At 44.3% G+C, this 213,861-nt stretch overlaps 1 protein-coding gene across 1 annotated transcript; it reads right to left on the reverse strand.

The window, feature by feature from the left end:
- Positions 1 to 36,257: 36,257 nt before the first annotated feature.
- LOC122904122 (sine oculis binding protein homolog) lies at positions 36,258 to 198,480 on the reverse strand. Its single transcript, XM_044244600.1, has 7 exons — positions 198,223 to 198,480; positions 184,604 to 184,742; positions 182,640 to 182,825; positions 157,294 to 157,445; positions 103,480 to 103,575; positions 55,863 to 57,815; positions 36,258 to 38,218 (listed from the first exon to the last, which is right to left on the reverse strand). Exons 1-6 carry the CDS (start codon positions 198,316 to 198,318, stop codon positions 55,866 to 55,868), a joined length of 2,619 nt encoding a protein of 872 aa, XP_044100535.1. The 5' UTR covers positions 198,319 to 198,480; the 3' UTR covers positions 36,258 to 38,218; positions 55,863 to 55,865.
- Positions 198,481 to 213,861: the final 15,381 nt, after the last annotated feature.

The following is a 213,861-nucleotide window of genomic DNA, read 5'->3' on the forward strand; positions in this document are numbered from 1 at the left end:
TTTGAAATGGGAGAGTGTTGATTTCTTATTACATTGCTGGATTATGTAGTTGTACCGCTGGCTAATTTTTCTAGCTCTCAACAAGTACACAGACATGCTATCATTGGATTTAATTCCATTTACAAATGGGTTTTCCCTCCTCACCGTGGAGTAATAGGAAAAAATTGATTTTTTACCCCTTTGCAGCTGTGTCCAAGGAAGGACGATGAGTCCCCGATTTACGAGGCAGAGGGCAACCTCATCCCCATTCTTCTTTTTATCCTTCTCCTTTCTGTCTTTCCCTCTCTCTTTTATTCGTCCTCCCACGCTGAAGAGGAAACATATTTACAAAATGAATTCACCTTTGCCATGGTATATCGTCTCCCTTAAAAACATCTACAGTGTCCGGTTGGAGGTGAGGAGTGAAGACTAGATTCCGCAATCTCTGGGAGGGTGAGGATCCAGGAAAACTCAGGGCCTCTCTGGGCCCAAGTGCAAATTAGAAAAAGTACACATTTCTCTGGGATGAGGGGACGGAGGGTGGGGGTGGTCTTGGGCGATGAACAGAGAAGGGGGGGATTTCCTCCCCCTCCCCCTCAACCAGGTGCCCTTGCGCAGGACAGATGTACACCCTTGGGGCCAGCCAAGCTAGATCTGCATATTGATCTTCTATAAATCAGTTAGAACTTAGAGGAGGACGACCCGCTTTGATGAGAAGAGAAAAAAAAGAAAAAAATCCTAGCGAAATTCTTTTTTAGACACACAAACGGTGGCTGGACTGAAAGCAAGACAGAGACGGGAAGGAAACCTGCCCACAAACTGAGTCTGGGTCATCAGGTTGTGGAGGGGCTTAGTGTGGGTTGCTTTGGGCACCTGACGGTACTACCCTGAATCGGGCCTCGGGCTGGGGTCGTCCACGATTCTAACGTGATTGATGACTCTGCCCCTTCAAGTTTGTTCATTGCAAGTATTTGTGGCTGGTCTGGAGTTAGCTAAGTCCCCTCAAAAGGCCTTGGCCAGTTTATGGACTCAGAACTGCCCTGTGAAAACGGTGAGAGGCAGAAAGCCCCCCAACAACCTAGATGAGCGGTTTTTTGTTCAGTCCTCTGAAACTTGTCCTGCCTCTTCCATCAACATATATATACCTCGTGGAGAGATTTTCACAACTTCCCACCCACCCCACCAGTGCCTCCCTCACTACAAAAGCATGAATGTTGGTGCCCCCAGATTCAAATCATCCCCAAACAATGTCAAAGAGATCCTTTGAGTAGGTTTCCGGGGGGAGAGAGATTTTAATCATCTCAAGCCTCGGAGCAAACTGGATCCGTGTTCACGTGTAACTGCTCTCACGGAGGTGCGATCTCATTTTGCATTAAACTTTAAGCAGGACAGATTGCTGAAGCCATGATATTTAAGGTTTGACTTTTTAAAAATCTCATTACTCTTAAAATGAATGCTGCCATATCAGAAAATAACCCAGGGAGGAAATTCCTCCTTGCCTGTTTTTGCACTGAAATGCAATTAGCCAACCAAATTATTGTAGCAATACTGCAATTATAATTAATTTTCACCCCTTTCAAAAATCTTGTCAAACCAAGCAGCTAAATAGCTCAGCAAATGTAAAACATGCCAGGCCATTTCCTCTAAATGGACCTTAAAGAGTCAGGCCATGTGTGTCACTCTTGTCCAAATGGGAGCTTATTTCGGGAGCCTCACACTTGTACAGACACGGTCCTTGTTATTCCATTGCTGTAGCTTTGCTTCAGGTTGTGATGAATAATGACATAGTTTTGCATAATTCCAAATTAGAGTGTGTGAGTGTGTGTGTGTGTGTGTTCATGTCCAGACATTTCCAATCACCCGTGTCTGTTAAACACTTTAAAAAAAAAATCTAGGGACAATTCTATTGCCTAACTCATTTTAATTATTTCGTAAGTCCATGGATCCCTTTGTGAAGACGTCAGGTAAAAAATGTAGGGTGTGTGTGTGTGTGTGTGTGTGTCCTGACACAGTGGCTGGAAGAGCCCAAGGAAGAGGCTGAGAGCGAGTCAGCTATTCTGTTCTCTTGGTGTAAAATGCCTCCCCCAGCTTCAGGAAGTTGGAGGCAGAACCTTCTGTCTGCCTTTGGGACGAGGTATCCCCACTACTGCCAGCAGGGGGCGCCCTGAAGGCAGCTGGGGACGGTGCCGGGTTCTGGTCAGCTTCCCTCAGGATCTGACCAGCCCAGCGGAGCCAGCCAGCCCAGGCTCCCTGGGACTGAGGCGGGACACCTAGCTGGGGACCTCGCGGGGAGGGGACAGACATCTTAAGGGCCTTGTTTAGTGCCCACCAGAGCGTTCACCCGGCTCCCCCCATTGCTCTTCCCCAGGGCTGCCAAGGTTTTCTCCTTTCATCAGGAAGAAAGAATGAAGAGCTCCTAGCTCCTCAGAACCAAATATGCTATTTAAATCTATTGGGAAGGAGTCCTGAGCTAGGGTTGGTTTGCTTGAGAAGGAAAGCAGAGAGAGAGAGAGAAGACACCACTCTAAATTTCTTAACAACAACAACAAAAAAAGAACACCTCCTCTCACAGTCCTAACCCCTGAAGCCGCAATATATTTTAGTATTTAGGTGCTGTATGGAATCTTTCCTTTCTAACTTTTTTCCATTAAAATCATTTTTAAATTATTTTTTGAGATTGCTTGAGGAGAATTTTGTCATATTTCTGAAGATAATCAGAAATGCCCAGAGGGGACCAAGGACTTGAGTTTAGTCATTATCAGAGGGTTTTGAAAGATGGAAATATTCTGCTTTATTTCTGCCTAGCCAGGTTTTCATTAAGTGTGAGCAAGTGACGAACGTTCTGACAGGGCACTTCTTCAGCTCTTCCCTAGTGGGGTTACAGGTGAAGAGACTGGACTCACCTTTTTTTTTTTTTTTTAACCTCAGACAACAAAACATGGGATTGTGAGGGAGTAGATGACCTTTGTAAAGCCGCAATGTTCTGTTAAGAAGGGTGAAAACCCGTTGGTGGATTATTTTTTGTCATAAACACACTCCAAGAACTGAGTGGTTGCCCAGCCCTCCTGTGGTCTTGCCATGTCCTCTATCTCCGGTGGCATGAGAAGGCCACTTGAGAACCCCAGAGGAGAATCCGGCAGATGGTCAGACGTCTAGAGATGCCGTCATTCCTGTTTCCATCTTGTGATGTCACCTCAGGGCCGACGCCCCGCTGCACTCACAGGCGGCCACTGGGCTTCCAGAACCACTGCGGGCTGTGCTGTCGAGGGAAGAGCACTGGGAGTCTCATGCTTCCAAGGAGTCCTTCCCTCCCGTGGTTACCCTAATCGAAGATGATTCCTTCATGGACAATTGGAAGCTGGATTTTTGAAAATCTAACATTTACTTGAAAGAGAATCTCTCTTATTTATTGCCACCAGTTAAATATTATGGAAACATGTCTGCTAACAATTTGCTTTGTGTAATTTGTTCTAATGCTAATAAGCAACAGCTGGGATACTTCCTGTGGTAAATTCCTTTGTGGTTACAGTGGTATTATATCACACATGGACTTTACCAAAACGCTGAACTTAAGAAGAACATTCACTCTGGCTCTCTCAGACTTCAGGAAATTCCCCTGACTTAGAAGCAGCTCTGAGCAAAAGCCCATTTTTAGAGGAAGGTTTGCTCTTCTTCACTCCCTGCTCTCTCCAGCAGGGCCCAGACCTGTGCTTTCAATCCTATGTACAGAGTCTGAGGGCGGTTCTGCTCCCTTAGCGCTGAGCTGGAGTTCCTCCAGAGGAAAAGACAGGAAGTAGAGCTAAAGAATGACACCTTCCTCCAGGTGAGGATGCCGTACGCAGAGCCCACATGAAGAGGATGCGGACAGGAGAGGAGGGGAGACCCATCCAAAGGGGAAGAGGTGGCTCAGAAATTGAGCGAATAATGACGTCACCCAGTGGGGGGACAGCAGGATCTTTCAAAGACCAAAGGGTCTCAGGAGACTACTCAGACTTGCTCTGGGCTGCCAGCCCGCCATGCTCAGCTTTGTTGCTCCACCGTCTCACCTGAGCCTTCTAGTCGGTTCCATGCACTGATGCTTGATTCAAAAGGCCAACACAAACGTCTTCCATTAGTTCCTACTTTGGAACACACCCGGCGCCTTGCTTTTCCCAACAGCTCACTGTGAAAGCACAGACCCGAATAAGTGCCCTTGCACTGTCACCCGGGTGACTGGATGCCGCTGTCATCATAAACGTAGCATCCTCAAATTTCGGGAAGGTTCTGCCTCCCCACCCAGCGCTGGATCGTCTTCCCCACAGCCCTGAGAAACGGCTGTGCCCGACTACTTCCCATTAGGGGGAGTTCACGCCCATAGGAAGTGGCTTGTTTCTCCGTTGGACAGCTCTGGTGGTGAAAAAGTTATTTCTCAGGGAGACACAGATGTCTGTGAATCACACACAGACGTTGGAGATGAAGCCAACTCTGCAATCTTTCTCTTTTTTAACAGAGCTCGTCCATGCAGTAACCGCACCTCTAATACAAATCGACATTGGCAAGGAGATCCCAGCTCTGCTACCCTCTATTTCAGGATAGAGGAGCAGACGCTTTATATAAACGTAGAACTTAGCTAGGTCATGGCCATCAGATTCATCAGACCTGTCATGAAGAACTAGCAAAATTCTTGTGGCCTCACACACACACACAAAGGAGTGTCCTGGGGGAATCCTCTATGTAGCTCTGAGTCTGGCCGTGGTCAGAGAAGCACGTGAGTTACATGGGCCTCGTGTGAATGGATCCGTAAGGCCGTGCGCTTCATTAACTGTGAAAAAATGCTATGGGACGCTGAAGGCCTATCTCTTAATTGTACTCATTAGTGATATAATGAACTAAGAAGGCTTTTGTTTAGATAAGAATAAGATATAATTAATGATAGAAAAATAAATCTGGTCTGTTGTGACCATGTTTGTGACCCCAGGCCCAAGTCACACTTTGTGCTTATGTGTGTGTGTGTGTGACTGAGTGTGCATCTGTGAGATCATGCAACAGAAAGTGGGTATTGGAGGATATTAGAAGGGATCACAAAGGGAGATTTTGCTTTCTAGAGCATTTTGTCTTAATCAGAACAACTATCTAGCAATGATTTAGAAATCAGACCCCAAACTAAATAAAACATGTAGCTTATGTAGCTTACTTGGGTAAAATTCTGGATGATGGAGCAGATTCTCTGTGAAAATATTTAAATCTTGGTGGTTGGCAAACGTAGATACTAGCTAGCACCTTGCATGGCACTTGCCACGTAAAAGGCATCTTGTCGATGAACTGAATGAACACATGCGTGACCAGTTTTCGTATTTTTATTGAAAAGCCACTGGTTTCTCTTTGACCCCCATCATCTTTATTGAAAAGAGCATTGCCAAAGCAGAGCACGTGGCCTCTTAACTTCCAGGCTCTCCCAACCTCCACAGTCACCAACCTGAATTTCATCTGCCTCCCTTTGTCTTAAGATCTCACATTCCGATTGGCCTTGTGGTCTACTGCAAGCATTAGGAGTAGTATTTACAGCTTTACTTCTGAAACATCTTTTCTTTCTCCTTCATAATCTGTGACGCCTCTCACAAATGAGTGGAGTTTCCATCTATGGGTAAACTATACAGGGAGGTAAACATCTCTCTGGGAGGGCCGGGGAGTTCTTTCCATGACCCCTGCACTGCCAGGACCTCGCTCACCTTGGAGAGGGCAGGCCCACCAAACCGAGCCTCCCGGACAAGCCATTCTGCCATACATGCGGATGGCAGCAAGCCTGTTCAAGAAGACACAGCCAAGGGGCGCCTGGGTGGCTCAGTGGGTTAAAGCCTCTGCCTTCAGCTCAGGTCATGATCCCAGGGTCCTGGGATTGAGCCCCGCATCGGGCTCTCTGCTTAGCAGGGAGCCTGCTTCTTCCTCTTTCTCTGCCTGCTTCTTTACCTACTTATGATCTCTGTCTGTCAAATAAATAAATAAAATCTTAAAAAAAAAAAAAAGAAGAAGAAGACACAGCCTGTAGGAGATGGATAGAGAAGAACCTTCCCCTGTCCTCTGCCATTCTTTACACATCTCCATCCTTGAGAACAGATTCAGAAATATCTGGGGCTTCTCTTTCTCTCTCTTTTTAAGATTTTACTTATTTATTTGTGTGTGTGAGAGAGAATGCGTACACCTAAGCAGGGGAAGCAGCAGGCAGAGGGAGAAGTAGGCTCTCCATCAAGCAAGGAGCCCAGCATGGGGCTCAGTCCCAGGACCCTGGGATCATGACTTGAGCAGAAGGCAGACACTTAACAGACTGAGCCACCCAGGCATCCCTGGGGCTTCTCTTTTCCCTAGCGGTCACATAAAACAGAATCATAGGACTGATTTTTTTTTTCATAACCACACCGAAACTTAAGAGTGTTCTGCCTTCAAGAATATCGCCTTTAAAAGCCTGGGCACGTGTTCCAAGGATGTTGTCACTGCCCAGATATTTTTTAGTTCATCTCTTCTGGGTTCATCTTTGGAAGCCAGAACACTTTCCTTTCAAAGTGTGGTTGGAAGCGTACCATCATCCCTTGGGAGTGGATTTCTTTTTCTTTTGGAACAAGCCAAAGCCGCTGGGGTGGTGTCTGGTGAAAACACAGGTAATCAATCCATTTGAGATTCTAAGTGGCGTGTGTCCATACTCATCAGTTTGTCCTGTCCTTGTTTGTTTCCTCAGTTGGTCCAAAACGTCAAGCAAAAACAGTCACAATTCATTTCTTAACTGAAATATATCAGGCAGGCATTAGTAGAAGGAGCTGCGGTGCATAGACAACTTGGAAAGGCAGCCTCATCTGGATCTATACCATCCACCACGGTTCATTTTAAAATAATGTGCTCACTGTATCTTTGAACATGGTAAGCTCAAGGTACCGTGAGTGTACGCAAATACACAGACCCTGCTGTCTTACCTAGAGCCCCAAATCCCGGAGGAGTTAGAAGGAAGAAGCTTTAGGAGTACCTGGACAGCTCATCTCCAGTGTAGAACCTTCTCTGCATCATCTCCTGTGGGTCCCACAGATCTCTATGAGTGCCGATGATGGGGCAGTGCAAAAGAAACCCGCTTTCTCAGTTACCACCCCCCCCAATCCCGTCAGCTGGAAAAGGAAGGGGCATCCAGGTGACTTTAAAATTAGTGACAGTTGTCATTCCCAGCCAAGACCAGGGCGGCTACTGGTTCCTCACTCTTCTGTTCTATGGCTTGTAGCTTCTGCTTCTCCCCCTGTCTGACCTTGTCTAGATATTTTCTTATCCTCTTCTCTCATGGGCCCATAACTTTTCCTCAAAGCTCCTTAAGCATGGTTTTGCCGTCCTCCCTCATTTGTTTCTACTCTTTTTCCCTTTCTTTCTTTCTTTCCTCTTAAGTCCTTCTCTCCGTCCTTCCTTCCTTCCTTCGTTCCTTCCTGTCTCTGTGATTCTTCATTTCCCCCTTTCTGTTTTCCTCCATTCCACTAGCTCAAGTGCTTTTGGGGAAGGAGACAGGTGTTGAGACAGAAATAAAGTACAGGTAGTCTCCTCCCTCCCTAAGCCCACAGTCCTGACCCATGCCTGCCTTCCAATGTCCTCTCATCACTGGCCCCCAGCATTCCTCTGCTCTGTCATGTTCCCGGCCTGACCTCCACTTGCTCTTTCCATTTCTCAAGGTCTAGCCCTCTTGGTCGGTCCTTGAGTTTGGGAACAAGCATCCTGTTCCTTTTACTTTTACTTTTATTTGAGTCCTATCCTTTTTAAATGCTTCATTCTCTGAGTCACCTGGTTATCTCCCTAATACAACTCATCAGCCTTCCTCAAGCACAGGCCCAAATGCCCAACCCTCTAGGGATTCCTTCTCATTCAGTCCTGAAGGTCAAGAGCCAAGTGACCTGGAGACAATCTGCCACACCTCTTGAGAAGCAGGAGTTGTTTTCTCCCAGCTGCGCTGCCTCCTGCAGTCTGCATGGAGTCACTCTGACGTCCAGTAGCAATTCCGATCGTTCCACAGTTCTTTATGAAACATGTAGCTTTGTCCAGACCCACTTAATTCTGACTGCACCCCCTGTGGCCAAAGCCAGGCCAATGCCTCAGTGTAAATGAGGGGGGCCAGCCTAGATCAAAGATGAGGCACGATGACCTATCTCAGAAGCATTCTGGGGTAAGGTCTTGTTTTTAGACGTTTAGACGTTCACAAGTCTGCTGAGAAGTGTGCAATAGCAAGTAGGTGGGTGGGTAGGAAAAGACAATGATAAATTTTTCAAAGGAAAATGTGGTTTAAAAGAGAGAGAAAGACAGCAAAACTCTACAAAGGGGATGTTCTATTCCTGGACTTTAGCCAGCACAATTACATGCCTTCAAGGTCTTTCTAGAAGTCAAATTTGTTTCCACCACAGGATCTGAAAGGGTTCCTGCATAGGTGTGAGAATTTGGAGGACTTAATTTCTGAAACCACAATATTTAATTTGCTCTCATCTTCCAGCCATACCTTTGGTCACTTGAGGATTAAAAACAAAAATAAAAACAAAAAAATGAGCTCCTCTCATCTCATCCTCCAGAAATTCAGTTGCTTTATATGGCAAATATTCCCATTTTATAGACATTGGTTGATTATAGCTTTCTCTCTGGCATATACCTAGATGTAATTTTATTAATATAAAGATTTTCTCCTCTAAGTACATTTGCAGATAAACTTGCTTTTTATTCTATACACATACAATAAAACTAAATAAAAATGGGAGAAACGAAATGATTTCATGGTAATTGTCTTCTGTTGCCATTTTTTCTTTACACTAACAGCAAAAATTTTTGTTACAATTAAGTGCCATTGTAATATCACTAAGCATCACTGGGCCAAAAGGTTTGTGTTTTCCTAGCTAGGCCAGGCTGTAATTATCTGACAAGGCTCTTACTAAGTAACAAGGGCAAGTGGAAGTCCATGTTCTCTAAGCTTGTGAGATTGAATGATGATGATTGAAATGTTATGCCTTTTGTTTTGTAAGTTGAGGGGTTTATTGTCAGATTCTTTCTTTCAACTCAAGCTCAGTTGATCTCGTGTTTCCACCTCTTTATTGTGCTTCTCTACCCCGCTATGCCCATGCAGGAGGCTTTCTGATCTCTCTCCACCTGGGAGAGGGACCGCCAAACCCTTTTCCTGGTAAACCTTCTGTCCATAACCATGCACTGCATGGAAGAGCCAGAAACCAAGGGTACGAACAGGTCATCTCCCCATTTCGGTAAAAGAAAATTAGGGTTGATTGCATTGCCTTTTCTCTACCTAGATGGTTTTCCTCCCTTCTAATTAAAGATTTTAAAAAGGTGTGTGTATGCATATTCACGTGTGTATTTACGATTGGGTTTGGCAATTTGAGATAAAGGTCATCCACATGTGCAAGGAGGGCCTGGTATATGCATTGGAGATACTCTAAATACTTGAAAACTCATTGTGCTTTCACTTTTTTGTGGACATAATGGAATTCTGGAACATTACTTCAATTCCATGTTTTATTTAGAAATGCTTGGAGAGTGTGGAGCTTTGAGCTGAAGAAATGGTGTAGTTTTAGGGCCTAGATTTTTTTTTCTCCTTTCTTTTTTTTAAAATTTCAATGGACCTAATTTTGCACACCAGAAATCAATGAATAAAACTCATTGTAATAGGGAACAGCATTTACACTGGAGAGAAAGAGCAGTAAACTCTGTCACCTGGGAAAGAGCCTCTCCTTAATTTTTGCTCTTTGTAAGCATGATGTAATCAGTGTTTCCTAATATCGGGACAATCCTCTCCCTTTAAAGTGTTCCTAGGTAATTGTGCCACATAATGGTACATTGTAATAGGCAATTTGGTTCTGTAATTCAGTTTGCAAAGCATGCAAACACAAGATAACTAGGTTAAATGCAAATAAGCACTACACTAAGGTACAAAAACAGGGAGGAGAAAAGATGCTGCATCCATAACTTAGAAAGAACATGAATTTTATTCCTCATGTGCCTCAAAATGTAGTTTATTAAAGTTACTTATCCTCTAGTTTAATTGCATCACATGACGTTCATACAGATAATTATCTGTGTATAAACATATATGTATTCTTACTGCATATATTTATAGATCTCTCTTTTGCAATAAACAGGCTCCAAGCAAGCATGTTATTTAGGAGTGAGTCGATGTGCTCATTTTTTACAATGTATAGTGTTTTAACAAGTAGACGATTATATATAAGCACCATTTCAAAATGTGCTTTTAATTTTTCAAAGCCTTTTGTTATTGTATGTGAACTTTATCATTTGGGTTAATTCTTTCATTATTTAGAGATCTATTTTTAATATGTTCCTTGGTGACTGGTAGGTACACCATAATCAGATACGTAGTTTCATTAAGTAAACATTACTGGCCTTAATGATTTTAATATTTTGGAGTGGTTTTGCTTTCATTTTTGAGGCTGTATTTTTTTTTCCAGTACAGTGTATTACGGGCCTGAGAGTGATTTAATAAAATTTCTAAATCTAAAGATTCCAAGGCAATGCAGTATTTTGTTCATGCTGTAAAAAATATTTCTGTATTTTAATAAAGAATGGAATTTACGCAAGGTTGTTTATCTTTTCTCTGATCAGCTTCCCTACGTTCATTACTATTTCATTAGACCTAATTCCCATAGGTGGATAGCAAGGAAAAGCCTTTCAAAGGAGGTCTTTTGACAGCCAAGGCCAAAAAGTCCTGACTCACAGCTGCCTGCAACGCCTCAGTTGCCTCAGTTGGCAGCACCGAGCTGGCTGGGAGTGACTTCTTTCAGGAGCCCAGGGTTCTCTATTGACTATACTTCCTGTCTCCCTGAACTTCCTATTCTGGCCAGTGAGTACAAGGGGGCAGCCAAAGGCAGGCAAGGAACGAGAGATTTGATCAGAGCGCCGGGTACCTGGTGTCTCCCCAGGGTCATCTTGGACCAATCTCTCCTCTAGGATTTCCTTCCTGGTAATCAGGGACAAGAGGAGGGCTGCCTCCAGTGGTACTCAGGAACACTGAAATAAATTACAGTCCTTGTAACCACCCCCCAAATAGTGTCCATTGAATCTGGAAACCTATTCCAGCTGTTTACTCCAGTGGGTTGGTTGTGACTCTGGTTATTTGGGGGTCATGATAGTTCCTGCGTTTTGATTTGCTCTCACCCTGACCTGCCAATTCCCTCTCAGAGGCCACCATCCTGTCCTGATGCTTTGTAATGACCCTTCACAGAGGCAGCAAGGTAGGTGCTCAGTGAAACAATCCAGGGGCAGGGAGGGGTCCTCCCATGCCAGAACTCTCTGCAGCTGGGTAAGGTCAGAGTAAGATCTGGAGATAGCTCTTGGAAAGGGTTGGGGGCACAGGCCCCCAAAACTTTCTCTCACGGTTTGCCCTTGGTTTGCTTAAAACTTAATAGATTCTGAAAATATTAACCTTGCTACTTGCCTGCCTCAAACAAAACCATTCCCAAATTCATCTCCCACACCCCCTGTGGCACAGATCCAAACTTTCTCATATGCCTGTGAAGTCCCTGAGCCACCCCAAAAAACCCATCTACCCATGCCCTCGCACAGTCCGGTCCTAAGGGCCCCTTCTCTGAGCCTGCTTTCCTCGAATAGTTGGACACAAGCTATGAGAACCCAGCTTCTGTTACTAGCTTTTTCTTGCAGTGATTGTACCAACTGTAGGATGCAAATTATAAAAGGTCCAACTGGGGAAGAAATCCCCGAGCAAATGTGATAGACTTTTGTGTCAAATCTGAATATAGAATTGGCAACCTGAACACTTACAGACCTGGAAAGGAAGGAGGGAACACCATGATGAAGGAAGGCATCTTGCCCTGGATTAAAGTAATTGCGTGGTGTGAACCAGCCATCACCAAAGGGCAGAAATAGTACAGCTGTTATGCATGGTGAGCTCTAAAGCTGATGTGCAGGTGTGTGCACAACTCGACGTGTGTATGTACATGCACTGCCCCTGCCTTATTCCCTGTGTCTTTCCCCCCCGCCCCTGCGTCTTAAGAAACAGAATACAGATTGGTCCAGTAGCCGCATTTGGGGTTTAGCCCTGGCTTTCCCACTGACCGACTGAGGCCATTAGGCATGCTTTCCTTTTCCAGACACCAGAGAGTTGGACTAGCTGAGGTCCGTGTTCCCCCATGTCCACTCTGGCTCTCTCCAAGAGCCCGTGGGTCTGTGCCTTAGCAGTACAAAACCCCATTTACACTAGACTCTCTTTTCAGGGTCTTGAGAACCCTGAGCTTAGATGGCGCGGAGACTGGAATGACAGCCTACGTCATGGGCTTCTCCTAAGAATCCATGAGGAACAGTAGTCTTTAAGATCAGAGTGGAGTTGATTTTCTCAGGCAAGTTACCAGAAAAGAGAATTTCCACTATAGTCATTTAAAGCGCCATCACACACATTGAGTATGGATGAATCTTGCCTTCTGATCTCTAAGAACTTCCATTCATTTTAGTGCTCAATGAACTTGCACGTTTTCCCATTACCCCTTTCATAAAAAAAATCATTTTTAAAGCAGAATTGCTTTTCTCCTTGAACTCTTCACCAAGGTTGATTCGATACCCCTCTAGGAGTGGCTCCTAACTTATTGCTAACCTGTTAGTGGGAGCAATAAAAAACATTGAAAGGCAAAGTCTATTTAAATGAGAAATATTTCTGTAAAATCCCCTGGGATTGGGAGGTGGAGCAGTGGCTCCAAATGGTAGCTCTGTTGCCGTTTTAAGAGGAACAGGTTTGGCAATGATGTTTTGTTAGCAGCAGTTAATCAGCGAATCCCATTACTTAATAAGGCTATCACTCTTAGCAAAAGCTGCAAATTACAGTTTCTTTGTCTCCAGGCTGAAGACACATCCTTAAAATTTTGCATCCACAAGTAGTTTCTTGTTAGCAGAAACCAGGTAAACAGAAGCACTCTGAAAATGCCATTTGTGTGCAATTCGGGCTGCTGTTTTGATCCAAATATTTCAGTCATGTTAGCCAGCCGCCTCCCTTCTCCCTCATCCTTTGGTGCCTGAGTGGACTGTGAAGGAGAGAGAGGTGGGAAACGGTTTCTTTGTTCATCCGAAGCTGCAGGAAATCCACTCGAGTGTCCACCGAGAATACATTCACGGGCTTGGAAAAGCTTTGCTAAGTCACCGCGATACCCAGGTCTGTCGGCTCCTCAGCCTTGAAGGAGGCTTTCCATTGATTTCGTGATCCAGGAGAGCTGCTCCCCTCAACAAAACCGCTTCCATTAAACCCTCAGGGCTCTCGCTTGGCACCTCAGCACAGGGCACTTGGAGCAGCCCAGGAGCCCATCCCTTGGCTCCTGCGGTGTGTAAATCACCCACAGCCTCCTTGGCCCAACGTCCTTGGTGCGAGTTCACATAATCCACCCATCCCACTTCTTCACAGAAATGCTGAGCCGGGCTAAACACGCAGGCCTCGGTCTGGACGTCCTGCCAAGATGGCGCTGAGTCCCATGGGGAAGGGGTGGCGGCGGTGTGGGGAGTGTGTCACGCAGCCGACAAGAAGCGCTGCGGGAGCCCCTCAGGAAGGGGAAGCTCTTCCCTCCCTGCACAACACAGCTCCAGAGGTGCTGCAGGAGAGACGTCTGGGAGGCAGGAGAACCTGCAGCGGCCACTTTCCTGTCGCATGGCCTCCATGGCCGGAAGGCTGCATCCGAGCACCACCCCTCCCTCCGCTCTGGGATATGCACCCAGCAGCCCTGCTAGCCCATCCCCACAGGGCTCCACTTCAGAGTTAGTTTTGTGTTGTTTGCTGCTTTTTTCCCCCTTTTGCCTCAGAAGGCTCAGAGGGAACAGATGTAAAGACCTTCCTGGGAGGTGTGTGTTGTGCGCCTGCGCCCAGCGTCCCTCCCTCCTTCCGGTGTGTGACTGGCCTTTGTGATTCCCGCCTTTTCTCTTCAGGCCCTTTCTCTCCAGGCCCCAGCGTTTCTTAGAGATGCATATCATTCCTCCCAGGAGGGACTTTGTGTTTTCTGGCTGAATTATTCTTTAGACATTTCCAGTCACTTTCCCCTTTTGGTTGCACCTCTGCATCCTTCCCACACTTGGCTATTGAAGCAATTTTTCCCCCCTTGGGGTTTTATTTCCTCCTCTAGCCTCCTCTACCCCTACCCCAGTGAGAACATCTCTGTGCATGTCTCTCAGTTTTCCACCAGTAAACACACTTCCAGGGGCCTTAGTGACTAGTGAAAATTCCTTCCAAACTTGTCTCCTGGAAACAGAATGGCAGATGAAAGATTTCTTCATTAAAATTAGACACTTTAGGGGGCACTCGGTAAAAAGCTCCAAGAATCCCCAGTGTGCCTCTGTCTGGTGAGGGGGCCAGCAGGAGGCCTGGGTTTTGGGAAGGGCTAAGACCAAGCACGCCAGGGTTCTGTGCCTTTTTTTTCTGACACAGAATTCCTCCCCCTGGGGCAGGGAGGTTTTGAACCTGACAGGTTGTTGCCTTCTTTTCTCCTTGCTCACTGTTGACTGCTGCTTGAAACAGCCAGTGTGGGGGAGGGGGGCCTGGAGGTCCTCATGACCCACTGTTCTCAGAGAACATAATATGATTTATGACTTGCAGAGCTAGTTGGGGCTTTGGATGTAATTCCAAGCAGCAATTTCTCATTAGGGCTCCTAATGTTTGATTATGCAGCTGGGCGGTGTCCCTTCTAACAGGCAGGTTTCTTGACATGAGCCAGTTCCCAGCTGGGGGTTTTCACTGGAACAGCAATGTGCAATGGGAGCTTGGAGGAAACTTCTGGGCAGGGCCTTAAGAAACTCAGGGCCTGGGAAAGTGGTTGTGTAACTCTGGCTTGAATGCAGTCAAGAAAAAGGCAACCAACTGGCCCTTCTTCTGAGCCAGGTTCAGCCCTGGGTGCTCCATGCACAACAATCATCTCGCTGATTCCTCAAACACCTCTGCTCTATGGGCACGCGGCAGAAAGGCTCAAGGCACATTCCTGGGGCAAACCAGACCACCTGCTGGGCTGGCAGGAGTCCCCTCCCCCCATCTCTCTGTGATAGCTTTGGTGTCTCCACAAGGACCCAAGGCTGGGTGGTCTGGTCTCATGATTGGGCTTGGTCTTGTCCACCTCTCACAGTCCAAGCCTCAGACCAGATGGACCATTTTTACTTCTTTCGGGGACTTGGGATATAAGCCTCGAAAAAGTTGCTGAGATGTCAAGCACAAAAATGGACAGAGACTCTTTTTTTGCCACCTGGCCTACCTGAAGGAAGTCAAAGATAAAACACCTTCTCAGCAGAGTGCACATGCGCTCGCTCTCTCTCTCTCTCTCTCTCTCTCTCACACACACACACACACACACACACACGCAGAGTGCAGCAGTGGATTTGTCCCATCCTTTACTATAGACGATTGCCGTATCTAACTTTCGGCAAAATATTAAGATGAACATCCTTGCTCGAATGTTGAATCCAGAGACACAGACCAATAGCAATCAAGTCTTCCTTATCTAGCCTGCAGTCCCTCTTCCTTGGTCCATCCACTCGAGACTCACTTCACACGAGCAGGTACTGTTTCCGCCCATAGACTGAGTCAGGTCCTGCAAACCTTGGTGTGTAAGCACTTCCCCCGCACTCCCCCCCCCCAAACCAAGCAAGGACTGTATTTCCTCATTTGATGCTGAGACCTGAGTCTGGCTATTGACCTGGAGACAGTAGGGGTTCAGGTGGAGATCGGGGAGCAGACCTTGAAGAGTACATATACCATCTTGTGAGGCTTTGGAGGATGTCTTTACATTATCTCCAGATACCTGGGAAGCTGTTTTTCTATGTCAAATAAGAGACATAGATTTAAAGAGAATTGGTCATGAAGAGTTAAGAAAAGTTTCTCCTGGCCTAGAGAGTTAAGGAGAATTGATCATGAAGATTCTTAGACGACGTTTGCAATCAGTATCCCTATTCCAAGTCTCAGGGTCCCACTCTTTTTCACTTTTAGGGCTGTAAATTTGACGTGGGAGACCTAAGGTTACACATTCAGTATACCTGGAAGCCCTGCTACTATTCTTATCAGACATCAGGGCTGATTTTCAGCACAGTTTGTCCCATAGATACAGGACATAGAAGTTACGGGCCACCCCAGAAGTTCTCTGGCCTTCCCGGCATGCCGCGGGTTGGCAGTATGCTGTCCTCTACACTCGGCCATCACGCTTCGCAATGCCGTCGATAGCAGCCGGCACTACCACGATCCTTCTGATTACCCCCTTCTACCAATCCAAAGCAAGTGCATATCCCAGCGGTTCCTAAGTTTCGCAGCATATAAGAATCACCTGCTGATTATCTAAAAATACTGACACCTGGCTTCCACCCATAGACCGTTTCATTTCATAGGTATGGGGTGGGACCTAAGCAGGGGGTTATTTTAAACTTCCCACGTAATTCTAACATGGAGCAATTTGGAGATCACAGGGTTACTCCTCATCTTGGCATGGGCCTCTCGGTGCCTCGTCTTCCACCTCTATTTCACTGCTCGTGAAAGTCTCAGTGCCCCGCGGCACAGCAGGGCTTTTACCAGCCCACTTTCCACTGGCAGTGCGGGCCCTTTGCCTTCAGACAAGTGGGCAATTCATCTCCCAGATCCCATTCTGAGGGGCTGCTTCTTAGGGCCACTCTTGGAACTGTCTCTGCCCACATTCCTAGCACACAGAGGCTGAGCGAAAGCCTATAGGCGAAGACTTGATTGCGGAATGGAATTCCAGGGAAGCAGAAGAGAAGAAAGAGTCAGGGCAAGAGACTGCATTGCCTAGTTGGCAATGCAAAGAGGTGCATTGCCTAGTTGGCCATGGCTCCATGTGGAACTGATTGCTGAGGCCTTCGGGTTGTCTCAGAGAAACCACATGACACCACCCATCCTCAAACTGTCCTTCCCAGGGGAAGAAGGGAGAAGGATTTGGTGTCTGACTCCCATCTCTCACAGGTCCCGGTTTGCCAGTTGCCATTTCTGGATCGTGTCTGTTTGGGCATCAAGTGTTTCTCTTAGTGTCTTGCATCCCCGTGGTGATAAGAAAGCCCTGCCATGGGAGTCAAGGCAAGAAATACGCAGCGTGGTGTGGGAGAGACCGTGCATCTGTTGCCTATGGCTGGGGGACCAACTCCCTAAAACTCAAGAACTTAAACCAACAGCCGCTTCTTTGGTTCACAGGCAATTTGGGCTGGGCTCAGAAGAAGGGTTCTGTTGGTCTTGCCAAGGGGGATGCACATAGCTGCAGTCATCTGCTGGCCTACCTGGGACTCCCTTGGACTGAATGGTCCAAGACGGTCATGCTCACATGCCCAGCATTTGCTGCCTGGCAATGGCAGGGCGTCTGTCTTCACACGATTGTTCACCCTGGCAGAGGCCAGCCTGGGCTTCCTGACATGGCGGCAACATATTCCAAAAAGGGCGACAAGAGGCTGAGGCTCAGAAGTCACCCAGGGTTACTCCTACACATTTTCCTAGTCAAAGAAGTTATGAGATTCAGATCCAAGGAAGCGAAACTGGACCTCTGGATGGGAGGGGGAAGAGAGGCCCACCGCAATGGGCATATACACGGCAATGCAGGGGACCTTCGCAGCTGCCTTTACAAACATTGTAAAGCGAGCATTGTCACTTCAGGCCTGCAAGTAGGCCCCTGACCCGTGGCAGCGGTGGAGGCAGCGGTGGAGGCAGCCACGGCCTCCTGGCCCCAAGACAGAGGCATGTATTGCTCTGGCTGGCTAGTACCTACATTCAGTTCAGAATGTACAACTATTTTAGAGGGCAAATGGTCATATCTAATAAAGCTGGAAATAGGCCTATGGTACAGTGTCAAAATTCCACTTCTAGAGGTTCTCCCAGATGTTCATAAGGTGAGAAAAAATTGATTCCTGGTAACTTGGAAGAGCAAAACATTGGAACAACCTCCAAGTCTATCAAAAAGGGAATGGATAAATGAATTCTGATATACTCATTTAATGACATACTATACAATAACTAAAATAATATAGATATATCAGCGTGAATAAATGCCAAACTATAGTGGTGAGTGCTATAAAGAAAGCTGAAAGAGATATACATATTGATGTAATTCATACGGATCTTAAAAAAACACAAAAATGATACTTTTGTTAATTCAAGCATGCAAATATACCTTAAAAGAATATAAAACGGGGGCACCTGGGTGGCTCAGTGGGTTAGGGCCTCTGCCTTCGGCTCAGGTCATGGTCCCGGGGTCCTGGGATGGAGCCCCGCATCGGGCTCTCTGCTCAGCAGGGAGCCTGCTTCCCTTCCTCTCTCTCTGTCTGCCTCTCTGCCTACCTGTGATCTCTGTCTGTCAAATAAATAAATAAAAATCTTAAAAAAAAAAAAGAGAGAGAGAGAAAGAATATAAAACGCATATGGGAAAGAAACTCTCAACTTCAGGAAATTGGTTATCTCCAGGGGAAAAGAAAGAGATTGGGGGGGGGGTCAAAAATGTGCAACATTGTGTTTAGTTTATTAGAACAAAAGGTATCCAAAGTAAATATAGAAATGCTAACTTTTCTTACACATGAGCTTTGGATCATGAATTTTTGTACTACCTTTTTCTATACTTATCATATACTTGAAATATATCATAATAAATAAAAACAAATGTTCTTAGAAGGCACAAGGAGACCTCAATTCTGATCCGGATCCAGCTTCTAATCTTGTTCACGGATAGAAATAAGTCTGGGAGAGATACACACCAGAATGTAAAGGATGCCGATCTGTGGGTGATGAAATTTTAGATTACTATTATTTGCTTAATTTTTATTGAAGTTTTTAAACATTGTTTGTATGTTTTATTATCAGGAAAAAATTAAGGTAATTTCAAGAAACCTTGATCTTTGGCCTTAGATAATTCACCCAGCTTTAAAACCACACTGAGCATCGCGTGAGAAAATGAAGGGAAATCATGATTTTGTAGATTGAACCTCTGTGTTGGCCTCTGTGGTCTTGCCTGGGTCTTTTGCACATAGCATGCATGACTGGCCATTAAACCCAGCTGCACACCAGTGTGCCTGGACTTTGGCAGGTGGGAGCACAGGAGAATTCTGTGGCAGACAAGCCTCCCCCCTCACTGGGAAGTGGATCCCCTAGCCCAGTCCTTTCTTAAATAATTCTTGGCAACTGTGGCCTACCTGAGAGAGGGCCCCCTGCTTCTCTATTATTAACCATCTCCTTTTTGGCTAAAGACAATAACCTTCGTGTTTATGGCCTTCCCTAGTCATAAATGAAAGGTATTCCTGGCTTCTTAGGTGCCAGCCCTTATATTTTGGGGCCAGAGAACTGCAGAAAATTGTAGACTAATCTCACTTATGAATTTATACCCTGAAATCCTAGACAAATCAAAGTCTTCAGGATGCAAGAAAACAAAAAAGAAATAAAATATATCAGGATCAAAAAGGAGAAGCCAATACTACATTATTTGATATGATCGTTTACACAGCAAATCCAAAACAATTGACAATCTATAGAACTGATAAGGCTTCAGTCAATCGCTATCAATACACACAGGTATTTTCTACTTAGCAGCAACAATTATAAAATGTAGATTTTTTTTTTTAGATTTTATTTATTTATTTGACTGGCAAAGATCACAAGTAGGCAGAGAGGCAGGCACAGAGAGAGAGAAAGGGGAAGCAGGCTCCCTGCTGAGCAGAGAGCCTGATGTGGGGCTTGATCCCAGGACCCTGGGACCATGACCTGAGCTGAAGGCAGAGGCTTTAACCCACTGAGCCACCCAGGTGCCCCAGAAAATGTAGATATTTTTAATGATACCATCACAATAGCAATAAAAAGCTAAAATTTATCTAGGAATGAAATTTTTAGATAAAATTTATCTAAGATGTGTGGGGTCTTTACATAGAAATACAATTTTTTGTTGAAAGATACAAAAAAGAAATGGAATAAATGGAAAGAAGCACCATGTTCATGGAAGGGAAAATTCTGTATCATAAAGGTGCCGCTTTTCCATAAGTTGATATATAACTTAGTAAAATTATAATTGAAATCCCGCCAGAGTTTTTCATGGGATATTTCCACGGTCACTCATTTCCACCAAGGGATGGGCCATGGGAAAATCCTCACAGCACAGCGACCAGTGGCGACAGCCTCACCTCTTATCTGCCATCATCTCAAGGTGATGGGACTTGGGCCTCGGTCCCCATTCACACCAATAAGGCAATGAGCAGGAGAGTCCTGCGTTGGACTGCGTTGACTGAGCTCTGTGTTTTTGAAAGAGGAGCAATGGAGAAAATTGGTTGGGGCTATTTCTATCGCTCAGGAACCAAAGCCTCTTCAACCCTGAGATCTGGCCAGCTAGGACATAATAAATAACCCTACCAGTGGAAAAAACGCCTTCATTTCATTCCATGAGTTTATAAAACAGTATGTTACTCAGTTATCCCCTGACTTCATCTAATATTTTTCTCCATCACTCCACCATTGGGGATAGTGTCCTGCAGGAAAAACTTACATTCTGAAATGTGCATTTCATCTTCTTCCAATATGGAAAAGCAGGCTCAGCGAAGGAAGAGTGAGCGGCTGTTGCCAGCTTTCCGCTTGGACCCAAGCCATGGGGAGGCATCCAGGAAGAATCTCGTTGGAGGATGACTCTATCAGGCCTGATCAGGAGTTTATGGCAGCAGATCACGCAGGGGACTCCGCTGACCCATAAGGCGGAGCAGAGCTGGCCCCCTCTCGAACTTGGTATCTGTCTCCAGTCTGGAGGAAGCTATGTGACACCGCTCTGGCCAAAAGATCAACCCCAAAACTGCACCCAAGTGCAGGTAGCAGACCTCATTGTTAGCAAATCACTTCCGGTCACTTGATCTACATAACAACCCTGCAACTGTTGCCATTTGAAAAATGGTGAATGTGGCATTTTACAGATAACAAAAGCCAACCCAGACTCCAAATTCACAGCTAGTAAGCAAACAAGCCAGAACTCATGTCCAGCTTCTTAAAAAACAACTGTCCTACTCCTTTCTGTCTCCACACTCTGTACATCATTCCTCTCTGCGCCCTCACCTTGCGGCCTCACCTGTGCCAACCTCTTCCAGGTGCGGTCCCAGCTGGGTCAAGACAGCCTGCAGCGGTGATTTTGCTCTTCTGCAGAGAGATAGAGGCCTGTGGTCAGTCCACAGGCAAGACCAAGGCAGGGTCTTTTGGTAACTTAATCAGCGTGCCGCCACTAAGAAAAAAGGCCCTTTCTCCAAACAAGGAAATTTCAAAGGGCAGCTGGCAACCCCTTCCCTGTGCGTGGCGGGAGCTTCCTTCAGGGGTTGTGCACTGAGCTAGCACCTGGCCAGCCCACTACTGACACCTTGTGGCTGAGAAGCAAAGTTCCTGTTCATTTCCTATCAGAGTCACAAGGAGGGAAGCTGAATGTTAGGAACCAGCCATTATCTCCTTCCTCTATCTTTTCTGAGCTCCCCCCGCAACTGTCTCCTCTAAACCCAAAGTGCCAAGGCTGCTTGGAGGCATAACCCTTCGTGGGTCCCTGCAGAGCTTCTGCAGGGCCTGGGCTGCCTAGCTCCTGTGAAGCCACAGTGGCAGTCACTGGGCCCTCTAGGTGGCACCTGCTGCCCAAGGCAGTCAACAGCCTGCATGGCCCTCGCCAAACAACTGACAGATGAAACAAGGCTTTGCTCATAAAAATAGGCATGAACCAGACACCTGAACACTGGATCTACTTTGGGGCCCTGTGTCTGCTGCCGCCAACTGAGCCTCAGAGCGTGGGCAGGGGACACCTGCTAGAAATAGAGCTGGTGCCAAATGGCCTCTTGGGACGGCCATGGAGGCAAACGACACTTTAGAGGCAGAAATCATCAAGGGACTTGTTCTTACGTCAGTAAGAAAACACTTCAACTCTAAGGAGACACTGCTCGTAATAGGAAGAAAAGTACCCTTTGACGTCCATATGCATACCCTGTGGTAGAGGCATCTGACTGCAGAGTCTTGTCACTGTTTTAAGATGTGGTGTGCAATTATTTTAGCTCAAAGTATTTTCAACATTCCTAATGTAATCATCAGTATGGCTGTGATTCACTCAATTCATTTCATAAGAATTTAAGACAGTTCTATCTCAGAGCCCCACGATTCCCATGCACTAAGAACCTAAGTGTCCTGAAGCGGGTCACCGCATCTCTAGTCCTCTTTTCCCCACCTATACAATGAGAAGTTCGAACAAATCTGGATTTCTTAAGGGCGGTTTGTGAATGTACGTGCATCCAAATCACCTGATCTTCAATTAAAGACCCAGATTTCATACTTGCCCATCTGAGGTCAGAGAATCTGCATTTGAACGCATTCTTCTTTTTAATTAACTTATTTCTTGGGGGGAGCACATGACTTGGGGGAGGGGCAGAGAGAGAATCCTCAAGCTCATCTGAGGTCTGAGAATCTGCATTGAACCCATTCTTTTTTTTTTTTTTTTTTAAGTTTATTTGTTTGAGAGGAGCAGGGAGAGGGGCAGAGGGAGAGGGAGAGAGAGAATCCTCAAACTGACTCCCGACTGAGTGCAGAGCCCAACACAGCCTGATCCCAGGATCCTGAGATCATGTCCTGAGCCAAATCAAGAGCTGGACGCTTAATCCATGGAGTCACCCAGGCATCCCCAAACCCATTCTTCAGGCAATTCACATACGCGCATGTTTGAGAATCACTGAACAAGGGGATCAATGTCTAAGAGTTACTGAGAACCTATTATGCACCTGGTACTGCCAAGAGAAGACTCTTCCCGTCTAAGAGCCCACAGTCCTGTTGGGAACGCGGACAAGTGAGCAAAAAGATATAGTGAGTGACAACGAATACTGGAGCAGAAAGGAGGAGAAAGGGGGAAACTGCCTGGAAGCGTCAGCCCTGAAGGCTGCACAGCGGAAGGGACGCTGGAGTTGTCTGGGAAGACGGGTTCCCCAGGTGCACAAAGGGAGCCGCAGCCTATGAAAGGACAGACGTCAGGAGGGGACTCTGCCCACACCATAAGCCCCGTGTGACTTTCAGCCGCAGAGGTCCTGGGGCGGGGCGCTTAGAGACCTGAAGCCACGCCCGACAGGGAGGCCGGCATCTGTAAGAGGAGAGCAGCTCACTAAGGATTAGTCTGTCGTTTTCATTTGATCCAAAAATGGATCCAGAGTTCTGGTAATCTCATCCTCTCCTTCCAAAGCAGTAAGAGGTCAGGTCCTCACCGAGGGAGGGCCCATGGGCGGGGCCGGGACTGTCCCTCCCCGCACAGGAGCGGACCTGGGACTTGGTGTCAGCAAATCACTTTCTTAGTCAAAGGCGTTTTAGGAAGTAGTCCTAGTGCTCGTTCGGCAGCACATATACTAAAAGGTAGTCCTAATTCTTCTTCCAATTTCTCTCCTCTTTCCCTCTTTAACTTTCCAATTTCCTTGGCTAATATTTAAGACTGTTTACTTTTGGTAGCTTTCAGAACGAGGTACCTCCCCCACCCCAAGAAAACCCACCCTCAGTTATTTACTATCGGAAATGTTCTTAAATCCATTCCTCGTGGCCCTCAGCCTGAGTTCTGCCCCAGCCTTCGCACCCAATGCCCATAGTCCCTCAGCCCCGCCCAGGGGTGGGCTGGGGGCTCCTCCTATCATCCCGGAAGCCGATTCTCCATTTGCAGAAACGTTTTGCTAAATACAGACATTATTGAAAATTAAATTATACACATTACAATTAAATAAGTTTTGTTAAAAACAAAATTAATAGATGCCCCGACTCATCACTTCCCAATTATTTCACCACGTTATACTCTTACCTACCCTCCAGAGGTTATGTATTTCCATTATAGCTAAATAGTGGAAATACTATATAATGAGATGCCACTGTATGGGGTCTTGCCAACTCCAAGTTCAGCGGCATCACTTTGTTAGCTTGCAATTGACTGTGGTGAAAGTATTTACACCATACAGCAGCTCGTTCTGCCAATGGGTCCTGTCTCCGCCCTCTAATAAAACCACCTCTTTGCACCCCAAAAAAGAAATCCACACCATGGAAATCAACATATGCTAGAAATCAGGGCTTGATTTATTATTTTCTTAATTGTCTAGATTTAAGAAAGTGATGGAAAATGTTAATAATGAGAATGAACCTTAAAAGCATCGTCACATCTATGGTTGTTACGTGGCGGGTAGTACAAAAATTGGAGGAAATATTTCTCGGTATTTGAAAAGTCATATCTGATGTAGAAAAGAAGTCACTCACGTCATTGATGAATGAGCAAGGTTCCAGCCTCTGTCTTTGTGGTTGCACTTTCATCTCACGTTAAAACATACAGGAAAATACCACTGAACACCCAGTGATTGCAACCAAGTATAGGTAGGAGAATTCAGCAAAAATCAACAAAAGGATTCTGAGAGAACCAATTTGGTCTATGGAATTTATAACAAAGAGTGTTGCATGTTTTCTGATTTGCGAATTGCTTTCTACTCATCCTTAATATCAACAAAAACTTCTACTACACTTGTGTGTGTATATGTGCACATTTTCCACCGAAAAGCCCATAGTTACTCATCTACCAGTGCACCATTAATCTTCTCTGAGCTTCATTTCTGAGAAAGACGCCTCACCCCCATCAGGGCTACACAGCCTATAGTCAGTTGTCATTGCCATGGTGGCCCGTGGATTGAGAGTCCATGAAGACCCGAGTTCTCACCTTGGTTCAGCCACTCGCTAGTCGTCTGCCAACCCCCTCAGCCTTCCTCCGCACCTCCATGTGCCTCAGTGGGCGTGTGGAGCCATTGGAAGAGTAAAGTCCATTCCGGGTCTACACTGTTAACGATTCAGAAATCCGTGAGAAAGGGATGACCCCACAGTTGCAACAATGCCCTCCGGGAGGTTTGGGGTGCACAGATGTACTCACCAAAGGACTCCGACTCTACACTTCAGTGCCAAATGTCATATGTGAAGTCACAGATATGTTTAAAATGCTCCCATGTTGGGGGCACCTGGGTGGCTCAGTGGGTTAAGCCGCTGCCTTCGGCTCAGGTCATGATCTCAGGGTCCTGGGATCGAGTCCCACATCGGGCTCTCTGCTCAGCAGGGAGCCTGCTTCCCTCTCTCTCTCTACCTGCCTCTCCATCTACTTGAGATTTCTCTCTGTCAAATGAATAAATAAATAATCTTAAAAAAAAATGCTCCCATGTTGTTTGGTTACTTTAATATGAATGACATGAATTCTTGGAAAGATGAGGAGAAAGACCTTACCCATAAAGAATGTCTTTCAAGGCCTGTCTGTTTGAGATGAAATAACGAACGTAATTCTGCCTGTGGGGATGGGGTTAGCAAGACAGACTAAGTACCCTCCTCAGGCGAGGGCACTGCCTTCCTATCTTCCTCAGCCTCAGACCTCTCTTTCTGGACTCGGCTGTCCTGCTCCCAGGGGACATTTTGGGCACGGACTTCTCCCCCCAGGGCAGGAGCAGGGCTATCACAGAGCGACGGCCCACAAAGTCTCATAATTACACAGAAAGCGCTGTATAGGTCCCACAGTGCCTTTGTAGCCTTTCCAGTGTTGGGCAGGAAATGGTTAAACGTGACAGTCCTGTTCCAAAGCAGCCACAGGCAGGGGAGGGGCGGCCAATTAATAACCCGACACAGGAAGTGTGGGCCTCCTTCTTTCTGCCCAATGGGGAAATTCATTCTCAATCCTGACCTCAATGAGAAAGTTACTCTTCCTGCCAAAAGGAGCTACAACCTTCTCCATCCCCACGGCACAGCAGAATCAGAAGACAGGAGGCAGACTGAGAGAGAGCCTTGAGGGGAGAGCAAAAACCAAGGGAAGGGACAGAGCAGGCAGCTCCATGGAGACCGCCCTTCCTCAGTGACACAACTCAACACTCACTCACAGAAACGGAGGACGACAAACCGGGCTGGACACAGGAAACTCTAGAAACGCTAGCTGGTGTGGAATAGCAGGAGACACAAAGAAAGGTCGGCCAAACTAGAAGAGCCGAGACAGAGCAGGGCCCATCACCTGTGTGTTCCTCAGCAGAGAGTAAATGGAAGGCATACCCAGAGGTCACTATTTTAAACTAACCTATGATAAAACCATGCATAATTCTTATCCTGTTTTTTTCTGTCTTCATAATTCCCCAAGTTGAGGAACCTCTCTAGAAATTGCTTCAGATTGACCACTGGCCCAGGAAGATCCTAACCTTGCAGGTCAAGTCCCAGACCTGATGCCTTGGGTGAGAAGAGCCAGGAAAGGAGCCCTGCCCCCTCTCCCCCCTCCCCACCCCTTTGTGGAAGGAGATCCTCAGGCGGCTTGTTTCCATACAGGTGGGTGGCCTGTTGGCACATGTGACACTCTATCAGCCAAGGTCCCACCAGGAAAGCAGCACAGCAGACATCTTCATGCAAGGCGACTCACTGAAGGGGACTGGCTGCACAGGGGACAGCGAGGTAACCCTGAGGCTGAAGGCACAAAGGGAGGGGGTATAACAGGAGTTGTAAGGCCAAGGGTTTTCGAGGAGGGACTGGAGTCTTGGAGGAAAGGCAGCTGCTGCTGGAGACGCTGCCTGAGGCAGAGAGAGAGGGAAAGAGAGACCTCTTCCCTCGTTCCCATTGGCTGAATTCAGTGAGGGACGGGCCCCCTGCTGGACAGGGCAGAGAAGGAAAAGGTACAGATTGGGCCTGAGGGAAAAGAGGTTTTCCAGAGCTAGCATACATGCTATCATTTAATCCTGGAAGTAACCCCAAAAGTAGGTATTACTGTCTCCATATCACTGATGGAGAAACCAAACCTCAGAGACCTTAAAAGCCAATCCGGCCAGCAACACACAATGGTAAACTGTGGCACTGAAACAGAAACTTAGATCTTCCATCTGTACTCCCAGACCCTGTCCATTCTCTTATTCGGTCCTGCAGGGGTGTGAGGGGCAGGGATGTCTACGGAGCCACATGGCACTTCCAAGCTTCCAATGGTAGTGGTCCTTAACCTCCCGCTCTTTTCCGTGCCAGGAGCCACAGTCAGGGTGCCACATGGTGCTCTGGCATGAGAGGAGGCTGTCGCGGGCCAGGACTGCCCGCTGGGGTGGTAGACGCACGGGGGGTCTCGCCCAACCTCCCTGAACCTCTACGAAAGACCTCTGTGTGCTCTTCAGAAGGCAGAGCAATGGGCCAATACGTGGTCCATGCCAGCTAATTATCTAGCCCCCCTCTGCTCCTTGGAAGACCCGGCCTGCTGGACGCACCGAGGGTCTGCGTGTCTAATGTCAGATGGCCTGGTTCCCCCTCTCAGCGGGGCTGGTATCTGGTTGGTCCTTCAGGTTCCCATTTGGCGCATAGAACACAAACATCTGCTGGGGTTCTGGTTGGCCTGGGGCGGACTTCAGAGCGGAGACAGAGAGAGAGAGAGGGAAAAAAGAGGAGGGAACTCAGGGAAGGGAAGCCGAAGGCAGCCTTTCTGGGGGGAGTTCATCAGCTACTGTGTGATAGGGGCTCTTTCCAGCCTCCCCTCCCAAGAAGGGAAAGGCAAAAGAGAAGAATTTTCACGGGGTTTCGTTGGAAAGCCTAAAGTACAATCTGTGGACGTTTCTCCTTCATTGCTTTGGTTCTCCCAACTGTTCCTTTTCTCACCAGTTGGCTATTATTTTCTAACGCATTTTGATAATTACTTTATCAATCAAGAAAGATAAACAAAAGCCTAAAAATATATCCGAGTGAATGAGTTCCCAGAGCCAACCAATCTTCTGTACTATGATTTTTATGGCTCTTTTTTTCTTTCTCTCTTTCTTTTTTTTTTTCTTTCTAAAGACGTGCTCAGGAAACACTTTAAGGGCTTGATTCTTCACTCGCTGACGGTTCAGTAGAATGTAGTATCCAACCTTTTCCCATCCTGGCACTGACGTAGCGAGCCGAAGAAATTCAGTGAGTTAAGGAAATGCTATCCAAGCAAAATAAATGCCCTAAAAACACATGCCTATGGTCTGGTCCTTATTAGAGCGATTCTTTTTTGCCTTTGGTTTGCTTATTACGTCCACAGAGCACTGGGTCAATCACCTTATGAGCTACCCTGTAAAAACGTAAGATGTAGGAAATTTGTATCATTGCATTGCAACTGTTTGCAAAGAAAAAGTTCCAGAGTGTCAGCGACTAGAGCTCATATTTCAGAGGCCAAAATGCTGTCTAGATATGTCCAGCGAATGACAGGACGTAAGGACCCCCCACCCCAGCCTCAACCCCCTTCCCCACCCCTGCTTTATCTCACGGAGCAGCCCAGCCTGGCTTAGCTTATTAAGAGCCTTGGGGAGAAGCCACTGAGCACTGCAGTGGGGAAGAGGCATTAGCCTCAACTTCTGCCTTGGTTCTAAATCCATGACTTGGGAATGAAAAAGTCACTGGGGCAAAGCATCCGAATGACCAACTGGAAAGGCATACCCCACCCCCTCCCTAGTTTTCACTTCCCGAAGGAACAGTGTCTTCTACCAGAAGGGGCTCTGGGTTTTCTTTTCTATCAAGAACAGCACGGGACTAACATATTCATACTAGCATATCCCCAACAATCCATAGCAGGTACTATAGGGATATCAGACCTGAAGGAAACCATCCAATTTATAGCTGCTCACGTAAAAGCCATCAGGAGAATCATGAAATGATTCTCCATATGGTGCCCTGAAGCTTCCAAAAACTATACGAGAGAGAGGCTTGGAAGGAATTCTTTCCTTTTTGGAGACAAGGAGGGTAGAAGCCAAGCATCTGTGGCAACCTGGAAAAGACACTCCTCCCTGACGCTCACCCACCCCTGCATCCCCGGGGTGGCCAAGAGGCTCTGTCCACGCTGCGGCCCAGGCACCCGGGGTCACCGATGCTGGTGGCTCGGTAGGCTTTTCCATTAACCAAGCTTATGTTTTCTAGTACAAATGGACTCTGCAGTTACGTTGTGTGGAAGCTTACAGACATGGTTTGCCAAATGGAAAAACATTTGGAGCTTGGGAAAATATCTTGCACATAAATTACTGAAGGCACAGAGAATCTAAAAGAGGGATGAAATCAGAAGCCAAGGAAAAGCCAGGAGGGTGCCAAAGTAAAATGGAGAGAGAGACAGAGACAGGGAAAGCGATGTAATGATTTCTCTTAATGACCTGCCTTCAGACCGAGAAGGCGAGTTTCTAAACCATGTTTGAGCCTCATAAAAGCCATGTGCCTGAGTATAGGGAAATATCCTTTAAATGGTAAGATCAAGCCCTCATTTTTCATCCTTCCTGAGTGGAGCTCTCCATTGATTTTGTTAAGTGCTGGCCACCAGTAAGAAACACAAAAGCTCGTTGTCTTTGACTGTGTCGAAGGCCAGTTGCACACTTGTTAATTTCCTGATTTATGACACTGAGAAGATGGGGCTGGGGCGGTGCTTCTCTCTCCTCTCTCCCTCTGTGTGTGTGTCTCTCTCTCTTTTTCTCTCTCTGTGTCTCTCTGTCTCTCTGTCTCTCTTTTGGTGGTGGCGGTGGAAACTATTAAAATAGAGGCAGATCAGGAAGTTTGTGATAAAGAGAAGCCAGGCTCTCGTCTGACACACGATCTCTCTCTTGGCTTAAGTAAACTTGCTCCTTCAAGGCCTGCCATCAACAGAGTCGGGCTCAAGTTTCACCACTAAATCTGAGTCAACAATCTCTAATCTGGACACTGGGTTCGGAATCCGGGCTCAGGTTGCACTTGGAAGCTGACAGCAGGGACGAGAGCAGAGGAAAATACGGCCTTTGTTTCTGGTTTGATCGTCCCCACCGAGCGGAGCTGAGGTCATGTGTCGTTTTCTGTCATCAACAAGATAAAAGTTTGCACCTCTCTGGCCCTGAAATGGCCCTGAAATTAAGGCCAGCGAGCTCTCTGCCGCAGGATCGGAGGGCCAAGTTTGTAGAGAGCTAAGATTTGGAGTCCTTTTCATCTTTCTGACATGTGATACCGTGACTTAGGCAGCCCCGGCTGGGTTGCTATGCAGATATACAATTTCTGAAAAGTTACACCCGGAAAATGAAAACCCCGGGCTGGATTAGCATTTCACAAAGAACAGGGATAAAATGTGTAGCAGTTGGGCTAAAAATAAAAAATGTTTAAAAATTTTAAAAAAAGAAAAAGAAAAAAGAAAGAAAGAAAGAAGAAAACGTGAATTAAAGGTTCATGAAAACAAACTCTTTTTTAAAGCATCAATAAGTATAAAAATATCTCCTTGCTTTTGGTCCTGAGCCGTAATCCAGCTACTGTATGTGAAGGAGACACTGAACCAAATGGCGAGGCTGGGAAGGAAGGTCTTGGCGCAGGGTCGGGGTCTGGGGGTGCTGGAATGTGAAATGAAAATGGTGTGGCTGCTTTATAAAACTCGTCTTTCTTTCTACCTGTAGTTGTTTCCATTGTTTTTATTTTGTGGTAATATTTCCCGTTTGTGTAAATAGACCTAAAAAGAAGGGGGGAGGAAAGGACCACATAGTCTAAAGGTTCTGACTAAATAGGCTTCAGGAGCCACCCTCCCTTTCATTACCAAGGTCAAAGGGCAGACCTTCAGAGCTCACTCACTCACAGGCGCCTTTCTCTTCATTTTTTTTTTTAAGATTTATTTATTTATTTATTTGAGAGAACAAGAGTGATGGGGGGAGGGGCAGAGGGAGAGGGAGAGAAAATCTCAAGCAGACTCCGCACTGAGCACAGAGCCCCCCACGGGGCTTGATCTCACGACCCTGGGATCCCAACCTGAGCCGAAAGCAAGCGTCGGACAGTCAATGGACTGTGCCACCCAGGCGCCCCTCCCGCAAGCCTTTCTGACTGAAATCTTTTTTCAAGTGTTTCACATATCAGAAATTATCTTCTGTGGGACACCTAAAAGGCATGTGACGTGCTTGCACGAGGAATAGCAGGGGGAAATGACTGAGGGCTTTCCTTGCCGTCCTCTGGACCGGGTACCTTCCAGCAGGGACGGCATATTCCTCTGCCCCAGTGGCTGCGACCACACAGCGGGGGAGGCGGTGGCCCCTCACCAGCTGTTCAGACACCACGACTTCCCAACAGCCTCACCTGCAGAAGCTTGGGAGGGACGCCCAGAGCAGGAAATGGGAAAGGGGACACAGAGGGTGTGGAGGAGATGGGAGGGACTCCACTAATGCTGCTCCCACAGCGGATGAGGGGAAGTACGGCCGCCACGATCTACACACAAACCCTGGGTCCTTCCTCACCTGAGGAAGGTACAGTTGATAGAGCAGAGCAGATGAGTGCAAGTAGAGAGCTGTGGAGGGAATCCCCTTGAGCACCCCCGTGTATTGGATCAGGGGGCTGGCGGTGTTTGTAAAGAAGGGTGTTGTTGGTTGTTCGGAACAGGACTCCCTTGGAGATGAGGTAAAGAAGATGGAGGCAGTTGACTCTTTCTGGAACTCCAGAGATCAGAGCCACTTTTGGCCTCCTCTAGGTCACTTCCAGGGTTGATCTCAAAGAGGAGATGACATACGTGAAAGTGACTGGTGTAAAATCTGGCCACATATTCATGAATTAAATGCTCTTTGATTCATGCATGCAGGAATCTCTCCATCCACAAGAGGGAGGCTAACGTGGGTGTGTGCTGGTTAATTGTGGGCTCTGGTATCAGACTGACCAAATGCACTTTGAGACTTTGCCCTCACCTGGCCTCTGCGTGCTCCGTTTCCTCATCTAGAACATGGGAGTAACATCGGTATCCTTCTCACAGGGTTGCTGGGAGGCATAAATAAAATGATGCAACTAAATGGCATTTTGTGCTCATTGGATACATGTCCATTAAAATTAGCAGTGGATTTTACTCCCTCTTGTTTTGACCCAACCCTGCACGTGAGAAACGGGTAAGGAAAGAGCCTGATACATTCTCAAAGTTCTGGAAGCAGGCTGCAGTGACATCACCAGGCATGCGTTCTGTTGTCCAATTCAGATTCAGACTGAGTTAAGACCTGAGTTGACACCGGTAGCTGTGGTGCCCTCAAAAGGGCATGCACGAGGGGGCAGAGGGTCTAAATGTGGGCTCTAGCACTCACAAGCTCCATGACCCATGCCCGTCCGTTCATCTCCTGGACGGTGCGGTGCCTTCCTGACCCAGACGTGGGGCTTGCACACAGAGCATGTGGTTTTGTGACAGTTGCCCAAGACCATCTGAGTGACCACCCCTGTCGTGGCGTCTGGCATGGGGAAGCTGTCGGTGTTTCTGCCCATTTATTTGGTCAGCTTAGTCGACCAGTGATCCAGTGGCCCAACCTAGAAGTGACTGTGGGGCTTGGATTCAGCCCCCTAAAGTCTGTGAGGAGTGACACAGCCCCAGGGGACCCCAGCAGCTCCGCCACTGCTCTGGTGAGCCACCCCCATTGGCCATCTCCACAAGTAGCTGGGGACAAAGTTGAGCTTAGGGCTCAAATCATCAACACCATGGGGAATGGAAAACAGCGTCAAACAGTGTCTGACCCAGAGCCCTCTTTCTCCCCACCCCAGAAATCTAACATGGCTGCCAAAGTGCCTCTCTCTTCTCTCCTTCCTCCTCTGTCTCCCTCCCTCTCTCCACTCTCTTCCTCTCTCCGCGCTACTGGAACAGCGCCCCCCCCCACCCCGTCTCCCTCAAACATTACCTGCACATACACTGACAACAGTTGTCTTTTTGATGTTGTTCAAACCCAGGTGAGGAAAAGTAGGAGGAGAGTTTTCCCCCCTCTCCTAACAGAAAGGGCAACACTATCTAATCTCATGGTGTAGGCACCAAACCAGTGATCCCACCCTGCTCTGTGGGCTGAGCCATCAGGCGTCCTGGGCCCTGGTGAAGCAGCTGGACAGAGCCACGGGCGGTGTGGACACTGGAGCCCGCGGCTGGGCCCTGCCTCTTACTGTGTGTAGCGCCTAGACAGGAAGCCGCTTCACCTTCATGCCTCAGTTTCCCCGGCTATGAAATGGGAATGAAGATGACAGCAATGCCACACTCACAAGGCTGTCGTGAGAACCAAACAAGTGAATGTGCGGAAAGCCCGCCCTGGGGTCATGTCCAGAGGGACACCTGTCTTGGCGGAGGGCCCTTTTCCCTAGAAGAACGCCGCACACTGGCGGCAGCTGTTCATTCCAGCCACGGTCAGCATGATAGACTAAGAGGCCCTCTCTGGGTACTGGAGCCTCATTTACCATCTCTAAGAGTGTCCAAGGGTCACACTTAGCGGTTATCTTGTGTCCAAGGCCCTCCTGGCTTAAAAGCGTCATAGTTCTGCGACCTGGGATCATTGCACATCACAGAAACCCCGGGGCCATGATGGAGTCTTATTGTGTAGCTCCCTGCATCCAGAAGAAGCCAGAGGTAGGCTGCCCCACGGGCTAAAGCAGGGTGACACTGGAGCCCCGTTTCTGTGAGCACCAGGAACAAAATGGAGCTCTGTAGGCATCCTGTGTTCACTACACAATGGCTCTGGCCATCAGGCTTGTCCCGCCCTCATCCACCATCAGGCTGGACTCGTGCCCCAACTCAGCCCCCATTTGCTCATCCAAGGGTGAACGATCGTTCTTCAACGATACAGTTAGGAGGGTCACAGGGGCCTATGTGTGAGCACCCCAGATGACATAGGAAGGGGTGGCCTCTTCCATTTAAACAAGATCACCAAAAGCCCAAGGGAGGAGCAGTGAATGGCGCCACAGGGAGATTGGGCTTGGCTTCATGGACGGGTGGCATGAAAACTGAGCTTTGAAGGGGTGGTTTATAAATTGCATTAATGATCATCATCTTAAGGGTTCCCCCTGTGCCGGGCCCAGATCCAAGGCGAATAAGACAGGATCTGCACCCTCAAGGACTGTGCAGTCTAGTGAAGGGCAAAGAAAGGCGAGGAGCTGGACAAGCAGAGCATGAGGTGCCGTGGGAGGGAGTGGGGCGTGGAAGGGCTCTTGGCCCAATAGAGGGGAGGGGAGCCAGTGTTTTCTGCAGACTCCCCTAGAGAGCATCACCCAAGTGGTTGGCTGCGTCCTGATGAGTTGTAGAAATTGCCCCGGGAAGATGAAGGAAAGACATTTGATGCAGAGGCACCTGGACATGCAAAGACCGAGGATGGGCCAAGAGCAGAGGTATCCAGAAACAGTGCCTGCCACACTGGCAGAGAAGAGGCGGCTCTGGTGAGGCCAGCATGGACCAACACCAGAGGGCTCCTCTTGTCCTACTAGGCCCTTGGCTTTACTTCTGTAGGGAACCACTAAGGGCTTGGGAACAGGGGTGACATGTCCCAGGGTGAGGCCCTGTTGCCCCTGGTCAAGGAAGCAAGGACTCTGGCTCCTGGGTTGGAGGAAAAGCCAAGGAGGGGAGGGAAGCCAGTATCCATCTTGAGTGCCTTTGTACCTAGCCCTGGACTCTGGCCTTCTGCCACATCATGTAGGCAGCATGAGGGGACACCTGCTTATGGCTCAAGATGTCCTCCCATTTTTTAAGGGAGCACCTACAGTGCAGGGGAGGGGATGCATCTTTGCAAAGTGGTGAATCTAGGCTCCTGATGTGCAATTTCATAAACCTTGGAAAATATTCAAGGGGATTGCTGGTGAGACCAAGAAGCAGTCCATCTTTTCCACAGCCCCATCTTCCCATTACCTGTAAGCTACGAGGACATGGGCTGTGAAGTTTATTCTTCTTCCTGTCTCCCCTTAGCATGGCACATGGGGTCCCGGGGCCAGCTGGGGTTTGATAACTAACAAGGAAGACCCTGCCTGACGCATTTCTCAGGAAGCGGAGTGGTCTCAGCACTTTCCCACACCCAATAAGGGGCAGTGGCCAGCAACCATGAATGCTCAACCTTCTGGCTTAGTTTAAAATTGAGGACCACTTTGGAACAAAACTGAGTCACTGCCAAACATACAGGAAGTCAAAATGACTCTTCATGAAGATGTCATCCGTTTTTCTCTGGCTCGAACGTGCATGGCCTGGGCTCTGGCCACAAACCTCATGGATTTGAATCCCATTCTGCAACTCACTGGCTGTGTGGCCTTGGGCAAATATTAAACTCACTGAGATTTGGTTCTTCTTTTATAATAAAGGGAAAAGACCAAGCTTGGCCTTTCTCATACGGTTTCTCTGAGGATCAAACAAAGCCTCAGCACATGCTAGGAATAGTTGATGTTTTCATTTCTGTTTCCTCTTCATAGATAGTTTTGATAGCCCAAGAGGATTTTGTATTTAGGGAACACCAAGATTAGGAGAAGGAAGGGAAGGGAAAAGGTATGCTTATGTCTACTGAGATGCCATAAAATCCTCTCGTGTTGGAACAAAGGTATTTTTTGTTTCTAGAAGGATCGGACTGTGCTCAATAGTCTTGGACTACGACCACAGCAAAATCAGCATCCTCGATGATTGTCTTTATGAGCAAGTCCAGATGAAAAATCCTACGTGGGACTCTGCACCAGACAACAACAGCTGGGTGTCTGGGCCCCTGGCACATCCTCAGCTGGGCCTACAAAGCTCTTAAAGAGTTGTCGTCATAACCCCAGCCAGGAACCTGTGAGAGTCCCAGTTTCCACGAGAGAAAGAAACTTGGTCTCCAGAATCCACTCCCAGGAAGGTTTCTCAGAAGAAGCTGCTGACAGTGCCTACGTTTTTTTGGAGAAGTTAAACCACACCCGTGTGGGACTCAGCAAATCAATTCACCTTTCCAGGCTTCGGTTTTTTTCACAGGCAGAACAAGAGGATGAGACAGATCAACTCTGGGTAGAACGAGGTACTAATGTATTACCCACCTTAGAAGTCTTCTGATGTTTAATTCAGGTACCAAGGAGAAACCAGATCAACCAGTCTTGTAGAGTTCTACATTCTCGTAGAGATCTACCATTCTTGTAGAGTTAACACAAAAACATCTCCCAGCCTGGAGGAGGAGGGGGGTGTTGAGATGGTGTGGTGGGAACGAAACCCGATGGGGATGTTTGCAACTGGATGGTGCTTCTCGGAGCCCAAAAAACCCCAACCCTGACTGGGAGGGTGGTTGGGAGGGACACACAGTCTACAGGCCCAGGACCTCACTACGCATGTCCCTTTGTGTCATCAGCAAAGGGCATGCTGGGGAAGCAGCCCCTCACACAGGCCAGTGGCCTCTTGTTTGTACACAAACATGATTCACTACATGTCAGGAAGGCCAGCGTCGCCCCTGTACCTCCGCATCCTTCAAAACGTACTCGCTTTATTTTTTAGAAAATTTTTTCCCTGGGGGAAAGAAATGAGCGCCTTCTGTAACAAGAAAAATAACAACAATAGTCATAATAATGAGAAAAGCAAAAATAAGCACATGTAAGTGCATTTTTTTCTTAGAGATTTATTTTTGTTTGATGAAGCTGACACCAGTCAGGGAGAGAGGAGAATGTTGGGAGCCCCGCAGGGAAGTGAGCACCCAGGAGAAGGACCGCTGCTTCCTGCGGGGTTGGGGGGGTGGGGGGAGTTGGTGTTGGGGTTTGTTTGTTTAATTTGTCGCTGGAAGTTTTCCTTTTGTTCTCTTTTATAAATCTCTCCCTGGGCTTTCGAGCTTCCCCTCCCTCCCACCTCCCTTCCCCTGTCCCCTAATTTCATTTTTTAAAAAGCGAGCTCGCTCGCCAGGTGTGTCCCCCAAGCTGTCACAGCTCTAATAAATAAGGAGCACCTGTAAAACAGTAGCTTGACTTGTTAAGTGACTCTGTACAAAGGAGAATATAGAAATACAGTATGTACACGGCATCCGCGGGCCCGAGGTGCTTCAAGGCCAGCGCGACACTGTCCCGGCCTCACCGCCCCCAAACCGCCCCCCCACACTGCCTGCCGCCCCTCCTGTCTCCCGCTCGCTTGCCGGCGACCCTGTGGGGCGGGGGGGGGGGGACACCTGGACCCCTCAAGAGGGAACAATTGCTTTATCTGAGTTAGTAAACAGATACACTGAATCACAAGGTGATTTGATTTTTTTTTTTTTTTTTTAGTTTTCTTCTTTTTTTGGATTTTTTACTTATTTTTTCTCTTTTTTTTTCTTTCTTTTTTCTTTTTTTTTTTTTTTTTCTGTACTCATCAGAATGGGATACTCCACGACTGTCTCACCAACTCAGTGTCAGTACACATGCTCTCGAGGACTTCTGGACTCGCAGCTACGACCATACAAGTGCACACAAGAAAATCTACCCTGTTATCCTCCACCCACTGACCGAGGATCGAATTGCACATTTCTCTTAACCATGACAGGAGAAAGCAAACAGTGAAACAGAATCACGGGCGATCTTTCTCACTTTCCCTCTTGTTTCCACTGGTTCGTCCATACCATTCTAATTATCATGAAAGGACTCTGCGTAGAGAGAGATTGCTTCACTGACTTCCTGGATCACCGAAAACCATCAGGGTTGAAATTTCATCCAAGTCTTTCGTGACGCCCAGCAAACAGTCCCCCTCAGATTGTTTTACACCTTGAGGGCATTTTGGTCTTCAGTTCAACACTCTTGCTCTGTTCCCAAATGGGGCGCTATTTAGGAGAATTTAAAGAGAAAGCTGAGAAGAATAAACATTTACCGAGTTCTCTTGGCATTCAGTCTCTGAAAAACCACAGTATAAACTATTCATGCTGCTTCTTACATCTGTCAAATCGAAAATTAAAAGCCATAAAAGTGTAACACTGAAAATATGGCATTAAAAAGGATAAAGGTGGCCTTTGTAAAAATAACAAGAAAAGTATATCAGCCAATAAAATATTCTAACTCTTCATTTAAAAGTGCATCCTGGGCAGGACAGAGACGACGCTGAAGTGTTGGGACCCCAGGACGATCCCTCTCCGCCTTCGAAACGTGGACAGTACAGGTCCCAAACCGTACAATGCAAAATCACAATTCTTCGTGTAGCAGCAAAACCACAGCAGTTTTTAAAATGACTAAAAAAAGATGTTTGTTTTCAAATTCGTATCATCTTCCAGCCTCACCCTCTGAGCCTCGAAGATGGAGCGGGGAGAGTACCTACGTTGGTCCTTGTGGCTTGTCGGTGTCTTGTTGTTCTAAAACCAGGGGCGAAATCCCTAAGTTCCTCTGGGGAAAAAGCAGAGACGGTGGCCGCAAGAAGGCTGGGCCGCTTGGTAGGTCCAAGACGTGCGGGCTTCTCTGGGCTGGAGGCCACCGAGGGAGGGCTGCTTCCTCCGAGATGCTTAATGACAGGAAGCGGCTTGATTCGTTTGAGTTTCAGCCAGAGGGGGTGGTGAGCTGACCAGCTGGTGTCATTGGATGGCGTGACATGGTTTGCTCTGCGCCCTCTCTCCACGCAGGGGACCCTGTGAGTGAGCGTTCCTGGGAAAAAGAGAAGAAGAGGCCGGTCAGCATCCACGGGATCCGACCACACCCCTACCCCATGCAGGGAGAACCCAGGCAGGAGGCAGGGCCGCACGCTCTGGCCCGGTGGGCCCGACCTGCGACGAAGGCCCAGGACAAGAGAGCACAGCGTGATTCTGACGTGTCTTTAATTCACAGTTCTGCTCCGGGTCAGCCCTGCCAGCTTTGTGTGAGGAAATGAAACACAAGACGCTCCTTGGAATGCCGAACTGAGCATGGGGCACCACGCCCTCCCCCAAGACCACAGCAGCATCCCTTCGCCCCCAGGCAACCGTCGCCCTCCCCCATACAGCATGCTTAACTGGCAGCTCTTTTGAATGGCCCAAGGTCACCCCAAAGCGAGGCAAGGTCACGCGGAGGCCCTGGAGCTCCAGACCCCACCCCTGTACTCCGGGTCACAGCTCTGGTGTGTGCTACAAAGGAGGAAAGCCTAGAGATGCGCTTTTTAGCCCATGAATAGCGACTGCAGACAAGAAGACCTCTCTTCAGAGGTTTCCTGCAGAGGCAGCTGAGCTGGGAGAAATGCCCCTCTCCGTGCGTCTTGCCTGACAAAGGTGAGCCATTCCCATCTCTTGCTACCTGAACCGAACAGTAGCAAGGGACTGGCAGACAAAAAACCAACAGGGCTTCGGGATTCCAGGGCAGAGGCTCTGAAGGGGACTGTTCTCCAGGAAAGTCCATTTCTGGAGAATGCCCACCCGGCTTTTACCACGGATATTAGGCTCTGCCTCTCCATTCCTACTGGCTCATTTCATTGGCCACCAGTCCCTTGGTTTGAAATAGAACCTCCTGAAGACACTCAGGGACTCCTAGTAAACAGCCACTTAGAAGTCTGCCAAGCAAACTGTAAAGTCCCTGAGGTCTGGGGCTGTGTCTGCTTGGCCCACATCTCCACACCCAGCCCCTGGTTCAGCTAGACACGCGTTTGTCCAGTGAATGAGGGTCAAGCAGCTCCCATCCCTCATGCCCTCAAAAAATTCCTTTTCTCTCCTGCTGATCCGTGAGGATGTCAGAAATGTGACTGGGTAGAAGCTGACTGAACGTGAGGTTTACGAGACAGGGGACTCGTAAACGTCCTTACAAGGGTTGAGATTATTCCTAGAACAACGAACAAATAACCTCAGGGAGCCGATAGAATTGGAAACTTGAAGGGACCCCAGAGATAATATAATTTCCGCATGAAGATGAAGATGTAGATGAAGAAAAAGAGGCCACAAAGAGACCTGCAAACTTGCTCGGGGTGTCTGTAGCCTGAATTCAGCACAAGTATGAGGAAGTCAGCATGCTCGTTGGGAAGCCTCAACACGAACTTGCGCTTTCAACCCTGCTCTCCCAGTCCTGGTGTTAATGGTAACGATAATAATGATCAGCCAAAAACCAGGTCTGAAAATCTGAATGTGCATGACAGGAAATGCCTGAGTTCCCCAAATCACATTAAATCACCAGATCTGTGTGTATTTAATATGTATATTAAAGAACCAAAGTGAAAATGCAAAACACCACAAATATGCAATGGGGGTTGGAATTACAAGGCCATGGAAACCTTTTCATTTGGCATGGTCAGATTTGGAAATGTGGCTATTTATCTCTGAATAAAGAGCTCACTTTTTATTCTTTCTTGTCTCTGTCTCTCTCCTTCCTTTTCTTTCTTTCTGAAAGAAAGAAACAATGGCAAGAAGGGATACAGAAATAAAAATATCAAGAGCCACTATCAAATGAGAGGTCATAAAGAATTGGAAAGGAGACCCAGAAAGCACGAATGGATCCAAAGATACAAGTGTAGCTTCTTCTGGGGCAGTTCTTTCCATTTAGGGAGCACAGCCTGGAACTTGCTTTGAAGGGAGGAAAACCATCCCCACCCCTGGGCTGGGGACCAAGAGTGACCAAATCTTGTAGTTGGAGGAGGCCTCTGAATCCTTTCTTTAAAAAGGAAAAGGCGGGGGGTGGGCGGGTGGCGGAAAAGCGTTTAACGCTTTCTTCCAGTGACTGGGAAACACCGCCATTTTGAACGACTGACTTAGGAAAGCCATAATGGCTTTTTCAAGGATGTGGCTTTTTTCCTCCCTTTAATGTAATCATGACCTCAAAAAGAGGAATATTTCTCAAACGAGTTTCTTTATATTCAAATCACCTTTGGACAAAGGCCAAACATGGACAGCATCAGCCTACTTGGAGAAAATTTCAAGGCTTTCATAAGGGGCTTGGGAAAACGGGATTATAATGAGAGCCATTCTGGAACCTTAACTACAGCGTTTGCCATCCCAAACACTATAATAATCATTATTATTCTCTGGTATCTATTATTGTCTGGTAAATAATATGTGTTTTCCCCCCAAGTTCTAAAGGGTGCAGCTGCACTGCACTCTATTTTTTGCAGCCCCATTCCTGCTGCTCTGAAAGCCTCCTCACACCGAGCTTATTTTAAGAGAATGGCAAAGTAGACAATTTGTGCTGTTTCCTTGCCTCTCGCCACACACTTGCCATGTCTGGGACACCCACAAAGGCCAGAGGGTGGCAGTACAAGTCCCTGTCTGCAGCCCCATTTGAGGAGGGGGTGGGACAGAGGTCATCCTCCTTGTGTTCCTGTGACCCTGGCTGGTGCAGGGCAGCGCCCCCCACCCCCCTTGCTGGGGACATGGGTACAGACTCTGGCTTCAATGACAATGAAGAACCAAGCTTGGGCTTCTCCTTCCTGAAGTGACTGGTATGCAAAGTATGGAACTCAAGAGTGGGGAGGAAGCAAACTTGGAGTTTTAGAGAGTGATCATGAGGAAGTTCCAGAGCCCGAGCCAGTTCCTGTGTTGCCCTTGCCAAGCAGAGGGATCTTATGGAAAATCCATCCACTCTAAATTTCCTGATCTGAACAAAGGGGAAATTACTATGATAAGTGAAACAGAGACACGAGTTACAGTCCAGCGTCTCCCCTTTCTTAACCTGCCCAAGCCTTGATTCTTCTGCGAAATGGGTGCCTCGGTGAGATTTTCTATTATATCTTCCACCTTTCAAGTTCTGTGACCATAGGATTTTTGGACCAAAGCCAGTGGTCAGCTATGCAGGATTATAAATTTGAGCATAACATAAGGAGGACTATTAATAAATTTCTGAACTCCACAGCCCAAAGTTCCAGAGACTCCTTTTTATGAATCTCTCTCTCTCTCTCTCTCTCTCTCTCACACACACACACACACACACACACACACACACACAGCTCTCTGGCAGAGAATTTTGGAGCATCCCTTAATGCAGGGAATTCTGGGGAAGTGATTATATTTGTGCCTCCCATTTGGATTTTCCTGTGAGCTGGGGGTTCATCTCAAGGCAGGACAACCCAGGGTCCTATAACATGGACTATCACACACACACACAGCCTAGCTCGTACACCTTGCGAGTACCGTATCTGAAGACCGGCTCCACAATGCACTGTCTCCAGCAGGCTCATATGGCCAGGTGCCTTCAGAATTCCAGACCCCTGGTCCCTTCAGGCCAGAAGAAGGAAGAACCTTCCTTAGGGAATGCAAACACCAAGGGCACTGAGAGAGCCTCTGCCTGCCTAGCACTTTCCTTTCTTTCTTTCTTTTAAACTAGACTCCACACTAGGGCTTGACCTCATGATCCTGAGACCAAGACCTGAGCTGCAATCAAGAGTTGGACGCTTAACCGACTGAGCCACCCGGATGCCCCACTTTTCCTTTTTTCATCAGGAGAGCATTGCTAAGAATGTGATCGAGTTACTCAACCTCTTTTACCACACAAGAGTTTGCAGAGAACTACAGAGAACAAAAATTGGGCCTGAGTACTGATAAGTTTTTTCAGTGTCGATACTGTCAAAATACGACCATTCTCATCTTTCCTTCTTTGGCCTTTACAGTCTAAGACTTAACACTGTTTGCATTTAAAAGGAAATTTTGTAATTTCTATGCAACCACTTCCAGAAGTAAACATGCGTCCAGAGAAAAATGTTTATCTTATCCTACATCCCAACATTTGCAAGCTGGTCCCTCCTTGGTACAAGAGTCCACCTCTGCCAGGAAACCAGCCTTGGGTTATCTAATCCATTCTCCAAACTTCTATTCTTCTTTCCTTCCTCAAATACCTCTGTCATTAGCATCATCAAAGTCCTGGATAACTGTTGTGTCTTACCTGCTTAGAAGGCAAGCTCCCCGCATCTGTCATATTTACTCCCAGAATCTACAACCTTGTGGCATCAGCTGCACGATGTGCAAGAAATGCCGGCTGCTGAGCCGCTGGCCTTTGTCCATTTACCGGGGCCCCGCAGCGAGGCAGCTCACTCGGGCACGTCGGCCAATCACTTATCACGGTTAAATACAGCCATTACGCGCTGGCTTGGGCCACGCTGTTTATCTGGGACAATAATGAGTCCCTGAGGACTAAACTGCTCTCAGGTAGCCGCAGCTATTCTGGGACACTCACAAGAGTAGAGCCCTGCGGTCAATGAGCAGAGTCACCTGCGTTAGCTGATAAACCCAAGTGTGATGCCAGATAGTGGTCTCCACGGCGAGCCCTTTCCAGAAAAATCTGCAGCGAGGTGAGGTTTGGCCAAAAAATGGTTCCTCCTCTCCCCCATCAACCATCGCATCGTGAGGTATTGAAATGGTTTTTACCAAGACAGAAAGGGTTTTCATTTATGAAATGGAGGGCACCTCTTTGCTTATGGCTCATTAGTGGGTGAAAGTCATTGAGAAACATCGCTTCTCCTTCCTGGTGTCATTACGATGGGACATAACCAGTGGCGGGGAGAGGGATATGGGATCCAAGGGTGAGCTTCAGTTAGCTCAGGGTTGAGCTCTGGTCTGAACTACAACCTTATCACCACGGTTCTGCCCTCCTGGTGGCTCTGAAAAGCCAAGGCTCGAGTATATTTAACAGGAAAAAAAAAAAAAAAAGAAACCAAACATCAAGCCTTGGTTTTCTTTTTTTTATAATTTCTCTTTTAGCAATATCTCCTATTTTAGTCTTTAATCAATAAAAATCACAACCATATAAGACCACCTACTGGGATAATTCCATTTTTAATCCTTTGTTTGACAAATTAAAATTTTGGTTTTCTTTGCCTGGCCAGTTCTATGAGTTAAATGGGTAGAGAGGCCTGTTTATTCTCATAAGTGGTCACTGCTATTTCTTGCTGACCTCGAAAAGTTCCTAGGGGACAAAGAGCGTTCAGTCATGGAACCCCATGTTGTGCACTCATACAAGCCCTTTTCTCCATCCTAGACAACTGATCCTCCTTAAATACCTCAAATCCTTTCTGGAAGCTAGGGGGTTGGAGCAAACCAAATGACCCTGTCTGGCCCTATCCTAAAAGCAGGTGGGGATTCATGAGTACATGCACATTAACGCACTGGAGCTGGTGGCCACAGTTATTCACAAAAGAAAAAAAAAAGAAGAAGAAGAAGAATTACATAATACAGTTAATGTTCTGCAGGAAATTTGGATGATGAGCCAAGAGCTCTAAGCCCCTGGCTTTTAGGACTGAGCACTTCCATAATGGTTTGGGAATTAAGTTAAGTTATTGTGTTAAGTCTGCAGTTTTCCACTCAAATTTTAGTGAGCATCTACTTTATATCAAAGACTGCCCTAGGCACTTTTATGTACTTATTTCACTTGAAAACAAGCATATTGTGTGTGGTTATCTCATTGAACCAACAATGCTACTCAAGTATTTATTATCGTCCCCATTTTGCAGATGAGGAAACTTTTCCCAAGTGACTTACTTGGTCAAAGCCACTAGCTAGAAAGGGGCAGAGTGGGTTGAGTCTGGCTCCCATGACCCCAAGTTCTATGGTCCCATGAAGGGAGTGCTTCCCCCAGGCCAGGGTTTCATCTCTCCCCTTCCTTCCCAACGAGTGTGGGGGGGGGTGTCACAGTGTCAGAGCCATAAGGGCCCCAGAGACATACACAGTCCAGTTCCTTTGCTTGACAAACAAGAACTTTGCGACATGATTTGTTAAGAAGCTATACGTGCATTTTCATTCAAGTTCCATCCAATATACAAACTGGCCAATGCTGGTTCATGTGCCTTCTAAAAATTTTGCCTTGGACAAAAAAAAGTAGATGTTTATTGTGTTAAGTCTGAGTCTGTCATTTCTCTATATATCTATATTATCTGGACATAGGCAGTCTAGGTTTAAAAAAAAAAAAACAAGAAAAAAAGGATCCTAGAGCAAAAAGCAGCTTTCTGACATAAGCAGCTATGGTTTATGGAGCGATAGTAAATTCTAGGATTTTAGGCTAGAGCTGGAAAGGTGGTCTTTCTGGCACTTTATCTCTTCTCTACAACCAGTCCATGAGTAGAGAAGGGTGGGAAGGAGCACAGGAGATACTGAGAGAGGGAGAGGCTTCATATTCATGGAAACTAACTTCGCTGTACAGAATAAGAGCAAGCATGCTGACTCCCCACCATGCCGCCACCCACCCCCACCCCCACGCAGCCAAGGACATGGAGAGTGTGGTTAATAATTGCTTCCCTGCAACCCTTCACCCTCGGAACCCCAGATGTTGAGGTACAACTTATTTCCTGAGATCAGCTGCCCAACATGAGGAAGTGATACCACGGGTGGCAAAAATATGCCTCTGGTTCTTGGCACGGGGTTTGTAACTCAAGAAGCTTTGGTCAGATCTTGTTTCCCACTGAAAGGAAAGGCAGATGAGGACTCAGGTTCTAATCCTGGCTATGCCACTCCGACCTTGAGCATTTGCTCTGTTTGTCCCAGTTCCTACTTGTAAATGTTGAACCAGACGTCCTAGAATTTCTGGAATGGTTTCCTCACCTCCAAGGCTGACAGCATGGAAGCATTTCCTTACCTTTCATTACACACATCCAAAGGAAGCAAGTTCTGGGCTGCAGGGGCCACGTGATGATTCTTTTAGCAAGCACCTACTATAGGTCAGACACTACCTCAACATTTCAACCAGGTTATCTACACTGGAGCCTGATGACTCTATGGGGCAGGGGCTATTATCTTCATTTTCCTTGTATAGGAGATGTGCTCCGTGATTTTGCATGGGGACTCTGGAGCAGGGCTGCCAGTCGGATCCCAGCACTGTCGCTGACTGACCAATGACACTGGGTGGAAGACTTAGCCTCTCTGTGTCTCAGTTACTTCATCTGTAAAAGGGACTTACTACTGGTATCCCATAGGGCTGTTGTGGGCGTGTAACATTTGAACACTGCCTACATATAGAGTGTGCTCGATAAATATTAGCTGATGCCACTACATAATGAGAAAGTAGGCACAAAGAGGTTATAAAGCATATCCAAACTCACAGCTAGTAAGCGAGTGGCCAGTTTTCAAATCCAAGCAGGTTTCACACCAGCCCCGTGGTCTTCTCCCAAGCCTTGCAGCCTTTCCACTAGGGACAGTAGCTGATGGCTCTAGGGCACCTGTGATGTGCCCCACTGTCCATGTTTTCTTACCCATCCCTCACACGGGTGGGATCACTGCCCATGACCTGGAGGAGACAAGGCACTTCCTTCCTCACCTCGAAATGCCTCTGCCGGAATCTGGACCCAGGCTGGCCCAACTCCAAAGCACTCCTTTTGCCAGGAAGCCACACCACTGCTTACCTTCCCCCCTGGAAGCCCACTGTCACCAGATGCGGGTGCTTGGGAAGAAGGTCTGTGGTAGGGAAGGTTAAAAAGATAAAAGGACATCTGCAGAAGCTGTCCCCTCCCCTGACACCACTTGCAGACCCTTGGTGGATGGGGATGGGATTCAGCTGCTTGGGGACATCCTAGAAGCTGTCTGAGGTAGAGCCAGCCACCCAAGCCTGATGGCTGCTCCTGGTTCCAAGACCAGAACGTCCGGGTGTCCCCGTGGCCACCGTCCTCCGTGTTCCCGAGAGCTGCAGCCCACAGCCCGCACCACGCCTGGCCAGCTGGTGGTCCCAAGAGATGATCCCTGTGTCGGCTCGGCCCTGGGGGCCCGCCATCGTCCCCCGGACTGGCCTTGGACACTGTCTGTCCTTCCGCCACCAGCCGGGAAGCCCCTCCAGGCCCAGGCCCGACGCAAAGCCCCTCTTCCGGTGCACGGCAACCACTTCCGGTGCACAGGGGGCAGTCCCGCCCCTCTCACGGTAGCCATAACGTCCCGCAACGCTTAGCATCCACCCCTGGTAATTAGCCTGTCATCAGAACACAGCCATCAGCCTCAGCGATGCCAGTCCTTCTCTCGCTTCCTTTCAGTCCGTGAACAGCTGCTAAAGTAATTTTCCCCCAGCACAGATTTCACGCTGTCACTCCTCCGCTCGAGGTCGGCCTAGCGCGTGGAGTACCAGCCCACAGCCTCCCCGCCCCGGGGCTCTCACTGCCCTCCTCCAGCCTCCGGGGCACCGCCCCAGCCTGGCAAAGTAGGGGGCGGGGGGCGTTTGCCCCTAACGGGAGCTCACTGCTCTCCACCTCTGTGGCTTTTCACATCCCACAGCCCTCCTTAGCCTGACACTCCCGACTGCCAGTCCAGGCCGCTCGCCAGAGTTAGGGCCTAACTCCCAACTCATGTGCTTTCTAGAACCCTCCCAGGGTAACTCCATTCGCTGTTGTTCTCCTGGGGCTCTTCGCCTACATTTAGTCCAGCCTTGGGCTAGAAAGTCAGTTACAGCCCCAAGGGAACTGCGCAGGCTCCTGTCCTCCCTGAAGCACTCTGTCTGTGGGACCACGGCGACTGGCAGCTCCGCGTGGTGCTTGGAGAAGCTGCCTTGGTTATTTCCTGTCTCTCCCAGCAGTTTATTAGCTCCTCAAAACAGTCAAGAACACCTGCCACTCCCTCTCCCCTTTTCTTTTCCCTTCTTTCCTTCCCTCCCTCCCTCCTTCCTTCTTTCCCTCCCTTCCCTGTGTCTCTTGACAGCAGTATCCCTGCACAAAGTCAACATTAGATATCATTAGTTAAAAATGGATATGTTTTTTAAAAAAATGGATATATTTTATTCTCTAGGGAAATACATGAAGACCATCTCTATCAATAAGTGAAAGGGGGGTGCCTCCTTCTGTTTAGAAATGATTGGGAGTTTTCTAAGTTTGTAGACTGTAAAATATGAATTAAGTAAAAATTAAGAACTCCGATAAAGAATTTTTTTAAAAGCTATTATTCTTCTGCATAGGCCACACACACACACACGTGTGCGTGTGCACGCCTGTACATATACACAGCTGGTCAGATGATCAGACAGTGAAGAGAGCTGTCAAAATCGGACCTCTGAACCAGCAGCCCCTCTCCTTCATTTGCAAAGCCACAGAGTTTTTCCAAAATTTTCATAGTTTTTCAATCAACATTTAGGATTCGTGTTGCTCAAACCTTGGTGGATAAGATAATAGACATTAAGGCCCATGCTTACGATGCCATCGTATTAAAGGAGAGGAATGGAGGGACCTGGATGTATTTTTGGTTTGGCAAATTGTAGAAATATTTTTTTTTTTCAAACATTTGGGGTTTGGCTAAAACCAAAACTTATTTTGCCAAGCACTTTGGCCTTAATTTTTAAACCCATGTGTATTTTAGAAGAAATTCAATCTATATGTTTCTGACTCATTTACACTTAACTCATGAAAATGCTGTTTGGTAAGAGCTATTTGATGTCCAAGCAAGTTTATGAGCCTTTTTTAAGCCTTCTTTTCCCCGTTCTTACCAGAAAGTTGTATTTTGCCAGCCGTAAAAGAGTGTGAGCCCCAGAGGCCTGTGGTCAGTTTGAAATTTATAACCTCTGAAGCTTAAATGGATTCTGAGTGTGGAAAAAGTTTGGGTTCCCCTACCCTCCTCTTTTTCATATGAAGTGCATGAAAAGGCGACCTCTGATAAAGACGGGATCCTAGGTCTTAGTTTCCAAGACAGCTAAAGGTGAATCATAAAGGGTCCAATCTAACCACCAATAAATTTCCCCTAAAACACTTCAGAGGAACGATATGACACTTGAAACTCATATGGCCACAGATCCAGAGCCAACACTCTCCCGGAAAAGTCTTACTAGTTACTCCCAGGGTAAGACAAAGAGGTGAGACACGACACGATTCAAGTTGAACATTTTACCTTTGGGAGAACTCGGTAATTTTTTTTAAACTCACAGACAACCAACCCTGTTTATGACTTTTTATACATTTTTTAAATAAGCAGAATCTACTAAAAATAGCATTTGAATTAAAACCAGAAAAACAGGAAGAACACACATGCAAGCTGCTGTGACTTCACCCCATATCTTCTCTATATAATGACGCTCGGATACCACTCAATTACAGTATTCCAGTGGGAGAAAGCTTTTGGATAAAGTACTTAAAAATGGCTTATAAATATTTAAAGTATAAGCATCTAACAAATCATAATGACAAAGTTTTACATTTAACCACATGTGCTCCAAATATCTTTAAATTACTCTAAATATGGGTTTAAAATATCAAAAGGGCTTGTTGATGGGATGCAGAACTTTGCAGAGAAACTTAAACCTGATCGTTCTTGCTCCCACAACACCCAAGCTGCACAATTTTTAAAGTGTGCGTGTGTAGATTTCCTTAGAAAAAGATCACGTTACAGCCCGAATTTCCAAAACAAGAGCTGAAGGATGAAATATAGGGTTTCCCTTTCTCTCACCAAACGCAGCTTAGCCACTTTGCTTCTAGATAATTTGTTAGTGTAGGTTGGCTCAAATTTAAGACAGCAACATTTTAGAAACACTTCGAGAACTCGGCCAGCTGCAAGGAGGATATCATTACAAATTGGGACACATGTTGAATGGGAATACCATTCATTTCCAATACCAAACACATGTCTGGGGAAATAAGCCATGCAAATGAGAAAGAGATATACTTTTTAATTGCATTTTTTGGGATGTTAGGTCAATGGTTCATATCAAATGAGTCTATAAAGTGTATCTCTCCCTCCTGTTGCATAAATGCTCTCGGTCACATTCTTACCTCCCTTTTTACCCGCAACAAAACACAGCGTGCTATCAAAGAGAGACAACACACCAGAGAGGCTCAAAGGGGGAAACGATGAGACATCCAGCAGCACAGCACAAGAGCAGGGTGAGATGAGGCTGGGGAGTGCTGGGCAGCTTTGATTTGTCACAGTCTGGAACCCATGGCTCCGTGGAAAGGAAGTTCCCTTCTCTCTTTTCAGAGAAGGCGCTGGAAAAACTTGGTAGAACTGCACACACAGGCTACTGCTTATGCCAGCTCAGTACGAGAAGCGAAGAGTTAAAAGATCTTGGGGGCAGCCGGACTAGTTTCTAGTCTAAGAATGTGCTGTGCTCTCGGGGGCTATTCTAAAGCATGAGAGCCTGATTTCAAGTTTTGCTCATTCTTGTCATCTGCTTTTTCTCCGGTTGCTGTCACTAAGCATCTTTTCAATGACCCTTGAAATAATGGGTGTTTGTGTGTGAGTGTGTGTGTGTTCTCCCTCTTCGTGGATGGCCTCACGTTCTCAGGCTGGACCTCATCCCACTTGGTTGTCAGGCAGAATGCTGTGGGAATCCACAAATTTGGAGGAGAGCTCTATGGGGTCAACATTTCGAACTGGCCTCGGAAAGGGCATTGACCCCTTTTCCGTGAGAATGGGACCCTGTTAAAGGATGCCGGCATTACATCGTTTATCTTTTAAAGCTAATTTATTTGTTTCTCAGAAATGGATTCGTTTTAGGCTTTTGAGACATTAAACACACAAAAAAGCATACGCATGCAGAATGCATTACCTTAACGTGCATTCACATATGAAGTGCTGTCCATTTAGACCGGCAACCGAAGAACACGCAATAATTCTTTGCAGGATGGGGTGAAGGGAAACAGAATGGCCACCTCTATTACTCTGGAACAATCTCTTTGACAAAAGAATCTGGAAAAGGCAGTGTGCTGGGGGTGGAGGTCTTTCACCACATGAGGTAACTGTGCTCGAGTGTATTTTGGTCCTCAAATACCTCTAGCCCTCCCCAGGACTTGTCTGCACGAATGTAGGTGTAAGTGATTGAAACATGATGCCCAGGCAGCCGCTCAGGCTGGCAAGGAGATGATTTGTCGGAAATCAGACAGGGAGTTTATTTCTAGCACCTTTCTGAGCAATGGCTTGTTAAGAAGTGATCCAAAGATTTCCCTCTCTCCGAGCCCGGTGTCTTGGGGTGAAGAAGCATGCTAGTGAGCTAGGGAAAATGGGTAGCGCTTCCAGACATGGCCCCATCAATGCCTTGGTATTTACTGAGCCGTCCACTTCCCAGACGCCAGCCATTCTGCTCCCTTGGCCTTGAAAGTAGGACAGAAGCTTGTCCCCTGAAGGACAGTGTATCCCTCCACAGTAGAAACCTCAAATTCCAGGGGGCTGGGGGAGTATCTAACTTGTTTCTTCTCTTGCTTACCTTTTCTTGTGCTCACAGGACATGGAGGGTCTACAGCCTTTTGCCTTTTGTCACTAAAGCCGTCTTCTGGAGGCAAGTCTTACGTTATATCGCGGCAACGGTGGTTCTGCGATATTAGGTCCATCCACGGCAAAAACTGCTACAGATAATTCTGTTTTAAGGAAAACTTTACCATTAAATTGGCTTCCTCAGAGAGACAAGGAAAATTCCAGCTCAGATATGGCTTTGTGATGATGTCAAATAATCCTTCCGAGATGTCAGGCATAGTTCTTCGGAAGCCTAGGTCTACGGACCTCTCCTCCAAGACAATGCCTCTGTGCACGGGTATGTAACACCTGCCCTAGAATTCCAGGGGGCGCTGCTGAAGGCCACCCGTGGACTAGTCCAGGGAGCAGAAGACCAACTTGAAGGAGCAGCCACATCAGCCAGAAGGCCTGAAAGCCAGGCCGGGACTAGCACGGCACCTGCACACCCCTGAGACTGAGTGCTTTCGAATTTGTGCACTGAGCACCCTCTCACTTCACCCTAGTCCGAGCCCTGCTGAAGATGGAAAGTTATGGCTCCATCTGAAAGAAGTAAATACCTGGTCACATATATCCTTTCCTATTGCACCATAATCTAATTGAAATAACATCCAAAAGCCAGATGCTTGCACATTAAAACCACCCTTTGTGGCAAGGGTTAAAACAGCCAGAGGCCCTGAATGAGATGTGGCTAAGGCCGACCTTGACTCTGTGCAATCTAGAAAAGTCTCCTCTACACATCTGAAATGATCACAGGACGCTCCAGCAGTTCCTCCCAACTCATACGTGTCCATGAGGTGGACCTGGCAGTTTCTCTCTGACTCTGTGAATTACCCCTACCTAGAACTGGACAGCCCTCTGCATCTTGACAGACAGCCGAAACTTGAACATCAGGGGTTACGTGGCCAATTTAGACATTCCATAACCCCATGTAGTGGGACATTAAGAATCTCCAGACTGGCAAGAGGGTCTGAGTACACCTCAATGGGATCAATTTCCTCTTCTCAGTCTCAGGTTCTCTTCTTTTTCCTTGCCTTCATAGCAGGCAGCCAAAGGAGTACTTCCAACGTATGGATCTGACTTCCCAGGCAGCTGACTCTCTCAAGTTTCCCAGCTGGAGAAACTAAACTGGCAAAGAGTTACCCATCACCTCCACCCTTCGGGCTTTCCTGAAGAGGTCAGCACACCTCCCCCCACCTTGAGATCATCCTTCTCAGGACTGTGGCTCCATAACCAGACTAATGATTAAACTCCAAGGAGCCACAACTAGGGCTGCCTCCTCCAGCTCTCCCAGAGAAAACAAAAAGTGGGAGGCACCCCTGCTGCTGAGGTGGAGGGAGCAGCATGGGGCAGAGGGAGCAGCATGGAATTGGGACCAGGAAAAAGAGTCCCAGATTTTCTTCCTATTTTAGAAACATGTACGAAATCTGGAAGCCACAAAGGTGGAAGTTGTATGGACTTGTTGCTCCAGGGGAATGGAAAAAGTGAGGGTGAAAAGGTTACTCATGGTACACATTTTTTCCATTGATTATTTTACTTAGAATATGTCATTTCCCTGGAAAATCGAGGAGGGGGGATATTTTCTTTTGAATATCTTCAAACATTTGCAAATGGTTACTCTGAACTCCCCAATGTACCATAAACAAGTGTAAACTGTAGAAATTCAGAAAATGTACAAATACAAACCGATCCCCCAAGCTCCCAGGCAAAGACAAAGAAGGGAGTATTCCATTTACAAATGGAATTCTTTGTGGATAGAATAGTTTGGAAAATGTTTATACGTTGTTTTTCTTATTATTTGGAGGAATATTTTTTCCAGCCTACAGAAGCTACAGCACTGGTATTTGAGGCCTTGAAAGTAGAAGATTAAAGGAAGATTACAATCTTCCAAAGTCTTTGACTAAAACCTCATTAGTTCTGCATCTAAGACAGTATCTGCTCGTTGAAATCATTTGTAATCATATCAACAAAGAAGAATGCATAAAGTCAGGTAACCAGGAACAGAATCACTTCGAAATGGAAAAAACAAAGAAAACAAAGCCCCCCAAAAACAAAAACAAAAAAACACCAAACCTCATACTGGCCAAGAACTAGCAAATCTGATGGCTTCTTTGAAGAACACTGTAGTTCCCCAGATTACTGATCTCAAGATACAGTCTCCTTTGAATCTGCTTAAGATAATAAACAAATAAGCCAGTAATAGGGTAGGAGAATGGCAGGCACAGGGGAAAAGTACGAAGAACCCTGACAAGTTACCGACAGACTTTCCAAGAGAAATTGTGTGTGAGTCACCAACAAGCACATGGAGAAATGACTCGGCCACACCTCAGCCCCCACAACTCCGTCCGGTTTAATGCTTTCCACTTGGGCTTTAACTCGTCACCAACAGTGTTCACTGTCAGGGCACAAAAGCCATGCCGCCCCTTATTTAACGGATGCATTTCCAATTTCCACCACCATATGAATGGGCTGGGTTTCTGAAGGCACCGAAGAAAAACAGCACCACATGTGCACAGAGAATCAGGAAGGGTCAGAGGATGTGAGTGAATTATGGCGGTTTGAGACTGCACTTCGAGGTGACACGTAACTCCAGAGGGCAAGAGGAAATGTGATTTAGTGGAGGAGAGGCAGTTCTTCCCCATCTTAAATCACTTGCCTTGTCACCTTACTGGAGCTGGCCAAGCCTGAGTGTCTCTGACTTTAGAGAAAAGCTGTAATTTCTTACGGGACCCATCATAAAAAGAACTCTCCCATCTCAAGGGGCTATGGGCAATTTTGTCACTGCATCTTCTGAAAGTGGCTGAAGCCAGGTTAATATTTTTCGTAACGACTCCGGTCCACATACAAGACCCTAATGTGATTCTGTATTCAGCAACATATATCATCCAAACAGCCATCATGTGTATCATGCTTTTATGTTCTTTGGGCCCCTCGCTACTCACGGACCCGTGGCACTATTCTTGGCCTGGTCACTTCTCACTCTAGTAATGGCAGTAAAATTGTTCACCCTCCAGTTCCTCCCATAACATCACAGGAATGACTGCTATCAGAAAATATTTAAAATTCCAATTGCCAATGCTTTTTGGCTTTCTCAAGGCCATCACTTCTTCATCCCACACTTTCCTGTTGCTCACTGTTTTATTAACTAGGTCAAATTATGCTGGTGGAGATATAAGGGGCATTTCCATTTGAGGTTGACTACGAGAAGGCTAAGTCCATCTGTCTCCAGACAGCAGAATTTGTAGATGTAAAACCAAGAAAGGATGGTGAGCTGATTTTTAGTGTTCTGCTCCTACTGGCAAAGCCAGCAATGGAAAAGGAAACCTCAAACTATGGTGACTGGGAAAGCCTTCTCAAACCGCCCAACAAGCTCCCTGGCGCTAGCCCTATGCTTCCCAAACAAGCCTCTGGCTGTGAGTTAGGTAGGTCCCCATGTAAATATGCCAACATGGAGACAATGGTCTGGACACGCCATATCCAGGCTTCTGGCCCACATCTTTATTTCCCACTGTGGAGTAACGGGCTGGTATTTAGGTTTGTTGTTGCTGCTAGAAAAACAAGAATTGAACACTGTCAAAAAAGAAAGAAAGAATTGAATACTGTCTCAACACTTGGAAAAGCTGGCAGATATGTTTGGTTTTTGTCTAGGAACCTTCCCCAAGACAGCTAAGGTGAATAAAAGAATTTCATCAAGTATGGTAATAAAGGGACCATTTAGCCCATTCTCTTACAGTGGTTTCAAGAAAATGCAGCTCTGGAGTCAAACAGCCTGGATTTGCATCTTGACTCCTTCCTAACTCGGTCATCTTGGGCCACTTACTTAACTTCCATGTCTCAGTTTCCTCATCAGTAAAATGAAGAAAACAATAATTATCACATTGATCCAGATCCAAATAAATACTACTAAAAAACACTTAGAAGGGGGCCTGCACATGCAAACATGAACCAGCCGTTCTTCCTATATGGTCCACTTCTACCCAGGCTTCCTTCCTCCCCGGATTTATGTCCCCACCAGACTAAGTGGAAGGCAGGCACTGAATCATAGTCACCTTAGTTTCTCCCCAGCTCCTGGAAGAACTGTGCACAAACCAGGAGCTCAGCAAATGTTCATTTCTCTTCCTTTTCTCTCCACAAACTGTTGCTAAGCCTCAACTGGATGGACGGCGGGCCTGGGGCTGGCAGGCTGGAGTTAAATACTGGTTTTCTCACTTGCTAGTTCTCATTTGGACAACACCTCCATGCCTTATCTTCCTCCTTGCTAAGGTGGAGATGACACGGATTCTGCCACCTGGTGGGAGGCTCACAAGAGACCACGTCTGGCTCTGGTGGGAGTGCTACACATGCTAGTTCCTATTCCCCTTGCTGAAATTCTGGACTCATTATCAATAGCTCATTGGGCATGAAGCAGGATTCCTTCCCTTTATGAGGTCGGACATACAGACTCCCAGTGCTTCCGCAGCGTGGCCCTCTCACCTGTCAATGCCTCCCACTTTCCGTAGAGGGGAGCACCCCACCGGCTGAGCCACTGAGCCCCAGAAAGGAGAGAAGGCAAAGCTGGTCAGCAATGCTGGAGGCCTGCCCTAGGGAATGCTTCAGGACAAGAGGAAGGAGGAGCCTCCCTCAACAGGACCTATGGACCACTCTTCCAACATTTTGCCATGGAAATGGGGCTTAGCGGCCCAGGGTTCGGTTGGTATAAGCATGTAAGAAAGTTAGTTTGTATTCTCATCTTGCACACGGAACCTGTGGTTTTTGAGAAAATTTGGTGAGTCGAGACCTTGTGCCAATAAGCCTACCCGCCTCCCGGAAAGTGACTCAGTTCACCTTTACCACAGCTCTGTAACCTCACGTCTGAACATTTAAGGGTCCCAAGGAATCTCTCCCTCCTCCCCACACCGTCCCTCTTCTTCAACAGGGTCGATTACAGAGATGGGCTTAAGAATAAAAGTCTGGTTAACTAGATAGTGTTTCAAGTCAGGCGCAAGACGGGGCTTCACCATTAAGTCAGTCACCTTGGGCACGGCATGTACCTGCTGTGATGAAGTTTCCTCGGCTGTAAAATGGGAATGATGTTGGATCAAAATGGTGACAGCGTGTGACCGCACTAGGTGAACTCTAAAACACGCACGGTAAAAACACGAACATCCCGGTAGCGCTCTCGCGCCTCCGCCTCGTAAGGAGTAGGGAGAGGTGCACGGGCTCGTGCGGAGGAGAGCCCCGGTGGACATACAAACCTTTTACTTATTCTGATTTCTAATTCGGAGGCACCTCCTTTTGAGCGGAGGCTCCAGGTCCTCCGGCCCGGCGCTGAGCATGGGCGAGGAGATGATGCACGGCGCCATGGCAGTCTTCTCCGCGGGTTTTGGCACAGGCTGGATCACGCAGCCCGTCTTGGGCAGCATCCGCAGAGCATACGCGTGGTCCTCGTCCGCGGGGTTATTAAGGTTCGGGTCTGACTTGTCGCCCCCCGCCAGGGCTTCCTCCCCCATCAGCTTTTTGGCCGCCTCCCCGTCCAGGTGACAGTTGGAAGCACAGTTGTTCTCCTTGACCGACTCCAGCTCGCTCACCGCCGGCTCCTCGGGCGACAGCAGCTTCTTGGGGGGCGCGGGCGGCGGCGGCGGCGGGGGCTGCTCCGGCGGAGGCTCCGCGCCCTTGGCGCCCTCGGCCGCGGCGGCGGCGCCGCGCGTGCCATTCACGATGACGTTGCAGGCCGCGGCGGCCTCGGGGCCCGCGGGGGCGCCCGGACCTGGGTCGCCAGCGGCTGGCGGGCTGCAGTGGCCGTCCCTGCAGCCGCCGCAGGTCCTGCGCTCTGCGGCGCCCGGCTCGCGCTCCGCCTTGACGTGCGCGTGCAGCGCGCGGTGGATCACGTTGTGCAGCCGGGCCCGGTGGCCCACGGTCAGGTCGATGACGCCGTCCTGCGGGCCCTGCAGCACGCCGGGGAAGCCGAGCTGGCCGCCCGCGCCCTGGGGGGTGCCTGCGCGCCGCGTCAGGTCCACCACCTCGCCCCGGCCGTGCTCCGCGGGCGCGGGCGCTAGGCTCAGGGCTTGGCCCGAGCAGCCGGGCGGCGAGTCCGCAGACTTGGACGAGCCCTGCTTAGAGTCCCTGGGGGACAGGGAGTGTCCGCCTGGCTTGCCTCCAGACGCCGAAGAGTCGCCAGGGGCGCTCGGAATGAAGTTCTCCCCGTTGCTGGAGAATCCGTTGGGGGGCTTGGAATCATTGACGTGAGGGATGGGAATAGGGATGGGGATGGGCACGGGCAGGGGCACGATCACGGGGTATGGCACGAGCAAGGTGGGGGGCGGCACCAGCGGGGCGAGCGATGGCAGCCCGAAATTCATCATCTGGGGCACGGGCATCGGGCCATTTGGCATCATGCTCACCGGCGGGAAGGGGAGACTGGGCAAGGGCGCGCCCGGGGGCGGTGGGGGCAGCAGGCCCGGGGGGTTCCCAGGCATGGTCGGGGTGCTGGGGGGATGGATGTGGGGCGACAGCATGGGCCGGTGCATGGGACTGGAAGTGGGGCCCAGGTTCCTGGGGCCGCCGGGTGGGGGCCCGATGCCAGGGAGCATGGGGTTGGACAGGGGACTGTTGGGGTTGGAGGCGTGGTGCGGCGGCCCGCGAATAAAGGGCGGGCGGATCTGCTGCATGATCTGTTGTTCCATGAAGATGGGCAGCGGCACCGGGCCGCGGTTGGTCATCACCATGGGAGGGCTGCGAGGCGGGACACCGAGGGGAGGCCCGATGCTAGCAGGTGGCTGGACGGAGACAGGAGGGATGTTTGGCGTCTCGCTGATGGGCATGGACTTGGGCACTGGCGTGGGGATTTTAGTGACAGAGCAGTTGGCAGTGTCAGATGGAGAGACGGTGGTGGACGACGATGGGCCAGGGCCCTGGCTTTGGCCAGCTGCAGCCACCGGGGAGGGGGCCTTCCTCCGAGCATCTGTTAGAGGGATATTCCAAGAGTCTGGAGTGAGCAGCTGCACCCCGGTGCCTTCTGCTTTATTTTCCATGGGAGGGTGTAGTGTGCCGCACAACCCAGCTGGAAGATTGGCCTGTGTCTCTTTGTAGAAAATGTCCATTTTGTATTGATTGAGACATTTTGCACTGCAGAACTGAAGCCTTCGTTCCCCGTCCCCAAAATCCAGGTATTCTTTTGTGTGTCTTATGTGCTTACACCAGTCACATACCTACAACACAGCAATAAAAAGAAAACAAGATAAGCAATTTCCTCTGGCAGATCGTGTTTCGTGTTTCACATAGAGGTTCTTTCAAACTCTATCACCATTTTTCGAACAGGCGGAAGGGTTTCTTTCTGAAAGGTAACATTCTTAAATGTTTGTCAAATGATTTCTCCTTGGAAGTCAGACGTGCTTTTTAAATAGTAACTCTTGGGCATAGCAATTATCACCATTTTCCAGGAAAAACAATTCAACAACAACCCCAAACCCTGTTGTACCCGTGAAGCTCAACATAAAGGGGGGGGGTGTCTGACAGAAAGGCGTACATCCCCCTGCCCACATATTTTCACCTGTCCAGGAGGCTCGTTGGAAATGTAAATGTAAAGGCTGTGGAGAAGAGGTTTCTCCAGAAGTTCGGCGGCCTTTGAAACAGAGCCCCATAAAATTCTCCTCACGCAAAGTACTTTACACTATTGACTGTGTTCAATAATGCAGTTGGAAAGGTTGTGCTGTGTTAACCAATAACACAAAGCGCGGAACATCATTATGTCTGGCTTCCAAAGGGAAACTTGGAATTAGTCATGAAGTCTGTGTGAGGTTTAGCTATTCCCAACCTGTGATGTTGCAGCAAGCTAGAATTATTTTTTGAGCTGTTTGCCCACTCGCTCTCAGTAGTCAGAATTTTTGGTGACATTTCTTGGCAGGCAGTCTTATTTAACAACTTTTCAAACACCAGAGAACGTTTTCCAAAAGTTGTTATGGCTTCCTCCCCTCCCCTTCAAATCTACTCCTGGCAAAAGAAAGATATCACCAAATTTATTTTAAAGTTGGGCTGCAGAACTAATTAAAGGCTGAGAGCTTTTCCCAATTGGAAATCACTAGACATCAAAGTTCAAAAAATAGTCATTCTCGGCTTCAGAACCCATTACTTTGGAGAAATTATTGTGATTTCATTAACACATTAATTTTGCAACACCATCAGCTCTCACAGATGGTGAAGACATGATCTACAATTCAAATATGACTCTTGTTTGCACAAATGTCTTTCCTTCATATGGCATTTTAAACAAGAATTAATATGAGTAATCTTGCCATAGCTATAAACAGATAAACAGATGTCAAAATTTTCAGTAGTTCTTTCAGTGCCTTACTTTTTTGACTGGAAATTACACACACATTTTTTTTTCTTTTTCTTTTTTTCTTTTTCTATCTAAATTTCCTTCTTTCTTTCTTTTTAAAATCATATTCTTAGCACTCAATCCATACAGCGGTGGAGGAAGAATTGGGAAATGCTGTGCAATGGTGAGTTCACTGAATTCAAGGCTCTCCTCCGTAAAGCATTGTTTCCAATATTGCTCTCAACAGAAACTTGTTTTTGTTGAGGAGGGTGCCTGTTGTTCTGTTGTTGGTGCAATGCTGTTGCCTTTTTTTTTTTTTTTTTAACCATAGTAAACGGATAGCATTAAAAGATGATAACTTTTAATCACAATTGGTCGCATCAACAATGCAAAAACAACATATGCTGGGCATTTGATTCCTTATCTCATTTAAGTCTCAGCTTTCCTTGCCTGTAAACAGTGGTGGCATGCTCGTATGCGACTGAGGGTGTGTGGATTTGTGGCAGATGTGGGTCTGTATGTGTAAAGCCACTCTCTTCCTTCTCATTTTTTTCCCCCACTGATATTCGCAGGTAATATACTGCAAGGCACGAGACTGAGTAACGGACACTTAATGGCACACATTCGTTTTCTGTGTAGTCTTAAATTACCCTTTCAAAAATCCTTGTTGTAAGAAGAATAATTTCAATACTAATATACTTCTGCATTTCAGTACAGTATTTTCAGGTTTCTCTAGAATTATAGGAATCTTTTTTTATTTTTTTTTAAAGATTTTATTTATTTATTTGAGAGAGAGACAGTGAGAGAGAGCATGAGCGAGAAGGTCAGAGGGAAAAGCAGACTCCCCGTGGAACTGGGAGCCTGATGTGGGACTCGATCCCAGGACTCCAGGATCATGACCTGAGCTGAAGGCAGTCGTCCAACCAACTGAGCCACCCAGGCGTCCCTATAGGAATCTTTTTTCAAATCATAGGTGAGAAATCTGCAAGTTTACAGGTGAGTGCAGAATTGCCTCTGATGAAAAGAATCACACAAAACCCAGCAAACCTTGAAAATTCTTATCTAGATAATGGTTAAATAAACTAGTAGTTAAACCTTGAGGCAAGTAAGTTATTACTTTAAAAACCTGATCATTTTTACAAAGTTAATATGTAATGATGTGACATTTAAATCCCTATACGAAATAAAACCACCCAATTGTTTCACTATTAGAACCCATAGAAAGCCTAAAATTTAAATTTGTAAGCTTGAAGGAAAAGATCAAATATAGCTTCTTTAATCATGAACTAAAAAAAATATTATCAATGAATTAAACTAATTAAAATAATATGCCAAATTTTCTGGCATATTTCTTTTGGATCTTATTTTTTAACCATAAGGGGAAAGAGTTTTCTGAAATCCTTAATTGGTTTTTAAATTGCCAGATTGAATTATTTTCCTCCAGAGGATTCCTCTGTTTCCTCAAGCTAAATAAATATTTTCAAGTGGAGTCACAAAAAATAATCTAAATATAACTTAAATGTTCTCCCTTCCTTCACTTCCTTCACTTTTAATAATTCAGTGATGAATAAGGAATGCTCACAGATCCATCCCAATTATCAAATGAGAATTCTCCACCACATTTCATCTATTTCCACATAAAATGAATTTCAGACATCAAAGTTTTAAAGCAAAATTCTATTGCATCAAACTTTCCGGTTAAAGCAAAGGCCTAATGTTTACAGCTTCATTTTCTGCAACATTCTAAAGCGTTAGGTAATAGTGTGAAAGTTTGTGACTGCCTCATTTTGGGTAATGTGAGTGTGGATGTGTGTGTGTTCTTGCCTTATTATATTTCAGTTCAGAACACTGCCCTAAAAACACAGAAAAGCAATCTTTCTGATGAAGCAAAAAATTATTAGAGAGAAAAAAACCCGTCACTTAAGAAATAATGAATCAAGTCTGTCTTACAGGAGATATCATTTAAGATGAGGTCAATGAATTTATGGCACAAATGGCTAAATCATGTGAGGCAATAAAACATGGTACCATCATTCATTCCACATCTAACTAATGACACACTTCTGGTAATTAAAGATTTCATCATAGGAGCCTGAGCTGATTACTTAAGATGTGATAGTTCGGTGAAAATACGTACTATAGATCTCCCTCTTTAATAAAACAACATTTTCATATCCATGAAATACATAGCATGTGTCTCATAAACTATGGTTTTCTGAATTGCCTGTTATGGGGGTAATCTTCCTTTCTTGTTCCATAGGCGGCTTTAATTTTTTTTTTTTATTTTTAGTTTTTGTCTTAATATGCCAAGAAGTACCAGAATTCCTTCAGATATTTTAAAAGATAAAGATTAAGAAGTACAGAGCTCAACTCACTGGGCTCTGGAACGAGTTCCCCCTAATTCCACCCCAGCTTTGTTGCTGTTGGAATCTGGCCTCTTTGGTTCCACTTCTCTCCCTAACAGGTCCCAGATTGGACAGAGCTGAAGCTGGAGCTGCTTAACGATGGCAATCTGGGGGCTGAACAATCGGCTCATGCAATGCCATTGAGCAGGACAGCTGAAATGCTTCGTATCACAAATACATAATGCATCACCAGGAAGACAAAAAGATCACAAAGGAGATAAACAAATGCGTATTCCATTCAACCCTCTAACGGCAGTCCTCAAAAAGATTGAATTTACCTTCCTGGGATGTGTCCAATTCTGAACAACAGAATGAACATTTCCTTTAGTCCATTTAGTATTTCTATTTTGGTGGCTGGCTGCCAGGTTTGTACTTATAAGCTCAGTGGCCTGATGGACTCACTCCTTTCCTGTGATATAAATGTGTGGCAACCTACACCCGCTAAACTACTCAAAAGACACTGCCTCAGCAGAAATATCACTTGCTCTTGATAGAAGAGAACTGGAAGGCGGGACTTCTGGTTCCTATAACTCTTTCCATCTTGTATTTCTCCTGGAAAGAAAGCAAGCTATTCATGTTGGCAACTGAGCCTTTATTTTTACATAAACGTCCAAAGTCAAAGCCGAAGTATGCCATGAGGTTACCCACATGGGCATAATATACACATTCTACTGGGCTTAAGAGAGAGGATGCGGGTGACTGGGGAGGGGGTCGGGGTTCCTAATTAACACATTAATCAGCTGTCGACTGTGGGAGTGAAGTTCACCCTTTAATGGAACCCACTGCCACCTTCGGAGTGGTAATCTGGTGTGAGGCAATATTTAATTAAGAAACGCTTTTGCTGAAATCTTTCTTATCTGGGCAGGGGCAATTGTAGCAACGGACCAATAAAAGGATGTTAGCAATCCCCTGAATGCCATCAACAATCTGAAAAACAAAACAAAATCTTCGTGTGCTCCTGACTTTCCACAAATAGAGCACCCAGGTAACAGCTCAGAAGTTATAGCTCCTTAAACGAAATTGTAGCTTGTCCTAAGAGGCTGGTTCTCTGGGTCTTGGCCTGTTAAATGTGGCAAACAATCAGTGTTTTTAGAGTCTGGAGTCTGCCCTACCTGTGGTCACCTCACACATGAACTGACCCCACCCAGACCCCTGCTTCCAGCCTGACCCAGAGGTCCCAGGGTCCCAGCAACTGTTTTTTGGGGGAAGCAACTACCTCCATCAAGGCCCTAATTCCATGCCCTTGGGCAGCAAAGGATGCTATGGAAATTGCCCGGGATTTGGAATCAGAAGACATGGGTTTGATTGTGGGCTCTGTTATTTACTAGCAGTGAAAATTTCAGCTTCAGTTTTTTCCTCTGTGAAATGGAACTAACGGTAGTAACGAGCCATGCCTGTGTGCCCAGCAGATCACCCGGCTTGCTGCACAGTACGTGGTTTGTTTTTTGTTTTTTTTTTTTTCAGTCCCTAGCCCGCCTCCCTCATGGTTGCTGATGTCCCAGGAACATCCCATATGTTTAGGTTCATTTAAACTAATGGGAGGATGTTTCTATGGCAGTGTTAGTAAGGAACGGGTAATGGCCATGCACAGCTTTCCAATGGGCCTGTGTGTCTTTGAGAGAGAAAAGAGTGTGTTTCTCTGTTTCTCTCTGGGCAAATGCCTGCTGTACCTCATAGACACCAGCCCCCCAGCCCAGCTTCCCAGGAGACTGTTCCAGGATAACAGAGGGGCTCTGTCTGCAGGGAACCAAGCCCGTGGCTCTATACGCATCCCAGCTGACCACCATCCCGAGAAGATTCTAGTCAGCTCCTGCCGAGCCCTCTCTTTCCACGGCCGGTCATTCTCCAATTCAGGCAAAAGCTTGACAAAGCAGCACGGCTGCTTGGAAATGAGTGTTCGGACCATTAAAGGGAAGAATTCCTTTCCGGCTCAACTGCTCTTTGAATAGTGGAAGCCATAAACTGTGCTATTCATGTTTTATTAAAAAACAGAGCTGATGAGCGATCTGCTTGACTCATTACGTGGAAGGGCCAAAAGCCACAGTAACACAGCCTTTCCAGACAGGATGACCCAAGCCCTGCATTGGGAGAACGCACAGGAGGACGAGCCCCCGTGGAGCAGGGAAGGGTGCACCAAAACCTGATTCGGGGACCCAACTCACCATTCCAAATTTCCTTGCGAAGCTGGACTAGAGAGTAAAGGAACGAAAAAGACGGCCTAGCCATAGATTTTTGCAAGGCCACTCAGAAATCAGGAGAGGGATTTAGAACCAGCAAGAACCATTGTTCTTCTTCTTCTTTTTTTTTTTTTTTTTTTAAGCAAATTCATGGAGAAGTTCATTTTCAAAATAAACTTTCTGCAGGTTTGGATTTCAACATGATGATGTTTGCTACATAGTTCTTTTTATTTATGGATCATATTGGGTTTTGTGTTTTGCTTTGTAGTTTGGGCTCCTTCTCTCCCTTTCTTCTCTCGTTTCTCTAATAGGATCTGGAACTCAAGGAGAGGCCAACAAGCATCTTTGTTAGAATTAAAAGTCTCCTTAGAAGACTGGGCCTGTAGGAAATTTATACTGTGACTCATGTTCTTTGCATCATTTTAAGCTGGATTTCAGAAGTCTTGGCCCAGGTGACCAGGGCAATGTCCTTCTTTTGCACATATGCCATGAGGTCTGTCAAGCAGAGAGGAGATGGGCTTGGTTTGCAGGACCTCAGTGAGCGTTGACAAAGGACTCATGACTGACCCAAGTCTATTTCTACAGCCAAAGCAAGAGATGGAATCCTGGCCTGTATTCAGTGACTGGGGGTCCTCCTCACAGCCAAACACATGATGGAGAAGAAGGCGATTTTTCCCTTTGGTCTGATGTGTTACCTTGCCTGAGAGCATTAGCATATCACACAAAACTCTCTGCTTCACTTCTGCTGAATAAATGCAACTTACATCTTCTAAACCCAAGTCATCCAGATGGAAAACTAAAAAAATTCAAATGTTGGAAAATCTGGTCTACCTGGTGGAAATATCTGCCTCTTCATTTTCCAGTTAATGCCTTGAGAGGACACAGAAATAGCTCAGGAGATCTCAGAGCAATGAAATCGAGCCCTGAAAAGAACCTTAGAGATCAGCGGGTCCACCCCTCCAGCCTCCAGCTCCTGGTGGGGCCGGGCATCTAATCACTCTGGGTCTCAGGCGCTCAGCGGTGAGATGAGCTCATCGATAGTGACAGAGCTCCCCGAGACACCTGCCAGGAAGAAAGAACCAGCCCATTCTCCGCCTGCTTCTTGGAGGCTCGTAGCTGTTCCTGGTAAACTCTCATTCACTTACCAACCCTGTACTGATTACTTGGAACCTGTCCGGCACCCGGCTAAGAGTTCTGCTTGCACAGCCTCATTCAATCCTCTTTGAACAGTCTTTTTTTTTCTTTTAAAGATTTTTTTTTTATTTGACAGAGATCACAAGTAGGCAGAGAGGCAAGGCAGAGAGAGAGGAGGAAGCAGGTTCCCCACAAAGCAGAGAGCCCAATGTGGGGCTTGATCCCAGGATCCTGGGATCATGACCTGAGCTGAAGGCAGAGGCTTTAACCCACCGAGCCACCCAGGCGCCCCCTCTTTGAACAGTCTTGTGTATACTTCTCGGCTCCCTCAGCTACAATCTGAACCAGCTTCTCCCTGTGGATCCTCGGAATTGTTCCCACTTAAGCCCCTAGTGTCCACCTCTGCCCAGTCCTCAAATCTCTCCAGGACACCCCATCAAAAGTTATGACTTTTATTATTGTGCCTGCCAGAAGCCCCAATTTAATGTAATAAGAATTGAGGACTAACGATAGCTACCACTATTTAAGCATTAGTAGTAACCATGCTAACTCTGTTACCTCACTGAATCTCCACAAATCCCTTAGATAACCTGTGTAACGGGGCTTTATGGAGGTTAAATAACGTGCTCAAGATTACCTGCGCCGGTAACAGACGGCAGATTCAGATCCTAACTTAGATCTGTCTGGCTTCAGAGGCCATACTGCCCCCCACTAGCTCAAGGATTTTTGCATTTTCTTTTAAAGCTACAGGATTAAGATGGTTGACTAGTATTTGATAATGACGTCGTTCTGAAATTCCAGAATTTAGTCCTCTAAGGATATTCACAGGTCAAGCTCAATCGGACTCCCCCAGCGAGCTTGGGTTCCCCTCTACACATACACAGACGGTCTTCCAGGCAGCACTCTGTCACTCTTCCGGTGACAGGGAGAACCGTCCCAATACATCCCCACAGGCAAAGAGTGATCCACATCATAGCGACCGATCTCCTCTGCACTGAGTTTTCTGGTGGCTTTCTTTTTTTTTTTTTTAAAGATTTTATTTATTTATTTGACAGAGAGAGAGATCACAAGTAGACAGAGAGGCAGGCAGAGAGAGAGGAGGAAGCAGGCTCCCCGCTGAGCAGAGAGCCTGATGCGGGGCTCGATCCCAGGACCCTGAGATCATGACCTGAGCTGAAGGCAGCGGCTTAAACCACTGAGCCACCCAGGTGCCCCTTCTGGTGGCTTTCTAAAGACAACTGCAGCACAGTTGGAGAGCCCTATGCAGCCTTGTTTATGGCAGCCTATTCTGTGGTTGGGCAGTTCTATCAAAAAGCTTAACCACTTCACATCCCGGTCACTTCCACCCACTGATAGCAGTTCTGTTCACCAGGGTCTCCTAGCATAAACCAACTCCTCTTCTGAATCTCAGCTTGTCAAATACTTAAAAAGAGCCGTCAGAGTTTCCCCAGATCATTATTTTTAAACAACTGGGGGTGTCCTGTGTCCATTCTCCAGGAGGGCACGTTCCCAGAGCCCTCCCATCCTTTCCGTCCTCCTGTGCCTTGTACCGAGGCATACACTTCACCTTGGTAATGCCCCTCTTAACGGGTAGAGCCCAGAATGGAATGCAGCAGCCTGACGGGCACAGAGTCCAGGAAACTCTCCTCTCCCTCTTCCAGAACACTATACTGTGCCTCCACTAATACCACCCAAGAATACATTTGCTTTTTTTTCTTAGCAGGCATATCCTGCTATAAGGTCTTTGCTTTTTAACAACAAACATTTACTGAGTAACTGTTAAGTGCCAAGTTCAAAGCTTTTGCTTATCTCCCTTAATTCTGGCAACAAACTTGTAAAGGAGCTACTGTTATTCCTATTTCACTTGAAAAGGAGGAAACAAAGGTTCAAAGAGATGATGTGGTTTCCCGAAGCTCTCACAGCCTACAAATTGTGGAGCCAGGATCCAGATCCAGAACTTGCAACCCATCCTCTCGCTCTGCCACACTGCTTGCTTCATTCTGAGCTTCTGGTCAACCAAAACCTTTTTTCCCTAAGTGCTCATCAATCATTTGTTTAATGATATAGTCAAGGACTTTTGAGGGAAAGCCAACCAGCCTACTGTGTCTAGAGTTTCAGAAATGAGAAACTCTTGCCCAATATTGAAAATTTGGTTAACATTTGTCCTTTTTCTGTCTTTATAAAGCCTCTCCCATCTATCATGATAGAGCAAAGATTATATAAAAGTAGATATGAAATTATCTACAAATTCCCTCAAAAGGGGCTCAGAGATCTAAATTTGCTTAGCACAGCAGGTGCTCTCCACCTAGCTCTTTGCCCACAATGTGGAATTCATAGCCTTCTTCACGGTATTCGTCTCACCCAGTCTCAAGAACATTCTCTTTATGGAGACAATACAAAGAAACCAAATAAAAGTTGCCCAGCCCTGCTTTCTCACCTGCTTTGGTTAAATATTAACCATTTGCTCTAAACATTGATCTATCCAACTCTCCTTCCAGTTCCTTTCATGAGCCTAGCCCTAAGAGCTCCCTTTATTACCCTGGAGAGTTCCCCAAGGGTTCAGTCCCTTATGCATCCTAGCCTTTTTGACACAGAATTCATTTTTGGAATTTCCCGCCCCTCATGTTGCTCCTCCAGCCCTAAGATTACACTGAGTCTCTGATTGTGGTTCTAAATCCACCTTTCCTTGGAACTTAAACAAAATTCTGCTTTTCTAAATTGTAGGGAATGTGGCTGGTCATATCGAGCATTTTCTCCATCTCCATTGCACAGTCCAAGATAGCTGGGTCATTTTCCTCTCCATCCACACACTAAGCAGCTGTCCTCCATCTTAACCAAGTGCCGATCAAATTAAGTTCTCCTTACTGTTTCTCTACCTTCTCAGAACTATCAACAAGACATGGGAAGAAAGGTCAGTTATTCCATTTTTAAGAGAATGACATTCTTAGTAGATATTTAGGTAAGCTGTCCCCTTTCTTGCTTCTTTGTTAAATAATCTGTTTTTAACATCTGCTTCAGATTTTGTACTCAATACTCCAAAATAATTCTTGTGATGTTTCTTTTTATTCTCCTTAAATTCCCATCTTACATTTCCTCTGAGGTGCATGGATTACAATGCAAGGATATATTTTCCTGCATTTTACCCACCTATTAGAAATGTTTGGGGGGAAGGTTGCATGTTGTTTTATATTTTAGTTCTTTGTGTTAGCTCTAGTCTAGGCACCAAAAAATCCAAAAAAATCAAAAAAAACGGGGCACCTGGGTGGCTCAGTGGGTTAAAGCCGATGCCTTCAGCTCGGGTCATGATCTCAGGGTCCTGGGATCAAGCCCCACATCGGGCTCTCTGCTCAGTGGGGAGCCTGCTTCCCTTCCTCTCTCCCTGCCTGCCTCTCTGCCTACTTGTGATGTCTGTCTGTCAAATAAATAAATAAAATCTTTAAAAACAAAACAAAACAACAAAATCTCCAAATCTCCGTGGCATCTCTAAGATTGTTTTTATCTTTTTGTGCCCACAGTCCAGGGTAACTCAGCCCTTCCCACTGTCTGCCTTGGTAGAGAGATGTCAGAAGCCCTTGGTTTATTCCTGCTCATGATTTTGTTTACTCTTGAGAAGGATTGGTCCCTTCTTCACTATCCCATCTCTTCCTGTGTCGCAGCTGCTGACTTCAGTGCGGCTGGTTTTACAGGTTTATTGAATAGTTTCGTCTCTCTTCCCTACCTCACAATTAAAATTTTTCTTGATGAAAACCCTTAATCTCTAAATACATTATTCCCAATCTTCAGTCAATGCCCCAGGCTTTTACTCTTCACTTGGGAAGCAGCAAGTTTTGGCAAGGAAAAGTGGTGAGTTAGGAATCAGAAAACCCATGTCCTGCCTACCCTATAACTCTGGGTCAAATTTCTGTGCCTTTGGGCCCTCTGTCTCCCTTCAAGTTCTGCTATGAGGATCAAAACACATAGTGCAAATGGAAGCACTCTGAAAAATACAAGGTGTCAGATAAATATAGATATTTTAATTTTTTATTATAAATGTGTAAGAACTACCTTTAGATGTAGAAAACAAAGCACAGAGCCAACTGGTCTACCTACACTCTACTCTTACTTACCCGTATTCTTCTATTAAATCTCAGTTATAAAAACAAAGAGAAAATCCACCACTATGAATTTTCCTGTGATGTGTACTTCAAAGTAAAAAAACACACCACAAAAATAAAACCCAGAAACCGAAATCAACAAAACACTTGACCCCCAATTCTCCACTCTTTCCAACGGCTTGTGGAGTGTTTGACAGCAATGAAATTGCAATAATGAGGAGGTCTGCGGGCCAGGTTGTGGTCTTAAGCTCACTGCGGATGTTTTAGCCCTAGGCTCAGCTTCAGGCCAGCACCAGTCGCCTGGGCCAGAGTCACCAATGGAATCCCTTATGCTTAGTCAAACACAAATGTGACATTTATGGCATCTGGTGCACCATGCTGCCAATTCAAAAGGCCTAGGATGCTGGGCTTACAAACTTGGGGAAAAGAAAGAATATCGGTTGCCTATTGTCTTTTTAGTTAATTAAAACCTGCAAGAACACCCACTTTGTAGCAGTTTCTTAAGTCTCTAAGAGACACACGCTGGGCTTCTTCTGATTCTGGATCTACACATTGGTTCCTCTGTCTCCAAAAAGCTTCCTGGATTTGCGTGGACTGTTGTTGTGCCTGGTTCTTTTCCATCTTTGTTCCACGAATTTAGCCATTGTGCCTTGCCAGCCCCCCTGGTTGAAAGGCAGAACTCCACCAAAGCTAGATTCTCCACTGACCATCCCTCTTCCAGCTCTGTTCTCATAAGCAAATCCTGGGCTAGCCTGACCCAATCTCCCCACCCAGCTTTAACATCTGAAAGGCTAACTGGTATGAAGCAGGACAGCCAGGACAAAGATTTGTGTTCCTACATGTTGAAACACACCTGTTATTCATATAAGTCCTTTCTTCCGGTAAATTCAATGGACTCAACAGACACGATCACAATACCATTCACAAGAAGTCTACAAAGAGACAAGCAGTCAGAGGCGCCTGGGTGGTGCAGCTGGTTAAGCATCCAGCTCTTGGTTTCGGCTGAGGTCCTCATCTCAGGGTTGTGAGATCAAGCCGCGCACTGGGGTCTGTGCATGGAGTCTGCTTGGGACTCTCTTTCTTTTCCTGACCCTCCTACTTGTGCTCACGCTCTCTCTTTCAAATAAATAAATCTTTAAAAAGAAAGAGAGAGAGACTGCCAGATAATATGTTTTATTTTATTTTATTTTATAGATTTTATAGATTTTATTTATTCATTTGCCAGAGAGAGAAAGAGAGAGCAAGCACAAGCAGGGGGCATAGCAGAGGGAGAGGGAGAAAGAGGCTACCCACTGAGCAGGGTCCCTGATGTAGGGCTTGATCCCAGGACCCTGGGATCATGACCTGAGCTGAAGGCAGACGCTTAATGACTGAGCCACCCAGGCAGCCCAATATGTTTTATTTTAGAGATAAATTAATATTAGCAAGAATTACACATCAATGGTCAGTGTTTGGGTAAAAGCCATCTCATAATCCTTGTATAACTAACTACATCATTCTTTTTTCACTCTGACGAAGGCAATGAAATGGGTAGGAATACTTCCATTTTGAGTCATTGTACAACAGGACTCTTGGCTCCTGGGTAAAGAGAAATGAGCAGGACAGCTACCTAATCCAGGCAGCCTGTTCGAAGGGCCTCAGATGTGGTAAGGTACCGAAGACAGGCATATTTGGGGGTAACCTAAATATGTGAGGTCAGGCCTCTCTTCTAGCACTTCCTATCTCAGAGTGAAATAAGGGGCAGTTCTGAGTATATTCTGGTAGCTCGAGGCATGCACATGGTAGCATGTGCAGAAGTTGGGAAGAACAGGAAAGGAAAGAAGGAGGAGGAGGGAAAGAACTGCGTATTAACTAGTTTGTACCAGAAGGAAGCCACTAGATGCCAAGTGCCTGCTATGGCCACAGCTCACTGACCCCAAGGACACCTCAAGACCTTGGTCTGGCTCTGCCTAACAGGGACAGAATAATCCAATAACCCATTAGGTATCCCTTCCTTGGGAAGGCGGGAATTAAGATAACTCCAAGAGACTAAGCAGTGGTAGGGAGAGCGCTTGTGGGAATAAAGCCAGATGACCACCAAGGACAGGCAGTAAGCAGGAGCCAAGGGGCAGGAGAGGTCACAAGGCAGAGTGGGGAAAAGAGGACTGAAGGGGCGGGAGGAGAAGTCAAGTGTCAGGGAGCTGCAAGTCCTTGAAGGCCAAGAGCTAAAGCAGGAAGCAATGAGGGGGACACTAAGGCAGGCCAGCTGCCCACTTATTAGTACTCTGGGATGATCTTTGCTTCCAGAACATCTCCCCATTCGCCATGAGCATAAGCAGCCGTGGCTACTCCCGTCTCACTTATTTTCTTGGGCTTCTTTATAGTGAGACTCTATGACTTTAGGAAGACCAAGAATCTAACCCAGATTTATACACTTTCTCCAACTTAATCCTCTGTCAAGTATCACTCTCTGTGGAAGGTTGAGGAAAACCTGGGACAGGTAGTGACTTCAAAGTCCTTGAATGATCCTCATGATCCTTGCCCCGTTGACGAAGAAGCTCTCTGTACCACGTTACCCCTGGGTACCCTGCTGCGGGTGTGAGCTGCCCCCCAGGGGCAGCCTCAGCCCACAGAAGCAGGAAGCTGACACCAGGGTGTGCCTCTCACATATGCCTCTCAACACCAGCACTGTTTCGGAGGGTCACCACAGAAAGGAACTGTGACTGTCCATCAGGGCCTCGCTTGTCCCTGAGCCCACCACACTCCACCACCTGCCCTCTTCTCACTGACTGTTCCTACCCCAACTTTCTATCGCCTATAGGGTATTCTGGGAAACTCTCATCCCATTCATGGCCTGCTCCTGTGAAAGGATTCTATGGCCAAGTGACTCTGCGAAACGCTCGTTGCCATATTTAAGTTTCTTCTGAGAAGTTTTGTAGAGAAGAAACGTGTTTTACTTCATTAATCCAGAGTTTCCTCAACTTCACAAAAATAGAGCTTTTTTTTTTTTCTTCCTAGTAGAATCTTACAGAAGAGCACTTTGGAAAATGCTACTTTCATGATCTGGCTGCCTCTAAGACAGAAGCATGAAACCTAGGCCTTACCCCTAAAGTCTCCGTGGTGCTGGGTCTGAGTCTTAATGGAACCTTCACGCCCCAGTGTACTGTCCTACACATGGGGAGGCTTCCGTATGCAACTGTTGGTTGTCAACCAAACCGCAGGAGAAGGGAAAGGTGATTTCCCACACCTGCACCCTTCCGCCTGTCAGCAGACTCCGTCCTGCCAGGAGTCAAGGTTATGCGGCCCCTTGTCACACTTTTCTCAGCCCTCATCAGCTTCCTGTGCTCCCCCAGGCCTAGCCGCGATTACATTTCAGCCTGTGGTTTCAGCTTCTGCCATCACTACAAACTCAATTTCTGTCCTCTCGGTTCCAGCCACCCCACACTGCCCATAGGCCTGGCAGGATGTCATGAATACTGTTACCTGCCGTGAGACCCTTCCAAACCGCGAGGCTCCGCCCAACAGCGTTTCGGGTCCCGCCACTGCCTTCTCTGCATGGCAGACAAACACATGAGCATCTCGTGAACAAGCCACCACACCTGAGGTGGCCAGCTCTTCAAGAACAGCAACAAACAGCACGTCGGTGTCTTCACATGTAGACACAGAGATGGGTCTTACCGGTCATGCCCAATAAAAATATCAAGAGATACTCCCTCAGACAGCCTTGCTGGTACACTGATTCTGAAGTAAATTCCATGGGTCTGTGAGAATTTATTCTACTCCGACTCCCATCAGGCATTTTTTTTTTAAAGATTTTATTTATTTATTTGACAGACAGAGAGCTCACAAGCAGGCAGGCAGGAAGGCAGAGAGGCGGTTTCGGGGGTAGGGAGCAGGCTCCCCGCTGAGCAGAGAGCCCAATGCAGGGCTCGATCCCAGGACCCTGAGATCATGACCTGAGCTAAAAGCAGGGGCTTAACCCACTGAGCCACCCAGGAACCCACCATCAAGCATTTTATCTCTTCCCTGGGCTGTTCTCTGCCATAGGCCTTCGGGCAAAGTCACCCTTATCACAAGTGAGTGACACAAGTGTCCTAAAGGGCCAGAAGAACTACGGTCTCCAAGGGGAAAGGGTGATTAACTACCCCTGGCCTAAGTAAATTCTTCTAATCAGACACCCGCCTCCTGTAACCCATACTCCTCGGCCTGATAAACCCAAGGGTAAGTGTGGATGGCCTGATACCATGGTTTCTACCAGATAGCCAGACTCTCTCAAGCTCCACCAGTTGGAAGAGGGCAAATTTCTCTTTTAAGTCCTCTTGACAGCATACAGCCATCCACGTGTGGAGAAAGGGCTGCGACAATTACCTAATGAGAGAGCATACCACTACCTAAGCCTCCGTCCATACCCCTGTTGCTAGAGACTTCGAGAGAACACAGGCCTGGCCCTGAGATCGTCACAGTGAGCTGTGCAGTGAGCAGCCTCGCTGGCTAATGGAGCTCTTTGCTGAGCACCAGTGAGACGTGAGACGTGAGTTTGGATTGGAATTCCATTATGAGTTTTTAATAATTAAACATTACATGTTTGGAACCTCATTCTTCTGTATTACTTTTTAAATATTAATCTAGTTATATCAGCTGGACTTCCTACAACCTGACACGCCGTACACGGGAGTCCCACCGAGACAGACAACTGCGTCCCCAACTTTAACCATCTTTGCCGCTCAGTAACAGTAAATATGGCGCTGGACCCATCCTATGCTGTAATTACCCCTCCTTTTAGAAGGCAGCTCCCTCTGTCTTTCGGCACACTCACACTTTCCTCAGCATTACGATGACTTTTTAAACTTGCAAGAAGCCAAATTAATGTTCTTTGGAGAGTTTTCTAACACCCCTCGAGCTCTCTGGAGGGAGGGAGGCTGCCCTCCTCAGAACCGGGGTCAGGATATGGATGCGGAAGGCATGTGAGCGTTTCCTTGGATCTTACCCCACACTGTGATGAGACCCCAGCAGAAAAATGCAAAAACAGGAGCGCACATAAAAACCTCATTAAGGGCTAACCTTGCTATACACAGTGCCCTCAAGCCGACAAGGCTTCTCCCCAGGTGCCCGGCAACCACTCTCCTGGGCGAACGCTCCTGGGGCTGTGGCTGTGTCCTCCCCTCCGCCCATTTCATCATCCCTGTCAGCGCCTCCCCGGGGGTCCCCTCTCTCTGCTGCTGGGGGTCTCTGGCTCGGGTTTTGCTGCCTGGCTGTCCTCAAAGACCGAACCCCCTGAGCACAGAGATGAGGCCTTCTTAACTGCCTGATTGCAACGGTGGGCAGCTGGAGGTCAGATTTCAATGGAGCTGGGATTCTAAGTCAGGCAGGACAATTAAGGACCTTCTAAATCCAAGGATGGGAGAACCAACACAGCAAGGGTCCCCTGCTCTGGGGATTGTGGGCTCTGGGGATCGTGGACCCCACTGTTTCTGCAGTCAAGGTCATCATCAGAACCGTGTCTGCACTCGGCCCCTTGCAGAGCACAGTCTCCAATTTGGTTTCGATTTGAGAATTTGATTCCCTTTTAAGACAAAGCTAGCAGCACAGAGCCGCCATGAGCTGTTTTAAAGAGTAAAACACAGTTTCACTTAATACAAAAAAGATGTAGGATTCAAAGTAGAAAATTACACGGGAGCTACCTGTATTATAGAAAAAGGGCCCTCCCAGCTGCCCACCTCTGTGACCACAGAGGAAGAGGGCAGTGCAGACACTCCCAGGAGATTAAACATAAAAATCACTACCAAATGTCAGTATATTGTTTTACCTGTCAGTACTATTGAATGGCTCATGCAAAATGCCTAAATGCAAATGTCCCTAATTAGTCTCACAAGGAAGCCTGGGGTCCTGTGCCCTCTCCAGACAATGCGTGGTGCCAGCCCAGCTGGTCCAGGAAGGCTGCAAGAACTACACAGTGACTGGTGGGCCCCGGAAGCCGGGACCGCCTTGGGAGAGCTGTCCGTACTAGACTGCGGAGGACAAGTCAGTTCCCAGCATGCTAGAAAAATGCTCTAGAGGGAGAGAAAAGCTCCAGGCTTATCAAGGGTTCTGCCATGGCTGAGGCCACCTTCCTCCTCAACCAGCTGTCCAGTTCTCCCCGGAGCAGCGGCTCCTTTTCACCCAGAGTTTCAAGATGCATTCCCACCAGTCACAGGAATGGATGTCGTGTCCCCTTCCTTCCCTCTAGAGGCAGGACTAACAAGCAAGCGGAGAAATGGGAGAATTCGGGCACCTGCCCAGCCCTGCATTCTCTCCAGAGCTGTCCTCTGATTCTCGAGGGCAGATTTCTCCTCTGTTCCAGGAGGAGAATCCTGGTTTAAAGAGCATCAAGCACTTGTTATAGGTGGACAGAAGTCGTTCAGCAGGGGCTCGATCGCCCACTGAGCTTTTTGTGTTGTGAGACTGAGGAAAGCAGAGGAAGTGAAGATTTCCCTGTTTGCCCGATCCCCAGAGGTCATGGTGTCCCCTAGATTATGTCAGCCTCTGTCCCTCTGATTTTCAAATGACTTGGAAAACAAAGTGTAGCATTCCCTAAAAAATACCTAAACGCTTCATAAACCCATTGCTTGGAAGTACCCCATTAATATTTGCTCTAAATCTTTCTTTGCTTAATTTCATTCCATGATTCCTACCCCTTGTCTCTATTAATAAATGGATGCCTTCCTTCTTAGGTGCCAACGTCCTTCAGACACCTGAAGACCACGATCAAGCCAATCACCCAGGTCCTCAGACCTCACTAATGTGTGCCGAATGCAATAGAAAGAATGATGACACAGTCTGTGCACGTGCCTCAGACTCCAGCTGAATCTTTCCTGCTTTGTTAGCTCCCCAAATCCTTATCCATGCAGCAACTCCATTTTGAGTTTCCGAATTATCAGCCAAGAGGGGAAATGCCAATAGTTCAGAGTAGTACGCAGTTATCAGAAGATATTTAAACTAATGCTCACACTGAATCTGCAAACAGGAGACAAAATCCCCGAAGAGTAATTAAGTCTAAATATTTCAGAATTTTCCATCAATGATGCTGAGTGGCTTTTTTTTTAAAAGGGGAGAGCATGCTTTAAACAGTGAAAATAATAGATCACTCTCAAATTCCCTTTTGATACTTTTGCATTCAGCATTTCACAATTCAGCAACTTTTGGAAGTTCAAGGTCACCATGCCTAGGAGTTGAAATGGCACCAGAAAGTCATTTCATCCCACCTTGCAAGCGGTTCACAGAGCCCGGCTACAGTATGCTCCACTGGTCATCTGACTCAGCTGGGATGCTTCTGCCAATGAGGAGCTCATTACTTCACAAGGGTGCCCATCCTACTCTTGTTAGCAAACTCTTCCTGATCCTGAGAGGAGGTCTGCCTTTCTGCAACCCCTATAGGCCTGGCCATCTCCCTCAGGGTCACTCAGCATGGCTGCCTCCTTGTCCAGGGCAGTACATGACTGCCTTTCATATACCTGGCAATGGGGGTATGTGTCTCCAGGAAAGACATCCTCAGTCACCTCTATTGTCCTTAAGGCATCATGATTTCCAGACCACCACAGCCCAGAGTGCCCTCATCTCACCCCCATTTCATTCTCAATATGTGACACCCAGGGGAAACACAACACCCTCTAACCCCGCCCTCCAGGGATGGGCAGAGTTGAGCTTTCAGGAGACTAGGTGATGTGATCTTGTGTTTGCTGGAAAGATCTGCCTTCCTCTTCCTCAGCCATGACAGTCTACCTTTAAAGATTTCTTTCTTTAGGTTAAAATATTACATATCTGGACTCCTCTGTAAAAAATCCAAATACCCCTGAAGGGGTAATATTTTAAACCACCAGCAGCCAGTAGGAATTGATTTATTCAACATCTTTGGACTGATACCTGGATTCTAACCCCCTACTTTGTCATTTTTTAGCTGCAAAACCACAAGCATGTCATGTAACCTCTCTGAATAGGAAGGAGTTAATCAGCTGAAGTATCGGGGACTACAAGTTCTTTTTTTTTTCTTCTTTCATTTTTTTTTTTTTAAGGATTTTATTTATTCATTTGACAGAGCACAAACAAGAGGAGTGGCTGGTAGCAGGAGAGGATACTCCCCATTGAGCAACGAGACTCCCCATTGAGCAAGGAGCCCGACATGGGGCTCAATCCCAGGACTCCGGGATTATGACCCAAACTGAAGGCAGATGCTTAACCAACTGAGCCACCCAGGTGTTCCAGACCTATAAATTCTTAAGACAACAGTCATCAAACATTAGCCAAGTATCTGTGAACTTAGAGCAAACACATTCTTTCTTCTCTCTTTCCTTTCCACTTACTACCTCTAAAACTGTCAGGAAAAAAGACCTGATATCTACAGACAGTAGTACAGTGGGTCCTTATCACCGTTAATATCAAGGCAGTTAAGGAGTGACATAAGATACCTGCGTGAGGGGCGCCTGGGTGGCTCAGTGGGGTTAAGCCTCTGCCTTCGGTTCAGGTCATGATCTCAGGGTCCTGGGATGGAGCCCCGCATCGGGCTCTCTGCTCAGCAGTGAGCCTGCTTCCCCTTCTCTCTGCCTGCCTCTCTGCCTGCTTGTGATCTCTCTCTCTCTCTCTGTCAAATAAATAAATAAAAAATCTTAAAAAAAAAAAAAAAAGATACCTGCTTGAAACTCCAATCAACAACAACCTAATGGTTATGCATTTTTAATAAATGTTTTTCTGCCATCCCTCTGAAATATTTTGAGGTATCACACTTGGATCAAAGTCAAGGAGAATTCCTAACCTGGACAGGTGTTTTCCTTCTGGGGTCCGTCCTAGAAGGACCCTTGAGAACCTCTACATATTGATCTTTGCAGCAGAAACAGCATGGGAAGGATGAAGCTTGCGGTTGGGCACCCCACCCCCTGCCCCCAAGTGTCCTGAGCTCCTGCATATAGACAGCTCTGGGGCTCTGGGCCTGGGCTTCTCCAACTTGAGTATACATCATAATCACCTGGAGGGCTTATTATAACACAGATCCCAGATACTTGCACACCAATGTTCACTGCAGCATTATTCACAATAGCCAAAGTGTAGAAACCACCCAAGTGTCCATTGACAGATGAGTGGATAAGTAAAATGCGGCATAGACATAGAAGGAAAAAATATTCGACCATAAAAGGGGGTGAAGTACGGATACACACTACATCACGGATGGACCCCAGAAACATCCTGCGGATTGAAAGAAGCCAGACACAAAGCGTATGATTCTCTTGTATGAAATATCTAGAACAGGCAAATCCATAAAGACAGAAAGTAAGCTGGAGGCTATCAGGGGCTGGTGGGAGAGGGGAGGGAGGGGTTATTGCTTAACGATGCTAAAGTTTCTGTTTGGGGTGATGAGAAAGTGTCAGAAACAGTGGTGATGGTTGTATAACATTGAGGGTGACACGAATGATACATCTAAAATGGTTAACATGGCAAATGGTATGTTACATGCATTTTACCATGATATAGAAAAAAAATTGAACCCCTCAATTTTTCGGGGGTGCACCCCCAGCGTCTCTGCTTCAGTAGGCTTGGAAACCCACTGCTCTAAGCCCGGAGAGATTAAGCAAACCCTTCAAACTCTCTTCTCATCCTCTTCTGCTTTGTGGATTGTCTAGAGAAACTCAAACTTCTGAATGTGTGTAGCAATGTCAACACAGACTGCAAATCTAAGACCAGCCACATCTAGGCTGACTCGAGGCTTTCCGGTCTCCCCTGCGGTTCTCTCAAACCTCTTTTTCTTCTCACCCAGTTTTGAGCCACCACCGACCACTACAGATGCCAATAATTAACACCAGCTTCAGCGGGGTAGACGCAGGTGCAGGTCTGAAGGGGCCGGTGGGTGAGTGACGAAGGCGATCTTTTGGGCCTTGTCCTCGGGAACCCTGCCCCACCCTGCACCCCGAACTCGCCAAATTCACAGTGAAGTGTGCTCGCTGCTTAAAGTTTCAAAAGAACTTGAGTGCCAGGCTCTGTGATATTGATCTGGGCAAGATCCTCCTACGGGGCTGTGAGGAAGGAATGCTTATGTCTCATTTGGGGTCGAGTAAATTGCCGAAGAGCTCACATTTCTAGGATTCTCTTTTTTGACATTCTTGGGTTCACCTGGAGTTCACTGGTTTTCCCGACGGTATTACTTAACTTCTACAAATTTAATATATTTTTTTATTCCTGCTCATGTGGGTGTTGTATGTCCACGCAGGCAGGCTTCATTGAGCTTAACTGAGAGTGTGTTGGGCCTTTTCCCGGCAGAGGTAGCACCGCGCGGCTTTTTCACCCGGAAAGAGCAGCATCGCAGTCACTGCTGCGGAGTGGCCTGTCATCAGTGGTGGACATGGAAACAGCCACGGCGACCCAGGTGAACTTGATGCCTGGCTGAACGGGCCCGAGGGCGGAGCGGGTCCTCCCACTGGGCTGAGCGAAGCCGACAGCTTCTCCTCAGCGAGCGGAGAGCATGTTGGTTCCTTTCAATTTGCGGGGCTGTCATGTTTCAATATGAAAATGTTGCTTAGAGCCAAGTGTTAGTGACAGCAGCCCGTGGCGCCGATTGCAGTTTGCTCTCTTACTCCTACTAAAAATAAGCTTGCTTTCCCCTGGATTCCTTCAAACTCCACATCTGCAGGAAGTTTTTGTTGCTTTGGCTGGCCCTTTTCTTTCTTTCCCCAAGAAGATGACGACGGGTCTTTGGTTCCACGGGGGAAGCTCTCCCCTCTCCCCTGGCTGGGAGAACGGCATTCTGAACAATAATAATAAACACTCGGGGCTCAGACGATCCCTCGAAGGCATCTTATTGGTTCTCAGTTACGATCACAGGCCCCTGCCTCCTAAGTCTTTAGAGAAGGTGGAACTGGGGCAGCTACAAGGGGACAGAATCATTTGACCACGAGTGAAAGAGCCCACCGGGATTAGCCGGGCAGGCTGAGAAGCACAACCTGAGGGCGAGCCTTTGTGTTTGGGACACGCCTGGCAGCAGCCAAGCAGAGAGCCTGCTCCCTTCCGGGCTGCAATAATTTTGTTTTCCAGGTATGAAACGCACACCTAGCACAAGGTAAGCACAGCAATGATGCATTCCGAACACATGCTCAACTCTTCCTAAGGCAAATATTCGATTGCCTTTATCATTCTCTCTTCCTTTCTCCTGCCCATGGTGTGAGCAAGTGAGTGGTGGGCAGGGGTGGGGGGCAGAGAGGGAAAAAAAGAGGGAGATTGGAGGAGGGGTTGGAACAAAGGGAATAGGGGTTTAGGTGTTCTCAGAATCAGCCAGAAGATCTTGTTTGGAACAGGACCTGAAAGCCTGGAATCACTCAAGGAGCTTTCCTGCTGGCCTCCACTCCCAGGGCTTTGGATTCAGATTGTCTATAGGTGAGTGGAGCCTCCCTGATCAAGGGCCATGGGTTGGATCTCGGGTCTCCTGGCTGTGTCCTTCTTCCCCGGGCCCCGCTTCCTCACTCCCCGCTGCTGCTCTGGGCCAGCCGCCTCAGATGCCCCCTCCTCTTCAGGAGCTAGCAAGGATTCTGGCTAAAATGCTTGACAACAGACGATCTGGACGAGTATTATGGCTCCTTCTCCCCCGGAAAGGAAGATGGACCAGCTCTGCAGTCCTGGCCCAGCTGTCAGGCTCCAAAGGGCCCCAGACAGCTTTTCCCCCTCTGTGGGAAGGGAAGCCTCTGCCTCATTCTCCTTCTGCTCCCAGCTTTGGCTAAGTGCCTGACACACATGTGTTTGACAGAGGTTTGCTGGAGCATTGAGTGCTTTCTCGGTTTTCCCCAGAGCTCACAGCCTCTGTGGCTGTGCAGGTGAACTCCAGTTGGAAGAGGAGATGTGACTAAGAAAGAGATGTCTGCCAGTGAATTCCTATGAAGTGAGCCTCCGTGAGCCCCAACTTGGCTTCTTATGGAAACTGGAGATGTGTGTCTATGGTGGAGTCCTCATAGAACTAGACGCACTTGGCCAGGAATGGCTCCTAGAGTGCCAAATGATCAAGACCTGGAACACTGGGCAGCATTTTCAGATCATGACCCCACTGGCCGGTCCTGACTTAGCATTTCCACCCCAGTTTAATCCTCTCTAGGAATAGTGATGATGTGCGGGGTGCAAGGCTTCCCCACCCGGCCTTCCAGAACCCATGTCCTCCTCTTTCTATCTGTGGTTCTTAATGCCTAATGGAGCCAGGTGCTACCAGGGTCACTAACGCCATGTACAACTTCAACCTGAAAACTCCTCAGGAAAAAGTAGAGAGGTCCTGGGAAACAGCTCAACTACCTTTCCATTAAATACAAATTCCATACTACAGGTGGACCTGTAACAAATAATCTCCACATTTCCCTCTACCGTCCCTAGACCCTAACGTACTTACAATATTTGCTCAGGAAGAAGATGTATAGCCCAACAGTACACATCTTGGGGCTTTTCTTATCTCTAAGAGCTTGCACTATAAAATCCAGTTTCCTCTGACAGCCTATGCACACATCCCTAGAGAGCTGATCTTCAGTGTGGGGTAGGGTAACCCGGCAGAGGCAAACATGATCCACTGATGTCACGGAAGAAAATACTAGAACATTGAGTGTTTTCTTGTTTTTAGTTGTTGTTGCTGTTTACTGGTGAGATGTGTAATCAATAACCTGCTGACATCACAGGTCTAAGAGCCACAGTAGACCTTTACTTTTCATGAAACTGAATAGCTGGGGGTTGAGAAGCTATTGAGGGGGAGAAAAAGTGGGGAAAGGAAGGTGTTCGAGGATACTCCCTAGGTTTTTCTTTGGAAAGGGAGATGAACACCAGATCAAAGGTGATGGATACCCCTTATTTCTCTGTCTGCCTAAAGAGCTTTCTGATGTCAAATCCCCAAGACCCACCTGATTCCCTCTTCCCAGTCAGATGTGGTTTATCTCTGGGACCCCTCTTTGCTACTTTTCCCCTTGCTCCAAGCTCAGGTCACTGTCATTTCTGATGTCACTTGAGTTCTTGTCCTGCCTGTCCCAGATTCTCAGCTCTTTGAGGGCAGCACCTATCTCTTAGTTTATCTCCTGAAGACCTTGCACATAGTATCTGATGGAGAACGCTCAGAAACATAAGAAAGCTTTCATTTAAAAAAATAAAAAAAAAAAGATGACCTTGTCTACAGTGAGGTCACCGGGCACTAGTCAGTGTTTTCCTGGCTTTGAATTCTAGTAAGTAAGAGCTCAAAAACAGACTTCAGACTTGCCACCCTATGTCAGTCCCCTGAATTATTTTTGCCTAAAGACTTTTTAAAAATTACTATTTATTGTCACTGCCATTTCATTTATAAAAAAAAAAAAAAAGAAAGAAAAGAAAAAGGACATTTTAATACCACACAGCTAGAAACGATATAGTCTCGGAAAGAAAAGATCATCCTTCCCGAGAAAGAACTTTGGGACCTTTTGCTGCCACATAAAATATCTTTATAATGTCCTCACTCCTCATGCCCTAGTCCACAGTTCATTACTTCAGAACCTCTGAGGTGGAGGGAGGCTAAGAACACAAAAACTCCAACCAAATCGCTGACGGCCTCTTGCTCCCCAACCCAGGTGGTCAAGGGAGAGACAAGCCCTTGTCTGAATAGAACTTTGATGTGTGGGGATTAAGAGGTTTGTGCCACCTCGTCTCCATCAGTCTGTCTGCCCACAGGTTACATCCTTTCAGGGCCCCAATCTCCAGCAAACAAAACCCCAAATGTCAATCCAAGGCTTTTACCTCAGATAACATCAAAACCCAAAGAAAATAACACCAAATGGTGAAATTCCAAATGGTGGAATTCAAGTGAGTTGGTGGCCTATCCTTTCTATGTGAGTAGCCCTTCAAGTTCCAGCATATTCATGACTACAGACCAAACCACCTCTCTCTAGAGCTGGTCCTATATAAAGAGGTCCAAAGCTCCAGCAGCCATGAGGACCCTGGACTGACACAGGGTTTCTTATACCTGCTCAGAGGACAAAGCTCCCTATAGATCCCCCATGAAATGCCAATACAGTTAAATCTATCATTTGGACTAAAAACAATGTCTACCCAGAAAATGATTATGTTGATGGTACGACATATAGGCCATCAAGAAAACCCCACCTCCAGCCACAGTCTGCCCACACGCACAAAAGCGCTTGAACGACAAGTGACATCTCTTCCTGAACTCCTCAGTATTCATTTGTTTTTTTTCCTATTGTTTCTTCGGTTTGTCAAGTGCTAGCACCTGCTGCTACAATAGGTACCAGACACCAAAGGCTTAAGAATTATTAGGAGAGAAACTCTGCAATGGGAAAAAATTATATTCATTAACTTCATTTCTTTCTACAATAATGCCAGTATTTGACATGAGCAACGGAACATGACGGTCCAGCTGGAGGTACGTCAGTGTTCCTTGGGAGCCTGATGATAACAGGCTGGACTAGTTTACATTGGGTCTGTCCCAGAAATTCCAGGTGGCCACGGACTTGATCTTTTAAATGAGCTGTCCATTTCCTATTGTGCAATAAGTGGTCACCAATTGCCTGGAAAATACCAGGACACTTGATCTGACCAATATCTATTCTGCCATGTGTAGGGAGTAGAAGACAGACTGGGAAATAAAGCCGGAGCCCCAAGCCATCTTGATGATTTATAGTGATGACTGGCAGAACATCTGAAAACAGGTATCCTGGAGAATGGACAGTAGCCATATCAATAGAATCATCCAGAGCACATCCCTGGGACTGAACTTAAGGTCAAATGCTCGCTGGCCCCAGTCCCTTGGTATAGACAGGGACTTCTCCCCATAGTCCCTTTTTGGTGTGGACTCTGTCAGACTCTGTCCCCAGACCATGCGAAACCCAAGGCCTCCCCATCTGCCATGTGCTAAGCTCCCTCATCTTTTTAAGGCACATGGTGGGAGGGGTGGAGGGATGAGGGTGGTGAGAAGCCCTGAGTTGGGCACCACTGTAGGCAGCATCTTTGAAGTCATGGCACTGGGACTGCCTTGGCTACCCTTCCCATAGTGCATGACCATCTGCCCTAGCCAAGAGAGGCCAGCCAAGTCTAGCCCTTCCTGGTCCTGTAGGCAGAAAGCAAGGGGGGTGCATCCTGGTGCAAAGGCTGGTCCCTCAACCTTCCCCAACCCAGACTATAGATCCCACTCCACAGCCCCACCACCTCCCCTAAGGCAAGCTATGAGGTGAGGACCCTCTCTTTTTGTTCTAGGGCTTAAACAATGAAGCCCAAATTCCAGGCACCAAAGGCAATTTGGGATTTAGTAACCTAACCCTTTAGATGCCTCACATTTTCTTTCTAAATTGGAGCTCAGACTTCAAGTATGCAGAAATGGTAAAGCAACAGGCTAAGCTTCCTGGGGAGCTGCACTGTCCTGTGGCTGTGCCCCCCCACCCTGCCGCAGCGCACCCGCCTTCCCTTGCCTCCAGCCTGCTCCTTCTGGATGTTCCCAGCAACATTTTCCCTTAGCTGTGGGTAAGCATTCCACCTGTCATACACAGTAAATTTCTCAATGGCTGTGAAAGAGATTCTGGAAGCACGGGGGAGGAGCCCGGGGTGTGCATGGCTGAGTGTGTTGCGGGCATGTGTCCTATAATGGTAAAGCGCCTACTGAAGCACACTCAAATTTACAGGATAAAAATCAATCATCATACCCTAGCCCAGGGCTTCTCCAATCTCAGTATGCACGTGAATCCCCTGGGGATCTTTTCAAAAAGCAGGTTCGGATTCAGTATGGCTGCATTCCCACCAGGGGCCCAGTGGGATCCGCACTGCTGGAGAGTGGACCACATTTTGAGTACTGAGGGGCCATAGGCAAGTTGGGGTTGGAGGATCAGCCCAAAGTCAAGGGGATCATTTCCTGAACCCCAAGCCAAGGCACACGGTCTAAGGAAAGATTCAGGTTTGCTTCCTGGACCCAGGGGCGGTCTGGGAACCATAGCAGGATGCTAGAGCTTTGGACTTTTTGGAATATTCACAGAGATTGGGGCTAGTGATTCTCAAACTCATCTTCTGAGAACCCACTGTATAAGCCGGACCCAACAAAGCAGCTATTGCAATCAGATCACTTTTGTCTTCTCGCAGACCACTGGAAAGAAATGTTAAGGCGCTGATTTTGCAAAGTTATGGTTTTGTCCTCTATATTTTCCTCAGCTTTAATTAGAAGCCTTCAAGATTTAGCTATGGCAGGATAATCTCCGGTAGGAGAAAGGCAGCTAATGGAGCAAGAGGCAGTGACCCCTGAGCGTCACCAGCTCTGGGGTCCCCGCTGCGGCCCCACTGGCCCCACGTGGCTCTGCAGCTACCGTGTGTTTAACCCTCCAGAGCAAGCCTCAGCCCTCCTTTGACATGCCGTATTCCCACTGGGACTTTGAAAAAGTTATTATAGTATATAATATGTGAGATCGAAAGAAAAATGTACCCAGAGAATAAAGGAAACCTACAGCTTGTCTGGCGGACAGCTGGACTGTTCAGGAGAAAAAGTTGAGGGAAACTGAGTGGTGCGGGGGGGGGGGCCCAAGCCAGCAGAGGGGTGAGAGCAGGAAGTGGGAGAAGGGGAAGATGTATCTGAGCAGGCTGACAGATGACTAGATCCTGCGTGGAAATTCGGCCAGAGAGAAATTTCTGGTGATCTAAGAACATTCATGAAATGGAATGTCGTATATAAGCTTTTCATAGTACTGTGATTTAAAAGCCTTTTACCAGCTTGAACCTTCAGTAAAAGTTGAATTCACCCATGCATGCATGCAAGGACAGACACACACACACCCCTCTACACACATACACACACTCTGGAGTCTGGCTCAAGAATCTAAAACAGCAAACTCACGGGCCCCCAAATGTTGGCACAGTCTGCAGGCCTGGGTCCAGACACGGGACCCAACTCCAAAGCCAGCTTGGAGGGTGTCATTAGACCACACATTGCTACGTGTCGCCCTCCAAGGCGCACTGTGGTGAAAGCGGAGAGAACAAGCCTACCCCTCCCTGCCCACACCTTTCTGGATTCTGGAGGAAAGGAGGTGGGGAGGGGAGACAGGTGGCAACAGGAGTTTGGGTTTGAGTGGGGGTGAAGATGCGGAATTGAGTTTAGATGCCACTCCCTTCACGAATGGAGTGGCCAAGTCTCCAGAACAGGGACATTTGAGCAGGGAAATAAACACATCACAAGGCAATCACTGCAGCATCCATAAACAAGAATTACCCACATTCAGTAGGAAAGGACTCAGTTCACAGGCCAAGGCTGCTGTATCTGCTAACAAGCATTCAAAGACAACAAAACCAGCAAGCAAACTGCAAAGACTACTCATGGAAAACCAGGAACTGTCAAGCCCGCTTCAACAGCTTGATTATTTGTGAACCTGTTTATGACTTTATATTTCATATGTGTATTATAAATAGCGAAAACTACTCCCAGTTCACACAATGGGGGATTAAATCGGTCAATAACTCGTAGTGTTTTAAAAAGAGTGACACTATTTCCAAAAGCTGGGCACCTGAACCCATCTGTAAACCAATGACTGATGAAAACTGACAGTAAGTGAGAAACAGGGAGGCTGGTGCAAATCCTGGGACACGTGGTTACCACTCTGATGGCGGAGGCACTGTGTCTGCCTTTGTGTAGGACGCCCCCAACGAAGGACATCCCCAAATAAGGAAACTTGCCCGTGGCAATTCAGTTTGCTCAATTCAGAACTTATCTCCCTATCCTCCAGTTTTCTAGAAATTATTACAGGGGTTGGGGGGACTCTAGGCCCCCACAGCATGAGAGCCACAGGCCTCCTCCTTCTGGCTCTGCTTTCCCAGAAACTCACGACGAGACCTCATGGTATCTCCCAGCTCTGGGCGAAGGGGACTGGGGTGGACATACCAGCCCGGGACATCTTCCCGGGCACAGAGGTTTCCTTCATGCGCCCAAAGCACTTTTTTCAGGCTTCTATTACGTGGTACTCAAATTGCTTTTGAGACAGTTTTCCACTGTGTTTTAAAAGCCAGCCCCAGCATGTCTATAAACATCAGTTCATATTCCTGGAATAAATCTTTTTTGTGTTCCGTCCCACTACCCACAGGGGTACAGATGGCAGGTTTTATGTGGCAGCCACTGTTTACAATTCAACCCCACAGAGGCCCATGAGATGCCACAAATGGAGCCCACACAGGAAGACAGCCCCTTGGGCAGCGACATTTGTCCCGACGGGCCAGGAGGGCCAGGAAGGGACACACCCTGAAAGTACACGGGCTAACATACATTCTCCATTTGGGGCCGGCAGTGGGGTCCTGGGCATCCCCGGGAGGCCCACAGAGACGCAGGCTTGACCCAAGGGACTGTAGGGTGTGCTCAGCCCAGGCATACACAAAATGCCCAAAATTGGCCGTAGAGTTAAAAACATCCACAAAGCAAATCCTTCCCTACCACGAAGGCCCGCTGCAATCATTTGCATGTCCGTGAGCATCTGCGAGCTGAGTATCAAAGCATCCTTCTTTCTATTCTGATGGACAGCCATTAATCACAGGAGATGCGGCCTTGTGGGCACCTCAATGACTGAATTATAGAAGCAGGATTTTTGGGGGGGAGGGAAGGGGGGAAACGGAGAGGAAGCACTTCCCTCCCAACAATCCTCCCCAAAAGCCTCTGCTGTCTCTGTCTCCGGCTAAGATAGCATTTGCTGAAAATGTCAACAGATTGTTTCTTGAGCTGGAGTTGTGCAGACATCTAAAGCTTATTTTAACAGGGCATTTTGCTTAAAATCACTTGGTTAGTTCAGGCATTTCGAATGCCTCTTAGTATATAATTTGGATCAAGAAGTTCTTGTTGAGTTTGACTGATTTAGCATAAATCGGAAGGACATACTGGAATAGACTCTTCACCCAACCAGAGCCTTCAGGCCATTAATGTAGCAAAATTTGCTCTTTGTTTGTGGTGAATTTTTAATGGGGTCTTTTTTCTCTCTCTCTTTCTTTCTTTCAACGCGGCTTAGTTGCTATGCGGAGGCTTAGCGCTCCTGCTTGGGGATCAGTTCCAGACTTTGGCTTGATTTGAAACAAGCCTAGCAAATTTGCCCGAATGTTGATTTCAAAAGGTTTTTCAGTTTTCCCATTTCTCTCATCAGGAGATAGAAGGAAGGTGAAAAGCAAGTCACTATCTGAGTTCAGATGACACTGGTCTGATTTTTCCAAAGTATTTGGTAGGATTTAGTAGACACAGTTGAGAAGGACAACCAGCGTCCCTTGAAAAGCTGCCACAGCTCGCGAGGACTGGATCTTGGGGAGCTAATTTCAAGATGCAGATCATTTACACTTGAGATAAAGTCTCTTTCTTCCACTTTTACTTTTCAGTCTTTCTCTTTCACTTTCTCTGTCCACATCACACTGACTAGATGTGACTCAAAAAGTTAATGGTAATTGCGCTCAACTTAATTTAGCAAAGAGAGAGAAAGAGCTAGAGAGAAATGAGTACAATTTGCAGATCTGAGCTCAGGTCATTACAGGTGTGTTATATTAGTGTATTCATGAGCCCTCCGGGACGGCCATGCTGAGCTATCCAATAACTTTCTTAATGTGTAATTACACACCATCGGACTATAATTGATTAATTGAAAAGAGAATATAGGCAGATGTGAGGGCAAGACTTCTGCTGCTCATTAAATGAATATGTCCTTGCTTCTCTTTAATAAGTTAAGTGGAACTACTCAAAAGCAATTAAGTCAGTAGTGAAATTCATTAAATTTTAAGTAATTATTGGTGTTAAATTCTGTAATAAAATCCAAGACTTTGCGTAGTTCTATTTCAAAAAGAAGTATGATGATTCTGTGGGGCCAATGTGGCAGAAGGAGGGTTCCAGAGAAAACTACACCTTGGACTCACTGACATTTTGTGTGAAAATCACCTGAGAGAAAACAAGACAGATATGGCGGCTGGGGGTGGGGGAAGGCATTCTGGAAGCTCTGCGGGCTATCCTTAAACCTAGGAATGTAGTGGTGTTCCTGAAGTCATCCTTTCACTTAAAATCTTCATATACAGAGTTCAAAAGGAATGAAAAAAAAAATGCCTGTTTTTCACTCTAATGCCTTGAGTACTACTTTTGATACCTTCTCCAGTAGTTAAATTCAAGCATAAACGTGAATTACAGGGAGTTAAAGGTGATTTGGAGAAAATTCTTTCCAGGCTCTATTCTCTCACTTGGGAAACAAACCTGAGCTTTTGGGGTCGGGGGTGGGGAGAGAGGATGAAGTGTGCCCCAGCTTGGGGAGCGGCCACAGAAGGATGAAGTGTGCCCCAGCTCGGGGAGCGGCCACAGAAGGATGAAGTGTGCCCCAGCTCGGGGAGCGGCCACAGATAGTCCTCGGGGCCGATAAGGGGCTCCCACACCTTCTGCCACTGTTCCTTCTGCCCAGGCAACTGGACGACTCAGAAATGTGTCAGAAAGGAACTCAACTCAGCCAATGTGTCGCATTCCAGACATTCCTGACAACTCCCTAGACGCAGGGGAGACCTTGGCGTCTGGTCTGACTGTGGAGAAGTGCCAACTGGGAGCCACACCGGTATGGTCTGTTCATTCATTCCTATGGTAAGTATTTCTTGAGCACCTATTCAAAGCTTTTTAAAGATGACTTTACAGCAATCTCTATCTATATAGTATGTATGCAATATAAAGTAAATGTAGAAAGATTTTATAAAGTGCGGGGTGGAATTCTGTAAAAATGTAGTCTATTTCACACCCATTCAGGCTGATCTGGTGCCCCGCACATAGTAGGCACTCAGTAAAAGCTTGCTGACCAAACGGGCCATGAGGAAAGCATGATAGGTGTGGCACTCGCATACAATTCTCTATTTAGGTTTTGGAAACTGTTAACAATAGCCATGTTAACGCTTGGCCAGGATAAGCCAAAGAGATGGTGGTGACAGCTGTTGAAAGTGAAGGAGAACTGATTTCAGAACCTTTTTTTTTTTTTTTTTTTAATTTCAGAACCTTTTATCTACTCCCAGGCTTCTGCTCTAACCATCAGCATCCTTATTAGTCCTGTCAATTCTTTCTTGCAATAGAAAACTGAAAATGTAAACCCACGTATTGTGGTCATTTTTTTTTTTTAAACCCTAGATTCAACCACTTTTTTTTTAAACGTGGACTTCCAGATCTAAATATAACTGTGTGTGGTTAGTTGCAAAATTTAAAAAAGAAACGATTATACTTTTATTGTTTGCTGGGGCTAACACTTCGGGGATGTTGAGAGCCGGTGTCCTAGATACAAGGCTGCAAGGCTGCTGGTCCCCATCATGGAGCCTGTGAGAGGCAACGCCACAGCCGACTGACTAGACACAGACAGAGAGCAGGGAGATATGTGACTCACCATTCCCAGCGGGAGGGAGAAAAGCATTTTATGTATACCCTCATTCCTGCTGGAAGAAAAAAATTCCAATCCTCACACACATTGTAATTTTAGAAAGCATAACTAAAGCTAAAACTAAATTAGACTAACTAGGTATATTAGGCTCAGAAAGAAAAAAAAAATCAGGGCAAAAGGAAAGGCATTAGGTCTCATTTTCTGTTTGCACGTTTTTCTGTTGTAATGGGCAATTTATTGTCCCACAGCTCATTTTAATCTTGAACGTGACCTTGATAATCTTGTAGGGGCAGCCCAGCTATTTCAAAAAGAAGTTCTAACCTAGGGAACATGCTGTCCAGCTTTCTCATGTTCACTAAATGAGGTTTTGCTCACACGTTTTGGAGCTTTGTTTTTCATTTTTACAACTGTTAACAGGTCCCAAATACATTCCAGGCAGCTAAATCAGATCAAAGGAAAACTGATTTATCAAATCAATAATTATGTGCCTAATCTGAAATATTCTGAAACTTACAAGCATATGAACAAAGAAGATGGCCAAAGGAGATGTGATGTGATGGTATTCATTTCCAAAAGAAAAGTGGAGTTTTGGGGTGCCTGGGTGGTTCAGTGGGTTAAAGCCTCTGCCTTTAGCTCAGGTCATGATCTCAGGATCCTAAGATCGAATCCCGTGTTGGGCTTCTCTGCTCAGCGGGAAGTCTGCTTCCCTTCCTCTCTCTCTGCCTGCCTCTTTGCCTACTTGTGATCTCTGTCTGTCAAATGAATAAATAAAATCTTTCAAAAAAAGAAAAGAAAAATGGAGTTTTAAATGGTCAGGTCATTAGAATAACTAGGAATGTAGGATTATAAAAATTTTAATTTGATGGTTTAAATAGCATACACTTTTTGTATGAGACTTTCTCCCCCAAAGCCAGTGAATATTCATTTAATGTTCTATCTTAGTGAACTCAATATATTTAATAAAATGCTTTTTATTTGATGAAAATCTTTAAAACTTTTAGGCTCATTACTGAATTAACACCAGCTCTCCTTCTAAAATCCAGGACATGCAAAGCATGAAAAATAAGCTAAGTCCATAGAATCAAAAGCTATGTATGATAAGATTTTTGTCTTCACTTTAAAAAAAAAAAAAGGGGGGTTCTACACTTGTGGTTGAGCATAGCATAGGTATAGAGTTTTCTGACCTGACCATGTTGTATACCTGAAACTAATGTAACACTGCATTCAGTATATTCAAATAAATACATAAATAAAAGCATTCTGAAGAGTCGTGTAGATTTTACTTATTATCTTTCCTTTTCTTTAAAGTTGAGCACCGAAGAGGGATTTTATTACCTTTATTAGTTACCTTTTACTGACCGCTTATTATATGCCAGGCATTTACATGTATTATCTCGCTTAGATTTGACATTAATCCTACACAGCTATTATCTCTGTTTTACAGATGCAGAAACTGATTTTCCCAAGCCTGCAAAGCTGGTAACCAAAGAGCTAGGAAGTAGACCAAGTCCACTGAGTCCAGGGCACAGACACCACACTCCCCCTGTGCTGTTCTCTGAGGGAAGGGATTATTGCCTTCTTGTTAATGGAGGGTCTACACTTCTTTAAATTACCCAAATTTAAGAACTGCCCCCCCCGTTTGTATTTTTACAGTTCTCATCACACTGATCCCTGAATCACCCCAGATCACAAATACTTGAAACGTCAGGGTCTTGCTTCTGCTTTGATCTTGTTTTTGCCACTGACCACATCTAGCTACTTACTCAATTAAGACTGTTGTCCAAAATCTAAATTTACAAGAAAATTGGCTTGAGATGAAATCCTTGCCTGTTATTTATATTAGCATGGTCATAAGAACTTGGTGACCAATATTCTTGGCCAGCCATTTGCCGTCTCTTGCCTTTCCAGCTGTGAGAAGCCTTTGTCCTCATGGCCTGGATCGTACTAACCACCTTCTAGAAGCTTCCCCATTCCCGCCCTCCAACCTGTAAAAGCACTGCTTTCATAATAGTACTTCCTGGCTCAGGCACCCATTATGACAGAGTCCCACATCCTAAAACACCAAATGTGAGGTTACCTGCTTGTTTCTCACTGTTTTTATTATTTGACCACAACCTATCAAGTTACCTTCTCTCACCTGGCACATCCAGTAGTCTCTCTCTACTACCCACTCCCGCACTCCCCCCACCACCCCCGCCATGTGCTCGCTGCTTACCTCCCTCATCATCATTTCCCAAACAATCTTCTCTTTCTCTGGGATACCCTTCTATGGTGCACGCACCCTCCAAGGACCAGCCCAGCCACCCCCCCCCCCCCCCCGCCCGAGCATCTACTCTTGATGACTCCACCCACCATCTTTCCCCTCCCTTCGCTTCCTTATTGCGTACAGAAGATCCGACATGTATTTCTATTCCTAGTCAGCATAGCACCCATCGGGCACTTTGCTATTCACTGGAAGTCCATTGTTCATACGAGGTCAGTTTGTTTATGAACTCCTTATGAGAAGGATCCACATTTTATACGTTGTTTGCACCACAACACATGACTTTTAAGCACAGCACAGCACTTAAAAGACAGATTTTTAAGACTGTCTTCATAATCTGGGTCACACACACACCATAACCTCCTACTCTCACACTCGTGCCCCTTTTCAGGTGTGTGTCCATGACACTAAATACCCAGATTTTTTTTAAAAAAGGTTTTAAATCTTCATAGACATCACACTGGGTAATCAACATTGTCTTCATGCAGTGCATATAAAAGAATAAATTAGAGATATAAGAAACTATTCAGACCAAATTAATCAGGAAGAATATATCCCTCGAGAAAAGGTCTTTTGGGTTTGAATGGTCAGGCCCGGCTGTTGCCACTGATGGAGCTCAATTTCCAGCCTGGCTGAAGGGACGACAGTCAGAACACTGTCTAAATTTCAAAATGCTAAGGAAAAATGAAAATAAATATTTCATTACAACTTTATTTTTCCATGCTATTTATTTTTATGTATTCATATGTAAACATCAAATTGTTATAGGAAAAAATACTGCAGAAATTAGATGGGTTAGATGCCGCAGGCTGGTGGGCACTTCTGTAATGGTCTAGTTTTTTTTCATTTTCCTTTATATATGTATCGACATTTCCACATAGGATATAACAATCTGCCTTTGTATAGTGTATTTTGTACATATATATGCAACAATGCCATGTAATTTCAAAACTCAAACTCTCTGGCAAATACATAAATATTTCCTCTAAGCCAAAAATGATGTTTCATTCCTTGGGAGTGTCTTCACACATTTATCAGACAATTTAGAAGTTAAAAGCACCACTGATTGAAGTGGGTGTGTACCAGAGGCCCTCCCCATATTTTACACGTTGTAATAATCTGGATATTTTTCATATAAAGGCTTTATCCAATCACAGTGAGCAATATTTAAATATTTCCCTCTTCCCACCTCAGGCTTTGACACTTGAAAATGTTTACATGGGTTTCCCCTCCTTGTTCCCACAAAGAAGTGGGAGACAGATCCTGCCGCTGCATCAAAATCGGATTCAAAACTTCCACGAAAATGAAACCAAACCATATTGAGATCTGACTGCTAAAAAACAGCAGAGTATTTCACATATAAAGTTAAGGGTGTAACTTGACCTGCACAAGCTAATATCTTGAATGTGGATTATGAGACTTGGGACGTGTAGGAAATGCACCATGTGTATCTGTCTCTTCAGTAGGTTAGGAACTTCTCTAGGAGATGTTGGTGACGGTGCTGATGATGGAGAAGGGCCTCTTGATTTATAAAAAACATACTTTATCCTAATGTAACCTACAGCATGTTCTACGGGGAAAAAGGAAGAAATCATGGCTCTTTGACCAATGTACCCTCATGAATTTTCGAGAGAGATCTTGGTGGATGTGCAATCCCATGGTAGAATATTGAGCAATTTTCTGGATAATTAAGGAAAACGTTGTTTATTATTTTAAACCTGGCTTATCTAGGGCCTGTCTTTACTGGTTCAACATTTTGCTTGAGAAAATGAACAAAGCCATCTGGCAGCTCCACTGAAGGGAAAGTACACAGCCAGCAGTAACGTGCTCAGCCGCGACAACCATAGGCCAGCTCCCCACTTGAACTTGTCAGTGGCCATTGCACAATCCAGAGCCAACCGTAAGTATTTCACTTTTACCTGAACTAGAGCCCGGGGATATGTTATTGCATGCATTCATCCAACAAAAAAATCACAAAGCACTGATCTCCACAGCTCATGGAATCTACATCATCATTGTTGTTAAGATACCATTATTTTATAACACTGCTAGGGAAAAACATGGCCAGTTCAAAAATGACAGGTCATCAATGATCATCTGTAATCCCATTTCTGAGATGTTAGGTGGGGAAAGTGCATTTTACATTCCATGAAATATGCCATGGCAAGTGCACTGCTCAGGGATACAGTCTACAAAGACAAAGGTCTAGCGCCACAGAGCTCTCGGCCCAAGGGAGCTTCATCTGGATTCAAATAGAAGCTCCTTTCCAGGTTGCATGTGGTCATGCAGTAGGAGATGGGAGCCCTCCAGGAAGGCCCAACACCTCAGACCAGAAGACTGGGACGCGTACAAAATACATGATTTTAAGAGAGACTTCAAGCCGAATGCTGTGAGAAAATACATTCTTTCAAAGATTCTTGTTTGCCCAAATCTGTTCATTTGCAGCTTAATTATGGGCTTTTATCTTCCTTCTTCCCTTTCAAAATTCCCTCTCACCAGCCCCCTAACACCCCCATATCACCACCTCCAATTTCTTGCCTCCCTTATTACTCACAAATGTCATACTTCTTAACTCCAAATATTTTTCATACCCTTTCCCTTTTTCTCCCAAAAGATTTTGGTTAGCTTGTTCTTCCAACCATAAACCAAACATGGGGCTGAATATGATGGATTTTAGTTCTGGCTGGTTACTTGTGTGCTTTTATATTGATAATTGATATCCTATCTCATTTTCTGGATTTGCTTGATATACGACCTAGAGTTTCTGTGAAGCCACCAGAGGTGAATTTTCTTTGGTATTTCAGGTGATTGTCCAGTTCAGTGGGGGGTTATGGCTGACACCCGAGTCTGGGTAATGGCCAGAAATCTTGAAGGATGTAGGTCAGCTCACTCTGAGGAATACCACGGTACTAAATCAAAAGAGGTCAGCCCCCCCACCCTTTTTAAGGTCAGCTCTTTTTTAAATGGCCTTACTGACCACGAAATGAATCCAAATCTTCAAAAGAAGACTTAAGCACTTATCATACACAATCTATTGCTGTCAGATTTTTATTAAAAATAACATACTCAAATGCTTATATCATATGGAAAAATATATTTTCTAGTCTACGAAACTAAAAGACATATACTTTGGTTTCTTTCCCCACAATTTATTACACAATTGGGAATTCTCCAATATTACAGGCCTTTCTGAATAATTTCTCCTTCCTGACATTCTCATGGATGCTCTTTCTGGCTTCGGAACTCTCCCAAAGAACTGTACTACAAAGAAGCCAGGAAGAATGATTCTGAATTAATTTCTTAATTCCTTCATTCCACCCACATAGCCCTGGAATGGAAGGGTGTATCAGACCTGGTCCCTCCAGCACAGGTCAGAGAGATATAAGTCAAACCCTGGCCCACACCTGCTCATTGGATCCCCTTTCTACCCCCAGTGTAAGGAACATAACATCTCTGAATTTTAACTTCCCAACATGTAGAATGAAAAATAACAATTGCTGTTTAGCAAAGTTAGGGAGAATGAAGGGTCTAAAGGAAAGTGTATAAAGACTAAGCACAGTCCGGGCATATTGGAGGCTCCCCACAAAGGATGATTTCTTGTCTCCTTTCCTTAACAGGCACATCCATTCACTACTGCAGATATCCCCAGGTGTAAATTAAATTTTTTCCTTTGCTTTGCACTTAATTTCTTAGTTGCATACTTCCAAGAGTAACAATTTTAATATTAAATGGCAGGGCAAGATTGAAGGGGTCTTGGATCATACAGAGAGTCTTCCCTGAGAGTTATAGTAAAAAAAAAAAAGCTTAACTCTAAGAATATTCTGCCTAATATATTTTGTCCTTCTCATTGTTCACAAGGAAATTTTGTGTTTTTTGCATGCAAATGTGCACACCCAAGACTTTCAGATAATATGTTCCTTAAAAATGTGGCCAAGTGGTACCCTATGATGTGTTTAAAAAGCAGGCTTGGAAGAAATAATCATGATCACAACACTGATTAAGTACCAGCTGCCAAATACCGTTCTCAGAACCTTATGGGTATTCATTCATTTGGACCTCATAGCAGCACTACTGGACAGATATTGTCCTCATTTTACAGCCAAGGACATGGACATTCTGTGACCTGTCTAAGGTCACACAGCCAGCAGGTGGAGTGGTGGAGATTCCTGAATCTGAACCAAACAGTCTGGCTCAAGAGCCCAAGCTCTCCAGTACACCATACTATATTTCGAACGTTTTGCATTCTTCTTCAAAAAAGCATTCCAATATTGCAGTAACTCACAAATCAGCAATATCTGCTATGCAGCCAACAGGCATCCCTGGTGTCTTCAGTATGAACAGGCAAGTGGGTAGATGTTCAAGGGTTTCTCTGAAGTTAAAATATTACATATGGGCTTCTATCCCAATCAACTGGGAAGAGTCTCTAGTTAGAGAATAAAGGCAGGTACTCCCAGCATCTACCTTAAGATTTTGTTTAAACTAATGCCACCTTCTAGTTCCATTTCATTAGTTATAAGACTAACACTTATTGAATTTTTACTGTAAGATGCATACTTTTACACATGATCCCACTGACTCCTCAAAACCACCGTTTGAGGTATGTACTGTGTTGATTCTCATGGTTGTTGATAACGACACTAAAGTTCAGGGCAGACAGTTGTCTGAAATAGATAATTTCTATTGTCAATTATTAAGACCTGTGGGGCTTACTTGCCCAGGCTGCGCAGCAGGCACATGTACAGAGCAGACACTGGGGTACCCACTCTTATCTACTATAACACACTGACCCCCTTGGAGAACACAGGATCCTCCACAACCCTCTCTGGCTCTGAGAACCACTGCAAGGTACTGTGTGAGAAGTCAGCATGAAACCAAACCATCACGCCTCTGACCTTTCTGTGCCATGGCCCTGAAACTAGAAAGGCAAAGATCTCCATGTCTTGGAAAAGGGAGCTTGCTGAGGACTGAGGATTTCCGATCCAGCCGAGGGCCCCAGATCCAATCAAGGGTGCCTGACTCCAAGAAATGTGCTTATATGAGTGCAGAAGCTGGGGAACTCTAGCCCTTACCCAAATGGCTTCTCCCCGCCAAATAAAGAAACTAAAAAGGGAGAGCTGAAATAGGTTTGCCTCGTTGGGGAGTGAAGGGAGATGGTCTACTGCGGTACAAGGGGGTCTTTTTACCCGAGAAAAGGAAGGCTCTCCACCCTGATTGCACAGCAGCAAGGGACCCAGGAGGCTGGGAAGAAAGGGCAGCTGCAAGCCAGAGCCGGTGAAACAACAGCACCTGTGGCAACGGAGGGCCCTGCGGGGCGGAACTAGACAGCCCCGGCAGAACACGCCCCTTCCGCCCCGCCCAAGGAGAGGTCTTGCTGCTCTGTGCCTTGTGCCACCTCCGTTGGCACCGCCCCTTGCTTAGTCTAATGGGGGTCCTTCTCTTTCTCAAGAGTTCTACTTTTCAAAAACATATTTCCAAATACCGTAGGAGCACAGTGGGGCCAAATAGCCCCAGACTAGAGGGATCCGGAGGGTGGATGTGAAAATGGTGGCAGAGGCCAAATCTCTCTAGATAGCAACGGGTCCCCGGGGATTTCTGGGTCACTTGATGTGTTTGGGGCTGTTACAAATACTGTTTCAGGAAACTGGCACACAGCAAACTACATACACAAATGTCGTATGATATTTTATTTGATGTGACAGAAGCCCAAGTGTGTCACCACGAATTTATGGTCTCAATGCCTTGTGCTGCTCTCCTGGAACTTCAAGCTGAGCTGGGGCATGAATCTGACTTTCTGTTAAACCAAGTGTTAAGGAGAGGGGTTTGGGTTAATTACACCTATTTTGAAAAGCTTATCAAGTTTCAAGGGAAATATGGCTGTTTCTATCACCTTTTTTTTTTTGGTGGGGCGAGGGGCCAGTTCTCATTAAGTCTCCATGATATCGCAGGAAAGTTCTAACAATAGCTAATATGTGACTGCAACCCCAGAACAGCCCCTCACTGATGTTATGAGGCCAACATATACTCATGAACTGGGCTGGGTTGCAAAGAGATATGATTTCATTTTTTAAATAAATACGTTTAGAACCAGGGGCCTGAAAGTAAAGAATTCAAGTCACCACTGGCACTGTGGTGTATTTTTTACCTTCAGGGCTTTCTGAACTAGATCTGATTGTCCAAGACTTGCAAGGTCGTACTGAGCAGGAAGGGAAGAGCCCACTGCCATCACCAAGTCATTTGTTTTAGGTGAACTTAGTCCCAAAGCTTCAATTCCCAATGTAACCAGGGTCAACCGGTTCTTTCTAGCCAGAAAAATGGGGGAACCTAAAGTCTTTACCATAAAAGAAGCCAAAGAAGCTTCTTCGCTCACAATCCTTCAGTGGAATAAAAGGGGAAGGGGTGGTTATAGGGTAAAGCAATAGATGAAGCAAGATTAGTAGTTTGATCGCTGTTGAAGCTGGGTGACAGGTACAGGGGAGTCAATGGCATCACTCTCTCTACTCTTGTGCATGGTAGGGATTCTCCATAATAATTTCTTTAAATCCACAGAAGCACTAGGAATTTCCATGAAGTAGAGCTACTGACGTCCAAACCTGATAGGATATTGTCAATTACTAAGACCTGTGCAAACGAGCCAGCCTGCTGGCTCACCCCCTTTTCCTTCAGAGACTCTATACTCCACTCAACTTAGGGGCCACCAGCCGGTAGCTCACCTGGTCTATCCTCTCCCGCGTCCTCGTCTTTGCCACGCTATTTTCCTCTGCTTAGAATGCCCCCTTCCCTTACACCTCAGCTCCAGCTTTGGAAATCCAACCCGTGTTAAGGCCTAGATCAAAGGTGTCCTCCTCCTTTGTTAGGTCTCTAATTACTGTATTTGGAAATAATCTCTTCTTCCTTTGTACTCCAGAGCTTTGCTGGTGCTCTCCTGGGCACAGCCAACTGGGTAATGGTAACAATCATGGCAATAAGAAGAATCATAATAATAGCAGCTAACACTTACTGAATGCTACTAGGTACCAGGCGTTTTAAATATGTCATCGCTTTCAAGCCTTACCCTATCTTCTGAGGTTATTACCTTTTACTATCACATGCTATAGATGAAGATCTGAGGTTCAGAGAGGTCCAAGAGGATCCATGATGTTGTAATGCCAGATGTGTCACCATGAATTCTAAGCCTTTGTACTTATGATCCTTAGTGATACCCCCGGAGTAATACAGTGTAAGTTAAAGTCTGGCTGGGGCAAAATTCTAACTTTCAGGAAGCCCTAAGAGCCCACATTCCTGATGACTACAATACTATATGGGCCTATTTTTCCTACTGAATTGCAAGCTCCTTCAGGGAAGGGACTGTGCCTTTTTCTGTTTTGTGTCCCCCAAAAGCACTGTGCAGTATAATCCATGTATACAGAAGATGCTCAATAATGTCTTGCTAATTGAACAACATATTAATCCAAAGCAGTTCTGCCTAAGGACTATGTCCAACTTTTGCTACTTTCCCAAGGAAATGAGATGGACAAATCAGCCCACAGAAGATCTGCCTAAGCATCTCACCTCCCCACCACCTCTGCTCACAGGCCACAAAACGAAAATTCTTCTCATCTTCTCCTTACACTGGCATTCTGAGTGACCAGAAAGAATTCTTCCTTGATGCTATTTTTATGTAGCCTCCCAGCTGCAGACTCTATCCCCCACCCTCTGCAAGACTCCCACCCCTAACAGCCTCAGGAAAAGTCGATGTCTCTGCGATGCCTTGGGAATCTGGAACTGAGGAAAACAGTCTGATTTCCCCCTTGGGTTTCCTTTCTCTTATTTCTCCTTTCAGACTTCCTAGAGCCGCTTTCTTCCCAACCCAGTTACACGAGGCTGTTGTTGCTGTCCTTTGACTCTATTCTGACCTCCTTCAATTGCAGTGATGTTCTCGGCACTGGCCTTGAGAACACCTGGGGAGTAGGCTTGGGTGCCTTCAGTTCCTTCCCCCAAACCCTCTCAACATGTCTTCTCCCTCTGGGGACCCAGCTTCTGCTGCATTTCTGCTATAATTCTGCTGCCTTTTAAGAACTGAGAAAGTCCTGGATGGTGAGGTGTGAGCTCATGACATGGTAAAGGCCCTCCTCACATGACTTCCACCATCCATACGAGCATTGTAATAGGGGAAGAGGAGAGAAGGCCTTCTCGTCCCAAAAGAATGAGGCAAAAATGGTAAAGGGACCAGCAGTGAAGGTGAAGCTTGGGGCAGAGGCTAGATACCTATAGCTTGTTCTAAATGTTCCCTCTCTGGGACTCCCACAAGCCATGTCACTGGAGTGTTAATGGGATGTGAATTTCCACAGCTTCTCATCTTGAAAGTTATTTGCCTTGGTCATAAATTCAGCTCTGCCGGCAAAATACCTTGGCACGCGCACGCGCACGCGTGCGCGCGTGTGTGTGTGTGTGTGCGCGCGTGTGTGCCTAACGAAGAGGTAGATGGGGCCACACTGAATTGTGTTTCTATCAAACAGTCCTCAAGCTTTATCTAATGTCACTCATCCTGACAGCCTTGCATTTTCCAAATTAATAAAAAGCATAAGGAAGCTGCTGCACAACCACCAACCAGAGCATCTTGGCCACCGAGCGATATATCTAGTCATCTGTGTTGGATGTTAAGTGTGAAGGCACGTATCACGGTTTGGGATTTAAATGGAAAAATCAATACCCGACAGGGGTCTCCAGTCACACAGCGGATCTTTCTATCAGCCAGTGCTTTGTCTGTCAGGGCCTTCTGACTAGGTGTCCCTGGGCATTCCGCGCATGGATTTTGCTTTGCTTCTGTTGCGCTTACTTAACCCTCTTCCCAGAAGCAGAGGCTGGGGGTGCAGGGGGGAGACCAGAGACGACAAACGGTCACTAATAAAGTCCAAGGCAGTGTCCAAGCTACCTGGCCGGGGCACTCTCTGTCAGAAAGTGTGGCCCAGAGCGTTAGCCACGTAGCCCAGTGTCCTGACGGCATGGGAGCTTAGAAGCAACCTGTGGCCCCAGGGCTTTCTCCCAAGGGTCACTGACACCCCCCACGAGGTTCCTCTGCTTTCTAAGCCCACTGAGCCTCTTGCTGCAGGGAATTATGCAAAATGGCTTCTAAGAAAGCACTTTGGAGCGGGACTTGCAGTCTTTTTTCATGAAACCTTTAAAAATTTGCTCGAAGCTGCACTAACAAAACTCCAAGGACTTCTTATTCCTCTCTTAAGAATGTACAGGTCTCTTTCATACAGTAACATAACTTCTCCAGGCTTCATAACCAGCCACAAACACTACTGCCTCTCCTGCAGTTGAAAAAAATAAAATTTCTCCTTGGAGAAATAAGCTTACTTTTTTTTTTTTTTTCCTCTTTACTCTCCCTTTTTCCTTTATCACAGAAAAGTACGCTGATGAAAATAAAGCATTTCTAACAGTGACGAGAAGGACAAAGATTATACCAATCTCTCAAAACTACTGCTAATCCAATATTGTGTTGAAGCATAGCAACAATTAAACATATATTTTCTATAAAGACTGATGGGAAAGATGTTCACATGTATGTCTGAGTTCCTCCTACACAGACTGACCACAACCGGGACCCAAGCACGTTCATTTTACAAATAAAAATTTTTTAAAATCAAATATGGCATATTACTTGTTTAACAATTTCTCTAAGAAGAAATAAGATACTCCCCAAAGCATTTTGATACCAAAACATAGCATAAATGGCCCATGGCCTACAGTCTTCAGCTGGATAACCACAGTTAGAGAGTGAAATATTAAAACGGAAATGAATGAAAAAGTTTTCCCCCAAAATAGGCCATGCTAGTGGACCTGGAAGTTTAAGAGCCCTACGATAAAATATAAGGTGAGTTGAATTTTCAGAAAAAAAAAAATTGCATTTCTAAGCAGCAAACTGGCCCACGGATAGGTGAGTCAAAGGGACAGGACACACAGAGTGAGTGGGGCTCTTGTGGTTACACAGTTTGCGGACCAGGGAAGGGCATTCTCTCACTGGGAACATCTCACGGCTGTGGCTAGGATTGGTAAGCACGTTATTTTTCTCTCTTCTCCTGCTCTTTGGACACCTTGTTTTTCATGAACAGTTGGTATCAGTGCTAAGTCCAAAGACGGCTACATGTGGGATTTCCTAATGCGGAGACCTGGCAGAGCCGAACTGTGTTGGGCCAAAAAACTAACTAGAAATGAGACTACCTCAGAATGTAACAACTGAGTATCTTCATTGTCTTTCAGTGTTTTCATTTAGCTGGAGCAAATGTTTTGCTTTAATGCAACTGAAGGGAAAAGAACACTTAGGGACAACATAGCTAGATCCCTCATAAAGCCTCATTTTCAAAAGCAGTGTTTAAATCTCTAAATAAATGACAATTCATTCTCTGTTTACTTTAGGTAAACAGAAAATGCATTGTGGAGCACTCATTTTCAAAAGCTAATCAAGAACATTAGGTCCCAACAGATTCATTTAATAGAAATATAATAGGCATTCCTGCTTGCTTTTCATCTTGTCTTGCTGTAAATGCTAAAATGAACAGCAAATTAACCCTACGCTGGAACACAGTCCCTGTCACAGCTGATATCCTCTCTCTCACGACTTGTAAACATCCCTGCATCCTGTCGCCGCTTTGACTTCTCCTACATAGGAAAGACGAAAGCGCCTGATTGAGCTTGGCAAGACAGTGTAGGAACACTTGACTTCTAAAGGGAGTACTGCGTGTCAACTCTGCCATCTTCCCTAGCAGAACAAAATATTACCATGTTGTGTCCTAAAATAGTGTACAATTAGGAAGTAGGAGGAGGAGAGGTAGTGGGATTGGTTTTGTGTTTTTTTTTTCCAAGCTACATATATCCACTGTCTTTCTCTGTATTTGTAACTTTACTAGCCATTCTCCAAATGGCTGGTGATAAACTACTATACAAAACAAGCTAATAAAGACAGGGCCATCCAAGCTCTATAATCAGATATAAAAGATTTGCAAACAACTTGAGATCTTATCATTAATATTCAGTGATAGCAGAATTAGCATTTAGAACTCTATACAGAAAAACTATAATACTTCATAAATTATGTAATAATGAACAAACCCTTGCAAAAACTGTTTTCACTGTGCTAAAGTAACATTCTAGACTTGTTGTAAGTATGTTATTCTTACAAGTAGTTCGCTGTTATTCTTGAAGGCAAGCCTTGGAGTTTCCTTAGCATAGTGCTGCTGGGGAAAATTTTCAGCATGTCCATCTTCATCTCTAGCCTGAAGGGAAATATAATGGCCTATTTAGGGACTTACAAATAATGGAAGAAAAAAAAAAAAGCTAAAAGCATAACAGCTCAGATCATTAAACAAACGGGAATCCAGAAATAACAACATTATTAAGAAGTTTGTTTAAATACGCAGTACGCCTTTTAGGTATCAAAATTTGGGATTTATTTTTCTTTTACATAGTTTGGTTTGAACATGCAAATTCATCGTGGTGTAATATTTTAAATGATACGAAGCAAACCAAAATCAAGCAATTTGGTTGGAAATTACCACCACTTCGGGCTTCCCGCAACTTTTCGTGGCACATTCAGGGTTATATGACATACGTACGTGTTTAAACTTTTTGGCATGCTTAAGCAATCTCTAGATAATGCACTTAAAAAAAAAATTCTAATAGCAAGGCCATAAGAAAAGCAATTTGCATCGTTATATTTTGCATTGTAATACTGTCAGAGATAAACTGATTCCCCTTGATTTTTAAATAAAGATCTGAAAGGAGCAATGATCTAGTAAGAACAACGATTTTTCAATCGAATGCAGTAAAAAAATAGATTTAATTAAGAAGCTGCGTTAAGAGTTACTGGTTATTTTGATCTACACTGTTAATTAAGAAAGCTGAAGTTTAAATGGAGACATTAACAGAACCCATTAGCAATACCGCTTGCATACAGTCTTTGCTTTCTAATCTCCATCGGTTTCTGGTTTGGCGTTGGAGAGAGGGAGAGGTAGGTGAGAGGAGGCGTGTCTGCAGCACACTCATTAAACCATTCATTTGGGTGACACTTGCACCCTGCTCTGCTCTGATCTCATCTTAGCCCTAACTGCTCTCCCTTCCCTGGCCTCCTGAAATTCACAGCTGAGCTGTCTCCCTCACATATGGCTTGCATATAATTATGCATATTCCATTTTGCACTGCATTAAAATGATGAGCTCCTGGCTCCCTGCCAGCTGATTTTAAAAAGCCCAAGTGAAGTAGGAAAAAGGAGAGAAACACAGGGAGAGTCGCACAGGAAGCAGCAGGTAGTTCTGTCTGCTGTCTCTTTAGATAAAATGTATGTCTGGCACCACGGAAACAGCTGAGAACTACCTGTTGTGATGTACGGATGGAGGGGGAGAAAACAATGCGTCTACGTCTGCGCCACCGCGATGACAGCCCTTGTGTATTGTTTCTCCTTCCATGGAGTGAAATTTGCCCGCTGACAAGTATCACTCAGAGCTCCTCTGCTAGACGAGGGACTGTCGTTTTGGAAACGGATCCAGATCTTGTCCATCTTAGGATGTATTGCTTGTTTTTAATACAGGCCTCTGCTACTTATTCCAGGGAGGGAACGGGATGGAATTTGGAAGTGGAATGTCACGGCCAGGGACATCTGGGTTACAAGAAGTCGGTGGGAGAAGACATTGCTCTGTTTTGGTTTCCTTTTTGAAATTTAGGAACATCTCTGGGATCGGGTGCCTTTCTAAGACACCTTGCCCCGCCAAATCAGAGTAACATAAAAATGCCGTTACAGGATTGGGCTACATGCGACAGTGAGCGTAAGCACCACTCACGTCCAGTGGTTATGCGGGCACTGAAACCATCATGGTCCTTCTCACAGCCTCAAGCCCTACACTGCACCTGCATCAGGGTCTAAGCTAATAGAATCTTAAATGGGGCCCACATTAAAGTGGAGTGTATAAATAAAAGGCAGCTGGAGGAAAAACAGAAAGAGGTCAATGGGTAGGAACAACGTTACATTCTTCCATTCTTTGTAAGTGCATTTTATGTCGCTCTGTGAGGTCTCTTGAAGGCAGGGACCTCATCTATTTCATCTTTCTTAATTCTGCCATGCCCGGTGCCTTACTTTGAGTTAGTACTTAACCAACGTTGAAGTGATGAAAAAAAAAAAAAATACATGGAGAGTAACTAGACCCTACCATAAACAACTTTGCAGAAAATGTCACCTCAAAATAGGCTAAACTTGGTGGTAGGTTCACTATATTCCTGGTGCACTATGATACATATGCTTGGAAACACAGCATATAGTTTACGAGGGCTACTATTTACATATATATGTCTATATTCAATATATATGTATCTTGTGTATAAATATTCATAAGGTGGAATATGTTTATTATGCATGTACTATGTGTACACATTCATACACACCAGATGCCTGGGGATATTTTCAACATTGGTGGCAAAAATACATCCATCTCACTTACATGTAAGGTGATCACAATGCTTTTTATGTTTTTAAAGGACAAAAAAAAAAGAAAAGGAAAGAAATCCCACTGTCTAAGATTTGAAGGTGGTTCCTCAAAGAAGCTGAAGACTTCATGTAAAGCCTATTAATTTATGAGGTTGAATGAAGCAGCAGTGGAAGAGAAAGAAGAGGGGAGAGGGAGACGGGGAGACCTGGAAGCGAAGAGAGAAAGCCAGAAATCTGCTTCTCCACTGAGCTGTGTATTTGCCTCTGTATGGAACTCCATGGCCCTTGGAAGGGTCTGCCTCTCCCGATCAACCTGATTCCAGAGTCTAAGACATTCTACCCTCCAGCCATTTGCTGCGTTTCCAGCACGCGCCACCGAGCTGGAGAGCACACCACGTGCGTGGAGACCGAGTGCCAAACCCTTCACGTGTGTATGCAGACACAAGCACTCACCCACCTCTTGCCAAAGCGTTTCCTTTCACATTCTGAAGTCTTTTTAGGGTAAAATTCAAAATTACTCTTCCTAGACTAAGTGAAATTAAGTGCATTCATTGATGGCAAGAGAGTTCTCTCTTCTGGCCCCTGCTAGAGTCATCTGGGTGGGTTTTTGACAGTGGAGTGTGCCCTCCCCTTTCCGCCCCACCTTTGTAAGACTCTGATTTAATTGGGCTAGGGTGGAGCCTGGACAGGGGTGGTTTTAAAATTAAAAAAAAAAAAAAGCTCTGGGATTGTAACATACAAGCAGGGCTGAGAGCCGCTGATCTAAGGGGCATGCCCAGAGGAGGGGTATCAAGAGGAGGCCCTTGGCAGAGTGTTGGCAGAATGTTCTCCATGTTCTCCAACCACATCCCAACCTCACTGGATGGAATGGCTCAGCGATAACTAAGAGGATGTAGGCTACGGCCCTGGAGATGGGTTTTGTTCCAAAGATTCCAGAGAGGACACGACTCTAGCTGACTGCAGGCAAAAAATTTCTGATTTTAGTCCTTGGCATGACAACTAATCTTGGAAGAGCTACTAGACCAGTTCCTCAAAAGGTCTTTCTGGATCTCTCTAAGCAGTCAAAAATCCCCACCTGCCCTCTCTTAGACTGGACACAGATGCAACTTGATGCCAGTTGGTGGGATTTTTGTCCCTCCACCCAAAGACCAAACACTTCCTAAGGGGAGGGATGGTATCTGGTTCCTCACCCGTAGCCCATGAGCCCCAGCCAGTGCCCGGTGCTCAGTAAGTGTTCACTGGGAATGAGCTCTATTTTCACTCCCAGTAACTCAATGGCCATGTTAGATAAAAATCCTAGGAGCTTCTTTATCCTACACATAGAATCATTTTAGGATGTTTTATAACCTGTTATATACTGAAGCTAGTGCCACCTTCTGCCTCTGCCCCATCTGGGGTGCAGACAATGGCGTATTGAGGCAGGCAGACCAAGAAAGCCCACAACCCCTGCAGGGAGGGGTGTGCAAAACCCTGTAGATACTCCACATATCCAGTCACAGTAATAACATGAAGCAGAAATGCTTTGAGCTGGTTTTGTTGTTCTTTAAATCTCCGCAGATCATGGGTTCCCTAACTGCCTGTCTTAGGGCAGACCACCCCACTGCCAGCTCTTGGACTTTCTTGGGGCCAGGAGACACCGGGTGGATGTCTGACTTTGTTCTGGAGTGACCAGTTCTGACAGAAGGAATGCCAAGATACATGACAAACTAACTCTCTCCATGTGTCTTATTCTCAACAGCTTTATTCTGACTAATATGCTGGATATTTAGGCCAACTTCGGGGAAAAGCAAATGGGAAGCGATATTGTTCCTTACATTTTACCACAAATGTGATTGTCAGAACAAAGGTGCATTTTTAAAAAATCTATTATTCTAAGAAGGCGCTGCTTCTCACCATAAAATAGAAGCAAAAACTCTTCAATTAAACTGTTAAAAGTAAAAATCCTTCATTTAAACTGCAAGGGGATTTCCCCCTCTTGCTGAGAGTCAAGCATCCATTTTCATGTGGTGCCCACCATTCGAATAAATATTAGATTATGTGAGAAATTTAGACTAATCGCCTCTCTACTTCAAAAATCTCTGGTTTAAACAAACTTTGGATTCACCTCTCTTTCTCTGTGAATCATTACTCATTCACATTTTTATTTTGATTCTTACATACGGCAATCTTTCATTCTCTTTCAAAGAATTCAGTTCTTCCTTTGGGCCAAAGCTTTGGTGTCATGTGCCTATGCAAGCAAGCTCAGCATTTTTCCCCCCTCTGGAGGACTCCCTCAGAAAATGTGGAACATTCTAAAAACAGCTCCACGGGCCTACCCCAGAAAAGAGAGATTTCTGACTCAACAAAAAGGTTAACACTGTTGCCATTTAAGTGGAAAGATAACTAGGTTTCCCAGTTATACCTCCGGGTGATGAATGGGAGTTTACACCTCTACGTCTCTGTGATTTCAGAATTTCTTTAGAAAACAAGAGAAGGTTCCACGTGGAGCCACAGCCGGGGTGAGCACAGCCAAGCCTCCAGACTCAGCGTTCCGGGGCCCCAGCAGATGTGGAACCCGTCAGCTCACATGTGTGGTGTCGCCAGCCGACTTGAGGATATCAAAAATAGTTCGTCTCAAACTTGCGGAGTGAGTTTAGAGATGAATCGTTGCAGGGAAAATCTTGGATATTTTCGAACTCATTTTGCGAATCAGAAGTAACGGAATTTCTTTTCAAATTCAAGACAAAAGCACAGGGACTCCACTTCTGGAAACTCTTAGAATTGCATCTTCTATTGTCCCGTGTCCGGTCTCTCCTTTCTGAGTCAAATGCCGACACATGTTCCTCTTGAGGAAGTTCAGGGAGGAATAAACTGCAACCATCCCACGTGGCCTTTCTGTGTGCTGTGAACATCTTTGTGAACTTGACCTAAAGGTCAGCCCGGTGTCTGGGCCCCTCAGTGAAGTTCAGCCCACACTGGCCCGGGACTAGAATAACGCAGGGAGGCCCGTGGAGGAACTCCGGCTTCTGGTGACCTATGACCCGGTTATGCTCATCTCAGTGGCCCAACTCCTCACGACTGAATGCCCAGTTCCCCTCAACTGGATTCCTGTCCTTTCCCCCCATTTTCTGCTTGTAAAACTAGATTTCATCGGTTCTCATGACTTCTGGAAATTTCTTATACGCCTTTTAAGCATTCATTCAGACTGTACTCCTTTAGGAAGTCATTCCAGACCTCTTCCTCTTGGTCCTAACCTGGGCTCTGAACCCCTCTGTGTGTGTATATGTGGTGTGTGTGTATATGGGTGCATCTCCATTCTACCCATTGCATTGCATTGCATTATGACCTCCTCTATGTTTGTCTTCCCCACTAATCTGTGAGGTTCTTGAGTACAGAAATTATGTCCTATTCAGCTGTAAATCTCTAGAGCCTCATCTACTGCTGGGCATAGAATAAAGGCTCCATAAATGGTGAATGAGTGAGTTAGTTGAGTGTGTGAATCCTTCCACCCTAGCAACCGGACATTCTGCCTTACTCTCCAGTCCCCAGAGGTGAGTGTCCTATCCCTGAACCCCAGAAGTCACCTGCATATCTGAGCCTCAGCAGGCCTCTGCCAGAGCTCTCCGATCGCTCCTGCCTCCCACCTGGACCTTCCACTGGCTCTTCTACGTACTTCTGCCCAATATCTGACCCTCCGCCCAGTCAGACACTAGAGTCTCAGCCTCACTACAGCTCTCGTACTCCATTTGGGCTTTGGATAATCATTATTTCATCCTTGTGTTTCTCCCCTGTGCCTCCCACTCTAACCTCTGGCCATTGTCTAACAAATTCTTTTCCTCCAAGTCCATTCCCAGATTAACCAACCCAGTGCCTTTCTCCCTGTTTCTGATACCTCACCTAGTCCTAGTGCCCCAAGTCAGTCTGTCCTAGTGCCCCAACTCCGTGGTGTAACTCATCTCAGTTATGACTCAGGTCTTATCTTTCCTATCAGACTGGGAACCACTTACCGGAAAATGTATGAGGCCCCCATGCTCAGCAGAGTACCATGTACCACAAGGAAACCCATTCATATAGGTTGAATGCATTCATTAATCCTTTGCTCGTCCTTAAGCTAAGACCCAGAAATGTTGTTTTCCTCTACCCTGAATTACCTGCCTCTAAAAATGGATCCCCTTAAGTATGAGTTGTTTCCATGCAAATATTCAATTTGGTGAACATCAGATTGCAGAGAATTGCACAGCTCGTGGACAGGATTGTGTGTGCACACAGCTTGGGTAGAGAGCTTTCTCTCGCACAGAGGACTCCTGCCTGGCATCAGGCTCCCTGCTCCGGACACACCCCAGGCACCCAGAAACATCACTCTGTGAACCCAGGCATCTGCTCAAGTCACGTTAGTACTAATTTTCCATCAGGATCCCTTGCCATCCCTTTCATTAGCCTGTCATCAAAGACTGACCGTGGGATTCCTGCAGTGGGACTGTTTTACTCTGTTCTTTTAACAAAATGTAGTTAAAATCCCATTTAGCAAGTAGGCCAGGGGAGAAGCTGTTTCCCCGGTGGAGTTCTTCCTAATTCTCCAAGCTCCATACCTGCCAGGCTCCTCTGACAGCTCCCACATCTCTGATGGATGAGACGGACTTATTTGCTGCAGCTCTCTTTTTTCACTCCACGCCAACCTTTATATATATCATAAATTTTTAATATCCAATTTGGAGTCCTCAAAGAATAACGGTAACAAATATGCAACATGAAGATAATGGCAATCGAATCATGTTTATGGCCTCCAATGAGCATCTCCTTAAACGATGTCGGGTCAGAGCCACTCCGATCGGTGAGTGCGTGAGGCTGGCGGGCTGATCTCATGTCTGATTAATGGCTGCCCTTACTCAGGGGCCCTAATGGATTGCATGACAGTTTCGGCAACAGATTCCCCATCAGCCTGAAATACGGCTACCACGCGAGCTAAAATACATCATGCTTGTCCCAGCACATTACAGCTGTGTCCAGTATAATCAGAGCAGTTGCTAAGTGGTTCTGAAAATCCCTGTTTTGGCTTTTCATTTTTTTGAATCTATTTTCCCTCTATTGGACAGGATGGCTGGATTCATCTCGCGCTGCTTTTCGACGGGTCACCTGCGTGTCTTTTGTGAAGGATTGTTTTTACGGAAGTGGTCTGCAGGTAAGGCCTGGCAGCTGGGGCACGAGGCCCCCTTTTGTGTTCTCTGCGAAAGCCACGCCGCCACCCCATCCCGCGCAGCTTCTGATTATCCCAGGACCCCTGATCCATGGTGGATTATCGGACTCCTTGATGGCTCCCCGTCCCCTACCTCCCGCCTCCGCCCACCGACTGCCTTTTGGCTTTTTCATTCACTATTCATCCGTATTTATTACCCAAGGTCCTGCAAGGGGGAACAAAAGGAAGGCAATTCCACTTTGTTACCCGTTGGCACCTATAAAATACTTAAATAATTGGCCTAATCCAGGCATTTCAGGTGGTCCTTTCATTTCTTTTCTCTGAAATCCCTAGGCAGAAGGGGCTGGACACCGGTCTTTATTTACAGACCTCGGGATGGACCGAAGAAATGAAAGGAAATGCGAAGAAGGCGAGGACCCCATCTGTAAGACTAGGATAGGATCCAGCCGTAATGGAGGAGGTTTACTATCTGCAGGAAGTCTCCCTCGACATAACCTGGCCTCACATGGGAATAGAAAACACACCAGAACCAGATGAAGACACTGCTCTGGGTATTATCAAAGATTCATAGGAATGGCTCACATCCCTACAGCTGTTACGCATGCACCAGACACCATTCTGAGGGCTTTACATGTATTAACCCATTACCACACATGCCCAGACACATACCAAATCCAAACAACCACTCAGGAGTAGGTACTGTCACTGTCTCCGTCTTACCTAGAAGGAAACACGAGCACAGAGAGATGGCGGAGTGCACACAAAGCTGCACAGCTAACGAGGCCTGGAACCTGGATTCAAACCCAGGCAATCTGTCTCCACGGCCCCCTACCCTGTACTCGATAATCTGCTATTTCTCTGCTAATGGTTAAAAAAAAAAAAAAAAAAAAAAGCCCAGTGTGAAATAACTTGAAAACACTGATGTCATGAAGCTAAAAATATATATTACTTAATTAAGGGAGGTTTTCATAATTCTTTGGTTTTCTTGGGTTTTCAATTCCAAGACGGACTACTCCAAGGAAACCAGGAAAGGAGAGTGCTGAAGAACAAATATTATGGAAGGGGGTGGGGTGGTCTGCAAAGAGCCCAGGAAAAAAGCAGCAAGAGCAAACATGGAGTCAGGAAGTCAGTCTCCGGCACAGCCTGAGCGAGATGTTACTTCAAAATTTATAAAACTAATCCTTAAAACAAACCAACCTTTTTGACCTGATTCTTATTAAATAATCTTTGGATCATTGATTATGACACCCAAGCCCATCAATTCCAGAAGGACGTGTCCCCCAGAGCTCCCTCAACAGTTCAGATCCTCTAGCAATTTCCTTTGTGAATTTCTAAAATCAGTATTATTATTATATGATTTTTAAAAAATTAATCCCATAAATGGTGCTGTGCGGATTCTAAAGGACATTGTGTGTCTTATCTCATTCAGTCCTGGCCCTCTGGCATATAGATGCAGACTGTGGCTTTGGCTAGCATGAGTTAGCTCATCAAAGCCGAGGATACTCTTAAATGAACTGGCGAAATTAAGTCACTGTCTTGCCTCGCTGAGACATGGGCCTAGATTGTGGTGATTGTTCAAGGGTGGGGTTGTGGGGAACCAAAGGCCGTTCACCAGCTCCTGTTCAATACCATACCACCTTCCACTACGGGGAAAAACTGAGACACAGCAACAGTAATGCAGTCCCCGTCAGGTTGATGGCTAATTATCTCAGCAGGTGAGAAGACAATGCAAGAGGCTTGGAGTCACATCCTGGGAGAGTTAGCTTGCTCTGTGTCCCTGCCACAGCACGTATCCCTCATTGTGACCTGACACGTCACACATACATGGGTCTTAGCAAAGGGGAGATGGACCCCAGGGAACATGCGAGAGCACATGAATGAGTCAGTGTGTGTCTCTCGTGACTTCTAGAGGAAACAACTCAAAGGACATACCCGGGTGATGGTGGTCATGGAGAGCCATGAGGCATGAGCTGAAACAACTGTATCCCTGAATTAGCTTCCAATTCTGAGGCCAAGGACTATAAATTTTAAATTAGCAGCAATCCTTGTCAAAGACCATGATGTCACAATTGTTATCTGTAATAAAGGTTCAGGGCTCAAACCAACCTTCTTTTTTTTCTCCTACCAGCAACCACAGAAATGCCATAATGAGGGTCCAGATACAGTAGGGCTGCCTACATCTTCTCTGCATGGTTCACATGGGCCTCAGTCTACCCCATCTCCGGGGTGCCTCACTAACCTGCAAAGCAGGCCTGTAGAAGCCCCACGGTATTCCGCACTCTCGTCACTCCTTCCCTCCCAGATCCAGCTTCAAGGCCGCATCTATACCACTCTTGGCTCTCAACCCTCACCCTTGACTCTGGACCTGCCTTGGACATTTTGATCGGTGCCCTTGGCCTGGCTGCAGCGGTTTCCAGTCAGCAACCCTATAATGGGGCCCAAAATATAAGGTGTCCTAAAGAGAAGGTTTCTTAAGTCAGAAATGGAAGTGAGAATTATGCAATGGCCTTAAAGATCTAAAATTGGCTTGACATAAAGAAGAAAGACCAAGACTAGGAGTAAAATCCAGGCTGTTACTGTGCTCAGTCCAAAAAACGCTATGACCAAACAAAGTGATGCTGTGGTTTGTGACTGTGCAGGCGGGCAAGGGAGAAGGACAAGGGGACATGTCTACTCACTCTGCCCTCTGGGTCTCGCAGAGTGTGAAGCCAGGATGTGATTCTGAACTGGACGGTTCGAACTATGAGCCACATAACACCCGAACTGTTAGCAGAGGCACTGTCAGGCTAAGAGGGACCAAGTCCAAACCACCCTGTTTTTAAACACAGGACTAGGCGCCTGCGTGGTGATCCCAGAATCATGGGGAAATGGTGAGATCAAGCCCCACATCGGGTTCCATGTTGGGTGTGGACCCTGCTTAAGAATCTCCCTCTCTCTCCCTCTGCTCCCCCTCCACAGCCTTCTCTCTTTAACAATAACAACAACAATAATAATAAAACAAACCCAGGACTGATCAGCCTCTCTGAGGAGACAAGTGTAAAGATGGCAGCCAAGGAGCTTCTGCTCAAATGGCATCCTCTGGAGTCTGTTTTAAATCCCAGCCATTCTGCAGATGATGACTGGAAGTAATAAAAGGTGGGACGGTGACATGTGTAAATAGGGGACAATCCTTCCAGCAGAATTTGGCCTGTGTTGAGGAAAGGGCCTGTTGAAGCCAACAGCTGAGCATTGGGTTAAGGTCCATTTTTAGATGATAACTTCAGTGAACACTTGTTCCTCTGTCACCCCTTTTTAAAGATATTATTATTATTATTATTATTACATTTCCAAGATTCTATTCTGGAATCAAAGCCTAGGTGACAAAAGACAAAAAGACTGAGTTTCCACATCCTCTCTCTTTATGGTATAATTGAGAATAAGAGAGGGTAGTTTCCCCCTGCACAGTGAGTAGCCCTGCCCCATTCCCTCTCTCACCTAACCTTTCTGGTTACCAAAATTCCCAAACTATTCCAATCCCTCTGTGCCCTGGTATCTCAGTTGCCCACTGTGGTTCTAGCTATGAGATAACTGGAAGCCCCATCAGAGGAAGGCTCCCAGACTGCAGACTGGGCCCTGCTGGAGAGAACATCACTGCTTCTAGAAACTTCCAAATCAGTGACTGCATCACAGAGCTGTCAGCACAAAGGAAGAAAACTCAGTATAGATGTCATTTTGGACAGTAAAATTAAGATTAAAGTTTATTCTGTGCCAGACTCCATGCTAACCAATTGCAGGCCTTGGCTCCTCAAACTCTTGTGAGGTCTATACTACCATTACCACCTCCATTTTGCCAGGAAGGAGTCTGACGTGTAGAGAAGTTCCGTAACTGATCCAAACCTCAGGAGCTGACAAAGGCCAAGCTGGTGTCCAAATGCAGGTGCCTGCACACCATGTGCAGGCTCTTGACCCCCACACCACACTGGCTCTCCCACAGCAGCTCAGTCAGCACAGGATGTTAGCTGACAATGAGCAAGAGAAGCTATAGATATTACTAGAAGGCAGAGAAGTCATGGCTCAAATGTTCCCGTGGGTCCTTGCAGGAGAGAACTTTGTCCTCTAATCTCCCCCTCTATGTGGCAAAGCACCCACCAATGCCCATGGCAGCTCAAATGGAGGTGGTCAAGGGAGCCAGCACCTCCCTGAGAGTCAAGGCCCAGGGGTCATTCTACTAGGCCAGAGGCAACATAGGTAACAAGAACGCAGCCAAAGGTCGAGCAGATCAAAACCCTAAGCCCACCAGGATGGAGGGCAATGGCCTTTCCAAGTATTCTGGACTTTAAGTGTGGGGCAAAAAAGAGGGAAGAAAGGAAGGAGAGGGAGGGTGGGGAGTACACATGGAGATAGGCGTTTGCCAGGGGAGTCCTACAGGTCAGCAGGAGAAACTCTGCATGGAAATGGGGTAGGGCACATCCTGAAGTTGACAGACTTCTCATAGGGGACTGTTTGTTTGGAAATCCCTCTTCTTTTTCATTTGCAAATCCTACAGATTTAAGATGATAGGGTTCCAAGAAGAGAGTGAGCCTAAATCTTCTCTCGGGCATGTTCCAAGGACAAAGGATTCTAAATTCATAAAACTTTCCTTGTGGTTCTTACCTAATCACAGAACAGAAAACTGTTATGGTTTGATGTGGAAAATAGTAAAAGGGGAATAAGAATGATCACTTAATATAATTATTACTAACATCATTCTTCCCTTATTAGTAAAAATAAGGGTATTTATATGCAATCAAGAATCTTTGTGTGCAAAATAAGGAAATTTCTTTCATACCTTTGCCTTAAGGAATGACAGACCCTTGCCTTGGAATGATAAAAATGATTTGTCTAATTCTATAAACAGAGGTTGTACTACTCTGTATTTATAGAGTACCAAACCACTCTATGTGGCATTGTGACCCCACAGAATGCAGACAACAATGACAAGGGCACTCATATAACCTTTTCCTTAGGTCCCATTCATTCATTCATTCAGTCATCATTTATTGAACATCTACCATGTGTTTGGCTATTGTAGACAACTGAATAACTAAGCATCTACAATGAATGGTATTCAGCCCACATGTCCAGCACATTTTAACTTTTTAAATTCAATGATAAGAAAACAAACGAACCCTCACCGAGGGCTAACCATACACAGTTTGGAGTGTCAAATATCACACATTTATATCCTACTTAAAATTTAGATTTTTCAGTAATCACAATATTTTTAAAAGTAAATAACAAAAGGCAAGAAGTAGAAAATATTCTCATAAGCAGATAAGAATGATAAGGAAATAAAAAGCAAGAAAAAAGTGAGAGCAAATTCTCCAAGGCCAAGCACCCCATGTGCTGTTTGGTGGAGGATGTTCATACAGAAAGGGATGAGGAGGGCCATTTGGTGCCAATCCTGAGCTGAGTTTGGTTTTTAGCACCAGCAGTAAAACAGGGGACATAACATCCAGCTCAGAAATTCCATGCAAGGATTAAATGAAACAACTCATCACATGTCCTGCACAACACCTGCAACAGAGTAAGCACTCAATATAGGAGAGTTATTTAAATTTCACAGACCCACTTTCTTCTCTGAGAGAACTCAGCTGGCAGGAAGGCCACAGGGACTCAGTCCCTTCTTATCATTGAAGCCGTGATTAAAATTAAGTTGTGTGGAGCACCTGGGTGGCTCAGTGGGTTAAGGCCTCTGCCTTCAGTTCAGGTCATGATCCCGGGGTCCTGGGATCGAGTCCCACGTCAGGCTCTCTGCTCAGCGGGGAGCCTGCTTCCCCCTCTCTCTCTGCCTGCCTCTCTGCCTAGTTGTGATCTTTGTCTGTCAAATGAACAAATAAAATCTTAAAAAAAAAAAATTAAGTTGTGTGTACCTTTAGAGCACGCCCAACAGCCAAAGGCCAACATCAATGAGAAGACCCTGGTGTAGACTTGAGGACTGTTAGAAATGCATAAATACCCCCACTAGTCAGGATCCTAACCCTCTACACATCAGTATTAATGACCACTTCTATCACTCTCCTGCCATCTGAAGACCCATTCTGCTCCCTGCAAATAAAGCCTTGTTTTGTTTTCTTTTTTTAATCTCTCCATCTCCTCTTCCGTTTCATGAGCAGTATCTCCATCAAGCAACTTTCTACATGGGCTGAGCAGCTCCTGTCCACTCAAGCCGCTGGGAATTCATGGAGGCTACTATACCTTGAATTCCACGGTCATTACCACACCTCCAAGGAAGAACTCAACCAAGGTTTTACTGTTGCTTCCTTCCTTACCATTCAAATCGTCTCCCTTTAGTCCATATTTTCCAGCTACTAACATCACCCTCTATCAACTTGGTTTCTGACTCAGTAACACAGGACACCTGCACCATTCACTGATGTAGATTCTCATCAGAGGGGCACCTATGTGGCTCAGTCATCAGGCATCCGCCTTCGGCTCAGGTCATTGATCCCAGGGTCCTGAGATCGAGCCCTGCATTGCACTCCCTGCTCGGCGGGAAGCCGGCTTCTCCCTCTCCTACTCCTTCTGCTTGTGTTCCCTCTCTGGCTGTCTCTCTCTGTCAAATAAATAAATAAAATCTTTTTAAAAAAAAAAATAAATGCTCATCAGAGGTTGGGCACACATACTCTGGAACCCACATACTCTTTCCAAGCTGAATGGCCTCACCAGAGACAGAGAGGAGCAGACAAAATAGAGGGGAGAATTTCTAAACAATCCAATATGTGGTTTACTGTTTGCAGAAAATGTGCAAACGAGAGGATATAATTTTCTTATTCAAAAGGCTAGGATTTTATTTTATTTTTTCCTTTAAATGTTTCATCATCTATTCTGTCCTTATTCATTTTAGAATTCAGCACAAAATTGTTGCCTTTGAGTTTCGTTTTGTTGTTTAGGTGTTCACACTCATCTTTCTGTCACATGCTGTCTCCTTCGCTCCCCTTCCACAGGACCCCGGGCCACCTGGCAACCTGTCTTCCACGAGTGAGAAGCCCCTCTCCTCACTACCTGGGCAATCGCAAACAGCTCTCTCTGATCTCCCAGATTTACTTCATCTTGAAGTAAAATGTCCTCCTTTGTATGAAACATTTTCATTTCTGCTTCTCCGCACATCCTGCCCCGCCACAGGAAACTGCTACATGGGTACCATACAATGTTTATGTTCATTTGTTTCTTTATATGACATCCTGCCCTCCTGTGCTCTGCGATCGGATGTCTACAAAGATATAATCAGAATGAAATTGTGTTAGTTTAGATCAGCATCTGTGGCAGCAAGGCCTTAAATGATACAAACAAGGCAGGAGCTCTAATGTCTGTCTTGTTTCAAGGTAAAAATGAAAAATGACATCTTTGATGGAGAAGACTCCACAGAGACCCGGGAGAACCGCGGCCTCTTCCCCTGCTCACAGACAGCTCTCTTTCCCCTCATATGGCTGACAGGTGTGTAATCATGTTCCTTAGTCACAGTCTGTGTTAAAATAACCAATTACCAAATGAATGAGAATGGAGCTCCAGTGTGACCGGTGCCCCCCTTGCAAAGTCATGGTACACATCCAAAGCATGGCTGTAAACAGAGGCTCCTGGAGTGCCTGTGCAGCTTCAAGCCTCAGTGGGTTAAAGCCTCTGCCTTCGGCTCAGGTCATGATCCCAGGGTCCTGGGATCGAGCCCCAAATCGGGCTCTCTGCTCAGTAGGGAGCCTGCTTCCCTCGCCCTCCCTCTGCCTGCCTCTCTCCCTACTTGTGATCTCTGTCTGTCAAATAAATAAATAAAATCTTTTAAAAAAATAAAAAAATAAACAGAGGCTCCTTCCCCAAAGGTGCTCTCCAAGACTAGAAGCCTCTCCCACTGTACAGTGAATTTGCTCAAATACAGGACGTTTTCCCTCTGGCCCTGGCCCTAAGGAATGAATAGTCCCACCAGGCCACCATGGATGATCAGTCCAATTTCCCTGGCGCTGGCAGGTCCCTACCATTTCCTGTTCTGGATCTTTCCAGGACACATCACTGTCGCCTCTCATGCCTGCCTGGATTTCCACATGAACAGGGCAGCAACCACCATCAACATATTCTTCCCTCTGTGGTGTACATCACCTTCCACCAGGCCCCTTAGGGACAAAGGACAATGCTGAAGCCCAAGAGCCAGGCAAGGAATTCCCCAGATCTACTGCCCAAGAAAGGTAGAGAGTCCCATGCAGGTAGCCTACAGAGACACATGTCGTTGTCTGTCATAGATGTGATCAAGAGAAGCAAATCCGTTAGAATTCATGGAAAAATCACTTTCTTTTGGCCCAAAGGTAATTAACATGTTGGGGGGAGCAACTAACTCAAATGAAGTCAAATAACTCAAATGAAGTCAGAGTAGAAATTGAGACAATGGCTTACTTACAACCGATGGATTATAATAGTGCTGCTGTTACACTCTAGGTGACCTTCACCTCGAACCCCACTGCTGTGCCCATGGGCGGAGGAACCCTACTTCCCAGACCTGTAGCTAAAGAAGCTGAAAAAGGGATGAAAGAAAGTTTCCACCCCTTAGCTTTGCTTCCCATCCGTGAAGCCGAGTTTGTACTTCTTACCCACACTTGGTGGAATGAGGCAGGGGTTGTGACCACCATGCAACACCAGCGGTGTTTTAAGGAAAGATTTTGAGTTGTGTGTCCACCGGGTAGCTTTTGATGAGAAAGACTGTGTTTCAGTAAAGCCAAAGGAGGCGCTGATTCAAATTTTAGGCAGCAAATATCAAAGTAAAAAAGTGAATCCCCCAAAATCTCTGCATTGGTTTATTTAGGATAAAGCATACAAGGAGATTCAAGGAGAGTTTGAAGGAAGTGAGTAAAAAGTACCATTCTTTTCTATCTCTCAATCCTTTTTTCTCTTGTCACAAAAGATGTTCCACTGGAAGATTTACCTACAAAAACCAGACCAAAGCTACTCTCCTGTAAAAGGGCTTGGTAAGCTATGCCTTGCCTGAGATGGGAGGTAATAAAAACATTTGAGAGGAAGGAAAAAAAAAAAATCAGCTGGTTTTCCCCTTCTGTGTTCTCCTGTAAACTGATGAGTTTTTAACCTCAGTCATGTTATCCTCATTAGCATAAGTGCTAATTACCACCTCTCCTCTCCTACTGGAAGGGCAAGCAGGACTCCACTGCAGGCTCGAACAACGGCTGACATCCCAGGTCAGGGCTGCGGGTGAGGAAGGAAGACTAGGGCTGCAGACAGGTAAGTGGTGTGACAGGTGCGCTAGACGGGGGACAAAAGGTCAGGAGGCTGCAGGCATCGAGGGTGTCCTTCCAAGGAGGGGGCGAGGCCCACGGCTGCATCGCGTCTGATGTTCTCGCCTCCACTTATTCATGGGCTCCTGGCAAGTTTGGCAACGGCACCTTGAGTGAAAAGCACACTAGTTTGCACATATGGTGGAAAGAGCCTTGTGCATTGGTTGAATGCATACTGTACTACGTACACATTCTGTTTTATCTCTGGGCCCAGCCGTGCTGCAAACGCTTGCAAATTGGGAAGCCTTCTGTGCAGTAAAAATACGGACAGGAGAAGCTAGACTGTGACTTATAAGATGCGACACTAGCCAAAAAGCCCAAGGAACGAAAAGTTACGGCGGCGCGTGCTTCACGCTCCTTGCAACAAAGGCGGCGGCTCCGGGAGGTGGGAGAGTCCCCACCAGCCCTGGGTTCCTTCCCCTCCTCCCAGGGTTTCAGACCCAGGGAACAGGCTTCCCTTACACACACACACACACACACACACACACACACACACACAATGCCTCTCTGGAAACCTCTGCTGGTATCCACTGCTGTTTTCATTTACGGAAAGTGTGAGACTTCTATGGAAAAAAAAATTTTTTTCAGTGAAATTTCTCATTTACTTTGGTGGGAGATGGTGACGAAATTGCTATTTTTGTCCTCCGTTTCATCCTGAGGTCTTCAGCCTACCATCCTGCACCAGGATGCCGCCGCCCTTCGACAGGCACCAGCATCGTTTTCACTTCCTAAGTGTTTCTGAAAGCAAAATCTGATACCGCTCGGGCTTCAGAACACCCTGTGTGTTTGGGATGTGAAAGGGGCAAAGCGGTGGGTTATTCTGACCTTCCTCCTTCCCGCTCTTCCTTTACCTGGCGCCCAAACACAGTCATGATTTTTATAAATAACTCCTTTAAAAGGAGCTAAGGAGAGTGACATAAAAATCCTTTCTTGATTCAAATGACAGAACTTCCTTTCTTTTCTAATAGCCTTGTAGAGGAGGAGGAAAACAGTAGGAGAGTATAGGATTTGGACAATGTTTGTAGGGGTCAATGCACTAGGCTTCTGTCACTCTTACTCTGCCTGCTGAAAAAGGTAAGTTCTTGTCTCAAAAATGAAGAAAGTAAGATGTAACCAGATATTTGGGGCACCTGGGTGGCTCAGTTGAGTGTCTGCCTTCAGGTCCAGTCGTGATGTCAGGGTCCTGGGATGGAGTACCACACTGTGCTCCCTGCTCAGTCGGAAGCCTGCTTCTCCTTCTGCTGCTCGCCCTGATTGTGCTCTCTCTCTCTCTCAAATAAATAAGTAAAATCTTAATTAAAAAAAAAAAAAAAGATGCCAGCAGGTATCCAGTAGAAGGCACAGAGGAACTACGATGTGGGGTTCTTGGCAAAATACTGACAGCTTCAAGCATACAAAAGGGAAAGAGCAGAGAGTACCCAGAGCGATGCCCCATAGAGCCCCCACAGTCTGCCGCAAGCTGCTTCTCGAACTAAGGAGCCATCTCCCCCCTCCGAACCCTTCCATCTGTGCAGCGTCCGAGGTTGCGAAGGAGCAGCAGGCTTACTGATGCTGAAGTGTATGCCTTCCCTAATTCTGTGTGTGGAATTCCTGATTTCGTTTCCATGTTATTCAGAGTCATCTTCTCACAAATGTTAGGAGTGACGGAAGTTAACCCCAAACTGGTGGGAAGCTCTGAGTTGCCTGAGGCATGCTTTGGCTTACTGCAGTCAGTTGTTCATTTTCAATATGCTTTTAGTTTGTGGAGTTGCTAGAAACAATAAAATACATATTTAAGAGACTGTGTTTAATAAGGACTCCTCCATAGGCAACTTTCTATCACACTTTCCACCATTCAGGACTTTGTCCAGCTTTCTTTTTCTTTGTCAGTTTTTGTGGCTGGTTTTTTTTTCCTTTAAATAAGTTGAAATATACAGAAAACATGATAAAGTCAATAATTGGAAACAGCTCCCACCATTTAACTCTATTAATAACAGTGTATGATAGGGGCGCCTGGGCGGCTCAGTGGGTTAAGCCTCTGACTTCCGCTCAGGTCATGATCTCAGGGGCCTGGGATCGAGCCCCACATCAGCAGGGAGCCTGCTTCCCCTCTCTCTCTGCCTGCCTCTCTGCCTATTTGTGATATCTCTCTCTCTCTCTGTCAAATAAATAAATAAAATCTTTAAAAATAATAATAATAATAGTGTATGATAATTACTACTGATACACCTGAAATTCTCAGTGGAGATTTCTGAGAAGTATATACAAGGGAAGAGAAAGAAATATTACATACTCGGATAAAGCCCCAGGTTCTTAAAATGGACCTTTTAATGGAGTCTTACGAGAAAGTCAGTTGAGTTTAAATACTGCTCATAAGGCCACTCTAGAGCCAGAAAAGGCAGAGCCAGGGGAAATTCTCTGGGTGACTTTCAGAGCCTTTTTACTAGTTTTATTTTGAAAAAAGTAAAATAAAAAACTGACATTGGCAACACATCCCAGTCCCCATCACTTCGATACAACACAGGAGTAGAAAAGGGTCACATGCAAACAACACTTAGTCCAAGGCAGAGCTCTGTGCCTCCCGAGGCAGCAAGCCCGTCTCCCCCAGAGACCCATGCCCAGAGCCAAACTGAACACACAAACAGACCAGTCGAGAATGAAGTCGGCCCCAGGCCTCAGCACATCCCACCCTCCCTACAGCCCTTCAAGCTCCCTGACGGCAGCCATGGACACCCCCAAACAGGCCAACTCCTGGCCTCTTGCCTAGCAAGGGACATATTTAAACAAGAATCAGCCACTTTTTTCTCCCTTTCATGTGTGTATGTCCAATCTGCTGAGCCAAACAGAAAACTCCTTGAGAGAAGGGACTGGATCTTATGTGTCTCTTTCCCATAATCCCCAGAGGTGACGTTCTGTGAGATGAAGTAAAATGAGTTCAGAAACCTGGAAGTTCCTCTAGGAAGAGCCCAGGTTAATGACTGAATATGCTCTGTATTAAAATGGCAATCCGATCCCAGAACTGGGTTAATAAAATACATAGGTGTTTTGAGGATATAAAATCAAGTACCAATACTTGAAATGCCCAAGAACATAGACTTTGAGGAGATAATTTCTTGACTGAGTCAGAACACGCTATAGAGTGTGACTGCTCCTCCTAGCATGAGCTGTGATGCTAAATGTGCCTTTGTCCAGGGAGGCCTGGCTCACAAGGGAGGTTTGGGAGGCATTGCCTTGGGTTGGGGTGGTCAGGAGGGGAGGGGATTGCAGGTGGGCACTTTAGGTAGGTTTTCGATAGGAATCTTAGTTATTTTCCAGGACCTATCCAACTTCCCACTTCACCCTCCAGGAACAAGGCTGAGGAGGAAAAAAGTATACTCTGGATTTTGGATCAGGACCACAAGTCTAGTTATGTATAATTAAGCTCTAAACTCTACCATCATCCCCATGTGCTCCCTGTTAATCCTTACCTACTTCTAGTTTGGTCATTGTTTCCTTCCCCCCCACTTACTACATACGTAGGACATGAACAAAAGACTGTCGAAACCTTGGACGCCTAGCATAGTGCTTGACCCAAGTGAATGTTCAGTAAATGTGGGGCTGTGGACATGGGAGAGAAACCAAGGTGTATGGCCACCACATCCCCTTCCAAGGGACCGTGTACCATGTTTGGTACCATGTGACCAGCCTCGGCTAATTGGAACAAGGAAATGCAGTCACTGAATAAGGTGTCCTCAGCCCATGACATGGCCTGTTGCAAAGAGATGAGGCGATTCCGTCAGATTTCATCTCTCAAGAAGAATTATCATGTACCAAGAGACTGACACACAACAACAGGCGCTGAACTATAAGGTCACAATAGTGAGCGGAGCCAGAGAGGCCATGGTGGAGTCAGCCCGCGGAACGGTGAGGACCAGGGACTATGGGGAAGATAGAAAGAAAACCATGGAGCAGACAGCCAGGGAAAATCAGAGATACCATGACAGAGGCGATGGAGAGACGCCAAGCCCAAAGCTGCCTCAGTTCTCACTGCTTTCTGCTTCCAAATCCTGCCCCCTTTCCTGAAGAGATGGGCTAAAATAGACAGTAACATCTTCTGTCTTCAATTTAACTCCACTCGCTTCCTCTGCTGAAGTCCAGAGCTTGCTTCTCTTTCTCTCTCACGGTGGAGAGGGGAAGTGGCTCCTGCACATGAAGGGGGCCTCTAAGGATGAACAAACACGAGAATTTGGAAACCATCGAGTATCTCATCACAAACCTCCATCGCCCGCTGGGTCTGACGGACTGGGCACTGCACTCAATCTCGGAAGGGGAAGGCGTGAGTGAGAGGGGTGCTGTTTGTTTTGCAGGAGTAGACGCCAGGGCTAACAAGCAGAACCAGGGGTGCAATTTCCTTCATCACCGAAAATCACCGCTAACGGTATGGATACGACAGTGCTTTGTTTGGTGAATCCTAGAGTCTGAGCAGATTCCATTTTTTATGGCAAATCAGCCATGGTCTTTTACCCTTCGGGGCATTTGTCATTTCTAATTTCTGAGAGTGGCAGATGTCAGCTCCCTTAGCAAGGAACAATTTTTTGAAATCTGTTTGTACACATCAGCTGACACAAACCAAGCTGAAACCCACTGGGGGGGAAAGTACAACATTATGCTGGAAGCAATTAGAAAACAAGGCTTCCACTGCCTTTCCCGCACAGTGGGGGTGGGATGGGCCAGGGTACCTTCTCACTCCCATTTCCTTTATTTCCATTCTGCATATTCCAGCGTACATTTCTGGAAGGTGCAAAGACTGGTTCATTACTCTGAATGCTCAGATCAAGTTCACTTTAATTTTCTAGTCTCTGGCTTAGAGATTAGGTGTATATTGTACAATTTAATGGAATCTTGTTTTTATTTTGGCTTTTTTTGTTTTTTCAGTTAATATTATTTACTCATTCTACTACTCCTATAGTTACAGTCAAAATCCAAGAAAGGCCCAAGGACTGGGGAGTTACTCCCTGAATTCTCCCTCTGTTCCTTGGGTTCCACTCACCTCATCCCATATCCCCATCCCATCCCATATCTTGTTCCACTGTCAGCCCAGGAGCCCTGGGAACCTGGACTAGGCCCAAGTCATCTCCTACCCAGATGACCATATGGAAACTGAGTCAGCTTTAGACCCCTTCTTCCCTCCCCCCACACCCTTCACCACACGCATGCGCACACACACACACACACAAACACACACACGCTCGTAAAGTCTAAGTCAGACCCTTTGCACCTGCCCATACTGGACTCAGAGAACCCAGCGTGAGAAGGACATACAGGTGGTTCAGGACATGGCAGAACTTCCCACTATGGTAGAGACTAGACAAGCTGGGTTTAATCAGACTAAACCTACAAGGGCAGTCTTATACAGTCTACATCAGACCAAGACAGAGAGGAGCTCAACAGGACCTCCCAGAGACTCTGGAACCCAAGGACAGCTGGGTCCTATTTCTGATGGTCTATGTCACTTTCTTTGCTTCATTAAAGATCACTGAGCCCTGAGGAGAAGACTTCTTTGGGTCTCTTGACCCTTCAAATGATGAGGAGACTTCATTACAAGCTAGAGTTGAAATACCATAGATTAATCTAGTCATAGAATCCAAACTGAAGAAAACACCTGGACAATCTCAAAATCTGTGTTGCAGTCACTCAAACTTCAACTTTCAATTGCCATCTCTCCGTTCTCTCTTGCCCTCTTTATTTTGATCTGCTGCCCTTTCGGGCAGTGATCCTGTTTTCTTTAGCAGACCAAAGGCAGTTTGTTTCTGAGTTAAATGTCACTTCAATATTTCCCCAAGTGAGATGTTTGAACCAGTTTGTGAGTTTCCTAAGCAACAGAGAAATGCTGGAAAAATATTTGGTATCTCAGGTCTGAAAGTTAACTTAAACTTTGGCTCCCCGAGGCAAATGAAACAGATAGATAGAATACTCCATGCTCCCTGAAGTTTCAGGTTGAAAACTAAAGTATTGGCCTGAAAGCACAGAGCTCTAAATGCCAGCCTCCCAAAGCCATGTCACTCAGGATTGTGCCCCCAGACAATTTTAATGCTGAAATAGTCTAGTGACGGTAAGAGAAACAATGGCGGCACACATCCAGGATCACGGAGCCATGGTCAACAACTAATGTGTGAGGAGGGAAGTAAGCATCCCTAGCCAAACACAGAATTCTGCAGGAAAATTCCTGTGGGAACCCAGATTATGCCCTGAAGGCTGAGATTTGATTAACCTTCTTGGAGCATGTGTAACGACAAATGTTATTGGTCATAAAATTACCCAGCCCTTATTAAAACACAGCTGCAGCTCTGGGCTCAGTGACCTCCTGGGGGAGAGATTTCCATAAGATAGTGAGAGACTTTATGGAGGGAGAGCGCCTTCCTAGCGTTGAAACTACGGGAGAGTGTTTTCCACTTTAATGAGGAGTTCTTGAGAGAGACCAGGCTCCTTAGTATTAAAAGCTTTAAGAAATGGAAGGACCAGATTACATTCAGTCTGCTACTTGGCGGGCAGCTGGTCTACCGCTCACAATATGGAACCATCTTCCTTCACAGAGAACATGCAGCATCACATTCTCACAGACCTACCTATCTCGCATCCAACTGTTACTGTTGAGGAAGTTTTCATTTCTCTTTGTCTTATATAATCATAGCATCTCAGAATTTTAAGGAAATTTGGAGACTCTTCAGTCCAACAACCCATCCAACTCTACCACCAAGTAGAACTGTATGAAAATGAGAACCTATCTTCGGACGTGTTCCAGAAGGGCTGTGCAACTCTAGGCCATGTTCTCAAGGGCTACCACAGCCAATGGAACATACTCCTTCCAACAGCCAGTGCTAGTCAGCTCTCCATCTCATATCGTGGGACTCTCCCTGTGCTTTTCCTGAGCCTCCACATTCATCGGGAGGACAGTTATGAGGCTCCATCCCCTACAAGCCAAACACCATTGTGGGAAGGGGATCCTTTGCTTTTCTGGCATACCGGCGAATCTGTGAGCAATATCCTTTCATCTATGACAAGTTTTTAAATAACCAAAGACAAAATAAGAACAATGAAATTGCTTATTCTTTTCTGTAGCTTGCTCCTCACTATTTATATCCTACTTTCTTTCCCTTCATATGAGCCACTAAACTCATTTTATTAATAGTGCTTCCTTTGTGAGCTTTAAATTTGCTCTTAGGAATCCTTCCCCCAAATACAGAGTACTTCCCCCGTTTAATTTCTCCTAACTTGATCATTTATCTGCTGAAAAATATGAACACTCGAAGGACTATAGAGTTGCATCCTGTTAATTTTTTTCTCAACGAGAAAAATTCCCCAGTCATACACTTTTTCCTCAAACGATGTGAAAGCTTTCCTTGTGAAGTTATTTTGGACCCTCAAATCCCTACAATCCGTGGTTCTTATTTTTCTATCTCATATATATCATGCATCCATTAACATTTTATCACTTTTTAAAATTTTTATTATGAATTTTGCAAGATACACAAAAATAAAGATAGAATAGTGATTCTCCACATTCCCACGACTCGGCTTCAGTAACTATCAGATTTTACCCCACTTCCTCCATCCATCCATTCTTTTATGCCTTCATCACAGGAGCATTTAAAGTAATCGGAGTCATGTCATCTCCACATACATCAGTGTACATTTCATTCTATTAATTTTTACATAATGTCGATCTTATTTTACTTCCCTTCTTTGAGACTTTCCACATTTGGCCCTCAGGTAGACAGGGGGTCTTAGCATCTCAGCACACCACCTCCACTGTCCCTACTTAGCACAGAGGAAGGTGGGGAGAAGGTTTGCCTCACAAGTAAGAACACGCTATTACGAAATACAAAATTCTGGCCACGAATTTAAAGTCTCTTTTATTATGCCAAATTGGCATATAAAAACTATTTGGGAAAGACAAACGTGCATAACTATATAACTCAGGAACCAGAAGATAAAATACACTGCTGCCCGTATTCTCATCAAGATATCATGGCACCATGTATCAAGTGACCTACAATGTCTAAAGACAATCTTTCTTTAAAAATTTCTTTTATTAACCTCTAAAAAACTTCCTTTTAATATACCATCATTAAGCGAAATTCAGTATTTAAGAACCATGGAGCCATTAAGAAGCAAGCGTGTGATGATTTAGTAATATTTTAGTTCAAAGAATACATGATTTTAATGATCTCTTTTGAACACCACAGAACCCCAGACACTGGGAAGAAACAGAAACGTGTGACACACCATTCAAGGGCTCTATTTCTCTCTGTTGTTCTTACTTCTTTTTAAACTATCAAGCTGTAATAATTATTCAGTCTAAGCCGCCCCCGGTAAATGAAACAGCCCTTAGACAGCTGTCAAGGCTCAGTCTTCCGGAAGCTTTGATTTTAATGAAACTCATTAAGGAAAGAAATTAACAGAAAATATCATAATTTGTCTTGTTTCAGAAAACTAAACAGAAACAAAGGGCTTCTTAACCTGACAAGGAATCTGACCAGCCAAGCTCCTCTATTATATTCAGAGCTCCCCACCAGTGAGCTCTGCACAAGCATTGGACTAGGTTAGGAAAAAAAAACTCTTCCCCAAGAAATGGCCCGGCCTGGAGACTTGTCTCAACTCCATGGAGAAGGCCTCCTCAGTCAGGGCAGGGGATTTTTTTTTTTTTTAAGATTTTATTTATTTATTTGACAGACAGAGAAGACAAGTAAGCAGAGAGGCAGGCAGAGAGAGAGGAGGAAGCAGGTTCCCTGCTGAGCAGAGAGCCCGATGTGGGGCTCGATCCCAAGACCCCGAGATCATGACCCGAGCTGAAGGCAGAGGCTTCAGCGCAGGGGATTTTTAGACCCATAGTGTGCAAGCACAGACTGGTCGAGGAAATGAAAGGCTATGGACAATGTCATTCTAATTAAAGGGCTATGACTGGAGAAATTATCCACATATTTGACCGCATTGAGTTCAACTTCTCTCCAGACATCGATGACATTTCCTTCCTTCCTTTTTTCCTTCCTTCTTTCCTTCCTTCCTTCCATTCTTCCTCCCTTCCTCCCTTCTGTCCTTCATTTAAAAAAACTCCATTAAATTTATGTTCCTTTGTTTCCTTTCCATAATGTCTTCCAACTTACATTAGGCTGGAATGCTGCAAAGAAGGGAAGAAACATTCACCTAAATGTCTATCTACTAGTGAGGACGCTCTCAAGGAAGACACTGATGGTGCCCACAACCTTTACGCTCATAGGTTCAGCAAAGGCCTGATTGGGCTCCGTTTGGATGGCGTGTAGATCTAATTAGCATGCCACCCTGCTAGGTCAGATAACCCTAGAGACAGACCTTTCCGGAGAGAAGGCCACCGAATGAAACTGAGAGCAAGTATGTAATTGACGGTGACCTCACTGCTGTAAGCACACGTTCTTCAGTCCCTCAGAAAAAAAGCCCGCAAAGGTGGCGAGGCTTTTCCAGGGATTTAGGCTGTGTCAGTAGGAGGTAAGACAAGGAGCTGGTCAGAGTAGGGAGTGCGAACATGGCCCTCCTGTACCCCTGGCCATGCGTACCCACCTTCAGCCTGATGCAGGGATAGTCAACAGTACAATCTGCTGAGGGAGCAGACCAGGGTCCCTTCCCAGCCTGCCCACTTACGGGTTGTCTGACTGGGTAAGTTATTTAACTCCTCTGAGTCTCGGTTACCTCCCATGTAAGATGGGATCAAAACACCTTTTTTTATCAGGGTGCTGTAAGGATTAAACAACACAAAGTATTTAGCCCCCAATGTCTGATACAGTGAGAATTTCAAAAAATAGGAGGAACTGTGAGCATCCGCAAGTGTATGTAGAGGGCGCTACCGTGATAACCCTTGGGGGTCAGGAAAGCGCTAGGGAAAGGGAGAGGATCCTGGGAGCCAAGTCCTAGACGGAGAGGAGCCAGGAAGGAGCCAGGGTGTGGGTAGAAGGGAGACCCTGGAGGGGGAGCAGGAAGAGTTCCTGCACTTGGCTGACCTCTCTTCCTGGTGTTGCACTGTCCTGTCCAGGAAAATTCTCAAATCCTTGCTGGGCGAGTCCTGTCCTTACCTTGGGGATCTACACAGGACACCCAGGAGACAGCTGCATAAAGCTTATCTGGGCATTTTTTGGAATGGGGAAGGTTAAATAACACTTCTGAAATCCTCTCTTTTAGAAAGATGATTGGTAAAATGAAGGCAGGAAGCTGCTAAGAAAGTAAGAACCACCAGAGAGACAAGAGGGGAAAAAAGAAAAGTTCTTCGATGGCACACGGTATTATCTCAACTGTTGAAAAAGTAATTTTGAACTAGTTATTTTCTAACTTTTTCTGGGCTCCATTTGATACTCTGAGGGGTATCAGACCACCTCCTAATTGCTGCCCCCTCATTAAGGTGATAAGTCAAAACTATGCAATACATTGAACACTGTTCTTTTTCAAAGTAGAAAGAAATTGACATGTATATTGCAAACAAGTGAGTGACCATGACTGAGATTTCTCCGTTAGATTAGGAGTCTGTGTTCGTTCGCTACAAGATACAAGCTACATGTGGGTAGTAATAAAGGAAAATAATCAGACCTACGTGTCACCCAACTACATAGAAATCCACATTGTCTCACATGATACAAAATAAGTTTCTTACAGAGATACCACAGGATGGGTGAGAATAAGATCATTATTCCTACTACGACAAACCTCAGAAGACAGATTAGTTAATTTGCGAAGGCTTTATACAGCCCAAAGACTCAGGGACAAAGCCATGTGGCTGGGAGATCAGACGAGTAAGCATCCCCATGACTCGGGGTCCACTGACCCCAGACAGGATTATGCATATATTGTGGTTCTCAGTCTTTTTATAATATCTCCTCTTGTTCTTGTTTCATGCCTGTTTTCTATCGTTTTCTTAGCTAACATAAATGTCATCTGAATGTTTTTATCTCCAATTCATTGATGGACTCTTTGTGTTAAAGGATTTGCATATTGAAAGAGGGGAAAATCTGGTTATCAACTAGCATAATTTGTATAGCCTCCACAACCTCTATAACAGTTCCCAGATGAAAAAAACACACCCAAGCCTTGATGGTAAAAATGAGGTTATCTATTAGCCTACAAATTAGCTCTTTTAACATCTAATTAATCTAATTTGGTAAACAAATTAACGTTCTTTTCAGTGTTCCTTATTTCAAAAAGTCAGGCCTAGTTTATGGAGTCCATCATTTAGTACAGACCCTGTTCATTCATTTGTCTGACGAATATTTATCAAGAATTATTAATATAGCTGCCATGGTTTTCAACATTGGGAATATGCCAGTAAGCAAGACAGACATCATCACGGATCTTCACGGGGTTTTATTATAATGGGAAGTACCAACAATATACAAATAAATATCTACAAAAAAATGTATGATATCCAGGAGTATTACATGTTATGAAAAGAACAGCAGTTGTGAGAAGCTAAAGGATGGGGCTGCTAATCTAAGTAGATATTTGCTGAATAAAATAAAGTGCTCAGTTTGTAATATCAGTAGAGTGACTTATATTTTTTCCTAATCTTCCGAGTGTGATAGGAATCAAGCATGTTGGAACAAACCCATAGCTAGGGTTTCCACAGTTTTATGTATTAATTCAATTTTATTTATTAACTTATTTGTACTCTGCCTCATTCCTGAAAGGATTTACGGCAGAGCTTCTATACAGTTGCACCAACTGTCCTGCCCCTTTGCTATTAAAGAACTAGATCTTTAGGAAAATACACAGAGTCATTTCCAAAGTATTTCATTTTCTCTCAATCACAAGTTGATTTCCTTGACAACTTAAGTGTGTCAGTAAGTACTCAGAACCAAGATTTTCCAGGAAGATCAAATGAAAAGGCTAAAAAATCAATACAGGCAGCAACTACTCCTTATAATCACAATTCTCTTAGAAACTTAACTTTGTCATTTTTTTTCACAGTGTGTCAGTCTCCGAGCATACGAGGATGGATCTTGTCTGTAGCCAGCATCCTCACTCGACAATGTTCAAATTTTGCATCCCCGTTGACATACAATAAATGACAACGTGACATGAGAAGGTGGAGGCAGAATGAAGGGGGAAATTATTCATAAATCATGCAGTCATCTTTTGCTGATCCTCCTTGGTAGAATGGAGGCGGTTTAAATGACACAAGACAAAGAATCACCTAAAACTTGCACAGGTGAGCACACAACCAGTCCCCGGCTCCCTAACCAACCCCAGCCCCTCAAAGTTTCCAGAACTTAGAATGATGATGACAGGCAACCCTCTGCATTGCTATTAAAACTCAATTCATGAATAATTAAGTGTAGGCTACACAAAATGTGAGCAAACAAAGCAAAGTCGCTGTTACAGATCCAGTACTTGGCACTCAGAGTCCATCTGTTGAAACATTTTGTAATAACTTTCCAAAACTTTGACTTATTTTGACCAAGCCTGATATACAACCAAAGGATATGACATACACTTTGATTTGTATCTCATTTTGTCATTCCCCAAAGAGTAGCTTTTCCATTTTTTGATGGCTATATTTCCAGAATTTTTAATAGTTTGAGAAAGATGTTATATGCAGATAGCAGAAACAGATTTCTGCCTGTGAAGCTGAGCCTATAGTTCACAAAAGCACAAATATTTATTTAATACATATTTTTAAATTTTTATTCAATAATGTAAAAGTTGAAAATATGTATTTTACTTTTCAAATCTACCTAAGGTATTCATTAGTTACTTAGGCCAAGATGGTTTATGTTTTCATTTTTCTGTAGATTTCAAGAGAAAAAACCACCTCTGACATGTGAAATATATTCTCTATACCTTAGTTTTAGTTCTGCTTTGCACTTATTCTCTTTCTCTTTTTTTTTTAAGAGAGAAAGAGAGGGTGGGGGACGGGCAGAAGGAGAGGAGAGAGAAAAGCTCAAAGAGGCTCCAGGCCCAGCGCAGAGCCTGATGCTGGGCTCCATCTCACAACCCTGAGATCATGACTCAGCAGAAATCAAGAGCTGGATGCTCAACTGACTGAGGCACCCAGGCACCCCTGTTCTATGTTTATCTGATTCACAGAACAATCCTTGTACCAATAACAAAATGAGTGTACCAAGTACACTGTGCAAGATACACATACATTTAATAAATGTATTAGTAACAACAGAGAGACTAAGTCAAATGCTGGAGGTATGTGAACACTTTATAAGTCGTACGTAACATGTCATATAAACACATATTCTTATTAGCATTGCTACCTATGACATCACATCAATTCATTTCCTTTCATTATAAAATACCTTCGGCCACAGCTTTTTAAACGATCACATGGCTTTCTTTTATCAGGCACCCGATTCTCAGAATTGCCAGATGGACACAGGTATTCCGAGGTCTGACTGGGATTCTGATTCACCCAGGAAGAAAGAAGGTTCCAACCAGCCAGGTGCCTAAACCAGCTGAAAGATCTGTCCCAGCTGATTATTTACATGCTACCTCATCTTCCTGTGGAACCGTGACTCGCCTGCTCACGGTCTAGGTCAGTAGACAAGATTGTGCCACTTGCTTTGTCAGGCACAAATTAATGCAGTTGAACTGTGTAATTAATTCATGCCATTTTGTCAAGCCAAGTCACAAAGAAAGAATATTAGGAAACCACACCATTACCTCCTTGGATAGCTCTACACTGTGCTCGGTCATTTGCTCTCAGCTGCCGTGGATCCAAGTGGTCTCCAGAAAGTGTCCAAAGTGACAGAGTCATGTCGCTGTTGAGCACTGTGAGACTGCGGGGAAGCTGATTTGTGTGTCCGTGCTCCTAGACGTATGGCACTGGTGTAACAGAAAACCTTTGACTACATGAAGATTTGGGGAATTATGAGGTCCTTCAGCTTATCAAGGAAGAGCACTGATTTACTACGTTAACTTCGGAGGGTGCATTTCAGCCTTTTCCAAAGGACAAATCACTGAGCGGGACCGTTAGACCCACCCTTGCTTCGGGACCATCTCAGAACACGGGCTGCCTGTGCCTCACCATAACACCTCTATGATTTTAACAAGCAAAACCGCGGTCTGGCTTCCGCGACTTGCCACCAAATTCTCAGGTCAAGTGTAAACGCCTATCACAGTGCCCCCTCTGGCATGTTGGAGTCCTCATTAAAAAAACCTCCAAAAGTCTTCAACTGCGCCAATGGAAATGTTTCCAAATCCTCTTATCCCCAACATAACAAATCCCATTGTTTATTAAATCTGATGTTTTGTAAATTGGATATGGCCTGGCTTACCGGGATGGAATATCCACCAAAACAACGCAAGAGAGTTCTTATGGAAAGACAAGCAAATCAGGAGAACCCCCTTCCGTGGTTAAGAAGACAATTCTAGGACGAGGAGACACAACAGTACCGCGAACCAATTACGGTTCTGTCTGGGTCATGTGCTATCTGTAGCAAAAAGAGGCAAGATGGCAGATGCCCTGGGTTATTTTAATTAATTTAATCATGTGACTAATTGGTCTCTGCTGGGTTTCTGTGGTAACTGCTTCCTAAGTGCTGATGGGCAATTGTGTTAAATGTAGCTTGGAATCCGCATGCAGGGCGTGTGCCTTTGGAGAGCTCCCGACCAGAGCCCTGCAGCTGCGCTCGCTTGGAAGGTGCCCTGCTGGGCCTCTGATTGTCTGACTGCGGCGTGCTCCCAGCTGCAGAGTCCTCTGGAAGCCCGCACTGCCTCCCTCTTCTCAAAGCCACTGCTCACCTAGCTACAGGGGCGCGAACTCACTGTGCACGCGGGAAAACGATCTCTGATCAAAGAATACCCAGGTTCGGCAAGGGTTTGGGGATTAGAGAAAGGCATCTGTAGGGAAGGGACACTGGAATGGGGAAGAGGAGGGAGGGCCGATGAAGGCTACTCTTCTGGGAATAATATGCAGGCCCAGAAGCTATCATGTGTTATTCATAGTTACCCAAACGATACTAATAAGCCATCCTTTTAAATGCCTTGCGGGGTTTAGCTTTTTTTTTTTTCCCCCTCATTCTCTTACAATGCCATCTCCTCCTTGTCACCGAGAAGGTGCGTGGGAGAACGGGTGGGTGGATGGCCAGTTTTAGAGCACAGTCTACTTCAGACAGATGGAAGGAAAATGACTTCCAAATTTTCTCATGAAGTGGGATATGTTTGTATTTGCGCAATGCATTCTAGCACCTGTGCAGAGAAAAAAATGTAATCACAGATTTCCCTCAGAAGGGGATTTAAAAAAAAAAAAAAAAAAAGTAAAACCATTCACGGCAGCACAAAGATGCTGCTGTACTTGATCAATCCCTTCCATCTGTGGTCCCAGGCAGACTCTCAGAACAATAGTTTCTTCCCACCCCACCCCCACCCTGAAGAACAGGTCAGTGCTTGGACTATTCTAGAAACTCAAGAGAAACTGCTTTCCGAGATCCGTTCCTGTGTCTGTTGCAATGGCGGCATGAGTGATATTTTTCCCCCAGAGCAGCAGTGGGAGGCAATAGCTGGGTGGCGTTTCTTTTCCTTAACAAATGGCACAGTGACCCAAAGAAGCTATTGTGTGTCCCGTGTGTTCCCGGCTTCTGCAAAGGGGCAGCTCCAATGGACTCCAGCCTGCTTCCCTGCCCCCTCTCCACCACCCGCAGACACAAAGCAACATCTAGGTAAATTAAGCTAAATTGGCTTCATCTAAAAATTTCACATTAGAGATGAACATTAAATGGGCTGACAGTTTACATTCCTTTAAGAGGTGGCAAGGAGTTCTGTTAAGCATTACAATGCATCAGACAGGACATCCAGGCAGCTGAGCATTTAATCCAACATCTTGCTAAGACCCGGAGCTTCCCCACATCTGTTATGTCTCTGTAATGCAAATGGAAGAATCTGTCCAGAACACCACCAGTTTCGTGGCTTTAATGACATCCATTTTGAGAAGTACCTGTCCATTCTAAGTATTGGACAAATTACTAAAAAATTGTGTTATTTGATTCTCAAGGTCTATATCCTGGAAGAAGCATCATTTCTGGCACTGAGGCAGAACTGCCCTCTCTCTTAATACTGGCAAGTTAATTATTGCATGCTTATTCTAAAAACCGGCCCGGGACGCGGAGCAGCACTACTCAATCCCCGGTCTTCTTGTACCGTCCTTACGCTGACCCATTTACAGCACACACACACACCCCCATCCCACACTTCCATTCCAGGCTGCACACGTCAGAACACCACCCATGCTATATGTCTGGCTTAAGAGAAGGACCCCTGTTCAGAACAGCAGATGAGGAGTTTTCCCACATCCAATCACTCTCAGTTAGGATTTTAAATCTGAATTCAAGAGGTCAACGAATGAATTTCAGAAAGTCCATGAACCTATGAAACAATCTGTAAAATTTGTGTGTCTGTTTATTTCCTAGAGAAAAGGTCCACTCTGAACTTTTCTTCAGGTTATCCGAGGAGGCTATGATTCAAATAAGAGGTTAAGAACGCCCTGCCCCAGTTCCCCAGTTTTCTCTGCTGGTTTCTGCCCCCCTCTCCACCTACCTTGTCTCTAATTTAGCTTACTGAATTATTGATATGTGAAAGCCTTAGCTATAATTTCTTTGTCAGCCTACTTTAAAACAGATTCAACCGTCTATCTATAGATGAATGAATAAAGAAGATATCATACACACACACACACACACACACACACAGAGGAATATTATTCAGCCATAACAAAACAAAATCTTGTCATCTGCAACAACACGGATGGAGACAGAGGATAAAATGCTACGTGAAATAAGTCAGAGAAAGGCAAATATCATATGATTTCACTCCTATGGAATTTCAGAAATAAACTGAGAAAAAGGAGACCAAAAACAGACTTTTTAAAATAGAGAACAAATTGGTGGTTTGCCAGAGGGCAGGTGGGTATGGGATGGATGAAATAGGTGTAGGGGGATTAAGAGTAATTTAATCATGATGAGCACGAGTAATGTATAGAATCGTTGAGTTACTGTACTGTACACCTGAAACTAATATTTACAATGTACATTAAGGGGCGCCTGGGTGGCTCAGTCGTTAAGTCTGCCTTTGGCTCAGGTCATGATCCCAGGGTGCTGGGATCGATCGAGCCCCACATCGGGCTCCCTGCTCAGCGGGAAGCCTGCTTCTCCCTCTCCCACTATCCCCTGTTTGTGTTCCCTCTCTCACTGTCTCTGTCTCTGTCAAATAAATAAATAAAATCTTTATTAAAAAATGTACATTAAATATACTGAAATTAAAAGTGAAGTAAAAATAAGTAAATTCAACCATTCTTTCTCCTCAATAGCCAACCTGTACCCTCAAACAAGTCCCCTGACAGGGCCAGTTCTTGGAAAGGAGAAGCCTCAGGCCATGAATAGCAGCACAGTCCTACTGACCTACCGGACAAGCCTGGGCATCATCTCATTGACTGTGCCACGGACACCAGACCAAACATGGCAACAATCTATGCGCTGCCATTTAACTCCTCGTCACCTTTGGCCCAAGGCTGAGAACTATAATGAAAAGCTGCGTGGGAAGCTGCTTCTCTTTCTTCAGTTCACCGCTCAGGCCCGTCTTCTCTGTCTGCTCTTCTTACCTGGCTCTCTTACCTAAGCTCCTTCCCCACCAAGTCACTTCTGCGTTCCTTTCCTTCATTTTCACTTGATACAAGAACTTGACGTAGCTCATTTTAAAATCTGAGCATTCCATTTTACTGTCTGATCAATATTCTCGCTGCCCCCAGTTCTCCATCAAGACAAATGCATACTTAAAAGCATATTATAAATGGGCAGCCATTGGCCATTTTAAGAGATAAATATGACTCCATTAACAGAGTCCACAATTAAAGTTTAGAAAAACTAACAGAAATACCTCAGTTTAACTTGGTGAAATTACAGGGTCAAAATCAAGGAGAATCCAATGGTAAGACCTTGAAGGCCCCCCATCCTGCCATAATAATTACATTTAATACAAATCTCCCTATTCATCCAGTACTTTCAAGCTGGGTTCTCAGCCCATTAATGAGTCCCAACCAGCAACTTTTTAGTAAAATAGAGCAGAACAAAACAGAAAATACCAGAGCACAACACGTTAAAAAAAAAAAAAAAAAAGTATTATTTCAAGAAGCTTTTGGTTCAGTTCGTTTGTTTGTTTACTTTTTAGAGAAAGTGATAGAGCGTGTGAGCGCCAACTGGGGGAAGGGTAGGGAAAGAGGAAGAGAGAGACTCTCCAGCAGACTCCCAGCTGAGCACAGAGCCTGACCTGGGGCTTGGTCTCCCGACTCTGAGATCATGACCTGAGCCAAAATCAAGACTCAGATGCAAACCGATTGAAGCCACCCAGATGCCCCACTTTTCGTTCAATTTTAAATGGATATACCCTCTTTTGCATATTCTAAAGCCTAAGCATTTTTCATATTTTAATACTTCTGAAATCGTGATGCATTTTATAATTGTTGCCATCCAGGTTGCAGTTGTGACATAACTGCGTGAATATCTTCTGTCGACACTTCCTAGCAAAATCAAGAAAATGCCAGCATTGAAGTGACTTAAGTAATAGGAAGTAGGGCAGGAGTGGGGGGGGGTGGCGTGTGCATGTGTACTAAATTACAAAGCAAAATGCATTTCTTACTCCAAGTTCTTGGCAAATAAAACTTTGAAAACTAGCATACTAAGCCCTTTTATGAAGTATATATGTACACTTACTAAATAGTGCTATTCTAATGACAAAGAAGAGCTGTTTCTATTGCTCTTCGAGCTACTGCCATTACAATTCTCCTCCTGCCGCTTTCAGAGATCTCCTGCTGATCCCAGCACGGATGGTATCTGCCCCTTACTAGCTCTGTGGCCCCAGCAAGTCCCCTCCCTTCTCAGGGCCACAGTTTTCTCATCTGTAATAGGAGGATGTTGGAGAAATTTTGTCACATCACTTTCAGCTCGAACAGTCCAGAAAGCACGCAGATATGCATCTAACTCTCAGCATGTCTGTCATGAGCCTTGTCTATATGTTCTCAACTTCTCAGCCTCCTTTAATCTCTTGCACATGTTTTCCTAAATACAACCTAAAGACCAAAGGACGTCCAAAACCCATTTTTTTCTGTCATGGGATATGGTTTTCAGCATCCCTAGAAAGTCTGTAATATTTTGAAATGTTATTATGGACCCTGGCGACTACAATAAGGCTTATACATTTGTTTTTTAACGTGTGACAAGTAGAACTCCCATTCCTGACTCAGAGCCTTTAAGCTGCCTTGCCATCCTTTGCCTTTCTCCTGTCTGTCCCAATTCCGGAATTTGCATTTCAGTCCGCATCCTAGCATGTGCTCACTCATGCAGAGGAGCCTGGCCCCTGGGCTGGGGAAGTCACTCTATGGTCCCCAGTTGTCCTCATCCACATCTGCTCCGGCATGCCTCCTACCATATCATTTGCTTACTTGGCTGTCTCCCCTATTCAACTGCGAGAGCCTTAGAGGCAGAAACCTCTCCTTTATTCATCTTTGTATCCCCAGGCACAGACTAACGCCCAGCATGCTGTGGGGGCTGAATAAATGGGTAAATGAATAAACGTGTGGAATGACATCTCCGCGCAAGCACAGGAAAACTCACACACTCGGACAGACATTCCTCTATCACACCTAGCAGAGTTTCTGGTTCATTCGCTGGGTGCACAGGATACACGGCTTTCTACCCAAATATGCATTTCTGTGCTTCTCTCCAGCCTTTTACTTCCCCAGTCTCTTCCAGTGTCCAGGCCCAAGCCAACAGTGATGGGTGCAGATCCCTGATCTGCCAGGCAGTAGCTCCTGAAAGGGAGCTGGGTGACAGCATCAGGACCCAAGAGAGCAAGAAGGAAACAGCCAACTTCCTTCCCATCTCCCCTGGGAGCCAGCTTGGCACTCCAGGTTGAAGGAAGGGGAAGCAGGGGGAGTGGGCCACGGGTGCCGGGCTGCCCAGGGGGGAGTGATGCCTAGCTCTCCATGTCTCCTCCCGTGCACAGCTGGTTTAGGACAACACAGTAATGGCTACCTCTTGCTGGGCCCCTGTATGGCCCTGGAGAATACAGAGGACAGGGGCTAACTGTGATAACTACTTTGATATAGGTTTTATTCCATATATCATCCATCCATGTCCCTACATACACAAGGAGAGAGAAATTGAGGTCCAAATCGTCATTCCCAACCCCTGACCAAGCGTTAAGCCAAATAGCGAGGCCCCAGGGACACCGAATATCTTGCTGAATTGCACGGTCATGGGATGCCTGGGTGGCTCAGTTGGTTAAGCGGCTGCCTTCGGCTCAGGTCATGATCCCAGCGTCCTGGGATCGAGTCCCGCATCGGGCTCCTTGCTTGGCAGGGAGCCTGCTTCTCCCTCTGCCTCTGCCTGCCACTCTGTCTGCCTGTGCTTGTTCTCGCTTCTCTCTCTATGACAAATAAATCAAATCTTTAAAAAAAAAAAAAAAAAGAATTACATTTAACTGGTATTTATTAAGTGCCAAATGGTTGCATCAGCAATGTAAAGGAAGTGAAAAAAGCAGAATGAAGGAGAAAGGGAGTCTGCTGGTTGGGGTTCAGAAGTGTTAATTTAAGCTTACCTCTTAAGTTTACTTTTGTGCACTTTAATTTTCCCCTCTCATCACATTTAATAGGACATACCATGTAAAGCATCTAAATTGTTCATCCAACTCTTCCTGAATTTCTAGTTAATTCTGGTTGTCTTGATTTAGGCTTCAACAAATACAGATAATTTCTCTGAGCTCCATCCCTCGTAGGGCTTCGGAGCATACATCTTCGTAATTAATCCTCTGGGGTTTTCTGCTTTTGATTCAGTCTCTAAGTCAAGTTCAATGCTCTGGAATTTGGGAAGCCAACATTATTCATTTCTACTTATTAAGCAACTCAGGACATAGGAAAATGAAAAAGATATCCCCGGTACAGGCTTTCTCGGGTGCCAATAGGCCATAAGATGGGGGAATTCTTTATTTCATTTGCAGTCAGTATTGACTTGAGTATCAGGTTTGAAGTTCTATGAGGTTTATAGTCGTGGTATCTGCTGCCTTCGCAGCTGATTCACAAAGTCCTCGTCCTCTGATGTACCCTCCATGGTGCCACTTTAACCAGACACAGGAAGTCGTCAAACTAAATCACGGACCTGGGATGTGAGTCTACATTCTCTCTCTCCCCTCTACCTGCATCACCCCTTCCCCGGAGCATGCCTCATCGGCTGTGCAATGCACTACAGGAGGGAAATGTTTTCCCAGCCCAGAAACTCATCAACTTGAACCCTGAAGCATGACATCTGAATTCCTTACTGCAAGAGCAGGAGCAGCTCACAACTGCTGTACACGATCATTAACAACCTGCTTGCATTTCCAAGGCTGCCTCTGTGGATTAATATATGCACTATGTACTAAACCATCTGCCACGAAGTCTGACCCGGTCTTTCTCCATGGTGGCCAACTGCAAAGGTTACCCCAAGTGTTAAGAGGCAGGGTACACTTTCATTGTATTTATCTTCACCAATTCTTTAGTTTTATTATTGGTTCTTTGGTCCCCATCAGTGTACCTTTTCAGGCTCTTTGCATCCCATCTTTGTATAGTCTGGAGCCTAATGAAAATATTTTTAATCCTCTATGTCAACTCTTTCAAAGTTCAGCATTAGCCTTTTATAAAACTCAGGTTAAATGAGGATGAACTACACATTTCCTGCAAAGGTGGGACAAAGCGTATTGTTTGACATACTTTTGTCCACTGTAAAAAACTATCTTTAAAGCAAACATCTAAATGCCTTTTTTTTTTTTTTTTTTAAAGTCTAGGCAAGGAACACAATTGAAGCCCATTCAAACCAAACCAAATTCCCCTCTCTGGGGATGCTGAGAGCCAGCCTGTATCAGTGAGTATGAGGATTGAATGTTTTTGTCCTCTTGTGCTAGCTGACAGCTCAGTGAATGGAATTGCATCTGATGTCAGGTTACCTCATTATATTCATATATTTGTAGAGCAGGGTTTGGTGCTGGGGTAGAGGGGAGGAGGAGGGAGCTGGGAGGAGGTAATCCCCTGTGGTTTTTCAAATGAAAGCAACTTAGAAAAAGTAGCAAACTTCCCTTCCTTCCTGTCATCTACTTCCAAATAAGCAGTGTATTAAGTGACACTATTCCTAATATAAACCCCTGGGACAGTATGCTATTAATTTATGCGTACTCTGAGGAATATCATCCACTCCTTACCCAGGTTCTTAATCCAAGGTAAGGCTTTATTCCTGGCCTTCAGTTATTTATTTTCCTCAAGGGTCTCTTTGGAGAAAGTCAGCCAAACTCTAAGTGAATTATTTGGATTTTTGAAAATCCAAACAACTTACCTTACTTTTTGCAAGGCTACATTTAGTCATCTTTTTTTTTTTTTTAAGGTTTATATTGAAATGCTAACTCAAGACACAAATACTGTTTTGTTTTGTTGTTTTGTTTTGTTCTCAGAGGAGGGTTCTCAAATGACAGCCCTGCACACTGTGCACTGTTAGTGTTCTTTTTCGGAACCTGACTTCTCTCCCAGTTATGATAAAGGAAACTCACCAACCTCAAACCAGGAGAGTTTCTATTTAAGCATATGTGTGTGTCCGTGCATGTGGACAGGAGCATACGTGAAGGTGTGTGCTGGAGGCACTGAAAGAAGAGGCTGGAGGACCTCCCACCACAATGATTTCGTACTTACAGGGATGCTTACGATGGTTTAGTCGTACCGGAAGCAATATCATACCTGACTTCCTTCACATGCTTTGGGCCTTCTGACTAGGGGCGCTTAAGCATCTCAGATTTGGTCCAGCTCCTTTTCCTTGGAGACCCAACTCATAAATTTAAGTCACATCAAATCCCTATAAACACTGCCGCACCTCAAAAGGACAGGACAGGATGCTACACCCACCCTCCACATACCCCATCTTTGTCTTCCAGGGCTTTCTAATCTCCTTAGAGCACAGCCCCCAACACCCAATGTATGGAAGCACGCTGTGTGTTTTCGCACTTTCTGGCTGCTTTCTGAGATGTCATCTGTGTGTCCTCTCCATTCCCCATTGGTCTTTAACATGTCTTCCGAGTTGCCAGAGACAGATTTTTCACTTTTCAAAAGGATGCCTTTTTCGTACTAATAAAACTTTCATACTTGTCTGCTTAATCACGCCAGCTTTACTGTCCCCTTTTTACTTTTTTGTTTTTGGCTCAGAGGTATATGAACCATCTGTGCCTCTAAAACAGTTTGCTTAAATAGCCTCCAGGCAGATTTTATGGTTTTTAAGTTTTTTACTTTAACCTTCAGCCTGCTGTTAGCCATTTTCATCACAGTTTTAAAATCAGCCTCTTTTGGAAACGACTGTCACTATATGTGGTTCTCAGAAGTTACTGGAACTGGAGAAGGGGCCACTGACTCCAGTTGAATTGCACCGTGGTGCCCATCCCCCGTCACCTGAGGCAGGTGCAGGTTCGGTTAGGCTCAGGGAGGGTCATCTCCTCCAGCGGGCATCCTGAAAAGTGACGCAGAGACCCCACCCCCCATTTTGAATATCCGTGTCCACACCACCCAGTTGAGACCCATGAAAATAAAATCTGAACCGCCTACCTGCCTATTTATTCAGCACCACATTTCTACGGGATGGTCATCACGACCCTAGGCACTAAATGAGATCCTAGGCTGAAACAAAGAATACAGAGAAAGGGAGAAGAATTCCTTCCTTCCCGCCACACCATTGTGCCCTGAGAATCGTCCTCTGTTATTTGCTGGCAGACCTGCTGTTCAGTTCCCATTTTATCACAGTTATCTAGTCTGGGGACCTGGGCATCAGTAAGCGTTCCTCTATCCTGAGATTTATCACCCAAACTTCCGGTCTACTCTCACATTAATGTAACATAAGTCTATAGTTCTCTCTACATATAATAAAACCACGTCTCTTCCCACACCCAGAGGGAGGTGGGGAGGTGGGCAGGCTCTGCCCTTTCTCTGGCTCTTTCCATCAAAAAATAGCTTATTCCATTTAATTTCAGTCATCCAGCCATATTTGTCAGACACTAATTATTTTCTTCCCCCAAAACAGTGCATTTTCACCCAATCTTTTCTCTGCTGTTATTATTCTTTCCTGATACATTAGATAATAAAAACACTTAGGGTCTTAGAGTTATTATTCTTATTCTTATTATTTATTTACAAAATGCTGCTACCCTCAGGAGCTACAGGCTGTCAAAATACTCCCTGAAATAAATTAGTAATATTGTGCCTAGTCCACCATCCATGAAGCAGAGTGAAAAGTCAAGGAAGGCAGAAGCTAGTAGGCAAGCAGCAAATCCCCAAGGGTTGGTAGGAATGAATGAATGAATGAATGAATGAACAAAGACAGAAACAAATGGATCAATGGGATTATTGTTCCAGGGAATATCTGTTTGTTTTCTTGTTTATAGGTTAATGATCCATTCCCTCACAAAGAACTCGAAATAAGCAAAGAAGTAGCAGATCAGGGCCAGGGTTCTAGATCATGCTGCTGTATCCTCCCAGAGAGATCCTCCATCCCCTTTCTCCCTTCCTTCACATCTGCTCATCTTTTGAATTTCAGTGAAAGCCCTACTTCCTCAGGGAAGGTTCCAGGTCTCCTGGCTAATCAAATCTCCCTGTTGGAGGCCCTCACAGCACTGTGCCCACACACTCTCAGCACTTGACACAGTGACAATTTCACATCTGTGGTATTATGTAAATAAATGTCTGCCTTCCACCGCTTCATGAGGGCAGGAACCGGTTCTCATTGTCCGTTGGAACGCCAACGACTAGCACAGTGCCTGGCACATAGTACCTGCTCAAGAAATCTTGGCTTAATAAATATATAGATAAATTAATAACTTGCAAGTTGCAGCCTTCATGATCTCTTCTCCTTCTGCTACTGAACTTGATGCATTCAGCCTCAGACTAAATCACAATTTGTTTGAACATTCTCCACTCCCTACTGTTCAGCAGGCACAGTTTTCAGCCACAAAGAAAGCTTAAATATGTGGCAGGCAGGCTCACCTTTGATATGTAACAGCAGCCTCACCCAGTCCCAGGTATCTGCCTGCCCATATCCAGTACAGTCCTTGGCCAACATCTCCTGGCCACTCCCACTGGTGGAACTATTTATTGTGCTATCTGCTCTTCTAATAGTACCATTGTTCCTCTTCATAAATAAGCATATCTAACAGCCAAACACAATCCCTTCATCTTAGTTCCATGCAATCACATATACTATGGGGTCCAAAAAGAAGAGAACAAGTCAGCACTTTGTCCTGGTACTAAGGACAACATTCTAATAATCGGGGTTTCAAATAGCTGGTCCTAGAGAGAAGTAGTTCATCTAAGTGTCCTATGGTGAATGTTAACCATATTTTTATCTCTCAATCCATATTTGGATTTCAGATTCCTTCTTCCACAGGACAAGAGGAGATGGGCATGCCATATTCATTGTGTAAAGAATTCAACCTCATGAGATAACCTCATGAGGTCTCTTCTCCTCTCTCATGGATATTTGCCGGCACCTACCATCAGCCATCATTCTGACCCCTTCCCTCTCTTAAGAGATTCCAAATTTGGGGGCGCCTGGGTGGCTCAGTTGGTTAGGTGATTGCCTTCAGCTCAGGTCATGATCCTGGAGTCACAGGATCGAGTCCTGCATTGGGCTCCCAGCTCCTTGGGGAGTCTGCTTCTCCCTCTGACCTTCTCCTCGCTCATGCTCTCTCTCACAGTCTCTCTCTCAAATAAATAAATAAAATATTTTTTTAAAAAAGAGAGATTCCAAATTTTCATTCTGGTAGCTGCCTTTCCTCACGTGCCTCCCATGGGCTTTAGAGGAAAATAAGCCTAACTCTAACATCCAAGGGAAGCCCTGACTGGCTCAAGCTAATCAGAATAGCCATTGCCCTGGTCATAGCCCCAGTTCAGGCATGTGCATGTGACCTAATCATAAACAATAAATATGAATTTCAAGACTCTTGCTTGGAATGTTAGGACATAGGCACTCTGTCTTTCACTGGATATGAACAAGGAAGCATATAGGCCTGACTGCTGCTAGCGGCCTTCCCATGACCTCTGGGTAACTTGCCTTGAAAACAGCCAACACTCTATATACAAAAGCACAAAGATGAGAAGAAATGAAACCACTGCACTGCAGGATCAACCTGTCTGAAGCATACCCTACCGTAGAACTTGAATTCCACTGGATGAAAGATGTCCTTTAAAGTCTAAACCAGTTTGAGTTGGGTCTTCTTTTACTTGCATTAAAAATCCTGATACTCGGGGCACCTGGGTGGCTCAGTGGGTTAAGCCTTTGCCTTCGGCTCAGGTCATAATCTCAGGGTCCTGGGATGGAGCCCCGCATTGGGCTCTCTGCTCAGCGGGGAGCCTGCTTCCCCTCCTTTTTCTCTGCCTGCCTCTCTGCCTACTTGTGATCTGTGTGTGTGTGTGTGTGTGTGAAATAAATACATAAAATCTTAAAAAAAAAAATCCTGATACTCCATGCCCCCTGCCTCCCCTCCCCCCCCCAAAAATCCTGATACAGCCTATAACTATCAGCAAATTAAGTCTACCTTTAGAATAAAGTGAACGTCAAAACACTCCCTTTACCCAAAGATGCTCCCTTTAAAGTTACTACCTCCTTTCCCTCACACTACTTCTAGGGCCCGTGCAGATGCCTGTGGATACCATAGATCTGTCTCCCAGACCAAGGTTTGTTCTCTGCATTGAGCTTACCTTCTGAGATCTTAACCTCCCCTCTAGACTAGGCTCAAGCCCCACCTGCCACTATGTCAGAACACTTAACCAACAATATCCATCCTTGGATCATTTCTCCCCACACTTTAAAAAAAAGAGAGAGAGAGAGAGAGAGAAACCCTAAGCTAGTTCAACATACTTTTGCTACTGGAAATGTTTCATAACTACTAGTGAATAATTCAGTGAATCTGACACTTTTCATTTTCTATTGCCAGACACACCCAACTCCATGGGAATGCTATTGCCTTTCCTACTCCCTAAATCCTCTCTGCACCCGGGATCTTAAATGTATTACTTCCTTAACAGAGATCCAATCAACAGAGAAGATTAGATCATGTCACACATCTTGCTCAATGCCTCACAGAAGTTGCCATCAAAGTTTGGAGAAAATCCAAACTAGTAGCTCTGTGCCCTACGTGATCTGGTCCCAACCACTTTGACCGTTCAACTCCAGACAATATGGTCTTCTTGTTGTTGTTCAGAAATGCCAAGGCTCTTCCTCTGCCTCTCCCTTGCTCCCCCTCCTCTTGTAAATTCTCTGTTCTAAGCTCTTTTCATGACAGCCTCATCACCCTTTCTGTCCCTGCCCACGCATCACCTCCTCAAGGATGACTTCCATAACCACCAGATATAACATAGCACCCCCTCACCATCCACGTCCTCACTCTGGTTTTTCTTCATAGCACTTGTCACTACCTGAAATTTTGTTACATATATACATATTTTTAACTTGTATATTATCAATCTCCCTTAGAGAAAGAATCTAAGTTCCTTTAAGGCAGGGACTTTTCTCTTGTTTTTCAATGTATTCGCCAAGACCAAAACAGTGCCTAGCATATTATGGAGACACAGTATATCTTTTATTTTATTTGTTTAAATAAATGGATGAATAAATAACAATTTATTTAATCTTGGCTAAAAACAAACAAAAAAGCAGCACAGAGACTTGTCTCCTACCAGGCAAATCCCCCTTGTCTTTAAGTATTTGCCCTGCTTTTTTCCCTTTTCTTTTTTAACTGAAGTTAACATACAATATTATGTATTCATGTATTATGTATTGAACTGAGTTAACATACAATATTATATGAGTTTCAGGTGTCCAAGATAGTGATTCAACATTTGTACACATTACGAAATGATCACCATGATAAGTCTACTTGCCATCTGTCACATACAAAGTTATTATAATATTATTGATATAAACCTATGTTTTAATTTATATTCCTGTGACTTATTTATTTTTATAGCTGGGTGTTTGTACTTCTTAATTCCCTTCACCTATTTAGCTCATCCCCCCATCCCTCTCCCCTCTGACAACCACCATTTTGTCCTCTGTATTTGTGGGTTTATGTCTGCTGTTTGTTTGTGCGTTTGTTTATTCATTTGTTTTCTTAGATTCCACAGATAAGTGAAATCATATGGCATTTGTCTTTCTCTGACTTATTTCACTCATCATAATACCCTCTAAGGTCTATCTATGTTGTCACAAATGTCTATCTGCCCACCTGTATCTCACCTACCCCTGTGTCTCTGTATCCCCAAACACCAACAATTTAAATCACTCTAGTTTATAAGATATTTAATCCTACATGTGATGACAGAAAGTATCAGGGCCTTCAAAGATGGGTCTTATAACAGAGTCGGATGCACAGTCTTAAAACTGCTTACCCTATTTAAGATAATGTGACTTTATTCTCTCAAAATAGATCACAAGATAATATATCATTTATTCAAAATCACCACTTTATCCTAGAATGGCTGGCAATCAGCCTGTGAAGCAGACTAGCAATTGTCATACCTCAAAATTTCTATTACCCACCAAGTCCCCAAAATACACTTATTAGGGTAGGACCAGCTCTCGTAATGCTAATTAGTTAATCAAGAAATTGAGACACTAGGAAAGCTCAAGTTTGTGTGACAAAAATTGGATGCAAAATCTTTGACTTATAATTTCTACTATCTCGGTGGGAAAAAAAAAATCATTTCAAAGTCAAAGCAGTTGTTTTTCTACAATCAAAAGTAGTTAAATACTTTTAAATTCATTTGAACATATTTATGAAGGATTTCTCCTATATGCCTCCAAAGCTCTCTTATAAATCAGTATAATGTTTCCAAGGCAAATTTAGAGATAAAAAAAATTCCTATCTACTAACCATATTTTCTTCTATTAGAAGATGAATTAAGCAGAAAATACATTAATGTCTGAATTTATAATAGCAGTGGTTAACCCTTAGCCATAGCAAACTAATGAGGAATATTTTACCATGCAAGGATTAATCAGGGCTCTCCAACACTATGTAATTTGACATTCAGAGGACTTAATCATGAATGGATTTTATTCCCCTATTTACTTTTCATCATGGGGATGCCTTACAAAGACACTACATGTTAGAATAATATAATTCTGGAGCTTAATCTTATTACTTTAAAGAAATGTCATTTAAATAATATTCCATAGCTTTAAAAAAGAGTCCTTACAGAGGCAGCACTCGATGATTATGTCATCTCTGGCTTAAATGCAGCTCAAACCTTGAGAAAAATATTAGTATGGAAGTAGTGAGCCCCCAAACCTGGGTCTGGCTAACCCACTGTCAGCAATGAGACAGCAACACAAATTCTGGGAGGTTGTGATTACCAGACATTGGCTTCCACCCTCCAGCCATTGATTATCTCTTTCTTTGTTAAAGACTACAGGAGTTTCATTTAACTAGAGTGCTGAGTACCTTGCAGCAGAGTTCAAGGATCTTTTATGGATTCATTAAACCATTGATCTGCCTTCCTGTGCTTGTAGTCGTGCCCAGCTCTGGCCCACAGCCTGTGTTTACAAAGAATGCAAGAGACTGACGTTTGTAACCTCCAAAGGCAGTCTGTCAGTAGACATTAGACTGCACTGTGCACAGTGCACAGAGTGGATTGTAACGTTAAGGAATTTCCCATTCTCCAGCTCAACTGCTGGGGCAGGAATTACGCAGCCATCTACAACAACCTTCTTTATATTCCATCCTAATCTGTGATAATAGGAACAAAGAGCCAAGAGCCCAAGGAACAAATAAGTCCACGTGGCTTGCCCAGTTCACACGTTTGCCTCTGTGTGCAAAAGCCAGCCGGTGGCACTGAGACCGGGGTGGGGGCGGCGTGGTGCAGGGATAAAGACCGCAGGTGTGCCTACAGCTTGCCTCTCCCGCATATGGCCATCTTGAGTGTACTAGCTTTTGTGACCACACATTGCAAAAGTGTGTGAGAAAAATTCTGGATTCAAACTACTACCTTAAAATATCTCAAGGCAAGCCACCTGGCCTGTCTTGGGTACTTCACATTTTTAACAAGGCATTTGAGTTAAAAACCTAACTACGGTCCTAGGAAAATGCACAATCCTTCTCTCTTGGTTTCTCTGGACAGGGCACTACATACTCTTAGAAACTTCTTCCTCCTGTGGTCTTTATGAATAAGGTCTCATGACACGGTCCTTTTAAAGTCCGGTGCATGGAGGGCTGGAGGTAGCTCACGATGGGAGAAGCACATCAGAACAACCCAGAAGATAATTCTTGAAATGCTTGTTACAACCGAGAACACCGCTAGCAGCAAGGTGAGAAAGTTGGCTATGCAAGGGGCTGGATCGATTCAGAGAAAGCATGTCCCAAATAACTGGAACCCTTCCTGTTCATTTGTTTCCTGAGCTGCCCGCTGCCCCCAACCAGACAGCCGGACTATGAACTTGAGGCACGCCCATTCATCACTCCGCGGCCGCACTCACCAGAACACAATGTAGCTGATGCAATCTGACACTGTGGTTAATGCTAAACGAGAGCGTGCCTTCGAGATGGATTGGATAATTACCGGCAGTTCAAATGAGAGAAACTTGATTTAAGTTTATAGCATTAGCTATCACTAGGAGGATGGCCAGACTCTCACTATGTCTGAAAATCAGCATTTGAGAATATGTCCATAGATCTGCACACGCATCCCCAGATGATCAGATTCGGAATCACGAAAAATCCACCCCCCTTCCTTTTGTGCGCTGAACAGAAATGTTGAACAAACACTGGGGCTTGAAGCTATTTGGAGTTTTAATCATCTCTTCATATTTAGTCTAAAATATCTAGTATTATGGGGGCACCTGGGTGGCTCAGTGGGTTAAGCCGCTGCCTTCGGCTCAGGTCATGATCTCAGGGTCCTGGGATCGAGTCCCACATCGGGCTCTCTGCTGGGCAGGGAGCCTGCTTCCTCCTCTCTCTCTCTCTGCCTGCCTCTCTGCCTACTTGTGGTCTCTCTCTGTCAAATAAATAAATAAAATCTTAAAAAAAAAAAAATCTAGTATTATGCAGAAGTTGACATCCATTCTGGATAACAGATTAAAATTATTTCTCTGTTTTCCCTACAGCCTCCAAAATGGAGCCCACTAAAAACCAGATGGGGGTTGGGCGACTGGGTGGCTCAGTCGGTTAAGCAACTGCCCTCAGCTCAGGTCATGATCCAGAGTCTTATGGTGGAGTCCCGCATTGGGCTCCCTGCTCAGCTGGGAATCTGCTTCTCCCTCTGACCCTCCCCTCTCTCTCATTCTCTCTTTCTCTCACAAATAAATAAATAAAATCTTAAAAAAAAAAAAAAAAAAACCTAGACAGGGGTGCTATTCTTTTCTTGCAGTAAAAAACTTACCTGCCCCCTTCTGTTTGTGCTCCCGGTATCCCTTAAACAAGCGCTTCTCAGTGGTGTTCAAGTGTTCTGATAAACATGCTTACATGCCTCTCCCCCGAGTTTTGGATGTCTCTAGGGGGCACTAGGTTCCCCCATCACTACAGAAGCTCTGCCCCTGGAACACTTTCTGGCTTTCTTCAAGAGCCCAGGCATCACTTTAACCTGACCTATGTCTTGCTTCGCTGCCCCAAACTTTCCTGCTGGAATCCCACCCCAAATGAATTTCAAAGGGCTAACACCTTCCCCCTCCTCTGCTATTGCTTTTCTCTGAGGTTCTCCTTTGCAGCCTCTCATCATTATTCCATTCCATATTCCAAAATACCACAGAATGAGAAAACAGTTGGGCTTGTTGTTCTTTCCCTAGAGCTTTCTGAGGACGCCCCTGTTTGCTGTGACCAAGAGGGAACTCGGCCACTGGATGACAGACAGAAGCCCTGGGTGGGGCAGCGGGGGCCACGGTCTATGCAGCCAGTGGACAGGCCTGTGGCACAGATCCAAAAGGCAGAACCAGATTGATCGTGCTGCAGGCCAGGGGAGATAGACAGACCCAGAAGTCTCACTGATACCCCGTAAATTCCAGGTGAACCTGCAGGAAGAACTCTGGCACTTCCCTGGAATGTTTACTGCTCAACTGAGAATATTTGCAAGCAACTGGCAAAAGCAAGTCTGTGGCCTGAGATTCGGGCAGTCTAAGAACGTTAATTACGAATAATTTCTTGACGTCCTTCCCCCAAATTTCATGAATAATAACCATGTTGCAAATTAAATCTTGCAGGTGTTTCAAGGGAACAAAGTAGCCAGGTTAATCACTCGATTTGCAGGGCAACTGTTACGCATTTCTTCTGTGCTACTAGGTTCGATAATTAAGTCTGAAACTGAGAAACGTTTCCAAGATATCTTCAAGTTTAATAAAAAGACCAATACAGGAGTGCCCCTTATCCATGGTTCACTTTCCATGGTTTCAGTTATTTGTGGTACACTGTGGTCTAGAAGCAGATGATCTTCCTGATTTATCATCACAAGGTCAAGAGTGGCCTAGCACTACTTCACAACGCCTACGTCTCACAGCATCGCAAGAAGAAGGTCAGTACAGTAAAGATATTTTGAGAAAGAATCCACATTCACGTAAGTTTTATGACAGTATATTATTATAACTGTCCTATTTTATTATTAATTCTTATTATATAGTGTTTAATTTATAAATTAAACTTTATCATAGGTGTGTATGTATAGGTAAAAATATAGTATCAGGAGGGGTCAGTACTATCCATAGGTTCAAGCATGCACTGGGAGTCTTAGAAGGTCTCCCCCAGGGTCAGGGAGGACTACTGTAGTCTAAATAAAAATGTGTCCTCAAATAATATGATACATGCTAATTAGTGATGGGTTTTCCAAAAGGGATCTCTTCAAAGAAAAAAATCTCTGTGAATGTAGGAAATCATTTGAAAGTGAGATAAATGCTTTATTATACAATATTCCCCTCTTTAAATATTTGTTGTTATTATCATCATGATGGCTAGCAATTTAATGATAGGATTTGCAAATGTTGTTTCTCTTTATACCCTTTTAATCTTTAATTCATCCTTTTTGTTATCCCTTATCTACACAGCTTACTTTCCTCCATGGTCTGGTGGTGAACCGCAACATTATGATGTTGAAGAAATATTTCTATCTATTCTTGTTTCAAATTACAGGGAAATTAGACTAAGGAAGCAAAACTTTGGTGTTTTTAGGCAATTGTGTCTGTTACTAAAATATCAATGCCATGAACCCATAAAGAACACTAAAATTTAAGGTCTTAACAAAGAGAAGAAAACAATCATTTGCATTGCCGGCATTGGCCATTTGTCTTGAGTTTTTATTTCCTTCTTGATTTATGGACATGAGTTTAGATAATGAGATATTTTCCCAAGCAGAAGGAAAAAGACCAAACACGGGCTATTTGGAGATGACTATTACTTGTGGTCTTGTTACTCTTATTTTTAAAGAGATAATGATTACAAGGCATCCTCCCTCAGGAAAGACAATTTCTAAGTGTTATTGGGCAAAGTAAAACTGGTGTTTGTGAAACAAAACACGTGAGCATCTCCTGCAAAACCAATAAGACACCTCTGCAACTTTTCAACTCCTAGGCAAATCACTAGGCTAGAAATGTTCCCAAGTCCTTCTCTACTTGTGGCCTCAAAAAGGGGCTGGGAGAAGAGCAAGCTTTTAGTTCCCTGAAAATTTTCCAGTGCATCGAGTAATGAGACGCACGTACCATTGCTCAGCCAATGCCCATAGACTACAAAAGTATTTTTCTTCCCCACTGTTTAAAAACTTTGGAGCCAGCAATGGAGGCTGTTGGGGATAAGGAATCCACAAAATATAATTACAAATTAACACTATCACTTCTTAGAGCCGATGTCCTGAAATGTATAAGCTAGTAGTTAGGTTCCTAAAGTGAATACAGCTGTGACTCACAGTCCCCCTCCTAACAGAAACATCGTGAAGAAAGCCTACGTCTGTGTAGTGATCCAAACAACCCTTCAAATAAAATTGTAAACTTTATTATTCAGTTTAAAAATACAAACTACATGCCCAAAGGGTCAACTTGGCTGGAGTCTACCCACCTTACTTGTTAGGGCCAGGGTTTGAGAGAGACGTATATGACATGACATTCTCAACCTACTCCATCAAACAGACACAGAGACCCAGAGAAAGAAGGGTGCAGAAGTAAATGAAATTTAAAGAGCCAATTTTCAGGGGGCCTTCATTTTGAGAGTTGGGCTATTTTTGTCCTTGTTTTTAGCAGCAAATCAATTCCTGCCTCCATACCCAAGCATTTGTGAAGAGGAGAGCAGGGGAACCGCAGTCACAGCTGTCCAATTTACATTCACAAATGCAGGTGTTGCTCAGACACAAAACAGAGGTCAGCTGAATGCGGCTCCTAATTAGCTACCTTTTCTACTAGGATTTTTCTTTGTAAAGTTATGCATGCAATTTGGGTTCAACTTAGAGACCATTTTTAGATCCCAGCATGCCATCCACCAAGAAGCGGGCTGTCATTATAAAGCATAATTTACAGCATAGTTAACTTTACATGTATTTTAAAATCTACATTACACCTAAGGCGAATTTCTCTTCTCCACACACATTACCCACTCTGTTTTCCATCCCGTTCTGCCTATCTAAAATTTAGTGCAGAATGTAGCCAGAAAATCTTTTATGACAGAACAGGAAGAATTTTGCCCTTTTTCTAAGATTAAGGAAGTCCACAATTTTAATAATGAGGACTAAAGACTTGGTTAAACGGCACAAGAAAAGTAGCTATTCGCTATTGTCTTCAGTGGGAAACACCCTGGGGCTTATTACAGCAGTTCTTAGAAATGGCAGGATGGAGACTGGTATCGAATACAAGCCATTAGGAAACCCAAGCCCTAAATGAAATGACCACAAAATCCTATCAGTTAACAGAAATGCAGCAGCTGTACATGTTTTTGGTAATACAATAGGATATTGTTGCAGAGATAACACTCTTAAAATTTAAAAAAAAATAAAAAATAAAAAAGCATCCAGCAAGCAATGTGACCGCTTTATTCCCCTATTTGAAAAGTGAGAAGGTATAGTGTAGCAGAGCTTTGGAATACATAAATAAGCATGAAGATTGCGGAGAAGACAGGTATTGTATGTACACTAATGGGCTGCTGGGATCAGCTGTCAAAGTCACTGGCTAAACTTGAAGCCACTGTGACTCCCAGCTTCTGCAAGATGTTCAAAGACCTACCCTGGTAATTCCCTGCAGGAAGCAAAAGGTAACGGTCCTCCTCGGATTTTACCTGCCGTACGTATAATCCAAGTACTAATTTTTATCTTGGCTCCCAGTTTTGTATCTTTTAAAACTGCATGCCAGAGAAGTTTAAATTCAGTTCGACCTTAAACTTTATAATGATGTAATATTACACGTTATTTATAATGATATATATTTTTATATACGGCTATTTCAGAGGCTTACTAAAGTCAAGTCCTTTGGCAAAAGATGATACGTATCACAGGGATTGTAACAAATTCATCTCTCTTGATTGTACTCACTACAGGCCGTCCATCAAGATTCAGACCCATAATCCTTCAGAACCATAGAAAGACAAAAACCCCTGTTCTCTAGCCATCTTCTGGGTTGGAATGCAAAGTATTTTGTTGTGGTAAGTAGGGCTTTGAAGATGAAAGCGCTGGGTCCACTCCTGTGATTGTTACCCCAGTGCTCAGCCTTCAAAACGGGAGCCCCCGGATCTCAGAGATCATTTTAATCCTCCTATATTAAAACAAAACGTGTCTCCCAGGCGTTGCTCTAACTGCCTTCCTCTGGCATCTCATTGGCCCCTCCTGAGGGAAGATGAACTCGACTGTTGACTGTCCCAAAAGAATTCCAAACAATTTCCTTACTTGCCTCCCTGTTCCAGTGAAGATTATGAGCCTAATTCTTCGAGACTGCTACTAAAATTCCACCCCGCTGGTTCCTGCAGCCTAATTCTTTCAGCATTATGTTTTTTGGCAGAATGATGTGACCCAAATTTGCAGGAGACAATTTGCTGCAACAGTGCTTCTTGCAATGCAGTGAACCCAAGATTAGCATTCCAGGATTACAAATATCAGACTTTAAAAAAATAATAATAATAATTGTTCGCTTCGAGAAAAGACAGATTTCAAGCTCGTATTATGGAAATGGAAATGCTTGGCAAAATGTGGACAATTTTATGAATTAAAGGAAGCTTTCCAGATCAATGGAAAACAATCAAGAAGTAGCAATTTACTTCAGTAAGTGGTGGCAAAATGCTACAGTGGTTCTTTTAAAGATTACGGAAATAGCTGTGCGTGTCTGTGTGTGTGAGATTGTAAAACCATCATGCATTCCATTTCTCAACACTGGTGGCTGATACTATTCTAAAAGGATATTTTTTTCAGAGCTGAGGTGTCTTAAAATAAAACAAAACAAAAACTGATGAACTATGGCTGTCCCTGTGTTCACCCACCAGGCTGCTCACCAAGGCTTGGCTGTGTGAGCGAATGTTGGTTCAGGTATCCATTATTTCACCTTTTCTTGGTTTCAGTCAACTTGCACATAAGGCATCAAGTGAGACCTGACGTTCTTCTTGATTGGAATTTTGTGGATCAGGTTTTGTAAAGAGCCAGAGCAATATCCCCATTGGGAACAGATATGAAACTGTGTGGACTAAAGCTTTCTGGCCACGCTTCCGTGGCTCGCTCCTCGGCCTGTGTAAGCCGTCTCTACCACTTATCTTTCGTGAACTCTAGCCTACCCCCTCTACTGCTGGAGAGACGCTGGCACCTCCAATGTCACTCGGCTGCGACCACCGCCACCGCGTCCCTCCTCACCCGATTCTCATTCACCCTCTCAGAATCCAAACATCAAGACAGAGAAACGGAAGAACAGGAGACACTGAGAAGGGGATTCCTCATTCCGAAAGGTTAAGAATGACAGAGCAGGAGAACAGACACAACAGAAAAAAATAAAATCAAAGGAAAATGTGCACAGTGTTTTCAGCTAGAAGCCAGAGGCGCATGCGCACGTGGTCTGGGGAGGCCTGCACGGCCGCCTCTCTCTAGTGCTCTTACCTTATTTCTCTTGAAGTAGGCTCGTCGGCAGGCCGCAAAGCACTTCTCGCTGCAGAAGCTTTTCACCTCACTTCCCATACTCAGGGAATAGCGCTTGATTCCCACTTTCTGGCACCAGGCACACATTATTTGTACATTTGACACATCATCTTCTATAATAAAAGTATAAGAAAAATGTTCATATCAGAAGCAAACATCCCTTCAAACTTAGACACACCCTGAGCCTGACAGAGCTACCTGAGGCCAAATTTCAATTTCTGCACCTCACCGCTTTCTCACCTCCGTAGGGGAGCCAGCTCCTGAGGGGAAGACTCAGTGCTTGCTTTCACTCTTTTTTTTTTTCTTTTTTTTTTTTTTTTCTTGGTTGGCTCTTAAGTCTCCAAAAAAACATCATTTACTTAAAAATCCAGAATATGAATGCACACCCAGGAGGGCTCCCGGGGCTTCTTAGCCTGGCAAAATTGCATTTTTCTACCTGGTTAAGCCAGGCCCAGTTTGTCATGAAGCTGCTAAAATGACCCGTTTCCTCAAAGGTGCTGAAAGCCTGTGAGGGCCACACGAGGTGGGACACCCGAGTGCTAACCCACAAATGTGATGTCCTCGTGTGCACCTTGAGGGTCAGGAACCAGGCTCCATCTTGGTCAGCCTGGTGCTCACCACTGTTAGAGGACATGGGGCGGCATTTACCCTTGTGATGTCATGCTTCCCAAGTGGTATGGCTAAGTCAAAAAAGGAAGGACGTGAGTGGCCAGATGCCGCCGATGGAAAGGCCCTAGCCAGGCTCACTCAGCAGTGTCTTATGACAAAACCTTCCTGCATGGGTGTCCTCAGGGAGGCACAGGCCTGATTTAAATTCTCTCCATGTGATGTAGCTCATGTCCCGAAATGGAGGGATGGTAATGGAGGTGTCAGGCATGAGACCTGAGGTCACACAGCCGTAAAGATCATTCTCGGCTAGGCTGGTCGTCCCTAGCAGCTCCTGCAGGACCTGCGGCCCAGGTCATGGAGACGTGCAGAATGACGTTAAGTGGTATGCGAGAATTTTCAATAATTAAAATCCTGCATTTCTTTCCCTTTGCAAGAGAAGAAAACAAATTTTACGGGTGAAACAAGCCCATAATATCACGAATATTACTGCTTAAAGCAAAGAGAGGCTTTTAAAGTGAGTCAGTTAACAAAATATATTGAGTAAATCATAATGCAGGTGATAAGAAGTTCTGACAAAAATGTGACAGTGATATTCAAATGACTCAAGTCTGGGATATACCAGTCTATTTAGGGGTGGGAGCAATAAAAGGAGACTTTAATTAGAAGTCTACAAAATAGGTTCTTGCTGCCTCCTAGGAACTTTTGCTGTATTTTGAGTCTTCTGATCCTCCCAATTGACAATGTATGTACATATGACTGATTGCCATTATCAGCCACATTTCTTCTTCCTTTATGAATTTTTTTTTTTTAGCTCTCCCAGACTCATGCTCCAGACATGAATGGTAATCACAAAATCCCCAATAAGCTCTGGTATAGTGTCATCTGATTTCTGAATAAAATCCCCCAAAGACTAATTGCTAGGCAAGGCCTGGTCCATGAGTTGTTGACATATTCATGGTTCGTACAGTCTGTCATGCAATCATTCCATTTCCAGGGAAAAGATTTGGTTTGAGGCAGTGCGGTCATCAGCCTGCAAAATTAGAAGCAAACTAATTTGTAGTGCAGTGATACGGCTCTTTTTCCCCTGAGTATCATCACTCAGAACTATGGGCAGCATTTTATTTACCTTAATGGAATAAATATTGTCATTTTAATGACCACTTTTTTTTTCACAAATTACATAATGTGATCCGTTGTTAATTACCAGATGAGACTTGTAAAAATGACCTTTGATATTAATCAAACATTTTTGATAACGTAACTTTCTTTAAATAGAGTCATAACACAAATTCACATGTCGTACAATTACTGCATTTTATAATTTGTCCTAGTCAAAGAAAGCTTTATTTCTATTTTATATGGTCCCTAATATGGTGTCTGTCTACACATAGACATTTTACATGAAATGTCTATAGACATGAAATGTTATAGACATGAAAACTGAACAAAACTCTATAATTTACCTCAGGGTATGAAGGAGATTTTTTTTTTTAATTAGATTAGAAATAGTATATTTTAAAAATAATCATCTGTCATTCCTAACTAATGAGAACTACCGGTTTCTATTGTTCCCAATTGATTAGCTGCTTTAAAATAGTGAAGTCCTAAAAAAGAAGATGATACAGCAGAATGCTCCCCAATGATCCGTTGGCAATATGTTTGATTCTGGTGAAATCTGAAAGGAAAAGAAATTTTTATGGGGGAAATTACTTGGCCTCCAAGTTCAAAAAAGAGTCCCTACTTCCCAGTGATCCTCTTTAGAACAACCACTCGGTTCCCCTTGTTGTTCCTTCCCTTGGATTGTCTTGTTTGAGAAACAAAACCTAAAATCCTTCCTTCTAGATCTTTAATGGATACAAATAAGATAAAATAAGATAATCCACCATAATGGACTAAAATTGAGATGGAAAAGGGAAGAGAACAAAGCACTAATGAGGCGGGCACACAGCCTGGCAGGAAGGAAGGAGGCTGGGGAGAGGGCAGCTCGCCATCGCCCTCACGCTTCCCTCCATCACCACCAGGCAGAGTAGCCGGTCAGTTTTTCAAGAGGAGGCAAGGATTCTCTCTTACAACAGACCTAACAGAGAAACAAAAAGTGGAATTTTAAGGGAGATTGTTTTTACAAATCAGCTGTACTAGAAAGCAACAATATGAGAAGATGAGACAAAAGAAATTGTGCACTTTTGTTTTGTATGTGGCAGTTGGAAAACTCTTAGAATGGTGGTTAGCATCTGTCTTGTTAAATAATTCAGTATTCCCATCCGTTTCTCATAAAATTCCATTTCATAAAGGCAAACACTTGGGAAAAAATTCCATTGGATTTCTCCTTTTCTGTCATCAAACTGTTAGCAAGAGCTGGTGCTCCAAAGATGGGAAAACATTTTCAGATAACTCAGATACTCCAGTCTTATAAAAGCCATTTTTATTCATGTTATACTTAAGAAACTAAGAACTATAATTATCTAAGTTAATTTTTCAGCTACAACATACCTCAAAATTCGGGCCCTAGACATGAGATGGTGTCCCATCTTAAATGGGTATAACTGTACCCCTAGCAAAATGAGCTTTTCTTAAGTGCTTAAAACCAAAGGGATAGGCTTGTCTCAACAACCACATTTTTTAAAAATCTGAAATCTGGTAATTATATGCATGCTTGTCACTGGCAACATAGAAGGCCCCAGCATTTTAGCTTTTCTAACTTGATCTGCTGTAAAAAAAGAAAAATTTATTTAAAAAAAATATTTCTTTGAACTAAGGAAAACCTGATTTCCTATCTTATATTTAGACTAAAGACTGTGCCATTAGAGACTTGAGATTACCTCAAAGAAGACTGGTGTTACAGATTTTTCCTTACAGCCGTTAGCTGAGTCTTTTTCATAATGAACAATGCAACAACAAATGCAAAATATTTACAGCATTAAGTCACATTCCCAAGGCCAATAGTTTGTATAACATGATAAAATTTTCATATGATAATACCATATAAATATGCATCAATCAAAATATGCATGTTTCTATTAATCATGAAAATTTTGTACCACTTTTTTAGGATTTAATTAAGCAAAATGTTTAGGGCATTTTCTTTACAATCTCGTGTTCAAAGAGCTCAAGAACATTATTCCATTTTTACATCCCAGAAGAAGAAGTTCAGATTAATTACTATGAGATGAAATCAAAATTATATTTATTTATCATCATGCAGAGAAGTATGAGATCAAGCATTTCTGGAATGCCTTGCTGAAATTGTTTGAGAAACTGCCTTTTCTGGTGACTTTCAAATATAAGGACAGCCATTGGTCGATGGCATTCTAGGGGCAGTTGAATTGATTATGAACACGCATACTAGCTTAACTGACCAGAGCACAAAGAAAATCAGGAGGGTCTTAATGGACCCCAAGGGATTAAACTGAGGATTTACCACCCCTTTGTAACTTTCATGAGAGTCCAAGACTTAGGACAAAATCTGAAAGGATTTGCTGGTGATGTTTCTCTCCTCCAACAGTTCCTGGAATACACACATCCAGATAATCATTTCAAGATTTGAATTATATTTGAGACAAGTTGCAAGGCAGTCTGAAAGGACTCCTGGGTGTTCTCCACACCATGAAAGGACAGTACAGCACGGGTAGCATTCTGTCACTCTATTTGTCAGAGTAGCTATATTAAAGAACACAGATGAAGACATAGGCTGGAAGGCAGGCAAGAAACTAGGGTTGAAGTTTGCTTTCTTTGTAGCCCTTCTTGGAATAATTCAACTCCAAAAATTTTGATGCAATCCCATTCAAAAGCCTCTACAGAGTCCTACAGAAGCTTTTGTAAAATTCTTTAGGTTCTAGAAGTGAACATACAAGGAGACCTGGGGAAAATTTGGAACACTGAGCCCAAAGGAAAGTAATCATAACTAGCCATCATTCAGTATTTCCTGGTGGCAGGCACAGTGCAAAGTTCTTTAGATCTATCATTTCATCTTAATCACAACTACTGTTCCCCAGACAGATATTAACTGATCCCCTCTGTACCGATGGGTAAAGTGAGGTTTAGAAGGTTAGCAATTTACTCCAAATCACAGAGCCAGTACATACCAAAGCCTAGACTCCAGAGCCCAGGCTCTTGACTACAACATCTTAGAGACCAGGGCCTTTCTGGAAGCATGAGATTACACTCCATCCACATGGACTTCCCTCTGCAAAAAGGACTAAAAGCTGTCACAAGATTCTGTTACTTACACAGCCCCCTGCTCCATGACACACTAATAGACAAAGAAAATGAAATCAAAAAGGTCAAAATGTCTTTGAGGAGACAGCTCAAGTGTTATTCAATCAATATTTGTTGATTGATTTTCAAAAAAAAGTTAAAGGCTCACAATGCAAGCCTTTATTTCTTTATGACTATGAGACTTGGATTTGCTGCATTCTGTCTGAACTTTCACCAGCAAGTGCCACTTATACATTAAACAAGGAGCCAGAGCCAATAATACCTGGATCTCAGGAAGCAGTCATTCTACCCACAAGCAAGGAGTACTCTTCCCCGTTTTCTGTTTAGTCAGGAGGGGGATCACAGCAAGACATGGATTGATTTTCCATGTGGGTGAAGCAGGGAATCACTTACATCTGTAATTCCAAAGATGCCACTAAGAATATCCTAGCTTCAAAAATTATGCCACAACTCCTCACTAACAGTAAATTCTACCATTAGAGAGTAATTTATATGGCCATATACTTTTTATATCCCATTAAAACACAAATTCCCTAAAAGCAGTAAAATTCAGTAAATAGTTGCCAATTATGACTTATGCTTTAAAATCAGTGGTTCTTTCTGAAAAACGAGTTTTCACAGAGAATGGGGAAAAGGGCTGAGAACAAGGTTTTAATGAGAGATGTGGAGGGCAGAATGGGACAGGTTATGGTATGAGAAGCCTGTGGTCACTCACTGCTTTGCTGAAGTCTAGCCCTGGGCATACAGATAGAGCTGAGGCCAACCAAGCAAAGAGTGGACTGGAAAAATACTATCTGAGCATACAATAGCTCTATCTCCAGACTGCCTTTTAGATGAGAATATTAAAAAGTAGGAGTTGAAGGAAGTGGGAGGAATAGCATATAGACAGGGACCTCTGGAAAAGAAAAGCAACAGGCAGATCCACTTAACACTACCTCAAGGGGATGAATTTTTTTGGTTTGTTTGTTTGTTTGAGTGAATGAGGTAACCCACGCTGCTTTGCAAACCCTCAGTCGCTATTATTTGAAAGACAATGTGATGGAGTGCCAGGAACCAGAGACAGAGGACTTAAGTGAGAGTACTAATACTGCAACATCCAGTTGTACAGCACTCTAGTTGAGTGACCCACAGTCACTCAAGGGACAGTAATGCCCACCCTAACCATAGTTGCGGTGAGAATGAAATGATAGAGAAGCAGCCACATCCTACATGTAAATGAGCCTGCCTTAGGATTACTAGCAACTAGAGCTGCAAGAAAAGGGAAAGGTCAGCTTAATACATTCTGGAGAGGTCGGATGACCAGGCTCCGGTTTCCTCAATCAAATCCGGGTCACCATATGCACTCTGGAGAGGACCGGATGACCAGGCTCCAGTTTCCCCAATCACATCCGGGTCACCCATATGCACTCTGGAGATGTCCGGATGACCAGGCTCCGGTTTCCTCAGTCACATAGCCCCTCCCCATGGATGACATCTGCAGAACCACTATCTTTGACTACAAATAGCAACCCAGTTAATTGGTTAAATTTCACTAACTCAGACTATTTAAGAGTAAAGCCATTACATTTAATAAAAGCTTCACTTACAGTTATTCTTTTTAAAAATTACTTAACTTGAATTAATAGTTGACAAGGTGTTGCCAAATATATCACTGTACTGCCAGATGTTCTGTAATTAATAGATGGGAATTCTTGGTAATTATTACATCAACTAGCTACACATGGGTGGATCTTCCTAAGTGCCTGAGAAGTTTGCTCTTTTAAAAAGTATCATAGTAACAACTGAAAATCTCTGCCACCTTGGTAACTGAACTATCAAAAATTGCCAAATAATAGAGTCTGAATGAATACAATTTTATTGGACTTATTTCCCGTTAAAAGGTTAAGTACAGGGGCGCCTGGGTGGCTCAGTTGGTTAAGCAACTGCCTTCGGCTCAGGTCACGATCTCAGACTCCAGGAATCGAGTCCCACACCAAGGTCCCTGCTCAGCAGAGATTCTGCTTCTCCCTCTGATCCTCTCCCCTCTCATGTGCGCACTGTCTCTCTCTCTCACACTCTCATTCTTTCTCAAATAAACAAATAAAACCTTTTTTAAAAGAGGCTAGGTACAATGAAATCATAGAGGTTCCATACAACTATGATTCTTCATAGTACCAAAAATTACCCCTATTTTTTTCTTTTGGAAATAAAGCCATTTGAACTGATTTCAAGAATTATTTATTATTATTATTTTTTAAAGATTTTATTTATTTATTTGACAGAGAAAGCAACAACAAGAGCAGGAACACAGCAGGGGGAGTGGGAGAGGGAAAGCAGGCTTCCTGCTGAGTAGGGAGCCCGATGCATGGCTGAATCCCAGGACCCTGGGATCATGACCTGAGCCAAAGGCAGACACTTAAGGACTAAGCCACTCAGGCACCCCAAGAATTTTTTTTATGTTTTCGGCTGAGGTGATTTCAAGAATTTAAATGGTCCACGCCCCTCTAAATAGAGTGGTTCTTAACCCCAAAATAAAATCGAAATCTTGGGCACCTAGGTGGCACAGTCAGTTAAGCGTCTGCCTTCAGCTCAGGTCATGATCCCAAGGTCCTGGAATTGAGTTCTGAGGTGGGCTCCCTGCTCACGGGGTGGTGGGGGGGGTCTGCTCTTCCCTTTCCCTTTGCCCCTCCCTCAAGCTTGTGCTCTCTCTTGCTCACTCTCTCTCTCTGAAGCAAATAAATAAAATCCTCAAAATAAAATCGAAATCTCTCTACAAAAACTAAAATTTGGGTTCCAGTAAGTAAAAGGAATGAGCACACTGTACATAAAATGACAGCAAAATTACAGAATTTAGTTTTAAAATTCTAATGGAATATTCCTAGCCTATTTTTAATTTTGTGTGTGTGTATATATATATATGATACATATATCTGTGCAGAAATGTGTGTGTATATATGTAAAACATGTGACTCCAGGATGAATTAAACATCTACATGCTGGTCTTTGCTCTAGACAACTAGTCAAGAACAACCAGTTGAATAAGACACAGCCCCGTTCCCAAGAACAGAAAGAAAATAGTGTGCCTTATTATATGACAGGCAGATTGTGGTAAGAGAGAGGTTCGAAAACCTGTTAGAAGCCCAGAAAGTACAGCGTTTGAGTGGGGTCTGGAGGGGGAGAAAGTTCGAGAGGAGAAGGGAAAGGACAGAGGAAAGCAGGAGCCAGGGCATGGGGCTCAGGGGTGGCAAGGAGTCCTGAAGTTGCCCCATTCACCAGGATTGCAAGAAGAGAAAAGTAGATCAGACTGGGGCCTGAGCAAGGAACCCCTTGAAGGATGTTTGGCAAGGCGATGGAAGGGGCTCACCCTTATTCCACAAGTAATGGAGAGCTCCTGAATGTTTCTTAGTGGAAGATGACAGGATCAGAGACATGCCGAACAATGTTACTCCAGCAGGCTGGATCGGAATTCAGAAAGACTGGAATCTCGTTCTGCATCTGGGAGCCTCAGTAAGCAACAAGGCAGCAGGCTCCAAGTCTCCTTTGCCTTTGTGTGTTCAGCGCCTAGCACATAGCAGGGCTTAAACTATGTTGAATAAATAAATGGACACATGGATGGATGGACAGATGGACAGATAGAGAGGGAAGGAGATGAAGCTTGGAACCTTCAGAGTGACAGTAGAAATGAAAAGACTTAACCGATTGCCTTCATCAGTTCGTCTCCCTGTGTTTCGTGTCAAAAAAGACCGGGGAAGGGACGTTTGGATGGCTCAGTCAGTTAAGTGGATGCCTTGGGCTCGGGTCATGATCCCAGTGTCCTGGGATCAAGTCCCACATTGGGCTCCTTGCTCAGCAGGAAGCCTGCTTCTCCCTCTGCCTTTGCCTGCCACTCTGCCTACCTGTACACTCACTTGCTCTCTCTCTCTGACAAATAAATAAAAATAAAATCTTAAAAAAATACATTTCTTAAAAAACAAAAACAAAAACAAAAAAACTGGGGAAAAATCCAAAGAGTTCTTTGAGAAAATGGGCTGTGAGTCAAAGTTAAACAGTGAATTTGCTTTACTTTCAGGGTCCCTTCCTCATTTATTTTCCCAACATTCAAACAAGGAAAATAGAACAAGAGATCCCATAAGCCTCAAGACAGTAATTCTCTCTTGAATACCATTCTGAACTGGGATTCTCTAACAAGACACTACTAAGCAAATGTGTATAAAGTTTCTCGGCATTAACTGGAATTTCTCCCCATAATTTCCCTGATTTGCCACTGAAGGGACTCCTGAGTCTCCTGGACAATCTCACTACACGTCTCAGCACTCACTGTGGAGAGTCGGTCTTTCCTACATAATCACCCCAAGAAACTGGAATAAGAAAGGAAGATGGTAGAACTTAAGAGCCAAGAAAACCTCCATGCAACATTACCCAAAGCACAATCCACAGAATACTAATCCCAGGAGACATTTAAATGGGTGTTATTATTAAAAAGGCTTCCATGGTTAAATACTTATGAAAACATTGGGCTAAAGAAAGTTAAATAATAGACCCTTTACCGTGAGCCTTTTTGGTTCCACCAGTGTATAACTAGGAATCCTAAAAGAGGGAGATAGAATGCTATATTTCACAAATCTGACCATGGACAGAGAATCCACAAGACTGGGCTTCTAAGGAAGCCTTCCCTGGATGTGCTGTTCTATTGCCCTCCATTAGCACTGAAGCATGAACACTTCCACATGGGTCATCAATTATCAGGCAAATCTCTCTTTTGCCCAGAAATGGGTCCTCCATTGCCAGGAGCTTTGTCCACACTGGGCAAAAAGACAAAGCCTGAAGCCATGTGCCCAGTGCTAGGTGGGCTGACCAGCACCTACTGGTCCTCAATAAACACCACCAGACGGAACAAAGACATCCATGGTTCACAAAGTCCTGTCGTATCTGCTCCATGCACTCCATACAAAGAAGGCAACCCTTTTCCTGCAAAGTCCTACAGAAAAAAATAGCAGAAATGAATAATAAGGCAATGGGAGAGCAATACTGGTCTTAACACACTGAAAAATTCATGTCGACCAGGTGGTTGCCATGGACAAAGAGCTCAAGTAAAATCCTGTCCCCCGTTCCTGAGCCCTGCATCTGACCCTATGACCAAGCCAAATGCCTTGGGACAATGATACTGCAATCATGGGTTTGCTCTCCACTGGACCTCTCTCCTACATGGCTGAGGTCCACTCCCTGATCCCCAGCACCTAGCTAATAGATGCACGTGATTCGGGAGCAAGGTCAAAATGTATGCACCGGGGCGCCTGGGTGGCTCAGTGGGTTAAGCCGCTGCCTTCGGCTCAGGTCATGATCTCAGGGTCCTGGGATCGAGCCCCGCATTGGGCTCTCTGCTCAGCGGGGAGCCTGCTTCCTTCTCTCTCTCTCTCTCTCTGCCTGCTTGTGATCTCTCTCTGTCAAATAAATAAATAAAATCTTAAAAAAAAAAAATGTATGCACCAGCAAATCCATCACTGCTGGAAAAGAAATTCCAAGCCCCTGCTCCATAGAGAGGGGCATCATCTCCAAAGAAATACAAATGACACCATTTTAGGACTAAGGGGTCAAGCTGCTCTACATAGGAAGCCAGAACAAGAAAAGCACTCCCATCACCTACTATTTACAAAAAAGATAAGATCCCAGCCCTCAAGGAGCTTCCTATGGCTGTCCCCAGTGTAAAATGTCAAGGTGAAATAGAAAATGACCATGGAAAAGTCAGCCCTGCTCCCATGGCTCTATCACCACTCAGAGGTCACAAAAGCCAGGTATTTTTGGTGACGACAGAGAGGGATATAAACAGCCCCACTTGGGGGGCGGGGCAGGGAGCATAAGCAGCCGCAACATGACTGATTAGCAGGCCAAGTCCCACCTCTTGGCATTAGGGGCAGTCCAGGCAAGCAGCATACGGTGCCAAGATTACCATTCAAGGGGAGGTAAATTTATGAATTAGAGACTGGTGTCAAAGGGACACCTGAGTGCAATAGGTTGAAGAGTAGGTTGAAGTTCAAGTTCAGTAGGTCGAATAGTAGGAAGAACTTCACTCAAATAAATCTGTTAAAAGAACCAAGATGAACCTACTGGAACACTGCCAACAATAATTTACTTTCCTCTTCACCTTTCCATCTTGAACTATTCATTGAGATTTCTTGAATGAGAGCAACGAATGATTGAGGAACTCTCTGAAGGGGTCCCATGGTGATCCCCACTGGGGAATGTTTTGGCATGAGATATCACATGCCAGAGGTGTCCAGCTATAGTAAAGGTGGAGGAGGGCCACACCAAAAGGAAATCTTTGAGAGTCTTTTCTTCTCTCTGCATACTCCCTTTGGTCCATTTTGGCTATGTACTCCTGTGATTCCAGTTAGCATTCAGAAGGCGAAGAGTTCCAAATCAACATAGCTACCTTTCCTGAAATATTATTTCCAACTATCTCCCAGAATCTAAATCCATCACGTCCAAAGCTGCACACCCCCCCTCCCCATTACTGCCCCTTTCCTGTGTTTCCCCACTCGGTTTTTGCCCCTACCATCTATGCAGCTACCTGCAAGCAGAAATCTGGCATCTTTCCTGCTTCTTCTGTCCTTCCCACCTCCCACATTCTGATTATTCACCAGCTCCTCCTAAATATTTTTATAATATACCCACATTCATTCAATTCATGCATGCATTCATCAATTCATTCAATAAATAAATAAATATTTGCCAAGTCTAACTATGTACCGGGAACTGTTCTAGATGCCCATATTTATGGAGTTTACTGCTGTCCATTCCAGTGAAGCCACCAACACCTCTGGCCCATCCTATAGGAAGCCTTCTTGCTCATTCCTGTCCAGTTCCTTCCCTCCATTCAGGATATGAGAAAGTCCTCTAAAACCCAAGTCTGATCACTGCTCTCACCTGCTCAAAACACTCAGTGGCATCCACTGCCCTCAAGAAGAGCTTGGACTGCCTCAGCATGACCTCAATGAGCAGACCAGCCTCTCAGTTTGTCCACTCTCTGGGCTCTGGCTTGTTCGACTTTCTTTGAGGTTCTCACTCTTCTCTGAGCCTTTCCATGTGCTGCTTCTTCAACCACAACCTCAAAATCATCGACTAATTCAGTCCTACCGCCCTTTCATTCTCTTACTTTAAACCTCATCCTAGGGAGGCCTTTCTTGACCCCAAACCTGGTCAGATCATGCAACACTCTGGACTTGATCACCACCAGATGGGACTGAGATTTCTTTTTAATGTCTGTCTCCGCCAGCAGACTGAGAGCCAGTTAAGACAAGGACCATGTCTGGTTCACTAGAATGAAATGTCTGACTTTGGACTTCAGCATAAGTGGCAGGAAAAGCAGAATCCTTACAAGGTGCACCATGGGTGGTTGGATGCCCAAGGTGGGGGTGAGGGTGGGGATAGGGGAGGAAGCCAAGGACACCATCTTCGGTAATCACTCAGAACAAAGTTGCTTTAGTGGGAAACACCAGTGAAAAGCCCCAGAACAGAATGTGATCGTTATTTCCACTTGCCTTGGCCAAGTCCATGAACTAAGTCTTCTCAATTTAACAGAAACTTTGAGAAGTCAGCATTGGGAATGTCCCTAGAATAACAAGAATTACCAACTTCACCATCACTTCTCTCTTAACCAAACTTTATTTATATCCTCAAATAAGTAATAGCAAACAGTTCAGTTGGGTCTAGGCTAATCCCAGAAATATATCCACCCTCTACAAGCAAAGAAAAATACAGCTGACATTTCCTCTTATTTCCTGTTAGCATCTTAGCACCTTGTTGACCTAGGGACAGGGTTTTCTGGAATCCTAACTAGGTCATACCCCTAGTTGCAGGCTATGTCAGGGATCAGGGCTATGTGACTTAGAATCCATGTTTAGACAGTGTCCCCAGTTCAGAAGTGAGTTCTGGCCCTGGCTCTGCCATTAATGCAACTTGGTGACCTTGAGAAGGTTGTTTAGCCTCTCAGCTTCATTTCAGCATCTGTAAAAGAGAGAATTTAACTAGATCATCCCTGAGGTCCCTTCTAACTAAAATTCTAGGAGTCTAAATCTGTCAAAATAACAAGATTCATTTAAAGGAGGGCATCCAGAGGATATTCTTTTTCTTTTTCTTTTTTTCTTGAAGTCCTGACTTAATTTCTTCCCTTTTTACCCTTCTGTATGGCCACCACTATTGTCCCTTGCCATTTCCACAAGAGGCTTAGAAAATTCTTTGACTGATGGGATAACTTTAAAAGTAGCCCTTTCTGAGCTCTCCAGTATTTGCACCACCATGAATCTGGTAGTTTCTTTTTACTCCTTTATTAAATATTTATGCTTCACTTTAAAGGGAAACAATATGAATGTCCATAAAATTTTCCATTGATGCCTGATCTTTCACTGTGGACCTCCACATGCATATTTTATCACGAGTTTCCAAGAAAATAGACTCTGAGACACAGATTTGCATGCAGGTGGCTTATTGGGCATGTGATTCCAGGAAGTAAGAATGAGGGGCACAGGAAAAGAACCTGGGGAGGAAGAAGAGCCAATACAATGAGGTATAACCAATGGGAAGTGGTGTTCAACCATAAAAAACATTCTTTGGAGTATATGAAATACATTTCCTAGCTATTTGCCCAGGGGACAAAAGAAGGAAGAGTTTATTCACCAACTCTCATGCCCCACTGACCCAGCGTGTTCATTCCTCTACACTCCCGGTTTGCACGCGTGTATGTGCCAAAAGGATTTCCATGATGCCCACACTGTCATATCAGAGAAGCCCCACAGCAGGAAGCTACAGACATATGCCACAAGTGTGAGGCAAGGCCCTTTCAGAATGCACAGGCCTAAGCTGTCAAAGGACCACTGCAATCACTGGACTAAGAGGTGGGACTAAGGGAATCCAGAGACAGGCTCAAGAGGTGTCCCATACACAGAGCTGTCATCACTGTGGAGTCTGCTTTCCCAACCATGGCACTATTGATATTGTCAGCCAGATAATTCCTTGTTGTGGGGCTGTCCCCTGCATTGTAGGAAGTTTAGTGCCATGGCTGGCCTCTACTCCCTGTATGCCAGTAACTTCCTCTCTCCCAGCTGTAGCAACCAAAATATCTTCAGCTATTCCCAACTATCCCCTGGGAGGCAAAGCAACCACTGGGGTAAAGTATTGAATATCCTATTTTTGTCACTCACCCGGTACCACTTCATTTCTCTCTACTTACATCATATCAAAAGCTGCTCTCAAGTAGACCACTTGGGGAGGTATTTATGTCTTATACCTGCATCTTAACTTTCAGGTCTCACTGTGATATATTTCATGTAAGTAGATGATAATGCCTTAATAATAAAGAATGAGGAGGTTTTAAATAGTTGATTTAAACAGTTGATTTTGATTAGTCTATAAACAGACTAGAGATGGGGGGAAATGCTGAAATTGTATTCTAGGATATAGTTAACTAAATCAGGAAGAGTTAAAATTTAAAAAAACAAAAAACAAAAAAAAAAAAAAAAAACACTTTTTTTCCAAACTCTAAGTCTCCAAGTAAAGGACTCAAGATTTTTTGAGACAAGGATCTTTTCCCGCAATAATGTACATGAGGGTAGGGTCCTTATCTAACGGGACTCATGTCCTTCTGAGAAGAGACGGCAGAGAGTTTGTATCTCTCTCTGCCACATGAGAACACAAAGAAGGTTAACTGATTGTAACCACACAGTTTTTAACAGATACCAAGCCTAATGTTGTTGATCTTGGACTTGCATTCTCCAGAATTGTGAGAAAATAAACTTTGGCTGTATTTAGTTATGGCAACCCAAGCTGATGAATATATTTGTCATAAATCCAGAATCTGTTCATATTTGTTTCTGAACTCCACCACAGTGATTTATATGTGTACCCTTTTATCATTATTTCATTGTCTCTTTTTAATACATTAGAAATCATTTATTATTGCTCATGGGGTCTGTGAGTTAGATATTTGGGAGTAGTTTAGAGCAATTCTAGCTCAGAGTTGTTCATGAACTTACATCCAATGTCTCTCGGGGCTGCAGTCATCTGAAGGCTTGAATTGGGCTGTGGGACCCACTTCTAAGGCAGGCAACCACAAGGCTGGCAAGCTGGTGCTGGCTGTTGATGGGAGACCCCTTCCTGTCCACATGAGCCCCTCCACAGGGCTGCTTGAGTTTCCTCATGTTCCCTCAAAAATGAACAATCTGAGAGAACTAGGCAAAAACTACAATAACCTTTTATGACAGCCCCAGAAGTCAGTCACATAAACCAGCCCTGATTCAATGTAGAAAGAAATTACCAGGAGACCAGGATCATTAAGGCCATTTTGGAACATGGCTTCCAGAATTTCATTTATCTGAAGTCCAAAAACAGGCAAATAATAAACTATATTACTAGTGGGGCGCCTCTGCAGGTGTTAAAACTGTAGAAGGAAATAAGGCAAAGATGGCCGTAAAAGTGGTTACCTCTTGAATGGAAAGTTGTGAGTGGACAAGGATCATTATTTGTGGGAAAAAGATACATGTATATTTTATGCACTTTTACATGTATATTTTAAGTCAAAAGAGAATTGACATGAGAAACACGAAGTGTTCTTTTCTCTCTTATGCCTCAAACACAGATGAGGCTTAAAGTATGTTCAAAAGAAGATTAATAACAACCATACAATTAATACTGATAATAACATAAACTTATTTAATTATTAATTAATTATTCTAGGTCTTACAATGACTGTTGGGATCTAGTAGTATAAGTCTTCCTTTTATTTTTTTTCTTCAAGATTGTCCCAGCTAATTTTGCCCCTTTGCATCTCCATGTAAATTCAAAATGCAGGTTTTTAATTTCCACAAAATTTTATGCTGGGATTTTTATCCAAATTGAATATATAGATCAATTTAGGAAGAATCTGTCCTTTTAGAATATTATTCACCAATCCATAAACATGGTGTGTCCCTCCACTGATTTAGGCCTTCTTTGATTTCTCTCGGCAATATTTATAGTTTCCTATATAACAATCTTGCATATATTTTGTTAGATTTTTTTTTTTACCCTGAGTTTTTCATGGTTTAATGCTATTTTAACTGGTATTTTTAAATTTTGTTTTTTTACTATATTTGTAGCTGCTATATAGAGAGATAATGGATTTGGGAGTACTGCCTATGTTTAGAGACCTTGATAAATGTACTCATTAATTATAATAGCTCACCTGTACAGTGATGGAAAAGGGATGGTTGTAAACAAAATGCTATTTTTACATTTCAAATCTTGTATTTTTAGTTTCTTTTTCTTGCCATATTACATTATCTATGAACTCCAGTACAAAATTAAATATAAGTGGTGATAGTGGTCATCTTTATCTCATTCTTGATCTCAAGGAAAACTTTCAAAATTTCACAATTAAGTATGATATTTGCTGTAAGTTTTTTGTGGATAATTTTTGTCATTTTATGGAAGATCCATTCTGTTCCTATTTTTCCAAGAGTTTTTATTATTGTGTTAAATTTTTATCAAATTATGTTTTCTGCATCTATTGAGAATATTGTTTGAGATTTTATTTTATTCTGTTAATGTAGTTAAGCATATTGATGGATTTCTTAAGCTTAAATCAACCCTGAATTCCTAGAAAAGAATCCAAATTAGTCATGATGCATTATCTTTTAGTATACATCACTGGATTTTGTTTGCTATGATTTTTTTTTAGGGTTTTTAAATAAGTGTTCATGATGAACAGAAGTTTTCTATCTTAATATAATTCAATTACATTAAATTATCATTGTCCTTATTTCTAATGCTCTTGTCATGTCATGGGATCAAAGTCATGCTGGGAATATAAAATGAGTGAAAGTGGTTTTTTTGTTTTGTTTTTTTTCTATTCTCTAGAAGAGTTTCTCTATGTTTGGTTTTATTTTTCTCCTTAAATTTTTGGTAGAATCTACCACTGAAGCTACCTGTGCCTAGAATATTCTTTGTAAAAAGGATCTAATGATTTCTTCCTTTTTTTTTTTTTTTAAGATTTTACTTATTTAGAGAGAGAAAGAGAGCACATGAGTAGGGAGAGGGTAGAGGGAGAGAGAAAATCTCAAGCAGACTTCATATTGAGCATGGAGCCCAATGCAGGGCTTGATCTCAAGATCCTGACATCATGACCTGAACCAAAATCAAGAGTCAGATGCTTAACTAACTGAGCCATCCAGGTACCAGTTTAATTTCCTTAATAGATGTAGGACTACTCAAGCTTTCTATTCCTTCTTGTGCCTGTTTTGATAAGTTAAATTGGACATAACGTGACTTCTCTTTTGCAGGAAATTCTGGGAATTACTTCCAGTAACCATTACTTATGTGTAACATCAAAATTATTAGGTCTAATGACATATGGGTGATATAATCTTTTCATTTACTCACAATTCAAATTTTTTTCTAGCAGTTTTTCTAAAACTTAAATCTATTATTTCAAGTCACTCTTCCAGAGTAAAAAATTAATAATTAGCTGATAGTTGTCTAAGTGGCATAAATTTTCCATCAGACTTTTTTTGGCTGCCATAATTACACATAGAGGTGAGTTTTCTTTAAATATGTTCAGTCAACTAACAAATACATATTAGAGTGTATTAAAATAGACTCAAATCACAAAATCAGGTGGTAAATTCACCATACAAGTCATAAAATCAAGATTTTATAAATTAAAGCAATTACAGATTACCTAAGCTAAGTACATCATTATTAAGACAAGGAAACTGAGGCACAGAGAAGCAAAGTGACTTATCTTATTTACACGGCCAGTAAAAAGCAGAGCTGGCATTCACAACCCAGGTTTCCTGATTTTTGCTCTGGTAGTCTTTCCACCACATCACACTACCATTCAAACCACACATTTGAGGGATGCCTTGGTGGCTCAGTCAGTTAAGTGTCTGACTCTTGATTTCAGCTTAATGTTATGATCTCAGGGTCACAAGATCAAGCCACGTGTCAGGCTCTGTGCTCAGCGGAGAGTCTACTTGAGATTTTTTCTCTCCCTCTCCCTCTGCCCCCCGCTTTTTTGTACTAGGTACTATCTTTTATTCAAATGAGGCAAACACCGAGGCTCAGACAGATGGTCACACAGATGGTCATCTGCCCCAGGTCATAAAGCCAAATATGTACTCAATAAATATTAGCCAACCAATATGATAGATAGAAAAGGCAACACTGGCCTCAGACCCAGTCTGACTTCCAAGCCCATGTTCTCAACCATTCTTAGGGACCAACTCCATGGTGCTGACACAATGTGTTTGTCTTCCCGTGTCTCACCATATAAATGGAAGCCCCGTCAACTCATCACTCTCTCTTTCTCTCTTTCTCTCTCTCTTTCTCTAAAATAAATAAATTCTTAAAAACACACACACATTTTGATTTGGGACATTTTGATTTTGGAATATTACTCAGCCATAAAAAAGAATGATAGCTTGCCATTTCACAACAACATAAGGGTATTGTGCTAAGTAAAATAACTCAGACAGAGAAAGATAAATACCAAATGATTTCACTTGTATATGGAATCTAAAAAAAAATGAACAAACAAACAACAACAAATGAAACAGACTCATAAATATAAAGAACAAACTAGGGGTTGCCAAAGGGGAGGGGAGCAGGGCATGAGCAAAATTGGTGAAGGGGTACAAACTTAATAGGTACAAACTTTCAGTTTTAAAATAAATCAGCATGGGGATGAGAAATATAGCACTGGGAATACAACCAATAATACTGTAATAATTTTGTATGGTGATAGATTGTCACTACAAAAAAAAAAAGAGAGAGAGAGAAGGAAGGAACATACTGAAATTTGAGTTCCACCTTTTCAAGAACCCTCAATTTTATTAAAAAATAAAATAAAATAAAATAGGGCCCGTATCATAGTAGGTAAGATTTTGAGACTTCGTTTTGTATCTTTCATTAATCACCTTGAATTCTGAATGATTGTCTTCTGGCCTACATTATGTTTTAGATGTCATTTCTCCTCAACTGTGTAAATATAACAGTTCCTCATTATCTCCCTATAGACCTTCTGCTACTCCATTTTGCCCTTTCCCTGCCACCGAGCTCCACCAAATGCTGCTAAAACTCCTTCCAAAGTCAAAGTGGAATGATGTTTTGATTATACCAAGTACACTATATGTTCCCAGTGGTCAAGGATGATAATGTACACACTTGTATTATCTAGCATAATATGAAGCACACTCAGTAAACACATAATTGACTGACATAGGTTTTTGGATAATCCAGGGCTACAAATATGGGTTAAGGGGACATCATCCCTAAGTTCAAATGTCAGTTCTGCCACTTATTACCTGTGTGACCTCAGGCAAGTTGCTCTGGGTCTCAGTTTCCTCATCTGTAAAACAAGGTTAATAATAGCATCCACACAGAGTTGTTATGAAAATTAAATGAGATAATAATCTATTAGCACAATGTCTGGCCCATAATAAGTGCTCAAAAAATATTCGCTAGGATGATATTCTATCATTACGATTATTAACTATTCCTATTCCTGCCATTCACCATAATTCCTCCTGTCCTTTTTCTAAGTGAATTGGAAAATTCCCCAAACCTGAGGGTTCAGTGAACATCTTTTTTTTTTTTTTGAGAAATCTATCTGCTACATAAATAGTAAATCATCCAAATCCCATTAACTCTAGGTAATTTTATTTAATAATCATATTTTAAAAGTTGGACAAATAAATAAATGGCAGAGCAATTTTGATTAAATCCTGTTTTCTCAATGGCTATTTGGAATATATCATTCATATGCAAGCCCCAAGAATATTGAGTAACAGATAAAATAAATAATGATCATAATGCAAACCACATTCTGATTCCCACTTCTCTGCAAGTATAACTCCGTGTAAGAATTTTAAGAGCCAAAAAGTAACATGCTTATTAACTGTGGGTTGTTCAGTTATATACATAGGGTTTAGCAGATCACGTGAATGTTTCCATATTCTCAGTTAAGCTAATTGTTCCTTAGAGCCCAGTTCTTATATCCCCTTAAGAATTCTAAGATTTGCCTGAAAAAATATATCATATTTCCATGACTATGACTGAACACAAATTTGGAAAGCTCACTGAAAGCAAACCATCCTAGAAGACAGGAAATGGTCATTGTTTTCAAAGAAAGTCAAGACGCTCCAGCATGTAGGGAATCAGGCTCTTAGGAGCTTGATCTCATGTCCCTCCACATAAACCTGTGTATGCCATGGGGACAGACCCTGTCTTTCCCCTCTCCCATGGGTAGCAAGGAAGAAGAATATGGTCGCTTTCCATTTGAGGTAGGAAAAAAAAAACACCATTTTATTCAAAACTGCCACATAAATGCATCCAGAGAAATAGATTCCCTCCTTTTTGTACATTTAATTTCAGTTTAAAGTATTCTGGGACTTAGAGGGATTCTGGACTTGTGATAGGCAAGTTATACACCTCTAGGGAAGCCTGTCAAAAGATTCAGATTTAAAATGTCATTTCCTAGATATGCGGTGTTTTCTGCAGCAGAGCTCAGCGTGACTTTCACTAGGAAAAGTTGCTGCATTTCATCTTTTCCTCATGAACAAAAAATAATTACAACAAGAGTTTCATTGATTTTTTTTTTTTTAATTCTTGGGAGCAAAATGTCAGGGAGCAAGTCTGAGACTAGAAAAGAAAAATCCTGGTTCAAGTCCAGTCAGCTGCTCTAACCAGAAGTAGGCAGGATAGGCACCATCAAGCCTGACCAACCACTGTAGAGGACGGACGTCTGGTCAGTGGAGCTTTACTTATGGAAAGCAGGGAAGATCAATATAAAGTGTTTGTAAAAAAAAAAAAAAAGAAAAGAAAAAAAGAAAAAGAAAGAAAGAAAGAAAAAAAAATCTGTATTTAAAATCCATTTCAAATGGCTTGACTTCAGTAGTCAAACCAGCGGTGGAGCAGGGTCGGCCTAAATATTTGGATGGAGACTCACTCCATCACAGCCTTTACAGACTGTGCTCAGAGCCCTTTTCTGGCACAACCCTCTTCCAAGGAAGTCCTGAAGGGCTGAATTAAAATCTCTAATATGAGAAGAATTTCAGCAAGGTCACAATATAATTAACCTGAGTTATCTTTCAAAACTCTTGCTGATATATATTCTGCCACTTCAGACTAGGCTCACGCTGTGATTTTTAAAATTAGCAGAGAAGGAGGCTTTCATATTCATTCACACTAAAAGGATAAAGGAACGTTTGCATAAAAAGAAAAAGGTGGTCAGTACTTTCTATTATTCTCTTATTCTTTTAACAGTTTTTGTTGTTTTTTTTTTTTTTTAATGGCGTCTCTATATGGCAAAGCCTTATTCTGTCTACTTGCTAGTCTGCAGAAAAGTCTTAGTCTTATTTAAGGATCATGGTGATTCCCTTCAGTGCTTAGAGAGGAAAAAAAAAAAAAAAGGAAAATCAGGGCTATTATCCTGTGTTTATAACAAGTCTATTACCATAGTAACGACTGTGATGTCACAAACCCTACATTGAGGGCCAAATTCTGTCCCTGACGGGGGAAGGGCAGCTCAGCCTTGGAAATCAGACAAAACTGTACACAAACATGTGTGGCCAGAGCAGGGACAACGCTTGTAATCACCAAAGCCCAGGGAGCTCCCCTTCTCTGAAGAGAAGGTGGGGGCAGGGGGAGAAAAGCTATTCCCCAGGCCCACTAATAAGCTACACCCACACTCCTGGATGCAGCTGTGCAAAAGGAGAGGAGAAATCCAAGCAAGTGTGGTGTCACCATGTTCCCCATCCCAAGTATTCCACTGGGCCCACTGGCTGCCAAACATGGAAGGGATCCAGTCTGAGCCCGCCCAAGCCCATGAAACACTCTGGAACCGGTGCCCAACCCGATGGAACCCTCTGGTACCTCGGAAGAGCAGTGACTTGCCTCATGATGGTGAGCCCTTCAAAACCAAGCTGGGGTTTTAGTCCCGCTAGGTCATCCCAGTTCAAAGAACCACAGATCCTCAGGTTCAGAGAACGCATCAAGTCTCCCAGAAGATGGGGACTTGAAAAAATGACTGTGTTCCTGTCACTGGGGGATCTGAAGTCGCAAACTAGTAAGGACTCTTATTCTGATGCAGTCTTAGCAAGTTTTATACAAATACGCCGGAAAAGCAACTTTATATTAAAAGGAATATTGAATCAGGAGTCAGAAGACATTAGTACTAGTCTTGGCTCACGTACTTAGAAGCCACCTGACCTTGAGAAAGCCATTTAACCTATGCGACCTTCAGTTTTTCTATTTAGCTATATCTAGTACACTATTTCCCAGAGTCACGGTGAAGATCAAATCACATCAAACAATGAACGTGAGTGCGCTTCATGAACTATAAAGGATTTAATACAGACATAAGGTGTTATTATTGCTGGTATTGTCACACGGCCAGTTTATGGCAGAATGGGAATAATTTAAACGCTAACAGTTATTTTCTTTCCAGGAATCCAAAACATACATATGCTCCCTGTCTTCCCCATCCCGAGAGGTGGACAGTTGCATGATATAGTCAGTTCTAAATTATTCAGGGGCTGATTATCGAGGGGCCTTTTACTTCTAGCCATTGTACCATTTATTAGTTGCCCTTAGGAATGCCAGTGTTAACCTACATATAGCTGTAACATTGATAGGGAATGTGCCTCAACTCAGCTACCCTGAATAACAACCCTGGCAAAAGTTTTAACAGAAGGAGAAAGTGAAGTGATTAATTAGATGAAAGTTTTTAGGTAATCTGTGGGCCTTACTTATCCATGGATAATTATACACATCACTGTCATAAAGCTATAGTCAAATTCTTGACAGGTTAGGACTAAGCCAGCCAAGATACTAGCATTTTCTCAAGGAACAACAGAGTGGCCCATACTGCTGATGTATGTGCAGTAGGAATTTGACTATCAGCCATTCAGTCAGTTTTCAACAAACATTACTGGAGCACCTACTATGTGCCAAAACTCACCACACACCCTGAAAACCCCACTATCTTCCTATCCATGCTGCTGTCCCTTATGATATTATACAGAGCAGCTTGGCAAAGCTCATGGCCTGACTCTCAGAAACTCAATCCTGAAACTTCTGCCAATCTTACCCTGGTGCAAAAATCGGCAACCTCTGGTTGTCGGGCCAGTGCTCGCTTCGGCAGCACATATACTAAAATTGGTTGTCGGGCCAGACCCTCCTTCCAGCCTTTTTTGTAAATGGTATTTTATTAGAACACAGCTACACCCATTTGTTTATGTACTATCTACAATAGCAGAGTTTAGTAGTTCTGGTAGAGACAGCACAGCCCCAGAGCCTAAAACACTATCTGGCCCTTTGTAGGAAAAGTCTGCAGACCCCTGCACTAGATAACGTGACTGAATCGAAATTCATCTCTCCTGTACATGTTTCTGTTTAGGGATTAATGGAGAAACCTCCTTGAAAGCAGAGATCCTTTCTGTATCTTGTCTTGTCATATAGAACCTTGGAGAAGCACAGAGCCAAGGTTTAGAGCAGATACAGAAAATTAAACACGTCCTTCCCTACATTTTGTTTTCAACAGATGAGTGCTTTGGGGTTGCATGAAGACAGCATAAAACCACTGGTGTTGAGTTACTTCTGGCTTCTAATTCCTCCGAGTTCCTGTGTCTAAGACTTCCAAGGCTCAATCTTTGGCCTGTATCCCTTTGCATATTTTTTTCCTGATCTGATGTGGAATTAGAGTTAAATGGGAGCTGTGTGCTTGAATTCCACGTGGCTGGCTCAGCAGGAAACTCCAGGGCAGGTTTTTTGGCATGCCAAGCTCATGTTAGCCTCAGCTATGCTAATTTCTAAAGCTGTTTGCTTTGCTCAAATAAATCTTAGAGGGGAATTTGCATTTGGATGCACACCTTTTTATGCACAAATTATGTGCATGATAATTCTGGGACAGACTAAGGACTTAAAAAAAAAAGAAGAAGAAGCATGGTGTTTACGGAATGGCTTTAGTTTCATGGGGACTATGTTAGGTGCTTTACATATATTTTCTCCTCTCACAGCCATGACAATCCTGTGAGATGAAACTGTGATCCCCATTTTACAGATGGAGAAACTGAGGAGGAGAGAGCTTATATAATGTGTCTGTGTCCGCAGAGCTGGTAAGTGACAAAGCCTAGATTTGAGCCCAATTTGTCTAAATCGGAGGCGAGTGTCCTTTCCACCTAGACACACTGCCCTAATGTTCCCATTTATCATCACCACGCATCCAGGCCACTGCACACTCACTGGAATATGAACTCTACATTTACAAAATTAGTCACCCCACCCCTTCCCAGTGGCCTGTGCAAAGTTATGACTTTGGTCCTTGGGAGATACACCTGGGTCCCTCTGCATCAGAAAACAATCAACCAAAGGAAAATAGGGGCATTAAAAAGGCAAACTATGTGATACACAAATTATATTAGAAATTAGCAGACAAACACAATCTCAAGTGATTTTGACAGGTAAATGGATTTTAATGACATTCTCTCTCGAGGACCTCGATACGAAAGGACACTTTTTACTACTAAAATGTAGTAGGCTAAGCAAGGGAATGTACACTCACTATGAAGAAAAATGTTAGTAACTCTCAGAATATGGTGTAAATACATCTATAACACAAGTCCAGGAATTTATATCTACAAATACCCTCACTGTTTATGGAAACATAACCACACACTTATCTCCCCCCCAGCCCCCCCAAAAATACAAACATTCCCTTCAGTAAGTTATAGTGAGTACTGCCATCAAAACTTACTATTTATCATTGTTCAGCTCAATATACAGAAAAATAACCACTGTAGCAATTAAGCATTCTAGCGTAACTCCAGCATTTCACAGCAAGCCAGATACAGTATCACTGAACTTCTTTCTCCGTTTGGAGCACAGCGCTGTAATGTAGCCTGTGCTATCACCTAATGCTTAACCCATTGCCCCGCACCTTCATACACATGCCATCTGATCTTCTGGAAATATTAAAAAACTGATTACGTTTGCATGCAAGTGAAATCCAGACATCCATTTTTCTTTAAAGCGCTCAAAGACAGTTTTCCAGGAATTAGAAAGAACTCTGTGGCAGAGATGGATAATCTAGGTTATTTCTAAGAAGGGCAGCCCGCTCAGGAGACCCAGCCCCTCACAATGCCACCACACGGTTCAGTCAGTCCGTATATAAAATTATTTCATCCTTTTTTTTTTTTTTTAATTTTTAACAGATGATTTCAGAGGAGGAAAACTACTTTTTTTTAGCCAGTGGTAGGAAAAATTCATTCGGTTGAAAGTAGATTGGGGACTTGGCCTGAGTTTGCCTAACAGAGTAATGAATGCTACTTTAAATAACACAAGCAGGAACGGGTCTTCTCTACAAAGCTCCTAAAAACAGTCTTTTCCAAAGGTACCTTGGGCATTTAATAATTCTTTATAAGGTAATTACAACTTTCTAGGAATCGTTCTCATTGGAAGCCCCAGTAATGACTTACCTGCTGGTGGCTTTATGAAAGGTGGAGGAATTAAAGGTACAATAATGGGCACATTGCCATGATCCTTGGACCCTGCAGGTGAGTCACTGAGTCCGTTTCCTGTTGCAAGCCCGGAATAGCCTGTGCTTATATTGTATGGTGAAATAACACTGTCCTCGGGTAATTTGGGTTTTGGCAAAGAATTTTCTGTAAAAGAAAAAAAGATCACATTCACTATTACAAAAGGTCTTGTTTCCCTTGTGACCACATTTTCTCAAGTCAAATGGCCATGTAACAAAACCAAGTTTTCCTTGCAGATCTTTAAACACTTTACCAGAACTTCACAGACCATCCTGGACACTTTCCGTTTTGTTAACCGTAAATTTTGAGGGCGATCCTTTACCATTTGGCTCATTATGATAACTAGTACCTCAATTGCATCCTGGTGATACATTTTAGCACTGGGAAAACCCATAGAAACCTGAGATGCAATTAACCTTTTCCGGGTACAAAGTCCTATCTAGCATCACCCTCCGGCTACCAGCTAAAAACATGCCCCATCCAGTCCTATCACTAGATCCCAACTGTATTAAAAAGTTTGGTCATAATATAACCAAAAGGACCCATAAGAAAGAAGCAGATTATTAGAAAGAAAACTTGTTTCACAGGGTAAACATTAGTATCCATTAACTATTAACAAAAATGAAAATAAAGAAAACTTACAATGATCTGAACTTTGTGAATTTTATCCTTGCATGTGAATCATTTAAAAAAAAAATTCAACCATGGAAAACAACTTTTTCCCTCTAGTAGCATATCCTGGCACTCTCTCCATGTTCCCCAGAGGCAAAGATTATTACCTAGACCAAGTATTACACGAGCTATTAGTTTATAGAATATAAACTCATGACTTGCATTTTTCATTTACAGTAAAATTGATGATACTATCCCTGTAACATGATGTGTACAATTTCATAGTGGGCTTAACATGAAATTTGTTACGTGCGTTCAATTCCACATGCCTGCAGGACAGCTCATTTACATTTTGTCACTTGGCATATAAGAAGGAAAAAATGCTATCTTAGAGACTGGAAATAAAATGAGCAAACAGGTAGTTTATGCCAACAGATTTTGAATGCAGCGCAAATACTGATCAAATTGCCAGTGATGGTGCATGATGAATTTTACCCACACTTTATTGAAGTTCACCAAATGGACTGCTCCTTTACATACTCTTTTTTTTTTGACAATCAAACTCTCACTCCGAATTTAGGTTCATGAATTTAGCATCCATGACAACACCCACCTTTGGCTCTAGGCTTCCCTCATGAGATACCTGACACTGCTATTCGCTGATTAGAATCAGTGTCAATTCGACACGGCCAAGTCTCTAATTTCCACTCTTTGGCTGGGCTTTGACGAAAATTCTTATAAAATAATGTAGGATCCAATCATGCACTACTCTCTTGCTCCTCATACCCCATCCAAGGCTGGGAGCAGGAGGAACTTCAAACACAAAACAGAAATAGGGCTTTCCTTTAGAAATCCCACCAAAAAAAAAAAAAGGAGGAAGAGGGGATTACCAAACTAACTTTCAAGGTCTAAAAATCCAAATGCAGTATTTCACTTAATAGAAAGCACCTGTCCCCAAAAACTAATAGATCAAAGACTCAAGAAACTAGAAGGAGAACTTAGCAAACATTGTCCCTTTCTATAAATCTGTGGGCAGTACCATAACCCTAAGGTCCCTAGCCCTTGCTAGCTAGTGCTGCCATTGCTGGAAGGAGATTAAACTGTGTCTATTATTGTTTTATGTTGTGCTCTTATATTCTGTGGAATTCTGCTTATGGGAAAGTACTACTGGGGATGTACGTTTAAATCAACCGTTGGCATAATCAACAAAATGAGTCCCGAAGCAACTCAATTGGCAGGTTGAGATAGTTAATCCTTCTTTGCATGAACAAAGGGACATTAAATGTCATTACCTTTGAGAACAGAAATGTGCTGCCGGCTCTCTCCGTCTGTAGGGTAGCTCCTGAATTCAATATCTTCACCATCTTTCAATTCAACCTTATCATAGCCATACCAGCCAAGGAGTTCATTCATAGTGTTTTCTGCAAAGTTCTGGAAGAGAAGCATAGGCTTCTTTTTTATATAATCAATAACTCTTTGAAAAGAATGCATAAATCGAATTCTGTTTGTACTACCCATTGACTGCCAGGCCTGCCCCACCTCCCCTAGAGTGGCGCTCATTTTTCAAATCACAAATCACGTTCAAAAACCGTAATGCATTTAAATCTCAGGATGACGCATCCAATTATGACAGGCCTTCAGACACTTGCAATTTAAAGATAATAAGAAGAAAAGGTATTTGTCAGTTTTGCTTATAAATAGAAGTCATATTTTAGAATATTCTGCAAAGTCTATATCCCACACACACGCAAAAATATTGAAAGGAAAAGCACAAACACAGCTAAGAAAATATTTTGAAAATGAAAACAATTAATCGACCTTTTTGTGGTTCAGACTGATTTAAATTAGAATTGCTTTCTGATTCAGGTATTGTTTCTTAACATAACTCCTATCTCAAAGAAAGCAAAATCTCAGCCAAGAAATAATTTCTCAGTTGTCAAGGCTACAAGGGTCTCCCTTTTTAATTTTCCCTTTTGCAAGTGTATACTTTAAAAATCAATGCGTAATTTGCTTTACAAATTTCACTAGTGACAGATTCTCCGTAAAACGAAAGGTCACTATGATTGTCTTCTGACAAATAACGTAAAAATACCAAATAACCTTAAGGTTAATAGTAAGCCCAGTTTTGGAGAACACCTGAAAACACTTTATGAACTGTCAATCAATATGTAAATATAAGGTACTATTATTGTTGTTGTTATACATACCAAAAATGTGAAAATAGTGGGTATAATTGGACAGCTTTAAAGCTTTAATATCAGGTGACTGTTTTTTTGTGACCTTATCAACTGTTAGATCTGAAAATAAGATGTGAGACTGTATTAATGATCTTAAAGCTTGCATGTGCCTTAAAACATCTCTGAGAAATAAAGTGCAGTGATAGTCACCAGGAGTTCGGGGGTGAGGGAAATGGGGAGATAGTGGTCCAAGGGTACAAATTTCCAGTTATTAGATTAACAAGTCTGGAGATAAAATGGACAGCATGATGATTATGGCTAATAATACTGTATCATATACTCAAATGTTATTAAGAGAGTAGATCTTTTTTTTAAATTTAAAGTATTTTTATTAACATATAATGTATTATTTGCCCCAGGGGTACAGGTCTGTGAATCATCAGGCTTACACATCTCACAGCACACTAAGACAGTAGATCTTAAATGTTACCACCATGAAAAAGAAATGGTAACTATGGGATGGGATGGAAGGGGTCGCTAATGCTACAGCAGTAAACATTTTGCAATATATTTTGTCCATCAAATCAGTGCATTGCACACCTTACACTTACACCATGTTACGTGTCAATTATACCTCAAAGAAGCTGGGGGAATTTTCTTAAAATAAAAAGAAGGGCCCTGTGCTGCAGAATAAAGGCATCATAAATACGGAATGAATTTATTTTTTTTAAAAATCTCTATTTGGCAAGGCATCCTGAGCTTCCCAGACTTGCTAGAAAAGCGATATATTCTAACCTTCTCTGTGGCTCAGAGAACCTTTTCTCATTCTCCCTAGAAGCTGTCATTTCCAAATTACACTGGGATGTATAATTTATACACCTGAAACAAAGCACTCAGGCTAAACCAAGAGTGTGCACAGCCTCAATGTGCGAGTTCCTGTTCTCTTGAATTTCACGACTTTAGATTTCAGCAGGGGTTGCATAAAAAAGAAGAGATATTACACTACTGACTCCACAGAAACAAACCTGGCATTTCAAACCACCCACAGAATGCTAGCATCTTTGCTTTCGTGCCCACTTAAGCTTGGAGCTCCAACTGGGTCTATTGGTGACGGTACAGGGCGCCGGCAGTTTAAAAAAAATCTAGCCAGATTGATTTAGTGTGACCATCCACAAGGCCAACAGTCAGCCATATCAAGCTTTAGTGAGGCATTTATTCTCTCTGATGGCTGGTCATGTCCACATTAAATAGACATTCTTTTCATGAGTGCACAAAGATGAAATGATCGATCTGTATAATAATCGGCAACTTCTGGAATACCACTGAGGAGGACTCAGCTAAAATGCTGCTTTACTCAATCAGAAAAGATCCCTTTAATGAGGCACCCATCTCCCCTAACACCCAATTCTTTTCACTAAGCTAAGCGCCTGGCCCAGAGAATGACAGTCGCCAAGCACACAAATCGAGGCCCTTCATCAGTGGTCTGGCAGCAGAAATCTCCAAGGATAAGGATTACACCTTACATCCAAACCCCGACTCCCAACAGTGTTGAAAGCCAAATTCAAGCCATCCTCTTGGTCTGTGTGCTATTTACCCCAATCTCCAAGAGAACCGTGCCAACAAGACAGAAAATCTTTTTTGCATAGTAACTCCTGGCCACCATATCCAATTTTCTAGACCGTTTGTATCTGGGCGCCTCTCTCTCTGGTTCTGTCTAACCTCTGAAGTGACACAAAGGCTACAGATGCATAATTCATGGAACAACCTGCCAGCCAAGGATATAGATTTGTTTGTTTTAGTCCAGCTGCAAATCCATTCAGCTTTTCAGAACCAATCCCAGGGATAGAGTCCAGAAGTTTCAGACATTAGGGTAAAGACTGAAACCTCAACTGGGTTATTAACACCAAATTCGTATTACTGGGGCACCTTAAATACACCCCGTAGTTTATGGTTCATGCTGAAAACTCAGAGGCTTCATGGAACAATCAATTTGAACTTGATCTATTCCATGATTTTCAAGTTACTATAAATGTCAATGAAAATAAACTCTGAAACACTTCCTTTCTTGACAGTGAAAATAAAAATAAACACCTTAATGCTTCGCTATATGCCTGCAAAAGCAGAAAACAAAAGGTTTATAAACCCTCAAGCCATAAATCTCAAATCTTTCATGGAAGGGGAAGCAAGATGAAAGAAAGAAAAAGCAACACCAAAGTTTCCTGCAGCATATGAAATGGACTATTATTACGTCTGTCTCATACACTACTGTATTAAGAAATTAAAGAACCCCAAAGAATAGATAATTTAAGATTTTTAATTGCTAGGTAGCATTTGATGCTAGATATCATAAGGGCTCATTATGGTACTAAACCAAAGGAAATGAAATAGATTTTTGCAGTTATCATCCAAGAAACATAACATACTCTAGAAGAAATGAATTTAATGTTTATGGCCCATAAGGGTTTTCAAATCCTTCTGGTAGAAAATTCCAGCAGTAGTTCTTTTCACATTTTTTGTATTATTACCCTTAAAAAAGGAGTTTTGTTAAAAAAATTCCTTTCCTACAAAAGTTTCTCATGTATGCTATTTTTTTTTTAATAAAGGTGGTAAGAGGGGTGCCTGGGTGGCTCAGCCATTAAGCGTCTGCCTTCCACTCAGGTCTTGATCCCAGGGTCCTGGGATCAAGCCCCACATCGGGCTCTCTGCTTGGTGGAAAGCCTGTTTCTCCCTCTCCCACTCCCCTTGCTTGTGTTCCCTCTCTTGCTGTGTCTCTCTCTATCAAATTAACAAATAAAATCTTTTTTAAAAATTTTTAAATAAAATTAAAAGGTGATAAGAGTTAAACTACAGAGATTTTAGAGGTAAAGATGTTCAATAAGACAAATTACTATACCAAGGGAGGTAGTGAAATTTCTTTCCCCCCAAATCTTTTCCCAGCATATGTCCTAGAAATAGAATGGGAAACTGATGTCCCTCAAGCTCCTTCCCCATAGTAAGATTCTCTGAAATCAAAGAACTTTGACTTACACAAGAAATTAAGTATCTTTTACAAAGAAATATCATAATTATCATGATCACACATCATAAATTTTACCGAACAGTTACTATTTCAAATATTTTATCATTGCTCCTATAAACCATGAAAATTGTGCCAGAAATTTCAATATTCTGGCATCTGAATCGCATTTTGCAGACTGCCTCTCACCCTTGGAAGTGGCACAAAAATCCTCTCTCATACCATGTGGTCCAATTTGGGTTTGGAAAATAGGTCACTATAATTATAATGATAATGTCTAACACTCTTACAGCACTTTACAGTGTTTCCACATCCTTTAACTCTCCTGTTCCTTTTAATAATCCTGTAAGTTGGGCATTTGATTTCAACAATAAACTTTTGGTGAACCTGTATGATACGCTCATTTTACAACAGAAAATTAGTGTATCCAGAAGGTAAATGGTAGGCATGAGACATCACCCAATAAAGTCAAAACAAAAATACAGATCTTCTGATTCTTATACCAGGCCTCTTTCTACGATCAATTCCATATAGTACAATGTGTCAGCAATTCCAAAGAAACGACCTCCTTGGACCAACCAAAGAGCTGCAAAGCAATCATACTACAGGATGTCAGCATCACCTGTAAAGAGCTTTCCAACTAGGACCCCTCTCTACCTATGCTAAAACTTCATTTTACTTGCTTTTGGATTTGATCATTGGTCTCTATTCTCATTAATTATTTGTATTGTTGGGGGGTCAAAATTCACTGTTGAAATTTAATCATCTCATTTTATAATTTTGGGGGCATTGCATCTGATTCTAATTGCTTTGTACATTTTCTTTTATCTTTTTTTTTTTTTACGATTTTATTGATTTATTTATTTAGAGCACATGAGCAGGGAGAGAGGCAGAGGGGAAGAGAGAGAGAGGGAGAGAAGCAGACTCCCTACTAAGCAGGGAGCTGACACGGGCCTCCAGCTCACAACCCTGAGATCATGATCTGAGCTGAAATCAAGAGTCAGAAGCTTAATGGACTGAGCCACATAGGTACCCCTAATTGCTTTATATTTTTAATATTTACCCCAATACTACCTTACCCTCTCCAATTTCTCTTTCTCAATCCCAGGACTCCTAAATTCCTAACATTTAATCTGAAAACATAAATTTAAAAAAAAAATAGGTCACAGAAAGATGATGGAAAGGCTGGAATTTTTACTATTTCCCCATTCCTTCTGAGTTCTTTTGATACTGGCAAAATATATTTTTGTTAAAATTAAAATATATTAAAGTATATTAAAATTAAAATATATTTTAATTCCCAGGTCATTCATTAGATTCTCCTCTTCTTTACCTGGAGGTACTGTACAAATGTCAAAGTTCAATCTAAATGATTTTTCATGGAACATTTTACTGGTAAATAATAAACAGTTAACTCCAAGACACTTTGAAAATTGCAGTAATTACAAATTCTCACAATACTTCTGAAATGCAAATACTTCAAGGTCTTCGAAAAGGTCCAATGATTTTATTTTGAAAACAACAAACCGATTTAATATATAGGTAAGTAACAGGGCACCTGGGTGGCACAGTCAGTTAAGCGTCCCACTCTTAGCCTCTGCTGGGGTCATGATCTCAGAGGTTGTGAGATTGACCCCCCTGGCCGCAGTCGCGCTCAGTGAGGAGTCTGCTTGGGATTCTCTCCCTCTTTCTCCCTCTGCCTCTCCCACCAAGCACTCAAGCTCGCTGTCTCTCTTTCTCTCTCTAAAATTAATAAATCTTTAAAATATAGGTCAGTATCACTGATGTCTTTCTTACCAGTCTTCATAAAACTGAATGCTGACATGTTACTAACTTTTACCCTAACCAAAAGAGCAGAAAGTTTTCAGAGAGTTCCCAATCATTCATTCAAATGAGGGAAAAGCCATGACCTCTCTCTCCCCACAAACATAATCCCAATTTTCACTCCAAGTCCCAGTTTTGGTAAAATATGTCACCTATCCCAAATACACTACAAGTTACCCAAGGGCAAAAAACTTTTATTTTCCCCATGCCCCACCTAGGACATTGCCTAGCACTTAGAATGCACTCTGTCAATGTGCTAGTGCATTTGAAAACTTGCACAAATCTTAAGTTTAAAAATACAGAGAAATGATCAAATAAATTTCAAGGAAACTGATTTTTAAAATAAGTATGTGCAAGTTAAAAGAATTGTAATATCCAGTGTTAATGAGCAGTCTCTTAGTGCTGGAAATTTAAGTTGATACAACTTTTAGAAAAGGTTATTTGACTATACGCAGTAAAAGCCTTTAAAAATGTACATACCCTTTCATTCAGCAATTTTATTTCTCAGCACTGTAGGAACTATTCTAAGGAAATGTGTGCAAAAATATGCACGTTCAGGAATGTTTATCTCGGTGTTTTTTTTCTTAGAAACAAACTATATGTCAAACAGTAGGAACCTGGTTAAATAAATTACAGCTTAGTCATGGGATGACTAAAATAGAATACTATTTTGCACTAAAATATACTCTGTAGATAAATTTTTACTGCCATGAAAAGCTATTAACAATATATTAAGTTTTTAAAGGAAGGATAGTATGTAAGACCATTTTTGTTTAAAAAAATAGTATACATCACACATAGAAAAGGGCATTGAAAGACATATATCAAAATGTTGATAAAAAAAAATGTTGATAGTTATTATGTCTGGGTGGGAAAATTATAGGCTTTGTTTTTCTTTTAGCTTACTTGTATTGCTTACTCTACCACTTCTATCGGGTCCATGTATTCTTATAAAAATAAATCACTTTAATTAAAAATTAATTAACACATAGTCTTCTCATAGACAGCCATGTCATCTTCATTCACAGTCCTAATGACAATAAAAAGGATCTGTCAGTTATATAACTTCAAAACATTCTGACACACACTGTCCATGAAAGTGAAGCCTATGAGAAATACTTTCAAAGGAAACCCCCAATTCTAAACGTTTTACAAGGTTGGGGGGGTGGGAAATGCTAGTATCTCTGCTGGAGGAGATTATGAATGATGGAATGGTGGTTGTTTTTGAAAAATATTTTATCTCCCTTTTCATCTCCATGTGTTCTGAGACAGATTTCTATTAAGCATCATTGAACTTGTTAATTGAGATTTTAAAGGGGAGGGTGAAAGAGCAATTTGCAGAAGACAGCTGATTTCTTCTGCAGATGTAAGAACTGAACTTGATCACAAGTGGGTTTCTAGCGCTATGCCCACATCTGGCCTAAGGTTGGGTCTAAGTCACCTGTCTTAACACGGACTCACTGGATCGGTTTTATTTTAGAGCTCTGCAAGGTCGGAAGGTAAAATTTAAATAATGCAAAAGAAATATTGTAAGAGCCCTTGACACATTTACTTCCACATTCATGATACCACTGGATCAGACGGTATCTTAAGGATGAAGCGCTCCCCACAGATGACCCAGTAGAGGCCATCCACGTGATGGAGTCAGAAGAGAGGCTGGTTTATACCTGGGTACCCACTGAAGCCTTGATAGTTTTACCCAAACTACAGTCTATTAGCCTGAGATCCCTTAAAGATGGTCACTGCATTCCATTTGGATCATTTTGTAGCATAGTCCTCGGCCACAACGCAATGATGACAATGCCGTTCTAAGGGCAGAAGACACATCGTCACACTAAAATCCAATTCCGGCCTGGAGCACGCCTGCGGAGAAAGTCTTGTTCTCTTATTGATATATTCTAAATGGGAAGGCTCCATCATTGGCATAGGAAACCAAAGTTGTGTGTTTCCACATATAAAACCTACATTGCTTTATGGTCTTTTTGTGACATGGCACAATTATGTCCCCACATTTTAATCTGTGGCCAGGACATCAAATGTCCTAAAAAAGGTCAAACAAGTGCTGTGACATTGCGGATTCCAGCCCTGAGGCTAACATTGTGGCAAGCAAGGCAGGTGTGTGTCTATGGGCAGCTGTGTCCCATCGCAGCTGCAGAACCCCCCTAAAAATCACCAGGACTTGTTACATTGTCTTTCTGTCCCTGCCAAAGCCACTCGCCTTAAAACAGGACAGAGTTCCACAACCCTTTGGTTATGTAAGAAATATTAACACCCATCAGTCTACGGATCCTAAAATATACATTCAGCAAATCTCACTCACCACATTCTTTCATGTCTGTTTACACGTTTCAGTTGGCAGCACCAAAAACAAAGTACTCTTTTTTTTTTCCTCATTCTACCCAGTAATATCCCTTTTCTTTTAGGAAAATATTCAATAATCTTATTAACTTGAGAGTGTAAGTGTGGCTGACTTCCCATTCCACAAGAGGAAGTTTGAGACTTCAGAGCTTTTTTAAATGTTCCGCCTTCTACTACTTCTAATAATTTTTTTTTAATTTATTTATTTGACAGACAGAGATCACAAGCAGGCAGAGAGGCTGGCAGAGAGAAAGGGGGAAGCAGGCTCCCTGATGAGCAGAGAGCCCGATGCGGGGCTCCATCCCAGGACCCTGAGATCATGACCTGAGCTGAAGGCAGAGGCCCAACCCACTGAGCCACCCAGGCGCCCCTAATAATTTTTTTTTTTTTTAAAGAAAGAGAAGTATAAAGACTTTTAATGAAAAGGATACTTGCCTAGAAAATATAAAAAGCATGGTCACCTTAACAAACTATCTTTCTCTGTGACTCTCCTTTTTTCAGACAGTCACTTGTGCTCACTGATATTTGCCCTTTTCGAGGCCCTGTTTTTGACTTTCCTTTAAAAACTCTGTTACCTCTTGGTTTCTATGAGTCTGTCTTTCACACAAGCAGAGTAGGGCTTGGCTTCTCAGAGCAGTGCTTGGCAAGCACAGAGGCAGGAAACGCAGAAGGGAATGAGTCTGTCAGACTCATTTTCTTCTAGTTCAAATGTTTATTTCAGATTCGGGAGGAAGTGGAGTGGTTCCTTTCCATTTCCTGGTCTCTGGAACCTGCGAGTTGTATAAGGCTTCGAGAATCTTGCTCTATCACACTCACAGGTTCCCAGACGGAGAGAAAGAGACTCTTTTCAGAAAGCCCTGGTTTGAACAGAGCAGAATTCATAGCTCTCCGCGCCCTCCCACAACTCTCTTAATGGGTTTTGAGTGGAGCCTTGAGCAGGACAATGGAGAGCAACGTGGAGGACAAAGCTGGTGGGAACATCCCCTTTTAGCTTCCAAGGAGTACAGCTAACAGGAGTCCCCAGCCCCACCACGTGGCACACCGGGGGCCATTGCTCAGCAGCGAGGTCTGACAGGAGTTGTGAATGCCATGGTGAGATCTGTCCTGAGCCCACTTTCTAAGTTCCTGAGATTGGCTGTGTCTGACATTAAGATGGAGAGTCAGCAGCAAAACTTAAAATATACCTGTTTTAGTAATGAGCTGATTTCAACCTTGAACATGCTGACTTTTCCACACTGTGATTTCTCCTTTTTTTTTTTTTCTTTTTAAATGGAAACCTATTTATTTCACTGCACTCACCGGCTTGGTTCTGCAACTTGCTCTATTGTCTATGCAGTCGACAGAGGTCATTTTTAATGCCAAATGGAGACCATCAGAAACCAAATTAGCGAATCTTGTGGTGAGTTTACTAATAAACTCTAACAGATGTGCCTGTCTCTTAACTGTAGGCATCAGGACTGTAGCATAATTTTAGGTACAAATTACTTACTGGGAATATTTATAGACAAAAAAAAAAAAAAAAACTTCAGTAAAGGAGACCCGAAGACATTTAACTCAGATTATCCTGTAGTTTAACAACTGGTAGAGAAATAACACTGTAAATGTATTAATTATGGTTTGTTTAGGAAAGTTCCCAGGGCAGAGAGCTTGATCTAATCACATTGGTTTTGTCAGAGCACTTTAAAAGTTAAAAATCTGACTCATTACCTCTACTCATAATGTAGTTTTTTTGAGTTGCATTACTGTTTGGTAGCCACTAATCACATTCCCCAAGATCTATGTATGCAAAAATACATACCCTTAAGTACAACTGTATTTACACTTAACACATGTATTTACATTTACACATTCAAAAGTACAAACTCATTTTTATGTTCTATCTACCAAGCTCTAGGGGAACTCCTACAATGAATTAGTCCTTCTATATGTTGGGATTCCCTCCTAGGATCCATTAATTATGACACATATGAGCTAACAGTATATTGAAGACTATTATGTCTTCACTAGATACAATCACAATACTCACTTTGGAAACCAAAAATAGTCAAAATGTAAATTGCATCACCATCTAATTTTTTTAAATCGTCTCTACTGGTCTCTAACTAAATAAGGCACACTTATCATAAGTAGAGTAAAGTAACAAGTCCCTTTAATCAAGAAAAACCAGGATGAAGTGAGGAAGAAGAAAAGGAAAGATAAGGAAACATTGTAAAGGTCATAATGAGACAAGCATTTCTACTTGAAGATATTTTTACTACACTACAAGCAAGCTATGCCAAGTCATGTACTCTTCACACACAAAATTATATTGTATCAAATTCAAATTTGTTACAACTGCCATGTACATTAAACCAGTGATAACGAAAATGTAACCGAATATCTGATCTAGTCAAACAGCGACCAACATTAGCTCCCAGCCACATGAAGACAATCTCCAATGCCATTACTGGTGTCAGCTAAACCTCAGCCAGTTTGTCCTCTCCAGCCATTTTTAAATAAATATGTAACTATCTCAATTAGGAGATCTTGAAGAAAGCCTCATGATGAGGTGATTTTGTTGCTCATTCTCAGCGCCCTGCATTTGCTGTACTTAAAATAGACACTTGTACCAATGTCCTTTCTATTACCCGAAGGGGGGGAAAAATCACATACACACCAGTCCTTTCTCTTTCAGCTCACAGAGAAGCAACTTGATCCACCCAGTGTTGAAACCCGAGTAGGTCACTGTACACCATGATAAAATTCCCTAATCCCTGAGCCAAATCTCCCTAAGGGGGGCCTCCTCCTGACCCTCCACTTCCCAGGCTGACTTTTCCATTCGCTCTCTCCTCTGTCCCCCTTTCATTTCCCCTACCTTCAAGCCTTGATATGTGATCCTCGGTGGGGGCTCAGGTTTCCGTTTTTACAGCTTAGGCCGTGCTAGCTGTATACATTCCTTTCTTTCTGCCGGGCAGTGATTACTTACCAGGGTTTAGTTTACACTGGTCCAGATGAAAGCCGTTCAGATGAAGGCAAACACAGTCAGGCAGCTCCCGCAGCACCGATATGAAGCTGCACAAGGCCACATTGTGTTCTCGGTGACATTTTGTTGCACATATTTTTATACAGGGCAACCAACTTGTTATGTTACTCTACACTGTGGGTTTGGGGACAAGGAGGGGTAATAGGAAGATGACGCTGAAGGGGGGGGTTATTGATGCGGTTGGTAATATTAAAAGCAGAAAAATATTAATGAGTTCCAACTAACCCTTTCACGGTTTGACTTTGAGAAAATGCTTTTCAAATGAAGACTTTGGGGGCTCTTCTCTTAGAGGAATACCTACAAAACAATTCCACTAGAAATGGGAATTCATGCCTGTTGGCATGACTGACGTGACTGACAATTTCCGCCGGGTTCTCTCACACATGGGTCCAAACCAGACAGAAAATGCCAATCCTACAGGCAACTGAATTATTTGCTGCGTAAAACTTCTTACTTAATGCTGCTCTGCGCAGAAACGATGAGGACAACTTCAAATAGTAGATGGTGATTTGGAAGAAAAATAACATTTTTTAAAAAGAGGAAATTCTGTGCATAGAGGTTAATACCATACTTAGTCCTGCAGCATTGGCTAAAAATTGTGTAATTTTTCCCCTTCACACAATGTTGTTTTTGTTTCTTCCTCACCAGTTCAGACAAACATCTGTTATACTGTAGAAGGACAACTATCTCCCAAACCACGGAGTGCGCCCGCAGCCAAAGTCAACAACGCGAGCCCCAAGCATTGAGCACAGTCAGCCTTTATATCCAGCCGGGATAACATTTCACATGTTTTGATTAAAATTAGCTAATTTGTAATTCTAGAACCTATGAAACTTAAAAGCTGCCATCCATATAGATCACATTAGGCAGTGTTTTAAAGGGCCAGCGCACACTGATTTCCTAATGGCTTCACTTCTCTCCTCTTCCCTCACCCCATATTTAAAATGAAATGGAAAAGTAATCTGGAAATGCAGGACAGGAGGGAAGGGTAAGTGAGAAAGAATGGTTTTTGTAGACTGTTCGAATTCCACCCCCATTGTAAGACAACTCCTACTGGTTTCTCTTTTTAAAAACTATCACTGAATTCAATGGTGGTTTCCATCAGAAGGAATGGCATTGATTTCCAAGGCAAATCTTCCTAAACTCTCTTTGGACCAATTGAGGCTGCCCCTCATGGTTTCAGACACAAAGTTCCTCACCCAGAAATAACTCAAATCTCCAAATTGAGATTGCTAAACATATGCACCTAGGTATTCATACAGCAAGTCTTATCCATGTGCCCCTTTCTAAACGGGCTTCTCAGAAGGCACTCTCACAGAATATGTTCTAACCAAGAAAGCGTCCAAACGCGATAAATTTTATTTAGTTGCATGCCATTTTCATCCAGTCTGTCTTTTAAACACAAACTTCGCCAACCTGACAAAGTCAGTTGGCAGTGTTTAGAATTCTATGCAGAAGACGGTGAACATCAGGACGGCTGCGGAATGAAAACTAAAGTCCCCCTGAAAACTGCTACTTGCTTGTAATTCACAAAAAGAAAAATATATATATATTTTGAAATCCAGAGACTCGTGAAATCAACACAGAATAAAACCCTAGCCGGGCAAAACCTTCAACTTCATGGAAAATAACGGGGGGGGGGGGTTCGGAGCTGAGCGGTGATCTTGTGCAATCGCTCCAACGCGAACAGCTGGAGCGCCAGGCGGCTGCGCTCACCACCTCTGGAGCACCGCTGGCCTGGCGGGGAGCCCGGCCTCGCCGACAGGACTCCCGGCTGGCCTTTCCGAACAATGGGCAGGCGCTCTGGAAGGCCGCCCCTCAGACAGTTATCTTTCAGCGGGGCTAGCCCAGGTCTGCTAAACTGGGAAGCGGAGCACGCAAAGGGGAGCGGGAGGCGGAGGCAGCCGAGTGAGAGGAGCGGACAGGGGCGGGCGAGGCGAGCCGGCGGTCAACACGGTACCCAGATCCATGCAGCCGGGGCCGCACTTGCCGGGGCACTGACAGCCTCTTTACACCACCGCAGCTGGCTAGTTGGGGGGAAGCGGGATCGTGGAGCGGGGAGATGAACTGAAGGGCAGGGAGCAATCGAGCGCTCCCGGGGTTCCTCGGCCCGGCAGCTCCTTAACTTTGGAGCGATCCGAGAAATGGTTCCTGAAGAAAAGGGGGAAAACTACACCGCCGACTAGGAAAGCCTCTTCACCAGGTCCACCCGCCACTTGGGCCCCCGGTCCCCTCCCACTGAAACGCGCCTGTGCCAACCTGGGGTTTATAAGGTTAAATAGTATGTGGTTTCCCGGCCGCCCCCCACCCCCCATCAAATCGGAGGCAGGCAAATCTCGGGGATGCAGCCCGCGAGTTGGCCTCGGTTTTGCACCTGGAGGAGGAGCTGAGGCTTTCTGGGCATCCTACAGAAACTGACAAGCGCTCCCCGTACCCCCCAAATCCATACAACAGCCCAAAGGGAGCAAGCGGAAGAAAGAGCTCCGTCTCTCCAGCCCCGAAGTCCAAAAATACCTTCATTTCCTCATTGATCTCCCTTTTCACTGGGTGAGCCGGTTTCCTGCTCCTTTTATTTTCCGGAGGTCTCCCTTCTTTCTCCATTTCTGCCATGTTTTTGTGTCTGGTTTCTGTGGAGATGAAATGGCTGCTGCCGCCGCCGGCGGTGGTGGTGGTGGTGGTGGTGTTGGTGGTGGTGGTGGTGGTGGAGGTGGTGCTGATGGTGGCAATGCTGGCGGAGGTAGCGGTGCTGGCGGGGCTGGGGCTGGGGCTGGGGCTGGGGCTGGGAGGGGGGAGGGCAGGCGGGCGCCGGAGAAGCGGGGTCTCTTCTAGCGGCGGAGAACGTCAGTGGCTGTCAGAGGGAAAGGTAGCTCGAGGAGTCTCGGGGATGCCGCCGCCGCCGCCGCTCCTGCTCCCGCTGCCTCTGCCGCCGCCGTCGCCAGCGCCGCCGCCGCCGCTGCCCCTGCCGCCGCCGCTGCCTCTGCCGCTCCCGCCGCCGCCGCCGCCGCCGGGCTGCATCCTCGGTGCCCCGTGGAGTCGTCAGCCATCTTCCGTCGCTCTGTCCGTCTGCATGGGCGAGCGGAACGAGGGCCGGGCGCGGAGAGAGCTGCTCTGGGCGTGCGTGCGTGGATATGTGTGTGCGCCCGGGAGAGCGCGCCAGCCCCGGCGCCCAGCGCCTCCCGCGAGCCGAGCCGGGGGCGGGCCGGGGGCCGGCGCGGGGAGGAGGGGGCGGGAGGGAGGGGGAAAGGTGGGGGGGCTAGGACGGCCCCCGGCTCCCGAGCGGGCGTGGCTTCCACCGTCACTGAATACGCGGATGCTGCGCGGCTTCGGGGGCTGCTCGCGGCCGCTTGCTCATCCGCGGCGGGCACCGGCGGGACGCGGCTGCCACCTCGGCGAGACGGGCCCTGGGGCCGCCCCGACCCCAGCTGTTCTCCTTAGCTCCGTGATGTGGGCTCGCGTGGGTCTGGAGTTAGCTTTTGAGCCCGTCCTAAAAGCTGCTAAGGGAAAAAAAAAAAAAATGAATGGGGGTGAAGGGAGGAAGGTGGGCGGTGGGAGGGCACGGGGACCCGAGGTCGAGTTGCACAAGGGCCGCTTTGCTTTCCCTCGGGGAAGGCAGACCGCGCTAGCCGCCTGCGGATCCGAGCGCCGGGGTCTCGGGGGGAAGGAGACCACTGCCTGGAACTCCCCCCGCAGTTGCCAGGACAGTGTCCTCTCCGGGGGGGGCCCTCAGGGCGCGCGGAGGCAGGAGGCCTCCTGGAGAGGTCCCTGTGCCCGCTCCGCGGGTTCCCAACGCGGCGCGGGCTACAACTGCGCTGGCAAGACCGCTTTTGCCTCTCGATGAACCACTTAGAAGTAGGACACCTCGGCCCTCAGCCCCCTGTTCGTTCTTTCTTTTCCCTCCAGTTCGCGTTCGCTCTCTCTCTCTCTCTCTCTCTCTCTCACACACACACACACACACACACACACACACACGTGTCTCACTACAAAGTAACAGCTTTACCCTGTGACCCCGCGCGCACCCTTGTCCCAGTGCCCTGGGTTTAACCTCCAAAGCATTGGATGCTGCTGGGAGCGCAGGGTCCCGCGTAGGGTTCCGTGGTCCGGGTGCTGGTTGCCCTCGCCCCGCCCGACGGGACCCTCCCTATACCGCCCGGCGACACTTCACCGCGACTTCCCCGCACCCGGCTGCTCTCCCGCAGCCGTGATCGCTCCCCCTGAGCTCTCGCGCCTCCGCTTTGGCCCTCTCGGTCCACGCCTGGGGCCAATCAAGCTTGGATTGCATTTGTCGCTCTCTGGGTTGAGGCACTGGTGTGAGCGATTTGATGAGGCTTCCGTGAGATACGCAGCCCCGACCGCTCCTACGCGCTGCAGGGGGCACATTGACGTTCCCCTCTTCGCTTTCCCGCGCCGCCACACTTCGTAATTACCTGACACAATGCGATATGGGGGTGTCCATTGTTCCACTGCTTGTTATTATGGAGTGTTCATTATAACAGTGGTGGAACTTAAAATTACACAATTTTTTAAGTACTTAAAGATTGAATGAATCGGTTTGGGGAATATGAGTCAGCTTTCCATTAAAATCTGTTTGGCCTGTCAAACGAGGCTCATTCTGGGTATCACGTTGCCTAATTTGCATTTTAGCACTGTTTTGTTGCTAGAACGTCAAATTAGAGATATTTGGGAGCTACTCGGGAGGGCTAAGCCCTTCTACGGTGGCTGTTTTGCATCTTAGCATTATTTTGGGTCGTAAATGCCAAAATACAAATGCTTGGAAGTGTGTCCAAGAAAGCTGAGTACCTCCCGTCGCCTCTTCTCTTCCCTGTGTGGAGGGAGGTGTGGGGGAGCCGCACCCTGCTCTGCGTGGCTCGCTGAATCCCAGGCGAACCAGGAGGCCAGAGTGAGAGAGGCAGAGTCAGAATCTGCTCCTGCAAGGGGTCCAAGCAAAACATTTGCCCGGAAAAAAATGTTTAAGATCCTGGGGTGGTTATCTGGGGCAGAAAAACTCAAGAGAGGTGGATTGCAGAGTTTTTAGGGAGTGCTCTGCCGTACAGGCATCAATTTGTTCAAGATTTTTCCAGCAACCTCTGGGAGCGTACCCAGGATACACAGGTGTGAGCCCAAGTCTTCTGGGAAGTCTTGAAGCCAGTAGTAGCCCACAAACGACCTACAACGACCCTGGCAACAAGAATGAGGAGAAGAGCCCAAACCGGTTGGCAATAATGCACTACTTCCCGCCTCCCCCTTTCGTAGAACAATAACAACATTCCCCAAGGTGTGAAAGTGGGTATAGAGCTTCCTGATGCTGTTGCCAGTAGGGAGAGAAGAAGAGCGGGTCTTTTTGGTTTTTCAATCTGAATTTCATCCAAAACATCTGATAATACGTGACCTGGAGGTAGTTTGTTTTCTCTGTTTTGTCCTCTTGGTCTTTAATAAGTAGTCAGAAACTTTTTTTTTTTTTTTACTTTTAAATATTCTAAAACGGTGGGAACATATGTTGTAAAGTATACACAAAGGGAAGCTTTTTGTCTTCTGAAAACATATTTAAGTCCCCTCCGTTTCCTTTAGTGCCAGAAGCATTACAATCGATTCACTGTTGTTCACTTGATATTAAATAACAAGTTATATACCCAAAGTCCTAAGATACAGTTTCACAAGTTAAGAATAAACAGAAAAGGTGAACTGTAGCCCAAAGTTATATTAAGAGGCAGCTGTACTTCCTTTAAAAAAAGTTTCTTCTTCTGCAATGGCTCATTTAATAAAAGTAGTGATATTAATCAGCTACCTGTTCTTTCACAGTCCTATGTCCTCCAGAAAACTGAGGTTGAGAATATTGTCTTAGAATCCATGATGCTTATCTTCAAGTGAGAGAATGAAGGCTCATATAGTATGTGTGTGGGAACTTTTAGTCCCGAATGAACTTCAGAACTAATGATTGTTATAGCTTATTAATGTCAAGTTTTAGGTTTCTTCAAATGTATTATAGATAATGACAATTATAACAAGAGTTGCTGCTTTATGAATTTGGATATATCATGAGTCTGATCATATTCCATAGATAACTTTATACAGTCTGTTGGACGATAACCCCATGTTAATCTCCTACATTTCAAAAGAGCCACTCTTTCCCTACTATGATTTACCATTATGCCCCAGCCGCCAGCTCACACACACACACACACACGCACACACACCACCACCACCACCATCATTCAAGGCCCTAAACATAGAAATAGTCTTCAATATTCCCTTTACGACCCCCAACAGTCACCAAGATAAGTATAGGACTGACCTTTTTTCTACATTCCTTGGGCATATTTTTGCGACGTTTACTCTACAAGTCCTCTCTTGATATTCATTCTAACCAGATTCACCTAGAAAATACATCAGAGAGAAGATAGGAAAGCCCCAGGATGGCGTGCTTTGGGCCCTCAACTTAGAGATCTGCTTCTTTGTTCTCTCTAAGACCACCTAACTCTGAGGCCCACTCTTCCTGCCTGGTAAGGAATGAATAAGTATTTGCTGATTGATTTATATGACATAATAACACACTTACAAAGAGACTTTCCTGTATATTGTTTGAAAATAATGTTCATCTTGAACAAGCTCTGTGGTCTAACCAAATACAGGGACTAAAATATGCAGAGAAGTTACTATGCTGAACACATGTAAGAATTACCTCATTTAATATTGACAAAATCTTATGAGGCAGCTGTTACTGTTTCCCCCATTTCACAAATGAGAGAAGTAAGGCCTACACAAGATAAGTTATTGAGTCTCAAGCTAGTAAGTGTTGGGCTTTGTGTCTGTAACTTTCTGTCCAACTCTAGTTATGGATTTCTTGATACTATGGCAACCTGATTTAATGAGTCCCTTTTAATAATTTGTGTTTTATCTAATCTAAGCCCCAATTGATCTGTTTACATTTTAACCCCTCTGAGATTGTGATACATCTTACAATGAATTCTTATAAATGACAGCTTTTTTTCTCCCCTCAATAGTACACTCTCCACTCAGTGGTGTGTTTGATTATGTTAGAATATGCTACAACAGCAAATCAGAAAATCTCAGTACTTAAAGCAACAAACATTTCTACTGCTTGCTCACACAAATTCTCCTGAAGATCTGTGTGACTCTCCAGAGCAACTGTCCCCTTTGTGATGACTTGGCATTGAACCTCCATGCCAGCATGTGCTTCCATAGTCACTTCTCTAGAAGATGGAACCCTGAAGGAGCTCTCACCAGCAATTAAATGCTCCAGCCCTGCAGTGACATATGTCAGTTCTGTCTCCAATCCATTGGCCAGAGTTAATCATATGATCCTGCCCAACAGCTAGGGAGGCTGGGAAATTTAATTCCCCCATATTCCCCACAGGAGAGGAGAACTGGATGTGGGGGAGCATTTAACATAAACCACAAGGCATCTTCATTGAATAAAATATGGTCATTAGGATCAATCAATGTAAATATCAGGGATCTTTTTTATTCAAAACCGATGAGCAGCAGTTGGCTTGTGATTTGTTATACGCCCCTTAAAACATACTTTCAAAGTCTGTGCTCATGTTTAGTTTCAGAGGACAGAAATTCAAAGTCAATTTCAAAAAGGACATTATGCAACAGCATAACTATAATACAGGGACTTTAACCAGGGGTCTACAGGTGAGCTTCCAGACCTTTGGAATGTCCTAAAATCATATACAAAACATTCAGCTCATTTTTTTCTGGGGAATGGGCACGTATGTGTCATCATATTCTCATTTGGGATTCATGACTTATTCACTCATTTATTCAACAAATATATATATTGAGGCCCTACCCTATTCTAGGACCTCTCCTGGGTGCTTGGGATAGAGCAGCAAACACAACAGATAAGTTTCCAAATTTCGGAAAGCTTATAGCCCAGAGAGGAGACGATAAGCAAGCAAGCAAACAACAGGGAAGGCAATTTTAGATACAGATAGATGACAAAAGAACAATGTAATAAGTAAGCTACAAGGGTCAGAGGTCAACTTTAGCTAAAATAATCATAAAATATCTTTATGAAAAGAAATTTCACTTCGAAGGGGAAAGGTGGGAAGGAACTGCCCATGCAAAGATTTTGACAATCTGGAGAAAAGTGTTCTGGTCAGAATTCTTCTTTAAAGATGTATTTATTTATTTATTTATTTGAGAGCGAGAGCGAGAGAGAGAGAGCGCCTGTGAGCAGGGGTGGGGGGGCGGGCAGAGGGAGAGGGAGAAAGAGAATCTCAAGCAAACTCCCTGCTGAGTGTAGAGCCCGTCAGCCCCAGGGTTCCGTGGGCTGGGTCACATGACCCTGAGGCTAGGACCTGAACCAAAACCAAGAGCTGGTAGCTCAATGGACTGAGCCACCTAAGCCTGCTCTGGTGAGAATTTTAAAGGAGCTGAAGAATGGATGTGCTGAGCACATTTGAGAAATGAAAAGGTGTCTGTAGTGTAGAGAACAAAAAGAGCGGTAGGAGAAGCAGGGAAGGAGGAATACAGGGCCAGATTATATGGGACCTGTAGACCATAGCAAGGGATCACAATCTTATTTTAAAAGCAATGTGGATGGGTGTACTGGGTCAAGAAACCTTCCTTTGTGTGGGAAGGCCCGAGTTTCTTCCTGGCTCCGTTATTTGCCCGTGGAGGTCATACGGCCATCATTAGCTCTACCATTAAACACCAGGTTAACACAGCTAGGCACTCCCTTGAGCGGGGATCCCCTTTCTCCTTGCAGTTCCAAGAACATTCTTGTCCTCTTTGCCATGGTGTCAAAGTGAAGACTGTGACCTTCCTAAAAGAAGGACAGTCTTTTTTAAATCACAGGTATATAAGGTCCTCAGCTAGTGGCTTCAAACAAACTCAAGGTTCTTTGCAGGACAATAAGGGGCTTCATTTCTTTAGGGAAGGAGGGCTTGAGCAAGTGATCTTACCTTAGTCTTCATTTTCTCAAATGTGAAATGAGAATAGTAAGTTACATTTTCTAGTACTGTTGTTATGATCACATATTATCTGTTAAAGTGAGCTAAAAATAGAACTGCACAAGTTTCTCTGAACAAATATGTACTGTCTGCAGCAGACTGTTGTTTTACAGTAGCCTTAGGTTTATATGTACGGACTAACAGAGGTAAGTGACAATTTATGGAAACCTGACACATGAGGAATAACACCTACGTAATAATAGTGTTCTTCATTTTCAATATGACGTCCCTTTTAATAGTGATTTGTTAGAATGTTATAATTTTAATTTATAAAAAGGAGATCTCTATATACACTTTCAAGAACATTTCAACTGTACTTACTGAGGCAAGTATACCACTACCTATCAATTCAAGGAAAAGATTCATTGGAGTTATAATTTTTAATTCCTATCCACTGAATTAGAATGAGATCAAAGTCCAGCAATTATTTGCTCCAGGCATCTCTATGCTCAAAAAAAAAAAAAAAAAAAAAAAAAGTTAAACTCCACTATCAATGTGTATGTCTGAATATAACAGATAAGCCAGTGGAAATAAATGAAGACCACCCAAAGGAAAACAAAGCAAAGCCTGTTTATCAAGGGTGAGAAAGCCAGCCACCATCACCTGCATTTGGCAGAAACTCAAAGGCAGGCATGTGGGTGGGAAAGCTTTATAGTAGAAAATAAAAGGCTTCAGGTATATTCTGATTGAAGGTTTTTGGCACGGAGAAACTGGAGGCTAACTAGAAGGTGGGCCAAAGGAAGCAGGACATCCTATGCAGTTAGTCTGGGGAGCCTATTTGGCTTTCTCTAGTTGGTGCTGAGTTGGAAGGGGGAAGTATGGTAAGGAATGGGAAAGCCAGAAGTCATTGATGAAGTCCCAACCATTCTGGGATGATGGTGGCTTCTCTGGTTTGTTGCTTCCAAAATTAGGAATCAGAGTTCTGTTGCCGTGTGGCTTTGCCATTGTACATTCCTACGGTCGGTCTCTCCATTTTAAGCCTGACGACTAAGACAAAACTAGCTCAAGGTTTAAGGTAGCTTCCATTTGCAGTGAGATAATATTTTGATGTATGAAGAAGTGCTTTGTTTTGTTTATACTTGTTACTTCCTTTCTACCCCATGCACTTCATTCATTTGGCATCCATTGCTTCTGAGTAAGGATGTGATGAGATAAATCCACAGAAAAATATGAGTTCATTACCCATGACTTTTGAGACTTAAAATGGAACTGTGAAATTCAAAGGAAAAAAAAGAGTTTGAGAGAAAACTTTTTCTTAGTTTCAAGAGTCTAGATTTTGATGACTAAGACTCAATGACCTGAAGGATTTAGATTAAAAGTTTATGCCATAAAATGTAGCTTTAGGAAAATATAAAGACAAGCCAAGGGAAGTTTTTCCAAATCAAAAAGAGATCACAGGGACGCCTGGGTGGCTCAGTCAGTTAAGCGGCTGCCTTCGGCTTAGGTCATGATCCCGGGGTCCTGGGATCAAGTCCCGCACCGGGCTCCTTTCTCAGCGGGGAGCCTGCCTCTCTCTCTCTTTCCGCCTCTGCCTGCCTCTCTGCCTACTTGTGATCTCTCTCACTGACAAATAAATAAATATATCTTTTTTTTTTTTTTTTTTTTTTTTTAAAGGAGAGGGATCACAATTCTGTGTGGTTGGAATAAAAAAGGAGCAAAGATGCCTAGGTGATGGAAGGAGACTTACTATAGATTCCCAACAAGGTTCAGTGCCCTGGGGAATGGGAGGAACAACCAGAACACTTGCTAGGTTTGGGGGAATATGAAGGCAGAGGGTTGAAAGCAGAGATGACTTGTGTTTCCCCCCCTACTAAGGTAGAGCCTGAAACAGCAGCAAGCCTTATAGAACAAGCCAGCCCAACACAGAGCAGGCTAGTGCAGTGAGGATAAGCACAGCGGAATGAAGAAGCCTGAGCAGAAGGTCCTGGGGTGAGAACGTAGCAGGTGTGACTCCGAGAGCTGCAGAATCAGAGTAGTCCTGCCCCCAAAATGTTGGGCTAGAGACTCCAAGAAGACTTCCATCTCAGAGGATGCTGGCTGGAGAGGTAACTATGTCCAAGGAATAAATGTCACCCACCCCACTAGATGCCAACTCAGCGAGAAAAGTCCAGGGCGCAGGCACAAAAGAAGACCAAATCAACTTAGACTATCTGGAGATTTTCTGCCTCCTGGCACGTAGTTGTATGAAACAGAGACTGAGTTCACTTATACGGAAGTAAAGAAATTTACAAGTAGCAAATACCTAAGGTTTTTACATTGATACTTATAATTCACATAGATATTTATTCTGTGACTCAAATTGGCTTTTAAGCAATTTTTACAAATGGAGTTTTCTGACTCCTGGAGTAAATAGGAGGCATTATCTGCCTAATTATTTAAGATTATTTAAGATCTAAAAGTTATTTAAGATCTAAAATAGTTTCTTTGGGGTTATGGCCTTCAATATCATAATAAGACCAACTTAAACGTAGAGCATTTTCAATAGTTAGTCAATTCTGGTACATGTAAAACTTAACTTGGTATCCACGTTATCGTCAATGGTCATTGCCTTCCTCAATGATATCCACTGATGAAATCAGAACTCTTCTCTTTATTTCATTTATATAGAGACTAATGGAGACTTTTAATAATATATTTCCTTTAGGCAAATAATCAAATGCCTTTAAACTTGTTAGACCTCTGACACTCCTGTTGAAGGGGATCATCAACTATTGTGTTGATTCCTGCTCTGAGTCAGGAATTTGCAAACAATATGTCATTTATCTCTCCCAACCATGATTGAGAGAATAATTGTCCCCCATTCACATCTTAGGAGAGTGAGGGTGAGCACAGGGTCACACTAGGAAGTGGCCAGTCGAGGCTAAACGTGCACACCTACATTGCACTCTTCTCCTCTCTGCTCAGCCCTTTTACCCCCTTTTCTTGGGAAAATAGTGCATGTAGTTAGGTAAATAATTTTAATTTCTTCTTTATTTTAATGTGTACATGGCTGTCATAAAAATGAAAACAGCTATACCATAACACTCAACATTTCAGAAATAATGTACTACATTTTAATATTCTCAAACCAAACATGGCATTCAGTAAATGGTTACACAGGATTGATATCTGTGTTTTGACCCACCTCCTTTGAGAAACATTACCTGTAGTAAAAAACATTTTTCTCTCACAGAAAATTTGTCTCCAATGTGCTGTGTGGCCATAAGCTGTCTCTTTATTACATCCCAGAGGGAGGAAGTAGAGTAGAAAAGATTCCACAGTTTAACTATGAGAGGACATTATACATTTCCATGGAAGAAAAAAAAATTCATCGAAAGCTAAGTAGATAAATTAAGGATTCCATAATAAGTCTTGATATATAGGCTGTGTGTGTGTGTGTGTGTTTTAATAAGTCCATTAAAGCTACTAAATTTTTTTTTTTAAAGATGAATTTATTTATTTGACAGACAGATCACAAGTAGGTAGAGGGGCAGGCTGAGGGGGTGGTGAGAAGTAGGCTTCCTGCTGAGCAGAGAGCCCGATATGGGGCTCGATTCCAGGACTCTGGGACCATGACCTGAGCTGAAGGCAGAGGCTTTAACCACTGAGCCACCCCGGTGCCCAAAGCTACTAAATTTTTATGCCACATGTTAAGAAGGGCTGTGGCTTCGACTCCATTTTGCCCTTTCCCTGTGAACTCGGACAGTCTTTAGTGCGGCTGATCTCCTTTCGAAAGCCTCGAAGTGAGGGAGAGAAGGCAGGGCGAGACAGAAGAGAGAAGATGCTGGTACAGTGACTGCAAGACCTGCTCCCCAAGAAAGTCCCAGGATGTGCAGTCTGGGAAGGCACTGAAGTCCCAAACTGGAAAACAAAGCAAAACCAAACAAAAACCCAGCATGGGAAAAAATGAAGTGCATTACTGAACACGGAGAGCGCACTGGGGTGTTCTTTTTATGTGGTGAGCAGTGGAGTTCTGTGGCCTGAACACATGGACAATTGCTTAGAATTTAGTAATACAAAAGCTACTATTTATTGAATGCTTCTTTATTCACTAGGGACTGTACAAAATACTTTACAGAGATTATTGTGTTCAGTGCTCACACAGTTGACACAATATTTGGGTCCTGTTTTACAGATGAGGAAATGGAGGGCCAATGGGACTGAGTGGGCCGGCAGTCTGACTCTAGTCTAGAACTCTCAGAGTCTACTGCCTTGCAGCCCCAATGGTACTGGCAAGGATTCTTGCTTTCAAGGAATGAAAATGAACTCCGTCTAAAGGAAAAGAAGAATATTGGAGGAAAGGGGACTCCTAGAGCCCAAGAGACTGGGAGAGTAGGCTGGGAAAACCAGCAGGGGCCCGGGGCCTTAGGCGACCAGGCAAAGGGAGATCATCTAAGATGCCACCATCTTCTGGCTCTGCTGCACAACACCTTCTAGAAACCAACATTGGAACATCATGATTCCCCAGGAGCTGCCCGAGAGGTTCATCCTTCATCTTGGGGTGGACAGGCCTGGGTGTGAGGGTCTACTGCCAGATATTGGGGTTCCTGCTTCTAATTCCAGGGTGTGGGGAGACTGAGACTCAAACTCTTTGGCTTTCACAGGAAGGTAAGGTCCTGTATCCCAACATCACCTTCTGTGAATTTCCCCAAACCTGAGGACAGATGGATTTTAACAGCCAAAGGAATGTTACAGTGTCCTTCCAGACTACCCACTGTAGCCACTTTGTAGCAAATCATTCCATTAGGGTAGTAAATGTAGGTCTGTTAAAATAATTTTGAAAGGTCAGACATAGGTGAAATTGTGCAAACATTAAATATGGAAAATCAAAACCTGACTGACCTAGAAATTCATTCTAATAGATGTATTTGCAATCTCTAAATGCAGACTTTGAAAAGACAAATTTGGTAACCCATATGCTAAACATCAACTAATTGAAATGTTTAGGGAATGGAATGTTCTTGTTAATTTCAATTTCTAACTAAATGTGATTAAGCCTCTAAAAAGACCTACAAACTTTTCTATTGCAGACCTTGTCACTGGAATTCTTAATAAAATATTTGGATTCTGAAGATTTTTTGCAATGCCTTGGAATTATTAATGCCTCCATGTGTGGTTATAAAGTGCATTAGGTATAGACTGTGGTAAATGGGTACAGATCTCAGGGCTGCTATTCCATGTACATTTCATTCCCCAAACTTCTGATGCGAGTTTGCCTTTTGCTCTCTCCGTTGCACAAGTTGGGTAAAGAGGAGGAAATAAATTCTGTCCATGTAAACATTTTCTTTGTAGTCCCCTAAGGGCGCACACACTACTATGTACTGTGAGCATAAAAATAAATGATACAGGTGTTTTAAAATGGAAAAGAAAGAAAAAGGAATGACTAATTTTGAGTGAGGGCGACAGAGATGGCAACCATCTGAGTTGGGTCTTGAACAGTGACCAGTAGGATTCTTTCAGGTGAGGGCTGGGAGGAAGAGAAGTGTGATAGAAAGTACAATATGAAGCAAGTTGTCAAGATGTGAAAGTGAAGAGAGAGGTAAGAGAAGAGTGAATAATTTGGGATGCCTAGAATGAATACATTAAAGGGAACTATGAGGTCAGTCCAAAGGGAGGATAGGACCAGATGACTAATGGCCTCAAATACCATCTTAAAGGAGTGTAGACTTCTTTCTGAGAATCCTAGGAAGCCACTGAATCTTTTTTAATATGGTGATAATGAGATCATAAGTGTCAGATAGGAAGATCATCTGGATAACAGTTGAAAGACAGAAGGAGAGACCAGAGGTAGGAGATCACATGAGAGGTGTTTGCAGTTGTTCCAGATGAAATAAATAATTATTTATGTCAGTGCCGTAGTGCTTGGAAGGAATTCTTTCTAAGAGTTGCCTCAGAAACAGAGTCTGTAAGAATTGGTACCTGACGAAACGGGAGGAGTGTGTGTATGCATAAAGAAATGAACCCATTGCATAATAAGGATCTCTTTTGCAAAGCAACAACAAAAATAATAATCACACTTCTAATTAGCTCATTGAGTATGCAGAGCTGTAGGTTCCAGCTTTGATTTATCTCCTCCCCATCCTAGACCAGTAGAAGTAGATCCAATAACATTAGATCCAACAATATCTTACCACACCCTGTCTGCTCACCGTCTGAAACATACCTGAATCTCACCACCTCTCTCTAATTCCATGCACCCATCCTAATCTCAGGCCCATTTATCAGTTGCCAAAACTAAGTAATCGCCACCTAGTTGAGTCCTGTGCTCCCACTCTTGTCCATACATCATCCGTTCTCCACACAACAACCACACCAGTTCTTTAAAAATGTAAAACAGATTTTGCTTAAAATGTTCCAGTGATTTCCTATCATACTGTGATGGTTTTAAATATGTCCATAAATTCTTTGATGCTTCTTCCTTGAAAAATAAAGCCAGATTCTCCTTCCCTTGATTATGTGCTAAACTTAGTGACTTGCTTCTAAGAAATAGAATGTGGCAAACTGATGGTGTACGATGTCCAAGATTAGAACATAAAAGGCATTGTGGTTTCCTTCTTTCTCTCTTTTCTTGGATCACTTGCTTGGGGGAAGCCAACTACTATGTCATGATGACATTCAAGCAATCCTGTGGAGAGGTCATATGGAAAGGAACAGAAGCCCCCTGCCAACAGCCAGCAAGGACCTGAGGCTTTCGGCCAATAGCCATGTGAATGAGCCATGCTGGGAGCAGATCCCCCAGCCTCAGTCAAACCTTCAGATAACTGTAGCCCTACTCATGTCCTGACTCCTTTTACCTGAAAGAGCATGAACCAGAACCACCCAAATTTGGCATCCAAATTCCTAACTCACAGAAGCTATGAGATGATAAATGTTGGATTGAAGCTTCTACATTTGGGGAGAAATCTGTAAAGCAACAGTAGATGTTTAACACACATATTTATAATATAATACAAATTCTTTGCTCTGGTTATCAAAGCCCTACATACTCAGGATTCTGCCTATATTACTAACTTAACCATTCACTCTGTAGAAAAGATTGTTAGTGGTCTCTTAAGAACTATTTGCCTTTTTTATTTAGAATAGAATCACCAGGGGCTCCCGGGTGGCGTGGTCAGTTAAGCATCTGACTCCTGGTTTCAGCTCAGGTCATGATCTCAGGGTCGTGAGATGGAGACCAATGTTAGGCTCTGGGCTCAGCGGGGAGTCTGCATGAGATTCTCTCTCTCCCTCTTCCTCTGCCCCTCCCACTCATGCTCTCTTTCTCTATCTCTCTCTAAAATAAAAAAATGAATCTTAAAAAAAAGAAAAGAAAAGAAATAGTGTCACCAAGGTTTATTAAGTTAGAAGAATTGAAGCTAATGACCACATTTCCTAGCTTCCCTTAAGCTGGATATGGTCACATGGCAAATCGCGGCCCCAGATATAAGCAGATTTGGTGTGTGCACCTTCCTGCTGATTGGATATTAGTGTGATGGTAAAAGCATAGAAGCTGGACTAGCCAACTCAAACCACAAGCTGGAAGTCACATAGTGAACATGGCAAAGTCACAACAAAGAAAGGACCTAGACCCCCGACACCATCAAGCCAGAGCTGTCTGTCTGGTCTTATACATGAGTAAGACATAGGCTGCATCTTGCATTTAAGCGATTGTATTTTTCTATCTCCTTATTACAACAGTCTAACCTGTATCCTAACTGAAACTCAGCTCCTTGTTCACCACCTTCTAGCTACATTGATCCTCTATCTTCTTTTCTGCTACTCTGAGGTCGTTATTCTGTCTATACTTTTGCTTGACATGCTTTTCTACCCAGAGTACCCACAGCTGCCTCCTTGCTTTTGGGTTTCACTGTTTCTCTAAAATAGCCTCCTCTCACTTATTCTCTATTACATAATCATAAGTTCGGTTCTTCATGCACTCACCAACACCTGAAATTTCCTCATCTGTCTTTTTATTGTCTGTCACTCTCCACTGGAGTACAATCTCCATAAGATCAAGAACCTTGTCTGCCTTATTCCCTGTTGAATCTCCAGTGCCAAGACAGTGCCTGCACATAGTAGGTGCCCTACAAATATCTTTTGTGTGATCGATAAACAAATAAATTAATAGTAAATGATGACAAGAACCTAGCCCTTGGGTCAATTTTTTATAATTTAACCTCATCTACTGCTGAAATTAAGAGAAATTAGGTAATAATAATGGCAATCCAAGATTAGGAAAAGAATGTCCACAAGTCACTTTACCTTCACTATCAAGTGTTATGGCTTAGTGAAGAAAAAGAAAGAAACAGTAAATGAATCTCTGCTTTTGGGCCTTTTTTTTTTTTTTTTTTAGATTTTATTTATTTATTTGAGCAAGAGAGAGTAAGAGAGAGCATGAGAGGGGAGAAGGTCAGAGGGAGCAGCAGACTCCCCATGGAGCTGGGAGCCCGATGTGGGACTCGATCCTGGGACTCCAGGATCATGACCTAAGCCAAAGGCAGTGGCTTAACCAACTGAGCTACCCAGGTGCCCTGCTTTGGGCCTTTAACCTAACCAAAAAAAGAAGAAACTCATAAAAATATTATCCCTAAAGAACAGATTCTCCTAAATGCTAATATAGACGATTATATTACATTAACTCTAAGATGCCAACAATTGTGAGAAACACCTTTGTTTTACATACCATGAGAAAAGGAAAAATTCTGTTACAATAGACTGTGCTATTGCTCCCAATTTCTGTCCCCCTGCCCCTTCCCAGACTCCTGGTGGGTGGAATACATTTTCCTATTCTACTCTGTTGTCAGGATGGGCCATGGGACTTGCTTTGGCCAATTAAATGTGAGTAGAACATGACAAAAGCCTTATCCAGGCAGATTTAAATGTTCTTATGAAATTAGAGTCCACTTTTGCTCCTTCCTCAACTATGAGATAGTGGTAGAATCCTCCCAGATGGTGGCTAGTCCTGGATTCTAGAACAACATGCATAGCTGTGCAGAGCTAAGGCCAGGGCAACCAAAGCCAACCCTTGTCCCTATGTAATGTGAATAAGAAAGAGATGTCATTGTAAGTCACTGACATGTTGATAATCATGACAAAGGCTTAGAGACATTAAACTACTACATGCCACCAACTATAAGCTGCATCTTGATTTCAGAGATGTTAAAACGTGAGCAAATGCATGTCTTAGAATCAGTACAATAGGGGATGTATTATACAT

Source organism: Neovison vison, chromosome 1, assembly GCF_020171115.1.
Source record: "Neovison vison isolate M4711 chromosome 1, ASM_NN_V1, whole genome shotgun sequence".
Lineage (NCBI taxonomy): Eukaryota > Metazoa > Chordata > Mammalia > Carnivora > Mustelidae > Neogale > Neogale vison.

Coding starts and splice junctions, on each gene's coding strand:
- LOC122904122 (XM_044244600.1), bottom strand. CDS start 198,318: ATGGCAGAAATGGAGAAAGAAGGGAGACCTCCGGAAAATAAAAGGAGC. Junction 182,826..184,603: donor GCACATTTCTGTTCTCAAAG/GTAATGACATTT, acceptor TTTCTTTTACAG/AAAATTCTTTGCCAAAACCC. Junction 57,816..103,479: donor AGAATAACAGCGAACTACTT/GTAAGAATAACA, acceptor GCTGTGTTGTAG/GTATGTGACTGGTGTAAGCA.